The sequence below is a fragment of the Barbus barbus genome (assembly GCF_936440315.1).
Source record: "Barbus barbus genome assembly, chromosome: 29".
Taxonomy (NCBI): domain Eukaryota; kingdom Metazoa; phylum Chordata; class Actinopteri; order Cypriniformes; family Cyprinidae; genus Barbus; species Barbus barbus.
In genome coordinates this window covers 26539521-26827878 of record NC_136757.1, presented here as the reverse complement: position 1 = coordinate 26827878, position 288358 = coordinate 26539521, and the positions used below count along the sequence as shown (strand labels likewise).

Below are 288358 nucleotides of genomic sequence, written 5' to 3'. Positions count from 1 at the left end.
AATAGAGAAGAAAAATACAGCACAACATGAGGAAAGGAAGGAGAAAAAAATAATCCTCACACTATGCTCCTGAACGGGAGTACAGTGTGAGAACAGACAACGAGAGAGCAAGCAGGGGAGGTAAGGGTAGGGAGGGAAGAAAATGCGACCGCCTTCGCTGAGAGCCAAACGAGAAACTGGCACATATTGCAACACAATAAAAAAATAAACAATATATACATACATACATACAGCACCCTCACTTCCACATATCAATACTCTGGAAACCAATTTGGGCAATATTCAGAATTTAAGAATTTGTATCACTTTCAATTTAAGAGTTTGAATTGGCAATTACACACAAAATGTTAAATTGGAAAACCAGGAAAACGAATTTATATCGGCCACGTTGTTTTCAGATATACAAAACAAACTTAAATTATAACAATTAAGGATAAATATTAGTTAATTTAATTTTAAAACATATATAGAAGAAAAAAACAGCGCTGGGACTTTGTGTCACTCTCTTTTAATTTAGCTTTGTCGTTTCAATTCTCCATCCTGTTTACAACCATAATTCAACTTTGGGAAGTGAAAAGAAACATAAAGGGCATTTCATAAACTTTCAATATACAAGGCAACACAATTCTGAATGGTGTACAACTCTCTCTCTCTCTCTCTCTCTCTCTCTCGATAGATAGATAGATAGATAGATAGATAGATAGATAGATAGATAGATAGATAGATAGATAGATAGATAGATAGATAGATAGATAGATAGATAGATAGATAGATAGATGATAGTGATACAAGTTGTACAATTGTACTATAAAGTGTAGTACAGCAATGATAGCTGCTAGCAGTGTACTACTGAAAACTTGTGATGAACAGCAGAAATGAAGAGCTTAATATTAAAGGGTGTTTATTACAGAAATGTTTTTTTTCAGAAATATTACAGAGTTGTTTATTATAGAATATTCTGTTCTTCAAGAATAAATGACCTTGTACATCTGAATTTTCACCATATGCAAGAAACTGCAGGGAAAATTAACAAAAAAATGATCTAATGATAATGATCATGTAATTTTTCCCAACTCTCTTACTGAACTTTAAAGAACCTTTCTTGCGGTCAATTAGAAAGCAAGCAAGCCCTCATTTAACAGCTGAGGACATAATACTGTAAATTAACACAGGATATGCAACTGACATTTAATCATATACATCTATTATTATCTCAGAGACTGCACAGAGGTAATTCAATGTTTAATGAAGAAACATAAGGGGTTGAGAATGAATGTTCTGGATTAAGTATACAACACCCATGTTCAGCCGGGACAAAGACATCACTGACCACCGTAATCACATGAGTCACGTTAATATGACCTTTAAACGTCACATATAGCTCTGTATAAGAGCTGATTCTTGTCCAAAAGGATGGTGCTGCTAATCTGTGATTAGCTGGTGAGTCAACAGCAACTCCTGACTTTGGCTGATGATGAGAGAATTACAGCATAATTACATCTGACATCAATTAAAGATCACGAGAAGATCGCTTACTGTCTAACAACAACTTTAATTTATTCAAAGGGTGATTTCAATGAAGCATTTAATAGTCAAAACAGTCCTCGAGGCACATCAAATCGTCACAAAGCGATTTCACTTTTGCATCAATGAATGATTGTTTCCTTCCCAAACTTTTGCAGGGCAAACTTTAAAATCATATACTGCCATATAAAACTTTCAGATATTTTTAGTGCCCTCCATGGAATCTGAGAAATGGGTGTTTATTCTGCACAGACTGATTTTGTTGACGGTAAGATCTGTCATCATTTACACCTCCTTGTTCCAAATCCAAACTTTCTTTTTTGTTCTGGTGAAAACTAAAGCGGATGACTCTTTTCCATAAACAAAACAAAAAAAAGTGAATGAGGATGAACTCTGTCAAGATTTAAAAATGAAAAATGCACCATGAAAGTATCATAAAGTGGTCCATGCAACTATTGCAAGTCTTTGGTAAAATATCATAAAGACCTAAAGATCTGATGCAAATATAGCTCAAGAGCCTAGATCCCATTTTGCCAATATCATCTCTTTATATGAAACCTTAATAATGGCCTTCTGCCGGCTTTACAGACGGCAGTAGAAAAGATTTAAGGTACTGTAAGATCAAACCATTAGACATCAAAATGAGACCTCATTTACAAGTCAGTTAGTGTATCCTCCTCCTTGCCATCAAAACTTTGATATTTAAACCTTGATTTATCACTACCTGATTCTGCGATTGAGGGATCAGGCCTTTAAATACTCCACGAAATGGTTTCACACAGTTCTCTTTCCTCTAATGGACATTCTCATTGTAGAAAGCACATTCCTTGCAGAACCTATAAGATAATTTATCAGATTCAGAAAACAAGATCAAGCATAAAAATACATGTATTTAGACAAATTAATAACAAATGTGTAGTATAATTAATACAAATCATCTATCCATAATATTGCTTCTCCAGTGAAATAGTTGTCTTGTCTGAATCAGGAGAGAAGTATGCACAGATCAAGCACAAGTGAAAACTGTCCAAAACAGTTCTAAACAAATATGTGGCTGGACTTATTTGAACCCACATTTTGGCCAGAAGTGACAGTTTCAAGTAAAACATCTTAATGGAGCATGTGTTTCTTACAAAAACACAGCTTTTCAATTCTCAAGACATTAGTTGATGGACTGAAGTAGTATGAATTACTTGTGGATCATTGATGTTTTTATCAGCTGTTTGGACTCTCATTCTGACGGCACCCATTCACTGCAGATGAGCCTTTGGTGAGCAAGTGATGCGGTGCTAAATTTCTCCAAATCTGTTCTGATGAAGAAACTAATTCATTTACATCTTGGCTGGTGAATACATTTTCAGCATATTTTCATTTATGGGTGAACTATTCCTTAAAGGACTATTTCAATTAATAATCAGACTTTTAATAATCAGACTTTAATTGTTATTGACTCAACTGTATACTGAAAGTATCCACTAAGAAATTGTGGAAAAAATATATTAAATCACAATAATGTGTTAGAGAAAAGAAAAAGAAAATTTATATATATATAAAAAAAGCTATACAGTATTTAATAAATTTTCTTGCAGCACCCAGTGACATGAACAAAATGGCAACATCTATAAATCAAAGTTGTGAATTCAAATGAAATTAACCACTATGTTGGCAATAGTATTGTGATGCAAAACACAATTCATGATTGATATTTCAACCATTATATAAGTGTGAAACATTAAAACGTACATAATTAGTCACTCTGAATTGTCTACAGGTAAACAACAGAGATATTTGATGAATCAACACTTGTTTGAGTTGAGAACCTGCAGCCTATCATCTCCCAGAGCAGATCTTCAGTCATTAAACCACTAAACCACAGCCACCCCCAGACGCGTGACGTGGGATCGCTGCCGTCCATCTGAATCGCTCGAAGCGCAACATTGTAACCGGCGGATGCAACACGTCCCTTAGATCACCGGTGCTGAAGCTGCGCGCGTCCCGGAGATTCCAGCATCCCAGCCACAGTATGGATCATGATACCTTTTATCGCCTGATAAACTTCTCTTCGTTTTGTTTTGTCCTTTACTCATCACGTTCGCATCATCTCGCGATTTAACATTCCTGGGAATCGGTAACCTGACACATCAACTAGGTTTTTGGTAGTTACGCTTGTCAGTTTGACTCTCGCGCAACTGCGCTCAATAAACTGACGCTTTTATTTAGTTGCACTTCAGCATCACCAAAGAGCGCAGAGAGATTTCTGGAGTGAATCACCTTCTAAACACTCAACTGGAGCGGAACCAGTGCCATGGGTAAGAACACGAAGCAAAGAAACATTTCTGTTGGTTTGCGTTTAAGTGCGTAATGGCATGACAAACAGTCTTTCAACACTCGGAGCGCATGCAAACCAACTAGACTCGTCTTTTGCAAATGCGATAATTGTGTGGTTTTGACGCGTTTGTTCATTGTGGATTTGTGCGTGTGCGTTTGTTTTGCATGCATTTCGATGGGCAATCAATTTCTCCATTCCTGATTTCAGTCATGTTCTTTTCCACATTCCTGATCATTCATCACTAGACACATGCATTTGCTAGAACGCCTTGTAATATATAGTGAAACACGGAGCTGAAATGGAAAATGCTTCTGGACTTTTAAATGTGAGCCTTTTTGTACAAAGCGAGCTTTATCGTGCAGTTTTAAAGATATTAACATATGATGCAACAAATATATTAACAAAAGCATCTCTCTTTCTTGTGATTGTCTACAATTATTATGGACACGGATAAATGGACAAATAATCTTTTTTTTTTTTGTGTGAGAAAATATTGCGCTGTTGCCCACAGTAACGCGTGCAGCAGTAGATGTGCGTTTTCGTATCTATAAGGTTTGGTGCATTTATTTTATCACCATTTTAGGAAAATATCTCCCTTTTATCTTTACAAATTAATTTTATGCATTTATCACACATTTAAACCTATCAAAAATGTGACTTTTTCCTTATATATTGTTGGCAAAAATACTGATACATATTCAGAGTCTCACATCTGCATGTATAATAATAATTAAAATAATGACCACAGTCTTCCTTTAGATATTTTAATGGCACGCCTCAAGACATCAACTTCCCAAAAGTATTTCCTGTCAACAACCCTATTAAATACTTAGAAGCGCTTTATGATAAATCTGAATTATATGGAAAGAGGCTTTAATTGGTCTCTTGCTGGCAGTCCAGTGGAAAATGATAGACCTTGCCTTTTGTGTCTTTGCATACTAGGCTGCACTCAGCAGTTGCTGGGCTTCATAATGTTACATTTCCTTGTGCTTCCTACTGAAATCCACTAGCACCTCAATCATTATTTGAATCAGTGGCCATGTTATTATCAATTAAGTCTGTGCATTAGAGAGTCTCCACCTGTGGACACTGCTGACTCTTTGTGCTGCTTCTGAATTAGGTACAAATAGACGTCTGTCCTGCAGTCATATAGATCACTAACTACTGTACTGTATAAAGCATGTTCCCCAGAAACATTGATGTCACATTTAGCTTCTAAATTTTATATTAGTTCCACAAATGATTCCAAGTGAGCTTTATGTAATATCTTTAATCATTATAATTCAGATAGGCCTATATAGTCGATTTTAAACAAAAACTTGCTTCAAACCAAATTGTATGGCCAAGGTTTGATCAGTTTGAGCTAAACCTGCTATTATGTTGAACCAAATGTTGGAAGAGCTCCTATAAAAGGAGCACGTGAGGTCCTCCTACAGAAACTGCACATGAAAACCAGAGAATTCCCATACTTGGCACAGAGCTGCAGATCATCCTGATAAAATCTTTAACAAGTACTCCATTTTGAGTCTCAGAGTTAAACAGTGTTAAATGAAGTATGTTGACATGAATAATTCATTTTCAAACTACAGATATGTTAATGTGAGTGAACACTTAATGTATGCCAGAGTAACTATGAGAAAACACCAGCTGATAACTGTATGCTCTATCAAGATTAATTTAATTTATTATCAAAATGCATTATCTTAAGGACTCCAGGGCAAAGAAGGGCTTTGCCCATATGGCACAAATCCAACCGCATTAAGAATATTTTGATATTCCAGTCATGCACATCAAAGTAGCGTTAATAGAGTTAGCTATGACTGGTTACTTTGCCCTGACTGCAGAAGTAGCCACAATACAGTTTACTCACTTGGTAAACACTTAAAAGTTGTTTCTATTTTATTATCGTTGTTATTATTATTATCTGAAATAAAGTTAATTAAGAATAAATAAATACATACCAATCATATTTTTTCATTAAAACACAAGATCTCATTCTGTCTTTGGAACAATTTTCCTTTTGTAGTATGTCACTCAGACTTAAATGCTAACCAAAAGTCAAATAGTCATTATAGAATAGTTTAAAGTTACTGACAAAAAAGGTACGAAAGCTATAACTGGGGCAGCTAAAGAGTGCATAATATGTACTTTGAAGGTACATATTAGTACCTAAATGGTACATATTTTTACCTTTTGAAAAAGTACTGCCCCAGTCACAGCTTTTGTACCTTTTTGTCCGAAAGTGTACGTAATGCAGCCTGTGTAATTATAAAATGAACAATGACAAGGATTTGAAAAAGCAGCTTTTCAACTGATATAAGTAGAGATGCTCTGGAGTGAACTTGACCTCCACGCCTCCACGTCCCAGTCCTCAAAGCCTCCTCAAAAGTGAGTGTTTCAGGAGGGGAGTAGTCCTTCAAACCCACTGCATTATGACTATTTTACTATGAAATGGCCACTTTAAACCCTAAAATCATCAAATCAAGTCACCCTTCTGTGGCATTGGATATGCTGTGTCACTAAATGAATCACACGGAAACAAAACAGGTTTCTGAAAAAGAGCAACACTCAGTGCAATCAAGATATATTTTCAATAAGCATGTATACTCTCTGGAATTTGAACCCATGACCTTGGCATTGAGTACAACAGTTGAGCTATAGTAACTGAACAGAGAACAGATGGGGTTGAATGCTTGTTAATTTTCAGCTTCACCACTGACAAAAATAATGAAATTCTCAGAACCACAATATGTTTTCACCTTTTCCTCAGGCAAGGTTTAGTTTGCCCTCCCCTATAGCTCTTGACAAGGCTTATATTTCAATCAGAACGGTTTTCCTTATGATCGAATGACACACAATAGACTCAAATTAGGATTAGATATGCCCTTAAACGTTAAACTCTGAGGACACAGAGAAAAAGGCATTACAAAAGCACAGCAAACTCCTTGCGAGGAGAGTCCATTGGGAAGGGAAGTCCCTGTGGACAGACAGCCTGAAAAAAGGAGACTTTAATAGACCTCATTGGAAAGTGTTGGGAAGTCATTCTGTGGACTGGGAGTTGATGCTTGAGTGAAAGTCAATCTACCACAAAGCATGACATCAAGCAACATCCTTCAAAGTTTAAACTAGGGCTGTCAATCGACGTGAATTAATTGCATGATATGCCGTTTAATTAATCATTTTCAAATTGAATGCATTTATCAATATTAGTTAAGAAAATCTCCCAAATGTTACTTTTATGTAATTAATTGTACTAAATTCAATTGACAGCTCTAATGTGAACACAAATGCTTACTCTTGAGTAACTCTTGACCTCTCTCCATCTGGTGCATTTCTAGCTGTGTTGGTTAGTTTTCTTCTTTGGATAAAGACAGCCCTCTCTGCTAGCACCAAAGATGTAAATACTCTTGTGTACCTGAAGAACTGGATAAATGTGGCCTGTCTGCCACATTTTGCTTTATTTGGTTTGTTACCCAGCTACATTATTTCTCAAACCCTCATCGCATTCATCTTGTTTCTTAATCATCTCCTGCTGAGTCCGGGCCGGGTATTACTCTCCATGTCAGGGTAATGGAACACTGCAGCATTCATTTGAAATATCAACTTGTCTTTTTGCCAAAGGAGATGGCAGCCCTCGTTCTCTCAGCCTCTCTCCTCGTCCTGATGTCGAAGGGCCTGTTAATTGCCTTCTGAACCACAGAAACATGGACACGAGTGTCTCAAATGTCAATTAGTTTTCTTTGGGCTCCTCAAAAATGGTCTTTTAAAAAGTGGTAGTGACACAGGTGAAAGGTTCACAGTTCCACAGTAAATTATTCATGTCATCTTGTGCATGCATCAGATCACTACTTTGGCCTCTATTAGTGAGACACTGAGGTAAAAGACAGGCAGCAGCAAAAGATGAAGCAATGTTTGCAACCCATTTTACTAATAATGTGATACATTTCAGACAGACAGACAGACAGACAGACAGACAGACAGACAGATAGACAGATAGATAGATAGATAGATAGATAGATAGATAGATAGATAGATAGATAGATAGATAGATAGATAGATAGATAATACTATTTGTCAAATTGTACATTTGTTAATTCAATGTGCTGTTTGTTCTCTTTGTAATTATTGGCTAAATTTAGTAGCTATTTTTAATATGCTGATTTATTATCAATGTTGGAAACAGTTGTGCTCCTTAATTTCTTTTTGGAACCTATGATACTTTTTTTCAGGATTTTCTGATTAATTAAAAGTTCAAATTAAAAAATGTATTTATAATAGAAATCTTTTGTAACAATACACACTATCGTTCAAAAGTTTGGGGTTTGGTATTTTTATTTATTTATTTATTTTATTTTTGAAAGAAATTAATAATTTTATTCAGCTAGGATATTGATAAATATTTAGATTGTTAGAAAATATTTCTGTTTTGAATAAATGTTGTTCTTTATAGCTTTCTTTTCATCAAAGAATCCCTAAAAGAAAATGATCATTGGACACTGATGGCTGATGAAAATTCAGCATTTCATCAAAAAATAAATAATATTTTAAAGTATATTGAAATAGAAAAACATTTTCTTAAAATTCCAATAATATTTCACAATATTACTGTTTTTCAGTATTTTTAATCAAATAAATTAAGCTATGTTTAGCATAAGAGACTTCTTTCAAAAACATAAAAAATCGTATTAATCCCAAACTTTTAAACGGCAGTGTATAAACCAGAGGCAAAACTTATTCCATTATGATGAAACATTACAAACACTAATTAAGACTAGGATTGTGTATTGATAAAGTAAACAGATCAATTTTGATTTCATGTTGAGTTGAAGCAACCTAATTCAAGAAAATCAACATAATTCCAGCATGTGGCAGGTCAGGAAAATGCAGCAAAGCTTAAAAAAAAAAAAAAACTCTCCCTCCATTGCGAACACATTGGGCAGCTATGCTTTTAAAACCATACTTATCTGCTCTTGATTTTAAACAGTTAAGTGAGAGGAAAACATTAAGCGAATCAGTTCTGCAAATCTTTAGCTTCTAATGACTCTCAAAGGTTTAATTTGCTCATTGATTTCTTTAACAGCCAGACGTGGAGATTGATTGCTAAGGTTCACATGCTGCCTTTTTTTTTGGTTGAAGTTTTTTCCTCTTGTACCAGTTTAACAAGCAATAGAAAATGTAGCAAATTCATTGAATAGCCCACTGCTCATGAAACACCCTCGAGGAAAACCCATCCATATCTCAGTGGGAGCACTGCTCTCATCGAATTTGTTGTCCCCAATTAAATGCATGTGTGGTATTAATGGGTCATATAATTACTTATAAAATGTTGTCTTCTTTCTATATAAAAGTCAGTAGGGAATACAGCCAGCTTGCTTGGTTGTGAAGTCTCATGTTGCAAGAATTACCACATTCTTATGGGTCTTTATCCATAAAGACCATGTCGCTAATGATCTCTGCTGCTAAGGGAAGCGATGTGGTCTCAATGCCATCTCTGTTCCAATAACTAGTCAGAAGGAGATGGGTGACTGGCCTTTAGCCACAGGATGAAGCATATTTACTGCCCCAATAGGACACTATTATATAAAATTGATGACTGTGTAAACCGTTTGGTATGCCTCATTGCTGTTGCACATCTCTTCTTGTTAAAGCATCAACGCAAAGCAGCAGAACAGTGGGAAACTTATTTGTCATGTGTTACTTGCTAATGATACAAGCAAACTTTGAGACGGATGACCCTGATATTGCCTTTCTCTCATACTTAATTTAGCGTGAAGACTAAGATGCATTCAGTGTTTGGCTGCTTTGAGCTTCATAGATTGTGAATGCTATTTTTAATCTGCAACATTAGTTAAATATTTTGAGGGGGGTGTATGAGAAACAACAGACTGTTCCGTGTATATGTTAGACATATGCTGATTAGCTCTACTCTGATAAGTGGATCTCATTGATTTCCATTCATTTAAATCACCCTCTTCGCTTCCCACTCACTTCCATTTTGGCTAAAACCAAGGTACATTAAAAGGTGTAGCGCTAAATGATGGATAATTCCACTCGAATCCTCATATTCAATTAGAGGGTCCCCAGTGCAGTTTTTTTTTTTTTTTTTTTTCATGCATTACGTCTTAATAGCTTGAAAACACTCGACACATTCTACAGAATGTTCCCCACTCATCACAGTCATGAATCGTTTTCCTTGATGATAAAGATGAGGCTGTGCATAATGGATGTGCACACCCACTCTGTCACTTGCAAACCTGTGCTCTCTAGGGTGAATACTAAAACTGACCTCAAATGTTGTCTGTCTGTGTTCTGTCTGTGTCTCTCCACAGGGCCCTTACTCCGGGAAGGGCGCCTGTCATGTTTTCTTCTCCATGCTTCTGTTCTCCTGCTGCTCAGCAAGGGGGAGCGGATGTGCCCTGTGAGTTGCCGCTGCGAAGGCAAGATTGTTTACTGCGAGTCTGGCGCCTTTCAAGACGTCCCGGAGAACATCTCTCTAGGGTGCCAGGGTCTTTCTCTGCGGTACAACACCCTCTTGTTGCTGCTACCTTACCAGTTTGCTCATCTCAACCAGCTGGTCTGGCTATACCTGGACCACAATTCCATCAGCGTAGTGGATAGACTGGCTTTCCAAGGACTTCGCAGGCTAAAGGAACTAATCCTAAGCTCTAACAAGATTGTGCAGTTGCAAAACGGCACCTTTGAGACTGTCCCAAACTTGCGGAACCTTGACCTGTCCTACAACCAGCTGCAGGACTTAATGCCGGGGCATTTTCACGGACTACGCAAGCTTCAAAATCTTCACCTGAGATCAAACAGCATCAAAACCATCCCTGTCCGTACTTTTATGGAATGTCGAAGCCTGGAGTTTCTAGATTTGGGTTACAATCGCCTACGGACTATAACTCGTACAACCTTTCTGGGACTGCTCAGGCTGACCGAACTTCACCTTGAACACAATCAATTTTCCAGGATTAACTTTTTCCTATTTCCACGCCTCTTGAATCTGCAGGCTCTTTATCTGCAATGGAATCGCATACGGACGGTTGTCCAAGGTTCGCCTTGGACTTGGCACACTTTACAGAAATTGGATCTATCAGGCAATGAGATTCAAGTTTTGGATCCTGCTATATTTAGGTGTCTGCCCAACTTGCATACGCTCAATCTGGAGTCTAACAAGATCAGCAACGTGTCCCAGGAAGTTGTTTCATCATGGATCTCCATTAGCACTATCAACCTTGCAGGAAACATATGGGACTGTAGCTCTAGTATCTGCCCTCTGGTGTCTTGGCTGAGAAACTTCAGGGGAACTAGAGATGCCAGCATTATTTGCAGCACTCCCAAATCCCTTCAGGGAGAAAGAGTCATGGACGCAGTGAGGAACAACTCGGTGTGTGAGGATATATTCACTGTGGAACCGACCATAGAATTAACTCTTTTTTTGACTACTATTACGACAACTCTTTATGTATCAAAGCCGCCCACAACCACCACTACAACCCCACACACCACAACAAGACAGCTTTCTCAAGTTACCCACGTACAAAGAGTCACCCCAAAGGTTTTATTCCCTGTTCAGTCCAACAACGAATTCCTGCCACCCCTATCAGTAGCACCTAGCAGCCTACCCTTCACCCCTGAACCTGAGTTTGAGCATATGACCTTCCACAAGATCATCGCTGGCAGCGTTGCCCTATTTCTCTCAGTGTCTTTAATCCTATTAGTGATTTATGTGTCGTGGCGACGATACCCTAACAGCATGAGGCAACTCCAGCAGCACTCCATTCGACGCAAGCGCAGGAAAAAGACTCGAGAGCCTGAGCACAACATCAACTCTCAACTGCAAGAGTATTATCTAAGCTACAACCATGCCAATGCCGAGACCATGGACTCTTTGGTTAACGGGGCGTGCACCTGCACCATCTCGGGCTCCAGAGAGTGCGAGGTATGATCTACCGCTAAAAAAACGCATTCTCTGCACCGGGGAGTCAGAGGTAAACTTTTTTAAGAGTATGACTGCCCATAAACCTTCTCTCCTTCTCCCTGTCGCTCCTTTGAATCACATCTTTGAAATGCTCACGTTTAATTGCATGAGTAGAGGAATGGTTCACTTAAAAGCAAAAATTATCTCAGTCACTCGCCAAGTCATTCCAAACATGCGGTTAATTGTTTTCTGTAGATCTCTAAAGGAGAAATGTGAAGAATCTTTACACAAAGACTTTTTCATACAACAATAGTTCAGTGACCACATCAATCAAGCTGTAAAAAGGACAACCCCTTCCCCTCATGAAACTAGGATAAATGTAATTTGACTATATTCCAAATCTTTAGCATGAGAGTAGCACAAGTCGTATGAACCTTTATGGTTTTGTAATTGTTTTGAGCTTGATAGACACGGACACTATGAATGGTCAATGGGAAAAATAAAAACTTGAGATTCTCCTGTTCTAACAGAACATATAACAGCATAAAAGTTTAGAAAGAGTAAATAATGACAAAATTGTCCATTTTGTGCCCCTCATATACGATTGTAAACAGTCAACACCCTTTGGATGTTAGTCACTATTATGAAAAGTATGAAAGTAGTAAGCAGTTCACATCAACTTTCAGGGATTGTGGCTGCTCAGTGAAAATGGCATGTGTCTTAGTGTGGCAGGTAATGGTGCAGCTCCCTGTCATATACTTTTCTACCCACCATCTACCTGTCTATCGGCTCTTGAGAAAGTCTCCTAACCTGCTAGAAGCCAATCAATCAAGCTCAATTAAGTCAATAAAATAAGTAAAATCACATGACCTCCTACAAAAAGCAAAACTACTACACATCATCTCAGCCTCTAAATTAATAAATTAATAAATAACAATAATCCACTTGAACCGCTGGTTTTAAGTGAACTATTCCTTTAAATTGAAGTTGTCAGAGACGTGTCACACTGGGGAGTGCAATAGGACACAGATTTAAATTCTACTACCTTGGTTTACACTGATAAGTAATGTGTAAAAGTTGTAAACAAGTTCATCATTTGACCTATCATAGTAGTTTATTTGATTTTACAACCCTTAAGTGCTTTTCAACCAGCTCTATAATTTTCTCTTGATGGTCTCCCTCAATTAAACCTAATTCATAGCTAACAATCCAAGCAGAGTAGTGTCATCTGTAGTTGCCTTACAGAAACGAAGCCTTCTTGACATGAAACAACACTCACGATGACATTATTGTGAGTCATTATTATAAGCTTTGTGTTTATCATGGAACGAGAAGGAACTGAAACAGCGTTCGGCAATTATGGACATAAATTATGGAGCTTTATTTTTACAAAGCATTGTTTTTTTCTTTTTCTAGACACCTTATGCTGTATGACTACAAGCCCTTTACCAGTACCAGCTGTTGGAAATCAATGTACATATTCATGTTTTCCATCACCTTCAATTATTGCCTAGTCTTTTAACTTCTGCTTGGGGCTGCTACATCATTCATTTGATCACATCTTTGGCTCTGCGTTATAATTGGTCATCACGTATTCAGTTGTGACATTTAATGAGCGGGGTACTCATTTATGCATATTATTTGTCTTTCTTTCTCGTGTTTGTGTCAAATTGACTCTGGTCTCTCTTATCATTTTGGGTGATGCAAAATAATTAAAAGTACCATCATAAAAGCTTTTACAAACCTAACCAGATAATGCATGGCATTTTTGATGGGGAAGATACACGCCTTAATTGTACCCAATATGACTTTCTGTCCCACCCCAAAAGAAAAGCATGGCAATAGTAGGTCACACTACATGAGATGTGTGGTTGCAAGCATCTATCAAATCCTCACTGTATTTTTCTGGCTGAAACACTTTTCTGCATGCATTACATCAGGCCTCAACTGATGGTCCATATTGAAAGGGTCAAAAAAAAGCAGGGAGAAAATGCAAATTAGGTTTATCAATTTAACATGTTCATTTAGTGTGATTAAATATTTTAAAATGTGATGCAATTTATCATGCCCCCTAAGATTTATGTAAACTCCGTAACCATCATGGAAATTCAAGCCTGCAATATCCATTCATGTTTTTTTGTGAGTATGCTTAACAACATTGTAAAACGGAGTGAAAACAAATGTTAATGTGAAATACAATGCAACAGCCAAATGTGTATGACGACCAATAAATAAATCCATAAACAAAATAAGTCAATGCAAATGAATGTACCATAAATAGCTGTGAAGAAGGTTGTAAAATGAATTGAACTTTAGGTCAGTTGTATACTTTATTTCCATATAACTGAACATCAGTCTGCATTTACTTAACAATACATGGACTTCTAAAGCCAATTTTTGTCTATTAAATGCTTTGAAATGCAAATTATAATTTAATGACTTCTCAACAGATTTGCAATCAATTCTGATTAATTTGATGGATTAATTGGCATAATTAATTTAATTAATAAAAAATGGATTCACAGCTATAATAAAATGCAACTAACCACATAATCACGCATAGTTAGTGCAGAGCAATAAACAGGCTTATTAAAAGGAAGAAAAAAAAAAAACTTCCCATCCAATAAAACTATTGTATTTCGGCACAATTTCATCTGTATATTACATTATAGCCAAATTACACAGATGCCTATATGGGTACACATATGAATACACATACACAAAACTACACAAGGTAAATGTCTGCTGAAAGCATAAAACCATTGCATTTCAAAAGACATTTACACTAACCAAAACAGTAAATCATCCTATTCCTATCCTATTCTTGATGTTCAATGCAGTGAAACCAGCTGAGAGCCACTGCCTTAACTTGTGTCACCATAATGATGAAAGAGATGCTACTGGCTTGTCTCCAAGTGCTGATGTGTGACATTCAGAGAATGTCACATTTTACTGTGCCTGATAGTTTCATAAAGATGTCAATCATTTTCCCACCAGTTTCGAAAGCTCCCAAATTATAGAAACATACAGTGAGGCATATGCTCATATGCATCCTGATGAAGGCATTTAGAGCTTATATTATCCCTCAGGGACCAATAAACTACATGATTCATCTCTCCATCCACCCATACAAAAAAAAATTGGTCTAAAACATGTCTGTTTTTTTAGGGAGGCTTGAGTATTTTAGGATTAGTACAGTAGTTGTTATGAAACTGATTTTTAACACCATAAGCAGAATATTTTTTGCATTTGCATAAACATAATTTTTGCATGCTGTTCATGTGCTCATTTTTCAGTCGATCTCCCGTACAGTTGACACTCAGTTCCCAATTCAAAACCAGCTGTCGCCGTTTTATGTTTTGATTCATTAGGGCAACCTGGTGGAATATGCATCTTGAATTTGAAAGGCACAGTACATCAACTTTGCTTTAACCTGTACTTCAGTACTGTGACTAACTTCTCCAATCTCCTGGTGACCCTAATAATCGAGATTGTTTTTCTAGTCTGTCAGTGGCACTTCCACCTTGGCTTCACACTTCTAATCTCAGCATGAAATTGCTCATTTTTCATCCTTGCTGAAGGTTCCTAAGTGGATGCTTGCTTGTTTGCTTCTACTGCTGATAAGGATACTTTGCCTCCAGAACCATGAAGTAAAATGCACATGGAGTTGCAATTTGAAGCTCTTTTTTTTGGACTAAATTGACATTTTTTCATGGAAAACAGCAAATTCGATTTCAAGCAAGATATATATGCAGCAAGTTGTCAGAACATGACGTTTCTAGAACCGATGAATCTCACAAAGCTGGTCAAGAACATTTCATCATTAATCATAAAATAAGAAATCATATTTTACATAAAGAAATTTAAACATTTTAGAACTATTTGGATTGTGAAATTTATTTATGAAAATTAAACGCAACATTCTCAATACCATAATGCATTGTGAAGTTGTTTTAGATTTTTTTTTTTTTTTATTCCCAACACTTTAATTCAGTCATTTATTATGTCTAATATACATTTTCATTATATATTTTTATTAAAAGCACAGATACAAAAAGCAATAATTTTTTTTCATGCAATATATACATATATATATATATATATATATATATATATACAGTGCCTTGCGAAAGTATTCATACCCCTTCATTTTTTTAGCATTTTATGTTGCTGCCTTATGTTAAACTGCTTTAAATTACTTTTTTTTCCACATCAATCTACACTCCATACACCATACTGACAAAGCAAAAACTTTTTTTTTTCACAACTTCGTAAATTTATTAAAAATAAAAAACTGGAATAAGTACATTGCATAAGTATTCATACCCTTAACTCAGTACTTAGCTGAAACACGTTTACAGCCTCAAGTCTTTTTAGGTATGATACGACAAGCTTTGCTCATCAGCATTTGGCAATTATCTGCCATTCTTCACCTCACTTCACCTCTCAAGCTCTGTCAGGTTGAATGGGGCAGATGCACATTTTCAGGTTTCTCCAGAAATATTTGATTGGGTTCAAGTCCAGGCTGTGGCTGGGCCACTCAAAGACATTTACAGCGTTGTGTATAAGCTACTCTTGCTGTGTGCTTAGGGTCATTGTCCTGTTGGAAGGTGAACCTTCGGCCCAGTCTGAGGTTCTGGATACTCTGGACTAGGTTTTCATTAAGGCTATCTCAATATTTTGGTGCATTGAGCTTTTCTTCTACTCTGACGTTCCACAGTCCCTGCCACTGAAAAACAGCCCCATAACATGAGGCTGCTACCGGTACACTTTACTTTTGGGATGGTCCTCTGCAGGTGATGAGCAGAGCTGGTTCCCTTAAAACATGATGCTTAGAATTGAGGTTTATCAGACCAGTGAATCTCATTTCTCAGTCCGAGGGTCCTTTAGGTGCTTTTTCCAAGTGTGTTTTCATGTGTCTTAACTGAAGAGAGGATTGAGTTTGGCCACACTGCCATAAAGCCCAGATCGGTGGAGTGTTGCAGTGATGTTTGTCCTTCTGTAGGTTTCTCCCATCTGCATATATGATCATCGAGCTCAACTAAAGTGACCATCAGCTTCTTGGTCACCACACTAACCAAACCCCTTCTCCATCAGTTGCTCAGTTTGGCCAGGAGGCTCTAGGAAGGGTCCTGGTTGTTTCAAACTTCTTCCATTAAGGGTAACAGAGACTACATGATTCTGTGAACCTTCAATGAAGCTGAATTTTTTCTCAATTCTTCCCCAGATGTGTGGCTTGACTCTGAGCTCTACAGGCAGTTCTTTTGACCTCAGGGCTTGGTTTTTGCTCTGATATGCAGCTGTTCAACCTTTTATTAAGACGCGTGGGCCTTTCCAAATCATTCCCATTCAATTGAATTTGCCACAGGTTACCTTCACTTGAAGTGTAGTAACACCTACAAGCAATACGAAGGCTCCTGAGCTAAATTTCAACTGTCCCAGATAAGGGTATGAATACTTATGCAATGGAATCATTTTAGTTTTTTATTTTTAATAAATTTGCAAAGATGTTAAAAACCAGTTTTTGCTTTACAATTATGGTGTATGGAGTGTAGATTGATGTGGTGAAAAAAGTAATTTAAAGCAGTTTAACATAAGGCAGCAACAAAACAATACGTGAAAAAATAAGGGGTATGAATACTTTCACGAGGCACTATATATATATATATATAACATTTTCTTATTTATTTTTTATTTTTTAAACAAATCTCTCTCTATATGTATACTTTCCATTTAAAATATTGGAAAATATTGATCAAAAGGAATCTGTGTGAGCAGGTCTATTTTGATTGTGATTGTGGCTCAGGCTGATGATTTAGGCAACAGCAGTATCAATTAACTGATAACTCCATCACTTCCTGCAACAAAACAGGCCTAACAATAATTACTCTAAATTTGCACTGCATATTAAAATACACGCGGCTCTTCCCAGGAGTAAGCCAAGGACGGTGTTTACACAGGCGTCACGTTTATTAGCAATCTTAAAACAACAGACTAAATAGATAAGATAAAAAGGGAGGTATATTAATAGACAGCAGTTGGCACATTTTTCAGAGCCTGCGGCATTTTCCGCGGGAGAAAGCATTGCGTGTTTTGTGTCAGGAGCCTGCAGACTGACAGATCACAGTGAAGATACTAATATTACATGTGCATTACGTGCTAAATGCATTCCACTGCAAGGTGAAGAGGGATTTGTTTCATGAGCTGTGAATAATCAAATCAGATAGATTAATGTAAATTTAAAAAAGTGTTTCTGTATCATATTTCATATTTAAAAAGCAATTACTGTAAAATCTACTGTCAGGATTGGTGGCTCATAACTGTAATATAAAACGTGTGGCATTCTGAGGAATATTAAGTGTCTTCACATAAGAAAGTCAACCTGCGTTGTCATATCCTGAAGAAGTCATTCATATCGCCTCAGAGTATTGCGTATCGTGTGAGAATAATAAAACATTACAGATAATGCTACGCTGTGCTTACGTCCTTCCTAGTCTCACACTCTTTGCATAAGATGCACAATGCTTGTATTTACTTGGATCGAAAGGAATGTTAAAGTCAACATGAAATCCACCCTGACTCGATTGACTTCTTTAATGTTATAAAATATAATATTAACTATATTATTCAGTATATGTCATTGAGAGAGAGAGATTCAAAAGTAAGTTTTTTTTTTTAAGGCTGCATTTATTTATTTTTTCAAATACACCGTTAAACTGTAAAAATTTGAAAGAGTATTACAACTTACAATAACTATTTGAATATATTTGAATATGTAATTTATTTCCGTGATGCAAAGCTGAATTTATTAGCATCATTACCTTCAGAAATTATTCTGATATGCTGATTTGCTGCTCTGCTCAAGAAACATTTCTTATTATCAGTTTTGAAAACAATTGATCCTTCACAAAAGCCCACCCTCATTAGTGTGTCACCTGTCAATCAAGCTCTTTGCGAACAGTTAATTGTGCTGCTTTATTTATTTTTTAGAAACTGTGATTTTTTTTCAGGATTCACTGATGAATTTTTGTAACAATTTCAAAGTACTTACCGTCAATTTTGATCAATTTAAAGCATCCTTGCTGATGTTTTGTCTTAGTGTTTCTTACTGACCTCAAACTTATGAACAGTTGTCAGCAAAATCAACTAACATGCCTCTGATGTCATCAAAGGCTCTTCATTTTTCAACCCCTCCTCCATCTGTCATATATTGACACTTTTTACGTCTTTACTATCAAATTTCACCTAGTCACATGCAGAATTGTCTGTTTGACATTAGAGGTTATTCTGTCCAGGAACCACAAACTTGGGAAGAGACTGTTTGTGACCGTCAAACCAGAGTTTTTATACGTGCCGATTAGGGGTGTTTTATCTGAAATAGCTCACAACACAATAATAGACCAATCATTTAAACACTGTAATTGCACAGCAGTGCCAGTCTGTGAGTGCTTATAAAGAAAACACAGACATTTGTGCAGACTTTGCAATTGGAATTTTTATCTCTCTAAAAGTAGTGATCATTTCACAGACATAACCCAGAAAAAAAGAGTAGTTCTGCTTTGAGGCTATCTAGTTCATTTGACACCAACTATCTCAAATCAAGCTCAGAGCATCTTTCAGATGTGTGATGCAACTTGGAATGCAACTCTGGAAAACTTTATCAGTGTATGTTCATTGAATCAGACAACTTTTTCTTTCAGAGGAACTGCACTGAAAAAAAAAAGACTTTGATACTTGTACTTCTGTCTTGTTTTCGAGTACATCTAAACATAACAAAAGAAAATCAAAATAAAAAAATTTAGCCTACTTGGAAAAGCAAAATGAATAAAAAGGACAGTTCAACCAAAAATGAAAATCTGTTCATCATTTGTGCTTTGTTACTTTTGATTCTGTCCAAATTCTGTCCATTTTCTTACAATTTTCAAACAATAAATACCATTTTGGCGCTGTTTAATGTGGAGTGACAGATCGCTGTAGTGCCTCGGGTCAAGAGAAGGACGTGAACTAGTCATCTCCTCCACTTTAATGGCAGTTACAGTACGAAATAAACACGCATGAACATCTGAAGGTATGTTAAAAGAGAGAGTACAACTTACCAAAATCCGTATCCTGTCTCATGTAATCAGTATTTAAATTGTGGAAAGATGTCACTATAACAGTACGTAACATCATATTTACCTCAAACAAAAAAAAAAAAACAGTGACCATAAACTCGTTAGACACCTAGAAAAATTAACTGTAGAGAAGCAATTTGCTAATTTAAAAAAAAAAAAAGATGTGTACTGTTCTTCAATATTTAATTTGTTTGAATAAATCCCTCAAGTTTTTTTATTTTATGATAGCCCATTAAATGTTTATATTGAAAAATGAATTGGAGTAGAAATTTTATTATGTCATTGTAAAGTTAGTATTATAACTTTAATTATTATGAAACATTTGAGTGTAATTTAAGTGTTGGTATACAAATCTGTTCATTTTAACCATCAATATTATAGTAAAATGTCCAACTGACTCATTACTCAGCATTATTTGAGAGACTTTTTTCCTTGAGAAAATTTGCAATGCACTATACCTGTTATATATCCCAAAAAAAGCTATATACACATGTAAAATCGAAATCAAATCTCAAGCATGTGAATCCAAATCAAATTGTGAAATTTGTGTCAATATCCAGCCCTAGTGGATAGCGATCAGCATCAAGCTTTTTAAAAAAACATCACAGAATGGTCCCATGCCATAAATTTAAAGTGTTCTGAGTGTATATGATGGGATGTAATGATAAACAAACTGAAAATGTATGAATTATTAAACGAAAATCTTGATCTTGATCTTTGATCGTTGGTCTCTGTAAATGACTGTGTGCTCATGAGACTCTATTAGCGCCGCAGTTCACTCCAACTTACTCAGGAAAACACACAAGCTGTGAGAATCAAAATTAATAAAAGCACAACATGAATGCCTAGAAATCCCAAAAGGTATCCATGTACTTTCTTCACTAATATGTTAAATATCTCCAGACCAGAATTCCAGTTGAAATTCAAAACTTACCCAAAACTAGCCCAGTTGTGTTTTTCCCCACCAATATAATTGTGTTCCAGGGGATGGGGGACTAAAAACAACCTGCGGTAACAAAAGTTGGGCTTGGCTACCCTGCTTGATGCTGATCACCGTCCACTACCATTAGATATGGACCAGAGTGTTAACATTTTATAAAAAACAAAAGGAGGGCATATGGCATTAGAACAACAGCAGGAACATAAATTATGATTTAATGTCATAGTTAACCCAAAAATAAAAATGTATTAAGTCTTGTTTTCTGAAAAATGTCAAATTAAGCGAATTTATAAAAAATAAAAAAAATTCCCCTTTCAATTCAGTTATTTTTAATATTATTATTATTATCTTAACAATATATATCGCTATCTATTATCTCGCTGTAAGCATGAAATCACTTAATTCTATGATTTATTAACATCTAAAGTCATTTTGTTTCTCAATGCATCTTTATTCAAGAATAGATATTTGTACTGGAAAACAAAACGTAGGAAAACTTTTTTTTTTCATTTTGGTGCACCTGATGTATTTACCCACTGTTGCTCTCGCTTCTCCTGTCCTACTGACATAAAGCAACTCATTTAGTTTTTCTTCCATTTTCCTCCATCAGTTAAAGATAGACACTTAGTGCCCTACCTGCTGAAAGCGGCTGCCCTCTCGAGCTGCGGCATATGCCCATATGCACACACACACACTCACAGTGTGACAGAAGAGGTGTAGAGCTGAAGGGACGGTTGAGCTCAGGGGGTCAGAGGAAGTCCGCCCTTATTAGAGAAATCCATTGGCACAATCGCTTCATTACTGCCCTTGCGGTCTCCTCTCTCTCTCAACACTCTTTAAGGAGAGAGGAAATTAAAGTGAGAAGCACAGAGCAGAATCCATCTTGGATTAAAGGTGCAGATTAAAAACAAACTGTGCGGCAGGATGTCAATGCTATTTATATCACAACGTGACGAGACTTCATCAAAGAAAGGAAGAATTTGCCTGAACCCTCGACCCAGTGACTAATTAAACCAAAAGGTAATTCTCGTGTTTGCAGTTCTTCTCCTTTAGTTTTCTTTCTTCTGTTGAACACAAATGGAAAACTTGTTTCTGAATGTCTGATATGGTCTTTTCCTTTCAATAAAAGATATGGAAAAAGGGATGGATGCTAATCAGAAAAAGGCTAAAAGAAAAAACACCATATAACTCCACCATTAAAATTGGCAATATCTGAAGTCATATAACAGCTTCGGGCTTCCATGGTGTTTTTACTGTCATTTTTTTAGTTCAGCCGGCCTTAAGTGTCCATACTAACTTTAATTGCACAAAAAAGCCAAGCTAGGACAAAGTGCTTTTGTGTCAACAGACGAAATAAGGATTTTATGACCAAATTTTAGCTGAATTACTATAAAACACATCACCCAGTTGGCCTACAACAAAACCTACCAAAACGTGCATATCCAAGAGCACACTATGTTGAATACTGTTAATGTAATACATCAGACATTGAGAAAACTCAAAAACTCAAGGTATCAACTTAAATTTAGCCTGTGCTTCCATCAAGTAATACAGGAAGTTTTATCAACTCAATAACAATACAGTACTTTATTTGGGAATTTGAAGTTAAGCACTGAGATTACATAATGGTGATGTAGAACTTTAGTTTTAGTTTCTCTACCTTGTGTATCAGTTTGTTGAGTGAACGGAAAAGGTCATACAGTGTTTATTATATACACCAAAATAAGTTGTAGATACTCATTAAAATTGACTTATCACTTTAAAGGTGACTTGAAACATTACAATCAAATATAAAATATTAATAGGGACCAGCAACAGTTTGGGTATATATTTACTGAATATTTTCACGCACATACAGATTTGATTCATTTCTTTCCCAAATTGCATTTAAAAAATGAGACACCAATGTTTCAGGAGTTTAGGACACGGAATAGGACACATTACTAAATAGGAATTGGACGATAGGAAGTACTATTTGGGTTTGTGTATATGCTATTTTTTTTTTTTTTTTTTAGATTAACAGTTTTTTCCAAAGCATTGTTAGATGCCAGTGTTTCCTATCATAGCTATGCATATATTTGATTTCAAAAACAGTATCATAACTATTAAAGTAATTATGTTTATGGTTTTAAATCTGCATTTAACTTCAGAATTATCTGAAATTTAAAAAAAAAAAAAAAAAGAGGTGATAAAGTCTGATATTTGCTGTGCTTACATTTTTTTTACTATTATCATCCTAATTCAAGTGATGAAGGATTATTAAAAAAAAAAGGCCGTAATCAATGTTGAGTCCTACTGTAAGGTTAAAACTACCTGCTTTAACATTCGAAAGCATTCATTAGAAATTTAGAGAAGTAATCAAATTACTTTAATATAGTTATTGACCCTACTTATTACATTTTAAATTAGGTAATATGTTATCTGTAACCTATCCTATAATATGTTATACTGTAACCTATCCCAAGTAACCTTCCCAACACTGCAGGTTTAGAAAAATACAATTTGGAGTAAATGTTGACAATTTTCATTTATCCCTTTAAAAGTGGCAAACTAGGCCAAAATATTACAACTGACTAAGGTATGGGGGGGGGAGGGGAATGCTCCTGCTTGAAACATGCAATGTCACATACTATATTAAACTCTTACTCGCTATTAGTTTGCAGTATACACTGAATACTGCACAGTATGCCTCACGCTAGTATTCCCTTCCACACATAGCCAGCTTTCAAATCCAAGCAGCACTGAAGAAACAGAATCAGAGCCTAATCAGCAAGCAAAAGAGTCTTTCCTGCAGAGAGCTTTGAATATAGATCTTAAAAAGGTCGAACTCAAGTATTTAACTTGATTTCGGTTATTCACAGCTAACAAGCTGTTCCACATTTTGCCCTCTTTCATAATGTACAAAGGGGCACTTAAAAGCCCAGTAAAATTTTTCTTGAAATTTCCCCTCTGAGAATGTCACAGTAGCCTGAAGATATCACAGTCCCTCCCTGCAGATGCTTGTCTATTTTTTTTCTGCAATCACCAACATTTGACATATAAAAGTCGCTCTCCTGCTAGTAATAAGAGACAATTATACAGATCCAAACCCCTATGACCCCTCTGGGTGTGCATTTGCATATTGCCGTCGCAGCTGTCAAAAAGGAAATTGTTGCGTGACCTACATGCTCATTTCACTGCACAGTTTTCCCCATTTCCATGTTACCTGATGGGAGTACGAGTGAATGCTGTGGGTGGGCGTGTAAATGCCGTGTGCACATATAAGCGATCTCCTCTGGGATCTGATTCAAATTTGAATAATGTAAAAATAAACTAAGTACAAATGAGGTCTGATTGCACAAGCATGTTTTTCTTGCCACATTCTGTTATTGGAATTCCTCTGCCATCCTTTCCCAAAAGAAAGTCAAAGAATTTCAATCATTACACATCTCTTTATGCGTTCTACATCTATCAGACTTTATATACCTTCAAAGCACCCTAGAAGTAGTCCACATGACTCGTGCACTATATTCTGAGTCTTCTGAAACAACACAGTGCTGTGATCACACAAGCTAGAAAGATTTAGAGGGCAGATTATAAGTGTTTTCTTTGCACAAGCTCATATGACTTCATAAGGCTTGGATGAAAGTAAATGAAGAGCATTAGCATGAAAGAGCCATATTTACCCATTTTTTGAAGTCCAATTTGATCATTAAGAACTGCTGTTGTGTAGCAAAGAAATGCATGAGGACTGATTTAATTTGCATGGGAATTACAATTATTGGGTGAATTGCAAATTACAATTATTGGGTGAAATATTCCTTTAAACTCAAAGTCTATTGGGAGATACAGAGTGACAACTGATATATGCAGTATATGCATTTTTAATGTAAGTAGTCTGCTACGCTGTTATAAAGTGGTCATATAAATCAGTAGCTGCACCAAATTGCATATTTTTGCTCATCCTCATGTATGAGCTCCATATTCTCCTACAGTATATCATAAGCCTGATGTAATCAAATATGATGCTCAACAAAAACACACATCTCAGAGATTAAAATAGAGGGCACATGGAGACATTTGTTGATGTCTCCTGTTTAGATTTTACTTGATTTATTCCCTCTATGATTAAGTTGCAAGACTAATGTAAGTATAAAGTGCTTCTCTAAAACACTGTGGCAGAAATGACAACTAAATTTGGACACTATTACTGTCACAAACAAAAACAAAGAATACAAAATCGCTCTCCTGTATCTCAAGAATGTATCAAACTGTGCTCAGATTTGCCTAGAAAAAGTCTGCAATCAAAAGTCAGAGATCTTAATATGAATTCAAATATTTCTCACAAGAGCAAAAGATCTAAGCTGCTATCTACATTCAGTGCTGTTACTGTATTTCAACTGTTGACTCGCTTATGAGAATTTTTATTTTTCCTAAGGGATTTTAGCAGAAACATCTGAGGCATGTTTACATATCAAATGACTAATACTTATATACATGACAAAATATTCCATAAGATTCCTGAGCTATGAAAGCAATAACCTTTCATTTTTGCGTCTCACTACTGTTAGATTCACTCCAGGCGTCTGCCACATTATATGAAATGTGTTCCAACCTGGCGAAGTGTTGATGTTGACGTTTTTATTTGTCATCATAACAATTTATGTGGCCCATCAGTTAATTTGCATCACCGCATGACTCATGATTCTATTGTACAGGCAGAGAGGTGGAGTGGCCATCAAGATTTATGGGCTACGCTTTCACGTTTATGTGTCGCAACGTTTGGCTTGCTTCTCTTAGAGCTGTTGTCCTTTATTCACAACCCACAGCATTTCAGGCCTGATAAATCAAGGCCAAGTTTGCATACAAACACACGCACATGTTAACTCGCATGAGTGCATACATGTGCTTAAAGGGCAGTTAGGCAGCACAGAGGCGGATTTATAATAATCCAGACATGACATTATGGTAATAAGTGTTGTTTTGTACAGAAATGAGCACCTCTGATGGACAGGCTCATTTAGAGTCTCTGAGGAAGACTAATCAATGATAAGGTGAGCGCTATCCATTCTCCGTCTGGAAAACTCTATTGCAGGACTGATGAGGTGCAAATTAAAAAGCCATTAGAGAAGCATCTCCCACCGCGGTGAAATGAGTCCTCAGGTTAGCGGTTATCTGAGGTCTGAGTGATTAATAACAATCCAGAAATCTTAAAACTCAAGATCAAAAGAAAACAACTGAGGTTTAGCAATAAACACGCGCTGCAGTGGTGCTTATAAGGGCAACTAGAGTTTGAATATGGCTCACAACGTTTAGTTCCCCTATTATCCTCCCCATCACGTCTATCTTTATAAAAAAGTAAAAAAAAAAACGTAAACTATATAGACAGCTAGCTAGAATGATACATAGAACTATAGGTAGTATGATCATTAAAACAAGTTAAATAAATAGAACGACAGATAGCTAGAATGATGTCTAGATAAAAAGCTAGCTAGAATGACAGCCAACTAGAACAAGAGCTAGAACGACAGCTAGCTAGAACAATGAGTAGATAGCTAGATAGAATGATAGCTAACTAGAACAAGAGCTAGAACGACAGCTAGCTAGAACAATGAGTAGATAGCTAGATAGAATGATAGCCAACTAGAACAAGAGCTAGAACGACAGCTAGCTAGAACAATGAGTAGATAGCTAGATAGAATGATAGCCAACTAGAACAAGAGCTAGAACGACAGCTAGCTAGAACAATGAGTAGATAGCTAGATAGAATGATAGCCAACTAGAACAAGAGCTAGAACGACAGCTAGCTAGAACAATGAGTAGATAGCTAGATAGAATGATAGCCAACTAGAACAAGAGCTAGAACGACAGCTAGCTAGAACAATGAGTAGATAGCTAGATAGAATGATAGCCAACTAGAACAAGAGCTAGAACGACAGCTAGCTAGAACAATGAGTAGATAGCTAGATAGAATGATAGCCAACTAGAACAAGAGCTAGAACAACAGCTAGCTAGAACAATGAGTAGATAGCTAGATAGAATGATAGCCAACTAGAACAAGAGCTAGAACGACAGCTAGCTAGAACAATGAGTAGATAGCTAGATAGAATGATAGCCAACTAGAACAAGAGCTAGAACAACAGCTAGCTAGAACAATGAGTAGATAGCTAGATAGAATGATAGCCAACTAGAACAAGAGCAGGGCTGCCAACTTTCACACATTCAGCATGAGACTTGTGCAATTGACACTTTTCTCACACTCACGCCACACGTCCATTGTCTCATGCAGTGAAAAGCACCCTAAGTAGTAATAATAGGATACATACCCTGATGTAATAATGGGATATTGGCGAGACAGATTTGGTAAACGCTCCAGTGCGAAATTGTGTTTGAGCTCTGAAGAACATCAAACGTTTCAATTTACAACGTGTTTTTTAAACATTGAGCAGTGTAGCCAATCACAGACATGCCTGTTGATTCGTGAACACCTCTGATTGACAATTACGTTCAAATGAGTCAGAATAAACGCTGGATTTTGTTGTGCATGCTTGTGAATCCTCGCACTGTAACAGTGTAAATAAGAGGTTCATTGATCATAAAGGAACTTCGTGAGACTGCGATGAACCGAAGTAAGTGATACCTTTTCAGTGATTATAATGGAAGGATTTGCACACTTTCTAATCTAAATATAATACATTCAGAATTTGATTTTTTTTTTTTTTATTCTGCTAACGGAAGAATTTATTCTGCTAACAGTCGTATTACAAGCAGCAAAGTTTTGGGAGTGAATTATATTTCCGTCATCCCTCTCATAAATGCGGGTCTCTCTTTTTTTTTTTTTTTGGTAACACTTTATTTTGTGTCCTTGTTATACATGTACTTTCTATTATAATAACAATTAAATATGCATTATTACATGCTAGTAACCCTAAGCCAAACCTTATTCTTAACCCTAGCCATATAGTCAGACTAAAATGCTAAGAAAACTCAGGAAAGAACAGGATGTTCCCTTATGTATGCGTGTTGTGTTTGCATAATGTCAACTTGACCTTGAGTGATTCTTATAAAGGTTTCATTTGTAATTTAAGTGTTGATTTTTAACAGTACATACTGTTCATTGTTCATTTATAATAAAAGAATAGAAAGATATGGTACTAAACTATATTTAATCCACACCCACACAGTGTTTAATTAAAACATTGTTTTTTTTTTTTTTGCTATTTGCTATTACTGCAAGCTTGCTTTATGAATAGAATGTGATGAGAATGGCAGATTGTGGGCACAGAAGAATTATACAAATACATATTTCTTTTGCCTTTGAAAACATATGCAACAAACATACAGTACAACCAGTGACAATAATGTCTATTTTGATCTGGTTCTTTTTAATTTAATAAGTTAATTTGACATCAACTCAATAGAGAGTTATGCTGTAGAAAAAAAAAAAAAAAAAAAAGTTTGATTCCAATGTTTTTATTACATCATTATATATATTATAATTCCCATTCGCCACTTTAATCTGGGTTGAGAAGCACCAATAAACTTGTGAAAACAAAACCTCTATCTTCCTTTTTAATGCCAGTGGCTATTTACACAAAGTGTAACAGAATGTTGCATCAGTTTACATCTAATGTAAATAGCAACATATAGCATCCTTTTCAGACAAAGTGCAAATAGACATGCCACTCACACGGTGTAAATTGAAGTGGAAAGCTATTGTACTTCGCTTACATCGCCTAAGCAATGGTAGGTGGAGGAAAAACAGCTTTTTCAATAACTCAAGGTCAGTTATTTGCACTTAGTGTAAATAGATATTGCCTTTTCTAATTTGCTTGATCGTGTCAACATATTCCGCTCATTATGCATGTATGTTTCCTGCCCACAGCCATGTCAAGTGTTATAATATTAACTAAATAGGCAGTTAAAAGTCATGCCCTAGCTACAAGAAGTACGCCTTCCTCTCCGTGTTCAGCTTCGACAAACTGAATCCTATTCTGTCCACTTTGCGAGACATGAAATATGATTTATTCATAAGCTCAATAATTACGACTCTCCGTGGAGCCCTGCGATTGAGAGATTAGACCCCTACTGTTTTGTGTGTCTTCACAGAGAATATCATATATTCAACTAACACTGCAAAATAAAAACAGCATGTAAACTGTTTTGTAAAAATGTTTGGCACATAATTACGCAAAAAAGTTTGTTAGCTGGATGAAAGGACACTTTTAAGCAGAGAACAAACTGTATTCATGTTTCTGAGAAGACGCAGAGAATGTGAATGATTTGCATGTACGCGGTAACTCGCATTTAATGTAAAAAAGCGCTATATGCGTAGATTCTTTTGCAGAAGGGATCGTTTTAATTTCATCTGTTTTAAACATGAAGAGCTGTTCACAGCACAGGTTGCTCTCTACATGAAGATGAGCGAGTGCGAAACATGTTTATGCGCGTTAAGTGAACCATTCATCTAGCGAACGTCTAGAAGTTAATTGGAAAATGACATGCTTTTTAAAAATGTTCCTGGCTGCAGGAAGAAAGATACCGAATATATAGTTGTGACAGTTAATTGATTCTTCAACCGGAGTCAAAGACAGCTCATCTCGATTAAAAGCAGAGCATTGTTTACACAAGAAACATCATCTTGGGAACGCTATCAAATTAAACACATTTGAAAGCTAATTTGTTTGGATGCATTGAGTCTGGGTGTAAACAACATGCTTAGTGCATTCCAATTGTGCTGGAAAAGTGCCCGATACAATGCTATATTTGTTGTGTAATTCTAATGCATTCTCGCTTGTTTTCACAGAATGCATACACGTATCCCAGACCGCTGCCAGGGGCCTGGATGGGAGACATATCCACAACTCCCTGAGGGGCCCGTGAGAAAATGCACCACTGCCCATTATGATTTGCAGCGGCTCAGATAAAGCCTTTCCTGGATTTCGCTTCAGCGCTGAGAATTTTCTAACACAAAAGGAAAAAGAATTAGGCTAAATGGGCGGCACACATCCTCAACCCCTCATTTTGGACTCTTTTAAAAGTGGAGCAAGCGGATACGCCATCAATTTGACACCCCGAACCGGTTTGGTTTTTACTTCAACCAACAATAAACATCCCCCACAATGGGGCTAATCCATCCGTAATGTTTCTCGACGCTGCCATTGTTGCTGTATGATAACTACTACCTGCTCTCCCCAAGGAATCGACGCCCACTGTCCAACTTCCCATCCTGTTCATCCCCTTGTGTTGTGTAGTGATGTGACAAACTATTCATGCCGAACCATCGGAAACGTCTCTCGTGATCAGTGGACAGTAATTGCTCAATTGAGCACAACCCACGAGGATCTTTCTGAGGATCTGAGGACTACATAACAGAAGATATTTTCGACTGCTGTGAAAACATCATGAAGAAAAGCCTGTTTGCAAGGACTTCACCACGAGTTCCCACTGTGATTTGATTTCAACCCTGGCTGAACTCGGACATACCGTGGGAGAGCTGAATTATGGGTATCGTATGTGTGTCGTGAATGTGCTTTTTTGTTCTCTGTTTAAAGCTGGAATTTCCACTTTCCCTGGATTTTTAGGAGTCCTTTCTCTTTGTTCAGACAGAAAAGTTAGCTGACTATTTTTGTATGAGCAACATATCATCCGAATGTGATGAATCAAAGAGAGATCAACTTCATGTTTTTGAAACACTTGCATCTGGATGCCTTTTTGTCGCTCGACATCTGATCAACACGCTGGACATTTTCTCTCAACACCACATTATTTTGTGCTGCAAATTTGGCATGGCATATAACAGTGGTTCTCAACTACTGGGTCGCAGGTCTGTTCTGATCAGGGTAGTAGACAAATAATAAAAAGCAGCTAACCATATAATCATTCATAGTTGAGACAGCAAAATAAATGTTTTTGTTTTTGGCATCAAAGATGAGTACAATCCAACAGTATTTTGGCACAAATTCATCCCCTAGACAGAATGAGAAGCCAAAAATGAGAGGCCGCATGACATAATCCTCATAAACCGTGAACAAGCTACTAAACGTGAGGAAAATATGACCCACACAACATTAAATACGGGTTCACAGCGTTTGTGTCGACCACAATGTGTTTTAGATGGTGAATTTTTGTCTGTTTAGGGTATCATACTCTAGAAACCAAAATAGTTTTAGCTTTTGTCATGTTAATAATTTAGCATATTGTTGGGCCTTAGCACTTCTTGGAAATATTATTACGACATTTTAAGGTTTGAATTTAAGGACATTTTTTTACTTTTTGTACTATGAACAATTTGGGTATCATGTCGGGTTATTATTTAATTTCCAATGTAGAATCTGGGTCCCGTTGAGAACCACTAAGAAAAAAAAAAGATCTTCACACTTGGACAACCATAATACATTCATCACATTAGATTTCTCTAACATTACGAGGAGATATACAGTACATTACCATTGAAAATTTTGGGGTGATTTATATTTTAAAATACATTACAATAGAAAACTGCTTGTAAATTATTTATATTTATTGTAAATATATACAATAAATATGAATACAATAACAATTATTTATTGTAATTATATTGCTGTTTTACTGTACTTTTGATCAAATAAATGCAGCCTTGGTGAGATTAAGAAACCATTTTTAAGAACATTAAACATCTTACTGATCGCAAACTTTTGAACAGTATCCTGTACAGCTGAAACAAGCCACAGGTAACCAGTTTGTCTATGCAACATGAAGACAACCCAATGTATTAATGTAGCTAAACGAAATCAGTACATCAATGAATGAATCCAAATGGACAAAGTCATGGGAAAGATTATGCAGACCCACTGCCATCTGTCCAAAAGTGTCCAAAAGCCCCTCTTGATTGCTGTATAATCATTATAATTACATCCATCATAATTGGTTAACATATGCAGCTTTAGCCAGTAACTAGCTGAATGAGAATCAAACCTGCCAAAGCAGACCAACGGTCATTGCTGTTAGTCAAAGTTATTGGCTAAAGAGAGCTGGATTTGATTTGGAGGGAACTACACTCTTTAAAATAAAGGTTCTTTATTGCCATATATGGTTTCATGAAGAACCTTAAACATCCATGGAACATTTCCACTGCACAAAAGATTCATTATAGTGGAATAAGGTTCTTTAGATCATTAAAATATTCTTCACACCAAGAAATAAAGGTTCTTTTAAGAACTGTTCCCTGAAAGGTTCTTTGAAAAGCCCAAATGGTTCTATGAAATCACAGCTTAAAACCCCCTTTCGAAACCTTTATTTTTAAGAATGTAGAACCTTTCCATTTCACAAAAGTTTATTGAGTGGAAAAAGGTTCTTTAGATTAATAAAATGGCCTTCACACTGAAAATAATTAAGAGCTGTTCAATAAAAGGTTCTTTGAGGAACCAAATAGGATTCTTTAAATGGCATTGCCACAAAAACCTCCTTTTGGAACTTGTATTATTAAGGGATAGTTCACCCAAAAATGAAAATTTTATGTTTATCTGCTTACCCCCAGGGCATCCAAGATGTAGGTTTGTGACGATACATTGAGGACTTAAGACACGAAACAATCGGTCTGTGCAAGAAACTGAACAGTATTTATATAATTTTTTACCTCTGATCCACCGCAATGTCCAACTGTCCTGAGCGCGTTCACAACATGTTCAAGTTCAAGTTTATTTGTATAGCGCCTTTTACGATACAAATCGTTGCAAACAGCTCTACGGGAAATTATGTTTTCACAATATATTTATATATTGCAGAACCTTAATATATTTAACTTATGGCAAAATTTGGTAATTCTTTATATTGTCTGAGCGTTGGCATCCTCTGAGGTCCTCTGAGGGGTTGGCATTATCTTTTCTCAGGTGTTCAGTCATCTCAGATCATTTAAGGGTTGGATCCAGTCTGAAGCTTCTGTAAATCCTAGTTACCACGGGATGTTAATCCCGTGACAGAAACAGAGAAACAAATAGAGACATAATTAGCGTAGCTGCTGTTCCATCTAAGCAAAAATGATTTGTTCAAACCAAGCTAAATAATAATAATGTACATTTGATCAGATATAACTGCAGTACAAGAATATAAAATGCATTATGTGAATGCTTGGCTAAAGAGATGTGTCTTTAATCTAGATTTAAACAGAGAGAGTGTGTCTGAACCCCAAACGTTATCAAGAAGGCTATTCCAGAGTTTAGGAGCCAAATGTAAAAAAGCGCTACCTCCTTAAGTCGACTTTGCTATCCTAGGTACTACCAAAAGTGCAGAGTTTTGCGACCTTAGGGAGCGGGTTGGATTGTAGCGTGGTAGAAGACAAGTTAGGTACGCAGGAGCTAAACCATTTAGGGTCTTATAGGCAAGTAATAATATTTTGTAAATGATACGGAACTTAATAGGTAGCCAGTGCAGAGACTGTAAAATTGGGGTAATATGATCACTCTAGCCGCTGCATTTTGGACTATCTGTAGCTTGTTTATTGAAGATGCAGGACAACCAGCTAGCAGTGCATTACAATAGTCCAGTCTAGAGGTCATGAATGCATGAACTAGCTTTTCTGCATCAGAAACAGGTAGCATGTTTCTAAGATCGGCAATGTTTCTAAGTTGGAAGAATGCTGTTTTTGTAATGTGGGAAATATGATTTTCAAAGGACAAGTTGTTGTCTAATATAACACCCAGATTTTTGACTTTAGAGGAGTAACAGTGCATCCGTCTAGTTGTAAATTGTAATCCAAGAGATTCTGTGTACTGTTTTTTGGTCCAATAAGTAATATCTCTGTCTTATCTGAATTTAATAGGAGGAAATTATTGGTCATCCAATCTTTTACATTTTTTACACAATCTATTATCTTAGTTAGATAGAAGTTTCATCTGGTCTTGTTGAGATATATAGTTGAGTATCATCAGCATAACAATGAAAACTAATCCTGTATTTTCTAATAATATTACCAAGGGGCAACGTGTATATAGAAAATAGCAGAGGACCTAGGACAGATCCTTGTGGTACTCCATACTTTACTGGTGATTATTGAGATGACTCCCCATTTAAATGAACAAAGTGGTAGCGATCGGACAGGTAGGATCTAAACCATCTTAAAGCCTGCCCTTGAATACCAGTATAGTTTTGTAATCGATCTATGAGTGTGTCATGGTCTATAGTGTTGAACGCAGCACTAAGATCAAGTAATACTAGCAATGAGATGCAGCCTTGGTCTGAAGCAAGAAGCAAGTCATTTGTAATTTTAACAAGCGCAGTTTCTGTACTATGGTGAGGCCTGAAACCTGACTGAAATTCTTCATAGAGATATTTTTTTTGCAAGAAGGAGCACAATTGAGCAGACACAACTTTTTCAAAAAATTTCGACATAAACGGAAGATTTGAAATGGGTCTGTAATTTTCCAGTTCATTAGAATCTAGTTGTGGTTTATTAATAAGAGGCTTAATAACCGCCAGCTTGAATGGTTTTGGGACGTGACCTAAAGATAACGATGAGTTAATAATATTGAGAAGCGGTTCTTCTGCTACAGGTAACAACTCTTTCAGTAGATTAGTGGGTACAGGATCTAATAAACATTGTTGGTTTAGATGCACTGATAAGTTTATTTAGCTCTTCCTGTCCTATAGTTGTAAAGCACTGGAGTTTTTCTTTGGTGCGATGAATGAAGCTGAAATACTAGACGCAGTAGAATCTACATTTGATATTGTATTTCTGATGTTATCTATTTTATCAGTAAATAAATTCATAAAGTCGTTACTATTAAACTGTGAGGGAATATTTAGATTGGGTGGCGTCTGTTTATTTGTTAATCTAGCCACTGTGCTAAATAAAAACCTTGGATTTTTTTGGTTATTATCTATGATTTTGCGGATATGCTCTGTCCTGGCAGCTTTTAGAGCTTGTCTATAGCTGGACAAACTGTTTTTCTACGCAATTCTAAAATACTTCCAAGTTCGTTTTTCTCCATTTGCGCTCAAGATTACGAGTTTCTTTCTTGAGAGAATGGCTATAACTGTTGTACCATGGCACAGTACATTTTTCTCTAACCTTTTTTCAATTTGAGGGGGGCAACAGCTTCTAATGTATTAGATAATTATTATTTTAGGAAATCTGTATATGGCCCTGGCAGTCAATAGTAGCCAGAGCCATTATATGACTGACAGACTGCAGCGGTTTGAGTTAAAAATCTTCGTTTGTGTTCTACTGAAAAAACAAAGTCACCTACATCTTGGATGCCCTGGGGTAAGCAGATAAACATCAAATTGTCATTTTTAGGTGAACTATCCCTATTATTAAGAGTGTAACAAGATGCTTTTGCTTAAAATGTGATGCTTGCACATTCAAAACTTACCAGCAAGGGTGTGTTCTAAATGGTGTCAGTATTGCTATGGTATTCTGGGTTATTACTCCATGTCATAAAGGCCCACATGCAAGTCTATATGATATTTTGATCTCTAGATTAAAGGCTTAGGTCCTTTCTTTAATATCTGAAGTTTTCACCTGCCAGGCAGAAATCATAAGTCAGATCACTTAGAAAAGTAATAGCACGTCTCTCCTCAACAAGCCGCGTGATTTGTGGTATCATGTCTGAAGTACAAACGCTGAGGATGTGCCACAAATGGATGAGTCACACACTAAAACAGCTCTTAATTCTGAGCAATAGTGATAGTTAGGTTTGCCTATGCAAACTCTGCTGAGAAAAGATGTAGAACAAACCACTGAATTGTGTGCCATCGTGTGTCCTTTAGTGAGAAATGGCCACCCTTAAAGTCTAATGTTATCAGATCCTCTTAGGGAGAGCCGTGTCTGCCAAGAACACACAATCTATCAATGTCACTGCAGGGATGATCTGACTGTGGGGGTTTCTGTGCAATTTACTTAGTAACATTGCACATCCTCTTGAAGAACAAGCCAAATAATTCACAGATTTCAGATTAGGAGAACGGCTCTCCCCTGATTTATTGATTTTTTTTTTAGAAATCCTTTAGTATAATAGGTATAATAGAGGTATAATAAAAAAAAACTAAAAAGGCTGTCTAGGTTGCTTAATCATGCCTCTCGGTTTAAAGCACGATGAAGTGTCTTCATTGCTCCCAAGAAATGAATGGTCTCCTTTTTGGTCAAATTAAAAAGATTTTTCCCATATTTCTAGGCCTTTCACATGTTGATATTCTCAATATGAATGCGTATTTCTGTTACCCATCCACTTCTCAGCGTGCACAACAACCTTGGGTTTCTAAAGCAAAACTAGGCTGATAGTGAACACGCAAATGATGCAATTTGCTTCTCTAAGAGGCCTCTATTAGCTGAACGTGTTCAAGGCTCTGTACCATTATGATTGAACTGAAGTAGACAGACGGTGAAGGTGTAAATACTGATTTGCATTTTGAGCTCATGTGTGAAAAGGGTCAAGGACAAATTGCCCAGTTTTGCTCTCTCAAGCAACCCTCACATTTTACAAATTTAAGGACATGTCTTTTGTGTAAAAAAAAAAATAAGGATTTTCAAAGCATAGTTCTTTATGTTAAAAATACAGAAATGCTGTGATGTTACATTCTGTCTTTATAAAGTTAGAAAACTAACAGCATCAGAAAACTCCCTTTGTTGATCTTTTGAACTTCAACTTATGTATTTTTCTGTTACCATGTTATCCTTTGATTTTTCCATTATTGGCTCACATAAAAAAAAAAAAATGAAAAAATGAAGACACAAATGAAAAGCAAATTATAAAGGAATAGTTCATCCAAAAATGTAATTTTTCTCCAAAAATACTCAGCCTCAGCAATCTAATATAAATGCAAGTTTGTTTTTTCATCAGAACAGAAATTGGATAAATTTAGCATTGTATCACTTGCGAACCAATTGATCCTATGCAGTGAATGGGTGCCGTCAGAATGGGAGTCCAAACAGTTGATAAAAACATAACAGTGATCCATTTGTAATCCAAACCACTCCAGTCCATCATTTAATGCAGGGTTGGCAACGTCGGTCCTGGAGTGCCACTGTCCTGTAGAGTTTAGCTCCAACCCTAATCAAACACACCTAACAAGCTAATCAAGGTCTTCAGAATTACTAGGGCTACAGGCAGGTAAGGTTTTTTTTCAAGATTGGAGCTAAACTCTGCAGGACATCGGCACTCCAGGACCGACGTTGCCTACCCCTGATTTAATGTCTTGTGAAGTAAAAAGATGTCTTTGTAAGAAACAAATACATCAATTTGTTCTTTTTAACTTAAAAATGTTGCTTGAATGACATTGACCTTAAATTTATGTTAATTTTCCAGGTCAGCATTTCAATTAAATTTTCCACTCAATTGCTCATGCTAATAATAAAATATGCAATGAAAAGCATTTACCAAATTAAATATAAAAAAATGCACACTTAGTAATGACAGATTTTGGATCCCAATGACATGTAAACCAGTGCTGTGTCAGTGTTCATCTATATGTACATTAACCCAGGAGACCGATAGGGCGGTTAGAGGTTAACTGCGCTGATTGAATCTTAATCTGTGCTTGTGAATGTTTGTATGAAGGATAAACTGCTCCTCCTTCAACTTTAATACCAGACACATCATGCATGAGTCTCACACCTGCATTTGCACTCATCAACCATGTCATGTATGCAACACTCACAGGATCACAATAACATTTGAGAGCTAGTTCAAGGAATGTTTCCAAGGTTTAAGACAAGTTAAGCTCTATTGACAACCTCTGTGGCACGATCTCAACCAGTGGGAGACACTGACTTGTGTAAATTGTCATGAAACTACGCTGGACAATTTAACCAGATCAAAATCTCAGCTCATACAAAACGGAACTTCTGAGACAAAGAGTACCATAAAAGTGGTCCATTTGATGTGTGCTCTATGCTCCAAGTCTTCTGTCACTTTTGGATTTAATACAGTACATTCATGGCTTCATAGAGCACTTTGAAAGTTGAAACAACTCATATGGATTGATATTATTCTCTTCTCTTTTTTTTTGCCGTTTAATATACGCAGTTCTAATTCACTTGTGGGAAAATGAATAAAAATTATTTTTAATGTTCCAAAGAGGGAACAAACAAACAAACATTGGTTTATGACAATTTGCTTGTGAGGTTCTTCGTTTGTAAGTCACTTTGGATAAAAGCAGAAACATGTCTTTTTTTTCCACTCATGTCTCCTTTCATTTAATAATCTTGCCCGCTGGTAAATGCTTAATGTATAAAGAGTGGTGGTAATGACCCTGGTTTACACAAATTATCACAAGCTCAACGTAAGACCAGTTTGATCTTGTTTACATAGATGCATTTACAACAGAAGTCACGGTTGCACTATATTTTACAGTACGTGCACTTACATGTACTTACAGTGTAAGACAATACTGGTAATATAAGGTAACTACATGGGGTAGGGGTAGGTTTAGGGATAGGTTCAGGGTTAGTCCCTAGTTATTACCTAGTTATTGTAATTACTATAATAAGTATATAGTATGTACATGAGTAAAAGTACTGTAACATAAATTGCTACCAAAGTCTCTCTGAAGTTTTTGAGAAGTTTTATATTGGATATAACTTGTATAGAAAAGGCCAGTTAGTGATTTCAACACACTATTTCACGTGAACACAAATTATGTTCAAGTCTTGGTCACTTTAATTTCAAAATTTTATTAATTTTAGCATGTATCCTCGTTTTATTGACTAACCAAACAGGGTACCACTGTAAGAGCTTTAGGGTAAATGCATTACATTTACATTTATTCATTTAGCTGACGCTTTTATCCAAAGCGACTTACAATTGCTATATATGTCAGCGGTCGCACGCCTCTGGAGCAACTAGGGGTTAAGTGTCTTGCTCAGGGACACATTGGTGTCTCACAGTGGATTCGAACCCGGGTCTCTCACACCAAAGGCATGTGTCTTATCCACTGTTTTTACATTCTGAAGGTTTGAAGCAGAAATGATTTTCAACATGAAACAGATGTTGTCTATATAGCTTTACTTATACTGAACCGGAAACATTTCTTCATTAAGATTCCATTATGACGATACATCAAACACACTGTAACACACTTAGCTTTATATGTTCGTCATTCTCTATGATCACAGTCCACACCTGGCTGTGCCTTGCAGCATGCATTTCATGCAAATACCAGCCAAAAAAGAAAAAAAAAAAAGACGCTTGCCATGCTCACATGTACAGACTTATGAAATCCTGGACCAGAGATAAAAGATATGTTGATATTTGTATTTTTATCTGTATCCTCGGTATGTATGTGGCTCCCTTTCTTTAGAAAAATAAAATAAATACTTTCATAAAATCATCCTGAAAGACTGTGATTTATCAATGTAGGGATAAGCCGGTGACAAATATTTGCAGGTAAAAAATGCTGCAAAACAAAATTTCACCATTGAATTTATATAAAAGATAGTTTAGCATTATATACTGAAAAAGTAGAGAGAGAGAGAGAGATTTGATTTTTAAAAGACCTTTATTACAAATGAGAGAGAGAGAGAGATGAGAAAGTAGAATACAGTATAGAAACAGAATTTTTCTATTCATTCATAAATAATAAACTAAATAAAATCATTCAGCCTAACTGCGTCACTTTAAATTACTTAGACAAAATAGACCTATTTAGAAGAAAATAAAAAAAGTCTGCTAAATGACTATACTTACAATGAAAAGTAGAAAAAAACAAAAATCAAAGCACTGTTCCTGAAATGCTGTATTAATATGGAGGCCTATTATAAAAGTTTAATCAGAATGACTGGCATCCAATCAGTCCTATTCTGTATTTGATAATAGCATGGACAGAAGCAGCAATTGTTTCTCTCCTCTTCTTCTGCAGGGGTGAGATCTCGGTCTGCTGTGCTCCCCGTCGGTTTCTCCTCTGACGGTGAGGCTGGAGTTACAGGTGCAATGGTGTGTGAATAATGGATTGCCAAGCTGTCGTTGTCACTGGCTCACATCCTTAAGAGAGGACATTAATGCGCTTTTAATTACGAGTGTCATTATAGAGACACATGAGTGACACAGCTGCAGTCATATCAACATCTACCTCTTAATCTGCAGGGCTTGCTGTTTAGTTTCTTAGTGGTATTAGGAGTAATGAAGTCGTGCATCGCGCTGATTTCTGCTGCGTGCGAATGTTCTAATGCAAAGCAAGTAGCCGTTTAGCAGGTGCTACGTGACTCACAACGTGCACTTAAAAGGAACTTTAAGGACACAATGATGTCTTGATAGACATGTTGACTATTTACATCCTAAATGATCACAAGTGGTTAGGTGGTTACCTGTGCAGATTGTGTAACTACTAGTGAAAAGTCTGGAATAATTAAAGGGGTCATATGATGCTATTTTAAAGATCATTATTTTGTGTATTATATTAAGGTTCTGCAATATATAAATATATTGTGGAAACTTAAATTCCTGTAGAGCTGCTTTGCAACGATTTGTATCGTAAAAAGCGCTATACAAATAAACTTGAATTTAATTGTATTTGGTGTAACAGAATATGTTGACATGCTTTAAAAGGTGGGTTAAGCGATTTCTGGAATCCAATGTTGATATTTGAAATGACCAAAACAAACACACCCCTACCCCAAAAGGGTCTCGCCCCTATTTTGATAGCTCCACCCCACACATACGTAGCCTACGCAACCCAGGCAACGATTAGTTCTGTGAAACAAAGCAAAACCAATGTGTCTACACCGGACGTGTAACACACCAATGTGTGTTACACCGTGTCTACACCAGAAGCGAGCTGCGCGACAAAATACTATAGAAGTTATTAAATCAGTGATGCTGTCTACACTGGATGCTGCATGGCGCGACAAATCTCCGAAAGAAAACTGCTGCCGCGTTCTATTTATGACGTGCTGACACAAATTTCAAATGATTTTTAACAGTCGCTTTGTCGCGTCCAGTGTAGGCAGACTTTAGCTGTTGCGATGTGGCGAGTCCGGTGTAGATACGGTGTTACTCACCTATCGAGAATAAACAATGCAACCTCGGCATCCGATCGCAGGCATCCCAGCGCTGGAAAGCTGATCCGATATTTACACGGGTCCTACTTCTTGCCTTATTATTCCTCAGACGTTTTCCTCTTTTGTTTTTTATCCGCCATCTCTATCTTTCTGTCGCTCGGCTCGGCTGTTCACTGAACGCTCTCTCCTCTGCATCATGAGTAGACACGCCCCTTACTGCTGATTGGCTACAAGTTTGTTTTGGTACTCGGTCCCGACTCAGTTTTCTAAAGTATAATTACATACCCCATATTTAATGTTCAAAAAACACATTATTTTTCAAATACTGTACATTGTTGTAGTTCCTCTATGCAAACGTGTCGTTTTCTACAAAGCCCCTCCTTCCAACAAGTGCAGTCTGCTCTGATTGGCCAACTGACCCAGTGCATTGTGATTGGCCGAACACCACAAGCACGTGTCGGAAATGTAACACCCCTTACCATAATCGCGAACTTCAGCTTTCAAGATAGTTTTACCATCAGTTCAAGCCCGAGAGGGGAACAGAGTCGCGCGACAGACACAGTGATGATGCTCCTACGTATTTGCAGTACACAAGCCGCGGTTAAGACGATTTCTGATGGTCTGTACACTCCGCTGTGATGTGACCGTTCCCCTCACACACACACACACATTACGCAAAAAACTCCGCATTTGAACAGTCAACAGCAAATACTTGAACTAACAGCAAAACATACATACAGTCGCTGATTCAGAAGTGCCAGATTGTCATAGCAAAGTCAGAATTGACCCTTTTTTTTTTTTTTTTTTTTTTTAGAAAAAGCCTTCCTGCACAGCCAGCCTTGTACTGTCCTAGGTTCACAAAACGGTCGTCCATAAAATGCATTGCACAAATTCGAACATTTGGGTTGTGCTGTTCTGTTATAACCTATGATTCCTAATTGCATCTACTTTCGGAAGGACAAAGAAAGTGCTTTTGCATAGAAACACACAGCGTCTCCCTGACATGGCTGCATGCAACACTACTGCGGCTACTGAAACCACACCTTTCTTTGCGTGAACATTTGGGCGGCATTAGGCAAATATTTCCACTGCATGACGTAGACATGTGGTGTGTTATGAATGAGCCGTGTTAGGTGGGCGTGGACGAGTCTAAACTTTCTTAAAGAACATCTCTTTGGGTTTGAGACTTTAGTCTTTGCAACTTTAGGGATCTCATCTATGCACAAACAGCTTGTAACAGTCCAAAGAGAAAGGAAAACTTGAAATCACATCATATGACTCCTTTAAGATTTCTTAATGTTTTTGAAAGAAGACACTTTTGCTCAACAAGGCTCCATTAATCAAAAATACAGTAAAAACAGAAATATTATTGAAATATTACAATTTAAAAGAACTGTTTTCTATTTGAATATATTGAAAAAGTTGAATTTTCAGCATCATTAGTGTCACATGATCCTTCAGAAATCATTCTAATATGCTGATTTATTGGTCCGTTATTTTCATGCTCAAAAATAACGGTTGAAGAGTTTTTATTGGCTAATAGATTTGTGGAAACTGTTTTTCCAGGATTCTATGATAAATATAAAAGAACAGCATTTGTTTTCATTTTTTTGTAATCTAAATGTTTTTTGGTTTTTTTATTCAGAAAAAAAATGGCACTCTATAACAGTTTGCACAAAAATATATAGCAGCAAAAACTGTTTTCAACTTTGACAATAATAATAATCAGAATATTAGAATGATTTCTGAAGGATTGTGACACTGGGGTAAAAAAAAAAAAAGCTGAAAATTCAGCTTTGAATCACAGAATTTTTTTTTTTTACATTTTAAAATATATTCAAAAGAAAAATTATTTTAAATTGTAATAATATTTTACAATGCTGCAATTTTTACTGTATTTTTGATCAAATAAATGCAGCCTTAGTGAACAAACAACTTCAAAAACATTTTTTTTTATTATTATTCTAAACATTTGATTATTTTAACATTATTGGATATTCTATCCACAGTAAGCAAAGAGCTGCCATTTTCCACTCAGTATACAGTATAAACTTTTAAAGTCACATAATTTTGCTTTTGCTGCAGCAACAAGTACAAAATTAAGAAAAGTTTAACAGACGGGAATCACCTTTTCTATACGTTGCTACAGCGAGAATCTAATTATTGAACTCACGGAAATGATTTGCCTGTTCATGATTTTGCTGTGCAGACAAATTGTTTTCACAGTGCACATCGGAAGTGAAGGGTGGATTTAAAGCGTCATGTATTAGTTAAATACCTCCCACGCTTCATCTGAGATGATGGGCCCTGCTCTGCTGATTCATTTAATTTTGTTGCAGAAAGATTTAATTTGTACAAGCACCTCACATGAAGTGTCACTCATTTAATCGTGCTCTTGCTTGCCGTTATCGTCTTAAAAAAGATCTGATGCTGTGTAAATAAGATGTGAAACTCTTGGGGATTTAACTACAATGAAACAAGTGTCATGATGAAAGGGAAAAATTATTTTCACTCAGGGCACAATGAGAACGGAAGCGGTCTGTTTGCAAGTGAAATTCACCTAAAGAATTGATTTTACTAGTGGTTATGTAAATGTGTTTCTGTTTGCATGAGAGGATCTGCAGTATGCAGTTCAGAAAGCAAAGATATTTGACTCTCAGAATTGTATATTCCAATCATATTCCTCAAATAATATTCTGGTCACCACATGCTACCGCATACTACATGATGTACACTGAATACTGAGGACTACTGTATTTGAAATAGAAATGGTATGTACTTTGTCAAATGGCTCTCTTTATGATGCATGTGTAGTTCATCTGATAAATGTTTTCTTAACCAATTTTGTTTGTAAATGTCTTGTCAAATACACTGAACAAAAACTATTTTCTTTGTACTTTTATCTTGTTCACCAGTAAATATAGCTAAACATTCTTAAATTTCATTCATTTACTTAGAGCAAAATGACTTAATATATGAATTATCATTTTCTAAAAATATATCTTCCAGTAGGCTAAGAATAAGCTTGTTTTGCCCTTTAATTAAAGTTCATTTTTCATACCCAATTAGCAGATATTTTTCTTGTTCTAGGCATAAACACTTAATTTTGATGCATTTTTCAGACAAGACTCAACTCTCAGGTTCTGATTCTGATTTTACATTTTGTTTTTTTAGACTTTACTTCATCAGAATGGTACTTGGTAAAGGTTTTTGCACCCAAAAATAAATAAACAAATAAATAATAATAATAAAATCACAGACATTTTTTTAAAAGGTTAAATGGTCATGCATTGGAAATGAATGAGAAGGGAATTTCTAATGGAAATTTTATACTGCGCCCAAACAGAAAGCGAAATTTTTGAGATATCAACCTCAAATTCGGAACACAACTTTTAATGATTGTCTGTTCGTTTATCACACATATGCATAGTGCATTGTGGGATACAGCATTCTCTGTTTGGAAACGTAATACATACTGCAGTAACAGTCTGAGTAGTACGGTAGTACGATTTTGACATCACCAGACTCAAAAATAAGATAAATAGGAGCTTTGAGAAAATGATTGAGTAGTCTATATCAGCATGCAAATGCGGTCTCTCTATTCACCCAAGCATGCAGTTTCCAATTACACTTAACAAATGCATTGTGTTTATGAAGTACAGTCTTATATGACTAAAAGGCACGGCTGTACAATATTTCGGTGGCAAAATCAAATTTAATATTTCTGCCGAAACGCATTGCGACTAAATCAAATCAGCGCTCGTTTATCATAGCGTTATCTGATATCAAGTTTAATAGAGGCCAGAACTTGCTGAATCCACATCACAACGCAATTATCCGCCTTTCATCTGACAGCCTTCCCTCCTTTAATTGACGTGGAGTGAAATCTTGGCTTTCCGTGTCCTGAAGGGAAACTCGTGTAATTGCAGCGTTTAAAGTGACGTTTAGCAGATCCTCTCGTGGATTTTTCTTCTCTGCTCAGCAACAATTTGAGAAACATCTCAATCTATTATGAATGTAGCTCACATCATAACGAGTGTTATTAGACAGGGGTTAAGCATAGTTTAAAACCATTTGCTGATGCAGTAGCATCCTTTTGGTTGATTTACACCACTATATTACCTTTTATCAATGAGAACTTTCTACTGTACTGTTTCCTTTAGTAATTATTTTGTACTGTCATATTGAAATGTGTTTATTGTGTAGCACATTGGTCAACCCACGGTTGTGTCTAATAGTGCTATATAAATAAAATTGACATTGGCATATTCACAGTCTATTACAACTCTGGTTAGTAGATTAAAACTCAACTCAAAGTACTTTGCACACACCATAAAGCTGAGCTTGCATGTGCACATCCATAACATCCTCACTGCTGTTTTTCTGTTGCTCCTGTCACTGGTGGCGTCTCCCGTGATGCCCTTTTCCAAAAGCTTTTTACGTGTCAAAGATTGTGCCGCGACACTTGGCATTACAACAGACAACCTCAGCTGTGACATTTGAGTCATTTTTGTTGGCTTATCCACCAGTATGTGTCATATGAGTTCTGTCCTGAGCTTTATACTAAATAATTATTACTTTTAGAAACAGGCCAACTACAAATCTGCAGGACCCAGCATATGCTTGCTTTACTTCTTCATTTTATTATCTACAATTATTTTCCTTTTTCCACTTATTGTTCTACAAACCTAGCATGTTATAATGGCTAAAATGTCAGCATTTTAAATGAGCAATAACAGGAATATTTTAGATTCTTCGCTAACAAAGTACCAAGAAGGTCCAAAATACTGTATAGCTGGCACAATTCTCACGTTCTCATCAGAAAACAAAACAATAACACACAAAATGAAGAGATGGAGATGAATTCCTTCAAAATCTGATATCAAAAATGAATGCACAAAAAAAAAACCTCTAGAGAAGTATTTAGGTTTGTATTTTAGAATTATTCAAGCTTGCATACTGCATATTTGTCAAAGAAAAAAAAAATGTTTAGAATCTAGGCTATAATATGTTGTTATGGCTTTAAGTCAATGCTTATTGATTATCAAAATCTTAAAATTAGGTGGAAACAACAAATAATAAACATACATGCATGCATGCATACATGCTCACAATAGCGCTGCAGCATTTCCCTGGCTATCCTTACAGTTTGTGACAATTACAATGCGACCCTAAGGAAATCTCTCTGTGGGAAACTGTGCTGATGACAATCTGCCCACAGAAGGCTTACAGCCGAACGGGGTGTAACACTCAAAATAGCCTGACTCTAGAATTAGCTGAATTTGACCTTTTTTTCTGGCTAAGCAGACAGGTTTCATGGCTGCCCAACCAATGAGCTCCATGGTGACAAGCAAAAGAGCACTGTGTCAGTAACGGACAAATATTGTTCCCGCGATTTTCAGCCAAAGCCTGTCAATTTGTAAAGGTGAGCATGACTTGTGGATTTAGCTTTAGAGGAAAAAGGTGACAAGGGAACATGAGATTCTGCTCCAGCATAACAATCCTCCTCGGCTGGCAGCGTTTTCACATGTGAATCACTGTGTACTGTTAAACCACCAGCGCTGTGGTCGTGATATGTGCATAATGTGATGAAATGCACATATCACGAAACTCGAACAAAACACATCCATTTATCAAGGTGAATGTTGTGTGAGCAACAACACGTGGGTCGAATGACACAGCATGAGTAACAATGGCATCTACCAACTGTTTCTTTAACATGAACACAAATTGGCATTAAGACAGATTTAGACAACACGATCATAGCAGACATGTTAAAACACTATAAATTAAGTTTTAGGGAAAGTAAGATTTAAAATTAAAGAAAATAAATTAATTGGATATTAACAAGGATGCATTAATTTGCTCAAAAGTGACAGACTTTTACATTGTTACCAAATATTGCAAATAAATTCTGTTCTTTTGAACTTTCTATTCATCAAAGAATCCTGAAAAAAAAAAATGTAATGGTTTCCATAAAAATATATAATCAGAAATGTTTCTTGAGCAGCTAATCGGCATTATTAGAGTGATTTCTGAAGGATAATGTGACATTGAAGACTGGAGTAATGATGCTAGAAATTCAGCTTTGATCACAGGAATAAATTACATTTTACAATCTATTCAAATAGAAAATCGTTATTTGAAATTGCAATAATATTTCACAATATTAAATGTTTTTACCATTTCTGAACAAATGAATGCAGTTTTGGTGAGAATAAAATACTTTTCAAAAACATTTAAAAAATTCTTACAAAGTCTAAACTTTTTTTAATTGGTACTTTTCAATGCATCTTTCATGCCATAAAAACAATGTTTCCTAGAGAAAATGTGAATGGTTTTCTCTGACTGCGGTCTGATTAAAATGTTTAATTAAAGACATCGTGTAAATGTTTGCATCCACAGGCAAAACCGCATTGAAAGAATATTTATGGATTAACTTTGCTTTCCTTACAGGCGTTTAATTGCATTTGTTTTTTCCTCCACATGAAAGATGATTGTAATTGCAATGTTGTGAATTACAGGTTTCCTGGACTGGATGCAAATGCTTCATTTCATTCATATTTTGACAGTTCTTTTCAGCTTTCTCTCACCCACTCTCTCTCTCCATTTCTCATACTATGCAATTTTCATGCATCCCATCTTGAAACCTAAAGATGAAGCATGTAATTCCATGCCACTTGTAACATTAAACCAGACTGACAAAAAAACAAGAGTGATGCAAAAATTAACCAGCACTGTGATGGTGCGTTTCCTAAATATATTCATTAAATACATTTATTAAATATAATTGAGTGTGTTGTTCAGGTACAGTTTCTTATTAGTTCATCTCAAGACTTTGATATTCTGCTCTCTAGTTACAGCTCGGGTCTCTACATGCAAAAATTTTGCAAAAGTGCAAAGCATGAGCAATAATAAGCTGATATTGATGCTAATAATAAACAAGACAGACAAACTCCAAACCTTTGCGATTGCTTGAGTCAGTGTCGCTGCTCAAACAAACAGATCAAGGGAAAGAGAAAAAGTGTTACACTTTTCAGAAAGTCAAACCACCTCTGGATTATACTTATAGTTGAGGCTGAACAGTAAAGTGGAACTGGATGAATTATTTATACATCAAAACAAAATCACATCATATCTTGCTAATATGCATTCAAAGCGCATTCATCATGCTAATGATCATCGATAGATTGCAGTGGCACAAGGCTGCATATGAATATCAATATAATAGTCATTAGCAGAAATCTAATGTTTTTGTCTCATTAGCACGCTTGCAACTCAGTGCACTTTCTTCAGGCTCTCCGGGGTTGCTGCTCTTCCAAAAACACTGTACATTTCATAAGTGGACAGTATGGATTGCAATAATATTACAGTGAGCGATGCAGGATCCCTTCAGCTTTTTATCTGGCAGCGAATACTCAAATGCAGACTTGATGAGTCACTTGCATTGTCTGGGTCTCTGGATACAAGCCTTTTTGCCAACTTCGTGGGACAGTCAGGAGAGATGACTGCAATTTTAAAGCAATTGTTCGCTGATGTCGCTCCCTGCAATCTAAACCACAAAAGCCGCACTGTCAGCCGGCGATTCAGACTTTTTCACAGACATCTGGCACAGACTGGATCTCGTTTCATGAGTATAAACAGCAAAAAGATAAAAAATTTTTTGCCATCTGACTTGGACCACTGACTGAAGGCGAGCAATATCCATCATGATATTCTGCTGATATCACTTCTGATGTTGATGTTACAATAAAGCAGGACAATTGATCATTGCATAACATCTATAGGGATTTAATTATCGTACATGAAAATTATTTTCTGTTCTTTTCTCCTGCTGTTCATCTCACCATATAAAGTACTTCTCTAAAAAAAAAAAAAAAGTGACAATTACTCTCATAATATAATGTAATATAATATATTTTATCTTAAGAAACGTTTGTAGATTTTATCTTAATGTAGGTTATATATGGGGGAAGTCGTGGCCTAATGGTTAGAGAGTGGGACTTGTAACCCGAAGGTCGCAGGTTTGAGTCTCAGGTCCGGCAGACGTTGTCGGTGGGTGGAGTGAATGTCCAGCGCTCTCTCCACCCTTGAGCAAGGCACCGAGCCCCCAACTGCTTGGCTGCCAGGTGCGTGTTCACAGTGTGTGTGTTTGTTCACTTCTCACTGCTGTGTATATGCTTGAATGGGTTAAATGCAGAACACAAATTCCAAAAATGGGAACCCATACTTGGCCACACGTCACATTACAACAATTATGCATAATTAGGCTGAAAACAGTTGCTTTGGTGATACTGGTGATATACCATTCAAACATTTGGGTAAGAAAGATTTAAATGTAAAAAAAATAAAAATGCAAAGATGCATTAAATTGATTAAAAGTGACCATGAAAGGCATTTATGTCATCACAAATACGTTCTACTTTGAATAAATGCTTGTCATAGTCGTAGGGTCATAGTCGTCGTCGTATCTGCGAGTAATATCTTTACTATTTAATGAAGCTATCATAGTTATTTAAGCCCAAGTGCCACCTACAGGCCTATTATGTGAAGTGTAGGCTAGCGAAATGGTGACGTGAAAGGACTTTATTATATTACCATTTTTGATAATTATGCAGCATTATGAAAGTGTCTTATGCTCATCAAGCCTGCATTTATTTGATCAAAAATACAGAAAAATACTAATCTAATATTGTGAAATATTACAAATTTAAAATGTTTTTCTTTATTAATATACTATTTTAATAAAATATAATTTATTTCTGAATGTTCAGCATCATTACTCCATTCTTCGATGCATGGTCCTTCAGAAATCATTCTAATATGCTGATTTATTATCAATGTTGGAAACAGCTGTGCTGCTTAATTTATTTTTATTAGATTTGATTTGATTTGATTTATTGATTTATTGGAACCTGTCATTCTTTTTTGGGGTTCATTGATAAATAAAAAGTTAAAAAGAACAGCATTTATTCAAAATAGAGATGTTTTCTAACAATATCAATCTTTACTATCACTGTTTCTATCAAATTAACAAATCCTTGCTGAACAAAAACTAATCTTAAAAAAAAAAAAATACTGACCTCAAGCTTTTGAACGGTGGTGTATATTGTTACAAAAGTTATATTTTAAATATGCTGTTGTTATTCAACATTTCATTCATCGAAGAATCCTGAAAAAAGTATCACAGGTTTTCAACATTGCAAAGGTGTCACAGGTGTCAGTTATGTCTAAAGTGAATATCAGCAGACAAAACAGATCTGTGAAATCTGTCAAATGATCAGATTTGTGTGTTCAGCCTCATTCTGTATGCAGCCTAAAGCAGCCAAGACACTCATTTGGAGATACCCCGATGCTGTGAATGCTTCGAAGTGGCTCTTACTCGCTAGCTAAGCATACCCTTCTATCACGTGCCACAGCTTTGAGTCGCACCGTCCCTGAGGCAGCTCGTCCTTAGCTGGATTCTCTTGGTCTGACAGGACGGGCTGTGGATGATGAGGTCCGACACAGTCCAGCACTGAGCAGTGTGAAGATATTCACCAATTACAGGACTAGCACTGCAAATTCACAAGAGCGCAAAGTCTTGTGATGGAATTGCGGGAAAGTGAGGAGCTGTTGACTGTCAAAGAGGAAAAGAGGGACACAGAACAGATGATATCAAGAACTCTCCCTGAGATACATTAGCCATTAAATGTTGGGAGTCTCTTGACGCACTTCTTCCACACAATGCAGACTCGCAGCGCCTGATCTGATTATGAGAGAAATATAGCCACCAAGGGAGAGAAGGCTAGTGGCAGCACATAATTTATTCACTTTCTATAGATTTAAACTTTCTATTATATTTTAATAGACATCAGATGAATCCAAATGGCACTAAGGGCTCTGCTGGCGCTGGAGGAGGACTGTGAGCAACTAAACGCTTTCAAGTGGACTCACAACGGTCACGTCAAGAAAGTCATTTTGCCATTTACAGTCATACAACCCTGCAAGGCATGTCCTCAACTCCTCATTTTGAAAGCTAATTTATTTAGTTTTATTTTTCTCTAGATATAAGAAACAACTAGGCCTTAATAAATAGTTTTATATTTCTTTATTGTTTTTAATTCTATCATTTGCAGTGCTTCTTGTTTTTTTCTCTTCATTAAAGCTGTTAATTACATTTTGCACCTTTGTCTTTCGGCCTGATTTTCAAATAGGCTACTTATGACTGAATAAAGACATTTATAATGTCACAAAAGATTTCAAATAATTGCTTTGAATATTGTGGACAAATATAAATGTTAACAATAGCCAAATTAAATAATTGAATTATAATAAATTATAAACTTGCCAGTTATAAAAAATGCCAGTTGACAATTAAGTAAAGGCTATGGCAATAATAACAAATGAGATTCCTAAAAACTCAACTTTGCATCACAGAAATAAATTCCATGTTTAAATATATTCAATTAGAACACTTATATTAAACTGTAATAATATTTCAGTTTTTACAGTATTTCTGATCAAATAAATGCAGACTTGAGCAAGAGAGACTTCTTTCAAAAGCATCAAAATACATGTAAATGGTATGTAAATCAGGCAGCAATATTCTAGAACTCAGTTCATGTCTTGATCGATTGACTGGTATACATATTGCATTTATACTTAGCCACATAAAACTGGTCTTTACAAAACTGATATAAATCTCATCTACAACTCCCATGCTGCAAGCTTAGCCAGAAAGCATTGGATTTTCTTTATAAGTATGTGTCTCAAACCACCTCCTGAGTGATCAGAAAACGCTATACGTCTCCAATGTGTCTTGGAGGGCATTTTCACTCAGTCTTTTCATGATCTGACAGCTACCGGACCAGTAAAAAAATGAATGAAGGGAGAAAGTGCAAAGACCCCTGATTTCCAAACTGTTTACTGACAGGCTCATTTCACAGACGAGCTATGTTCTTCGCGGGTCGCACACCTTTGAAGATGTTTGTCAGAATGAAACCCTGTTTTAGAGTTTTTTTGCAGATGGCTCACAGCAGTTATAAGGTCCACACACTGAATATTGCTATCTGAGCAGTGTGGTACCTTGCTAGAAACCACCGATTCAACCACATATACAGTACTTCTGATTTACACTGGAAAGCATGGCTGTAAATGACGCATTCTTTGACAAAAACAAACTTTTGTCCAGCTTTATTCTAACTTTAGTCTAGTTTTATGTCTAAAGATGCAAAGCGTAAAGCCCTGTTTACAGCCACAAAGTAACTGCGTGTCAGTCGTGTTCTGTGAGTTATATAATTGATGGAGCCATGTACAGCGTATGGTGTAGCCATGTACAGCGATTTGACAAAGTTTAGAAAGGTTTAACTTCACTCAAATAATAAACACTAATATGACATGATCCATCTTCTGTGAGAACATACAGTACAAATGCATGTTACTGTGAGAAAAAAAAGTGACAAATCAATGATCAGTATCTATTTTTATATCAATTTTAAATAATTATTATAAATATTAACATAAATGTGTGTTATATAAACTATAAACAAATGTGTGTTTACAGTTTAGTATTATACATTTAAAAAATATTTATAATTCTCATCTTGTTCATGATATGCACTACTGCATTATTAAAACTAGAGTGTTATATTTTATAAAATATATAAATGTAAACAATAAAGTAAAAAATTAAATACTATGATTTAAAATAAATTATATATAAATATATAACAATATTATAATTCATGTGTGCAGATGTATATATACACACAAACATTTAATATTTTGTGTGTGTATGTATGCATGCATGCATATACAGTGTATGTATGTGTGTGTGTGTGTATATATATATATACACACACACATATACATATATATATATATATATACACACACACATACACTGTATATGCATGCATATATATATATATATATATATATATATATATATATATATATATATATATACACACACACATACACTGTATATGCATGCATATATATATATATATATATATATATATATATATATATATACACTGTATATGCATGCATGCATATATATATATATATATATATATATATATATATATATATATATATATATATATATATATATATATACACTGTATATGCATGCATGCATATATATATATATATATATATATATATAGTATAAATAATTGTATATATATTGGTTTATATGCAACACTGTTTTCCAGAATGTTCACCTTAAGCTGAAAGATGCTGATTCCTTAGATATATTGTTTTACTGCAATAAATCGCATTTGGCTAGTTATACAGCCCACCATTAACTTTAGGCCATCCAGCAGCAGGACGCCCACTATGACCAGCTGTACAGTGACCCGGTGACCTCCAGTGAACTCACTGTCAGTGTGAACACTTCTTTAGCTTGGCGCATTTGAAATAAAGTATCTTTTCTAACACTCACCAGTATATTTAATATTTCATCACATATATCTTAGTGAGTCACACAAACACTTGGACCAAATCAGCAGAGCGGCAACAGCCATAAATATGCAGACAAATAATCATCATAAATCCCCTACACTGAGGCTTGTCGGATTTTAATATTACTTGTCTTTTGGCCTGAAACTAAACCAGGCCATTGAAGTGAAAAGTAATCCATTTGGAGGAAAATCTTGTGCTGTGGCACAACTCTTTAAATTGCCTTACCGACAAATCGTCCTTACCAGCACATCCAAGGGAGTTGCCCTCGTCGACCTTATAAATTAAGTTTTCACTCGGCTCACTTAAAAACAGGATTAAGACTGACACACATTCTTCTGGGTTAAGCTTGCTGTAATCTCTGCTGATTAGATAGAAAAGACTGCCGAGTCCAAACTTCAAGATCTCGTGAGGAAAACCATTTCACTGGCGTTCTGCTCGTGCCGCTGCACAGCTTGAATTAGACTTACTCATTTCATCTACCGTATGCTTCAACTTACCCAATAAAGGCTCAGTACTTACTCTGAATGTCCTATTTAATAACAGAAGGATGTGTCACAAAGACAAACTGAAATAAATACAGGATAAAATGAATGGTAATGAATAATCAAACTAAACCGTAATGTAAGAATAAATTAATAATAAATGGCCGAAATGCATAATTTAGCATAAAATTTAAAAAAAAAAAAAAAATATATATATATATATATATATATATATATATATATATATATATATATATATATATATATATATATATATATATATATATATATATATATATATATATATATATATATATATATATATATATATATATATATATATAGTACTCGTATGAATTTGTACAAATGAATATTGTTTATTACTAATATTATATACTATATTATATACTATATATTACTAATATTTATATACTAATTATTATTAATATTGTTTATATTAATATTGAATATTACACCTAACCCAACCCCTAAACCTACCCGTCACTGGGGTCTAGACAAATCGTATGAGTGAGGTGGTACAAATTAGCCACCTTAAAATGTGTATGAATTGGTCATGAGACAGCGTTGAATAGTCATTACTGGATGCCTTAAGTCATACCACTGCATATGTGTAGAGACAAACAGGCTAATATAGAACAGTTAAATCACAAACAGTAAAATAAACTTCATCTTGCCAAAACTCATCACTTCACATCAAGCCACTGATCATCTGCAGGCCAACTTTTCTCAACTGTGTTGCATTGCTGGACACTTCCAGCGGGTCAATGTCAGAACAAACACACCATTACAACCAGCCTGCAATCGCAAACAGGCATTATGATGAACAAAGACAACAGAAAGCGTCGTCCCTGAGAGATGTGACTCAGTTCAAGAGGGTTTTGTATAAGTCGTCGTCTTTTGTCAAGTCATACCAATCACTAATCACAACCTTAGCAACAGCCGCATTTGTTAATGCATTCAGACAGAATGTAGAAAACTCAAGACAGCATCTTAAGGAGGCTTTTCATCAATGGCCTTCAAACAACACAAAAGCATTCAATATTAGCTCCAAGCCACGTGATTCGGCTTGTTATACGAGGAGCTAATCTCGTCTAGTTTCCATGTGAACTTTACTCTTTGTGGTTTGTCCAAACGCAATCTGCCTTATGTGATCGAAATGTTCTCCAAAAAACAATAGCTGTGCAACTTGAAATTATATTTTGAAAAGTAATCATTCTAAAGAAAGAGCCTTTGATTATTTTCTTGTTCCAACAACTTGCGGCACAAATCAGTTTTTAAAACCAAAGGATTGCCCAAAAGATTTCCCAAAACAACAGCTGTACTGCATTTCTGAGACACTAACTCATCTTAGATAAGCAAGCCGAAACTTAAAATAATCGCTTTCAGAAGGAAACCAGCAGGGACGTGCAGAGAGTTCCTCAGGGGCTCAAATGTAAAAAAAGGGGCAATATGAGGAAAAAAATATATATAGGTCAAAAGATTGGACACATTACTATTTTATATTTTTCCAAGAAGTCACTCAAAGTCATCAAGCCTACATTTATTTGATCAAAATTTGAATATACTTTTATGTGCAATGTGGATTTATTTGCAGTGTTGAAACCGATACTTTTTCAGGATTATTCGATTAAATAACAACAGCATATTTAAAATATAACTTTTGTAACAATATACACCACCGTTCAAAAGCTTGAGGTCAGTATTTTTGTTTATTTAATTTTTATTTTTTTAAAGAAATTAGTTTTTATTCAGCAAGGATTTGTTCAATTGATAACAGTGATAGTAAAGATTGATATTGTTAGAAAACATCTCTATTTTGAATAAATGCTGTTCTTTTTAACTTTTTATTTATCAATGAACCCCCAAAAAAAGAATCACAGGTTCCAATAAATCAATAAATCAAATCAAATCTAATAAAAATAAATTAAGCAGCACAACTGTTTCCAACATAGATAATAAATCAGCATATTAGAATGATTTCTGAAGGACCATGCTATTTGTCCCAGAGGGGCATTTTTTAATAATTTTGAAAAAGGACAGGGGCTCGAGCCCCCAAAGACCCCCACCCTCTCCCCCCTTCTGCACGTGCCTGGAAACCAGTCATGAGAAAAAGAAAGTTGAAGCTCTAGTGCTTTTAGCCGATGTATTAAATGATGTGAAACCAAGAGGTCCAATGCTCCGTCTGTTCACCCTTGATCGATAGATGATTCAGCCTCGGCACCAACAGAAGCTCTTAAATTGAATCAATAGACGTATTCTGACTGGGAATGCTGGGTAAAAGCATGTTTCACAGACATACTTTGTGATTGTAATGCCATCCAAATCAGACATGTCTATGTTATCCTTACATGACTTTAGAAAAGAATGTTTTTATCTGCAGACTTGGGCAAAACATTTGGTAGAACATTTGAGAAACGAAACCTTTCTCAGATAAGAGTGTCAATTGGACACGACTCTAGTACACTGTGCAATTTTTTTCCCAATGATTTTCATTTTGACCATCAATAGCTACACATCCCATTGTCCATTATGGATTAGACCATTCCTGGCAACTTTCGTGGCAGAATTCTGACTTTTTTTCTCGCAATTGCGAGTTTATGTCGCACAACTCTGACTTTCTCGCACACATAGCAAACCACTCTCCGTGTAAGGCTTTGCAGTACTTTGTTCAATTTGCTATAGCTGAACTATATATTGGACTAGATGAATGTTGCGTCCGAATATGATTTTTGAACAAACATAAAAATGACTCATTCTTTATTTCTGTGTTTTGCGCTCGTGTTGGACAGTACTATTACTGCCGGGCTTTCAGACACAACATTCTTCATTTCTTTATAGTTCTGAGTTTGAGGCAGCTTCTATCGCGTTATTTTAATAACAGCTGAGAATGCTGAGTTGCATCCAAAGCACACCACACCTACTGTGAAGCATGGGGGTGGAAACATCATGCTTTGGGGCTGTTTTTCTGCAAAGGGACCAGGACGACTGATCCGTGTAAAGGAAAGAATGAATGGGGCCATGTATCGTGAGATTTTGAGTGAAAACCTCCATCAGCAAGGGCATTGAAGATGAAACGTGGCTGGGTCTTTCAGCATGACAATGATCCCAAACACACCGCCCGGGCAACGAAGGAGTGGCTTCGTAAGAAGTATTTCAAGGTCCTGGAGTGGCCTAGCCAGTCTCCAGATCTCAACCCCATAGAAAATCTTTGGAGGGAGTTGAAAGTCCGTGTTGCCCAGCGACAGCCCCAAACCATCACTGCTCTAGAGGAGATCTGCATGGAGGAATGGGCCAAAATACCAGCAACAGTGTGTGAAAACCTTGTGAAGACTTACAGAAAACGTTTGACCTCTGTCATTGCCAACAAAGGGTATATAACAAAGTATTGAGATGAACTTTTGTTATTGACCAAATACTTATTTTCCACCATAATTTGCAAATAAATTCTTTAAAAATCAGACAATGTGATTTCCTGGATTCTTTCCCCCCATTCAGAACTTGCACAATTGGTGGCTGAATAAATACTTTTTTGCCCAACTGTATATGCATACATTTTTTCACCATTTATAATAAATGTACTAATTCAATATGGGTTTCAATATACAAACAGATGTGCACATTAAAAAACAAAACAAATAACTACAGTGATCCCAATCCTACTAAAATGAGTATGAAATCCCAGACGTCCTTTCTTTTAACTCAAACATAGAAAAATTTTATAGTGTTTTGTGTTCATAATTAAAATCCCAAACCGGGTTGATAGATTTTCATAAGTACCCGGGTTTAGAATACCACCCAAAACATCAGTATCATCATCAGCGTGTGAATGCTGATAGCTGACTTGTCTGTGAATTACAGTCACTGTGAATCAAAACACTGAGACAAAAAGCGCGGTCAACACAGTTGGTCTGATTATGCAGATGAGAAACAGGAATCATTTCAGTATTCGGGAACCTCAGCGGCGGGTCACCAGTGAGCTGTCAGCGCTTCCATATTGGGCCGTCAGTAGAGCGTTCCCTTGAAATGTTTTCTAACAGACTGTCAAACAGTAAAGCTATTCTCATCAATCTAGACAGCCAAGCACAACAGACGAAAATGCTTGTCACAGAGGAAGTGTGGAGGGGGTACGCTATATTGTTGTAAAGGAAATGGGATATTTGTAAAAGGAAAGACGGGGGAGATGGGGACAAAAAACGGTGATGCTCATGAATTTTGATCTGTGAAGAAATTAGAACAGCGCTTTTTGGACTTTTTCCTAATAGATGCAAGCAACACTAAAGAATACAACATGGTTTACATGAGATGCCTTCACAAATACAGCCTTTAGCATAAATTTAAGAGCATTTTTCTATTTAGATGTCGTGGACCATTTATCATCTATCAGACTTTAGAAGTTACATTTCCAGAAAGTTTTGCATAGTGATAAAGCCGTAAGATTAACCCTATAAAGCCCACTGTATCATATTTAAATAGTTCCATAGTTCCTGCCTCAAGTGGAGGAGTTTAAGTATCTTGGGGTTTTGTTCACGAGTGAGGGAAGGATGGAACGGGAGATTGACAGACGGATCGGTGCATCTTCTGCAGTAATGCGGTCGATGTACTGGTCTGTCGTGGTGAAGAAAGAGCTGAGCCGCAAGGGGAAGCTCTCGATTTACCGGTCAATCTACGTTCCTACTCTCACCTATGGTCATGAGCTTTGGGTCATGACCGAAAGGACAAGATCCCGGATACAGGCGGCTGAAATGAGCTTTCTCCGCAGGGTGGCTGGGCGATCCCTTAGAGATAGGGTGAGAAGCTCGGTCACTCGGGAGGAGCTCAGAGTAGAGCCGCTGCTCCTTCACATTGAGAGGGGTCAGCTGAGGTGGCTCGGGCATCTGTTCCGGATGCCTCCTGGACGCCTTCCCGGGAAGGTGTTCCGGGCGCGTCCCACTGGGAGGACACCCCGGGGAAGACCTAGGACACGCTGGAGAGACTATGTCTCCCGGCTGGCCTGGGAACGCCTCGGTGTCCCCCCGGAAGAGCTGGAGGAAGTGTCTAGGGAGAGAGAAGTCTGGGCATCCCTGCTTAGACTGCTGCCCCCGCGACCCGGCCCCGGATAAGCGGAAGAAGATGGATGGATGGATGGTTCAAGACTTCTAAATTATCAACATGATCAAAACTTCTCTAAAAACCTCTCGTACAGTTTTTAGCATATAAGACTTAGTATGAAAATTGAGAGTATGGATTTAACTTGTGGTTCATGTGTCTTTTTGCTGTGAAAACTTTACTGATTTTTAGAAAATAAACAAGAATATTTTTTGTATTTTTACTACTATTTCAAGATGAATACTTTACTGGACTGAAGTAGGTTTATTGATTATCCAAACATAATTTTTTAGAAAAATCATGTTGAAATGTATTAAATATGGTCATCAGGATTTTTAAGTTTATTTTGTTCATCTCTCAACCATCATTGCATTAAATGTTTTGAAACTACAGAGATTTGATCCTAAAACTAAGCATTTAATTGTCACACATACATTATTATTGGGACATATAGAGTGACAACTGCAAAGGATTTGCATGTGTTCTTTCTCTCAAATCAGTTGAAAACATCTAGTCACCCCTAATCCTACCCATTGTGTAGCATATACACGTGCAAGTCCATTTTTGCATATAAATACCACAAGTTATTTTTATTTGGCGTACTATTTATACGCACTTTCATGAGATCGTCACCTCATCCTCTTGAAGGGAATGTAATTGTCAGTATATATTGTAATAAACATTTGAGAAATTGTTGTATTTGATTGTATTAGTCTATTTAGGGTAATAAAATGTAAAAAGAACAAATGGCAGAAGCAGATGAACACAAAACAGCACAAAGTTGAAGAGGGCAAATGTTATCATTCAACTGAACTGTGCACGTATATTTGAAACACTTCGGCTAACTTATATGAATATCACACGCACAAAGAATTTCTATTGGACTCCCTGTATTAGAATAGTTCACTTTCAAAGAAGACTAAATTGATATCCCCAATTATAATCACCAATATCAAAAGGCTAATTAAGCAACATTAAGCAAGTGTCATCCAAAACAGCTGTAGACGGTTAGAGCCACTTTTCAGCAAAGCTCAATTCCTCGGAGCCGGTCCAGAGCCAGTAAATCAGCTTTATGAAACCAGCACCTGTGCTGGACAAATATGATAACTATACACTGCATGAAGGGCACTGTGGGGATTAAAACCGTTCACAGGAGAACCATGAGGAGCCAAACACAAGTGGCTGTTTTGACAATGAACCCTCTTAAAATGCAGGATAAGACTAATGAATTACTTCTGGAGAGTCTTTTAAAAATATGCCTGCTTATGTTCTTTCTAGTGCTATTCTAATTCTGTGAATTGTGTCTGAGAGAAATGGCATTTGCAGCTACAAATTATAATGTCATCACCATTCCAGATTTATACATTGTGTAATTAATTAATTTTGAATTGCACTTATGTATAGGAAGTGTCATGAAAAATGTCAAGATATTTATGTTCAAATTGTGCAAGTTATCCTCTTGATTTTCTATTCATCAATTTGTCTTTTGCACCTGTCAGTAACTATTCAGTTCTGCCAGAAACATATGATCTTTTGTTAAAAGTTTTTAAAATGTAACCTTTTCAGAAAATGTTAAGATTAAGATTTTTTCATAAAACTTCACATTTATAAGGAACAAAATAAAGGAGAAAATAAGAACTGAAAATTATGATATTTTTTTCTAAAATCTCTTATAATAATTTGCTCACTAAACATTCCAAGTTACTGATATTAAGATTCTGCCCACCTTTAAACATTACATTACATTATATTATATATTGTTAAGAGTTCAGAGATTCTGCAAACCATTTGTTTATTTGTTTATGTATAGAGTTAAGCGATTGTGCCCACCATTAATTTATTTATTCATTTATTTTTATTTTTATTGTATTATATTATATTATATAGTGGGCACGATGTGAATTCTCATTGTACAATATGTGAACATGTATAGTATAATAGCATCTGACAGGTGCACAGTGACATCATCCCTGTTTCAAAGAAACCCAAGATAACAGAACTTAATGACTACAGACATGTGGCTCTAACATCTGTCGTCATGAAGTCATTTGAAAAACTGGTTCTGGCTTATCTGAAGGACATCACTGGACCCTTACTGGACCCCCTGCAGTTTTCTTACCGAGCAAACAGGTCTGTGGATGATGCAGTCAACATGGGACTACATTACATCCTGCAATACCTGGACAAATCAGGGACTTATGTGAGGATCCTGTTTGTGGACTTTAGTTCGGTCTTCAACACCATCATCCCTACACTCCTTCAGACCAAGCTAACCCAGCTCTCTGTCCCTAGTTCTGTCTGTCAGTGGATCACCTGCTTTCTGACAGATAGGCAGCAACTAGTGAGACTGGGGAAATTCATGTAAAACAGCCGCTCCACCAACACTGGCGCCCCTCAGGGCTGTGTTCTCTCCCCACTGCTCTTCTCTCTGTACAGCAACGACTGCACCTCTAAAGACCCCTCTGTCAAGCTCCTGAAGTTTGCAGACGACACCACACTCATCGGCCTCATCCAGGATGGTGACGAGTCTGCCTACAGACAGGAGGTTAAAGAGCTGGCTGTCTAGTGCAGTCTAAACAACCTGGAGCTCAACATGCTAAAAACAGTGGAGATGATAGTGGACTTCAGGAGAAACCCCCCTGCACTCTCCCCACTCACCATCATAGACAGCACTGTGACTGCAATGGAGACATTCAAGTTCTTGGGATCCATCATCTCTCAGGACCTGAATTGGGACACTCACATAAAGTCCATTGTAAAAAACAACAACAAAGGTTGTACTTCCTTCGCCAGCTCAGGAAGTTTAACATGCCACAAGTGCTGCTGAAACAGTTCTACTCAGCCGTCATTGAGTCTGTCCTGTGCACATCAATAACGGTCTGGTTTGGCTCAGCTGCAAAATCAGGGATCAGAAAACTACAGAGAACGTTTCGAACTTCTGAACAGATTATCGGTGCCCCCCTGCCCACCCTCCAAGAACTGCATACATCCAGAGTGAGGAAAAGGGCTCAGAAAATCACTCTAGATCCCTCACAACTTTTGCCATCTGACCAGCGCTACAGAGCCACAATTACCAGGACAGCCAGGCACAAGAACAGTTTCGTCCCCCAGGCAATCCAACTTATGAACAGTTAAATAGCCTAATTTATTTGCTCCATCCTTGTCCATCCCTGTATCTCCTTTTATTCTATCCCATTCTATCATCTATTGGACAACTGTATATACAATCATTTATGTTTCAATTATTCTTTTCTTTTTCAATTTTTTTGTTTATTTATATTTACATGTGTATTTTTTATTCTGTCTGTGTCGTTGTTGTGTCTGTGAACTGGAAGCTTATGATACTAAAACAAATTCCTTGTATGCACAAGCATACTTGGCAATAAAAGCTCTTTCAGATTTCTGATTCTGAAGTGTCATTTAAAGACTGAACGCTCCTCAGGCGAACGGCCCATCTTCATTGGCTCATTGAGGCGACATCTTCCCTCACAAGAAAAATTAGCAAATGTATTCCCCGTTCCCAGCTCCAATCAAAGCTCAACTTCCTCTCCTGGCAAGTCTTCAGACATTTTCAACCTCCCTGCCGATTCGAAATGGTCATTTATTTCTTTTCACCCGTGTTCTGTTGTTTACCAGTGATTTGGACATCTGTCAAGGTGGTGGGTTTTCCACCGCCTCTGGTGTCATTAGTGAGGCCCTTTTTGCCAAATCAACTAAGATAGATGGGGTTATCAGTAGAGCCCTGGCCGCAGATCAAATCCAGTCCTGTTTGGCTGCCGTCCCTCCTTTTTGCAAGTGAGGACAATTACCATATACGAAGGGCGCCAGCACTGACTTTCACAGAGACCAACGTCTTCAAGCAGATCGAGTAGTAGAGTAAACAGTGGAAGCTGAATTGAAGTCATAAAGGAAGTCTCTTGTGTCTGTGCAAAGAGATAAAAGATAGTTTAAAGTACAATATTTACCTAAAATCTTTGATGCATCTTACATAGTTCAGTCTGGAAATGAAGGCAGACCCCTCAGGCTGAAATGATGAAATTTCAACCCGAGCATCAAACCTTTTTTGGTTGTATTTATCAGTCTACACAGATGCAATCAGACCCTAATCGGTGTTCAGTTACTATGAAAATTGTTCAGTTGCTACATAGCTCCCATTCCGAGATTTTAGACTGCAGGTTGAGTTTAGGACTGAGCTGCCTACATAGACAGCATCCTAACTGAAATGGAACTTGTGGCTGATCTGAACACTCTGCATAGGCATCAGATCTGTGAATCAAATTTTTCTCTTTAGGTTAAGTGCACAGGTATGCTGATTTTAATACAAGTAAGTGTGTTGTGCTTGCTGCAATGCATTCTGGGAATGCACACTCTGGGAGCAATAAAAAAGGCTGCCTTAGAGTTTGGCAAAAATGAGGCATCTTAGGGGGGAGCATAATTAAGTTGGCTATCTTTTGGAACAGGCTCCGCAGAAGGAACGTCTGTGGTGTCTTAAAATGCTGCCTGTGGAGTACACTCACTTGGTTTAGGAACAGAACGCTGGTCAAAAGTCACAGTCATTATACTAATGATTTCTGCACCTGGCTTGTGTCCTCTCATTACCAGAAGTCATGCATGGATCAGGCAAAAACATTTTTTTAAACAAAAAACTATTAAAAACTAATGCAACTCTCAATATTTATTCTGAACTCTAAAGATTTAAACAAACAGACACTATAGTGTTCAACATTTTGGCGCAGGTTTTTTATGTTTTTTTCCAGCAAAGATGCATTAAGTTGAACAAAAGTGATGGACGAGCCAAAGGTTTTTACTTCAAACAAATGCTGTTTTTTTCTGTTTGTTTGTTTGTTTTGTTTTTTACTTTCTATTCAAAGAACCCTGGAGGAAAATGGTTTCCAAAAAAAAAGTATTAAGCAAAATTGCTTTCAACGTTTAAAAAAAAAAAATGTATCTTGAGCAGCAAATCAGCATACAGTATTAGAATGATTTCTGAAGGATCATGTGACACTGAAGACTGGCGTAATGATGCTGAAAATTCAGCTTTGATCACAGGAAAAGTTATTTTAAAATATGTTCAAACAGAAAACTCTTATTTTAAATTGTAATATTTCACAATTTACTGTTTCTGCTGTATTTATCATCAAATAAATACATTCACGGTGAGCATAAGAGACTTCAAAAACATTGTAAAAAATCTTACCGACCCCAAAACCATATGTTCAGTTAGGATCTTATGAACACAAAAATGCATATTATTTTGGTGTTCTTATATCTTATCTTATTATTTATTATTAAAAAACTTGCACTTTGAAACCCGTTTTCAGGTTCGCATTTTAATGCCCCCAAACTGCTGTTGTCATGTAAATGCATAAAAGGTTTTCAGTTTTTGCCTGTAAACACCCCGGCAAACAAAGAGAGACTACAGCTTTGGTTACAATGTTCTTTCATCCTTTCCTTGACCATGTGACTAAACCAAACCAGAGATATTCAAACTGACCAATCAATCAGTAAACTTCAGCATGCATAAACACCTCAAAAAATAGGCTTTCACCCCAGATAAATAACTAGTTAGAGATCTACAAGCAGGAGATTCCCTAACGAACAACTGGAAAGTAATGCTATAGCCATTAATCCAAATTAAGATTAAAATTTTAAACAATGTTCAGTGCTTAATAGGAATCCCAGCCTATATTTAAGGTCTTGTGAATTGAGCCAGACTCAGTTGATGTGCTTAAGTTAATTGGAACCACATTTCAACGATTTAGGCGTTTTGAATAGTAGTGCAAAAAGAAAAAGCTTTGGTTATAATTTTCTTTCATCCTTTCCCTGACAGTGTGACAGGAGACATTCAAACTGACCAGTCAGCAATCTTCAGTATGCACAAACACCTTAAATAATAACCATATTTAATTAGTTAACTAGTTTGAGACTGCACAACATCTGCCAGTCCTGGATCACCTAGCAATGCCTAGAATAGCCATGAATCCAAATTAAGATAAGACTTTAAGCTCTTAATTGGAGTCCTAGCTTGCATTCAAGGTCTTGTGAATTGAGCCAGATTCAATTAATGGGCCTAAGTTAATTGGAACCACATTTCAACAACCTAGGCGTTTTGAATAGTAGTGCAAAAGAGAGGCATGCACGTCCATGCACATGCATTATCATGGCGTCAAGAGCATCTCCACATGCCGAAAAAGCACATGTAATCACATCAAAAATACACTAGTGCACCGCACACATCTCTCCGTACTGCGGCATTCACACAAATCCAGGTGTGTTCTGTGAGCCATCACTTCTTTCTTCGCTTTAATGAACGCCCAAGGTTTTCTGACTATTCTGACTCAGACTTTCTAAGACCCCACGGGCCAAATTACTAACACACAGTCACAGCATGATTAAGCGTATTCCCTGCCGATCGATGCCGCATAATTATGTGTCATCTCCCATTCTGCAGAATTAGCCCTGTCGGCTGATGTCCCCTCTTCCTGTCTGCCTCTCTCTCATCACACATTGTTCTGCAGCAGAAGAACCTCAAGGTTTGATCAGGTCCGATGCTGGTGCTGCAGCAAACCTACTAATAGGCATCCTGCCGAGCTGTCATTGCATCCTTCTACGGACGGCAAAGATAAATTACGCTGCTTATTAAGAAACTCACACCACAGACCAAAATGGAGCAGCTACAACTGAATATGGTTTCTGCACAAAAGGAACATCAAACGAAGCATTCGATTCTAATGGTCAAATTGTGTGGATTGTAATGATAAAGCACGCCTGTTATGGTGACTGCGTTTATGCCAAAGTTTTTGTTTCACATTTCTCATTTTAAAAGTCCAATTCAAGATTTCATTACTCAGAAGAGCGGCTTTCCAACCAGCTGGGGAATTTCAGAAGGAAACCACCGAGCAACCTTCTCCGCTCCAGTACCAAAGGTGCAAATAAACAAAAGCCCAGCACTCCGTGAAATCAATCAGGGGAGCCAACTAGGTGGCAGCAGCCCAATCCAGCATTTGCATTCAATGGCACAAAGAGGAACATAACCTCGGCCTCGCTTTCTAAAGACTCCATTAGCATTTGAGTGAAAGCAGTTGCGGGACGACAAGCGCAGCGTTTCCCCGTGTGTTTTACCTTATGTGACCCCAATAACTCAAGTTAAAACACTTTCACGCTAACTGAATCGCACTCGGATGGGAGGCGGAAGCCAATTTAAAGGTGTACCATGTCATTTTATCCATGTTTTGCTTCTAGAGAAATGTGTGGTGCTGTTGACAACATGGTTTAAAATGATCAAGACTCATACCAGCTGCCTAGAAACAGCCGCTTTAAGGTGTGATTAAACTTTACGTTCCTGCGAATTCGCATAGCAAAAGGACACTTGACCAACCAGGGAATCTAAATGTCACAGGTTGTCCTTTTAGCTCAATATAAAGAATACAAACGTGCTTCCTGTGTGTCCCAGCTAAGAAAATTAGAGTATTTTCTATAACATTTAGCTCATGTTCACATTAAGTTATGAAAACGTTATTTCTGAATGCTCTCTGAATGTTCAAACATCCAGATTTTAAAAATGTTTTAAAACTTTATGTAAACATTGTTATATTTTTGTCATTTTGCAAACATCATGGGAAAGGTACTTTTGAATGTTCTTGCAATGTTCTAAAACATGCAGTAACATTTAAAAAAACTGGAATTCAGAAAAAACTTTCCATGAACATAAATATATAAATAATATTTTTGTGCTAATGTCTTGAGCAAACGTTCTGCAGATATGTTTGCAGAGAACCTTGCCAGAACATTCTGAGAACATTTTCTGCTTTTGCCAAGGTGGTGCAGGAAAGTACATAATACCATGGGCGTAGGTTTGCTTTTGACATTGGTGGGGACATAAACCCAACACCACAACCCCCAACTCCCCCGCACCAAATAACCCAATCGTTTTTGCATTTTTTACATTTCTGAAGTTAAGTCAACTAAAGTCTTTATTTATAGCTTATGGTAGCCAACATAAAAAAGGAAAATATCATAGAAACAAAACATTAAAAAGAAGGGTTACGATCAGGCAAGTGGTAGGACCCGTGTAAGTATAGATCGGAGCAGCTTTCCAGCGGTGGAGAGAAACTCAAGGAGCAGGAAGGGCTCGAATTGGACACCGAGGTTATGTTGTTTCTTTTTGATAGGTGAGTAACGTTGATTTTGCTTTGTCTCACACAACTTATCCTTGTTGGCTTTTGTGTCATCTTTGCTTGTTTCTGGATTGTCGTTGCCATGGTTGTGTATGTAGGCTAGGCCTACATGTGGATGCTGAGATTTTTTTTAGTTTCACTTTAACTTTCGAGATTCGCAATCGCACATACTCTGTTTATACTATGGAGCAGCAGTACTAAGCCAGTACTATGAAGCAAGATTCACACTTCGGGCACACCCTCTCACCCCCCCCACACCAACTGGACTGCTGACAGCTTGGTCCACCCCAGTTAAAAAAATACCATCTGCGCCCCTGGGCACGCGCACTTCTCGTCCGGTGTGCATCTACAATTCCTCCCATTAAATGAGTGTCCTTGAAAGCGCTCAGTTTTCTAACGTATTTACTTTAATTTCTTAGGTATATCATCAATGGTATGAGCTTTCAGATGCGTCTGAAATTACAAAAACATATAGCCTACATATATTTAATTGTTTGATCAAAATTATTGCTAGGGACAGTTTGGTAGTCGCTGGATATTGGTAGGGACACATCCTTTGCGGCCCCCCCAACCCCCTCCCTAATTCTACGCCCCTGCATAATACACACACTTTCAATTTAACATGAGTCAGATATGCCTGTGAATGCATTGCTAACCAAAAACACTTGTGTATTTGTAGGTGTCAGCACAGTGCAAAATGAACACTTAGCAAGTTACACCTGTCTTTGAAGAGTAAATAAAATGTTTGAGCTGGTAACTGCAGTATTGAAATTCTTGCCTGACCCTCACTGAACGAGTCTAAATCAAAGTAGACTCAAGAAAACAACTGTCACGACCCATGTGTTTTCCACCATCACAAGATTATCTGGGATATATTCTGGGATGAATTCTTTCCTCCCGAACTCCATATGGAGACACATATGGGGAGTATTTCTCACATTATGCTACAAAACAGAAATAAGGACAACAAAAACACCATGAGTCATGGAAGGCACGGTTCACCAAAAAACAGAGACGGTCTCATGCAGCAATAAATATTAACCTACGCTTTATGCCACATGCCAAAACAACTAAAATAATCCCATTGTCATGAGGATAAACATATTCTACTAAATATAGTAATAGAAAATAATACAAAAACTCCTCATGACAGAATTATTTGAGACCCTGAAGCACAAAACTAGTCATAAGCAGTACTGGCTATTTGTAGAAATAGCCAACAATACATCGTGTGGGTCAAAATTATCGCTTGTTCTTTTATGCCAAAAATCATTAGGATATTAGGTAAAAATCATGTTCTATGAAGATATTTTGTAAATTTCCAACCGTTAATATATCAAAATTAAATTATTGATTAGTAATATGCATTGCTAAGAACCTCGTTTGAAAAACTTTAAAAGGCGATTTCTCAATATTTTTTTTTTTTTTTTTTTTGCACCCTCAGTTTCCAGATTTTCAAATAGTTGTATCTCGGCCAAATATTGTCCTATCCAAACAAACAATACATCAATGGAATGTCTTATTTATTCAGCTTTCAGGTGATGTATACATTTTTTAACAATTTACCCTTATGACGTTTTTTTGTTTTTGGTCCAGGGTCACATTTTTGCACAGTATATGTTCTCTATTCACTCGCCATTGCCTGGTTTCTTAAAACAAAATTACACTGGGAGCCTGTATAAATCCCAATACCAGTGTAAGAATAAAACAAATTATTTAGTGCAGCTTCCTTATTTAAAGCTGCAATCCGTAACTTTTTTTTTTGGTTAAAATGATCCGAAATTAATATTTAAGCAAGTACATAACCAGCCAGTGTTCAAAACTATCGCCTTACTTTAGCCCGATTCACAACAGTAAGCTTATAATAATGTTTTCTAATTTGAGTGGTACGGGTAGGTTTTCGCAGGAAATTCGAGCATGGAACTGCGTCATTATGCCACGTCTGTAAACAAAGAAGTTGGCCAGCCTAATAGACTATGGCATGTAGGTAGCAGATCCTTTACAGACTTTTCTCACAGCAGCTAGAATAATTAAATCTCATTTTGATGGCGGATTGTAATCCAGAAAGGAATATGTGAAACACATGTGTATGAAATTAAATTATATTCCAATTTTAAATGTGCTTCTGATTACAGATAGCCTGGGATTACACAAGATTTTAAAGAAAACCAGTTCGAAGGGATCATAGTTTGCTTTTTGAATTTCTTAATATGAAATTCGAATGGTATGACAATTAGAGATTAGACAGTACAAAAATCTACACGCTAATACACACTATACTCATAGTCACGCAATGCTGATGTTGTTAACATTAATACTCTGAGAATAAAGTATAACAATAACAATAATTTGCACGGTTTGATGTGATATGAGCTAACCGATCGTTAGATTTAATCACCATTGGTAGCACGATTTATTGTAATGCTTTTTTCCTCAGTTGGTCAGAACAAATGTGGCAGACTTGTTACTTGTTGACAATATACAGTGAAAATTCGTATTTGGTCATATATTCCAAGACGTAGGCTAGAATCTGTGATTGTGAAGTACAGTAAACATCCACACTGGTGTGGTGACTGACAACCAAACATACTCCTCAAAACATTAGATTCATCCGCGCCGGAGCCGTGCCGACTCACAGCCCCACGCACGAAAGAGAATCCAGCAAGTAACTGCAATTCCAGGTTTTCAAACAGAGATGGCGATAAAGAGGCTAAATTTATGGACTGCAGCTTTAATTATAATTTTACCAGCTAGCACTAAAAATGTCCACAAAACTGTTTTCAGATAATTCAATAAAAGTAAATATTGACATTAAATAGAGTAAATTAGATCATTCTGGGCGGGGGGTGATTTTCCGCCATGGTCCATAAAGTAAACATTAATTTATTAAAGGTTACAAAATATCTAGAAACAAATATGAAATCTCAAGCCTTAATTATAAATATATCTAGTGTTTCTGGAAATACTCCATATGTTGTGTATGAAATCATGTTTACGAGTCAAAATGGGTCATACATCTCCAGCTGACTCATGAACTGAAGTGCTTCTGATATTTCCCGTTGCCGCTGTGTCTGTATGACATTTAATCACAGATTATTGAAAATACTGTACTGTTCTGAAGTTGACAGCTTGAACTGTGGTAGTTCTTCAACGTCAGTTGTTATTTGGAGCCATTCATTAGTCATCTGCACAACAACAACAACAAAAAAAAAAGTTATTTTCGAAGCATCACACCATATACAAAATCGTAATGTACGATCACGTCCTCTGACGTCCTTTCATCTTGTGTCAATGTTTTCTCACTAATAATGGACTGAGTTCACTGGATAAACCGCTTCATTGAAAACCACAACAAGATGCTTTATTTGTACTTGGAAAAAGAGAGATAAGAATTCTTAAAGCTCATATCTCAAGGTCTTCAGGGAAGACTACATCGAATGGTCTTTATTTCCTAATCGGCACCAATTATCAGCAGCCGCTATCTCAGCGATTAGCTGCGCAGCGGCTGTCGGCCTTGCAGCAAAGCCTGAGGAAAAAAAAATCTCCTAGTTTGCTGTAAAAGTAAGATGAGGAGAACATTGCTTTTGTGTTAGCAATGAATCAGTCTGAACTTCAAAACAGAACTTTGGTCATGTACACCATGAACATCAAGTGAATTGAGATTGCCTTTTAAAGTCCAATTCCAGTGCAATTCATTTTGAAATAAAACAAAATGCAGAAATCTAATTCAAATCTATAATCAAAGACATTCATAAAATTGCTGCATGTGTCAGCATAAATATTCACCTATATTTAAAATTAAATCACCTTGGTTGTGCAAGTTATTTTAACGTATTGAACTACATTTGTGACCCTGGAACACAAAACCAGTCTTAAGTGTACATTTTTCGAAATTGAGATTTGAATAAGCTTTCAATTGATGTATGGTTTGTTCGGATCAGACAATATTTGGCTGAGATACAACCATTTAAAAATATGGAATCTGAGGGTGCAAAAAAAATCTAAATATTGAGAAAATCGCCTTTAAAGTTGTCCAAATGAAGTTCTAAGCAATGCATATTACTAATCAAAAATGAAGTTTTGATATATATTACAGTAAGAAATTTACTAGTTATTTTCATGGAACATGATATCTACTTAATATTCTAATGATTTTTGCCATAAAACAAAAATCTATAATTTTGACCCATAAAATGTATTTTTGGCTATTGCTACAAATATACCCCAGCGACTTAAGACTGGTTTTGTGGTCCAGGGTCACATTTATGAAAAAACAATTCATATAACTTATAAATCTAAAATTTTAATTCTTAAATGTAAAAAAAACATAAGCTGCCATGATTTACGGATCATATTTTTACAGTATAGATTAAATAATATTAATATTAATTTATTATTTAATTATCCTTTTTATTATTAACTGTTTTACTACATTTATAATAATTTTATTAATAAATTTTATTCTGTTTTTATTTCTTATTCATCTGTTGATTATTTGATAATTATTTAACTCCTTTTTATGTAAAGTACTTTGAATTTGTGCATGAAATGTGCCATGTAAACTTTTCTTGCCTAATATTAAGCTAATTGAATATTATTTTAATATGAATTAATATACCTAATAATTAATAAAACATTCATTTTAATAAAATAAATGTCATTTTATGGACCATGGTAGAAAAACATTTCATTTCCCTAAATGCTCTATGGACATTTTGTACAATTTAAATATACAGCAGCATGATACAAAACATTTTATTTTTTCCAAACTATATTTGTGTTATTTTACGCATTGGATCTAAGGTCATTAAATTGTCTGCAATTCGCTGTCCCCTAAGGACATACTGTATATCACGGAACAACGTAAGATACTGACCTCTTTCTTTTTACTAAAAAAGTATCAGTAATAAGCTCTACCAACTGTTCAAACTGTAATGTTAGAAGATGTAAAACGTTTAACATATAACATCTGCTGTATGATATTGTTTAATGCTCATGAGTATGTCTTTATAAGGGGTCCTCAATCAAATTTTGACATATGGTACTCTATACTCCTGTGGAACTTTCAAAATTCAAAATTCAAATTCATACTGAAACCTGATTCCTAAATTCAGATCCCTAAATTCAAAATAGAGGCTGGGAGAGGGGGTGCTGTTTTTGTAGTGCACAGACAAATCCCTGCAAAAAAATTGGATTCAAATTCACACTCGTGATGAATGAAACCCGATTCCTAAACTCTGAATTGTGCACACGTTCACACTCACCTGGTGTTTTTGTCCTCAGTGGCTCGTGATGTTGCCAGGGTGATAATATCAGCATATCCATGGCTCTGTGCGTAGCTGTGGGAGTTTGAGGAGGCGTCGATGATCAAAAGAGCTCTTGACTGACATAAAACTTCATCCGAGTCTGTGTACACACATCCATAGCCTACAGTGACTGCAAGGAGAATCGAGTATTGTACGTTTTGTAGTGATAATTAGTGTCTGAGCAGAGCCGAGCAAACAATCTGATTCCCCCGTGAAATAACAATGCAGTGTTTACATTTTTACATCAGCCTCTGTTCATTTCCAGAATAAACAGACACGTATTGGCCTATTGGGCCTAATATGAAAATAAATGTGAATAAAGCTAATAAAAATAATCACAAAAACCAAGCAAACTCAAGCAATCATACAATGTGCAACATGTGACATAAGATGATTCTCAATTGGTTTTGCATTAGAAAAGTGCCTAAATTGTTTATCAGAAGTAAACAAAATTTTCCTTAAAAACATAAGCCTTATCTGTGAAACCTCGGGGGTTAAGCCTAGTCCTAGACTAAAAGTCTGAGCTATTTCAACTGAAAGAAACTTGCACTGATTGGTCTTAAAACATGTCATTTCCTTTGTTTTGCCTTAATTACCGGTAATGCTTTTTTCTAGGCATGTTTATAAAAATTACTTAAATGTCCTAATTGAACTATGGCCTAATCCTGGTTTAGGCTAAACCATGTCTATGAAACCAGGCCAACACGAATTGAATTAAAATTACCCAGAATTGCACAAGGCCAAACAAATTCAAGATGACTCACATGGCATAGACCAAGAATAACCACAGTTTTGTAAATCTATAAACAGGAAGTATGATTTATCAACCTAACACACAGAACGAGCACGAATGTTGAATTGGTATTAGTCATCTTATCAAACGGCAGGTATATTTGCACCAAAACACCATGTGTGATTGGATGCAGGGTCTTCAGTTTCAAAACCAGCAAGAAAAATATGTGAATCTGTCCTTTTAAATGTCAATGTTGTTGATATGCTATATGGATGACTAGTTATATTGTATTATTTGAATTTACCGTTTTTAATCCAGATGAGAAGCACTGCTACTGTTAACATACTGTGTTTGAGTCCAAATGGCTGATTTGATCCATTTACTTACTGTGATTCTTTGAACACATTTCTCATTAGATTATCCAAGTGGAATCATTCACTGAAACGAAAGCTCAAATTCCTACACAGAAGCAATGAATCACAAATCAAACATGTCAGGTGTGAATGGGTTGGTCAGCAGCAAGTTTCACTGAGTTTGTGACTCTCAAGCTGTGATTGGTGGAATGCTGTGAGGGGGCGGAGCCTTAGAGGAAACACCTGTTTACCTGCTTCAGGTGAGTGTGAGAGCTGAATAGAGGAACTAACAAAGAAAACCCCTGACAGCACTGCTGAGTTTGTTGGATTACTCTGAATTTGGTTGTTCCGTTAAGAGGTAACTTATTTTTTAGCGGAAATCCTTTTTTTGAGTTTACGTAAATTGTATGTTAATAAAAGAAAAGGAGCTTGTTGTGATAGGAAGGACTGCAGTTTGGACTTTGCTCTTTATAAAAGCTTGCAGAAATGAAATCCTTGCCTGCTCTGACCTCCATTAATTAGTTTTTCAGGCTTATTTAATTTCTTATGAGACTGATTACTGTAGACCATAAGTAAGCAAGCGCTCAAATATGGCTTATTGAATTAAAGGCAGTCTGATTTCATTGTGAAAGGTGTGTGTGTGTGTACAGTACATGTTTAAGCTCTATTCAGTTTTCAGGAGACTCTCTTCCTTAAGGTTTAATTACTGTGTGTTTTTATTGGCACCTACATTGACACATGATTTCTTCCTTAAATGATTTATAGACACAAAGATAAGAATCACAGTTTTTGAGGTTGGATAGTCCTTTCTTTCTGATAATTCTGCCTCTACCTCATTATAATGTTTGAGTCATATACTGTATGAACTGCCATTCTCTTAAGTGATTCGCATTTTATACATGCATGCAAATAGTATAGGCAGAAATATCAGCCAGACACCGTTTGAGATGTTAGGATTTGGATTTGGCCATCTGGTCAAAATATCCTAACACACTTGTCAATTGATAGTGGACTTGTCCTGTTTTAAATTATTTATAGTGAATTTTGAATATACATACATGTACTGTATATACATACATATACACACACACACACACACATATATATATATATATATATACAGGTGCATCTAAAAAAAATTAGAATATTGTGAAAGTTTTTTTTCTTTAAAACAAATTTCTTCATTTTTTTTCTTTAACTTATTTCAAAAAGTGAAACTTTCATATATTCTAGATTCATTACATGTAAAGTAAAACACTTCAAAAGTTTTTATTTGTTTTAATTTTGATGATTAGAGCTTACAGCTCATGAAAGTAAAAAATCCAGTATCTCAAAATATTAGAATATTTACATTTGAGCTTCATTAAATGACCATCACTACAGTATAAATTCCGGGTATCTCTTGTTCTTTGAAACCACAATAATGGGGAAGACTGCTGATTTGGCAATGATCCAGAAGACGAACATTGACGCCCTCCACAAAGAGGGTAAGTCACAGAGGGTCATTACTGAAAGGAGTGGCTGTTTACAGAGTGCTGTATCAAAGCATATTAAACGCAAAGTTGACTGGAAGGAAGAAATTGGGTAGGAAAAGGTGCACAAGCATCAGGGATGACCGCACTCTTGAGAATATGGTCAAGCAAAGCTGATTCAAACACTTGGGAGAGCTTCACAAGGAGTGGACTGAAGCTGGAGTCGCTCAGACGTCTTCAGGAAAAGGGCTACCAAGCCACTTCTGAACCAGAAACAACATCAGAAGCATCTTACCTGGGCTGTGGAGAAAAAGAACTAGACTGTAGCTCAGTGGTCCAAAGTCCTCTTTTCAGATAAAAGTAAAGTTTGCATTTCATTTTGAAATGAAGGTCTGGAGTCTGTAGGAAGACTGGAGAGGCACAGAATCCAAGCTGTGAAGTTTCTGAAGTCAGTGATGATTTGGGGTGCCATGACGTCTGCTGGTGTTGGTCCATTGTGTTTTATCAAGTCCAAAGTCAATGCAGCCATCTACCAGGAGATTTTGGAGCACTTTATGCTTCCATCTGCTGACAAGCTTTATGGAGATGCTGATTTCCTATTCCAGCAGGACTTTAGCACCTGCCCACAGTGCTAAAACCACTTCCAAGTGGTTTGCTGACCATGATATCACTGTGCTTGATTGGCCAACCAACATGCCTGACCTGAACCCCATAAGGAATCTATGCGATATTTTCAAGAAAAAGATGAGAAACAGTTGATCCAACAATCCAGACAAGCTGAAGGCTCAATAGTGCCTCAGCAGAGCCACAGACTGATCACTTCCATGCCACACCTCACTGATGCTGGAGTTTGTGATATAGTGAATATATATATATATATATATATATATATATATATACTTGGAATTCGTGCTCTGCATTTAACCCATCCAACGTGCACACACACAGCAGTGAACACACACCCGGAGCAGTGGGCAGCCATTTATGCTGCGGCGCCCGGGGAGCAGTTGGGGGTTTGGTGCCTTGCTCAAGGGCACCTCAGTCGTGGTATTGAGGGTGGAGAGAGCACTGAACATTCACTCCCCCCACCTACAATCCCTGCCGGCCCGAGACTCGAACCCGCAACCTTTGGATTATGAGTCCGACTCTCTAACCATTAGGCCACGACTTCCCGTAGAGGAGAATAAAGGATCCCCGACCAAGTATTGAGTGCATAAATGAACATACTTTAAAGAACTTGAACTTTTCTGTTTTGCAAATCCTTGTTTTCATTAATCTTAGGAAATATTTTAATATTTTGAGACACTGGATTTTTGACTTTCATGAGCTGTAAGCTCTTACCGTCAAAATTAAAACAAAAAAAACTTGTGAAATGTTTTACTTTACATGTAATGAATCTAGAATATATGAAAGTTTCACTTTTTGAAATAAGAAAAAAATAACTTTCACAATTTTAGATTTTTTTTTAGATGCACCTATGTATTAATAAAGCAGACTATATATTTTAAATATTTCTTGTCATCATATATTTCATTTTAATCATCATATATATATAGAGAGTGATTTCTCATTGAGATAGATAGATAGATAGATAGATAGATAGATAGATAGATAGATAGATAGATAGATAGATAGATAGATAGATAGATAGATAGATAGATAGATAGATAGATAGATAGATAGATAGATAGATAGATAGATAGATATGAATTTGCCATATGTGAGACCCTTATCAGAATCAGATGATTCACACTTGCAAATGAGGTGTCCAGTCAGTGAGGGGCAATGACAGTCTGTGCTTTTTTCCCCCAGGTTTTCTGTGAGAGAAGCTGACATTTGGCTATGAGCACGTTCTGGTTTAACTTCCCCTTACCTTTGGCTGCATTATACATCACTGCAGTATGTCTAAATCATGCAGGTGTGTAAAATTTTACTTTTATTTATTTATTTAACAGTCTCTTTGAGGGCGTTCTATGTTAAAGGTCACTTTTCTCTTCACTTTGTGTGGGCTGTATCGAGTTTCTACGGCAATCTAAGTGTGACCATGTTATGCATAAATTAACCCTGCATATTAAGAAGTTGTACTGGCCTCCCACTCTACTTTATGCAAATTCTAGCACTGAATATTACTGGATCTGAGATTCACTTCAATGCACTTGCATGTGCATTTCAGATTTTAAAAAGCTGCAGATGTAGTGTGCATAAAACAATGAGGTCATTCATTATCTGTGAGCGTGATTTGCAGCGTGTTAAATGCACTGAAATTATAGAGCATGAAAATGTGTGTTTTTGTTTTGACCATACATTGACACTCTCAGGGTTTTAACCCAGCATGTTTCTCAACACATTGATGCTTGGACTGTCTTTATTCCACCTAGAGAGACAATCTGTAAATCACACAGACACTCCCTGTGTTTTGTGTGAATGTGCAATACTAACAGGAATGAAACAGTCGTCTGACATGTTCTGTTGTTTTGGTGGTGCTATGAACAAGACGAATGTGACAATCTGTAGCATTTCTCCCAAAAAAATAAATAAATAGCAGACATCCCTAGCAAAGACTGCTCTGTACTCAAAGCAATATTTGGTGATTTTGAGACTCAAAGACTGACAGGAGTATCTTAGGACTGTGGAGCTCATCCGTTCACATTGCAGAGATCATCTAATTGCTGTTTCAGGCATCATGTCTTTTCATTCAGCCATGAGTTTCTGATGACAGTAAACTGTTGCTGTTTGGTAACATTTGTGTGACCTTGACAGCTGTGGCCTTTTGCCAAATTTTAAATGCATAACATTCTCAGAACTTTGGCCAACGGTTCTCTCAAAATTATGAACAAACATTGTTCATAATAATAATGTCTTAGTTGGACATTTATCTAACGCTTTTTAAATGTTACTACTCAACTTCAGAAGGTTTAGAGAACATGCAAAAGTTCCCATAATGTTCGCAAAATGATCAAATGGAATGTTCTCCTCGATCACATAACTAGGGATGGGTATCGTTAAGGTTTTAACGGTATTACTACTCTTACCGATACTGCTTATCGATCCGGTACTTTAACGGTATTCTTATCGGTACTTTTTGTTTTACTTTGTTTCTTTGTTCATATTCTTACAGTATCTTATCTTATGTATATAAAACACAAAAAATGCCTGCACTTCATCGATTTGTAAATGCACCAGTGTGCAGGTATTTTTAGTGTTTTATATACATAAGATAAGATACAGTAACAACATGAACAAAGAAACAAAGTAAAACAAACTGACAAATACAATAAAACAAACACACAAACGAAATGAAATAAACAGTGCTTTCATTTTTCCATGAAGGTCTACTAATATTAATGTTCAGGTAAGTAATAGTTACAAAAGTAATCAGATGTAGATGAGCACTGCATAGTTTTCACTGAATGTACTGATAGATTTATGCTTATTAAAGCTATAACATTGTTCAGATTAAGAGCTGTGGGTGATTTTCTCTTTGCATTTTGTTCTTTGATTAACATTGATGGCTCAAGCTCCAGTCTGACACTTTAAGACAATATACTGACACGCATCGGATTTTCTCCCAACTGTTCTCGTCCATTTAAAACATAAAAGTGAAGACTCTCATAACCGGCCATTTGACACATTGTGTGTTATTTCGACGCGCCCGAAGCTCAAAGTGTACTTTGCTTGTCCGTTTTGGAGCACGCCGCCGCGCAGGCACACGCGCGCGCACACATTTCAGCCTGGGGAACAGCAGATTGTACTTTCAACGTTTTACTATCAAATATGTCCTGCAATGTAGCAACAGTAAAGACGGCATTTTATAACAATCACTGATTGAGCTGATTCAGATGTTAAGTTTTGGGCTCGGAGGAACGAATCCACGCCGCTATGAAGGGAAGGGAGTTGTGCTAGAAGAAATGCGGCTATAATCCTTGGAAGCCAAAATCGAAAGAAAAAAAAAATACTTAGCTTAATATAACAGCCACAGGCCTAAAGTGTGAGCAAATGTTTGAATAGTTGGTTCTCTCTTCTATCATAATTAAACAGGACTTTCATGTTGCATGTGCTGAAGCTCCTCCGCGTGAGCGCGATCTGGATAGCAAAAATGCATCATAGACAAATGTTTGAATATTATTGCTCATAAAAACAGCTGGCGACATTATATATATATATATATAGAGAGAGAGAGAGAGAGAGAGAGAGAGAGAGAGAGAGCAACAATAAATGTATGTGTGTTTTCTTAATTTCTCCAATACCGACAGAAGTACCGATAACGTCAGAGCTTATCGATACTCCGGTCTTTCGTAATTTAGCCCCGAGACCGATTTAATACCGAGTTTCGGTACCCATCCCTACACATAACCAAGAAAAAAAAAAAAAAATGGATGTTTTGATCATTGTAAGAACATTGTTAGAATATATTTTGTTAACTGGGAATGTTCTCAAACTGTTAGCACAAACACATTATTTATACATTATTCATGGTAAGTGTGTGTGTGTGTGTGTGTGTGTGTGAGAGAGAGAGAGAGATGCTTTAGTTAGACATTTGTCTTTATACATTTTTTTAATGTTGATTGTTTCAGAGAATATTCAAAAGTAATGCTTCCATAATATGCAAAATAATCAAATAGAATGTTCCCTAAAAAATAAAAAATTCAATTAAATCTGTATATTCAAAATAGAGAAAACATTCAGAAATAATGATTTTATTACCTAATGGAAACAGTAATAAAAATGCTTCTTCTTAGAACATATTTTTGTTAGACAAAGTTTAGCACAAAAATGTGTGGTATTCACAAACAACACATGAAACTGCTTTCACAAGCACTAAATACACTAAAATTAGCATTACACCATGAGTATTAAGTTTGCTTTCAGAGTAAACATGCCTCTTTTCTATGCAACTTGGGCTTAATATAGAATTTTTTGTATTTGCTACAGTATTCCGTTTGGTGCGGCTAATGCTGTGCTATTACGTCTGTGAAAAATGATCTAGTGATTGTGGCTCAGATCATTTATCAAATAATGGAGAAGAGAGTTACAAGCAGCCATATATCCAGCAACATTCAGCATGTCGTCAAGTGCACTTTCAGCATTTAAAGAGGCGATGGATGGTGTCTGGATCGAGTGATGCATGCAGACTGTCACAGTTTGGACTGTGCAGCATCATCTTCCACAATCTAGCACTCAGAACCAACCCGCAAGATTGGAAATTGCACTTAGCAGATTTTCTATCACAGACAGAACAGAATGTGCAAATAAACAGCACTATTAGCAGCCGTGAATCATTATAGCAAATTCTACTCGTGATCTGTTTTTGAAAGTGCATATTATGGAAAACAGGACTATTTTGAAATAAATAGTATCATGCCACTCCTTCCTCAGACCATTTATTGAAATTAAGCTGCAAAAAAATGGTTTCTTCATAAATCGTCACAATTATGGCATCACAATGAGCATGCACATGATTAAATATCAAAAGGCTAATCAACAACTTGGAACTTTAATCTCTCATGCAAAGAGGTTAGCCAATCATAAAAGAGCTAATCTGCATGATAAAATGTCCAGTTGCAAAAGTAGCCTGTTTAAATGGCATTAAAAAAACTAATTGCATCTGTTTTAGGTGCAAGAAACTTTGACTTTCAAACAAAGCATAGAATATGGGCTCTTTAAATCAATGTGCCAAAAATGCTTTACAGCAGGGGTTCTCAACTGCTGAGTAACAATAGATCAGCTCTGATAGGAAAAAGTTTTTTTAATGGAAATGATAAAATGCAACAGACCACATAGTCATGAGTAGTAAAGACAGAACAATAGAAATGTGTACTTGGCTTTAAGCAATGTAGCTGAGAACCACTGACTTGAATTAATGTATAGAGGGAAAAATTCCATTCAAAATGAATGATCATTAATCCATTATTCTGTATGTCTCTCTCTCTCTCTCTCTCTGTGAACCTTTAGCTTTGGCCTTACAGGTGACATCCACAGGACCACAGACGGTCAAGAAAGCCCAGGGGGAGAGTGTTACTCTGGGCTGCACATACACCTTGGATGCTCTAGATGTCGGAGACCTGGACATTGAGTGGACACGCGTCAGTCAAGACATGACCCAGAAAGACGAGCTGGTGAGAGAGTGCTGAGAATACAGAATAGAGATTAAAGCACATTCAAGCACATCCTGTATTGATACTCAGGCTTGTTACTACAGCATCTTTAAGAAATAGCAAAAATGAAAATATATCCGTCGTCTTTCGAAAGCATCAGAATGTGCTTAAAATATACTTCTTAAGATATTTCTCTTAAACATCTTAAGGCATAAGAGTAACTGGCAATGTGAAGCGACATCTATTTAAATAGCGTTTTTAAACCGCTTTTATATACTCATATAAGGGTTATTTTCATTACTTTCAACTAAAACCAATATTAACTAAAACTAACTTTCAATAGCTAAAAACCCCCCACAAATGACAAAAGTGCAACACACAAAGTATAAAAATAAAAACTAATTCAAAATATTGATGTAAACTAATAGTACATCAACAATACTATTGGTATTACAGTTAACTAAATCTAGAACGATACTTATGAAAAACTAATTAAAATAAATTAAAATTACTAATTAATATAAATTATAATAAAACTGAAATAAAAAATTATGATATTTTAAATATAATAAAACAATGAAAAATAATGAATGAACTATTTAGACGTTTAAAAAAACTAATAAAATGAGAAATCAGCTAAACTAAAATAGAAAAATTCTCATTTATTTTAGAAAACGGGGTGAATTCCCATTCCATGCTGACCTCAAAGTTAAAATAACAAAAAGATCATTAATTGATTTTTAAAAATAGCATCTTAATAGCATCTTAATCATACTAAAATAACACTGACTGGTACTAAATGGTAATGACACTAAAATAAGTTTCAAGTTCAAGTTTATTTGTATAGAGCTTTTTACGATACAAATCGTTGCAAAGCAGCTCTACGGGAAATTAAGTTTCCACAATATATTTATATATTGCAGAACCTTAATATATTTAACTTATGGCAAAATTTGGTAATTCTGTATGTTGTCTGAGCACTGGCATCCTCTGAGGTCCTCTGAGGGGTAGGCATTATCTCTTCTCAGGTGTTCGGTCATCTCAGATCATTTAAGGGTTGGATCTAGACTGAAGCTTCTGTAATTCCAAGTAAACAGAGAAACAGTTTCTCATATTAAATAACACTCAGATTAATTGAGAGATTGGATGAATATTTGTCACACTGCATGACCACTTAAAGTGAACTATAAAGGAAGAAAATGCAAAAAAAAGCATGCTGTGCAGCTTTTCTTTATGTAACATCTGTTGTTTTTGATAAGACAAGAATGTAGGAATGTTTTCAGCTCCATGGAGATGACAGTCTCCACCTCATCATCGTATGATCTTGATGGATTTTGTAATTTCCTCCCATTTCTACCTTGTCCAAAACGCTTCACCTCAGGCTTTCCTGGGATGCGTGTGGAGATTCAGAGAAATCCGTGCGTAATGCGCCGTCTTAATGACGGCAGGAGGTTAGACCTGTTATATTAGATAAGACTCACTGAGCTGGGTTTCTCTGTCTGACAGATCTTATCCTACACTGGAGGGAAACAGTACCAGCTAGGAAGTCCAGACCTGATGAGTCGCTTTAAGTTTGTTGGCGACCCGAGTCGCGGCGATGCCACGGTCAGCTTTACCAGCCTCAAGGTCTCGGACACGGCCACGTACCAGTGCAAAGTGAAGAAGACACCCGGCATCGATTCGAGGAAAGTGACTTTAGTAGTGCAGGGTGAGGACGTGCACATTCTGTGACTCTGCTGACCGGTTCTGACACTGACACAAGGTTTCTGTTTTACCGGTTCTCTCCACCCTAGCCTGCCCCTTTCATCCAGTGATCATGATGACATGACTGGAATGGTAGGTGGGGTGGACGCTCTTTGTTCAAGACTTCGTCCTGTTTTCCTCTGCTAACCTCGACCCAACCCCGCCACCTCGCCTGTCTAGAGACTCAATGATCTCCACGCTCTTGTAAAACTCAGGCTCAATGCTGTAAGCCTTTAATAGTCCAGTGTAATTATAATTGAATTTTTAGTCTAGCTTGTTTACATTTGATTTTAATTATTTTTTTTATCCCCGAGACGGGTATCGAACTCGGCTCTCCGTGATATATATGATCTATATACTGGTGCACTAACCACTAGCCTATCAGCCTATTTTTAGAGACATGTTTAGAGTTCAAAAATGAAATCAAAAATAAGTTTTAGTTTTGGTTTTAGCCAAGTTTTTATTCCCAGGTAACAAAAAGATATTAATAACAACAGAAAATAATAATGATATTTTTATAGATTTTATTAATATTTTGAATTTAAATTTATTTATATATTTTCTGAATTAGTTTGGGATTTTTAATATGTCTATATCTTCTAATATGTCTAGTTTTTATTTTTACTTACGTTTTAGTTTATTTAATACATAAAGTTAAACTAAATGAAAATGAGAAATGTAGCCTTGGCAGCTAACTGAAATAAATATTTATAAATATTTAAGAAGAGTTTTATTATATTTGATTTAACTTATTTTGTTTCAACTAAATATATTTTTATGGTTTTAGTTTTAGTTTTGTGACCACATAAAATTAGGCAGCATTGTGCATCATGCTATGCTTTTAATGCATTTCCATGAGGCCATTCAGTTTTCTAAACAGCGTGACACAAATTTCCCAGTCCTTCCTTGTACTGCGATTTGCAGATATGAGAGTGTCAACATGAAAGTGCATTCATTCGCAACCTATGCGCTTCCTTAAATCTGCATTTCTACGTGAAACTGGTTAAGAGAGAAAAATATTTATGGCTTGATTTTATCTATGAGGAATAATTTAGATTGTTAAAAACTGTCAAACCTGATGTGAGATTAAAGCGTGTATGTCAAATGTCATAAATTAAATAAATAAGACTCAAATATTGAGATAAAAATGTTATGCTTTATATTGTCCAGCCCTAGTAAACGTTACAGGTTCAAAACAAATCGGTTTGCTCCATGCAAAGGTGATGTGATTTTGTCCGTGACGTCTGATTCTTTTTGTTTTGGTTTCTTTCAGTACGACCTTCGCCCCCGAAATGCTGGGTGGAAGGTAGTGAGGAGAAGGGCGGAACCGTTTCGCTCCGCTGCAAATCTTCTCAGGGTTCACCCCCTCTAAAATATGCATGGACGAAAGAAAGCGGAAACCTGCCACCAACCGCAACACAGAGTGAGTTCCCACCGGTGAACGCAGGTCTAGTGCAACACTATTCAGCAAATACTTCAAGCGAAAGTTTAATATTCGGTGCCGCTTGAATAGCCTGTAGCTTCAGGCCTGGGTGTTGTCAAGCCAAATACAGCTGCTGTAGCCTAGATGAAAACCAAAACATTTTTTGAGCCTCATAGCAACCAAACAAGTTTTTCTGTGGGCAATCTGCTGTAAACGACGCTGCAGGGCCTTTCGCAATGGTTGCACATTCTGAATGGCTCTTTTGTTTGAAGATCCCCAGACCGGAGAGCTGCTAATCAGAAACCACAGCGACAGCTACAGAGGGATGTACCTCTGTGAGGTCAGCAATGAAGTAGGCACTGAACGATGCACATACGCCCTTCAAGCATATAACCGTAAGTATGGGTGGGTCTGGAATGTATCTGCACACCTAAACTTCTCTTAACGTCTGAATGTGAGCGCATCAGACAACAACATGTCAAATCAAATGTCATGTCTCTGACAGAAAGACAGCACAAACATTTCACAGAAAGACAAGGTATCAAATATACACCAACAGAATTGAACCTGTGAACCAACTCCAGGGTAGGGCTAAAGTAGCCCAATGTTAGTGTAATCACACCATACACCTGTCTTTTTAGTCTTTAAGTGCCAGATATTGGTGTCATATCATTGAATTTGAATTTAATGTAGGGCTGCATAATGATTAATCGCGATTAATTGCATTCAAAGTAAAAGTTTGTTTACATACTATGTGTGTGCACTGTGTATAATTATGTATATACAAATACACACACATGTAAAAAAAAATATTTGTATGCATTATATATATATATATATATATATATATATATATATATATATATATACACTTGTATATAATTTATATTATATATTTTTTTTTTACTATATACATGTATGTGAGTATTTATATATACATAATAAATATATAGAGTACACTCACATATAGTATGTAAACATAAACTTTTATTTTGAATGCGATTAATCGTGATTAATCATTTTGCAGCCCTAATTTAATGTGATCACAATTTAATACAATGCATTGTAAGTTACTAATTATAAAGCTCTCATTTCCATGGTTATTCAAACAGTGCATGAATTATACAGAATATTTACATTATCAATCACTGACTTCAGTCTATCGCTTTTTTAAAAACTCCCATTATAATCAATGAAGCTACCTACACTCCGAAACAAATTTCTTACTTACATGGTACGTACATTTGCTTTGTTGTTTATGATGAGTATTCGCGAGAGTGCAGAATTCAGTCAGCGAGTGCGCACACTGTACAAAACTCAGGTGTTTCACTGATGACTCATCTGAACGCCTTTGATTGGCTGTTACATTCATAAGCTCAACAGAATCGCGTGTGATTGGTTGTAATGCGCAACGCTTTAAACCCACCTAAAACAAAATGTGATGCAACAGGAGCTGATCCAAATTTAATGCCGTCAACACTTTTAATTTAATTTTTACTTTATTCGCGACAGCCATAATATATTAAATTAGGTCTTTTTTTGGCCAATTTGGTGATCAAAATTACCAAAGTACCAGCTGACTTAAAAACATCAAGCAAAACTGGCTAAAAAAAGTGAGGATAGGGAAAAGCAAAGATCCTGAGGCTTTTGACACGCAGATGCCTCTTAGTTTGATGCCATTTACACATTTTTATCTATTATATAAGTGGTTTAACTGTCTAAATACTTAAACATAAGTCATTTGTAAGTAAAAGTCTCTTTGTTGGATGGTCTCTTTGATGGAGTCCCGAAGAAGTCATCTCCATCCTGCTTCAATGACTACCGTCCAATAGCACTCACTCCTATTCTCATGAAGTGCTTCGAACGGCTAGTCATGCACCACATCAAGTCTGTCCTCCCCCCTCCCTGGACCCCTTCCAGTTTGCATATAGGTCCAACCGCTCGACCGATGATGCCATCGCCACTGCCCTCCACCCAGCCCTCACACATCTGGACAAAAAAGACTCATATGTCAGGATGCTGTTCATAGACTTCAGTTCAGCATTCAACACAATCATCCCTCAACAGCTCACTCACAAACTGGTCCAGCTGGGGCTCAACACCTCTCTGTGCAACTGGCTGTTGGACTTCCTGACAGGGAGACCTCAGGCAGTATGGGTCGGCATTAACACATCCAGCACCATCACACTGAACGCTGGGGCCCCCCAAGGATGTGTGCTGAGCCCCCTCCTCTTCACTCTGCTGACCCACGACTGCACACCGTCACACAACTCCAACCTTTTCATTAAGTTTGCGGATGACACGACTGTGGTGGGTCTCATTAGCAACAGAGATGAGACAAACTACAGGAGCGAGGTGAGCCGCCTGGCCGGGTGGTGCAGTGACAACAATCTCTCTCTGAATGCGGAGAAGATGAAGGAGATTGTTGTTGACTTCAGAAGAGTACACACTCAGCATGCCCCTCTGAACATCAACGGTGCGACTGTGGAGAGAGTGAGCAGCACCAAGTTCCTGGGTGTGCACATCACAGAAGACCTCTCCTGGACTAACAACACTGTAGCACTGGCCAAGAAAGCACAGCAGCGTCTCTACTTCCTCTGCAAATTGAGAAGAGCCAGAGCCCCGACCCCCATCACGTGCACCTTCTACAGAGGCACCATCGAGAGCATCCTGACTAGCTGCATCACTGTGTGGTATGGCGCTTGCAACGCATCCTGCCGCAAGTCACTTCAACGCATAGTGAGAGCAGCTGAGAAGATCGTTGGTGTCTCTCTCCCCTCCCTCCAGGACATTTACAGCACCCGTCTCACCCGCAAAGTCCTCCGCATTACAGGCAATCCCACCCACCCGACACACAGCTTCTTCAGTCTGCTGCCATCAGGGAGGAGACTGCGGCGTCTCCAGGCGAGGACCAGCAGACTGAAGGACAGCTTCATACATCAGGCTGTCAGGAAGCTGAACTCCCTCCCGTCCCTGCCCCCTCCCCTCCCCTCTTTTACCCCATGCAACACTGAACACTGATACTACGACCCCCCCAGCTCCCCACATCCCCAGAACCCTTCCACCCACTTAAAAACCGTGACCAGCACCTGTCACTTGTACAGCATTGGACTGATCACTACCTCATCCAGCATTGACTGCAAACTACCTCTTCGGATAGTCTGATAAAAAAGACTGTTCTTTTGTCACTTTAACAGACTGATAAGCTCTTCTTGCACTGCACATATATCTGCACAGTTTTGTTTTATTTAACTGGTTTGCACTCTATCTGCCATGTGCCTTATGCCACTTTATCTATCTCTTTCTTTATTTTTCTACAATGTCCTCATTTGTATATCTGAATAGTTGTATGTACGTTTAAACTGTATTTATCTGTATTTGAACGTCTACTGTCAGTGTCTTAAATGTTAACTGTATGCACCAAGGGTCTGAGAGTAAGGCAATTTCAATTCTCTGTATGTATGTGCCGTACATGTGGAAGAATTGACAATAAAGCAGACTTGACTTGACTTTGTGATGGAGAAAGGTGATTCAAATCATCATAAATCTAGAAATCCAGGCATTATCTTGTGTATTAAGCACATTTCTGTTCAGCGTTCATACCTCATATTCAGGGCAACTGCAGTAGCATATCTGTTTATAAAGACCATTATGCAGTATGAATCCTTGAATTAAATATGCAGACTTCCTCAATAGAGGATTTTGTGCAAATATATTATTTTCATAAACCTATTTATTCTCTAGATAATTTCGTAAGACTGAAGATTTGGTAAAACTTCATCTGCACTTTCAGATTAATTGTTTCTCAGGTTAAGCGTGAGCGACTACATAATCTGTCTTTTATCTAAATCTTTTATATCTAGCAACCAATAAAGTGGGAGTGATTGCTGGAGCTGTGATTGGTGCATTGCTGTTGCTGCTCCTCCTCCTTTTGCTAATCTGGCTCCTGATTTGCTGTTGCAACAAGCGACGTTATGAAAAAGAGGTTGCTAATGAGATCAGGTGAGATATTGCTAGTTTTTTATAAATTGCAATGAAACTGAAGTAATGACCCCAAATTAAGAATTAAATCCAACAGTTAAATTGTGGCTACAATTTATAAGCAATTTATGGCAACAATTTATGTTGTGGCCACGATTTAGCTAAAACAAGGGAAATACTTGATAAAATTATGAAAAGAATTCTTGGTAAAGAATTCTAGTCCAGAATAAATATATTTTTTTGTCTCCATGCCTTGGTGGTTGATTGAATGTTGAAATGTGGGTGTGCATTTGAAAATGGAGGCAGATAAACGAGAGCTTGCAGGGGCGGGTGATTGGAGAAGTCTGGCTTATGTCACCATATGTGACCATATGTCGTTCTCACAAGAAGGTCCAGTTATATATACTTTTTAATTATAAGCTAAAGTGAGAACATGCATTATTAATGCCTTCACTGTCGCTAGTCTAGAATATTAAGGCAAGACATCACAGGTAAGGAGAAAGGGAAGTGATGTGTGGCCAAGTATGGTGACCCATACTCGGAATTTGTGCTCTGCATTTAACCCATCCAAGTGTACACTCAGTAGTGAATATACACCCAGAGCAGTGGGCAGCCAATGCTGCGGTGCCCAGGGAGCAGTTGGGGGTTCGGTGCCTTGCTCAAGGGTCTCACCTCAGTCGTGGTATTGAGGGTGGAGAGAGTGTTGGTTATTCACTCCCCCCACCTACAATCCCTGCCAGACCTGAGACTCAAACCCACGACCTTCAGGTTACAAGTCCAACTCTCTATCCATTAGGCCACGACTGCCACAATAGATATCACCATACTTCACTAGTTGATTAATCACAGTGCATTACTACAACTGTTTTAAATATGCAAATATAGATAGGAATGAAACAGTAAAATTTAGTGTATGCAAATTCTGCTAAAGTATTGATTTCTGGAATCACTTTTGAACATGCATATTGTATTTGAAACATCATTTTCACAAAAGGTTGATGGACACATAATCCATATCATAGTTGACAAATTAATATTTTGTTCAAAAATAATGAAAAAAAATCAAATTTGGGGCGCTTTTTATTTTTATTTTTTTGTACAACATAACTTTAAACCTATTTCAACCTAACAACTAAAGTTCAGTTGCTACTTGACATTTAAGCATAATCAACTTGATTGTACAAGTCATTAAACATTCAAAGTTAAATTTCATATAACTTCTCAAAATAAGTTGAGAAATTTCAACTTTTTTGATGAGTTAGAATAATGTAAAAACATAAGTTGCCATGAGTTACTGATCATATTTTTTCACAATAAACATGGAACTTTTTGGAAGGATTTTTGGAAATTCCATTCAAAGTCTTTTTGGCTCAAAAACCTGAGCGGTGTGAATGGGCTCAACACTGGCATACTGTCTGACTACAAGCTCAAAAGTTTCCCTTCGGCAGCAGAAGTAGATCATAGTTGAAGATTGTTTCACAACAAATCATGGGTAAAAACCCTTCTGACTAATCAGCAATACTGGTTATTCATCAACCAAAACCACACCCAATAATGATTATCTCAACTGGATTCATCCTAGATATATGTATGTGACCTCTTTCTACTTCGTCTATATTGTAAATATCAATTTCCTTTACCGTATTTTAGGGAGGACGTTGCAGCTCCGGAGAGTCGCCCGGGAAGCCGTAACTCCAGCTTCCGTTCTGTACTGAATTATCGGGTCCATCCGGGGATCCATTACAGCTCTGTGGGCAAAGCCGATGTCACACGGGTCGGATCTGGTCGCAGCAGTACCCACACCGAACGCAGCAGAGTCCAAAGGGAAGCCAGCATGCATGCGTCTGATCACAGGCCTCCGCTCAGATATGACAGCAGATATGGATACCCCGTATAACCACCAACGTCCTGCCAGGGGACACAGCACTGAAAAGATTAAACTCACTCAAAAGATGCAATACTGTGCAAGACCATGGCAAGATTGAAGGACATTAAAACTGCACAGAAGAATATTCACATATGTGAATTTTCCTATTGTTCAGGATAGAGGTCTGCTAATAAATGTGTATAGTTGTGTTGATGTATTTTTGTATGATTGTATTATAAGCATTTAGGTAAAATGTGCTCATGGTATTAATTGGAATGTATTAAACTAACAAACCTTTTAACTTCTTTATAACAATAAATTCTGTCTTTTAAGACTGATAGTGAGAGATTTAATGTGTCATCTGAGTGGTTGTTTACGAGGGTGATTATATAAAAAATATCAAATTATATTATATAACATTATATAAAAATAATATTTTTATTTGAATAAAATTTGTACAAATGTTCAAGATTAGATTATTAAAAAACACCCAAATGCAAATTTTGTAATAAGAGATGTTCCTATCATCAGAGCATTTTAATTTTTTTTTTTGAGTTCTGAAAGAGCTAGACTGGTCTGAGCTTGACATATCCCAGTCCTGTTCCTAAAACACAGTTCACACAGATCCGAAAAAACTAATTAAAACACTGTGTAATTCATACCAGGCCAATAGTTGGGGATGTCAGCTACACACCTGCAGTCATACACATTTAAGTATACTCGCAGATGCCTACAGAATGAACACGTAATGACATAATAGCTACAAATGTATGGAAGCATATGTGTAGCAAAATTCAGTCTGCAATGTAATATGCAAAATGGCAATGTATTTCTGTATTTCAATTTACATTTCCCATACAAATGTGCACAATATTTGGTTTTATCACAAATTTGCATTTTTGCAGTTTCCACAGAGACGACAATAATGGTATCGTTTTTAGAAACTTGCACTCTGAAACCTGTTTTCAAAAACAGTTTGTGTTTTCAAGCCCCCAAAATGTCATTGTCGTGTAAATGAACAGCCAAAATACATAAAACGCTTTCTGTATTTACAGGTACATCTCAAAAAAATGTAATATCGTGAAAAAGGTCAATATTTTTTGTCACTCATTCCAGGAATTGAAACCCATATATTATATAAGATTCCTTACACATAGAGTGAAATATTTCAAGCCTTTATTTCTTGAAATTTTGATGATTATGGCTTACAGATAATGAAACCCCAAAATTCAGTGTCTCAGAAAATTAGAATATTACATAAGATCAATAATTTCTATGCACTCAATACTTGGTTGGGCCTCCTTTTGCATGAATTACTGCATCAATGCGGCGTGGCATGGAGGCAATCAGCCTGTGGCACTGCTCAGGTGTAATGGAAGCCCAGGTTGCTTTGATAGCGGCCTTCAGGTCATCTGCATTGTTGGGTCTGGTGTCTCTCATCTTCCTCTTGGCAATACCCCATAGATTCTCCAATCAAGCACAGTAACACCATGGTCATTGAACCAGCTTTTGGTACCTTTGGCAGTGTGGGCAGGTGCTAAGTACTGCTGGAAAAGCAAATCTGCATCTCCATAAAGCTTGTCAGCAGAAAGAAGCATGAAGTGCTCTAAAATTTCCTGGTAGATGGCTGCATTGACTGTGGACTTCAGAAAACACAGTGGACCAACACCAGCAGATGACATGGCAGCCCAAATCATCTCTGACCGTGGAAACTTCACACTGGACTTCAAGCAACATGGATTCTGTGCCTCTCCACTCTTCCTCCAGACTCTGGGACCTTGATTTCCAAATGAAATGCACAATTTACTTTCATCTGAAAGAGGACTTTGGACCACTGAGCAACAGTCCAGTTCTTTTTCTCCACAGCCCAGGTAAGACGCTTCTGATGTTGTCTCTGTTTCAGAAGTAGCTTGGTAGCCCTTTTCCTGAAGACGTCTGAGCGTGGTGACTCTTGATGCACTGACTCCAGCTTCAGTCCACTCCTTGTGAAGCTCTGAGTGTTTGAATCAGCTTTGCTTGACAGTATTCTCAAGCTTGCGGTCATCCCTGTTGCTTGTGCACCTTTTCCTACCCAAATTCTTCCTTCCAGTCAACTTTACATTTAATATGCTTTGATACAGCACTCTGTAAACAGCCAGCCCTTTCAGTAATGACCTTCTGTGACTTACCCTCTTTGTGGAGGGTGTCAATGTTCGTCTTCTGGATCATTGCCAAGTCAGCAGTCTTCCCCATTATTGTGGTTTCAAAGAACAAGAGATACCCGGAATTTATACTGTAGTGATGGTAATTTATTGAAGCTCAAATGTAAATATTCTAATATTTTGAGATACTGATTTTTGACTTTCATGAGCTGTAAGCTCTAATCATCAAAATTAAATAAAAAAAACTTGTTTTATTTGACACGTAATGAATCTAAAATATATGAAAGGTTCACTTTTGGAAATAAGTTACAAGAAAAAATGAACTTTTTCACAATATTCTAATTTTCTGAGATGTACCTGTAGTTGATTAACACACTACCAGACTTTCAAGTTGCTCCAACCAAACTCATGTTGCTAGGAGACGCATGACAAATCAAAACAACACGTGTTCTAAAATCAGCTCCAAATATTAAACATGTTTCATGTCCTCAGACTGGATGAAATCAGAGTCTGAAGCAACAAAATGAGTTGTGTGTGTACAGAGTTTGTGCCCACCATACACGGCGTGAATTTCTGTGAAATCTGTCGAGCCGACTGCCCGAACTCTGCAACTGGCTCTGACTTTCGCCAACTAGTGTCAACTCATCCAGACTGCAAATCTGTCCTAGAGTCATGTTGTGTGTTCCAGACTGAAGTTTACCTCAGACAGATCAAACTTGACTGTCAAAGGAATTTCTGTGGATGTTTGCCAGCGATGGATTTGTGTTCAATCATATGAAATAAAATGTTTTCTACAGCCACTTTTTTAAAATGTATATTCTGCTGTGGTAATGTTTTAATTTGTTAAATATTTATATATGTAATTAATTAAAAAAATAATAATATTTTTTTTTAAAGCAATGACAGGCATAATGTTTTATACCATTGGCACAGCACTGACTGACTGAAATTAAATCAGGTTAAACTTTTTCTTTTTACATTTTGAATTATACTTTATTTTTATATTTTCTGTTGTCACATTTAGTATTTTTTGTTCTGTTTATTAGTTTTGTTTATTTTTTAAGTATGTCTAAAAAAAAGTTAAATGTATTTTTTATATTCGTTTTTATTTATTTTAGATTTAATTTGGGCTTTTTTAGTACTTTAAGAAGTGTTGCCTTGCAACCAGCTGAAATAAAAAATTTCACATTTTATTTTAGTTACCATATATTTTGATTCAAGTAACCAAAATAACTGTGGTTTTAGTGTAGCATGGTCTTATGTTGTTGTTGTTTTTTTTGCTTCTGGCTAACCGTTTTTCCCTTGTGATGCACCTGCATCGAGAAGCATTCAGTTCAGATCAGCAGTGTGATTTGGAGATGATGGGAAGGAAATGGTTTGCTCTGTTTGATTTGCATCTGCCTCTAATAGGCAGGTCAATCAATGCATTGCAGTAGTGTTGTACAAGAGCGCCCCCCGGCTGCAGTGTCACTAGCCCGCCTAATGCTCTGTTCAGATCCAATCAATTTATTTCTTTTCCACTTTTCTCACGAGTTGTTTGACTAATAACCTATAAGATAGGTCTGGACTAGATGGAAAATCAGAAGCGTGAGGGAGAACGACATGAAAGGATGTTTGAAATGAAATTAAGTGCATTTACACGGCATGTTTCAGGGACGCATTTGCCTACACAGTGTTATTGTTTTAGTGACAGACTGAACGCAGATGAATTCACATTTAATTGCACAGAGCGAACACGATTTTCCTTGCCAAGGTTCATTAGACACGAAAAATCGATATTTTGATGCAAAGAAAACCAAGAAAGATGAAATAAACGCGAGAGCAAACTCATGGCTATTTTGTTGCCAAGACTGTTATGCAGTTGCTAAGGAGTTTTGAGTCGAATGGCACATTGCTAAGTAGTTGCTAGGAAGTTTTAAAGTGTACACCTTCAAGCATCATATTCAGGACTTTTCAATGTACATCTAATGGATTTTTGCTTATCTTTTGCCCAGCAGTAAAACAAATAAAAAATGGTGCATGATTGCTTTAAAAATAACAGCAGGCAATGTGTGTCATTATTCACCAATAATACGAGGTGAGTTACTAATCTTGGCTATGCAATGATTCATCGAGACAACACTGTATCTGATTTCAATCCAGTAGAATCGCTTAAGTGCATTCAGTAAAGCGTGACTGTATCCAATAAGAGCAAAAAGCCCAAACTAATGGCTTCTTGACAGAAATGATATTGTTATTATGCACTATGAGATCATTTCTGCTGGGATAGATCAGGTTTTATCTGCTCATCTATTGTTTTATGGCTCATTCCTGTAGCATTTGAACTCTATAACTTAAGAAATTAATATGCTTGTTGTTTTTAAAGAAATAGGCTATTATGGCTTATTTACACAATGGCAGGAAAATTAGGCCTTAACAGGATGATATAGTGTTTATCAACTTGATATTTTGATTCTATTATAATGTTTTCAATTTTTTTATCTGCGTTAGAGTGAGACAAATCAACTAATGTCACAAATTCTACATAATTCATAGAATACCTACTGATTTTGCGAGTTGGTGCTGTTGCAGTTTGTCCCTCTGAAATGATGTCACTTCCTGAAGGACAGTGCTGCCAACTGCTTTCAATTGAAAGTAGCTAAAACCGGTAGCTAAATGTCACTAGATGACACCATAATGGCAAATTCACTGATCTATATAAAGATGAATATAGATCAGTGGGCAAGATGAGAACTTAGATAAGGTTTGTCCAAGAAGCTGCTATATTTGCTCCTAAACTTTTGAAAAAAGTCACAAAAGGGGTGGGGAAGTCGCTAAATCTAGCTACAAAATTGCTAAATTAAATATCAGTAAAACGCCTCTAAGTGAAATGGATTTTTACAAAGTAAACGTATAAAATAATTAAATGTTTGTGCAGAGAAACAAAACGATCGAACTGAAATATTTCCCAATAAATAGCCTGTTTTTCATGTTATAAATGAACATCCACACAAATTAAATGACTTACAATCCACCCAATTCTTAGTTTAAAGTGAAATTTTGATTAAAGAAAACTAATTCACATGACTCTATCTTTTAAAAATAGCCAATTTAATATTTTCTCCAGTATATTAGGATGAGGACATGAAAATGTTCCATTAATCTTCTTCAAAAGGAACTATAGTTGCATGTTTGTCCAATTAAATCACTTTTTATCGGTCTATATGAATGCATTGTGATTTATTATTTAATAGCCATAACAGTTTTCATGGTTTATGAGATGCTTGGATTCACAAACAGAATACTGTAGGTTCTCCTGATTAGCCGAGGCTTTAATCTGTCGGATCTGTGGGTAAAATGTCAGGGTCATGTAAGTATTCTCACTATCAGAGGAAACCGACTGCTGGGTTACTAAGGAAACGAGATGATGTTTGGCTCAAGGCAAGGACCGCTGGAGGTGTTCGAATGTTTTCAGCAAAATTAACAGAGAGCACAGAAGTTCGTCAAGAGCAACACGCTTGCTTTGGCCGTGCTATCTGCTGCATGTTAAACAGCCATATTCCAATTAAGGCGCATGATCATTAAATGTCAGCCGAGCTATATTTGTCTTGTGAATGAGGTGCAGTCTTTCTCAGGACTCCATCTCCTCATAATGTGTTCCGGTGGTAGGTGTGCTAGTCAAATAAAACCTCTGGACATCCAGGGTGAATTAGCACAGGAAGGACGGGTGCAGGCAAAGCAGTTTGACCGCCACAAAATTTGCCTTCGATTTACATTGGGCACATCTGAATAATTATACGATATGATTTCATAATGAGAACAGCAGGTTTAAGCAGATGCCATTCAGCATATGGCATTGAAACAAAGATTAATGCATATTAAAATCTCAGTTTATTTCCTTCCAATCCTGAATATATGCCTACAGCCCTGTTAAAATATGTTTAAAAAGGTCAGCCTCTAAAAAAATGTTCATTTCCATCTTATCAGTCTGAAATATTTAACGCAATCATTTATTTATGTTGTGAAAGAGGCCAAATTTTTATATTTTCCTTTTCTTAATTGTGTTCTGTAATACCCATCCTGCAAAATAGACAGACATACAGACAAATAGATAGATCATTTAAAAAGTATGTTTGCTATATGTTTAAAAAAATGATGTAAAGAGATTTTTTTTGTATATTTTTGAAAATATTTAAAAAATATAAATATTTTAAAAGCACTTAAAATATATTTATGTATAAAATATATTGTCCATATGTCCGAGAAGATATATTTTCATATACCACATCTGCAAAAAAAAAAAAAAAAAAAAAAACTATATTTGCTGACTAACACATGCGATTATGTATTTGAAAAAAAAAAAAAAAAAAAGGCAACATGCTTTAAAATAAAGATATTTTCAAAAGCTTCACTTTTTACAACATAGATTTAAAAATATGTTTTTTTAAATAATTTTTTGTCATATGGGTTAACGCCCAATTGCTGAATTGCATAAATGCTCTAATCATGCTTTAATTACACTGGATATAAAATTGTCTCTCACAACATAAAGCTTTGTATCACAAAGCAAATGTGATTTTACCATGTGTTTGTGCATGTGCACCTGTATAGATGTGCATCTGAGTGTATAAAAAACAAAACGACAAGCCCACCGCCCCCCTGATTGCCATTTGAGTTGAACCACAATGTCTGGATGGTGGTTAAAATGAGTACTCGTGCTTCTGTGCCATAAAACATGCTGCTTTAAATATGGTTACGGTCAGCGTATGAAATCATCCTTCAAATCCGGCTTCATAGCTGCCGTATAAAAGTCAGTCGGCTATTGTCAAGAGCTTTCAGCACCAACCATAGCAATTCAGCTTCTATTTTCTCTCTATCATTTACTAAAATGCATTTTGCCATGACGACAGAACATCATTTTCTGGTATTTTTATCTTCTAAATGCACGAGGAGCTTGAACACAGTGAAGATGGGAGAAAATATTTAAGGCCTCCAAAACAAGGTATTTTTTGAAGGAATTATAACTCTTTTTAGTGTGTGCATGTTTACAGGGAAAACATATGCGCTCATGTTCATGATGTCATGTTTCTCCTAAAATTTCTTTGAAGAAATGTGAGTTTTCAAACAGCTGGAAAAGAAACGAAATGTCTAGCTGGACGGAACATTTGATATTTTTTGATGATAAATGTTTGAGTTGATAATGAGTTCTCTGACCTTTGAGTGCATTTTTTTTAAATAGCTTATATTTTTCGATTTTAGTTTTCATTTTAATTTTAAAATAATGTTGTTGTGTCCTTTTGTTTTTTTTTATATATTTTAAAGATTTCTTTTTAGCTTTATTTTTATTTCAGTTTTTGTACTTCACCGAAATCTTATTTTCAGTTTGTTGCCATAGACAGCATTTCAGTTTTTCAAATGTAATTAAAAATGTAAATATAATGTTTTATGTCATTTTATTTTATTTTAATAGAGAACATGTATGTGTTCAACTTTTTTTTGTTTTAAATCTGCACAAAAAAATATGTTTTTATAATGTTTAATTATAATGTTTGGCCAAATATATATATATATGGCCATATGGTAAGACTTTATTTTTCGGTTACATCTATTAGTTGCTTATTAGCATGCATATTACAAGAATATTAGCCATGTATTAGTGCTAACTAAGCACATATTAATGCCTTATTCTACATCCCTAATCCTACCCAATACCTAAACTTAACTACCTTACTAATTATTAATAAGCAGCAAATTAAGAATTTATTGAGGGAAAAGTCGTAGTTAATAGTTAACAAGTGTTACCTATATTCTAAAGTGTGACCATATATATATATATACACACACACACCTTTTATTTTTATATTATCAGGGTTTTTTTTTTTTTTTAATGAAAGCTTAATTCAGTTTTAGTAATTTTAGTACTTCACCATAAACTTTTCAGTTAGTTGCCAAAGACATTTCAGTTTCAAATATAATTTTTTTCATCTAAAGTTTATTATTATTATTGCTTTATTTTAATAGCTTCAGTTAACAATAACAGGTTTACAGATTATATGTATGTATTCATATAAATGTATTCATTTATATATTTTTTTTATATTTATAATTTCAGTTTTTGTTTTCTTTCAAAAAAACTGATTTAGCTTTAATTAATTTTTATTTCAGTTCAACTTTTATTTTATTGTAACGTATCCAAGGTAACATTTCTAGTTTTCACCTAATATTTTTTATTTTACTTCATTTCAATTACTGAAAACATTTTTTTTCATATTTTTGGTAAACAGTAACAACATTGTTCGACAGATTTTTTTTCTGGATCATTGGGGTCTTTTTCTCAGGAGGAACATCTAAACGTAATCTCTCTGCAGATTTAGTACTGTATTAAAGAGATCTCTTTTTCTTTCCTATGTGTATGTTGAGACCACCACACTCGTCCAGAGGGGGGGATCGATCATGCTGTCTTCCTTGGACAAACTCGCGGCCTGGGTGCTGACCGGCTTCTTGGCAATTCTCACCATCTTCTTCAACATGTACCTGCTTCTGATCAACCAGAGGAACTACCGGAAGAGCGCCAAGCACCGACTGAACCCGGCCGACTTCATCATCACGGCCATCTCCCTGGCCAGCATCTCTCTGCAGGTTCTCACGTACTTATGGCAGACGCTGGATGTGATCGACACCGTGTGCCGCATCAGCTTGGCGGGGACCATCCTGCTGGTGCTCATCTTCAGCGTCAAGTTCATCATCTTCTGGAGCACGGCGTTCCTGACCTTCTACTACGGCACTAAACTGGTGATGGAGCCCGTGCACTGCTACACGCGCATCCAGGAGGCCATCGTCAAACACGTCCACACGGCCCTGGCGGTGATCGTCGTAAGCGGCTTCGCCAATTGCGTCCCACTGCTGAGCGTGCTGACCTACTATAACGGCACCACCAGCGGGCTGAGCGACTGCGGGTCCATCATGCCCACCGACACCACCGGACTCGCCTACATCTTCTACTATGTGATCATCTCCGACATCATTCCGGGAATGGTGATGGTCAAATGCAGCATCTCCATCTCGTACCACCTGGCCAAACATCTGATGGACATGAAGGCCAGCTCCAACGGCGCCCACGGGCCCAAGCTCGGCACGCAGATGCGGGTCATCAAGATGACTCTCAGTATGGTGGTGGTGTTCGTGATCTTCCTGATAGTGGACATCTTCACGCAGATGACGGTGGTGCTGATGAGGAAGAACACACTGGCCCTGACCATTCTCTTCGCCAGCATCTATACCACGGTCAGCGCCTTCGTGCTGGTCTACGGGAAGAAAAGTTACTGGAAGGAACTGATCGCATCCTATAACCTGTTTTTAGAAGAATACCCTTGTTTGAGCAGCATGAAGGTGGAAGAGGTCAAAACAGAACCGCATGAGCACAGCCATGGGCACTGAGCTTGATAGAAATGATATAGTTGTGGAGCTTCTTGCTATTTTTCCTGAGAGAGACCCGGTGAGAAGTCTTCAAAATCTGCACGGCATCGGACATTCGGATCTTAAAATGGTCTGCAGAAAAAAGTGATTTTAAATGTTCAGTAGACATGACACAACTGAAAAGGTCTGAATAGCATTGCAATAAACAACTAAATATTAAAGAAAGTGGTAACTATTTTTCTTTCAAATAAAGGCCAGTTGCGTTGGTATTTTTAATGCACTGACATTCAGAAATAAATCTATCCTACACTCTTAAAAATAAAGGTTTACAGCGATGCCATAGAAAAACCAGTTTTGGTTCCCCAAAGAACCATTTTTTTCGTAGTGTGAAGAACATTTTAATCATCTAAAGAACCTTTTTCCACTGTAAAGAACCTTTTGTGGAATTTAGTGTAATCTTAATACTTTCTATCAATCATAAAGTATTTATAAATATCTGTGTTTAATCAAAAATATGTAGTTTAGTTTAATAGAAATGATATAGTTGTAGCTTTTTGCTATTTTTCCCCCGAGAGACCCCATGAGAAGTCTTTAAAAACTTAACTTTGGACCTTCTGATCTTAAAATGATCTGCAAAAAAGAGATTTTAAACCAGCAGACACAACACAACTGAAAGCGTCTGAATGTCATTGCATTAAAAAAAAACAATTCAACTTTAATGTGCTAATTTTCTTTCAAATAAAGACCACTTGCTTTATTTTGTTTAATGCAATGAAATCCAGACATTTTAAAGTGTGGCATAAGTGTTTTAAATTTAATTAAATAAAAGTTACAAAATATTTAAACATATTTGCATTTATTCCATCATCACAAAGAGCTCAGATTGATATATAGTTTTGGACCCAGTGAGAATTCTTGACTTGTGAAAATTACATACTTCAAAATTAAAATCTGATCTTTAGAAATTCTATCTATCATAAATATAAAAGCATTAATTAAAAAGTGCATTTATTTAATTAAAAATATAGTTCAACTTCATAGAAATGATATAAAGTAGTAGCTTCTTGCAGTTTTACATTTCTTTTCATCTGAGATGATAGTGTGATTTTATAACTCATAGCATCAGATATTATTGCACTTTGTGTTATGAAGGTTTGCACAATCATTCTGCTCTACTAGTCCTTGAAGGTTCATGTTAACGCAACTTGTCAATGGTTGACATGAATAAAGTATAAAAGCATTCGTTGTTCCTTGCCTTTTGTGTAAAATAACTCCTTTGAGTGCTGAAAGATGCTGCAACATCTTTTGTGCAAGCGTATGCGTGCGTGCAGTTCATCAAACATGACTTTTTATTTATTAAAAAGTAATACAAAACCTTTCAGCACATGTTTGCATAAAGCATGCACCGCAGTGGTTCTTACAGGAGTTTGACAGACTCATTCATTAAGCATAGAAACATTAATGAAAGATTTTTCATCAGGCAAGAGATTTGTGTCGTAAAAAGAGTTACAAATTTGTACTGAGCATTAAATGTTTTCGCTTTCCTCATTCATAACGAAATTGTTATTCATAATTATTACATTCATTAGAACCAAAGCATGCATTTTAATGAGTACTGGGTGCAAAAACTTCACTGCATCATTTCGGAGCTTTGATTCTTTAGTGGATATTTAAAGTGAAATGTCTGAATGTCACTGCATTAAATAAAACAGCAAGAGCCAACTAAACATTTCTGTTTTATTAAGTGTTATTATTCTTTAAAATAAAGGTCACTTTGATTTTTTTTCATCTAATGCATTGGCATGTGGCTCAAATGTTGTACTTTCAAACAGAAGCTAATCTTTATTCATTCTACTGATCATCATTTCATTTATTTGATCAAAAATATAAAGTAGTAATATTGATAAACATTATTACAATTTAAAATAAGTGTTTACACACTGAATATATTTTCAAATGTAATTTACATGATCCTTTTGAAATCATAAACATGTATGCTAATTTGCTGCTCAAGAAACATTTATTATCCGTGTCGAAAACAGTGCTTCATATTTTTTTGCGATTCATTTGTTTTCTGGTTCTTTTATGAATAGAACGCTCAAAAGAATAGTATTTATTTGTTTTACAGTCACTTTTGATCAAGTTAATGCATAATAAATATGCATTTCTATTATATATACACAAGGTAATGTTGAAATGTTGAACGGTATAGAGTAAATATAAATATATAGCAATGTGGAGCCAGTAGACAAAACACTTCCTGATGCAGAGAGAAATGATACAGAGGAAAGATCAAAAGTAAGTTCCTCAGAAAACAGAGCCTGGAAATCAAACCATATATGGCCAATAAAAAACCTCTTTGATAGAAGAAGAAGGAGGACAACTTCTGGTATCTTACTTGACATTTGTTGAAGATGTAAAGTCGAAAGGCAGCTTGACAGATACATAAAATTATGTATTTTGGATGTATTTTTCCATTTTTGCGCGTCTCGTTTTACACGTTGTCGTATTAATAATTCAAATACATTTTGTTTTACTGACCACAATTTTGTTGTAGATAATAGCTGAGAGTAGCACTTAATTAATTTTGAAAATTAAACTATTTCTTTAACAGAAAAACAATTGATTAAAGCATTTATCAAGCTAAAGATATAAATACATGATGGTCAGGTTAATGTCTATTTTTTCTGTCTTGGTTGAACTGAGGATCTCCAGTTCTGAAGGTAAGTTTAAAGCGGTGTTGCCATGGAGATATCCATCAAGTGGAATGTAAGATTAAAGGCTATTTAGCAGTCAATCATTTTACAGGCATATAGAGACTATGACGTTCAATCACTTTCCAGCAGGAGATCTGTAGAGAAGAGGACAGCGCATACAGTATACATTATGCTTTATTCCGGTCTGGCGTCAAAAAACAAACAACAGCAAATCATATTGTCAGCATCCAAAATTCCAATGTAAAGAAAATGGAAATGTGGATTTCAAAGCTACATAAACGATTTCCAGCCACGAAGAGGATACTTGACTTTGTGTGCCATTTCAAAAAAATAAAAAAAGAGCAACACCTTCACAGGCGAGATTATTCAGTCTGTAATCTCCAGCCTGAGGGACGGCAAAGAGCTTTGATCTGCTTCTGCTGCTGCTGTGCCGACTCTCACCCACCTCCTCCACTTCTGCCCACTGAGAGAGAATAGATGTCAAGAGTATAATGTCATCCTGGGGCATCGTAAACCCAGGAGATGACCAGTTATTACCAAGGGTCCAGATGACTCAAGAAGAACATAACAATTTAAATGAGATCACTGTGACAAGTTACTCTTCACATTGGACCAAGAAGTGTTTGTCACATGTTTAATCACCTTTTAGCCTTTACTAGTTCATTGGTGTGAACTAGCCATACAAATTAACAATATGAAGTCATAAAGGTGCATTTATAAAACAATAATAATAATTCTAAATAATTTCAGATGTGAACTAAATCCAAATACAGGGCCACTATAAATCCCAAAACAAAACTAGCCACAAAAAGTGATGATTATTGCATCGATTACCTGATTTTCTTGTATAAATCAAGGAGTACAAGCGGTTAGGATAAATATGTTTCCCCTAGGAAATTATCTTTCTTCATATTGGAGGAAAAAGAAAAAAAAAAATGCACAATGTGGTTATTTGAAATCATTCCTTTTCATTTATTTGATTCCACCTGCAATTTCTAAACATTTGAATAGAGTAAATCTTGACACTGTCAGGTTTGAAAACAGATTATTTATTTACACAGTGTAATTTGACTTATAAACTCAAACTGCTTAAGTGGAAAAACTAGAAAACAGTTTGATTCAAGAGTTCTTTTGGCACTTTTATTCAAACGTGAGTGCAAAAATTCTCAAATAACAGTTAAGATTGGTTGTTTTCCATTGGCTTTCATGCTGGCAGGTGGCAAAAACGGTCCACTGACTAAAAAATACAAATAATTACTTTAAAAACACATACATTTACTATACTAAAAAAAAGTGTTTGGATGTTGAAATGATCCACATAGGCCAGAATACCCTTGGTTTTTGTTCAGAACTAAACAAATTAAAATAAAAATATTATTTCATTCATTCAAATCTTATTTAAATTACAGTTTCAAGATTAAATATTGCTTTATGTAAAGAAAAATTATATATTTACAGTCCCTTTAAAAAACATTGTTCTGGTTTTCCCTGGAATTTTGCAAAATTTCTATCAAATTTGTTCTGATAATTGTTCGATTTAATACAGAATATACAAAATATTTCATGCAGAAATAGAATTTTCCATGTGCACATAAATTAAATATTACTGCATTTGCAAAACACACTGTCTTAAAGTACAAAACTATGCAATCTTTATTAAAATTACCTATTATTAGTTTTTAACCAGTGAACTTTTAAGAATGATCCTGCTATTCTGATATCTTTGTGTAATAACTGGAGCGTCGCATTCAACAACATGACAATGAATAAATTAAAAAATCCAAAGTTGCAGTTGCATTCTACCATGAATTAAGACAAATTTTGAATCATGCACAAAAAAATTAAACATCATGAGAAAAAAATACAGTGTACAAATACAAATACAGTGCATGTACTACTTAAGTGTGCTATTTTGACTTGAGGTATGTGAACAAACAAGCCCTAAAACCTTCCTAGAATGTTTCACTAAGCTGTTGTTCCAAACTAAAATGTACCAATCCATAAAGTACCACGCTGTACCTAAGTGAAATTTAAAGGAATAATATATAAACATGTGCTAAACATGTACTCACCCTCAGGTCATCCAAGAGTTTGTTTCTTCATCCGAACAGATTTGGAGAAATGTAGCATTGCATCACTTGCTCACCAATGGATCCTCTGCAGTGAATGGGTGCCGTCAGAATGAGAGTCCAAACAGCTGATAAAAACATCACAATAATCCACACCACTCCAGTCCATCAGTTAATGTCTTGTGAAGCAAAAAGCTGCATGTTTGTAAGAAACAAATCCATCATTAACACATTTTAACTTAAAACGTCCGTCTGAAACTCCATATTCCATATTATCGCTTTCTCCAGTGAAAAAGTTATCAAGAAATATGAGAAATATGCACAGATCAAGCACCATTTACAAGTTAATACAGTCCATAATAGTTCTAAACAAATATGTAGGTGCATTTTGATGTGAAAAGACAACAGGGTTAAGGAATTTAAAGTTTAATTGTCTTGATTTATTTGTTTTATTTATAATTAGTTTTATTTATAATTATAATTAGACAGAACTGGAGTGGTGTGGATTATTGTGATGTTTTCATCAGTTGTTTGGACTCTCATTCTGACGGCACCCATTCACTGCAGAGGATGCATTGGTGAGCAAGTGATGTAATGATACATTTCTCTAAATCTGTTCTGATGAAGAAACAAACTCATCGACAAATTTTCATTTTGGAGTCAACTATTCCTTAAAGTGTTGACACAATATGTAGCATTATAGAATTCAAGCACATCTGATCTGCTTTTTTGCAATCATGACAAAAATAATACTAGACATTTTAAATCATTTCATAAAGCTTGCATTTTTATACTGCATCTTCTGCATTTCCCTACGATTAAATTTAGTTCACAAGCTTTTTAAATGTTTGGGATTTTTTATACAAATGTAGCTCTCTAGAGTGGAAAAAACAGCCGCATCAAGAGTCTTCTCTTGCTTAAGGGGGAAAGTAATGCAAACTGTGCTGCGGGTGAAAGAGGTTCAACTACAAACGTTTTAATTGCATGAATGCGCAACCTGACGATAATGAGCAATGTGCAAAGTGAATATGTGCACAGAACTTCATTAACTTTAAATATCTCTATTTATAAGGCACAGACACAGGTCGAGATAAACTACTGTAATCCAGTGGATGTGAGGCTGATTTTAACATTCAACAAACCAAACAACCAACCTTTGGTCACGTTCCTGCCCAGCAGTTCTGAATAAATACACACTAGAGGTCCATTTCCAAATAAAAAAAATAATGCTTTATCAGGATGAAACTGCTGTTTGCTACCAAAAATGAATTACAAACAGGTTTAATCAGAAATCCCAGACAATCACGACAAATAATCTCTAGCTCTGAATTTTTAAAAAGAGGAACAAGTACCATTCAGAAGTGTTTTTCACACTTCTTATCTGAGCCATGGTGCCACAGGCGTCTGCATCTGGATTCAGGGGAACCGGAGAGTCTTTATTGCGGATTGCTCTCATAGGTGGGAAGCATGGACTTGCGTATTTTGGGTGGTGGCGGTGGAGGCTTGTTTTCAACTTTCGTCGGTAAAGGAGGCGTAAACTAAATAAAAGAGGAAAAGCATTTTAAATATATTTGGCAAAGATTTTAGATCAAAATACAGATGAAAGTACAATGGAAAGTGTAAAAAAGTGTTTTTTTCCTAGTGCAGACTGTGCTTGCTGTGTCTTACGTCAGAGGTGGAGTTATAGATGCTCTCGCTCTCATGAGGGTGTTTTTTGGGTGGCATTGGTGGAGGCGTGCTCGTGATGTCTGGTGTGCTGAAGTCTCTCTCGCTCGGGAGACACGTGTAACCTATGGGACGATGATCAATATGAGGTTATTTATACAGTATGTGTTTATACAGATGTGCTGCATGCATAATCAGTGTTGATTATGTTTTGTGTATTTATATTACCGTGTATAAATCCTTAAATATTTGTAGGAATTTCCATTTGTTTAAAACTTAACTGAATCAGCACTGACTTGAGCTAAATAATGACACTAGTCTTTACAACAGAATTAGAATTAGTCGGGACAACTTCTTTATGTTTACACACTTGACATAATGACGCAGTGCCATCCTCAAATTTCCAGTGAATTGCTACCCGTACCACTCAAAATACAAAACATTATTACAAGTTTAATACTTGTTGTGAATCGGGCTAAAGTAAGGCGATAATTTTGAACACTGGCTGGTTATGTACTTGCTCAAATATTGATTTCAGATCATTTTTAACCAAAAAAAAGTTACAGACTATGGACAGCTTTAATATCAATAGATTCAAAATTAAAACAATATAAAAAAAAATCTAATAATTTCAGTTATTTTTTATTTAAATTATAAAACACCACTGAATAAGAATGAGTAGGTGTGTTCAAAGGTTTGAGTTTCGCCATCTTTGAGAAAAAATATTAATTGCATAAAAAATAAATTATGTTGCCAACAAAAAACTCACTACACACTACAAAAAATGCTACATGTTTTCTTTTAGGGTCAATGGGAGGGCCACACCATTATATTATTACACATTTTATTTTGTTGTTTTTTTTTAGAAAGAAATTAACACTTCAGCAAAAATGCATTAATCTGATCAAAAATGACAGCAAAGACATTTATAATGTTAGAAAAGATTTCCATTTCAAATAATGCTGTATTTTGAACTTACTATTCAAAGAATACTGAAAAACATTATTGTATCAAGGTTTCCAAAAAAATACAAATTAAGCGACAACTGTTTTTAACATTGATAATAATAAGAAATGTTTCTTAAGCAGCAAATCAGCATATTATAATGATTTCTGAAGAATCATGTGACACTGAAGACAGGAGTAATGATGCTGAAAATTCAGCTTTGCATCACAGAAATAAATTATATTTTAAAATACTGTATATTCAAATAAAAAACAATTACTTAAAATTTTTACTGTGATCAAATAAATGCAGCCTTGGTGAGAAGAAGTACTGCAGTGGTACCATGGTACAGTGATGGTAGCATTACCATATTCATGCACCATGGCAAAGAAAAACCATCGCTCATGTTAAGGAAAAAAAACAAAATCTGGGTTCGTGTCGGATGTGTGGTTGTGCACTCACTGGAGCTGCGTGGTGTGCGCGGTGAGGCAGGCAGAGGGCTGAGAGGGTGGTGTAAACTCAAATTGGATGATTCTCCATGAAACAGCGACAGCGTGAGTCTCCGGTCTCCTATCGTCAGACTTTTAGGCCTCGGCTGCTTCTCTGGAGGAATCTGACACCACACAGACGGCATATAAAATTAATCATATCTCCAAATATTAAATTAGTACGATTCATTCCACTCAATCCTTCGATTTCACTATGAAATGACACAAATCAACATCAAACAGATGGTCACATTTCATATCCTGAACAGCTCACTGACAGCCATGAACAGAGGAAATAAATACAAAGGCACCTCGTCGGTGTCAGCAGGTCGCTCCAGTAAGACCTGAGACTTGCTCATGCTCCATTCTTTCCTGTTCTTCTTACTTATCCGATTATCTTCCTCCGAGCGAGACAGCACCGAAAACCTGCTGTCGCTCACACGGGAGAGCAGCGAACTGAGAGAAAAAGAGACAATCAGATGAAAACCTATACAAATCCTCTGAGCATGTTGTCCATGTATTACACTTTTGTAAGACAACATAATGGTTGTGTATTAGTTTAGTAATCTGCTCTAGCAACACATTTGCTTTAAGGTGAGGTGCAAATTTTTTTAAATCTTAAAATATTTGTTCCTATCTCAGTTTAATGTGATGAGACTATAAGCAAGCCACCTGTGGGTTGAAAGACACAGAAGTGGAAACCTCCAAATAGCAACCGCATATAAAACTTCAATATACATACAATTATTCTTGAGAGATTCTTCTGAGATCTGTGTCTTATTCTCTCAGCTGCCTGTCTTGGTTATTGCTACTTATTTATATGATATACACACTTGTTTGGCATTTTGATAAGAACACATCTGCTAAAATTTGAAATGTAAATGTCAACATAAGATGCACTGATATAAAAGGAACGTCAGTGAACAAAAGAGGTTTTTCAAACATAATTGGAAACATTACAATTAAAAGAGAAATGCACTGAATACAACTGCTTCTAGCATAAAAGCCACAATAGAAAAGCACAAACCATTGTAGCCATTGCTGTAATTTAATCCTGAAATTTTAACATGCAAAGAAAAGAAACAATCAGATTTTCTAAACTGTTCTCAAGGACATGAACAAGATGATTTATTTAAATGAAGTTTATTCTTAAACTCAGTCTGTAACTGTCTGAGCACAATATTTTAGCACTGGTTGCTTTATAAATGCGTCACAATGTACTTCATTTTACATTTTTGAATTATGTTGTTAATTTCGGATAACCAATATATGACTAATATTAATTTTGTCTAAATGTAAAACACAACACTAAAAGTGAATTATATATACAGTACACACACACACACACACACACACATACATATACACACATAAATGCATGCATACATTCATAATATGTATGCATGTTTTCAATATGTATACATTATTTCATTATAAATTAGGCTATACTGTTTTTTTTCATGTCTTCTGCTGTTCCTTCACTTTTATATCTTGCTATAAACTAGAAATAAAACATTTATAATTTGTATTTCGTGATAAAACTGGGTTATATTAAAAGCAACAATGCACAAAATTATTGCGAATAGCCTACTGGGTGACTGGCGCTCTACAAATAAAGAATGGAAGATGTTAAATATTATGTCCAGTCATTTACTGTATTATACCATGAATAAAACAGCTTGTAAATAGTCACTTAACGTTATAGCCTTCCTCAAAAAAGACAACAATATAACTTGTTAACGAGTTACAGCAGTAATCCAGGAGTGCAAACTAAATATTGAGTGCTGTACATGCTCATATTTTTCATGTTCATACTTTTCAGTTGGCGAACATTTCTAAAAATCATTTTTTTTGCATTGGTCTTAATTGATATTCTAATTTTCTGAGATACTGAATTTGGGACTTTCATTAGTTGTCAGTTATAATCATCAAAATTAAAGGAAATAAACATTTGAAATATATCAGTCTGTGTGTAATGAATGAATCTAATATACAAGTTTCACTTTTTGAATGGTATTACTGAAATAAATCAACTTTTTCATGACTAATTTTATGACCAGCACCTGTATACACACACACACACACACACACAATCGTGGTCAGAATTATTGGCCCCCTTAGTAAATATAATAAAAGAAGGCTGTGAAAATTAATCAGCATTGTTAATCCTTTTGATTTATTTATTTTTTAATTCACACAAATCTAACCTTTCATTGGATATTAAGAATTTAAAATGGGGGGAAATATCATTATGAAATAAATGTTTTTCTCTAATATAAATCGGCCACAATTAACGACACCCTTTTATTCAAGACTTTTTGAAACCTCCTTTTGCCAGTTTAACAGCTCTAAATGTTCTCCTATAATGCCTGATGAGGTTAGAGAACACCTGACAAGAGATCAGAGACCATTCCTTCATCCAGAATCACTCCAGATCCTTCAGATTCCCAGCTTCTTCTCTTCAGTTCACCTCTTTCATTTTCTACAGGGTTCAGGTCAGAGCCATAGCAGAAGCTTGGTTTTGTGCTCAGAGACCCATTTTTGTGTTGTTTTTAAGGTTTGTTAAATGATGACTTGTTCTCCTTCTCATGGGCATTTAATAACTTTTTTACTTTTATTCTTGAGTTCAATCTCTTTTTTGGCTCATTTTATCTGTAAAAGAAAACCTGCCTAATAATTCTGCACACACTGTGTGTGTGTATGTGTACGTATGTATATATATATATATATATATGTATGTAAGAATTTAGTCACACTAAATTAAGAATTACATAGCAAGAACATTTTCTCAGTAATCAAAGCACATACTAGGATGACGTCAAACGAAGCAAGGTGAGAGGGGAAGAAAAATGGAAACTGTGTTTTCCACGTTTTTTCCCACTAGGCATCATTCAATCACAATATTAAATTTGCAGCAAAAAACCTAAAAGGCAAGTGTTCTGACCAGTTACGAATTACTTATTTGAGATAATTTAATCTGCAAATACTCGAGAGAAAACAGGCTGATCAGTGAAAACTGGTTAAGGTTGTCATTTACTCTGTTTTTTCAGAGCTGAGCTTTTTTTTTTTTTTTATCTAAAAGTTAATGGTAATTAAAGACTTGTTTAACAAGAATCCACTTATCCAGCACCTACAAGAGCCAATTAAACCTGGAGGTTAAACAGATTAATGTCATGTTTGTCCACTTGCAGAGAGTGTAATTACATGGGAAACTGAATAATTCTGTGACCACAGGAACTCTGTACTGCAGCAAATGAGCCCTCACTGCAGTGCTGAAAACGAGGGAGTTTATTTCAAGAAATGAGAAAACAGATGCAGTGAATACTGACTCCTGGGAAGCAGGTCTGGAGGAGTTTCCGTCAGAGGAGCCCGAGCCGCTGGAGTGTCCAGAGGAGGCGTTTGAGATGGTGGACATCCTTCTGAGCGTGGAGGACATGATGTACGGCATCACCATCGACCCCACGCGACTCTTTTTCTTCTCTGTCAGAGAGCAGGGCTGGAAATACACAAGCACAAACACGTTTTATTTTTTATATATATCGGCCTGACATATAGTGTAATTCAACTCAAACCTAAAATATATCTTTGAATTTTCAGCATTCATAAATGTGAATTTGCCAGTATTTATAAACAGAATAGAATGATTATTCAGCAAGGATGCATTAAATTGGTCTAAATATACAGTAATTTAACAAAGTAACATTTTTAATGTTACTAAATATTTCTGTTTCAAATAAATGCTGTTAATAAATGTTCTATTCATATAAAATGTGTCACGGTTTCATCAAAATATTAAGCAGATGTTTACTTAAGCAGCAAATCAACATTTTAAGAATGATTTCTGAAGGATCATGTGACACTGAAGACTGGCTGCTGAAAATTCAGCTTTGCATCACAGGAATAAATTACATTTTAAAATACATTACAATGGAAGACAGTTATTTTAAATTGTACTAACATTTCACAATATTACGGTTTTTATTAGATTTTTAATTACATAAATTAAGTCATGAGTCAGTGCAGCGAGTTAATGAAGTGAGCATAAGAAAATATTTTAGAAAAATCTAAAAATCTTAACTTTAAACTTTTGAGCTGTAGAGTAAGTATGTGATATTTTTTACTTAGAGTAACAATTTCCAAGTAAAGCATGCTTCTACACAACAAGTCTGATTTTAATATTTAATACATGCTTGCATTTTAGGCAAAAACTAAGCGATGAGTTGTGTGCCATCTAATAAGAACTGCTTGTAGCTGTCTCAGCATATAACCTGAAAGTATTTTAACATCAAAACAATGACATATTCACCTTTAAGATATGTTCCCTTTTGGGGACCAAACTTGTGGCATAAACAAAGAAAAACATCTTAATGAAGAGACTAAAAAGTGTTTACTACGTTTGTGGGGACCAAATAAACCAGCAAATATATAAAACACCTGACACACACAGACAACAGTCACTTCATCAAAGCAGATCTGTCCTCCCTCATGCAGTCTACAGTCTCACGAAACTGAACCTTATGTTGTCTTAGCTGATTTCAAAACTCCTTCAAAGAAATTGTTAGACAATATCCCATATGAATCCCTTCCTCAGATCTGAAACATTTCCTCCCAGAAACTGCAAACCCTCTGGTCTGTCTCTCACAAATCCCTTCTTTAGAGTCGAATCCGTCAGACTCACTAGCGTAATGACACCGTAGAGTTTCTCCACTTTAGCACGCAGGTCCTGGAAGCAGGTGACAAGTCTGTTGTGAAGGGGTTTGAGCTGCTCCGTGGATTTCTCTCCATGAATCCGGATCCCTTCATCAAGCAGCGGGATCTGAAAGGAAACGGACATTAAAGCATTTTGAATTTTTTTTATTTAACACTCACTTTGATGCTTTTACAGTAGCTGATTTCAATATGAAGAAAACATTTTTTGTGCTATTTTTATTCTTTCTATTCATCAAAGACTCACGGTTTTAACAAAAAATATTAAGCAACACACTGTTTTCAACACTGATAATAATAAGAAACGTTTCTTGAGCAGCATATCAGCATATTCTAAAGAATCGAACACTGAAGACTGGAGAAATTATGCTGAAAATTCAGCTTTACATTACACTTTAAAATATACTAAAAAAAAAACATTTCAAGCTGCAATAATATTTCACAATATTACTGATTTTCAGGTATTTTTTATGAAATATGGTGAGCATAAGAGACTTGTTTCAAAAACGTATAAAAAAAAATAAAAATCACACATTTGAACAATAGTGTATAAGCCATTTTTCACTAATCTATTTTGATACACACAGCTACCATAGTAGAACATTTTAGTCCTATCTCCCTCTGTATATATGGTGTATTGCGCATTGTGTAAAGCTTTAAACACAATACAGATCTGCAGAAGTGTCACCTGCAATGCGATCAGGTGTTTTAAGACTTCAATGCGTTCCAGGTGGTCAGGGTTCTTCTTCATGTAGGCCTCTGTGAAAAACGCCTGAGGGGCGAAACAAAAATTTCAATTAATATCAGCCGGTGCTCCAGCAGACCTAAAGCCTCGAGGCACACATCAATCTTTCATATCTGACCAGGAGAAAAGGTACAGAGCAACTGTGGAGCACATCTGACTGATTCAGCCAGTATTATCAGGTGGATAGCTTGATTTGGGCTTGATTTCTTTTGGTTAAAATGAATAGAAGCAGCAGAAGAGGAGAAAGACTAACCTTCTCATAGTTGGAAAAGCCACCCATGACAGCCGCGTCCACGATTCCATTGAGCATCATCGAGAGGGGGTGCACAGGAAGAGAACGGTCACACGCCTGATGCTGCACCAGATTACTCAGCTTCTCATTGGCCAGCTCCATGGTTTCTATGGCATTGTCCAAAGGGCTGATCTCTTCCTACAAAAGATTGACAACATTAGACTGTTTATGATTATAAAACCTCATCGTAGACTACCTGTTTTTTGAAAGAAATTAATAATTTTATTCATCAAAGGCACATAAAACTGATCAAAAGTAACAGTAAAACATTTATAATTTTACAAAAGACTTTTATTTGTTTCAATGTGAGCCAATTTTGCTCTCATTTATTAAGTATGCTGTTCTACATTTAAAAGCTACTTCCTCCCCAACTGATGTTCTTCCCTCCAAACTCTTTGTCAAGTTTATAGATACTATTGGACAATGCATTCTTTCAATAATAAATTGCAGTCTGACTAATGGTTGTGTTCCTTTATACCTTAAGCATCCGGTTGTCCAGTCCCTTCTTAAAAAGCCTGGTCTAGATCCTGCAAATCTAAATAATTTTCAGCCAATATCTAAAGTACTATTCTTATCTACATTTTTAGAAAACAGAAATCAGCTCGTTAGAGTAGCTAATGACCTTTTATTAAAAACTGATTCTGCTAGCAATGTTGCCTTAGTTCTGCTGGATCTTAACTCAGCATTTGATATGATTGACCATTGAACATTTAAAGGGTGACTCCACCCCAAAATTAAAATTTTGTCATTAATCACTTACCCCCATGTCGGTAAAATATTCGTTCGTCTTTGGAACATAATTTAAGATATTTTGGATGAAAACTGGGAGGCTTGTGACTGTCCTATAGACTGCCAAGTAAATAACACTGACAAGGCCCAGAAAAGTATGAAAGACATCACCAAAATAGTCCATCTGCCATCGGTGGTTCAACTGTAACATTATTAAGCTACAAGAATACGTTTTGTATGCAAAGAAAACAAAAATAACGACTTTATTGAACAATTTGTCTCCTCTGCGTAAGTGTAGCGCCATTTTGGAGAGTATCCGCTGGACGCAAACTGCGTATGCTGTTCTGTGTCAGCCGCGCCACACGGATACGTCTGCTACGTTTATTTACGCTTTGATTTGAACTAAAACAGTGTATCCGTGTGGCCCGTGTTTTTTTTTTTTGCGTACAAAAAGTATTCTCATAGCTTCATAACGTTACGAACGATGCTTTTACGGGTTTGGAATGACATGGGGGTAAGTGATTAATGACAACATTTTAATTTTGGGGTGGAGTCACCCTTTAAAGTATCATTTGGCCATCCAAGGAACTGCCCAAGTCGGTTTGCCTCTTATCTTTAAAATAAATCATTTTCTGTTAAAATTGGAAACTTTTCATCATCTGTAGTTTCTATTACCTATGGAGTCCCTCAAGGTTCTATATTGGGTCCAGTGTTATTTTCATAACATATGCTTCCTCTTGGCCTATTTTTAAGAAATATAGTTTACCATACCACTTTTATGCTGGCGACACCCAGATGTATTTGCCAATAAAGTCTGGAGATGTTGCATGTGTTAAATCACACTTTGAATGTCTAAAAGATGTAAAATGCTGGATGAATACTAACTTTCTTTAGTGAAATGAGAAAAAGACAGAAATTATTATATTTGGCCCTAGTAGCTACGCAAAAAATAAAGCAACAAGTCTAGGTCCTTTCTCATCCAATTTGCATACTTGTGTTAAGAATTTGGGTTTATTTTTGACAGAGAGTTAAAGTTTGACAGACAAAATTCATTTGTGAAGAATATGTAGAATCATATGACACCGAAGCAGTGCCGCGTTAAGCCTTTGCGGGGCCCTGGGCTTCTTATAATGCGCTAGAAGTTATGGACATTTTAAAAATGTATAATTTTGTTTCTCTATTTAACAACATTAATTTACAATAGTGAAAGACATCTTCCCTCAGGCAGTTGACCATAGAGTGATGTACAAATAAAAAAAAACTGTAAAAAGCATAACATCAGTAAACTCAAAAGACAATTTAAAATAGCCTACAAACTTAAAGTTTAAAAAGCCATGGTAAGAAAATAAGATTTCAATTTAGTTTTAAACTCATAGACAGAATTTGAAGCGTTCACAGATAAAGAAAGGTTATTCCATAGCCTCGGTCCAACTATTGCAAATAGTAAAATGTAGATAGTATGTTTTCTAGCTGGATGTTGTGCTTACGATCAACGTCTTTGCATTCAACCGAACTGATTTGCATAAATCATAAAACCGAAGCCCACTCGCTGTGAAGCGGGAGCGACTAGGCGGCAGAGGATTCCGCTTGGTCTTAAAGCCTTCCATGAGCGGCTACATTTGCAATTCAAACACTTTGGAAAATGAATAATTTATTTGTTATTTGTATGGTCTAGGTGGTCATACGGCGTATGCCTGCAAATACGGGACAAACTGATACCTTAAATACGAGACGATTCCGTATTATACGGAACGTTGGAAAGCCTATATAAAATGCAAAAGAGAATTGACTCGAGGGCCTCCTAGTGTTCAGGGCCCTGGGCTGCAGCCCATGTTGCCCATTAGGATAACGCGACCCTGCACTGAAGACTGGAGTAATAATGCTAAAAATTCAGCTTTGCATTACAGGAGTACATTACATTTTAAAATATATTCGAATAGCAAACAGTCATTTTAAATGGTAATAATATTTAACAATATTACTGTTTTTTTGTATGTTTGATTAAATAAATGCAGCCTTGCTAAACATTTTACCGTATTAAACATTATTACATAGTCAAGCCAAGTCACTTTTATTTATATAGCGCTTTTAACAATACAGATTGTGTCGAAGCAGCTTTACAGTATTAAATAGGAAAATAGTGTGTCAATAATGCAAAATTATACTCTACTAATATATATATATATATTCTACTGATATACTCTACTGTATACTCTACTGATAACTGTAATATACTGTATATAAAAGAATGTATTTATTTTGTATTCAACAAAATTCTTTAACAAAATTAATAAAAAAAAAATAACTATTACTATTATTTTTAATAAAATAAAATAAAAACAATAGCAGAAATATTATTGCAGAGGAAGAAAAAGTAATTACAATTGACAGTTACAAAAGACATTAACAAGCAATAATGAAATGAGCAAAATAAGGTACATTTGTGAAGTGAATAGGATTCATTTTGATGATATGTTGTCTTTAAAATCAGAATTTTAGTTCATAGACACATTTGACAAAAAAAAGACCGTTTTAGTAACTCACCACAGACATGGATTTCACTTCAAACCACTTGAGGATTCCTGGGAAGCGGTACGCCGTAATATAGGTGGTCCTTTCGATCCACATATTCTGTGATGTCAAAGACAGAGCGCCACATTTACACAGAGAGGTTCCGAGATCTGAAGGTTAATCATCTCCATTTATGAATAATTATATAGGGATGAATCACAGGCTCGTGTGTAGAAAGCTAGTGAAATGGTTCACAGAATCACAACAACATTCAATTTTATTGGCAATTCTTCAGTGTTAGCAAGCATCCACTTTCTTTTAAAAGAGTTATTAGGTATTGAATTCATTATTATTATCATCAGGACATTTTAAATGATTGCTTTGCCCTTGGTTATTAAAAAGATGTTAATAGTTGGTTTTTCCCGTCTTTGATATATGGTGTCAGATATCAAGAAATTGTTTTATTTTTCACAGTTTGAAAGCAAATAACACTGTGATGCATTTGAATTATTTCTTTAAAATTTAGAAATAACCATTTTTTGAAGATGAAGATTTCAGGTTTGTCATCCCTGCATTCATTTTCTTTGGAGGTCACAAAAAATCTTGATGAAAACCATCAACCATTCACTCACAGGTTTGAGTCTGACACTTCAAACTGAAGCTCGCTTAACAGTTTCGACTGAGACGTGCTAAAATATGTATATAATTTCAACAATGTTATAAGAAAAATATCAGCCAAATTTAATCTGTTTTTTCACGCACCCTAATTATCCTCATCTGCCTCATCTGGTCAACCACTGCACTTCAATATTTGTTCAATCTTTTCATGCCTGTATGCAATAACACCAACAATAAAAATCATAACTCACAGCAAACTCATTGTCAGGATCTTTTTCTCCTCTCCTGAATGGTCTTGAATATTGGAACTTGTCCACCTCGTTTGTCCTGTAATAACTGAGAAAACAACAGAAGATCTACAAGAGCCTTATTTCGAAGAGATTTTAATGGTGACAAGTGTGTGAATTCATACTTGAGGATTTGTTCAGGAAGTTCCTTGTCCTTGAACTGTGAAGGTAAGTTTAAGACAGGCTTCACCATAAAACACTGAATATCTGCGGAGAATTGATTAAGGGTAGAAAACTGTTCACATTCCTGTCATTTGGCCCCAAAAAGACGGCCCATTCGGACACAGTAATTGTTTAATTTGAAGCACAAACACTACATTCACATGTTTTGGGTCAGTAGGTCGACCAAAGCAAGCATTTTAATGAGTACTGGATGTAAAAACTTCACTGCGTCATTTCTGATATCTAGATCTTAAAACAGTTTACAGAAAAGGTGATTTTAAATGCACAGTGGTTATAAAAGAGTAACAACTAAAATAAAATAGAATGTCACTGCATTATATAACAAAATATAAAGGCAAGTAGCTGTGAAATGTTTTGTTTTAAAGTGCTATTATATTTTAAAATAAAGGCCACTTGCTTTGATATTTTTTAATCCAATGCAATGACATTCAGATACTTTAAAGGTGCCACGAGTATTTAAATACTTTCAAATAAAAGTTCTACTAATCTATGCATTCTATCATAAATCTACATACTGTATATATATATATAAATCTACAGTACATCTAAAGTACATTTAAAGTAAAGATTTATGCTCAATAAGGCTGCATTTATTTGATCAAAATATAGTAAAAACAGTAATATTATGAAATATAAAAAAATAAAAAAGGCTGTTTTCTGTTTTAATATACCTCAAATTGTAATTTAATTTATTCCTGTAATGCAAAACTGAATTTTCAGCATTATTACTCCAGTCTTCAGTGCCACATGATCCTTCAGGAATCATTCTAATTTACTGATTTGCTAGTCCAAAAAAAATATCTATGTATGAGAACAGTATCGCTGCTCCATATTTTTGTAGAAAACCATGTTGAATGTGATACATTTTTCAAGATTCTTCAATGAATAGAAGGTTCAAAAAAACGGCATGATCTTATTTCATGAGTTATATTTTATAAGTCTTTACTGTCACTTTTGATCTCTTTTTAAAATATTCTGACCAGAAAACTTTTGTATAACAGTAAATGTTTTAAATAAATAAATAAAAAAAAAATCATAATAATAATAATAATAATAATTTTAACAAATAAAATTAAGAAAAATAATTTCAAATAAAAAAAAAACTTAAATATTCGACACAATTTGGCCTACAAATGTCAGTATTTTGCTGGACTAAGAGTCAAGGATACGTTGTCCGGGTGAGTTACAGATGTTGTCACCAGGGGGCGATGTGCTGGTCATCTTCACTGCATTGGGAAACTGAGACATCAGCTTCAAACTGAAGTCCTCCAGCCACTCATACTCTTTACCACGGTAAATGAACATTTTGTTCTGTTTGGAACAGGCAGAGTACTTCGGGTAAAAATTGATGAAGACAGTATGAATGACCACATGATCTGCTGCAACTTTTAGCTATCAATATACTGGCTTCTTCCTCCACTCGAGTGATATCCATGGCTTGATATGCATGCACAACCAATAATAATTGCGGAGAGGCCTTTCATTTTATTAGACATCTAAGGGGCTCTTGTATCTGTAAAAGTGTAGCGCCAGGGTTTCCAAACTCCTGACTGTGAAAACAAAAGTATTATTTTCTTGTTAAAACCCAATTACTCTGAGAGCTCTTTGGGGAGAGCTGCAATCAAAATATCTGTTTTCCACTGGCAATGCTTGACGCTTAAATGCCAAACATCGAGCCGACCCTGCCAGCATGTTTGTGTCACCATTTAATCCATAGTTTACAGATTTCACACCGCATAAACAACAGAAAATTAAACATTTGTGCACCAAATGGAGGAACAACTCTCCAAGCTATGGTTTGAAAATCATATCCCTCATTCCAGTTTCATTAAAGCCATTACAAAAATGCAAAATTCACTCACCCTAAGGAAGGATGGGAAACCTTGTCCGTAGTATCCCACTGCGAAATATTCCGGCTGGGGTCTCATTGCATGCATGATGTTCTCATAATACTGCGCCTGCTGTTTCTGTGTACAAAAACAACTGCTGTTTTTACATTCGATTTTTGCAGTTGAGGCATTTAAAAGTCAAGCATAAAAGGAATAGTTCAGCCGAAAATAAAAACACTGTCATCATTTGCTCACCGTCGTGTCATTTCAAACAATGACATAAAATGAGCGGTTTATGTGTGTTCACGATGCTCTTATTCATGCAATGTAGGGGAATGAGTTCATCATGCCCGCATTGCAATTCCAATGAAGTCATTTGACAGATTCAAGTCAGCACAACCTAAATATCCACCATTATTGCCAATATTCATCCATTTCTGTAAATTAAATGACAAATGCATAACTTTATTTGACCCCCATTGCACGTAATCCTGCTAACACAAAAGCTTCAGTCTTTACTTCAATTACTGTTATCTGCCCCCATAGTGCTTTTGATCAAAGCACTTAACCCCCGGTTCTTCACTTGGAAAGACCAACAATTATGATCCTTTTAGTAGCTTATTTTAAGAGGTTAATAATAATCAAGGTCACTGAAATCATTAAAAAAATACAAATTGTCGAAATTGTTCTTACAACCCTGAAAATAAGGCTTCTGATACCATGTAACACTTTTAATTGTGACAAACCTGAAGAAATGTAATTAATGGCAATAATTTAGAATGTTCTTGAGATTCTGTGAATCATTTCACACATTTTCTAGGTCACTCAACAGCCTGTAATTTCCTGTCCTATATATTTATTCATAAGTGGAGATGATTAACGTTTAAGTTCCTAGAACCCTTTTGTGTAAATGTGACTCTCTGACTTTGACCTCACAGACCATGCGGCTCCTTTGTTGTTATATGTGGCTCTGCAAATGTGATTCCTTCACTGCAGCTCTCAAATCTGTTTCAATATACAGTATATGAAGTTACATTAGAAAGTTTTCAGGGTTTGATTCACTCTTGGAATATAACAAAAGTTTTTAACAAAACAAAAAAACAAAAATCAGTAATTGAAATAAAGCTGAAATATATAAAAAAAGAAATGTTGCCTTTGCAACTATCTGAAACTAATACGTTTAAGTTCTAAAATGTCTACATTTAAATTACATTTAGAACAGAAAATAGAATAGAATAGAAAAAGAATAGAGAGGGTTACAGGGTAAATATATAAGGACAACAAGAAGAGATAATGGAAATAGAATAGAGTGCTAGTGTTAAGAGGGTCAATGGTTTTTTTAATGAATAAAAAGAAAAGTATCAGAATAGAAATAGAAATGATAGGGCTATTGTTAGAGGGTCAAAGGTTTTATATATACATTGAACAAAATTATAAACGCAACACTTTTGTTTTTGCCCCCATTTTTCATGAACTGAACTAAAAGATCTCAGACTTTTTCTATGTACACAAAAGGCCTATTTCTCTCAAATATTGTTCACAAATCTGTCTAAATCTGTGTTAGTGAGCACTTCACCTTTGCCGAGATAATCCAACCACCTCACAGGTGTGGCATATCAACATGCTGATTAGATAGCATGATTATTGCACAGGTGTGCCTTAGGCTGGCCACAATAAAAGGCCATGATCTTTGAGTTCAGCTCATGACAAATGAGGGAAAAAACAAAAGTGTTGCATTTATAATTTTGTTCAGTGTATATATACAGTTGCAGTCAGAATTATTGGCACCCTTGGTAAATATGATCAAAGAAGGCTCTGAAAATAAATCTGCATTATTAATCTTTTTTTTTTTTTTTTTTTATAACAAAAATCTAACCTTTCATTGAACTAAAACAATTGAAAATGGGGGAAAATCTCATTATGAAATATATGTTTTTCTCAAATACATGTTGGACAATTATTGGTGCCCCTAGAAATTCTTATGAGTAAAATATATCTCTGAAGTATATTCCCATTCATATTAAAAATTTTGAGCACTCCAGGGGGATTATGAACATGAATTATACAGCCCAAATTCCCTTAATCATCCATCACAATGAGACCAACCAAACCAAACAATATATTTCTGATGTGCAGCAAAAAATAATTGTGCTTCACAAATTAGTGAAGTGGCTTTAAGAATAGAGCTAGAGCAGTGAAAATTCCCATTTCCACAATCAGGGCAATAATTAAGAATTTCCAATCAACAGAAAATGTTATGAAACTGCCTGGAAGAGGACGTGTGTGTATATCGCCCTAATGCACGGTGAGGAGGAGAGTTTGAGTGGCTAAAGACTCTCCAAGGACCACAGCTGGAGAATTGCAGAAGATAGTTGAGTCTCGGGGTCAGAAAACCTTAAAAAATTGTCAAACAGCACCTACATCACCAGATGCTGTTTGGGGGGGGTTCAAGAAAAATTCTCCTAAATCATCCAAAAACAAACTCCAGCACATTCAGTTATCAGATTCGACTGGAACTTCAAATGGGACTGGCTTCTATGGTCAGATGAAACTAAAAAATGAGCTTTTTAGCAGCAAACAGATGGGTTTGGTGAAAACAAGGATAAAAGTACCCCATGTGTACAATTAAATATACTATATTTCTGCTGGAGGTCCTGGACATCTTGTTTCAATACATGGCATCACTGATTCTATCAAATACCAACAGATAAAAAAAATCAATAAGTGACTGACTCTGTTAGAAATCTTATAATGGACCATGTATGGATCTTCCAACTGGACAATAATCCAAACACAAACCTCAAAAACAACACAAAAATGGGTCACTGGGCACAAAACCAAGCTTCTGCTATGGCCATTCAAGTCCTCTGACCTGAACTCTGTAGAAAATGAGTGAGGTGAACTGAAGAGAAGAAGCACCAACATGGAGCTGGGAATCTGAAGGATCTGGAGTGATTCTGGATGAAGAAATGGTCTCTGATCTTGTCAGGTGTTCTCTAACCTCATCAGGCATTATAGGAGAACATTTAAAGTGTTTGTTAAAATGGCAAAAGGAGGTTTCAAAAAGTATTGAATAAAAGGGTGCCGTTAATTGTGGCCAATGTTTATTAGAGAAAAACATTTATTTCATAATGATATTTCCCCCCATTTTAAATTCTTATTATCCAATGAAAGGTTCGATTTTTGTGAATTTTTTAAATCAAAAGGATTTTTACAGCCGCCTTTGATCATATTTACAGAGGGTGCCAATAATTCAGACCACGACTGTGTATATATATATATAGAGAGAGAGAGAATAGAGTTTTTTTTTGTTAATCATGAGGGTTTTTAAATGACAGTTATGGCAGTTTTTACTGTACATTCCTCTTTTGCTATACAAATTCAAATCAGAGAAGAAAAAGAAAATAATATGAAAATAATATGAATTTTATGAACCACAGGACAAGGAAAAGCTGAAAGCAGTTGCCCACCCAATTCATTGGCACCAATAGCAAAGTTCTCCGACTTAATTGAAGGCAGCTGCCAAGTGAGAACTTCACAGAGACACGGGCAGAACTGAGAGGAGATTGTGTAACTGCTACAGTAGCTGTTATCGCACCAGAGTTTCCTTCCTCCTCTTGCTTGCAAATTGCCATTTTTATTTCCTGTGCAGAGTGACGGCTGCTACCCAGCAGACAGGGTTATGAGTTACAAGCCCAAAATGTGAATAAATATGAAGCGCATGAAACGAGACGAGCTGAAGGTCTGTCTCGCTAAAATGTTTGCTCTGGCAGAAGCTCAGGGGAGGTTTGTCTGTGGCGTTACCTTCAGATCACATTAACAAAGAAACAACAGGGAATTCTGACAGGTCTCTCTTACCAGCAGTTGACTGAGCTCTATGAAATCAAACATTTGGTTTTCATGAAGTTTAACAAGTTGTTTGGCCATCTCGATGGCCTTCTCCCACATCTGTGGACAAAAGAACCAACAAACAAGCTCAGAGTCTGGCTAATGAATGAGAAAGCGTGTTGACAGGAACAAAATTGTTTTATTAATTATTGTACTGAGATATATAGTGAGATATAGTGAGATATACTAGAGATTATAGTGTTCTAAACCAATATGACTTTCCTAATAAAAGATTAAACAAAGGATTGCTTTTTGGGTGAATTTTTTTTTTTTTGGCAAATTAATACTTTTATAAACCAAGAATGCATTAAATTGATCAAAAGTGACAGTAAAGACACAAAAGATTTGCATTTAAAATTAAATTAAATACTGTTCTTTCAAATCTTTCAATTCATAAAAGAATGTTTCATGAGCTCCACATCAGCATCAGGGTTATTATAGTTAGTTAAAACTATAACCAGTAAAAAATACATATTATTGTCACTTGAAATAATACATTTAAATAATAAATACTTGAAAATATAAAAAACCTATTTTATAATCATATAATATAAAAAATATTTTATTTAATCTAGTTTTCAACATTTCTTATTTTTCTTTAGGTTAAGCTAATGTACTAAAAAAACTAAAACTAGAGCAAAAATTTATTTAAAAAAATGCATATATATATATATATATATATATATATAGATATATATAAATTAAAAATGATAAATTAATATAAATAAAAACTATAATAGGATCTCAATGATTTCTGAAGGATCGTGTTACCCTGAAGACTGGAGTAACGATGCAGAAAATTCAGCTGTGCAAATAGGAATAAATTACTTTTTATTCAAATTGTTAAAAAATTTAATATTATTATTATTTTTTTTTTTTTTTCATTTAACCAAATAAATGCAGCCTTGGTGAGAATAACAGACGTCTTATAAAAACATGAAATAAATCTCACCAACCCCAAACTTTTGAATGCTAGTGTAGCTAAATAGCAACATTTCTGTCCTTTACAGTTGTCCTACCCTAAAAACTGTGAGCAAATGACATGCAAAAGTCTTTAAATTGAAGCATTTGCATTACATTTAGATGTACAAGCAAAATACATACTTTGCCCTTGTCCAGATTGCACATTATCTCCTGAAATAGTCTTTCCTTTAGCTCTTGTTGTGTCAACCCCTGAGTTCCGTCCCATGGGATCAGGTGGGGCGCACACGGCTTGTCGGACCACTACAAAGAGATTGTACCATTCAGTCATGCTTATCTCACTGATCTCATAATCAGGCCAGTAGCCAGCTATGAGGTCAATTTTTCATCTTCAAAAAATAAAATGTGTTCTCTGAATGACTGATTTGCTGTTTAAAACTCCTCGTATGAATGTATAATTCAGTTTAGACAGTTTGCAAGAATGTTTAGCGTCCTTGGAATGAAAATGTCTTTTCCACTTAATTTGACACTTTAGAAAGTGAATAAAGTGGGAAGTTGCAGTTTAGGGTCAGCGATATCTTTATCTAATCTTATTTGCAAAACATTTGAAATAATAAAATTTCGGTTTATTTTTATTTATTTGTTTTAATAGCAATATCTGGCAACACTGCATCGCAGGCACTTAAACTGACAGCAATCAAAAAAGCCCATGGACAGCCACCATACCCCGGACCGCACTAATTTTCAACTACAGCCATGCTCATAATCACAAGACTGTGTTGCAACTTCAATCTGCAAGGGGAACAACATTTCAGTACAGATATTCATATGCAAACAGACTAAGTTAAATTAAACACAATAATACAGTTTGGAGGACTGACAAGCTTAATGTTTGGCTTTTATAATGATTTGGAGGACACATAACAACTGACTTTCAGTAGTTTTTCAGATTACCGAACCCGCTTGTGATGTGAATGTGAAAATGTGAATGTATTTCTGACATACTTTTTCATATCTATCATATCTACATATCTATCATATTTCATATCTACATATCTGACATCATTAGATTTTATTACAAATTTGTGAAATTGTTTCTAATGTCTAGACATGTGCTGGTTTAACTGTATTAAAAGTTTTTGTTATTGAATGTTAATTGTTAACTTTGTTGTGTGTGTGTAATTTAATATTGTGATAATACCATACATTGTGATTAAAGCTTCAGAAAATATGATATTGTCACATGCCTACTCATGGCCTTAACACATTTTAATCAAAAGGCTTAGGATTAAATGTTTGCAATTACTGATGAAGAAAAAATATATTTTGCACCTACTTATGTTTTTTGTTTTTTTAATAAAAGTAGATTTTAATTAAAAACATTTTTATGCATGATCAGATAACAAAGGAAAAGCAGCTCAAACAATGTATACTTCCTAAAAGCCCAAATAAGATTGCTTTAATTTGTGTTGTTTTAAATAATATAATTTAATTTAATATGAATTTAATTTAATTCTGTCTAACATTTTGATTGTTAGTGTATTTTATGTGATCCTGGACCACAAAACCAGTCATAAGGGTAAACCATCTGAAAGCAGAATAAATAAGCTTTCCATTGATGTACGGTTTGTTATGATGGGACAAAATTTGGCCGAAATACAACTATTTGAAAATCTGGAATCTGAGCAAAAAAAAAAATCCAGATATTGAGAAAATCGCCTTTAAATTTGGCCAAATTAAGTCCTTAGCAATGCATATTACTGATCAAAAATTAAGCTTTGATATATTTATGGTAGGACATTTACAATATATCTTCATGGAACATGATCTTTACTTAACGCTGCAGTCCGTAACTTTTTTTGGTTAAAAATTATCCAAAATCAATATTTGAGCAAGTACATAACCAGCCAGTTTTCAATAATATAGCCTTACTTAATATAGCCCGATTCATAACGGTTAGCTTATAATAATGTTTTCTAATTTGAGTGGTACAGGTAGGTTTTTGTGGGAAATTCGAGCATGCTGCTGCGTCATAACGTCACGTCTGTAAACATAAAGAAGGTTTCCTGGCTACTAGGCTATCGCATGTGAGGATCCTGCAGGTGGCGGATTGTTTAGCCTTTTCTCACAGCAGCTAAAATTAAATGAAAGCTATAATTTTGATGGCGGATTGTGATCCAGAAAGGATTATGTTTTTATGAAACATGTGAATGAAAATAAATTATATTCCAGTTTTAAATGTGAAAAATTACAGATAGCCTGGGATTACACAAGATTTGTATTTTAAACAAAACCAGTTCGAAGAGAGCATTGCTTTTTGGGTTAGAAGAATTTCTTAATATGAAATTCGAATGATATGACAAATAGATTAGACTGTACAGAAATTGAAATCGACATGCTAATACACACTATACTCATAGTCACGCAATGCTGATGTTGTTAATATTAATCGTTTAAGAATAAAAGTATAACAATAATTTGCACGGTTTAATGTGATATGAGCTAACCGATCGTTAGGTTTAAATCACCATTGGTAGCGTGATTAATTGTAATGCTTTTTTCCTCAGTTGGTCAGAACAAACGAGGCAGACTTGTTACTTGTTCAGATGTCAATATACGGTGAAAATTCGCATTTGAGTCATATATTCCAAGACGTAGGAATCTGTGATTGCGAAGTACAGTAAACATCAACACCGGTTCAGTGACTGGCAGCCAAACATACTCCTCAAAACATTAGATTCATCCACGCTGCAGCCGTGCCGGGGCACATCTCACGCAAGGGGAGATAATTCCGCACACAGCTGCAATTCCGGGTTTTCAAACAGAGATGGCGACAAAGAGGCAAAACTTACGGACTGCAGCTTTACTATTCTAATGATTTTTGCCATAAAAGAAAATTAGCTAATTTTGACCCATGCAATGTATTTTTGGCTATTGCTACAAATATACCCATGCTAATTAAAGCCCGGCTCACACTGTGCGATTTTGGCCACAATTTGTTCGTCGGAGACAAATTTTGAAAATCCTAAAAGATTCCTATAATCCTAGGCTAAAATCGGTTGTCTAGATCGCTGGTTTGACATGTTCACCGACAGCCGATTAATGGCCGATCAATTTTTTCCTCCAATTAAATTCTGGCAGTGTCAGAAGATTTCAGACACTTTCCTGCAGTGTGACATCTCCTACGACGACCGTCAAACCAAGAACCAATAGGAGCACTGAACTTGATTATTTGTAAAAACAATATATGTACAAAGTAAAGTTTACTTAAAGTTTATTTATTAAGGGGCAGGATGTTTAAACTCGAATAACAAAATTACCTCAAGTTCGCTCTGTAGAACTGGAAGTCCATAAAGTCCTCTTTTGCCCAGCCATGACTTGCTCCACACACGTCGTCTTTTTCGTTTTTTTTTTTTTTTTTAACATCAAGGCATGTAATTAATAAAACTAACACTACATGTTGCTGTTGTTTGCTAGCTACCATTATAGCGAGAGAACGCGGGTCACGTATCGATGACGTAAAACTCCGGACAAGTCTTCTCGAGTACGTCCGTTTTTGTTAAAAAAAAAAAAAAAAAGTACGTCCGTTTTTGTCGCGTCTTGACTGTCGTACAGTCTGACATTAAGACAACTGAAATCCTACAGTCTGACATGGGGATCATGTTCGTACAGTGTGACAAGCAGCAATCGCAAAAGACTATTAAAAATCGCACAGTGTGAGTCCGACTTAAGACTGGTTTTGTGGTCCAGGTTCACATATACTATATCTGCATTATACTGGCCATTGGTCACCCTGCTTCCTATATGTCACTATCTAACCGTAGATGTCTCTATCTAACCTTAACCCAAATCTATAGTTAATCATAGCACTAAGTCCAAACCTCCAACAGTTCAGCATGGAGCAGCAGGGTGTAGGCAGCCTCTGTGTAGTTCTCACAGTCCAGATGTAGATCCCGTAACTTGTACAAATACCTAATGAGAGACCACGAAACATACAGATTTATCCATGTGCCATCAACAAGACAAGAAGTTTTAATCATCTAAAACACTTACCGGATATATATATCCTCCCTTTTCTTTTCTTTGTAAAAGTTCTGTGGATGTGAGAGAGAAGATACAAGGGATGGAATTTCATTATAGTTTCTAAGCAACTTTTATTGCTGATTGGATCCTCGCTGGTCTTTTCAGCAGGTTGAGCACATAATAAGGTATATTTATAAATACTGCAGCTGTGTTTGAGAGTTCACAGTGTCTGGTTCTCACCAGGACGTTGACGGTGCAGCTCATGCGGAGCTCAGGGCTCTCATCATGGGTGATGGTGCGGTAAGCCAGCAGGTTCTCCAGCAGACTACTTAAGAGAAAAGCCAATGCCTCCCCAGACTGAGAAAGATACCGGTGCGGCCGACAGTATTCCAACAGCCTGGACACACACAAAGTACAGATACCCTAATAAAATATAACTCCAGTAAAAGTATTAATTATTACATTTTTATTTTTACTTCAGTTAAAGTACAAAAACACTTGATTTTTAATGAACTTAAAAAGTACTGATTTCCCAACCGTGTTTTTAATTTTTTTTATTCTAGTCAGCACTAGTCTGAATAGTTAGTACTACGTTTAGTGCAGACATTTAATATGTATTAATCTGCAAATAAGCAAACCTTTATTTATTTATTAATTTTTTCCAAAAGTTATTCTATTTTATCAAAACGTGAAACTTCAAAATAATAAAACACCAATTCAAGTTACAGATAATTCATCTGTGCAAACAAGTTAGCATGTACTATTTAAAAAAATTAGGAAAATATATACGTGCTGAGAAAATATAAAAATACAACGTTCAAAGCTATACCATTTTAAGAGGAACGCTATGCAAACATATTGGTTAAATTAGTTAAATTAACAGCTACAGCAGCAGGGAAGATGCACCGGCTTTAATGTGTGTCAATTTACCTTAAATAGCATATAGACACAAATGCAAATATGCCCACATTCAAGCATTTCAATAGGTATAAACAGCTTGCCACTTTATGCCAGATTTAGTTTTCAGACAGCTGACAGTGATCTTGATATCATTTTTTTTTAAATCACTACTAAAATTCAAAATTAGTAACTTACCTTTCTTAGTACAAAGCAAAAAAAAATAAATCTGCTTAATATATATGTGGCAGCATGATAAGAGGAGAGAAAAAAATCTCACGTTTTCTCCAGCAAAATCTTGTATTGTTCATCACCACGGCCTCCTTCAACTTCCTGATCCAGTTTTGTGATTAGCTCATTCTCAAACTGCAAAGAACACAAATGCTTCATCAAACTTTCTGACCATCATGCAGAAGCCTATATAGTCAACATCTTAACCGACATGGACTCTCATCAGTTAATTAATGGTCACTCATGCACTCACAGCTGATTCCAACAGAAACTGGCTTTAACAATTAGGGTTGTAATGATAAATATGGAACAATGCATAAAAATATGTCAGATTGTACATTTAACTAGTATGCACCTTTATTTATAATGCATCACCTTTAATTATCAGAAAAATCTCTCAAAACAGACCACTAGAGGCCTGTTTGACTTATGAAAAATGTCAAATTGTCATTGAGCTGTCATCAAATAGTTGTTAACTTTATTTTTGAATTTTCGTTTTTTAACATATGTTTATTTTTCTGTAAAAAAGCTTTTTTTGTTGCGGATGTCCTATTGGGGATACTAGATTTGCACATTTTAGAGAACACAAAAGGCTTTGTTGTCATTGCTTATCTCACTGCACAAGCAAATGATGTGTTGTCTCCATATGACTGATAATCTTGACAACTGAACAACTTGATTTGTATTTTCATTATTTTTCTATATTATTTATAAAACAGTGTGCTTTTTGTTGTGTATTTCCCACTTGTGATGCAGGATTTGCTAAATGTTCATGTTATATTTTGGTTGCATTTGTGAGTTGATAAAAATGTAAGTGTATTTAGGTAACTGCAAATATCATATCATATAATAATAAGTAATTTGCTTAAAAAAATAATTTGTAGTTCATGAAACCTAATGCATAAAACTAAAGTTAACAAAAAGAACCAACATCACCCTTTTTTTAATTAAAATAATCAATATTTTAATAGACAGATATTTCTGTACTTATTAAGCCTTTGGATTAAAACTTTAGCTAAAACTTGTCACAATGCATTCTTAATTTTTGACTAAATCAGCAGCATCATTGACAGCATCATGAGTGTGCCTATGAAGCCTAAGCAAGTTGCCTAGTTAGATATCTTCTGCAAGTTTTGAAACACAACTGCTGTTTCAAAAATTACACTGGCACAGAAAGCAGAAACACTCCTCACCATCTGAAAGGTGTGGTTGGTGCTGAAATTGTGTTCACACTGCATCATGTCAAAGAAGATGGGGATGGTGGCTTTCCTCAGCTCAGGCTCAGGCACTAACGTAGCTTCCAGGATCGGTCCCACCATCGCAGGGATAAACTTAATCTTAGGTTGGCCTGGAAGTGACATGACATCACAAAACAGCCCCAATTTCTTCAGAACATCAAAAAAACTTAAATATGCACTCTGTCTCAGCCAATAAAGACACACACCACAGTAGTGATTTTACTCTATAAAAAGCCATTTGAACTAACAGAAAGTCCTTTAGGACATTCTGTAAAAATTCCTCTCTACATTCGTCCACTTTTGTAATTGTGGTCACCGTCTCTAACAGTTAAGAAAGAGCTTTTACCAAGATTGTTCCACATATCTCTCAGCTTGAAGCCGATGCTTTTCCGCATGTCTCCGTACCTGTTTACATTTTTAGAAACTCAATTTAAGACATCGGCCTTTCAAATAAAATGAACATAAACCAACATTTGAACACTAGAACGGCAATAAATCCGCAGGTTTCTCACTCACTTGTTGAGAATCTTGTTGCGTTTCTCAAGCGAGAAAGACTCCAGCTGTAAGGACTTGTGGGTAAGGAAGGCAACAATCAGGTGAAAATAGTTGTTCCAAAGCTATTGAGGAAAAACAACAGGAAATCATCAAGACAAAACCATTTTCTGAGCACAAAATAGACAACAATATAAGAATATGGTAAAAAATTTTAAAGAATTCAGCGAGTCTTTAGAGTAATTTGCATATGATGCATATGACGTTACCATGATGTTCCAGAAAGTTTTGTTGTTACCATGGTATTAGTTTTATATTACATATTAATTACATATACATTGTTGTATCACTGCAACAGAGCTAGAAATTCACTTGAATTTTCTGTCAGAAATAGTAGCAGATGCTTTTAAGTGATCGCGTTTTGGGTTACATAATCACAGATGATTAAGGCATAGCCTTGCTTTGATTATTTGGACAATTAGTATGTGTTGATATACTGTAATGCAATTGCTTTCCGGGTGAAATATTTCGGATACACAGGGTGTTGAATGAATGGTAACCAAGCAACAGAAAGTTTAGCAGCTGGGTATTTTTCAAAAGCGATATAGATCATATTTCTCAAATGCCTAAAGTGCAAAATCCATACGCTTTCCCAAAAGATTACCACAAATGAGCATTATAAAAACATGTTATATAAGAGCACGCAACAGAAAGTGTTCATATGATTCACAGAAATGCCCTAACATTATTACATGCATGTTACAACTGCGCACTTAGTGCATGCAGAGATATTCAGAGCGCTTAAATGATCTGTGGTCAAATCGCTACTGCACAACCACACACAGAACATTATTTTTTATGTCTGGGGTCTTGTTATAATGCTTGAATTATTATTTTTGATTTATTTTTTGCACCAAAAACAACCATTAATTAAATTTTCATGATTCATTTTCTACAATCTCTCAGACTCTTAGGATTGAAAAGGATATAAATGACCTGTTCATTAAATAAGAAACAACACTTTGCTGTGCTTACACACCTGTTGTGGTTATGGGTTTGCTATTGTGTCCAGTAGATTACATGGTGACAAAATCCATGCTGAATCTGTCAAGATCAGACTGAAATGATCAAAGATCTTATTAAATGAATTTTTAGCTACTGATTTCGGATGGTGCAATGCATGTCATGTTTAATGATCTAGAACATGTTCTGACTGTGAGCTTTAGAGACTACTGAGGGAATATTTAATGGATATGATGTTTAATTTCTGGTAGAAACACAACCAAAGTTTTTTATTTACGCTTTCGGCACACACTTTTATCCAAAGCGAACAATTAATGTACTTATTTTAACCACTATGTCAGATGTCATTTTGATTACAACCACACCAAAACTCAGGATTGTGGGATATTACTGCTTCTGAAGGGTCTATGGTGCCTTCAACAGCAAATGAAGTTTAGCCAGGTCTTAGCAGGCGGGATGTTGTGCAAACATTGGATTTGGACGTGTCTTGATGCCTTCCTGCCTCAATTTACTGCCTGAGAAAGCAGCGTTCTTCAAATTAAGGATTCAGCAGTGCTGTTTTTAGGATTGGGGTGGAAGCACAAGTTCTGATAATTACAGTATGGCTAGAACAACGAACTCCTTTATCTCAGAAGATCAAGGATATTTACTCATGATACTGCCTTTTAACTACAGACAAAATTCATTCATTTTTTTCTTTTATCCAACACACCAGTATAGTTCTTTAATGATTCCATCAATGCATTCTTTTAGTAATTTTAAAACCTATATATTTGGAAAAAAGAAATGTACTTTAAAACAATTCTCGTAAAATCCATGTTTACGCTGTAATTTAATAACTTTTCGCAATCTTTTGGTCTTTGTTTCACATCCTAATTGGTCAAAAGGCAGTAACGCATCTCATTCATTTATTTATTATATGGTATTAATTTTAAAATATCACTGACAAAACACAAAGTGTATCTTTAACCCACACTGACTGCACTGTTTAAGCCTCACAGTTAGTTGTATGTGGTAGATTCACTATAAAGAAATGATTTATAAGAGTCATTACACAAATTACACTGCATGTTTGGAATCTGTAAGATTTTTTTATGTTTTTTAAAAGAAGACTTTTAGCATAAAAGGGTTAGCATTTAGTTTATTTGACTAAAAATACAGTAAAATCACTGATATTTCAAATAACGGTTTTCTGTATTATATTTGAAAATTTGATCTTGTACATTATCAATGTAATGAAAACATTAATATTTTTGTGCAAACTGTGATATATTTGTTTTGAGAATTCTTTGATAAATAGAAAGTTAAAAAAGACCAGCATTTATGTAAAATATAATTTTTTTTGTAAATTACAAATGCCTTTACTGTCACTTCTTATCACATTAATGCATCTTTACTGAAGAAAAGTATTCATTTCTCTTACTGACTAGAAACTTTTGAATGGTAGAGTAAAAGAGCAATTCATAAGAGTCATCAGACAACATTTGCCAACTTGCCATCTTCCGGTTGGAAAAATGGTTCTGATTCAGATGCCTAATATTTGCATTGCTTTTTGAAGCAACATTGTTAATCACTGCTTTTTAAGGCATTGTGGCTTGGGCAATATGTAAGACAGTATTTCCGGCAATATAATCTCGGTCTTGCCTGAAGCGTAATTGTTTACTTGAAACCCTTTTACAGTCCTTGTTAAACTGACCTGCAAGTGGAAGTGAGTGGAGTCCAGGAAGTATTTGTTGAGAACATCTGAGTACTCGTCAATCGCCCGCAGAAAGACTTTCATTTGGTGAAGATTCATGATCATCCAGTCGAGCGGAAACACATTTCCCATCAGGTTTTTGAACATGATGAAAGTCTCCATTAGAAAGTCCTAAAAAAAAACCATGGATTCTTGTTGTTAAGAGCATGTACGTGCTCGCAGAGGAAAACTAGATTAGATGCAGACCGGCAAATGACATTTGTGTTCCGCACAGATATGACTGAGCAGGAAAAACAGATGCTAATTTGAAGCTGCGCTTATCTCGTTCTGCTATTAAACCCTGACTCACTTCAACAGACGACAGGGAAAAGAGCCACATGCGTCAGCTGTGCAAAAGGTGGATTATTTATAACTTAACTCTCAGAGCACGGAAGGCTCTGCGATGATGGATGGGACCTGCGGAGAGAGCGGGAGACTTACGATAATGTCCTGTCTGGTTTTGAAGGTGCTGATGTATTGTGCGTAATGCGCGCCTTCCATTTGTTTCAGAATAGCGGTCATGCATGCCAGGTAGTGGCCCTGTGTCCAGGGGAAGAGAAGAAATAATCAATAACTTTACATGTGCTGCCCACACTGCTGAGAAAACTCATAGCCACGGGCCTGGGCAAAGAAATAAACAAGTTAAGTTCAGTGGTCCAGACTGCTGTTGTTATGAGTTTCAGCAGATGTGTGTGGGCTTCGGCGCTGTGCGGTCGAAACAACAGCAGCTTTGACAGTAAGCTAAGCTGATTTAGCTCTGCTAAATCTTTTTACAGCACTCTATTTTGTGGCGTGCCAGTGTCTTACTATGAAGGGAGAGTCCAAACTCAGGTTGATGACCGTACGGTTGACCCTCCGCAAGAGACGGTCCACGATTAACTTCACATGACCGGATGTGGGACCCTGAAAGCGTAAAAAAGGTGAATGAGATGCATTGAAGGATGCTTGAATGAACCTAGAAAGCACTCCCTCTCATAAACAAACAGCCATGCAACTTCAAATGACCTTATTTTGGAAATTTGCAACGTAACTGCTCCAGCAAAAAGATGCTCACAAGTCGCAAGAGTTTGACCTGAAATGTCTGCCTGTCTCAATACATATCAACCGAAATGTCAACCGATCTTGAATGCGCTGTCATATCAACAAGCCAGCGAAATGCATCATGGTTGAAAGATCAGCCTGTCTGTATTCATACAAAAAGTCAGAAATGTAATCAGATATTTCACCAGGAAGTCTCTAATGCTTGCCAAGGATGCATTAATTTGCTCAAAAATACAGTAAAAACTGTAATATTGTGTAATATTATTATAATGTAAAATAACTGTTTTGTAAAATGAAATTAATTCCTGTCAAAGTTGATTTTTCAGAATCATTTCTCCAGCCTTCAGTGTCACATGATCATTTTAATATGCTGATTTGATGCACAAGAAGCATTTCTAGTTATTGTCAATATTGAGTTGTGCTGTTTCATATCTATGTTGAACAGGAGTATTGATTAATTGTTCTTGCAAATCCATTTTTGTGATTTGCGAACTAAAACATCTGGTTTTCTGAGATTCTGTGACTTCTGTTCTACATTATCTTGTTGACAAAACAGCAAAATTTGCTACAGCATTATATAAATGTAATAATGTGGCGAAAATGGCAAAGCAATCAATGTTTTGTGAAAAAAAATAATAACAGTAAATAAATAAACACTAATTGAATATAATGTACTTATCAAATAGAAATTAAATTTATTTACTACTGTTTAAAAGTTTGGATGCAGTAAGAATTTGATGCATTTATTCAGCAAGGATGCATTAAATTGATCAAAAGTGACAGTAAAGACTTTTACAAAACATTTAAATAAATGCTGTTGTTTTTATTAATTTAATTCTATTCAGTTATTTAGTGTTGCCATCACAGGAATAAATTAAATTTTAAAGTATATTTAAATAGAAAACCATTATTTGTGTAATAATATTTCACAGTACTACTGTTTTATTGCCTTTGTAATTCAAATGCAGCCTCGATGAGCAAAAAATAATTTAAGTATAGAAGTAGTATAAAAATCTTACCGGCCTCAAACTTGTGTAGCATATTTTTTAAATGTACTATATAATAAAAAATATATATTGCTAGCAAATATTCAAAATGCATAGCTAAAATCAATATCTATCATTCTTTTGTAGTGGGGGCCAGTGAAAATGTTCAGAGAGGAAGTGAAAATGACTGAGCCAAAAAAAAAAACAAAAAAAAAATCATTGTAAAAACCTGATTCATTTATTGGGAACGTGTAAATACGTTTCCCAGTGGACTGATAAAACCTGTACTCCCTGACTCCTGGAAATTGCATAAAGCCAGCCAATTAGTTTGGCTCCTGCGGTTTTGCTAATCAGATGGTCTGAGGCCGAGATAAAGCCCCTCATAACTGGCTGAAGTTGTTATGGATGCTCAAACGCTTCAAACTCACCACGTCTTTGCAGTCCAGCATGTCCAGTACGGTGCTCAGCAGCTGGACACAAGCCTCGAGATCGGGTTTGTTGGAGTTATCGTCCAGCTGCCCACTCAACTGATCTGTGATCAGAGGCAACAAAACATCTCTGCAGTCTAAAAGCACAAGAGGGAATATGAGAGGTGTGGATGACACACAGCTTTTAGTGCGAGTCGCTGAGAAAAAATTATATGTTGACCTGAATGGCTGTCAAGTCCTACCTGGCTGTTTGAACAGGTTACTCTCAACAATTTTCACCAGACAGCCCAGCTTCTGCCTCACCATCTGAAAATCTGGGATGCTTTCAATGAACTTCGCCAGCTGAACACTGTGAGAGAAAGTGGAAACTATAAATTAATTACATAGTACAGAAAACGTCAGTCAGAAGGGAAGAATATGTAAGCAATGACAAAAAATTTATGAATTTATTTTTTTTGCTTTATGGTAAACAACAGTATGCCACAAATTTGTTTCTAACCAAATCTATAAACCGGCGGTGATGCAAAGGCTAGATATTTTCACAGCAATGTGAAATATATCATTCACTTTACCTGAGCTCTACAGCGTCAAAGACCTTCTGCACGTCATTGATGATGGTGGGAAGATATTTCAAAATTGCTCCCTAGTAAAAAAAGCAGATAAACAGAAAGTTCACTACATATATAGTGAAAACACAAAACAGTACAATTTTGAAACATTAATACAATTTCTATTTGAATTTATTTTAAGAAGTAATGGTGCAAAGCTGAATTTTCAGCATCATTACTCCAGTCTTCAATGTCGCATGATCCTTCAGAAATTATTCTAATGTGCAAGCAATCGTTCTAATCAACGATGAATAAAAAAATTCAAAATAATAGAGCTTATTTAAAATTTTTTATGAATATCTCATTCATTTCATGATCATTTTATTTACATCTTTGCTGAATATAGTATTAATTGACTTAATCGCCAATGTGGTTTTTACAAATCTCTCTGTTCACCAATGGAATCCATTAACATTTCTTCCAAACGTCAATTGTATATCCATGTAAAAAACCTGCCTTTATCTTAACTCCTTCATCTAGAGGTCTGTCCATCAGAATGCTGATAGAAAGAAATAAAGTCCGAATGGAGTCGAGAAACTGCCCTCCATCTTCACTTTTCCCATAAAACCTGAAAAACAACAAACAGGGAAAAATATTTTTTTTCTTAAGAACATTTGAGTGGAAACATCAGCATAACGATTGTAGGGTGTTGTAGGTGGATGCCAGGGCGTTAAAAAATGATTTCATATCATTTTTGTCTGCAGCACAAACAGTGTGGGATGAGATAGGCGTTTATTCAACTCTATAACTTCAAGCATGAGCAATAGTAACAGAGATTATTGCCTTAAAGCACCACTAAGGTCTGTCTGTCTATCCATCTATCTAGACACTGAGCAATAAATATGCTGCATATGGATGCATGTAATCTTATTATGCAGTAAACAGGCTGGACTGTAGATAGCTTTACCGTATCAAAAATGTATTTGAACAACGCTCTTAATTTAATTGGCTTCGCTAGGTTTATATGGAGATCCAATAGCCCCATGTGTTTGTTCAGATATAGAGGCGAGGTGAGTGAATTCGAAAGTATCTTTTTTTTGCTGTTGCTTTTACATTTGCATTGTCAGATGAAGGACAAGTTCAATCAAGCCCTCCTGAAGGCTATTTCTGAGAGCAAATAAGAGCCGGTGCCCACCTCAAATAGAGGATCCGAGACTGCACAATGAAACAAAAAAGATACTTGAAGGCTTTCAAGGCCGCATACAGTCGCTCCGTATGAGCCGGGTCCTCAGCATGGCCCACAAAATAATTCAACACTTTGGTCAACTTCCTGTGAACAGACAAGGCAATTACAGCATGCTTGCAAATCAATACAGGTCATAACCGAGAATATCACTGGACAGGTGTATATAGAGAACAGGTGAAAGAAGGAGAGACAAGGTGAGAATTAAATGTCGACAAAAATGGCCAAGTTATATTAAAACACAGGAACTGTGACACAAAGGACAGAGAAATCCAACCAAGACAGTAACTCTTACTGGTACGCCAGAGTAGCGCTGAAGTGTTTGCTAATGTAGGTCTCCAAAACAGGGTTGAAATGCTGAAACTTTACGTCGCCAATGAGTGAGATGATGAAAACCTGGACAAATAAAGCAAACATACAAGGTCTAGTCCTTCATATTACAATCACTTATAAACTTTATAACCTACAAGTTGAGACGACATTAAATCTCAATTTACTTCTTTAATAAATGTCTCTTGTTCTGAATGATTCATCAGAAGATAATCTAATTGTATTTCATCAAATAGAACTCTCAGCCAACGCAAAACTAACTTTCTTTGCTTCTTATGCAACCAAGATCGAGTGGACAAAGAAAAGTAATTATAACTTGATTTTTACAATTTCTGACATGATGCAAAACCTCAAAGCACTATGGCACACAAACATCACTCGGCCTGTCATTCTTTTTACCAAATGTAATGCAGCTAAAACAGTGGTTTAAACAGCGGTTAGAGTAAATAAAAATCTCCCAAAATAAATAATGGTTTTCATAGACATCAAGCACACATCACATGGCGGAATAATCTGACCTGTATGTCTGTGAGGGGGAAGACATCCCACATGCAGATGGCGATGTGGCATGTTATGGCATTAAGGTTACTCATACAGAAAACGCAATGAGAGCGCTCTTTATGCAGTTTGTAACTTTAATGCAACTTTTCTGCAATCATTTAGTCCCAAAAAGCAGCGTGATTTGGAGTATCACGATTAGAAAAGTTAGACCAAAGTTTAATACTTGTTCAGATCCCAAACGTAAGTATGAGCCACAGTACAAGTGTTGCTCACTCAGAACAATCTGCCCACAACATGACTTTTCATTCATGCTTACTGGATAAGCATGAATGTAACTGTATCGGTACAGTTATTACTGTATCGTATCGGTAACTGTATGTCTGTCTAATAGTACACTGTGTGTAATGAGTATATGTATGTGTATATTACACATTGCCATCTGTATAAGTCTGTACGTATATATGGTAATGTCTATATGTAAATTGTTTCTGCACTGTCTGGAGCACGCTCTGAAGAATTTCACTCACGAAGGCACATGTGCTGTGGTGATGTGACAATAAAAGTGATTTGATTTTGATTTGATTAGGATTTTTTTTAAACAATATTATTCATATTACATGACAAATTTTACAGTTAACTAGAAAAATACACAGGAAAAAAAATTATTTACAGAAATGTAGATTTTCTTTATAACTTTTCATGACTGAGATTTTAATATAATCATTAATAGTATTAATAATGATGTTAATATGAATAAGAATATACCTATCGATATTAACAAAAATATTAATAGTATTTCTAATATTTTATTAACTTCTGTCACAAGATTGTATTATTAATAGTAGTGGTAGTAGTAGTAGAGTATTAACTGGTATGAATATTAATATCAATATGATTGTTGATATGAATATTAATACTAATCGCATCATTAATATTTATATTTAATATTTTACTTTTTAGCGATTGTAATATTTGTATTATAATTAAACAAACTTAAATGTGATTGTTACTTTTCTTTATTAATAAAATAAGTAATATTATTCACATTTAGTGTAATTATTAATAATGTTATAATCTATAAATACTCAATTTCATATTAATATGTATATAAAATAATAATAAACAAAACAAATTAACAATAAAATCAATCTAAAAGTAATGAAAAGTAATAAAACCTATATTTTTATAATTATTATGTATTTTTCTATATAGTAATGACTAAAATCATTGAAAAAAATCTTTATTCACTAACAAAAAGTCATGGTGTTGAAAGAGTAAGCAACACTTTCACTGAAAGTACTAAACTTTGTTTTGTAAATTTTCTATTTGTGATACTAAGAAACATTTGGCTTTTAGGGACATTGCATGAAAAAAAAAAAAAAAAAAATTAACAGTTTCTCTGATATTTCCAGGCTCAAAATTCTCCTTTTGTCCATTACTGGAGAAACTCATCATAAGAATAGGTTGGCAACTGGTGGATGTCTAAAAATCGAGTTAAATAATCAATACTTGCCAAGGCATTGAAAACTAGTGTATCGTAGGTTTCTTCCTCTGAGGTCTCCATCATGATATTAAAGAGAGCGTCCAGTGTGTCCTGCAGGAACTGGAGGAACACACAACAAAAACTTTAGATCATAAAGCAGCATTTTATAGAAGGCCAAGTGTTGTGTTTTCTCACAACCTTACTTTAATAATCTCCCCTCCTTCCACTTCCATCAGTTTCTGAAGAATTCTTTCAAGTCTCTCAGTGTTTGATCTCCAGTTGAGAAGCCCCAGAAGGTCAACTGAGTCAGAGGAAATTAAAAAATTATAGAAAGCCAACTACCACAAGAACTTTGCCGTCTAATACGGCTACATGTGGTTTTTAAAGTGAACGAAATGAAACTTTTGTAATTATCTACTCTCATCTCTCCTGTTGTTTAAAACCATACGATTTTTTCTGAAGTTTTCAGAAGCCATGCGACAGCATGAGGAACAGAGGTAATGTGTTTAAAAACAATATCTAAGTTCAATATGCAGAGGCATCAGTAAATGTCAGGTTTGCAAAGACATGAGGTTAAATAACAGAATTGAATTTTTGGGTGAAATATTGTTTTTGGAAAAAATAATACGCAATGATTCTTACCGTTTTGTGTAAGCTTTGTAGAGCAGGTGAGGGTGGAGATCTGGAAGCTGTCTTTGGTGATGGGAATGATGCCGGCATGATGGAAGGATTTTCCCGTCTGTCTCTCTTTCTCTTCCACTTCAGCATACAAGCCAGGCAGAGTCAAATACGTCTTGGCGTCGTCAGCTTTCTTCACATCCACCTGTAGAAACAGAAGAGGAATTTGTAGTGGCGTTGCATATTTGGTTTAAAGAGAAGTTCAGAGAAGTTTGAAGAGATCTACATGAAGAGGTTGCATGTCAAGATGAGTTTTAGCAGCCAAAAAGATTTCAGCAAAGAAAGTACACTACTTTCTTTTTTTCATAAAAAGAATAGATAAAGTTAATGTAAAAGTGACAGTAAAAGACATTCATAATGTTACAAAACGTATCAAATAAATGCCTTTTTTTTACTTTCTATTCACGAAAAATTGGTTTCCACAAAAATATGATGTTTTCAACGTTGATAATAATCAGAAATGTTTCTTGAGCAGCAAAAGAGAATAGCATCCACATACATTGTCTGATTTTGTTTGTTTGTTCGTTGTATGATGCCGATCGCATAGATGTGACTATTAGGAGTCAAAATTATAGTGCCACCAACTGGCAGCAGGAAGTGTGTCATTTTCAAAATGCTTTGAAATCACATGTTTATTTTTTACCCGATTTGCGTCAAACTTCATCAGAATAATGTCAAAACACAGCCAATGAGAATCTGTAAAGGGGTCCTTGATATATTAAATATTGTTGCCATGGCAACGTGTCAAACTTGAATATTTTTTCCGGTGATTTTGAGGCAGACAGCATGCTTAGAATTTCATGAAACTCAACACACATATCAGTATTAATAATCGATAGACACTGGCAAAAGCTAATAAAAGGGCGTTGAAGAGGCACTCTATAGCGCCATCTTCTGACAAAACTTGGGGGTTTAGTTTTAGCTACAGTCACCAAACTTGGTACATATTATTCTCATCAAACCGGACAACTTTCTAATTTACAATCGCGTTAGCTACGACCAACAGGAAGTCAGCTATTTTTACTTGAATGTGGATTTTTGGAAAAATATGGCTGTGAATTATTGCACACTAGTCCTATGAAAATCCTAGAATTCACACCAAACTTTGTCTACATGGTGCCAAAACATTGAGGAACTTAAATTGCGGACGGATTTTGGATATCTTGAATGGAGTTACCGTGGCGATTTTTTAAAATAACAGTCTTTCACAGTCTTCACAGTCACCGGACCGCACTATGGTCCAAGTGCAAGTCTCACGGGCCGCACGCATGTCATTTACATATTACGTCATCAATACAAACCTACCAGATTTATAATATTATTTGTAGCCTAAATATTATGATATCTAAATGATTATTTAAATAATTATACTCACCATTAATAAAACACCTGATGCTGTCGGGAGCTGACTAATTTTGTGAAATTCTGCTCGAATGAAGTAACAGCACAATGAAGTTGCGATTGTAAGTTGCGGTCTGTAAGACGTGCACGGAAGTGTGACTTGACACGCGACATTGCAGAAAGTGCACGTTCAGAAATGTAGCCTATGTTGATCCAAATATGAAAAGCATTTTCGAATTGAATAATCTGAGGTTCTCTCCAGAGATGTTTTGCCACATTTCTTTAATTAAGGATGATTGCTGCTTAGTAGCCTATGGGTGTTTGTTTTTGCCTGAACATCTTCAAGTGAGTGGCGGGGCAAACCGCCGAAAGTCCAGCACTCTCTTCACTGCTGATGCTGTGACTATTCTTATTTGAATGCGTTCCTTCGCTGGCATTTTCCACATTTTCTAACCCTTAACAAATTTGTCCATTCTGATGCTCAATTTTACAGAACTAATGGCTGAATCTTGAATTGAATTCTGCCAAAGTGCGCGCTTGTAAGTGTTCGTTAAATGTGTAACATTAATTACATGAGTACATAGATCTTCTCATGTCTGAAAATAATATATGAAAAAATATATTTTACATAAAAACATTATAGCTTGTATTTGTTTAGTACATTTTTAAATTAATGTAAAAACAAATGAATTGTTAAACTGAAAGTTATTTTTTAATTGTGTTCAGCACATAGACTGTAACATTCAGCATGGTGGGCCGCATTTGGATTCGTGACAGGCCGCATGCGGCCCGCGGATTGAGAACCACTGGTCTTGATGGTTTAGATTAAACGTTTATTTGCTGTATCCCTTAAAACCAGACTGCCATAGGGTTCCTGTAAATGCATGTTCCCGCTGTGCCCCTTTTTCTTGATGCCACCGGGGGGCGGTTGCAGTGATGGCACGGGCCCGTCATCGCTGCTTGCAGCTATATTTTGGACCCAAACACCGATGGTGTGAGGACCCTATTGGAATTGCTCCGTTTATTATTATTCTTCTTCTCCAAAGTGAATCACATTTTTGAGGGCCTAAACATGCTCCAAAACTCATGAAACTTTGCACACGGGTCGGAACTGGAGACAATTTACATCTGATATGGGTTTCAGAAGTGGATGTGGCAAAATGGCTCAATAGTGCCACCTGTAAAATTTCAACGGAGTGCGCCTTGAGCTACGTTTCACGTACATGCACAAAAATCGGTACACACGTGTAACACCATTACCTACAAAAAAATATCCTGGTACGAAATCCCAAACCCAACAGGAAGTCCATTATTTTGAATTTCCTGTACGATTTTTGTGCAGTTTTGTCATTTTCAGGCCTCGTACTTTAGCAAACTTCTCCTACAGTTTTAATCGGATCATCTTCAAATTCCGGGCGTGGCACAGGGGCTCTACGGTGCCCCCTGGAACACAGTCATAAAACTTGATGTATAGCTCACACATACTTGCACGTATTCATATGAAACTCGGTACACATATAGATCTCATTGAGCCTTCGCCCAACAGGAAGTCGGCTATTTAGGGCTGTTTAAAAAGTGCATGCTCTGGAATTTGATATACTCCTCTTCTGATTCTGATAACATGCCTAGTGTTTTCATTTTGTGGCTATAATTCTGGCAAAAATTATTCTTTTTTTTTTTTCACTCAATCAAGAACATTCCTTAAAGATGCCCACCTTGTAGACAATGAGTTCGTGTTTTCCATCTGGAAGTGTGGTGCCATCCGACTTCATCAGGCGAACAAAAGCCATGCCAAAAGGCTTCTCAGACTTATCTCTAGCTACAGAAATGTAAGCACACAGATACTCAATTTAAAAACCAGCCTGAATATACAATAGCGCAGAGATTCTCAACCTGGGGTCAGCAAAAATGCTAATGGGGTCAAGTGAGATCTGTATGAACCCAGCATATATATTCTTTATTTGTAAAAAGAAAAATTTTCAAGCATAATATTTTGCCCTATGTTGGACCTACAAACAAAATAATAATAGGATTTCTTGTGCATATAAAATACAAAGTGAAATGCACACTACAAACGTGACCTGTATGAAAAGGTTGAGAACCCCTGCAGAAATGCATTAAAGAAACACAAAAGAAAACATATATCATAGTCCTTAGCTTCTATACACAGTTCTAGCAACTTCAGTGCTTTCTACTATAAGGTTCTGTGAACGTCTCTATGAGACTCACAATCTTGAGAAGATCTGTGTCTAAAGGTGAGCCTCAGATGACATCGACACACATCCTCAATGGGAATGGCCACCTGACGGACAGAAGAGAACGAGGAGTTAATAGGAACCCTGGTGTAGCTCTTAAGTCCCTTTCACGTGATCCATGTCAAGGGCATCAATACACCTCTTAGCACAAGCGTCAGGAGTCACATTAATCTCGACATGAAAACACTACCAGAAGCTTGCTAGGCAGCATGAAAGTGAAAATACCGCAATCAATTGGAAGACAGAACATATTTGATCTTAAAATAAGAAAATATCTTGGCAACTACTTTAATACATGACAGAAAGAAAAAAGAGAACATGCTCTCTCTGATGAAGTCTTGTATTATCTCTTAATCATCAGATTAATTACCACAAATATATCATTTACATATTCCTCTGAGCCAGATTACAACTATTTGTTCAATTCTCAGCCGATTTTCACATGAATTATGTTATTTTATGCCTAATCATGCTTTCAAAGTTAGAATTATGGCCAGTGACAGAAACAAATGCATACATATTTTCTACAGCTACATCTGTGGGTGTTTTACTACATCCAAACAGTGACAAAAAATTACAGATTTTATGAAAAATTAAAATATTTTCTTTGAAATTAAATGGAGAACTGTAACATTTTTTCACTCTTTCACAAATTGTCAGTTAAATTATACATATTTCATATTTCTTTTTGTCATAAAAAAAAAACTTTTAACATTTGACTGCTTTCGATTTTGTTAAAGCGATAGTTCACCCAAAAAATGACAATTACCCCATGATCCTAGATGTGTATGACTTAATTCTTTTAGACAAATACAATCAGAGTTATATAAAAATCTGGCTCGTCCAAGATATATAATGGCAGTAAATGGTGGTCCAGATTTTGAAGGCCAAAAAAGTGCATCCATACCCCAGGATGAGTAAAACATGGGGTAATTTTCATTTTTGGGTGAACTATCCCTGTAAGAGCATTAAGGATTATATATATATACACATGTATATATATATATATATATATATATATATATATATATATATATATATATATATATATATATATATATATATATATATTCTCTCTCTAGATAGATAGACACTTTACATATAATTATCCATATACATATGCATATAAATGATATAAATCATTCTTATTGTATGTGATTTCCCAAAGCTGAAACTGATGAACTTTGAGTAATAGGTTACAGCACTTTACCTGAAAGCTACGTAATACAAGGTTGCACTGTAGATTGACACTTTGCATTAGAGAACACTGGCGTGATTCATATGAAAGGGACTTTAGCTTCAAAACATCAAAAACCTAAACTCAGATGTCTTCGCTTTTGTTTTTGTCCTATTTGTACCTTAACCGTCTCATTCCAGCAGGGCTGCTTGACTTGATAGTAGATGACAGACTTGTATTCAGTGATCCCTTCATAACCAGCTCCAGGAAATATGGCTTTCTGAAGAGAGAATGAGGGGGAAAAAACATCTACTAGAAGAAAATAGTTTATCTTTTCTCGTACAGTAAGTAGTTTGCAGCAGTAACAGTTCAACATTAACAAGACCAGAAGTTGGCAGTACACAGCTTGAGTTAAAGGAAACTGTGTTGCATAATGTGCAGCATTTACACCAAAAATAAGACTGAAAGACAAGCTCAAATCTCTTAAAAGAGGGGGAGATCTTATAGGAAAGCATTTCAGAATGAGTTTCTTATATTCTTCCGTGTTCGCGAGTGTAAACAGGACACGCTTATATGTGCATTATATCTCAAAATCGCATTTGGCAAGAACAGCGCAGTAAAAAGCTTTCTGTGCCGTGTGTTTGGACATTTAAAGACAGCAGCCGTTTCATAAAGGAGAAAGATCTGCAAGCTGTTTTTATGCCAGCAACAGTTCTGCTGTCAAAACACAGAGATAAAGGGGGTGGATGAGCGCTGCATGCTAAATAGCGAAAGTGAAAACTGTTAGTCAACATAAACGAGAAGAACGGAGGACAATGGAATGAGAGAAGTTGTTTTTCATTCATATTAAAATGACCTTGGTGATATTTCTTAAAAAGGTAAGCCAGGGTCACACCATGTTTTTGCCACACTTGATGCAAAGATATATAACTGAAGCTGTTTCCATGTAACATTTATATTAAATCAGGATTCGCCTCATGGATTTACAAGAAAGTACACTTTATTAAGCGATGGTGGGGGAATCTGCTAATTGCGGCCAGACATTAATGTTAGTTAATATTTAATGTTACGGGGTTTCTGTACCTCCATGGGATTTCCTTCTTCATCCAACACGCTCATTATAACTTCAACATTTTTGGGGGTTTTCTTCTTGCCGCGATCAAATTCTCCCTGTAGCAGCGTAACATATATATCATTCCTTACATAACCTGTAGAGACATAGAGACATTGTTCCATTAACTAGATGTATGTTCTTCTCTAGTAATGGTCATTAGAGGAAAAGGATGAAAAGACAACTGCAAGCGGATTTACTAAAGAGGGACTTTGTGGGTCAGAAAAACTTTAATAACACTGCTATTAAGATGAAGACGTTACGATCTGACAGATGTGCAGACCAACCTGGCAGGATAATTTCAGGGAAGCCCATTTTCCTGACTATTGCTGTTGTGCGATCCACAAAATGAGGGTAATGTTTTTGAACCTGAAACACATCTCCAGGGAGCAGCTTCAGGGTCACAAACAAACCTGAAAGCGAAAACATGCCATTATAAGGTCAGACGGGTCTAGTCTGTCAACAAAATTAAGCCCAGAGGGAGCAGAATCTCTCAACAGAAACAAAATCCTTTCAGAATCAATGACTAAAGTGTAAAATAATAAATCATTGAAAAAAAAAAAAACTTTTTTTTTTTTTTTTTTAAATAATACATCCTTCAAGGGTTAAAAAAGAAAGAAAAAAGAAATGTAATGCATTAAGTTCCAACTCAACATAAAAATTCCAAACTCAATATAAGACACATTAGCTAAATGTGTGCATTTACAAGCAAAACAATGTCCAAGATTATTTTGTCTGAATATTGCATCATTCTCACTTTGAGGGACTATTATAAATAGTTGCTGAGCAATACAGATTTTTTTTAAGGTGTTAATATGTCTTAAAGCCGATAAAATCACGTATAATCATAGAAAATGAGAGGTACATGCTGAAATTAATATGCAGGGTATTTTTACAGCATATTCCTAAAATACTTTAAAAGGGTCATCGGATGCCAATTTTGCACAAGTTGATATGATTCTTTAAGGTCTTAATTAAAAGTGTATAACATACTTTGGTTAAAATTCATCAATGGTAGTGTAAAGACACCTTTTTAAACCTGTCAAAATCAGCTCTGTTTGTAGCAAGCCATTATAGTCCATGTTGCTTTAAATGCTATTGAGCTCTGCTGACCCCGGCCCTCTCTTCCATGGGGTGACGAATAGACTGTAAGCTTCAGCCGCGAAACTGGCTAACTAGCACGTTATTAGGAAAGACGATTTACAAAGATTCATTAAAAAAAGCCTTATACTCACTTCTTCTGTATGGCGAGGCTGGATCACAAATGATTCGGGCGAACATAGACGCATTTATGTAGATCGGGGATCGGCGCATTCCCTTCAAAGCGAAAGTTACGTTTATCCTCTGTGTCTTCAGCGGCTCAGATGTCAGGAGTTAATGACGACTACTATATTCATTATTACATCCAACAACAAAACACGTCAAATCGCTTAATCGGCGACGTTCTTGTCTTCACCTGCACCGGAGTCGACACAATGGCGGACAGCTCTCAGCTCACTCAGGGTGGGTCTAAGGTAAGACGGCCTTGTCAATCAACTATTGTGGGAGCGGTCTGTACAGAACAATGTCATTCTGACAGGAACCTCAGAACAAGCCTGATTTGAGAAAGGAGATTTTAAAATAGAATTTTTAAAATTTTTTTAAAAAAAAGAACACTGGGTGGATTTTTATAATTATAGGATGGATGTGTACACACACCTCAAACACACATTTATGTTCAAATAACTTGGAAAGGGAATTTTGCATCCGATGACCCCTTTAAAATATAAGTGTATTATTGTCTTTTACATGTTGTTCACAGATAAAAAAAATTGCTCTATATTATTTAAAAACTACATTTTTTTTTCGTTCAAAATCAACTGTACAAAAATGCATTACCATGTCTGATTTAATTAGTAATGAGGTTTTCTAGGATTTTTTCAATAAATGTGATATTAACTAAATGAATAAAACTCCAAGTTGACCCAAAATGTGACAAAAAAAAAAGTCACTAGTAAACTGGTCAAGTTGGTAATAATCATTAGTGACAGCTATAGTAATCTTCCCAATTAAATTCAGACTGAAACTGGCTTTTTTTTTAATTTAAGAATTTTTAAAATTGGACGATATTCAAATTTACAGCTGAAACATCCTGGAGGACATGCATCTTCACATCTCATTCTGTCTCTATGCAAATCAGTTTGACTATATCAAAGTGATCCTGTTTTCATTCTCTCAAACTTTCCAAATGTTCAAGCTACAACCAAGAAACCTCCACAAGGTCACATTTCTCCCAAGAGACAAAAACACAAGAGCAAAGATTAATTTTTTGGCCTCTTGGTCTGGATTTACCCTGTCCTTTGTGGTTGACCTCACGCGTTGCAATGACCTTGTTGAAGACAGCAACGAGTGGCTCGTTCTCGCCAATGACACGAGACGGGATGAGAGGAGACATGATTAGCTGTCTCTGACGGATGTACGTTTCCATGGCAATCCTAGAAAAAGAGATTCCAAAAGGAAAAGGACAAAATTTAAGAAAAAAGGCTATAACAAATATAGCCTAGGGGTAACGGTGTATGATGGACTCTGCCCAAAATAAACAATAATGCAGGAAAAGAACAAAGAAAACATGAAAACAGAAACTACTATCATGCAAATGAAGGATGTTATAATCTCATAAAGGACACACTCACTGTTGAAAGGGGATGAAATACTGCTTATCATCGTCATCAATTTTCCCGTGGGCAATATCTGTGATATCCATGACTATAGACACAAAGAAACATGAGGCTAGTGCAGATTCGAACCACAGACACATTACATTTAATTACTACATTCAATATCGTTCACATTCCCTCAGAGGGAGAGCAAATATCTTGCATTTTCAAAGTATTTATTTTCAGATGTATTCGAAGGCGAGATATGTGGCACAAATTGTTCATTTTGCCTTCCTACTGTACAGTTCTTAGGATGCTGATAAGAGATTCATTTCGAGTCAGTAGGAACCTCAATTATTAAATCTAAAACAACAGCATCTTTTCTGTGAAAATGCTACCAATAATTGCTTTTGATCAAAATTAATAGAACAGTCCTTTATTGACTCAGGCCATTCAATATGTAAAGGAGTTTGTTTCTTCATTAGACCAGATTTGGAGAAATTCAGCATTACATCACTAACTCACCAATGGATCCTCTGCAGTGAATGGGTGCCGTCATAATGAGAGTCCAAATAGCTGATAAAAACATCACAATAGTCCACAAGCAATCCACACCACTCCAGTCCATCAATTAACGCTTGTGAAGTGAAAAGATGCATGTTTGTAAGAGACAAATTCATTATGGCATTCTCCACTATTTTGGTCAGAAGTGATGGTTTAAAGTTAAAATTCTGACGGCACCCATTCACTATAGGGGATCCATTTGAGAGCGTGTGATGTAATACTAAACTTCCCCAAATCTATTCTGATGAAGACAAACTCATCCACATCTTGGATGGCCTGAGTAAATTTTTAGCATATTTTCATTTTTGGGTGAGCTATTCCTTTAGATGCAATGTCTAGCTCTCTAAATTCGTACTTCGGACAGACATGTTCACAACGAGGTAAATCGGGTGTTGCCTGTGCTCAGGTTTAAAAAAGCTGCAGGCTGAACATGATGCAATGCGTCTTTGAAGCTTATGGTAAAAATGGCTTTTTTCATCTTGAAAAATACAATGCAGGCATTCAACCTGACGTTAATGCCTACAGTGACTCAAAAAAAGGGTCAAAACATTTGACAACATCCTTTTGAAACAAAAAGGAAACACTACCAGGAAATACAGGTCGCCTGTAGGTTTGATACAAACATCTATTGATAATGTAATCATTTCATATGACATTTTGGAGTTCAACCAAAAGGAAAAGTAGTAACATTTGGTCTTTCAGCTACTTGCAAGACTGAAAACTTTAAACTGAAATGTGATAAAAGGAAAAAGAAAATAGAACAGAACACTATAAGATGTGAAACCTTGTATGAGCTTCCCTGGAAAAAGTCATTCTTTTCAAAAGCAAACTGGCAATACGGATAAATAATGTCTTTTGCTCAGATATCTGACAATGTGAGGTAGCACTGAAGTGACAAGGATAAGAGTATTTTGCTGTTATCAAAATAGTAAAGAAGCAGTATGGTGTGATTCTCTTGATGCAATTAAACCTTTGTGAACACACACGTCATCTGTAGGGTTAAAATCTATTACCGCACAAAATGAAGTTGATTCATCCCTCAAGGTCATGAAAACAGATGAAAAATGCCCTTGGAGTAATGCACTTAGAATTGAAGCCCAACAGCCAAGACAGCTGAACAGCTTAAAGGCAGAAACGTCTGTGGTGTTATTCTTAAAGCACTTACATGCATTCGTCAGTAGAACAAAATGTGTGTTATTTGAGCTGTAAAGCTGTCTGAATTGTTATTTTGAGGTGGAAGAACTCCAAGGAATAGTTCAACTAAAAATGAAAATTAGCTGAAAATGTCCCCTTAGGCCATCCAAATTTGTTTGTTCATCAGAACAGGTTAGGAGAAATGTAGCATTACATCATTTGCTCACTAATGGATCCTTTGCAGTGAATGGGTGCCGTCAGAATGAGAGTGCAAACAGCTGATATAAACATCACAGTCCAGTCCATCAGTTAATGTCTTGTGAAGCAAAAAGCTGCATGTTTGTAAGAAACAATTGTGGCTAAAATATAAGGCCTGTCTCCAGTGCTTTCTCCAGTGAAAAAGTCTGAATAACATTCAAAACAGTCCTAAACAAATATGTCAATGGATTTTGATGTGAGACTCATATTTTGTTCAGAAGCAACAGTTTGAAGTTAAAACCCCTTAATGATGGATTTGTTTCCTACAAACATGCAGCTTTTCACTTAACAAGATGTTAATTGCTGGACTGGAGTGGTGTGGATTATTGTGATGTATTAATCAGCTGTATGGACTCTCATTCTGACGGCACCCATTCACTACAGAGGATCCATTGATGAGCAAGTGATGTAAATTTCTCAGAATCTGATCAAATGAAGAAACAAACTCATATACCTTTAAAAAGAACTGACTGTCCAACTACTGGCAAACGCCGTGTTTGGAAAATCCGCCTGAAAATAATTCTATGCAATTTTGCAACACTACGCTAGTGGCACAAAATTACTTTTTTCCTACTTTTGGTTGGTTGGTTGGTTGGTGTTTCTAAACAAATGACAAATATGAAGTGTGAAATGAAGAGAACAACTAGGAAACCTCTATAGTTATACCATCTACTAACAATAAAGAATCTATTTCTAAGTCCAGAACCTGCTACTCCAAACGGCCTCCTCAGTCCTCCTGTGTGTTTCTTTCCCTCCTTCAGCTCCATGCAGCCCACACGGATGATCTGACACACCAGGAAGAGACGCTCTCTGATGAGGTCACTGCTGCTCAGATCCTAAACACAGAGACGCCACAGAAAAAGAACAGCAGGACGCACTTCAAATTGTTTCATTAGCACAAAGAAAAAAATCCAATGCTTTTTTCTCATTTTTAGATCTGCCATTCAAAAGTTTGGGGTCAAAATCTTTTTTAATACTTAAATTGATCAAAAGTGAAGTGAAGGCATTTATAATGTTATAAAAGATTTCTATTTCAAATAAAAGCTGTTCTTTTGAACTTTCTATTCATCAAAGAATCCTGAAAAAAATGCATATTAAATGATTTTGGATGAGGGTCATCTAACACTGAAGACTGGAGTAATGATGCTGAAAATTCTGCTTTGCATCACAGGAATAAATTACATTTCAACACATTCAAATACAAAAATGTTCTTTTTAATTGTAATAATATTTCACAGTATAACTGTTTTTGCTGCATTTTTTATCAAATAAATGCAGCCTTGGTGAGGATAAGAGACTTCTTCAAAAATCTTACGGAACCTAAATTGTTGAACTGTAGCATATGGAAAAAGTATTCTTTGTTACCGTGAAGAGTGCAGGAAGGTTGTTGAGTTTTTCGATCTCTTTCGGCATGCCTGTGCTGTCCCACCGTACTAGGAAGTTTTCACTATTAGACAAGACAAAATGTGTCACAAAAACTACTTTTTCTCCACTGAAACTGACACACGCTCACTAGGCCCTAGCTGTGATATATACAGCTGTACTTCAGCTTTCAAAGAAATAAGCATTCACATATTTCAAACACTTCTTGTGAGGAATTCATATGTACACATTCACATTCTTCAATCTCCTTCTGCTTCTTATAAACATCATAGAGAAGAAGAAAAAGAAGAGACTCAAAAGAAAGACTGACTCACCTAATAAATTCAGATTTGTCAGGATCGTACAATGACATGAAGAGTTCAGCGTCCTCGCCGATGTTGCATACAAAGTTTTTGAGATTTATTAGGAGGCTGTACGTGTGCACACTGCTGAAGAGGGTCTGACGCCGCTTCTCCAGGTTCTGAAGTCGCATCTATCGAAAAAACAGCAAAATGCATGATCTGTTTGACTAAAGTTCAATGGAACCTTCTAAAACCAAAACTGTGCTGAATGCCAAGGTCATTTGTCGATTCGCAGAGAATTCATGAACTAATAAAATGTACACCCTAAACACAATGCAAGTTGCTTTAAATACAAGTGTCTACCAAATGCATATTTGAAAAAAAAAAATAAAAGTATTTAACCTTCCTCAAGTGAGGAAAGTCTATGAGTGTTGTGGTAAAAATTATGATGAAAATGTAATGTTTTAGGATTTTAAAAAGATTTTGAGACCAATTTTGCAACTAACCAAACATAAAAAATTATTATAAAATATTTAATAATTAGAAAGCAAGGTTTTAACACCACACCAATAGCAGATTTTTTTACTTTTTACTTTCAAATATTTTAAAATACTGTTTTCTATTTTAATTTGCTGCTTCTCTAAATGCAACTTCGCACAAATGATCTATCAGTATGTGTATCAGTTATTTTGGGACATTTGTTATGCATCTGTTTATCTGTTTAACTATGGTAGTTTCGCACTATAAAATGTTAATAAATATATTTGACAAATAAATAGGCTATAGTTTGCTTATTTTGCTTACAAAACAGAACTGCAAAATAATCAACCAGTATATCTCTTTCTCTTTAGCAGACCGTTTTCATCACGTTGATTCAGTCCGCGATTCCTGTCATTTTTACATTCCAGTTCGAACCATGAATTTGTACAGTTGCCAGCCAACTATTTGAATTACTCATCAAAGCCAATTTGGCAATAGTCATGTGCTAATTCTGGACACGGGTTTCATCATGCAACTAAAAAGAAAACATTTTCCTAGTACCAGCATATACAGGTCCTTTTCAAAAAATTAGCATATTGTGATAAAGTTCATTATTTTCTGTAATGTACTGATAAACATTAGACTTTCATATATTTTAGATTCATTACAACACAACTGAAGTAGTTCAAGCCTTTTATTGTTTTAATATTGATGATTTTGGCAACTTTATCACAATATGCTAATTTTTTGAAAAGGACCTGTATATATATTGATAATGCACAGAGCAAAAACAAGTGTTTTACCTTCTCCTCCTGTATCCTCTCCTCAATACTGTGCGATGCGGACTCATGAGCCCTAAACAGACTGACCGTGCTGGTGCGTTCGGGGTCTAATGTGTTTCCTGCTTCATCGCGCACCACTAAATCAAGCCCCAGAATCCTGTGCGACAGACACAGACAGATTCTACAACACAAGAATACTAACACATCCCCACCGTATTATTATAATCAACTGCATACAGTTTTAATGCATTCCAGCAACTTAAATTTGGTAAATTCAAAATGTATGCTTCATGGCATCAGTAAATCACAAATTCAGACAATCGGGGCCCTCAAATGAAAAGTTATTCAAATATCTGTTACAACATGAGGAAGTACAGGAAACCAAACCGCACCTGTTCCCATAATCGATTTTCGCTGTGACTTTCTTCCTGAGCTCCACAAGGTCATCGTTGGGAAGCGTGCCGGACACAATCTGCGAGCGGTACTCGATCAGGCTGTAGGCCATCTGCTGAACGTTCCGGAACAGCGTGGTCTTGTTGCTCTGGTATGCAGACGAACAGGTGATTAAAACGATATCATGGCTTACAAAACACTACGGATGGGATTTGTCTTTGTTGAACAAACACATCGTGGGAAGCTCTGGGTTGAGCTGAAACGGACAGTGAGGTGAACTCAAACAAACCGCAAAGGCGAGACAGGTGGGTTCACATACCACATAAAGCTTGTGCCATATTTGTGTCCATTCTCGTAACGTAGTGCCCAGCTCCTGGACCAAGGGCAAATCTGTAGGTACAACAGTCTCTTGTTTCCTGTGCATCAACAGAAGGTTAGAAGAAAAACATATTTTAATCAAGTTCTCAAAAACACAAATGTCATTCGCAGTTCTTTAACACTTGGAGAGGGAGATACATTTGCAAAATTGCAGATCAAGGCATTTAGTGTTGCAAAGTTCCACCAGTAATTGTACTTAACTAAGTCAGCACACCCATAAAACACTCAATAAACTTTCATTAGGCTACATCAAAGTCATTTTAAATAATTTATATATTATTTACTAAATCAACTCAGTCCACATTTCTGCAACAAACTGCCTCTTATTTACACAGGTTATATATATATATATATTCATTCTATCACTAAACATGTTGAGATGTGAGGAAAAAAATATTTCAGGTCAAACACATACTTAGAAGATTGCTAAATTTGGTCCAAAACACTCAGCAAGTGTGTCAGTAACACAGTTACCATGTTGTGTGACTTTGGTATGCTGGAAGATTCAGGCTATATTTTCTTGCCAAATGTGTTGCTATGATACATTTGAGAGCATTTTAACCTGTTTATGAATTATGCATTATTTAACTGCTTTGAACAAGTGTTATAATTGTGCTACAGTGGGTCTCTGAGGGCAAACGAGCAAAACTATAAAGCCAACGGCAGGTGACTGTCACCGTAGACTCCTCTGACAGCACATGCTTAATTAAGTGATAGACATTTTGTTATTAATGAATTATAGAGCATAATTAACATGTGATCTGCCTCTTACCCTGTTCCCTCAACTTTCGCTTCTTTCAGATGAATATAGTTGGCAGGGAAAATGCCCTTTGAAATAAGACAAAGAAGCATTTGTGAGAACCCACACAATTCATTCCGCCTGCTGCAGAATGTCAGGTAATGATTAGATTGTCAGTTTATCAGAAGGATGATAATTATCCCAACACCTTTTGTGATTTCTGTCGTAGTGTGTATCCTCGGTACCACCCTGGGAGAAGGAGAGAGAGAGAGAAAATAAAGAACAGATCTTTGAGACAGATGATGCCACATGGCAGATGCTGCTAGATATTATTTATTTAACAGAATAAGGCAGATGTTCTGTTTGCTCAGAGTTAACAAAATCACTAGAGAAACTAGGGTAGATGTAAATAGCAAAACCAGGTTTTCCATTCTTAAAAAAGGAAATGGAATATTTAAAAAAAAAAAAAAAAAATATATATCATATTTACAAGAGGAGAGACATGAATGCAAGCACTGCAATGTCATAATCAACAGCTGGACACTCTGTATTGTCTTTAAGCCATGACTTTCTGAGTTGGGGGCGTGTAAATTAAATAATCACGGTGGCAGCTGATTGGTACTGATGATAATAATAATGTTTTTTTAGTGAATGTTGACTGTGTTGACTTTCCAAAAAATATTAATTTAGCGAGTTTACGAGGAGACAGACTTTAATTACATTTCCCAGCATCCTCTTTTGCAGAACAAGAATGCTAAAATACACAACGCACATCTTTTGCTACTCATTTTGTTGCACAGGTGCTTAAACATTTGTTGTCAGGTAGAAAAAAAGAGAAAGGTGAATATAACTTGAATGCACATCACTTATTTTTCCCAGAAGGACTGAAATTTTGAGTTCAGATTGTTGTTTTCTCTTAAAGCTGCACATGGACAGCTAATTTAAAAACCTTTGTTTTAGCACAATGCTTGATCGACAGGTGAGTAGGTGGTCCATCACTGTTGTCTGAGACACATCAGGACACATTTGCATTTACACTACAAATACAATCTAGTTACATGCAGATTTGCCTACATCAAAGAATAGTCTGATGGTATAGGATGGTGTTTATGCTACAATGCAAAGGTTTTTTAAGAACAAAATTGATCAAGACATTTACTGAGAAACATCTTGTGAACTTTCTATTCATCAAAGAATCCTGAAAAAAGTACTATGGTATCAGCATATTAATAATTTCTGAAGGATCACGTGACACTGAAGTGTGGAGTATTGATGAAAAATTCAGCTTTGTATAACAGGAATAAATTACATTAATATATATATTACAATAGAAAACAATCATTTGAAATTGTAATAATATTTCACAATAATACTGATTGAATTTACTGTAATTTTGTTGTAATAAATGCAACTGTAGTGTACAACACACACACACATATACATATACACTATATATATATATATATATAGTGGTGGCCATAATTATTAGAAAACTAGTATTTTCACTAGCCAAAAAAAACGGTTTTAAGTCAGTCATTTTGATCTTTTGCTGTAGTGTGTCAATAGGAAATAGCAGTTTACATTTCCAAATATTCAGATTGCAATTAATTGTAATAATCCAGTGAGATTTTTGTTTGCACAAGGAGTCTGACAACAGCCAGTGCTATATATAAATATACACATATACACACACACATTGTTTTTTTTCTCTTAAATCTTCCACTTCTAGCCGATGCATTAATCAATTAAAAATTTTTTAAATATATTAAAACACAAAACAGCTATTTAAATTGTAATATTTTACTGCTTTTTTTATCAAATAAATGGGAGCCTTAACTCTGTCATTATTACTAGACCCTTAAGCTGTTGCAAACCTATATCAATTGCCTTCTTTTGAATATTTTGAATAACACTGGTGTCCAAACAACACTGGACCCCATAGGAGACATTTTTATCTCTAAATATCTTAACTCTTCCATAGAAGAAAAAATCCTTACAGTTTTGCTATGACATGAGGGTAAGTAAATGATGAGAGAATTTTTATTTTGGGGTGAACTATCCCTTTCAGGCCAACTGTAAACAGAGCTTAAAGGTCAAAACATTGACATTTTAACATTATATTGGACTTTGGGTAAAATTAACTGTTGTTATAACTGTTACTATTGCACTTTAAAGCATGCAAGCAAATATGCTGCTGAATTTGAATGTTGAGGGCCACATATGAAGCTCTCAGAGCTACAGCAGAACTCTGGGATACCCCGGATTATGTGTTCAGTGCAAGTGTGAACACGCTATAAGAAAGTGTGGGTGGACGTGTCAAGACACGCTGGAACTCGACACTCACCTTCAAACGTCTCAAGTATGTGTACCGTGTCCCCCACCTGAAGACTCAGCTCTGGCTCTCCTCTGGCATCATAGTTATAGATAGCTGAAAATGAGACAAAAGGGAGTCACAGACTGCAGAGAGCAAAGAGAAACCAAAATATTAAAAAAACAACAAGGCTGCTGTCTGTCCTGTGAAAGAGGGAAAAAAATGACAGCGCACCAACTGTTGAACAAGTTCTTGAGTGGAAAGTTCTCAAATTCTGCAGGGAAACAGCCACTTGACATGTCTGACGTCTATCGGTATGACTCAGATCTTCAAACTAACAGCCAAATGCAACCCAAACTCCCGATGAGATTACAATTTAAAAAAAAAAAAGATTTTTAGAAGATAATGCGAGTTGAATTGGGGGGGGTAACTTTAAAAACCCAAGTTTACTGTGCTTGTCTGTAGAGCCACACAATTTGTCAACATTTTGTCATTATATATAACTATGAACATAAAATACTACTATTACTACTACACTGTAAAAAAAGAAAGTTGGGCAAACTTAAAAGTTTAAGGCAACCAGCTTCAGCAGATTTTTAGGTTTATACAACAAAAAGTTGAGAAATTTCCTAAAAACTAAGTTGAGAAAACAAAAAACAATCTGCTGAAGCTGGTTGCCTTAAACTTAAGTCGGCTCAACTTTTTTTTTTCTTTACAGTGAACTACTACTACTAATAATAATAATAGTAATTAATCCTAACAATAATAACATCAATAATAATTATTATTATTATTATACTAAAAATTTACAAATAAATATTACAATTATGATATTATATATCATAATTAGTTCAATGTTATATGTCATCATTTAAAAAATTATATGACAATTGTTTATATTGCTTTTGGATTTTATTATTATTAGTCAATACAAATATAAAAATACCAAATACAAATAACAATTATAATAATAGGAATTATTGTTTTACTGTGAAATAAAAAAAAACAAGTATTTAAGAAAAAAAAATTTAAATAATATTTTTCTATTGCTTCACAACTGTAAAATTACATTCATGGATATGCATATATTTATTTAATTCAATCACAACCTTTGATATTTCAAAATCGTACTAATCCATATCGTCAATTTTGTTTCATTTCAGTTAGTGCTGTCAAACGATTAATTGCGATTAATCGCATCCAAAATAAAAGTTTTTGTACATATGTGTGTGTTCTATGTATCTTTATTATGTATATAAACACACACACACACATGCATGTATATATTTCAGAAAAATTTTATGTTTATTAAATATACATTTTTTATTATTGTATATTAAATAGATTTATATGTAATATAAATTATAATATTATAAATATATACACATGTAAATATTTTCAAAATATATACTCTACTTGTGTGAATTTATATATACACAAATATACACAGTACACACACATATATTATGTAAACAAAAACTTTATTTTGGATGCGATTAATCGTTTGACGGGACTAATTTCAATCAATCGTGCAGTGTGCCTAAGTCAAAAAAGCCCACAAAGTCTGTATAATATAATAAAGACATAGTTTGGGTCGCTCCAACAGGGTCACCAATAGTAATAGCAATGCTTGCCTTGGAAAACACCTCTTAAAACACATATCTGAGTCAGTTTCACCATGCTGTAAGGGTTACACTAGACAAGAGGAGAGTTTGTGCTGTATTAGATGCAATATTGGCTTGCACAAACAGCATCTGAAATGTTGGGCACAGAGCAAGTGCTGATTTGTGGAATGTGAACACACTAAGAGGCACCGAGTGCTTTCCTCTTACTAGTAGTAACATTTTTTGGGCTGTTGAACTGCAGATGAACCTGAGAGACTGTGTCTACACTACAAGATTGAAGGCCTGAGTTTTCCCTCCCTCTTCAGTGCTGAAGGACACTTGGTGGGAGTGCAAGATTTCCTCGTGCCATGCATCTGCCTCCACACTGCTTTCCATCTGCTGAATACACACACGAACCAGCGTATGTGTGTACAAAAGACACAATCTAAGAGAGTTAAGAAGAGTAACATCCTCATTCCTCATACACATATTAGATTTCATTAAAGATACAGGTGCAATCACTGAAAAATTATTGGCTGATATGATTGATAATGATTGGAGGTGGGTGATAAACCAGTTTATCAACCCATTTAAATAAACTGTCCAGTGTCATATATCAATGCAAGAATGCAATAGACATGGATCACTTTAAAAAATCACTGCTAAAATGACCTGTCGCTAAGCCCCACCCCCAAATGTGACAGTAAAGACATTTATAATAACACAATTAAGTGAATTACCATACAAATAAAAGCAGTTCCAGAGATCTAGATTAACTAGGGCTACACAATATATATCACATAATATATAGACTTCTTTAGATTACTTGAGCAATCATCTAGCTAAAAGGGACAACAGTAGATTATTACAGCAAATCTTCAGAGAGCAAATAAAAAAAAACTACATACACTGCCGGTCAAAAGTTTTAGAAGAGTAAGATTTTTCATGTTTTTTAAAGAAGTTTCTTCTGCTCACCAAGCCTGCATTTATTTGATCCGAAGTACAGGAAAAACAGTACAATTTTGAAATTTTCTATTTGAATATATTTTAAAATGTAATTTATTCCTGTGATTTCAAAGCTGAATTTTTAGCATTATTACTCCAGTCACATGATCCTTCGGAAATCATTCTAATATTCTGATTTGCTGCTCAAAAAATATTTATTATTATTATTATTATGTTGAAAACAGCCGAGTAGAATTTTTTCAGGTTTCTTTGATGAATAACAAGTTCAGAAGAAAAGCATTTATCATTTTTATTCAGAAAGGATGCAGTAAAGACATTTATAATGTTACAAAAGGCTTCTCTCTCAAATAAATGATGTTCTTATGAATGTTTTATGATATAGTCTGGTTTCCACAAATATATTAAGCTGCACAACTGTTTTCAACACTGATAAGTGATCAGCAAATCAGCATATTAAAATGATTCTGAAGGATCATGTGACAATGAAGACTGGAATAATGATACTTGATCACAGGAACAAATTACATTTTAACATATAGCCTATTACAATAGAAAACAGCTATTATGAATTGTAATAATGTTTCATAATATTACAGATTTTACTGTAATTTTGTTCTAATAAATGCAGCCTAGTGTACACATATATATATATATATATATATATATATATATATATATATATATATATATATATATATATATATATATATATATATACCCCCCCCTTTATATCTCCAACCCCTGATGCATTAAACAATAAAAAAAGATAAGCTACAGCTAAAAAAAGAATGATTTTTCAATGCCACACTCTCTCCAGCACACTGACACTCAGCCCAAGGGAAAATGGTTGAGGCCTTGTTCAGGCATGCACATTGTTCAGTTCAAATGAAGACTCGTAGATAAACCGAAAAGCTTGAGGCTACGTTTCACAACATGCTTCCACTAGTGCACTGCAGATCTCAAGCACACTCAACTGATAAATCGGTCCGCTTCTTTTTCACAGCAAAGAAGTATGAAGCAACTTTTCATCTCTGTTTAATCTGCGGCTAAGTTTCCATAGAACAAGCTCATTACAATCTGACATATTATGAGCACGGTGAAGAAAAGCAAATGCCACCATATCTCATAACTTCCGCAACTCGTAATATCAGCCCACAAACTTCAGTCTGGTTCTTTCAGATTAATCATTCATAATGCAGGTGCATGAAACTTCCCATCCACACCCAAACAAATCCAGACCTCATAAAGGAGTGCCAAACACAAAGAATTTCATCACCCCTGGCTACATTTAAAATGCTCAGCTAAAAAAAATTTTAAAAAAAAGTGTCTTAAGTCAAAAACACCACATTAAGACATTTTATCACTTTAAAAAAAACTGCCACAGTCCAGGCATCACAGACAATGATTCAGTTCACACACTAGGCACCATTTGAGCGTGTGATTTGTTCTCTCGGCCAAATGGGCCATAGAGGTGTCACAGTGTTGAGGCCTAGTGCATGCTGGGATGTGGGCTGTGCTAACAGGCTCCATTCTGACTGCTCTTTGTATGCGCTCATCTATGACATCACTGAAAGGCAGGCCACACACTAGCACACTGCCACTTGTCATGTTGCCATGAGCATTTTCATACGCTTTGCTCAAGTGCAATGATAAACCATTTCAGAGAGCAGTTGTGTGATCGCACAGTGTAACTAATGCCTTGTGGAGAAATAGTGCTGACATTATGGTGCAAAAACAACATGAATGACACAACAAAAATATTCTCAGAAGTGGAAGTTGTCATAGTTCTATAGTAGTGAATGGAAACCACAAGAAACTTAATACTTGTGTTCCCATTTGCTCCATGCTAGTGTTTCTATGACCTTTTTAAAAGAGGAAAAAATATGGTGAGGTTGATTACATTGATCAGAAGACAGAAAGTTGTCAAATCTGTTAGAAACTCTTGCACATCAGCTTTATTATTATTATTATTATTATTATTTCTAATTTAATTGTCAAAGAAATATAACACAAAGACATTTACATTATTTAAACTACAAAAAAATAACAATTTAATAACAGTAGAAATGCATCATTAAGGGTCCATATTACCAAAAAATGCACAAAATAGGATGTTTTTATTACCAATTCCTCACCAGACGCAAAGAGCACCTTTAATTCAAATTCCTCAAATGCATGTCAAAGTCCTCAGTGGCGGGAAAATCGGCCCAGTATGAACCAGACCGTTTGATGTCTGACCAACAGATTACATATTCCTTAAAAACGCTCCACCATAACAATCATCCCTGTGTGCGTTAAACTGGCCAGCTGACCGCTCTTGGCATGAACAGTAAGTACAGTATTGCACCACAGCAGCAGAATAAATACACATCAACAAGCAGGGTCAGAAATGAAGCAGCACTCAGGGCAAGAAAAAGTCAACAAATGCGGTCCAAATATAAAAATGTGTTCCGAGTCTGTTATCTAAAATGTACATTATGACACAATGCTATATTCTCGGCCTGTCAGGTGAAAAAAATGTGGCCAAACTTTCAAATAGTATTTTTTTTTATTATTATTATTATTACGAGAATCATAAATTTTGTCAAGTATGTCCAAACAGTTGACACATTCAAGAATCAAGACTCGAACCATTCATTTGTACATTGAGTGTTCCAATAAATAACAAAATAATAATACATTTAAAATCAAAAGAAATATATTTATATATAATAGAAATTATATAAACATAAATATACACATGTAAATGCATGTAAATATTTTCAACATATATACTGTATGTGTGTGTATTTATATATACATAATAAATATACACAGTACACACACATATATTACATAAACAAAAACTTTTTATTTTGGATGCAATTAATTGCGATTAATCATTTGACAGCACTCATATACAGTAGTGCATCAAAACCTTTCATCAAAGTTGTCCTAAAACCAAAATGCATTCTTGTCTTAGGACAACTTTGATCAACTTTTTTGATCCAATATATATAAAGGCTGTCAGCTGTCAGATTTGCTCTACAACTAGTTTCTATAACTATTATTTCAAAGGCTTTTTTTTTTTTTTTTAAACATGAAGAAAACAAAGACTTGAAAATTACTTGAGACCAGCAGAGCGTTTACTTTATGATATCTAGTGCATGTGAAGTTGATTTAATTTGACAGGCAACAACTATAATTGTCCTGAGAATTTATTTCAGTAAATTCAACTGAAGCATGTGACATAAATTGGATGGTTGCAACTGGAAGTATAGCATATCAACTAACCACAAATGTACAGTATCTAAATGCCCTTACAATGCCGCAAACAATAATAAAACACATTTGCAAGACAACCCAGCCACTGAGCAGTGTGAGAGAAAAGAGTTCATTCTGTTTGGTTTATGGGTGTGTTAACCTGAGCTCATGGGCACAGATATGGGTGCTGTTTATGACTGTGAACACTGGAACTCAGGCGGCTCTGTTGCTGTATTTATTGTAATTGTATTGTCCTGTCAAACCTGCAGGAACGACATTCACTCTACTGTGTACATATAAACAAACTACAGTCAAACAAATATGTTGTTTGTGACCCGAAAGTGCAATGAGACACCCATCCAAACTTCTCTCACAAAATATGTCAACAAACCTATATCTTGTTGATGTGTTAAAGCATCTGAGTAGTTCATGTATGATAACTGACAACTTTTCATACAGGTATCAGAAGCGTGTTGCGTGTGTTCAGGTAAAGGTGCGGCTGAACGCGACTTTCCAGAGTGAAACAATCAGTAAAAAACAACAAAAGCGCGTTCAAAAGTCACTCACCCACTCCATATTTCTCTCTTTTAGTGGGAATCCAGAGCGTCATGGCAGGAAAACTTGAGTGAAGTGAAATAAATCATATGAACAATAATGGTGTTGTGGAGTTGTAGGGCTGCAGCGGTCCGCACATCACAGTTCCGGTGTTACGCAAAGAACCGCTCGCTGCGCGCGTGTGTGACGCGCCCTCACTCTCACACTCACACACACACACACACACTCTCACACACACACACACACACACTCTCACTCTCACACACACACACACACTCTCACACTCACACACACACTCTCTCACACACACACACACACACTCACACACACACTCTCACACTCACACACACACTCTCACTCTCACACACTCACACACACTCTCACACTCTCTCACACACACACACACACTCTCTCACACACACACACACACACACACAAGCAGACCGTAAAGTTTGTGATCACGTGAAATCTAAGTTATTTGAATTTCAAAAGTTTGTTTACTATTTCTTTTTCATTTTTAAATACTAAAAATAATAAACCACTTAAATAGTAAAATTCGAATGGAGATAAGGTCATTAGTAATGACTCGTTACCATTATGCAACGGTTCAGTTCAACTAATAGGGCCGATAGATAGATAGATAGATAGATAGATAGATAGATAGATAGATAGATAGATAGATAGATAGATAGATAGATAGATAGATAGATAGATAGATAGATAGATAGATAGATAGATAGATAGATAGATAGATAGATAGATAGATAGATAGATAGATAGATAGATAGATAGATAGATAGATAGATAGATTCATGCATATTATACATAAAATTTATCTTTGTTTGTGTGTGTGTGTGTGTGTGTCAAGGTTTCCCAGGAAACCAACCTTTTTATTTTCTCAGCCCTGCAATGAATGAATGTATGAAACAATGAACAATAAAACTAACACTGACTTTGCTAATAAATAGTCAGTCTGGTCTTTTGATGCAGTCTGTGGGATTCATGCCTAAAACCTTTCATTATAGATTTTATTTTTATTTTTCTGAGTTATTATGTGTTTTCTATCTTTTTTCCTATTTTTCCATTTTCTATTTAGTACAGTTTCCCAAAAGTATCCATCAATTTATCAGGGTGAAAAATTGCTATCTTTTTTTTTAATTATTACTGGAATATTTTCATGGACAGTGAATTGAGCCAGAATGAGATGAGACGGGAAGGAATGTTTGGAATCTTCTATTGTTACAGCAACTGCTACATCTCTCTCTCTCTCTCTCTCTCCCTCTCTCCCTCTCCCTCTCTCTCTCTCTCTCTCTCCCTCTCTCCCTCTCCCTCTCTCTCTCTCTCTCTCTCTCTCTCTCCCTCTCTCTCTCTCTCCCTCTGGAGAGTGAATTACTGGAGACTTACAATGGAAACTAATACATGGAATTGTTGCTGTGAATGCGTTTGTAAGCATTATTAATCGATCTGTTGAAAGTAAGTGCCCTTTCTGTGAAAATACAGAAACAATATTCCATTGTTTTTTTGTATTGCAATAGATTGAGTCTTCTGTTTTTAAGACGTTTTTGTAGATTTTAAGGTTGTTTTTTCCAATGTTGTTTTTATTTATGGTTTTAAATATTGGAAAGAAAGTAGAAGAAAGGGACGTTTATAAAATTTTATTGTTGGTCAAGCAAAGACTGCAATTGTTCTAACTAGAAGGAAAAAAGTAGAAGGGAAGGAAGTCTAGTTAAAGCAAGAAGACGTGAATTTATGTTTTATAAATTAGTGAATAATATTCAAGGCTTTAAAGAGTTATCGAGTTATGAAGATGTTTTGTGCACTGTTATAGACCATGACTTATTTTTTTCATGTTGTATTGAATAATATATTTGGTGTTTTGTGTGGATTTTAATTAAGATCCATTGCATGGATTGTTGTTAAAATTGTTAAATAAAGTAGCCTTAAAATTCAATTCTCTCTCTTTCTCATTCTCTCTCTGTGAGTGTGTTTGTGTAGTCATGTGTAAGTTTATAGGCAAAACAAGCTTTTGACACCAGAAAGCAATCAGTGACGTGTCACAGGTCCTGTATAGTTTTATCTAACAAGAGAACAGAAAACATACAGTAAGTGTTGTACGTTGAAGGACCGACCTCCCCATCCCCCCGGTTCCTGCAGGACCCCAGCTGTTTAAGTGTGGATTTAACTAACTACCCGCCTCATATAATTGCCACTTCTGTGACTCCGCTTTATTTGGACAAAACAAACTCCATGATCCTTCTGTAAACACAGAGACCCTCTGTTGCCAACAAAATGTGTTGAGAGAACATTCTGTCATTCAGTTCTGGCTTATTGTTCTGCCTTCAATTTTGTACCAATTCAAGGTTTGGATGATTCAGCAAACGGCTGCGAGTGAAGCACATTTGGTCAATAGGCTGTAATTCCTTTAAATAGTTTTTTTTTTTTTTTTTTGAAATTGAAACTTCGGCTGCTAATTCTCTGGCTGAATCTTACAAACTCCACCCAACAGTCAATACAAACTATCAGGGGCATAGCCATCGTTTCAGAAGTGAGGGGGACAGAAATGTAATATATATAGATATATATATATAATGTTTTTTAATAAGTCTCTTCTGCTCACCAAGCCTGCATTTATTTAATACAGTTTTACTATGTACAACTGCTTTCTATTTGAATATATTGGAAAATGTCATTTATTTCTGTGATCAAAGCTGAATTTTCAGCATCATCACTCCAGGGTTCAGAATCACATCCTTCAGAAATCATTCTAATATACTGATGTGCTGCTCAAGAAAACTTTTTTTAATTATTATTATTATTATTATTATTATTTAAAACAGTTGAGTAATTTTTTTCAGGATTCTTTGATGAATAGAAAGCTCCAAAGATCAGCATTTATCTGAAATAAAAAGCTTTTGTAACATTATACACTATACCATTCAAAAGTGTGGAGTCAGTGTTATTATTATTTTATTTTATTTATTTGGGAAAAGAAATGACAGAAATTAATAGTTTTATTCAGCAAGGGTGGTTTAAATTGATCAAAAGTGATGATAAAGACATTTATAATGTTACAAAATATGTCTATTTCAGATAAATGTTATTCTTCTGAACTTTCTATTCATCAAAGAAACTTGGGAAAAAAATCTACTCAACATCATCATAATAAGAAATGTTTTTTTTAAGCAGCAAATCAGAATATTAGAATGATTTCTGAAAGATCGTGTGACTGGAGTAATTTACATTTGAAAATATATTCAAATAGAAAAGTTATTTTAAATAGTGAAAATATTTCATAATTGTACTGTTTTGCTGTAGGCCTACTTTGGATCAAATAAATCCAGGCTTTATGAGCAGAAGACACTTCTTTAAAAAACATAAAAAATCAACTTAAAAAAAAAACATTTCTTATTTCTAGCTTTTAATTGGCTTAGAAATCAGATACACTGCTGGACAATAACCAATAATAATGATTTGTTTATATACTACAAACACTTTTTTTGTCCCATGAGGCAGAATAGTTTCTATACTGTAATGAATGCTATGTCAATTAGCACTTTACCTGATATTAAAAGTAATCTAAGCCCCTGCAAACTATATAAAAAAAATAAAATAAATAAAATATCCATTCAGAGGCGTCATGCCCATTCAAAGTGTTTTTTGGGGATTTTTGAGCCAAGTGGATTTTGAATGCAGCTTCCAAAAGACAAAAATATAGCAGATTAATATTTTCTATATTTAATACGATCACACCGAACGTTCAGTGCGTCTATCATCAGCTGCTAAATTCAAATCTGTGTTCCCTGGCTGGTGCTGAGCCAGATACAGACGTGTTTTTACAGCACTGCGCATTATAACCAATCACACACGATTCTGTTGAGCTTATGAATGCAATGACCAATCAGAGGCGTTCAGATGAGTCATCGCTAAATGCCAGTGTTTTCTTCACCTGCTCGCTGACTGAATACCTCTTTCTGGCGAATTCTCTTGTCGGAAACAACAAATGTGTGCAAATGTGTGTAAGATATTCATTTCATAATGTAAAAAGCTTCAGTGAATTTAATGGGGGTTTTTGAGAGTGCCTGAACTCTACTGTCAGTAAAAATATTCTTTGATAATACTATAGCTAAATGTTCTTTGCCCTCTTTCTGTACAAAAGTGTTATGATTAGTAGCCTAACTTACAATGTTTGCTTTTTTTTTTTTACATTAAATTTCAATGTTAAATTCACATTAAATATAAAAGTCAGTCGTATTAAAATATGTTATGGCATGATACCCATATCTGTTAATTAGTCTAAGTAAACAGACAGGTTATTGCATAGTTAACAGATTATATTGTTAGGTTACTTTGACCATCGCCTATATAATCTATAAAGGTGAGAATCAAGATATTTCATGATATAGTTAATGCGTTTGGGAATGTTTCGAATAAAAAGGAAAAAAATCAATAAAACATAAGTGCTCAAACCCCATCCCAAACTCGTGCCCCTCAAAAATAATGAGTGCATTACGCCCCTGGATCCAATCATCAATGAAAACAAGATAAAACTGCTCTGAATATTTTACATTTAACTTCAGTACCCTTTAAATATAATTGAACATCATCATATCAGTGGAATACTTTAATGAACTTCAGATGTAAACAGAGCACTGAAATACAGAATGAATCAGGCCCAATCACAGAATGTGCTTTCACGCAGCAGGCCTCCAAAGGGCTCAAGGCTCAAGTCTTTGATTTCGACAGGGACAGAGTGCCATCTAGTGTTCTCTCGGAGTCAATACTTTAATCTCAGTGTTTTATTCAAATCAGATATTCTAATTCTGAGGTAAAAACCACTGCGCAAAAGAGTGAACATTATGGCAACATTAATGCCACAGATCTACCAATTTAATATCGCATTTTATTTTATTTATTTTATTTAACAGTAGGTTATTATTATTATTATACTAACTGCTCCGGGTGTGTGTTCACTACTGTGTGTGCACACGGATGGGTTAAATGCAGAGCACAAATTCCGAGTATGGGTCACCATACTTGGCCACATGTCACGTCACTTTCATTATTATTATTATTATTATTATTATTATTATTATTATTATTATTATTATTATTATTATATTGAAGGTTACATATAATGTCTGGTTGTTTTTTTGGACTCTGAATCATAAACAGCATGAATGGTTGAAACCTGTCAACATTACAGAATACCAAATTTTAACAAAAAAACATTTCATTTATACATACATACACACACACACACATATATATATATATATATATATATATATAATTTTTTTTCCAATTGTGCATCATTTTAATTAGTTAAACATTTGATTTTATTTCATTTAATTAGCAGTATGATTTATTTATTTATTTATTTATTTAAATATTTTATAATATAAATATTATTATAATAAGTAAAAAAAAATTTTTACTTTGGACTTTGGGTTACAAACAGCTTTAATGGAATCTGACCTGTGATTGTTAGCTGTCAGCATTACAGAACGCCATTTAATGTATATATTTAGCCAACTGTGTATAATGTTAAATTTCTAAAAATAGGGGAAAGGGTTATTTTGTCCTGGATTTTTTTTCCCCCCAGATCTGTACGGTCATTAACTGACTAATCACTGAGGAATGTGGCCTTTAGCCGGCACACAAAACCTTCAGACTCAAAGCCAAAGTATCCTGAAGTGTTTAACAGACGACAAACACAGTTCACAGAGGAAGATGTTGAGGCAATATTTTACCGTGTACTGCTAAGAAAAAAAAAGAAAAAACATTGTTAGGGAAAGAAATATTCTTATATTTTAGAAATAGAGGATTGTTGTCTATATGTAAACATACAATTATCTATTCTAATTATTTTCATATTTTAGCAAGTATTCAGCTGCAATAGACAGAAATATTTGGGCAAAAACACAATTGTGAAAGAAATAAAAACAGCATTGTATGTATAGCCGAGGTCTGTGTTTACAAATCAAATCACTGGTCATGGTTTACATATTGTTCAAAAAAGCCTTTAGAATTTCATCAACAAATACTGAGTGACACACAAAATGTATTTCTATATATTTAAATAATACAAGATGTCTGATGTATTTCTCTGGTAATGTAAGAGCAGTCTGGTGTAAAGCAGTGCTGTAAGTGTCCAGTTGAAGGAGCTATTGTACTTCAGAGCTCCACATCTGCAAGGTTTTGAAGTTTTATATACAGTAAGCTTTTATCAAATGAGAGGCTAAAGGTATGAAAATACTGCAGGGTTTGGGATACTTGACTGACTGATGAAACAATTCTATGGAAATCAGCATTGTAGGCTACAAGAGGTTTTCTACGATTTGAATGTTTCCTGCCACTTTCAAATAACCTTTTACAATCATATTGATTTATTTTCCACAATACTCTATCCTTCCTGTCAATTTTATCTTAATATTTCTAAACCAAATCACGCACTGGTTTCGTCTCAACCTCCTCCTCAGGAATCTGAGCTTGTGCTGTTAAAAAATATCAGTTTTCTCGACAATCAATGTGTTTCCTCAGCAGAATCAAGTGCTTGGTCCTTATTCTTCTATCAGGGTCATGAGGTTTGTTCCCTCCCTGTGTTAGTATTTATAGCACGTTCAACAGATATTTTCAGCCAAATGTCGATCTTACGTAGATCGTTTATTTTATAGCAACCAAGAGGAAAATAATATTGCTCAGTTGCTCTTTTGTAGCCCAGGGGACTTCTGAGAAATGTTTCTTTTAAGTATCAGTTTTGTCTTGGATATTTCTCCTGAAATTTTAATAAATAATAAAAGAAAAGATACAATACATTTACAATAATGTTCCATTTGTTAACTGCATTAGTTCACCCAAAATTGAAAATTTTATTTATTAAGTTTTTATTTTATTTTCTTCTTCTTCTATAACAATACTTCTAAAGCATATTAACGTTAATTTACTAATGCATTATTAAAATACAAAAGTACTATAACAAATGTATTCCTCTTTGTTAGTTAGGGCCTTATTGTATTATTACCAACAGTATAAGTAATAATAAATAAACATGAATCAATAGTATACAGAGCTCATCATCAGTTCAAATCAATTGTTCTTGTGAGAATTTGATAAGAAATGTTTGAATTCATGTTTAAATCTCATGACTTTAGATTGCAGGGGGACTTTTGAACCAGATTTTCTCATTTGCATATCATTTAATCTCATTGCCTTTTTTTCATCTCAGTTCTTTCATTGCAAGAGGTTTTCTATCTTATGGTAAAATGAGCAGCGGTGATACGGGTTGCATCAAAGCAAAAATACACTTCAACTAATGGCAGCAAAGTAAAAAAAATGTAGAGAATGAAGGTGCATGTGAAGCACGTCTGATGAAGTGTGGCATCAGAGCGCAGCGAAAGCTTTAAATCAAAGCAAATACTGCCTTTCCTCTGCTTGTAAAAGTGCATGAAGCGTGTTCAGGTTGCATGCAATCTGCTTCTTGCTGACAAGTGCTGTTTTGACAATCGTGAGAAACGAGTTTAACAAAAAGAAAGAGAATACAGGATGTCTTTACAAAAGGAAAGGACATGTATGCTTTCTAATTGAAATTCTCCTCTTTTCCAGGCCCCCCACCTCGCTTTCCATGCCATTAAACTGAATTGATCAGCAGTGCCAGGCACATCCAATTCGTAAGTGCTTGCGTGACCGAGGCCGGTGCTTTCGGCCAGAGCAGCATCTTTCAGCTAAAACCTCTCTGTGGAAGTCAAAGGCTCAGCACTTCCACCTTAAATCTTGTCAAGGAAATGCAGCGTTTCTGGGCTTGGAAGTGCTGATGGGGTTGATACAGTTCCATGGATGTGACGGCATTATCTCTTAACTCCTCCAAAACTATGGCAACCGTCTGCTTTTGGAATCCAAAACTGGGATTGATTAGAATTTTAAATTCCATCCATTTATGAAATGACATTTGCATTGTTCCGTATTCATTCTTGTGTCTCTTTCATCTGTGCCTGAGTCTAGTGGGGAAGAGTCTCTTTAAAAAGCCACATGATTCAAGTCTAATGTAGCACAAACAGTGCAGAACAAATAATGCACCAAAGTACAGATGAAAGGAATACACTTAGTACACTGTAAAAAAATATATATTTTTAATTCAATTGTTTGAGTGCATTTTCTTTTTCTTTAAAAAAAAATACTATTTAAGTCTTTCTACTTCAAAATTGCACGTTTAATTAAATGTTATTTTAAATTTACTACCAATTTCTGAGCAAAAATTGTTTTGTAGTAAGTCCTGCACCAACATTTTTCAGTGTATTCTTGTTTATTAGATCATTTGTTGATTGAAAAGAAAGTTTGTGACTAAATCTAATCTCAATACATCTGTTTTAGCAGTTTGTGTGTTTATGCATCACAAGCTCATGCTGTGCTATTATATTATTCTTCGTCAGCCCATTCCAAATAGTAGCTCATTGTTACTTTAATGCATTTTACTGCTTTTAACACCACCCTACAAATGATGTCTTCATTCAGCGACAACCACTCTGCATTACTGAGCATTTCAGCACCCAGATCAGATGATACAAGAGCTTGGCTCCAAACCAGCATTGCAGCACAACTGGCTCAAATATAGGCAGCGATTCATCAGCGCCCGTCTGAAGGTGCATGTGGTGTGGGGTGTGGTCTGGGTGCAATGCAGTGCTGCACTGACCCACGTCACAAGTGGGACCACCTCTCCTCATCTGTAACTATGCTTGCCAATATCGCACTGAGACAGAGAGGGAGAGAGAGGAGGAAAACACTGCAGATTCTGGGTGTTGCCTTTCAGGTCCTGGATAGAGGGTAAAGGTCAGGTGACAGCAGAGCATGCAAGACGGATTGCAGCATCTTTTGCACCAAATCCATGGTCAATAATTCACATGCAACCCAAGGTTGTCCGGTTTTTACTGGTTACAGTGAAGCAGCAATAATATGGAGCGAGTGAGACAGGTGTCCTGATACAGCCGTATAATGGATATGACAATGAAAGCTGGCGCAGATGTAGAGGTTGTTAATCATCTGGGCTCAATGGTCTTAGACGTAGTTCTCCTTGTGTGTGTGTGTGTGTTAATGTCGGCCACACACGCATTTGTGGGAGATTTATATCCACTGCAGTAATGAAGTTACACTCGCCCTGTTCTTTGGCCAAAGCATTGAAAGAGCTCTGCAGCAGGACGATTGTACAGTGTTACACCTCCGTCCCATGATACATATCATATGCACAAAGTGACATTGCTCATTATTCCATGTGTGTTTTTTCCTGCCAAAATGTGTTTGTACAGTGATGAAAAACAAGGTTTGTTGTTTTTGTTATTAAATCTTCAAGTGTATATTACTGTGCACATATCACTGGTGGAATCAACAGGAAAGTAACCCAACTAAGAACAAATGAACACTTAAGTTACACGTATAATTTCACAAACTATATCCAAATTTTAGTTAATTCATGACTGAATTAGGAGGCTTAATGGTGGTAAGCATATTGATTTTGTCTAAAAATGTATTTATTTGATTCTTTATGTATTATTATTATTATTGTTATTATTACACATTTAATATTCATATTCAACTATGTTGAAAGTGAAAGTGAAAGTGACGTGACATACGGCCAAGTATGGTGACCCATACCCGGAATTTGTGCCCTGCATTTAACCCAGATTGTGACTGAGCGATGGGACCCAAAACAAGGTCTAAATTAGAATATAAGCCAACCCAAATGAAACACCCGACTACGCCGCCCTGGGAATCTCACCCAAGGAATTTGCCCCTGAGGCTACGCGCAGGTTCCCCACCCCGAGGCAGAATGTAAATAACCGGAGACACAGGTGTCTAGTCAAAGTACAAAAGGTTTCTTTATTACAATAAAAATAGAAGTATAATCTTCAATAAAATGAATTTCTCTCCTGACAGCACATTTAACCCATCCAAAGTGCACACACACAGCAGTGAACACACACCCGGAGCAGTGGGCAGCCATGCTGCGGCGCCCAGGGAGCAGTTGGGGGTTCGGTGCCTTGCTCAAGGGCACCTCAGTCGTGGTATTGAGGGTGGAGAGAGTGCTGGACATTCACTCCCCCCACCTACAATTCCTGCCGGCCCGAGACTCGATCCCGCAACTTTTGGATTACGAGTCTGACTCTCTAACCATTAGGCCACGACTTCCCCACATATTGGTCCAATTGAGATAATAATTATAATAATAATTTGTTACAGTTTTTATTGCGCTTTTCTGGGTACTCAAAGTGCTTTACATGAAAAGGGAGGAATCTCCTCAACCACCACCAGATCAAACTTATTTCTCAAAAGACACCAGGATGAGGTCAAGAAAGCAAATATATATATATCAATTATAATTATTAATATGTCAGTTTATTTCTTATTTATCTTTATATTTTTTCCAAGAGAGACCAGGCCCGGATCCAGAAAGCATAGAAATACTTACATAGATGCATATAAATATAAATATATATATATATATATATATATTAGTCCTGTCAAACGACTAATCGCGATTAATCACATACAAAATAAAAGTTTTTGTTTGCATAATATATGTGTGTGTGTTCTGTGTATATTTATTATGTATATATAAATGCACACACATACAGTATATTATGTAAACAAAAACCTTTATGTTGGATGCGATTAATCGTTTGACAGCACTAATATATACACACACACACACACACACAAACTCAAAAACACATTTAAATATGAAAGTTAAAAAATTAAGCAGATTGCAAAAGAGAAAGGCAATGAAAAAATAATCTTCAGAAACCTTTATTCCTGCATTAACATTCAGTGTTATGATTTATGCTATTACACTAATAGTGGGCTCTGCAGACATACACACTACAGACGGACAGTGAGACGCAGAGGACAGACGCAAAGAAAAAGATTCTCCTCAAATGCTTGTTTCTAGGTCTGATCTTAGAAGATCATAACAACACGTGGAGCATCCGCAGTAATGATATCAGATTATCAGCTATTGATTTTGTCTCTTGTTAGTGATGTATTGTTAGTGACAGTGCTAATATTTCCTTTGGTTGCTGCTGTAGTGATTTGAGTTAGCATAGTTGAAAAGTGTGAAAAGATCAATGTACAATGATCATATCAGGAGGAATCACATTTTCTCAACATGAGTTCATTGTATGAAAACATACTGTAACTTTCAGAACTCAAAGCTTCCTCTTTAGCCTTTATTCAAACTGCACTGCAAAATATCTCATTCTGAACTTATACAACTTCCTGATGTGAGACAAGTGAAATTATCATCATGCCTGTCCACATCTCAATGAAACCTGTTCAGTCTTCAAAAATATGGCTCACCCCATCCACTGTGCTCAGTCACGCAATAAGGATGAGAAACGTCTCAACAATGACTTGGTCCCACCTCTGATCTGGATTCCTGCAAAAAACTGTCTGTGAGAAATCTGGGTGTTAACTTTGATTCTGCACTCAAATTCGATAAACAGATCAATTCTGTAGTCAAATCCAGTTTCTTCCAATTAAGATTGCTATCAAAAGCCAAGAGTTTTTTGTCGTTTAAAGAGTTAGAGAGAGTGATCCATGCTTTTGTGTCATCACGGCTTGATTATTATAATTCTCTTTATATGGGAATAAGTCAATCAAACATAAATTGACTCCAGATGGTTCAAAATGTGGCTGCCAGACTTTTGACTGGCACCCCCAGATTTGATCACATCTCTCCCGTACTATGCTCTTTGCACTGGTTGCCGGTCTGCTACAGAATTGAGTTACAAAATGTACTGTTTGTTTTTAAAGCTCTGAGTGGAACGGCTCCTGAATATCTCAGTGATCTTTTAAACCCAAATACATCTTCTAGACCGCTGAGGTCTTTGGAGAAAAAAGTGTTGATGGTCCCTAGATTGAAGTTGAGGGCTGACCGTGCCTTTTCCATTGCTGAATAGTCTCCCTCCGATTAGTTTCTTCAGAATCTGAATTTAAATCTAAGTTAAAAACTTACCTTACCAAGGGCTTATAACTGTCCTTAGCGTATAAGGATTTGTCACCTATCAGTGAGTAAAAAAAAAATAAAAAAAATTCTCTTTAGTGTATTGCGGTCAAAACTGTTCATATTTATTTGTCTTTTTTATATCCATGTCTTTTTAGCAAGGTTTGAACAGCACAGTGGTCAACTACATTTTTATTTGATTTTGATAAATGCACAATGCTCTTAAGGGGAGCATCTTCTCCTATTTTATTACCCCATAGTTTGTTATTTATTATACACGTATACGAAACAAGAGAAAATTCTGTTTTGCCTATATTATGGTAGCCCATTTCCCCACAAGACCAGTAAAGCATGAAATCACCCACAGTGTTGAGCAGCTAAAGGTCCTCTCGAGGAAAACAGCTTATTAAACAGGCTCAATAATGTGCTGATGAAAATCAAAAAATGCTGAAACTTTATACGAGTGTTATGGGGTATAAAATAGCCTAGCATTAGCTTAGTATGAAAACATTGCAGAGAAAAACAAATGTGTGTTTGGTAATGTTATCTCAATTAGACTGACACACACACACACACACACACACACACTTTGGTGCTCGGTGAGTATTCAGTGCGGTCTTGTGCTGCAGAGGGGCGGAGCTTGTGATTGTGTAGACGACCTGAAGGAAGACCGCGCGCGTGAGTCTGCAGGGAAAACAGTGCTGTCAGGTGCTGCTGACGGGAGGAGAGAGATGCTGACAGCCGGGTGAAGACTCTGTTTGAGGGAGAAATGCAATACTCAAATCACCACTCTTTAAGCTCACGAACCAAAAGAGACTGCAATAATGCATCTCTCTCTAGTTCATGTGCATTTATGTTTCTCTGAGTAGAAAACATTTATTTTTCTGCTCCAGCACACACAAACACACGCGCACAAATCGTGTAGTACTATCTGTCTTAAATTCCCGTTCGTTTGCTCCGGTAATCGAGCTGTGTTGTGTTCCTCTGTGTGTCTGGCGCTGACTCAGCATCTCTGCAGCCCGCTATTGGCTCGAAGCATCAACTGTCTAAGCACCCAAAAGCATGACTGTGCAATTTTATAATCGGCAAAAAGCAACTTTGTTGGGCTTTACAATTACATTCGAGCGTCTAGTGTTCCACTGCGGCAGGCGATTCCCTATCACGAAATCAACATCAGGACGGATGAGACGGAGGAGATAGGATACTAGAGAGGATGCTCAAACAGCTAGCTCAATATATAGCCTACATATTATAATATGGACAATATTTAAGCGGCCACGTCCCGCATTTTATAATTTATCTGTATATTATATAATATGGTATTCAATATATTCTGTAAGCTATTTTATTTTTTAATGCTTATGCATGTAATTTTATAGGCAAGCTGCATATTAATTCAGAGACTATATGGAATATTTGTACTGTCTAACATTTAAACTAAAAGGCAATTCATGCTTGCTTTATTTATTCAGTCATTAATTTATTATTTATGTTTAATACTTATATATACACTGTAAAAATGTTGCTGCAATTATTTATAGCAACTTCAAAACTTAAATATCCAAACTAACTAAACAAGACTAAAGTTAAATAAATGTATAATTTTATAAGTTATATATATATAGCCTATATATACGTATGTGTATAATATATGTTTGTGTACTGTGTATATTTATTATGTATATATAAATACACACACATACAGTATATATTTTGAAAATACTTACATGTATATACATTTATATATTTATATTCTTATTTTATATTATATATAAATATATTTAATATATATACTTAACATATTTTTTAATATATACGTGTTTGTATTTAGACATAATAAATATACACAGCATACACACATATATTATGTAAACAAAAACTTTTATTTTGGATGCAATCAATAGTTTGACATCACTAATATAGACAGACAGACAGACAGACAGACAGACAGATAGACAGACAGACAGACAGACAGACAGACAAGATATAGCCTATGCCTCCATTGTCTAACATAGCCTATATCTGGATGTGAGCACATCACTGCCATTAGCAACAGGCCACTTTCCTCTCTTGATTGTCAGATTTATATTTCCTATTGATTATCTATAATTGGTATTGATCAATTCCTTTGCAAAAACTTCTCGTAACCTCCGACATGTACTGTATTTCCCATCATGCCTCACTGCTGCCAGTATGTGTGCTGATTTTACTCGCCATGGCTATTATCTGGTTAAATTATTAAAGTGCATGATAAACTGCAGTTTGATTGGGTTAGTCTTATTATCAACATCTTAGAGATTTGCTAAACTTATTTTAATATACATTAGTATTCAAGGTGCGTTTTGATCCTCTGGGAACGTCCTTATATGAGGAAGATGTAATTATTATTTTAGAAAGCTCTTGGTAGTTTGTTATGCATTGGACTAAAAAGACTCCCATGGGATCTGTAAAATTAATTAGAAAACTTCTTAAAACCTTGCTGCATTATTGAACCTTTCTGGCAACAGAGGCCAAATCCTGCAGTGCATCAGCTCAGGCTGACAGCCGAATGGCTTTGTCTTGGCATGTGCATGGATTCAAGAGTGTCAGTGTCTATAGTGAAGCAAAATATGTTTAATACAGTGATCAGTTAAAGAGGTAAATGTTAATATCTTAACAGGTTATATAACATAGCTTTTTAGCAAACATCTTTAAGTCTGTCTTTAATAGTAATTCAACTTTGATAGAAGTCCAGTACTGAATTTTTTTAATTCATCTGTATACTCGTTTATATAATTAGTATTTTAAACAACATTTTCATAATTATATGCATGCAGTTTTAATGAATGCTTATTAATTCAGAGACTAAATAGAATATGTACTAAAATGATATATGATCAAATTATTCCATATATAAAAAAATGACATACATAACAAAATTATTTGTCACACATGATTATTTAAACTAAAAAAAGAAAAGAAATTTGTTAACAACGACCAGTTACAGCATCTAAAAATTCCCTATATATTTATATACATTTTAAGGTCAAATTTTAATTAAAGGAATAATAACCTTCCAGTTATTAGTTGCATTATTATTATCTTGTCATTAACTTTGTTTTTATTTATTTATTTGTTTGTTTTTGTATTTTTTTTAAGTAGTGTTGTGTCATTCAGCCTGTGATAAGTATGTTTTATATTTTATTCACTCACTTCACCTCACTGTAGAAACTTCATTTTGTGTGTTTGCATTGCTCTGCATGTTCAATAAACCTGCACAAATACCAAAGATATATAAAAAAAAATTAAAAAAACCCCGAAGCAAAATTTATTGGCAAAGAAAGTTACACTCGCAAGGCATTTAACTTGGTGGTTTGATCCAAAAGGACACCGCTAATTCAGAATAAGGCTAAAAGTTCTACACAAGGATTGGAAATATGTCTTTCTTTTTTTTTTAAACTGATGGAGCAAATAAATATTTTGTACTCAAAACAGCATTTTGAAATCTTTTATTTTCACATAAAATCACAAAATTTATAGAAAGATGGATGATTTTAAAAAAAGTTTAAATATTTTTTTGCATCACAGGAATCAATTACATTTTACAATATATTGAAATATAAGCCAGTTCTTTTAAAAAGTAATAATATTTCACAATATTATTGTATTTTTGATTTATTGAATAAATGCATCAACCTTTTTTTTTTTTTACAAAAACATTAGCCTAAAAATATCTTAATTTATCCAAACTTTTCACAGACAAAGTACACATTTAATCATAAAGATTGCAAATAGAGTGAGCATATAAAGTCAAGCTGCAATAGGATAAGTGATTTAAAAAGAGAAAAAAACGCAGCAAGTGCACTAAACATGTGATGCATGTGAGTCGCTTTTAATGATACAGAAAGTCACAGCCTCTTGACTTCACCTTTTATACAATTTTAAAGGCCTTCGTCTATTTGGGGCATTGGGGTGAATTGCTGAACACCCCAATGACCCAAAGTCCTCCATCTTCATCGATTTTCCAAGGGGAGGGTGCTGCTGCTGCCTCGTTGACAAAGTAAGCCGGCGTATAAATACAACAGGACAGAACGCAGCAATGCCGTCACCACACCGCCTATTCACAAGCACCATTCACCATGGACAGGATAGTGACTTCCCGCAGAAGGGCTCTGGAGACACGGACTATCCGCGCGCCGTCCTCCACTATGCGCTCGTGGGCTAAGAGCAGTCCTCTGTCTTTCAAAAGATCCACAAATGTGGCCGCATCCAGGGCTGCGTACAGCCCCGCCGTGCTCGCGTCTCCGGAAGGCTTCGAGCTGAGCGCGGCGCTCAGTGGAGATCCGGTGCGCAGTAACGAGAAGGAGCAGCTCCAGGGGCTCAACGACCGCTTCGCCAGCTACATCGACAAGGTTCGCTTCCTCGAGGAGCAAAACAAGCAGCTGGAGAATGAGATCCAAGCGCTGAAGCAGCAGAGCTTGTCGCAGACCCTGCAAAGCGATGGGTACGACCGCGAGCTCCAAGACCTGCGCTGCGCCCTGGAGAAGCTCCACAAGGAGAAGGCGCAGATGCTGCTCGACACGGACCATATGGATGAAGATCTGCAGCGGATCCGGGAGCGCTACGAAGATGAAGCTAAGCTCAGAGAGCACATGGAGGCTGCGATCCGGGGCATGAAGAAAGACAAGGACAACTCGCTTCTGATGAAGCTGGAGTTGGAAAGGAAAGTCCAGGCGCTCGTGGACGAAATAGACTTCTTGCGGCAGAACCACGAGGAGGAGATCAGCGAGCTTCTGGCTCAGCTTCAGGCCGCACAGGTGCCGGTGGTGGAGATGAGGGACCTCCAGAAGACCGACATCACCTCTGCGCTCCGGGAGATCCGCGCTCAACTGGACGGGTTCTCCTCCAAGAACCTTCAGCAGGCTGAAGAGGTGTTCAAGTGCCGCTATGCCATGCTGACGGACGCCGCGGAACACAACAAAGATGCTATAAAGTCCATAAGGTACGAGATCGAAGACTACCGCCGTCAGATCCAAGCCAAGAACATTGAGCTGGAGGCTATTCGTGGCACCAAAGATTCATTGGAAAGGCAGCTGCATGATATCGAAGACCGCCACAACACCGACGTTGCCAGTTATCAGGTCAGTTTATAAAAAAAAAGTTTAACTTAAACTATTTAATGTATACATATTCAACTAATTCATAAATAAATACTAAAATAAAAAACACAATTATATATTTTATGCATTATTTTATATGTATTTAATTATTATTTATTAAAATAAAAATACATTTAATATTTAATATTATATTGATATATTAAATAAAATATGTTTTATTTAAATTCGAAAGAATTAAAATGTGATCTCGTTCTATGATTTGTATCAGATCTGAAAAAAAACTCCAAACAGAAATCCTGCTGTATTAGTATGATGTAAGTGTAAACACTGTGCAGTTGCGCGTTGCGCAACCACTTGAAATAATGGCTTTCGGATGCTTTTACGCAGTTTTCATGATATGACGATAATGTTTTGTTCTTGAGGTGAATTTATTTTCTGATTCTAATGTCTTAAATCGAAGCGAAGGTACATGGCTATGTTGCAAAATATAGGATGGCCCAAAAACGCTGCACACTAGGTATTGAACCTCAGCCATTATTTCACAGGTGGTTTGCGCACTGCGTGCGTAATCATGCACAGTGCGCATACTTTTTACTAGCGCTGCAGGATTTCATTTTAGTGGCCTGTTGAGTTAGTTTGAGCCAGATCTGGTATAATTTATAAAACAAGTCATGTAGAGTGCTACATTGGATAATAAGAGAACATTTACTCCAAATGAGAACTTTTATAAATTATAAAATTATAAATATAAATAGTTATTAAAAGTTTTTTTTTGTTTTTTTTTTGTCAATACTTAGTAATGTATTGTTTAATTTTAAGTGGGATCTAATGAAGTTGTAAATGAATTTATTGCACCTGCTTCAACAGGAAATGATTCATCAATTGGAAAATGATCTGAAGGGAACAAAATGGGAAATGTCTCATCATCTTCGTGAATATCAAGATCTGCTTAATGTCAAGATGGCATTGGATGCTGAAATAGCAGCTTACAGGTAGAGTTGTGTACCTTTTTGCTCTTTTGCATGTCATTGATTTGATTGATGACAATTTTCTCTCTCAAATGTAGGAAACTGCTGGAGGGTGAGGAGACGCGCTTCCATACCGTCTCCGGAAGTATTTCAAGCCCTGTGTTTGCCTACAGCCAGCCAAAAACCTCTAAGGTCAAACATAAAATAGTCGAGGAGATCATCGAGGAGACCAAAGGAGAGAGTGAACTCGATGAGGATCTGGCAGAGGTGGCTAAAGAAGTGGCGGAAGAAGCTGGTGAGGGTGAAGAGGATGAAAGGGAGGAAGAGATTGTCGCCGCCACTGAGGCCAAAGTGAGTTCAGCTGCTCCTGAGGCCGAAGAAGAGGAAGAGGCAGAAGGAGGAGATGAGGAAGAAACAGCAGAAGAGGGAGAAGCTGCTGAGGAGGAAGAGGAAGAAGAGGAAGAGGAAGCAGAAGAGGGGGAAGAAGCGGAAGAAGGTGAGGAGGAAGAGGAACAACAAGTGGAAGTGATTGGGGAGACAGAACTGAGCGGTGAAAAATCTCCATCAGCAGAGAAAGAAGGCAGTGAGAAAGACGACGAAGGAAAGGAAGCGGAGGAGGGTGGTGAAGAACAAGAAGCGGAAAGTAAAGAAGAAACCAAAGATGATGAGGAGAAGAAAGAAGAAGCTGATGAAAAAGACGACGAGAAAGAGGAGACCAAATCCGAAGGAGATGAAGTGAAGAAAGACGAGTCTGGAGGAGAGGAAACGAAGGCCGATTCAGAGAAGAGCGACAAAAAGAGCGATTCAGAAGAAGATGAGAAGAAATCACCAGAAAAGGAGAAACCGGAAAGCCCAGTAGAAGAAAAGCAGCAAGAAAAAGAAGTTGCTGTTCCCAACGGAGACCAGACAAGCCCGGCCAAAGAAGAAGCCAGTCCGAAAGAAGAGGCCCAAACCAAAACAGTGGAAACCATCACCAATGGAGACAAGGAGAGCAAACCTGACACAGAGAAAGAGAAGAAGTCCGAGGAAAAGCCTCAGGAGAAAAAGAAAGTCACCAAGAAGGTGGAGAAAGTCAGTCCACAGGCAAAGGAGGAAATCAAAGGAAAAGACTGATGCAAATGACTTTGACAGGGAATTAGTAATAATCAATTGTTAGAAATAATTCTATTTGAAGCAAATTGCATTTGATGCATCTAGCAAAAATAATTGCATGCGTGTTAATGATTGACTTGCATGTGTGGTCTGGAGGGATGCACTGAGTCATGCTGAGCCGTCGCGTCTGAAACAGAAACTATAGCGTGTTCGAATTAAAGTGCAAGTTCATTTATGCTGCTCATGACTTGAACGGTGAGAGATTTTACACGAATGTGAAGTTCTTCAGCAGTTTGGCAATAATGGTGCTATAATATCATCACTCGCAGGCGCACTTTGAGCTGAAACGCCATTATTTCATTATTTAAAATGATATGATGTCTTTCTAGTATACTTCTTGCCTTAAGACATAATGCACTGACTCAATGATTAGACTCGGTTTGTTGACATGAAACACAACTGCTGTTAACAATGATACTGTGAAAGCTAAAGGTGCTGTTCTTTGCAATATCACCTCCATCAATAAAAGCTCATCAAGTCCTTACAAAACTCCTAGTGTGTTTGAATTTATGGTTGATTTTTGTCATGTTTTTGAAGGAAGTCTCTTACGCCCTTTCAAAAATACTGTGAAAACAGTGAAATATTTGTACAATTTAAAGTAAAAGTTTCCAATTTAAAACCTTTTAAAATATAATTTTATTCCTGTGATTCAAAGCTGAATTTTCAGCATCATGACTCGAGTCCACAGTGTCACATGATCCTTCAGAAATCATTCCCATATGCTGATTTGCTGCTCAAGAAACATTTCTTGAAAATGTTGAAAAACAACAGGGTTATTAGAGTTAACTAAAATTAAAAAATAATGTATGTTACTTGAAATAAAATGCATTTAACTAAAATAATATTAAAGGCATTATTTCTTATTTTGGTTTAGTTTAACTTGAAGTAAAATAACCTAAACTAAAACCAATAAATAAAAATTAGTAAAAACTATACAGACATTAACAACAAAAAAATAATAAAAATGACAAAACTAAAAAACAATATAAAAACTTTTAAAATTAAAGTGATAACAGGAAATATAAAATAATATCCAAAACAAAATATTAACAAAAACTATAATAGTATCAATGATACTAAAATAACACTGGAAAACAGTTGCATTGCTTAATATTTTGTATAGACCATGTTTTTTCGCCATTTACTTCCAGATTTATTGATAAAAAAGGAAGTTTAAAAAACTGCATTTATTTGAAATTGAAATTTGTAACATTATAAATGTCTTTACTGTCTCTTTTGATCAATTTAATGCATCCTCGCTGAATAAAAGTATTCATTTCTCTTAATAGAACCAAATAGCACAAAGATTATCACAAAAATGCAATTTCATGTTGGAAAGTTCACACATAAACCTAAACATTTATATTTTGTCACGTAAAGTTACCACTGCAACCCACAATTCACAAAATTGCTATAGTCTTACTGATTTAATTAAATGGTTCCTGCATAATAAAAATATTAAGATTACAAATGTCCTTTAAAAAGCTTATTCTTACATTAGAAGATAAAGGCCAGTTTCACAGACAGGGCTTAGATAGACTAAACCAGGATTAAGCCATAGTTCAATTAGGACATTTAAGTAATTTTCATTAACATGCCTTTTAGTTTATTTCAGTTGAAACAGCTCAGAATTACATTTCAGTCTAGGACTAGGCTTAAGATTAATAGTTGGCAATAAAACCTTCATTTTTCCTACATGGGCAAATGCAAAGCTAGACTGAAAAAGTGAAGCATGACTAATCTCACAAACATTTCATCATGGCATGGACATAAATCACATTTTTCTTCTCAAACGAGACCAGTCTCTATCCCCCTCCATTAGTGTGACTAGACATCGGTGTGTAGCTCTCAATTAGGTTAATGGAGAACATGTGCTGCACTGGCTTGTTAGAGCTTGAGCCAAGTGCTCTGGATCATCAGGTAACTGAATTTGTCGCTGAGGGGGCAGTAATTGGATTTGCATGCTTAAAAACACTAATTCTGCCATGCAAACATTACATCAATACAGATTTGTGCTGATCAGTGGGTTTGGCTTGGGATCACAACTGGGGTGACTCCGACAAGGCATTTGGCTGACACACTTAGTGCACAGTTATAGTTCATGGATGAACTCTTATAGGGTTCAAACTTTCAGCTTAACAGCTCAGATTTTTACCACTCACCTCATGTATACATGCATGGATGTGGGAATCCAAAGCTGTGCTTTCTGTGTATTCTGCTCTGTGCTGCTCACGTGCTGAATGCACACAAAATGGTCACATGACATCACTTTAGCTGAGCTCTGAGGTTTCTTGCATTATATTGATTACAGCTGTCATGAATAAATAATCAATGCACAGCTGTACTGGAGTTGATGGCTGCATACTAGCAGATTTAGTGGATTGTAGTGTACCTGATGGAGAACAAGGGGACATCTCTGCAGTGTGCAATAAATATTGTGTGCAGTATGCACATTTCCTGTATGCCTTAAATATATGGATTACCTAAAATGTGCAGCAAACAACAGAGCACACTAAATGGGATACTGCATCCCACAATGCATCGTGCTCAAACTTTCATTTCCAGAATTACAAATGACCCAAAAGCAATTTTTCAGGATTTAAATCATTAGGTCGCCCTAAAATGAAATTTTGCCTGAAAATTTCTTCACCCTCAGGCCATCAAAGATGTGGATGAGTTTATTTCTTCATCAGAGCAGATTTGGAGAAATGTAGCATTGCATCGCTCACCAATGGATCCTCTGCAGTGAATGGGTGCCGTCAGAATGAGAGTCCAAACAGCTGATAAAAACATCACAATAATCCACAAGTAACCCACACCACTCCATCAGTTAAAATCTCATGAAGTGAAAAACTGTGTTTGTAAGAAACAAATCCATTATTAATGTTTTCATTTAAAACCTTCGCTTCAAAATAGCAATCCATAGTCCACAACAACGATTACTCCAGTGAAAAGTCCATCCTCTGTTGTCCTCTCACATCAAAATCCACCCACATATTTTTTTAGGACAGTTTTGGACTGTTTTATGCTTGTAAACTGTATTTGATCTGTTCAGATTTCTCTCCTGATTAAGCCAAGATTACTTTTTCACTAGAGAAAGTAATATTAGGGCTAGAAGATAAAAACCCCTTAATGACTGATTTTTTTCTTACAAACACTCACAAGATTTTAATTGATGGTCATGTAGATTATAATATTGTGATGTGTTTATCAGCTGTTTGGACTCTCATTCTGACGGCACCCATTCACTGCAAAGGCTCCATTGGTGAGCAAGTGATGTAATGATACATTTCTCCAAATCTATTCAGATGAAGAATGTCCTCTTATGTCCTCATTTGTAAGTCGCTTTGGATAAAAGCGTCTGGTAAATGACTAAATAAATAAATAAAAATAAATAAATGAAGAAACAAACTCATCTACATCTTGGACAGCCTGAGGGTGAGTACATTTTAACAAATTTTTAAGTTTTGGTGACTGATACCTTTAATCAAAGAGGCCCGACCTTACACACAATTTGACTAAAATGCAAAGTAAAACTAGATGCCACTCGATGAATTATGCAGGCCACATAACTTAATTTGTTCTATGTCACATAATACCATAATACCATTGTATACTGCATAGTTAGTATAGGCAGAAAAACGACAACAACAGAGGAACGCACCAAGTTTGGAGGTTTGTCAAGTTTTTATTGGTAGGCAATGAGCCTTTCTTTGAGGATCTGTTCTAAGGCATTTTGAATACTAAGCACACTTGTGTTATCATAGGCAGTTGACAGTGTGATTAATGCTGAAGGCATACAGAAACAATGCTCAAAGAATATTATTTGCATTACAATAAATAAAATGGCATTCGAAAGAACACAAGCAACCTGCAATCGCAACTTCCCTACCAAGCGCAAATATAAGGCATATCTTCATGCATAGGCTACTCTGGCTTTGGCCGATCTCTATGGTTGCATTTATTATTCTTGTCTGCGTACATGGTTTGCTTTTAATTTGAACTGAATCTTAAATCGATCAGCAGGACACAGTGAATGTGTTGTTGAGATGTCTGCGTGTGTGAGATAATTGCACAAGGTTTGATCACCTCCAGATAGCACCAGGGGGTTTGGTCCGGTGTGTTTACTTCTCTTTTGGCTTGGCTTTCTCATCTTTACTCTCTTTCTCATCTCCTCCTTTCTTTTTCTCCTCTTCTTTTCCAGCGTCATCCTTTTCAGCCTCAACTTCTTCTTCACCTTCACCTTCTTCACCCTCTCCTCCTTCCTCTTCTGCTTCTTCTCCCTCTTTTCCTTCTTCCTCTTCCTCTGCCTCTTTTCCTTCTTCTTCTTGCTGTTCTCCTTCATCCTCACCTTCTTCCTCTCCTCCCTCTTCACCTCCTTCTTCACCTGTAAAAGAGACAATAGGGTACAAATGTCAGCACTGCAATAGGATTGGGTGTTACAAAAATTATATTTAGCATTTTGATTATATATGTTAAATACTTTAAAAATCTAGCTATAATCAACTTTTCTCATTAATGAAAAGAAAAATCATTTAAAAAATAATTTAAATTAAATCATTTTCATTTATATGCACCAATAAACAATAATAAATCAACAGTGATTTAATTTAAATTAAAATAAATTATATACAATGCATAAAAAACAAATGATCCTCACCCTCTTCTTTTTCTTCTTCCTCCTCCTTCTCCCCCTCTTCTTCTTCCTCCTCCTTCTCTACCTCCTCCTCCTCTTCCTCTTCTTCTTCCTCTGGACTTGCCCCGGCCTCCTGTGCCTTGCTGGCTTCAATGATTTCATTTGGTGTGGCAGAGTAGCTCATCAGTCTGGTTCCCAGAAGATAGGGGGCGCCAGACATCAGACTGGCCTGCACAGAGAACACGGGACGGCCGAAAGAAGGAGTGGCGGCGATGGAGGGAGAAAACACACTGGAGATCCCGCCAATACCGCCCACGTTGAAGCGTGTTTCTTCTCCTTCTAGAAGCTTCCTATTGGAATTTAAACAGACTTATATTCTAGTATATTTAAGTTTGGGAGAGATCAAATGTAATCAATGTAAAAACCATATTGATTGACCAATTTTATGGCCTTGGTTATATAGATTATACATGTCAATTGCAACAAATGTTTTCCTACAAAACTGTTGATGTTACTAACCTGTAAGCAGCAATCTCAATGTCCAAGGCCATTTTCACATTGAGAAGGTCCTGATATTCTTTGAGGTAACGGGCCATTTCACTCTTCATGGTTCTTAGCTCATTCTCCAAGTCACTGATGGTGTCCTGTCCGGGTAAAAAAAGTATTTAAAGACCAAAATTTTGCTTTTTTTAGAACAGAATTGCAGTATTTAGCTTTCCTGTAGCTGAAACAGTGGGACATGGCCCTAACAATGCCAAGGTCATGGGTTCAATTCCCAGGAAAAGCAAGAACTGATCAAATGTGTACTGTGAATGCAATGTAAGTCAGTTTGGATACAAGCATCTGCCCAATGCATAAATGTGTATTGTACATGTAGTTATCATTCTGACCTGTAGGGCAGATATCTCTGCACTCTGTTTCTCCTCAACCTCTTGCAATTGTCGCTCCAGAGCTTGGTTCAAGCCCTGGCATGCTTCGATCTCCAGGTCTCGAGCTTTCAGCAGGCGACGATACTCCCCAGCCTCGTCTTTAGCAGTACGGATGTTCTCCGTGTGTTTGGCCGTGTCATCCCCCATGGTGCTCACCTTCCCACGGAACCACTCCTCCGCAGCCTGGATGTTCTGCTGTGCCAGGCGCTCATACTGACCTCGAATATCTCGAAGAGCTACAGAGAGGTCAGGTTTGGCCACTTCCATCTCAACGGACACCTGGGCGCTGTATTGCACCTGGGCTTGGAGCTCGGCGATTTCACTTTCATGGAGCCTCTTGAGGAAGGCCAGCTCATCCAGAAGATTGTCAGCCCTTTTTTCAAGCTCAGAGCGGGCCAACGTTGCATCGTCCACCCCCTTCCTGGCATCCACCAGCCGTGTTTCGGCTTCCTCACGGGCCAGGACTTCTTCTTCGTAGCGACCCTGCAAGGCCTTGAGCGCCTCGTCCAGTCGGTCCCCGCCTTTCTCGAGCCGCTTGGTGCTCCCTACGGGCCTCATCTACCGCCGCACGGAGTTCCCTCGCCTCTTGCTCGTACAGCCCCCTGAGACGGGAGGGTTCGCAGTGCCTCTGGCGCAATAACATCAGCTCTGCCTCCAGGGCACGGTTCTGGAGCTCCAGGCCATGAACGCGGTCAATGAAGCCGGCGAAGCGGTCATTAAGGTTCTGAAGTTGAGCCCTCTCCTGTGTCCGCACTGTTTTGAACTCCGAGCTCACCTGAGTGGCCTGGCTCAGGTCCAGATCTGGTGATGCAGCAGAAAGCCGCAGACCTGCAGAGGAGGACATAACCGAGGCACGGGATGGGGATGAATAGGTCGAATAGACGGAGCGAGAGCGACTGCTTCCTCCGCTGAAGGGCGTCCCGCTGCGTACCACCACCCTCCTCCGCTGCACAGATGGCAGATAGGGGTTGTAACTCAAGGAGCTCATGTTTGTTGAAGAGAGAAGACAGAAGAGAGCAGAGATGGTTTCCGCAGTGCTGTTGCTGCTGCTGTGGAGAGAGGTCTGCGAGGATGCAGTGGCACTGGCAGGGCTTTTTATAGTAGGAGGCGAGACTCTGACGCAGAGCTTTTTACTGACAGCATGAATTGATTACCTTCCTGGGATGGGTTCTCGGGGAGTGGAGGGGGAAATTACAGAAATGGGTTGGCAATGCAATGCGAGAACAAACGAGAGAGTGAGCACAGCAAAAAGGGCAATGAGGACAAAGATTTCAAGAGCTTGTGGAGGAAAAACACAAGTTAACAGGGGATACAGGCCACAGGGAGCTTTTTAAACAAAATTCTTTTGTTTTAGTTCCTAGCAGGTTTCAGGCTTTAAACTGTTTCTAGCACTGAGATCTAAAATCTGCATATTTTCACATTCTTAAAGGAATCGGGGTGTATGAAAGTCATTTTTTTTTAATGGTCTGTGCAATTGTGTATATTCAGCTGCACAGACCTTTGAAATTTCTCAGTCACAGGGGCCCTAATGGCAAATCTGACTACAAACTAGATATAAACATTAACAGAAGCACTAAAACAAGCAAATGCTTCTCTCTAGTGGTGGTTGAAGGTATTGTGAAAAAAAAATCCATATTACATTTTCATCACTGTGAATTGAAACAATGCAGTCACTGGAGAATCTGAAAACTGGATCCTTAAAAACAATGGTTCCTTAAAAACAATATTTCAGGCTAAAGACAGGTGCAACTGGCAGAAGACAAAGTTGTGTTTGAAAATGAGTTTATTGAACACATGCAGTGTCTAAACTCAATCCAACCAGAAACAATTTCAACAAGTTTTATTACATCAAGCAAAGAACAAAGACCTTGAATGGAGACAAATTTGATCTTTTACTGTGCACAAATTAATGAAGCCCAAAAAAATAAAGATACTAGTAGATCTAAAAAATACAGTGAATGAGGACAGTAAGCCTAATAAAATATATTAAATAATGTTTTTAAATAATGTCTTTGTTCACTCAAATTTAAATAACATACTTCAGCAACAAAATCTGAAATGAACTGTCATGTAACATGTTTCTTGTGCTCAAATATAATTAAAAAAGCTTATATTTCAGGATGGTCCAGCCAATGTGCAAGTGAAGTCCTAAACGTGCATCTCAAGACACTGAATGTTTCTATGGCAACAGGAGTTTCTAGTCAGTGGCTGCATCTGTATTTGCATACTTTCCTACTGTATAGTAAGCGAAAAACAGTATGTGACAAAGAAATTGTGGTATGTAAAAGAGTAGGCGATCTTCCAACACGATTCTGAAGTGTGCATACAATGGACACTTTAATATCCCATGAGGCCATGGGAGAAGATTTATGAATGGCAGTGACGCCACGCTACTGACCCTGGTAGGTCATGACAACATGGCAAATGTAGTATGTCCAGAATACTTGATACTACACACATTCCTATAGAATGTACTCTTTTTGCTGTCGTAAGTACCAACTCAAGAGAGTATGCGATTTCGGATGCAGCCAGTGACTTCAATTCACGATTTGCTCTTTTATTTAGAAGGCAGGACGTATTCCACCATATTTCATGTGATGCCCTCATTTATATATAATCCTGATTTTAGGGGAAAAACTAACTCTGTCTCATGTGATATTACATTGTGTGTGTAAGTATGTATGTATGTATATATATATATATATATATATATATATACACACACACACACACACACACACACACAAAAGGTTATGGGTTCAATTCCCAGGGAACACACATACTGATAAAAAATGTATAGCCTGAATGCACTGTAAGCCGCTTTGGATAAAAGCGTCTGCTAAATGCATAAATGTAAATATATATATATAAATATATTAAATACAAATGAACTTTGTCTTTATACAAGTCTGAACATACAAGAAATTGTTGCTAGTTTCGCAGTTACTAAATTTGTTACTTTTGATTATGATAGGAGGATGTTCAACTTGACAGAAACACTGAACCATAAACTGCAAACCCAGCGTAGAGCGGTTCAGTGAACTTGGTTTTGAATGTATATACGTGTGTGAGAGTATGTGTGTCAGAGACATCGTAGAAGGACACAGTGCCGGCCAGCCTGTCCAGATACACTGCTACTCTGTTTGAGGGTTTTGACGGGAAATTGGCATCTGTTTTCTTGTTATCGTGCCAGGCACTATATCCATCAGGAGTACAGAAAAGACTCCAGGACTTATCATTCCAGCCAAATCTACAGTCGTTCCCTCTTTTCTTTATTTTATTTCCTTTATGTGATACTGCAACATAAGCTCCCCCACTCCACTCAACCTCCCAGTAACAGCGTTCAGACAGAATTTCTCCACACAGAACCTGCTCCTGGTGCTCAAATCTGTCTGGATGATCAGGATATGGCTGCTCGTCTTCCACATGTGTTGCCTTTCTGTTCCCCTCAGACAGAGTGAGATGAGAGTATGCAGTGTTTGGATCCAGTGTAAGATCACAGGCATCTAAATACAAGAGAAATTAGAACAAAAGATACAGGGTCATAACCACCATAAACATTGAAGGCGATGTCTCATCAATGTCAAAATAGCCCCGTTTCCACTGTCACTTCCGAGGCTTGATCGTGACTCATCAAGGCTTCCTCAGGGCCAACGGCCAGGGATTTTCAGCCCAGCGAATGCCTTGGCTATTCAAAGGCAGAGCTTATCATTTAAAACGATTGCTGTAATAAAAACACGTTAAGCTCAATGAAAAGTTGAGTGACGTTTGCTTCAGAGAGTGTTTTACAGTAGGGTTGGTCTGATAGTGGAAACATGCCTAGATTTTGGCCTCGAGGCTTGAGGTGCAAGGCCATTGGCCACGCTTAGCTCTTTGTTAGCTCTGGCTCACACTGGCCCGGCAGTGGAAAAGTGGTTTATGAGTGCCAACCATTTTATGGGGATTTTCTGTTTACAAAATCTGAACATGAATTTAAGCATGACACTTCAGTTTTAACCATTAAAGAGCATAAGGAAAGATCGAAGTAGCTAAACTTTTCATATTTGACTTTTAACTGTCTAACATTTAACTGTTTCACAATTGAAATAACGAACATTCTGAGAATAACTATTTTAATATCACAGCAATAATATAAGTAAAAACATCTTAAGCAACTACTTTATTACACAAACAGTAATAAAATAAGAAGGAAGAAGCAAATTATGAGCAACAGGAAAAATAAAAAACAGAACAAATGCATTAATTAAATGGTGTTTTTTCATGTAAGAAATAATACAGAAATAATTTCACACAGTAGAGAGATGACAGGAAAGAATTGGGAAGAGAAAGGGGAGTGGGATCAGCAAAGGACCTCGAGACGGGAATTGAACTCGAATTGAACACAACTGTGCTATATGTCAGTGCACTAACCACAAGGATATCGGCGCTGACCGGCTGCTGTCACATTAAGACCTAATGCACAGATCCAATATATTGATAGTTTTCACGTGAGGTCACACCCTTATAGGAACGCTCGCCTGGAGGGCAAAAGGAAGCTTTACTCCACTGACCACCAGTTATTTTTACACAGATTGCATCAAGTAATAATATAGTAAAACGCAGATATTAAAAGGCAAAATTCAGTAAACACCTTATTGATGATGTATATTTTGTACAGGCAAGAAGATGAAGCCAGAATATAAACACAATGTGCAAAGTTTCACGTTAAATGGCTTCCCATACAAAACCATTAGAAGGAAAACACTGAACCGTTAAGTGGATTGCGTTCATATTCCGGCCTCATCTGCTTGACTATGTAAACTATAGATCATTAATATGGTGAATACTGAATTTGATCTTTTAATATTACCATTTTAAATATATTACGGCACTTTAAGTGTTTTTATAATGTTTTGTCGCACTGTTTATGATTGAAATACTGCCGTGGGTGCTTAATATGGATTACAAATGGCCAAAACTTGCATTTTGATCAGAAATACATTTGTTTTATTCTTTTGCGAGGTGATCTAAATATTTGCGGCTGGGAAACATGAATATTTGAGACTCTTGTGCTGCAGTTCTATGGATGTTTTGCCCTCCAAGTCTTCGAGCCGGTCACGTGACTGAAAGCTATGAATTGACACACATCCAATTTTCTTCCTACTGTTTGCATTGACCTAAGACATAACCAAATACGTTTATATGAATGCTTACCAAGATGGGTATTTTGACACATAAGGGTGTGCATTTGACCGTTCTTTCACAATGGGCTAAGCAGGAGAAATGATAGAAGAGTTTAGTGCATGTGCTTCAGGTTTTTGTTATCAGCATGCAGGTGGAAAGAAGCATGTGCTCCACACTTTGAAAGCCCCTGATATAGATCATACTAATATATACAGTGCCCTCCACTAATATTGGCACCCTCGTGGCTGTGAAAATAAATCTGCATTGTTTGTCCTTTTTATCTTTCATCCAAAATATTCACAAAATTCCAACCTATCATTGAAGTAAAACAATTGAAAGTGGGGGGAAAACTTCATTGTGAAATAAATGCTTTCTCTTGTTCGTGTTGGCTTCAATTATTGGCACCCAATTATTGCAACGTCCTTTTCCAGGGTAACAGCTCTGAGTTTTCTCCTATAATGCCTGAAGAGTTTGGAGAACACCTGATAAGAGATCAGAGACCATATTCTTCATACAGAATCTCTCCAGATCCTTCAGATTCACAGCTCCATGTTACTTCTTCTCTTCAGTTCACCCCACTCATTTTTTATAGGGTTCAGGTCAGAGGACAGGGACAGCCAAGGTAAAAGATTCATTTTGTGATCAGTGACCCATTTTTGTGTTTATTTTGATGCTTGTTTTGGATTGTTGTCCTGGTGGAAGATCCAAACATGGCCCATTATAAGATTTCTAACAGAGGCAGTCAGGTTTAGATTTTTTATCTGTTGGTATTTGATAGAATCCATGATGCCATGTTTCTGAACGAGATGTTCAGGACCTCTGGCAGAAAAACAGCCCCACAACATTAAAGATCCAGCAGTATATTTAACCGTGGGCATGGGGTACTTTTTTTTATCCCTGTTTGTACTAAACCCATCTTGTGGGTTTGCTGACAAAAAGCTATTTTTTCGGTTTCATCTGACGATAGAAGCCAGTGAAGTTCCAGTCGTGTCTGACAACTGAATTTGCTGAAGTTTGTTTTTGTATGAGCTAGGAGGATTTCCTCTGAAGCCCTCCCGAACAACATGTGGTGATGTAGGGGATGTTTGGTTGTAGTTGTTTTTTTACGTTTCTGACCCCGACATTCAACTAATCTCTACAATTCTCCAGCTGTGTTCCTTGGAGAGTCTTTAACCACTCAAACTCTCCTCCTCACCGTGCATTAGGACGATATAGACACACGTCCTCTTCCAGGCAGATTTTTAACATCTTTAGTTGATTGTAACCCCTAAGTTATTACCCTGGTGGTGGAAATGGTGATTTTTAATGCTTAAACTCTTTTCTTACAGCCACTTTCTATTTTGTGATGCTCAATAATCTTGTTCTGCACATAAGAAATATATTCTTAGGTTTTACTCCTTGTGATGGATGATTAAGGGAATTTGGCCTTTGTGTTCCTCATATTTATAATCCTGTGGAACAGGAAGTCATGGCTGGACAATTTCATGCTCTTAGTCAGCCTGGTGTGCTAAAAAATTTTTTTAAATATGAATGGGAATATACTTCAGAGATATTTTACTCTTAAGAATTTCTAGGTGTGCCAATAATTGTGGCCAACATTCATTGGAGAAAAACATTTATTTCATCATGAGATTTTCTCCCCACTTTCAGTTGTTTTATTTCAATGAAAGGTTAGAATTTTGTGAATTTTTTGAGTGAAAGATCAAAAGGATAAACAATGCAGATTTATTTTCACAGCCGCCTTTGCTCATATTTATCAAGGGTGCTAATATTAGTGGAGGGCACTGTATGTTAAATGTGTGTGAAAGAGAAAGAACCTACATTTTTGTAGTCCTGGTTTGATCCTGAAATCTCCAAAATGGGATGATCTATAAAATACAAACAAAAAAGTTATTTTAATGCATTTTCTCACATCTGTTTATAAAAAACAAAGAGCTGCATCAATAATTATCAGAATCAGACAAAAATCTGAATCAGAATCAAAAGAGCTGGATCAACATTTATCAGGTAGAGATGGCAAACTAGTCTCTCAAAAACAATGTGTCATATAAAACCCAACATACTTGAGTTTCTCCAGTTTGCAGTCTGGATTTTCTAACAAAGCAGAAAACATCTCGACTCCTGCTTCTCCTGGGTGATTGTAGCTCAGATCCAGCTCTCTAAGGTGTGAAGTGTCTGAATTGAGAGCTGAAGCCAGATAACAACAGCCTTCCTCTGTCACCATACAACCAGATAACCTAGATGAAGAATAATTAAAAGTGATATTGATATTATTATTTCTGGTTGCATAAGAACTGCATTACAATATTGAATGCTATGATAAAAGAAAAATATCTATTAATACTGACGAGTTTATTGCAAATGTATTCTGGCAAGAATCATTTATCGGAACTTGAACTTACTAAAAACCAAAGAGTCAAAATAAGCCAAAAGTATGTTTCAGAGATGTCAGTTTGCGGTTACATCTCACGCACAGTATACATGATGTAAAGGGACTATGCAGTCTATGTTATCTAGCCTTACGCACATTTGACACGCGATAATGCACAAATGCACTTATCGGTGGCTCCACCAGCTATCAATAGTCACAGCTGGGCTGCTGTTTCTTAAGATACTCAAAGAAGATAGAAAATGGCCATAAAAAAATGGTAGAAGTTCAGAAGTCAATTGTGAGTATTAAGATAACTCCGTGCTGTCCTCTGCAGGTCAAGTAAAATATCACAAAGCAATGAGTGCACACAGGCATAATGGCAGACATAAAGACAAAGCATACTCCAGGTATTACTCTTACCTCAGTATCTCCAGCGGACAGTTTGGACTCTTCAGTCCGGCACAGATGAGCTTCACACCAGCGTCCTGCAGGTCATTGTTACTCAGGTCCAGCTCTCTGAGGGGCGAGTTTAATGATTGTAGAGCTGATGCCACGATTTCACAGCACTGATCTGTGAGATTACAGCAGGCAAGACTGAAAGAGAGTAAAACACCATTTCAGTTGAAGTAATGGACATTTGGAACAGGATGTTAATAGTCAATTATATATACATATATACATATTTAAAACAGAAATCCTTTGTAACAAAGACACTACTGTTCAAAAGTTTGGGGTAAGTACATTTTTTCCTTTATTTATTTCTAAAAGAAATTAATACTTTTATTCAGCAAGGATGTGTTAGATTGACCAAAAGTGATGGTAAAGACTTTTATTGTTAGAAAATATTTCTATTTTGAATAAATGCTTTTAAATTTTATTCACCAAAAAATCAAAATGCAGAAAAAAGTATCACTGATTCCAAAACAAATATTAAGCAGCACAACCATTTCCAGAACTGATAATAAATCAACTTATTAGTATGATTTCTGAAGGATCATGTGACAATAAAGACTGGAGTTATGGCTGCTACAAATTCAGCTTGGATCAAATAAATGTAGCCTTGATGAGCAGAAGAAACTTGTTTAAAACTTTTGAACTGCTGTGTGTGTAAATATATATGATATTATGTTGATTTAAATTGCAACAGAAAATTCTGAAACGCTCAACAGAATTCACTTGAAGCAAATTGATATTTCTTACTTTGCTTTTCTGCAGTTTATCACAGCCGGTACCAGTCTCCTTCTGCCCTCATCTGATGTGTTGTATTTCTTGAGGTCCAGCTCCTCTAGAACTTCGTCTGACATCTGGAGCATATAGGCGATCGCTGAGCAGTGAGACGGAGACAGTTTATTCTGTGAGTCTTTGTCTGATTTCAGAAACTCCAGAATCTCTCTAACCAGAGTCTGATCATTCATCTCCAGCAAACAGAGAAGAAGGTTGATGGATCTACCAGCCGAGAGACCCTGTTCCTGTTTGATTTTGTCTTTAATGTAAGCTGCGGTTGTCCTGATGCTCTCAGAGCTCTTCTCGGTGTGTGTCAGCAGACCCTGTAGGAGTCTCTGATTGGACTCCAGCGAGATGCCCAGCAGGAAGCGCAAGAAAAGATCCAAGTGTCCATTCTCACTCTGAAGAGCCACATCTATCACTCCTTTATAGAAATTTGGGAGCAAATCAAACACTTTCAGAGCATCTGAAGTGTCATTTATAAAGCTGTAGAAAACATAAAACGCAGCGAGAAACTCCTGAAAGCTCAGATGTATGAAGCAGTAGACTTTCCTCTGATGAATCACAGATTCCTCCTTAAAGATCTCAGTGCAAATCCCAGAATACACTGTGATGTCAGTGGCATCTATGCCGCTCTCTCTCAGGTCCTCCTCATAGAACATCACATTGCCCTTCCTCAGCTGCTTGAAAGCCAGTCCAGCAAGTTTCACAATCTTGGCTTTGTTGGACTGCAGGAGTTCCTCTGGATCTCTTCCACAAGTCTCTTCATACTTCTGATTCCTCATGTTCATCTGAGTGAGCAGGAAGTGGATGTACATCTCAGTCAGAGTTTTAGGGATTTCTGCACTGTTATTTTGTTTCAGGAGGTTTTGAAGCACAGTGGCTGAGATCCAGCAGAAGACAGGGATGTGACACATGATGTGGAGGCTTCTTAATCTTCTAATGTGTGAGATGATTCTGCTGGCTTGATGCTTATCGCTGATTCTCTTTCTGAAATATTCCTCCTTCTGAGGATCACTGAATCCATGAATTTCTGTCAGATGGTTGATGTATTTGGAGGGGATCAGACTGGATGCTGCTGGTCTGGAGGTGATCCAGATGAGAGCATTGGGAAGCATCTCTCCTCTGATGAGATTTGACATCAACACACCCACTGAAGACGACTCATTTACATCAGAAACGCTCTCATTTTCTGAAAACATCAGTGTAATTCTACTTTCATCCAGGCCATCAAAGATGAATACAACTTTACACTCCTCAAGAATGTTTGAGTCCAGATCTTGAAGTTCAGGATAAAAGTCCACCAGAAGTTTGTAAAGACTGTACTGATGATCTTTAAACAAGTTCAGCTCTCTAAATGTAAGGACAAACATGAAATCTACATCCTGATTGGCTTTTCCCTCAGCCCAGTCCAGAATGAACTTCTGCACAGAGACTGATTTTCCAATTCCAGCGATGCCGCTAGTAAGAACAGTCTTGATTTTTACTTTTTTCTGCTTTTCACTTCCTGGCAGAAGTTTAAAGATGTTATTGCAGTCAATTGGAGTCTCTTGGAGCATCTTGTAATTTGTCTCCTTCTGTAAGATCTCATGTTCTTCATTCACCCTTTCATTCTCTCCCTCTCTGATGTAGAGCTGCGTGTAAATGCTGTTCAGGAAAGTTTTATTCTCTTGTAATTTAATTCCCTCAAATAAGCTCTCATACTTGCTCTTCATGCTTATTTTGTGTCTTTCCTTGAGCAAATCAACTGTTACAGTGTTGTGGGGAGGAGAACCAGCAGGACTGGATTTGGACTGAGCACCTCTCTCCACACTAAAGAAAAAACACATTTCTTGATTACAATCTGAAGGTATATTTAGTGGAGTAATTTTACTGATTTTATAAGTGCAAAATATGTAATACAACAAACAATAATTAAAGATATAATACAATAAATTCCAGTGTTTTCTAGCCACCACTGTCTACTTTGTCCCACCATAATTCCAATTTTAATCAGTTTGAAATTGCAATATGGCTTAGCCGGTGTTTACATGACCCCATTTTTCAGTGGAAAAAATATATTTTACACGACAATCGTGTTTTGGGGGTCTGTAAATCTGTGAAAAAGTTTTCACCGTTTTATGAAATGGTGACATCATGTGTATTACATGTTCAATCTATAGCAATGCATATGTGCATATGCTTGTAGTTTTTCTTTACAAAGTCACATCGCCATCTACTGGCCTGGTATGCACAATACAGCGTTTTTAGTAGTTTTCATGGATCCATGTGAACGGAGATCATTTAACAATGTTGTCATCTGTATGTAAAACTTTTCAAAACGCAAAGGAAAAAACCTAAACACGATAAAAATCGCAATAGGCTGCCATATCAATTAAATGTTTATAGTCTGTTGTGCTGCATATTTCAGAGTAAACTGCAGCAATGTGTTCATTTACATGCGTGCAGCTCATGATACAGTGTTTTCAGTGTCTTGGAAAGGCTTGTTTCACAGAAAATTCAGCACACTCTGTCTTTGCATGCAATAATTGAGGAAAACAACATGCTCCTTGTGCACTTTATTTTCACATTTATATAATTTCCAACATGTTGCGTTGCTGTGGACAGACAACTATAGATCTGTAATGAGAAGTGTTTGTTGTTGTCACAGATAATGTAAAGTCATACCAAAAGCTTCAGGGTTTAAGGCTTGAAACTGAAGAATTTAAGTATTGTAAGCATTTTCTTCTGGCGGCACCTGTCCCAATGTCCACCCGCCACAGTCTCAGAACATCCTATGGTGAACGCCCTTAATATAGTTTTATTTTAAAAGAATATCAAACAGCAATATACTGTATATTAGCTTTGAATGCATTTGAGCATATGCCATAACGCTGACAATTGTCCTATATCATACCTGGGGGAGTCAACAAAGGAAATTCTTTCCTTTTTTTAAACATTTCAATTAGTTTCTTTATTTCCTGCAAAATGCAGCAATTTATAGAAGCTGTGCCTAGTCTTACCTGGGGTCAAAAAGCACTGAGCCCTCACTGAATTCAGGATGTGGAATGGCAATACTGCTCAGTGACACATCGCTGGGTTCTGGAGATCCTCTTTTCCGTCTCTTCGCCTCTCCTTCCATATCTTTCAAACGGTTAGAACACGTCAACCACATGGAATTAGAATCAATTCTATATAAGCTGTTTTATTTTAGATTTGCATTTGCATTTTTTTTTCAAACCCTGTTACCAAAGTTTAGAACATATATAAATACTGCAAAGTTTAAAACCCGATTTGTGTGATTTTAGAGCATAGCAATAAACATTAAAATAAACACCTAAATTAAATATACCTAATTTAAATCATTAAAACATAAAATACTACACTGGAACAGGGTTATAACAGTGTTGCAAGAAACATAAGTGCAACGTTAGTCTAATTTAAGCTCAGAAAGTTTTAGTAATTTTGTTATTAATTATTGCTCATTAATTAGGCAAAATGAAACTTCTGATTTTCCCAAAATTACTTATAATCTATGGAAAACATTGTAGGCTTCTATCTATAAACTGAATGAAATAAAAAATAAAATGAAAGCACCCACAAAAACACTATTTTAGTTTCTTTGTCAAATTCATTTTATTGATACTTTCTAAGTGAATTGGTACTTTGGATCAAATTAGAGTTCTATAGAATTGAAAGTGCTAATGACGTTAACATCCTCCACCTACATTTTTTGTTTACAAAGATATGAACAAACAGGTTTTTCTTGTTACGTGCTATATCTTCTTGAAAACATCTTGAAAATTTTAATAAAGCTTAATACAACATCTTTAAAAAGTAGGGAAACAAACATTTAGCAATTAAATTCCACAATCTGTGACTACCGTGCAAGATGAAGATTCAACGTAAAAACGTCATTTCGTTTGAATATCTACTACAACAGTGTAACTTAGTTTTAAATTTGACATCAAACACATGTAATGTTAGATGTAGGCTACGTGTGCTATCAGACAATGCGAAAACGAACTTACTGTGAATTTCTATCAGTCTTTTCATCCTCAGCCCTGTCCAAAACTAAACGTCGATGAAAAACAGCTTTCAATCTGTTGCTTTCAGTTTTGGTTTTAATGTGGGTTACCCACAACTGACTTCCGTGTTTTGTGAAACGCACTTGGGTTATGCAGCAGGACAATGATACCAAACACACCAGCAAGTCCACCTCTGAATGGCTCAAGAAAAACAAAATTAAGGTTTTAGAGTGGCCAAGTCAAAATCCGGGCTTAAATCCAATTGAGATGCTGTGGCATGACCATAAACAGTCCATTCATGCTTGAAAACCCTGCAATGTGGCTGAATTAAAACAATTCTGCAAAGAAAAGCGGGCCAAAATTCCTCAAAGACTCATTGCCAGTTATTGCAAACGCTTGATTGCAGTTGTTGCTGCAAAGGGTGGCACAACCAGTTATTAGATTTAGGGGGCAATTACTTTTTCACATAGTGACAGGCAGGTTTGGACAGCTTTTTTCCCTTAATCATTATTTCAAAACTGCATTTTGTATTTTTACTCAGATCATCTTTGTGTAATATTAAAATGAGTTTGATGATCTGAATCATTCAAGTGTGACATATGCAAAAAATTTAAAATAAAAACAGGAAGGGGCAAAAAAATGTTCACACCTTTGTATTAGGGGTGTGATGGTACACATAGCCTATATTCATACCGATATTTGCTACGGCTCTTTCGGAAATACAGCATTTTTTCCAAACAATAAATGGCGTTTTGACCGTCTTTGATGCGGCATGACAGATCGCTGTATAAATGCCTTGATTCTGGGACAAGCATTGACTAGAGTGGCCACGTTCAGCTCCGGTTCCCGTGTGTGAGCCGTTTCGCGCCGCAGACTTGTGCTGTGTGGCAGAGGGGAACGCGATCATTCCTTCCTCTTTACTACTAGTTTTAACATGAATTAACATCTCATGCCAATCGCTCAATCAGTGTTTCACTCGTGTCAACAAAACTGTAAACAAAATGTCAAGCATGTCATTACCTCAGGCAAGTCATCAGTGTCCACAGCTCGTCAGTTCACCAGAGAAATTAAGTCTAGAAAAGAGCATTTTGCAAAATATTACTCTATTTTTGATGAATGAAGGAATGAAGCATAGCACTTTATTGTGTATTGCTATACCCCCCCAAGCGCTTTGCAATCATATGGAGGGTCTCTTCTCAACCACCACCAGTGTGCAGCATCCACTTGGATGATGTGACAGCAGCCACAGCACAACGGCGCCAGTGTGCTCACCACACACTAGCTACAGGTGGAGAGGAGAGAGAGTCATAGAGCCAATCAAGTGGATGGGGATTATTAGGAGGCCATGATAGATAGGTGCCAGTGGAGGCAATTTGGCCAGGACACCGGGGTTACACCCCTTCTCTTTACAATGAGTGTCATGGGATTTTTAATGACCACAGAAATCAGGACCTCGGTTTAACGTCTCATCCAAAAGACGGTGCTTTTTGACAGTATAGTGTCCCCGTCACTATACCGGGGCATTGGGACCCACACAGACTGCAGGGTGAGCACTCCCTTCTGGCCTCACTAACACCGCTTCCAGCAGCAACTTAGTTTTCCCAGGAGGTCTCCCATCCAGGTACTGACCAGGCTCAGCCCTGCTTAGCTTCGTGGCCAACCAATCTTGGGCTGCAGGGTAATATGGCTGTGGTATTTGTTATATTTTACTTTACCTGTTAGTCTTAATTATTTAATGTATGTTTAAATTAATCTATTATGAAATATGTTATGACAGCCTCTGTGTAGCCTAATTGAATATATTTTAACAAATAAAAATGTTATAATTTAGATTTATTTTAGCTTCATTTAAAAACTACATTATGTGCAATTTACCTGTTTGCATACGGGTCAATATCACTGTAGGGTGCCTTTTGGTGTCCTGTACATAAATAACTCATTTGCCATGATAACTTAACATACAAATGACTGTGAAAGGGTGTGTTATATTAGGCTAAGTTTTATATTCATAACAAAAGCATTACTTGGCTCTTTAGATACATTTTCTAGATTTTTTTTAGTTTTGTATAAGAGGATGCTTGTCCTGGGCCATTCTCTCCAGCTGTTGCCAGGTATAACCCATCTTTGTGGTGTCATCTTCAAGGTCACGCCGCCAGGTTTTTCTTGGACGGCCTCTGCACTTTCCCTGAGGGTTCCACTTCAGTGCCTGCCTGGTGATTTGTGTTGAGGTTTGCGCAAGGTATGGCCTATCCAGCCCCATCTCCTCTTCCTGATTTCTTCCTCAGTAGGAAGTTGGCAGGTTCTCTCCCAAAGGTTGGCATTACTGATGGTGTCAGGCCAGCGGATCTGGAGGATCCTTCTCTGGCAGCTGTTGATGAAGGTCTGGATTTTCCTGAGGGTGGTCTTTGTCGTCCTCCAGGTCTCTGCTCCATACAGAAAGACTTGCATCCTTGGTAAGCTGCCCTCCATTGATAACCCTGCAGGACATGCCATCGTAGGAGTTCCTGATTAGGTTGACCATTTTTGTTGGAATGCCGTAAATAAGGTGCTTCCAGAGGGTCTCTCGATCCACGCTATCGAATGCTTTTTCATAGTCGACGAAATTGATGTCCAACGGCGAGTTCCATTCCAGTGACTGCTCAACTATGATGCGAAGCGTTGTTTATCTCTTTTATCAGCACAGATTGCATTTACACTTCTTGTTGGAATTTTCAGTGTGAACACACCACTCACATTTCAGCAGCTCCAAACTATATTATATATTCACACTGTACAATGAAAGAGATTCAAACATTTCTTTAATACTACAACTACAAAGTTGTTCTTGTTAAGGCACCTTCAGAATATCACATAAATCATTATAAAGAAAATGGAGATGGATTTGATTCCAATTAGCAACTCCAAATCAAGCTTAAATATAAACACACAACACATACAATTTTTTTTTTAATGCACATACGGCAGTGAAGCTTTATATGATATTAAAGATTAAACTGTAAACAATTATCAATTTTCATACTGAAAGATATACAGATAAACTCCAAAATATTACCTGGTAATGTGTAATAAAGTTACTCTCATTTTGACACAGAAAACACAGAGTTACATCATTTGCATGACATTTATAACACTTTTCATATAGTTTTTATTCATTTCTCACTCTCAGATCACCAGGAAAATGATCGTTCTGCATGTCGATCAAAGGAGGCAGGCACAGAGTATCTTTTATCTTAGTTTTAATGAATGCAGTGGTCATTAAGGGCTCCATATTTACAAGCACACACACAAACTGTGTCTCTCAGCGTGGAGAACGTCGAGGTTTGAATCTGTCCCAGCCAGCTCTGTCCTTCCAGCTGTCCTCTGGGAGCAGTGGGTCCTTCAGTCTGTCTGGAAGTGGCAGGGCTTTCACCTTCTCCTCAAAGGGCCAGGGCTGCAGACAACGGCGGATGAGTCTCCTGCAAAGGCACCTCAGTGGCAGCGGCCACGTTTCTTGCTCCTCTAGCCTGCTGTAGAGCTCCAGCAGGGGCTGATGTGTAGAGGCCTGGTCCAGCACGGGCAATTGTGAGCGAGAGAAGAGGGGAGGAACGACCGGAGAGCAGATCCTGGCCAGATCCAACAGCACTTCAGCTTTAGCTAAAACATCAGCCACCTCGGCAGCATCTAAAGCTTCCCGGAGAGCTTCAGTGAGACGTGTGAATATCAACTGCTGACCCGTCCAGTAGGAGGTACTGTGGTGAGAGCAGACGAAGGAAGCGCCATGCTGGAGGAGAAGCGCAGTCAGGGGAAACAGCAAGTCGAAGTTCTCCAGACTGCTGTAGGTTAGTGAATGTTCCCACACTTCCCCGTCGGTAGCGTTCAAGCAGCAGCTGGGATCGGCTCCGTGGCTGATCAGAAGATGTGCCACCCGGGTACAGAAGTGCCCGATCTCCTTCGCATCCTCCGCGCTGCTGTCCAGAGCCTCCTTCACCAGGAACGTGAGCGAGGACATGGGGGTCTCCCCATCATGTGTGGTGGCGTTCACATCTGCACCTGCAAGGGATTACAAAAACACGATTATAGCATTAACAATAAGCAATAAAAAAATTTTTTTTTAAAATGCCTTTAAAGAAACATGTAAAATGTAAAAAAAAAAAATAGCTGTTAAAAAATTAAAAACACAATGAATAAAAATTAATTAAACATATCAAATAAAATAATTACTGTGTGTGTCAAATCAATTTTAATATAAATTACAGATATAATTTCTAACATTTTATATTAAATTATATATATTATATTAAGTAATTAAAAAATAATGTGTAACTTTTTATAAAAATTATTCCTCCCCACAAAATATAAAAATATAATTTAAATGAATATATGTCTATATATATATATATATATATATGAAAATATATGTTCATATTTATATATGAAATTATACAAATTAAACTTCTTTCAACATTGCAATTATAACTATATAAAATCTTTGTTTAATATTTGAAAGAAATGCCATCTTCCATGGTGAAACCATTTTTAAAACACCTATTAATCAAAATTTCTGAATAAACTTTTCTCTAGCAATGTCCGAGCTGATGTTTTACATGCACAGTGAAGCACCTCTGTCTAGAAGCAGCTGTATATTGTCCACATTATTGACTGTGAGTCCATCACTGCTGGCCAGAGCATGAAGCAGTGCAGTTTTTCCTGTGAAAGCAAGCATGTGTAGCATATAATAAGAAACCATTCTATTATAACGTTCTATTTTATTAGTTAATTTAGCTGAAATACCGTTCTTGTCTTTTGCATTCACATCAGCACCCAAATCCAGAAGCACACGCAGACACAGCAGCTTATCCACCTCCTCGCTGGCCAAATCAAGAGGGCTGCTTTCATGAATCTATTGCACAGACAAAAAAGCATCTCAAATTAAATGCCTGTAATATATAAAATAGACATAAAATGTAGAAAATGTCTGTATTCAAAATAAAACAAAAAAATGACAAAGAATAAAAATCAATCAAATTGAAAATTTATAATTATTACATTTAAATAATTACATAAATTCTCACCCTGTCCCTCTTTTCGATTTCAGCTCCGTGAGATATCAGCATCTGCACCATGTCTGGCTTGTTCCTCAACACGGCGATGTGTAAGGGGTTGTAGTACGATACAGGGTCTGGATCCATAAGAAAAGGGTCTGATTACGTTTCCATGATTATAATGAGGTTTATCAGAATCACACAAACATCCACAAACCTTCAAAGTTGAGATCAGCTCCGTAACGCAGAAGCACCTGTGCCACGCTGACCAACCCGAGATCAGCCACTCGAAACAGAGAATAACTGATTCCCTCCATGAAGACGGGAGACTGAGACTCTCTGTCCAGCAGCTCCACAAGAGCCCCAGAGAGGCTTTCTTCATCATCTTGCCTGTCAAATGCAGGATGTCAAAATGCAGTTCATACAATTCATCCTTGCAGTCTTTAAAACGCAGGTGGTTTGCTGACCTGCGCTGGTTTTCTCCTTCTAATCCCAGGACACACATCACAGCATCCACCAGCGGCTGGTACTCGTACACGATCCTCCTGAAGCCGTGCAGGAAAGGCATAGTCCGTTCCCTTTGTGCCACGATCTCCTCACGCTGTAAAACAGCACAGACACATGTCAACCACACACAAATCATGTTGTCAGACAGCAAAACATAACATACATAACATTACACAATTTTATACAACACAGATCAATCTGCTTGTGGCAATTAAACACTGTTATAAATTCTTATGGAGCAAATATGGTATGTAGTAGTAAAGTATAAATAAATATATAGTAAGGCTATAGTTACAGGTGCATCTCAACAAATTTGAATATCGTGAAAAAGTTAATTTTTTTATTAACTTAAATTTCAAATTTAATTTTTCACTTATTTCAAAAAGTGAAACTTTCATATATTCTAGATTCATTATATATATTATGTAAAGTAAAACACTTCAAAAGTTTTTTGTTTTAATTTTGATGATTAGAGCTTACAGCTCATGAAAGTCAAAAATCAGTCTCTCAAAATATTAGAATATTTACATTTGAGCTTCATTAAATGACCATCACTACAGTATAAATTCCGGGTATCTCTTGTTCTTTGAAGCCACGATAATGGGGAAGACTGCTGACTTGGCAATGATCCAGAAGACGAACATTGACGCCCTCCACAAAGAGGGTAAGTCACAGAAGGTCATTACTGAAAGGAGTGGCTGTTTACAGAGTGCTGTATCAAAGCATATTAAATGCCAAGTTGACTGGAAGGAAGAATTTGGGTAAGAAAAGGTGCACAAGCAACAGGGATGACCGCAAGCTTGAGAATACTGTCAAGCAAAGCTGATTCAAACACTTGGGAGAGCTTCACAAGGAGTGGACTGAAGCTGGAGTCAGTGCATCAAGAGTCTCCACGCTCAGACGTCTTCAGGAAAAGGGCGACCAAGCCACTTCTGAAACAGAAACTACGTCAGAAGCATCTTACCTGGGCTGTGGAGAAAAAGAACTGGACTGTTGCTCAGTGGCCCAAAGTCCTCTTTTCAGATAAAAGTACATTTTGCATTTCATTTGGAAATCGATGTCTGGAGTCTGTAGGAAGACTGGAGAGGCACAAAACCCAAGCTGCTTGAAGTCCAGTATGAAGTTTCCACAGTTAGTGATGACTTGGGGTGCCGTGACGTCTGCTGGTGTTGGTCTATTGTGTTTTATCAAGTCCAAAGTCAATGCAGCCATCTACCAGGAGATTTTGGAGCACTTTATGCTTCCATCTGCTGACAAGCTTTATGAAGATGCTGATTTGCTTTTCCAGCAGGACTTTAGCACCTGCCCACTGAGCCAAAACCACTTCCAAGTGATTTGCTGACCATGATATCACTGTGCTTGATTGGCCAGCCAACATGCCTGACCTGAACCCCATAAGGAAACTATGGGATATGTTCAAGAGAAAGATGAGAAACAGTCGATCCAACAATACAGACGAGCTGAAGGCTCAATAGTGCCTCAGCAGTGCCACAGGCTGATCGCTGCCACACCTCACTGATGCTGGAGTTTGTGCTAAAGGAGCCCCGACCAAGTATTGAGTGCATAAATGAACATACTTTAAAGAACTTGAACTTTTTTTTTATTGATCTTAAGAAATATTCTAATATTTTGAGATACTGATTTGTGACTTTCATGAGCTGTAAGCTCTAGGGCTGTCGCGATTCGTCGATTTTAGTCGATTTTTAAAATCGTCGACTTCATTTTGCTCGTGTCGACTAACTGGCAAAATACCGGAAGTGACGCATTTCACAGACGAGAATATTTTCCAAGGCTGCGTGATATATTAAACCCATTTAAAAATCATAATTAAGCATAACTGTGAATTCACAAACGCTATGATTTAAATAATTATATGCGATGCAGTTCTAACACAGTATGTGCGCTTTAATTATTTCATGCGTGTAGATTAAGCACGTGCATCTCTCAGCTCCACAGAAACTGTTATCATTCACATGTGGAGCGACTCAAACTCATCTCTGCATGTTGTTGTGAGTTTGGGTTTATTATAACGTTCATCCGGGAACGCAGCGTGTGCCATTTCATCAGATTTGTAAAGTAAATCATTTATAAATCCACACAAACACAGGATAATACATCGCGATTTCAAAATAAAAGCTCAAACCCTCCCTCTGAGTTTACACGGTTTGATGTCCAAATCATTTAATTACAGTGGCTAGAGCATTTCTGTCCTAAAGAAATGGCCAAATATTAAGTGGACATTTGAATTAAAAGGATTAGATGCTCCCGCAGGCCGGTGTTGTTATGCGTAATGTTCATTAGCTCTATTGTTTATAATATGTGTTTTAACAGTTTTGTTCAGTAAAACCATATGATTTCTTGCTTTTGATACTTTATTTGAACTAATTATTATTGCATCATTGCTATATGTATTTTAAGTCATTTTAAAAGCTATTGTTCACTTACATCTAATTTTATTACCACAAAAAATCTATATATTATAATTATAGGGCCCTATGAAATCTGTTTTATTTCCCAAAAAGTTTTTTTTCCATTTTAATTTTTCTATACTCTGTTTTAATGGTTTTAATTAAATTATATTAATCAAAAAGCCTGTCTAATTAATTGAGTTTTACAGTTTTATCTGTACCTAATTCTGTTTTCCATTATTTTCTGGATTCCATTTTAATGTTTCCATTAAAGTTTAATAATCATTGGCATCTCCAATTAATTGATTTTATATAAAAAAAAAGTTTGTTTGTTTTTTCTTTCTTTTTTTTCAGAAATACTGCACATTTACATTTTTCACCTAAATAAAATCTGGTAAATACTCCTTTAAAAGGTGTTTTTTGATTATAATTTTACTAGAAGACGTGGATATGTTGTCATTCTTACTCTATAATACTGGACTTTGATTTCAGTGATTTGGACTGAGATGGACACTTACTTCTTGCACTCTGTTGCACTTTTGCTTTAAAACAGGATTTCATAGAAATATGGATTTCATTTGGTTTAGTAAAAAATTCTTAAGTAAAATTGTTGATTTTTTGTGGGAAATTAATCGTTTAGATTAATCGATAAATTAGTCGATAGATTAATCAAAATAAAAATAGTCATTATTGGCAGCCCTAATAAACTCTAATCAAAATTAAAACAAAACACTTTTGGAATGTTTTACTTTACATGTAACGAATCTAGAATATATGAACGTTTAACTTTTTGAAATAAGTTACAATTAACTTTTTCACGATATTCTAATTTTTTTGAGATGCACCTGTTTAAGAAACAATCATTGAATCCTCTTTTAAGTTTTGAAATAATGCACATTATTAGAGACCACACCTCTGAAAGAGTGGTATAATCACATGAATGAAAATATAACACCTTATAAGATGTATTTAAAATTATAACGTCGGAATTAGCAGAAAATAAACATATGAAGCAGATTTATTCATTTTGTTCTTGTTTTATGTGGGACCTTTACTTGCCTGCAAGCTGTCTACCGCTTTCTTGATTCATGTGTAATCAAAGCTCCAGGAAATCTTTTTAACATAAATATACTTAATAATTTGCGTTTTATTATTATTCCTTTAGCTTACCCACTGTAGAACCGGAAGTAGTTCCTCCCACATATAGTGAAAGTAAAGTTTTTCAAAATAAAAGCACACGCAGAAACATGGGCTTATGAATTAATGAATGTTCATTTCAAAATAAAAGCCTTTACATATTAAAAACAGCAACGAGATTTAGTCTTTCATATGAATAAAGTCGCAAGTCACCAAAAATCATATTTACAATCAAAAATACTTAAGATATATTAAAGAAATATTGCAAACTGTATTAACACAGGGTAAAGTTTAATAATATTATTCACTTGAGGAGGCCTATTCATATTCAAATTTGAATTACAACTAGGTTTTCATCAAACATGTGCTTCAATCTTTAAAAGTGAAAAATATACATCCAAAAAACATGACAACAAAACATGAGGGAAAACAGAAAGACCAAATGTAGCTTAATTCAGCTAGCGCGATTAAATTTATTGAGTTCAACAAGGCATAAATACAGTAGTGTTATTGTGCAAGCCAACGCAACTTCAGTGACACGCAGACTCAACGTTCTCATTCTCACACACTCACTAAGGTGAACAAAGTATTATATTAATATCTCCTCTCTTAAGTTGCACTTTTATGACCACAAAGCACTAGTGAATTCCACAAACAAGCGCCACGTCCCACAAAACTAAAAACAGAAACATCAGCCCTAAAACAAAGATAAGACACAAGTTCTTTCATGGTCCACGTGATTTAGTTCAGACTCAAAACACTACAGTCATCTTGACATTTACAGTAGGGGTTTCATTGCACATGATTCAAGCCAGCCTGCACGGAAGATGCTGTTGCCAAGGTAGCGAAAGCTTGGAGTTGCCGTGGTTACTTCTGCTCTCGTCTCCAGATGATCACCATTCCGGTGGTGTCAGAGGAGGCCAGCAGGCTTTCGTCGCAGTTGAAGCTCACATCCAGGACGGGCCCGCTGTGGCCCTGCAGCTTGTTAACAATGGCCTTAGTGTTGCGTTCAACGTCGAAAAAGTAAACGCACGCATCCTCACTGCCGGTAACTGCATAAGGGAAAGAACAAGATTCACTTACTTTGGCTTTGTTCCAAAACATAGTGAGCTGCCTACATAGGCAACATCCTAACTGAAAAGGAACCTCATAAGTGATTGTGATGTGCCATTCAAACAGAAAATGTATTGATCAAAAGTTTGTCATTAACATGATGCTAACGATCGTGATTGCAGCATCTTTTTAAAAACTTAAATTCAACAATTTATAACGCATCTAAAATGTAAAAATATATGATCTACTCCACTTTCCTGCAGCGCTGCAGTTTTAAATTTATGTTCTTTTAATTCAGTTACGAGGTCATGCTGTGACGTTTCGATCTGCTGTTGGTCACACGGTTTCACGTGATGCAAATTCACAGGTCAGAGTTCACCGAGCTTGAACTTTGGCATTCAGCAAAATGTCAAACTTTTTGCACGAACTTGCATTTCCGGTCTGACACATTTGCACAAATGAATGGAAGTCAATGGAACGAAAAGTGCCCCTTTAGAATGAATTCTGAAGGATCTTGTGACACTGAAGTAATGATGCTGAAAATTTAGCATTGCATCACAGGAACAAACTACATTTTAAAATATATAAATAGAAAACACTTATCATTTGACCATATTATAGTTTTACTGTATTTTTGATCAAATAAATCAGCCTGAGCATAAGTGTCTTCTTTCAAAAACATTTAAAAATCATGCCAATCCAAACTTTTGAATAGTAGTGAATATATAACACACAAAACAGACAGAAATTGCCCGTAATATGATGATGACTGTGGTCTTACCAACACAGGCTCCCTGTCTGAAGGACATGAGAGGACAGAAGATGCTGTGCAGCGGTTGGGATCCGTGTTGAATGGGGAAACACCTCTTCAGCTGTAGAGTCCCCTCATTATCCACGACCCTGTCGACACCAGTTCCGCACTGATCAATAATCATCTCAGTCAAGAGAAAGTAACAATCTGAGTTGCTGTAAGTGCATTCTAACCTGTAGAGCTGTAGTTTGTTGACGCAGGCGTTGACGAGCAGCGACGGATCCCGTGCCTCTCGACTGATCCACGAGCGGGCTGAGATGCTGGAGATAGGGCTGCCCTCATTCACCACCAGTCTCTTAGCTTTGGTCAGTTTTCCTGTAGAAAAAGAACCTCAGCTTTACAACATAGTAACTATAATCTCATTTATATTATGTTGTCCTGATTTTCCACTCATGCTTTACGCAAGAAAATATCTCTGTACTGTACCTGTGGCCATGTCAAAGAGGAAGGAGAAAATGCTTCCTCGGTCATCACCAGCCCACAGGATTCTCCCCGGAGCATCAAACGAGAGAGAAAGCACTCGACCGGTGAGTTTACTGGAGCCTCCTTTCACTTTCTTCCCAGTGGAGATGTTCACCACCTGCAGGTGGTGTTTACTGTTGCCAACCTGGGGACAGCCAATCAAGGACACATTTGATGCATCATATCAACTGAAAACACTTCACAGCAAAATCATCATGCAGGATTCAGGGTAGGGAATGTGTAACATTTTTCACAATTTAAATAACTAGAAAATTAAACATCTGTAGCTCTCTTTTTGGTCTTGGTTAAAGCTGCAATCAGTCATTTTAGTTTATAATGCAGCATTGTATAAAAGCAAATATTTAGATTACAGATGCCAATGAGTGAATATCATTTTTAAATATTTTTTCAGAAGTAAAATTAATCTCTGTTGGGGTATTTATTAACCCTGAAAAGCCTGACATAAGAAATAACTATCAAATTATTTATTTAGACAAAATCTAAAAAAAAAAAAAAACAAGTTTGCATGTGTTTGCAGGTTTTTATGGCTCATAGTATGATATAGTTTTTCAGTGGTCCAAATCAATCAAAATATGCAATTATAATTTTATATATGATATTCATATGGCCAAAAAGTAAGATGGCATTCTGATGTAAATCTAATGTAAATCATAATAGAATAGCAGACTAATATAAAATGCATATAAATATCACTTGCCACTCTATATCTCCCAATATTTTCCTATTGTAACATGATTTTTAAATGTTTTATGACCAATGCTCTGTAGTTTCAAAACATTTAATGCAATGCAATACAATGATTAAAAGAAACAAATAAACCTTCCTTAAAATCCTGATGCATCAATTTTAAAATAATTTTTAACTCACATTTTATGACAATTTTTCTAAAAACAGATGCATGGGTAATCAAGTAAACATAACAACCATACAAAAGTTATTCTTCAATTTATTTTGTGTTCACAATGCATGTTATAAATTAATCAAACTCATAGCACCTCCTGAGATTGTCTGAATTTAGCTGGAGTGTTCACATACAACACAAAATTGCTTTAAAATCCACAGAAAAAAGTATAAGAGATATAATCAAACCATCAATTGCATTTCTTGTCAAATGTCATTCAGATATATTTTATAGGTCCACCACAGTGGTTGGTGGGTAAGTAAAATTTCCCATCACTGCACACAAATTACTCTTTTTGGCTGGTGGCGCATGTTAATTTCACACCCTAATAGGATTACTGAAAGGGCTGATGGTATTTGTTACAGCAGTCAGCACAGTGTTTCATCAGCATAAACAATTCCATACTCTGTCACCTTGAATAATCCCATTCTAACTTTATATTCACCAAAAAATTCTCAGTGGCTCAGCAGTTTTCAAAATATGACAATAATAAAAAAAAATTATTGAGCAGCAAATCAGCATAGTACATTGATTTCTGAAGGATTGTGTGATGCTGAAGACTGGAGTAATGATGCTGAAAATTCAGTTTTGCATCACAGGAATAAATTACATTTGGACTCACCACAGTCAGGTTGTTGTTCATGGGCTGAAAAGTGCAGCACAGCAGCTCACTGCCCTCTGGGTCGGCCACCTCTCGGATGCAGCGTCCATCCTCTGTGTTCCAGATGCGCAGAGTGCCGTCTTTTGACGTGGACACAATGATGTCATTGCTGAGCGACCAGGCGAAGTCAGTCACGGGACCAGCATGTCCCTTTAGTGTCACCTTTACAGTTGGTGGAGGCGGGGACAACGTCATGATTGACAATGTCCCATCCAACGAGCAGCAGGCAAGGAGGTGTTTATCATCATTGGCAAACTGTAATCGAGGAACTGAGGAGATAAAATAGTAAAAGTTTAAAATGAGAGGGTAAAACAACAGTTCAGAGCCAGGACTGACGTGCATGCACTGAAGCAGGCTAGTGGTAATGCAACTGCACAGGAAAAGGATTAAAAGCACTTCTTGGTTAAAATGCTGGTCTTGATGAAGCACTCATCTAAATACGGTTGTGTCTAAGGTGCAGGTTAGATGTATACCAAAGTATTTTTTTCAGTTTGGCTGATAAGTGAAAGTGAAAAATGAAAGTGACGTGAAACGTGGCCAAGTATGGTGTCCCATACTCGGATTTGTGCTCTGCATTTAACCCATCCAAGTGCATGGCAGCCTTTTGTTTTCTTTGCTGTGGTGCCCGGGGAGCAATTAGGGTTCGGCTTACCCAAAGGCACCTCGGATGTGGTTACTGAAGATGGAAAATAGCACTAAAGTGTCAAGACTTTTATATAGAAAAATGTGTATATATACAGGTGCTGGTCATAAAATTAGAATATCATGAAAAAGTTGATTTCAGTAATACCATTCAAAAAGTGAAACTTGTATATTAGATTCATTCATTACACACAGACTGATATATTTCAAATGTTTATTTCCTTTAATTTTGACGATTATAACTGACAACTAATGAAAGTCCCAAATTCAGTATCTCAGAAAATTAGAATATTGTGAAAATGTTCAATATTGAAGACCCCTGGTGCCACACTCTAATCAGCTAATTAACTCAAAACACCTGCAAAAGCCTTTAAATGGTCTCTCAGTCTAGTTCTGTAGGCTACACAATCATGGGGAAGACTGCTGACTTGACAGTTGTCCAAAAGACGACCATTGACACCTTGCACAAGGAGGGCAAGACACAAAAGGTCATTGCTAAAGAGGCTGGCTGTTCACAGAGCTCTGTGTCCAAGCATATTAATAGAGGGGCGAAGGGAAGGACAAGATGTGGTAGAAAAAAAGTGTACAAGCAATAAGGATAACCGCACCCTGGAGAGGATTGTGAAAAAAAAAAAAACATTCAAAATGTGGGGGAGATTCACAAAGAGTGGACTGCAGCTGGAGTCAGTGCTTCAAGAACCACCACGCACAGACGTATGCAAGACATGGGTTTCAGCTGTCGCATTCCTTGTGTCAAGCCACTCTTGAACAAGAGACAGTGTCAGAAGCGTCTTGACTGGACTGCTGCTGAGTGGTCCAAAGTTATGTTCTCTGATGAAAGTCAATTTTGCATTTCCTTTGGAAATCAAGGTCCCAGAGTCTGGAGGAAGAGAGGAGAGGCACATAATCCACGTTGCTTGAGGTCCAGTGTAAAGTTTCCACAGTCATTGATGGTTTGGGGTGCCATGTCATCTGCTGGTGTTGGTCCATTGTGTTTTCTGAGGTCCAAGGTCAACGCAGCCGTCTACCAGGAAGTTTTAGAGCACTTCATGCTTCCTGCTGCTGACCAACTTTATGGAGATGCAGATTTCATTTTCCAACAGGACTTGGCACCTGCACACACTGCCAAAGCTACCAGTACCTGGTTTAAGGAGCATGGTGTCCCTGTTCTTGATTGGCCAGCAAACTCGCCTGACCTTAACCCCATAGAAAAGCTATGGGGTATTGTGAAGAGGAAGATGCAATACGCCAGACCCAACAATTCAGAAGAGCTGAAGGCCACTATCAGAGCAACATGGGCTCTCTTAACACCTGAGCAGTGCCACAGACTGATCGACTCCATGCCACGCCACATTGCTGCAGCAATCCAGGCCAAAGGAGCCCCAACTAAATATTGAGTGCTGTACATGCTCATACTTTTCATGTTCATACTTTTCAGTTGGCCAACATTTCTAAAAATCATTTTTTTTGTATTGGTCTTAATTGATATTCTAATTTTCTGAGATACTGAATTTGGGACTTTCATTAGTTGTCAGTTATAATCATCAAAATTAAAGGAAATAAACATTTGAAATATATCAGTCTGTGTACTGTGTAATGAATGAATCTAATATACAAGTTTCACTTTTTGAATGGTATTACTGAAATAAATCAACTTTTTCATGATATTCTAATTTTATGACCAGCACCTGTATGTATGCATGTATGTATGTATATATATATATATATATATATATATATATATATATATATATATATATATATATATATATACACACACACACACACACACACTCACTGGCCACTTTATTAGGTACACCTTGCTAGTACTGGGTTGGACCCCCTTTTGCCTTCAGAACTGCTTTAATACTTCGTGGCATAGATTCAACAAGGTGTTGGAAACATTCCTCAGAGATTTTGGTCCATATTGACATGATAGCATCACACAGTTGCTGCAGATTTGTCGGCTGCACATCCATGATGAGAATCTCCCGTTCCACCACATCCCAAAGGTGCTCTATTGGATTGAGATCTGGTGACTGTGGAGGCCATTTGAGTAAAGTGAACTCATTGTCATGTTCAAGAAACCAGTCTGAGATGATTTGAGCTTTGTGACATGATGCATTATCGTGCTGGAAGTAGCCATCAGAAGATGGGTACACTGTAGTCATAAAGGGATGGACATGGTCAGCAACAATACTCAGGTAGGCTGTGGCATTTAAACAATGCTCAATTGGTACTAAGGGGCCCAAAGTGTGCCAAGAAAATATCCCCCACACCATTACACCACCACCACCAGCCTGAACCGTTGAGACAAGGCAGGATGGATCCATGTAGGGTTGTAACGGTATGAGATTTTCACGGTATGATAATCGTCTCAGAAAATATCACGGTTTCACGGTATATATTAAACAATAATTCTTATCAGTAACAATGACTCTTAAAAGAATAAGAACAAGTTATTTGAGTGAACAAATCCTTTATTGCAACAAACTTGAAATCATTTTAATGAAAGTAAGCCTCTCTTCTGAGGAAAAAAACAAAAACAATTACAAAATAAAGCCATAAGCCTTATGTATATCTATATCACACTTTAACATTTTAATTCATGTTTTAAAATGTTATGAAATGAAAATTTGAAAACAACTTATTTTTAGCAAAGTGTTGCACAACAGAGGTATCCTAAGGTAAGACATGGACAAACATGATATTCCTTAAAAATAATGTTTAAATAAATGAATTATTATAAAGAATATTATTATTGTTGTCATAACTTTTAAGTATATTGTACAATGCTAATTTATTTCTGTCAGGACTTCAAGTTAAATTGAACTTTTATTTTGACGGGTTGTAGCAGACCTTTGAGTTTAGTGTATTTGACAATGTTTTTTCTGAAATAAAACTGGCTTTCTCTTAAGCCAAGAACACGCTACACGATTGTGAGGCCGATTATGAATGGAATTTATTACTCGCAGCTGATTGTGCCCAGTCGGACCGGGTCTGTTCCAGTTGGGCTCGGTCGCTGTTTGCAGTCGGCAGAAAAATCACATAGTGTGTGGTGTCTAAAGATTATAATCTTAGAATTCAAGGAACCAGTCGTTGCCAGTCGTTTTCACAAAGATTTTTTTAAACATGTTTAATATTTGCAACTGACACCCGTGATTGTATGTGGTTATGCAGTGGAGATGTGTTCACTGTCAAACATCATTCAGCATTCATTTTGTAATTTATTTTTTCTTGATTAAGGGAACTGAAAAGACAAATGCGTCTACTCAAGCAATAATTCCAAAAAGAAAGAAGCATCAGACTTATAATGCAAAACATATTCAAGACGCATTGCTATGGTGTTTATTTGGAAAACCAACATAGCAGGAAAGCTAATGTTTTATGTTATATTAAGCACAAACTTAGAAAGTCAAACAAACCTTAACGTCTCAATAGGGAAAAGCACCGGTGTTCCCCGCGTTCGTGTTTTTTTGTTTTTTATATCCAAAGTTTTCCAATACTGCAAATTTAAACTTTTTTTCTGCGGGGGATGGAGATTAGATACAATCTCTATAATTTCAGCAGAGTGAAGCAGCCAAAATAAATTGCATATGCGTGGGTGAGATTATTATATATTTTTTTTTCATTATTTGTTTTTAAACCGTAGATATGCACGTTTACAGTATGATGTACGTTCAAACCGTGATAGACCGTCAACCCTAGATCCTAGATGCTTTCATGTTCTTTACGCCAAATTCTGACCCTACCATCTGAATGTTGCAGCAGAAATCGAGACTCATCAGACCAGGCAACGTTTTTCCAATCTTCTATTGTCCAATTTTGGTGAGCCTGTGTGAATTGTAGCCTCCGTTTCCTGTTCTTAGCTGACAGGAGCGGCACCCGGTGTGGTCTTTTTGTACACAACTGCCACTCAATGGATATTTTCTCTTTTTCGGACCATTCTCTGTAAACCCTAGAGATGGTTGTGTGTGAAAATTCCAGTAGATCAGCAATTTTTGAAATACTCAGACCAGCCCGTCTGGCACCAACAACCCTTCCACATTCAAAGTCACTTAAATCCCCTTTCTTCCCCCTTTATTCTGATGCTCGGTTTGAACTTCTGCAAGTCGTCTTCACCACATCTAGATGCCTAAATGCATTGAGTTGCTGCCATGTGATTGGCTGATTAGCAATTTGTGTTACTCAGCAATTGAACAGGTGTACCTAATAAAGTGGCCGGTGAGTGTGTGTGTGTGTGTGTCTGTGTGTGTGTATATATATATATATATATATATATATATATATATATATATATATATATATACACACACATATTACCATAATAGGATTCAGATCTCAACAGTGACTACGTTTGCATGGATATCAATACTCCGATTTTAATATGATTAAGACAATACTCTTATTAAACATCTACCATGTAAACAGAGATTTTTGATTACCTTAATCCAGCTAAAGTCACAACCGACGTAAACACAAATCGAATTAAGACATGTGGAATATTCCTATTTTAATCGCATTATTGAAGTGCAGTACAGACATGTAAACACCTTATACAAACTATTACCATCGTCTAGGACTTTTCGCCGCATTTTGCGACCGGATACACACATGGCAGTGATCAACTGTTTGACGGCAAATACACTGTATGCACGTAAAAATAATTAACTGCACTTGAAGCTTTCATAATATTAAAAATTAAACACTCAAAACTGTATATGGCATATGGCATACTTATAAACTATGTTTATAAGTAAAATTCTGGAGGGGACATCGGATTGCGTCGTGTGATGACGTAATGACGAATGCCATTAATCAATCTATGTACTATAACATGTAAAACGGGAACATGAAAGATTATTCTAAAAGCAACTCATGTAAACACCTTAATCATAATATTGTCTTATTCAGAATAAGGTAAATAATTTGATTACTGATGTCCATGTAAACGTAGTCAGTGTAAGCTTTTCACTCGCATTTGTGACTAAAAATAGATGTGTACAAACTGTAAAATGTATTTATGAGCATGGGTGTCAAAGTTCCCGTGGGTTCTTTAATGACATTTTAAAAAAGGAAAAAAGGAAGCAGTCGCTGTCTAAAGTATAAATCTAAAAATCAATAAATCTAGTATAGACTAGAGTCATTTTTGTTGGTCACCATCCTTAGTCGTGTCATTAACAGTTCACTCACCAGCTGAGTCGACATGCTGGTCAAAGATGTGGTGCATGCCGGCAAAGGCGTAGTTCTCACTGAGGGTGGTGTCACCTGCCATGGCCCGACTGGCTTCTGCCACCGAGGTGGGCACCAGACTACCTGGAGGCCTAGCACATAAGATAAAACCAAAGAATTATTCATACAGTGCAGTCACACAGTGCAAAACACGGTAAAAACAACCAGCATCATATTTGCTTAATGAAATCCAATACTTGTTTCTTACAAATTTTGGGATGCTGATTCAACAAATAGTACCCGTTTTTGTTTAAGCATGTCACACGTTCTCACAAAACATTATGCATTTCATAACATTTGTCAGATGAAGAAGTTAGTGAGCTTTACCTTTCATCATACACCGCCCTGTTCATCTGGGCTTGCAGCTGGTATGAACCACGACTTACTGATCTCCGGTGGCCTCTGGCACCCTGAGCCCTGGGATCCTCCTCGAAGTCCTGATTGAAAGACAGAAAAGATGATAAAAACGACCACGAAAAGAGAAAAGCAGGCAGTAATGAAGGATGATTTTAGAGTTTAGCACTTCAGCAACATAAAGCCCATCATGCTCGCAAACTACATGTACTGCAGCTCTCACACAACGCAATGACCTGGATCTGGATTGCTATTTATATCAAGGACTATATAGATGTTCTATCTTGCCCTCTGTCTGTGTTTTTGTGGGGCATATTTCAGCCCAGAACTCCTTATCCGCATTTCTCAAACCCTTTTCCCTGTTTCTGAATGCACCTAACCTCCATGCGATCCAGTGTGGTGCGGGAACTGCGCACACTGCTGGCTCTGAAGCTGCTCTGCTCTGACAGAGGCCCGTAACGCAGGGCGAGCAACTGACTGCGCAGACGCAGATACTGCCTGCGCAGCCCCGGCTCAAAGCCACACTTGGCATTCTCGCGGAGCAGTTGGCTGCGCCGGCGGATGTACTGCGTACGGAACTGGGGGAACGTAGGTGTGCGGTAAGCATTGTACCTGAGGAAAAAAACAAAAAGAGCCAGAAAGACAGAAAATAAAGAATAATATAACACATGATTAGGCTCTACACATGTCAAAAACATACATATAAATACATGGAGTCCTGCTCCAATGACAATCATGTACACACCTTGCATCCACTGCCAGCACCTGCTGCCAAACAGCAGCCATGAGGTCCACAAACACAGAGCGATGCAGGAAACACAAGAGCTGCAAGAGACACAAATACACTCTTATAGAAATTAAATAAATTAATAAAAACTCATATGTATGTATATATATATAACAACAAAAGCTGTCAAAACATTATTTGTATCATTCCGTTCAGTTGAGATATGATACAAGTTTTCATAAAATAACACTAATAACCCTAAATATAAACAATAAATGCAATTAACAATTTAATTTAAAGGTTTTCAAACTTTTTGAAGTTAAGGACCCCCAAATACGGGGATTCCCTTATGAGAGACTCTATAAATATAATAAATATGTATTTATAAATATGAAGGCAGTTGCATATTTTATGTGCAAAATCCATTTATATAGTGTAAGGAAACTATTCTGTTATATTATTGAGAGTAAAGTAAATTGAATAATTGTTTCCAAAATGAAATATTTGGCTTTTGCCAAATTTTACTAAAACAAAATGTTATCTGGAAAGGTTTACGTTTAATTAACTTGACAACGTTCATAAAATTATTTTTAGAAAAAAAATGATATATACACACACACATATATATATATATATATATATATATATATATATATATATATATGTGTGTGTGTGTGTGTGTGTGTGTGTGTGTATAAACACATTTATGAGAAAAAAAATATAGCAATTAATGTCTTGATTTCTTTGGAAAGCAGAATGAAATTACTAAATTTAATGAATGCAAACGTAAAAAATGCGTTAAACATATTTTATTAATACCTTAAATGCACACATGAACAGTCCTAAAACATATTTTGTAAACAAATAAACCAAAAAAATCTTATACAAATAGTACAAGCATCCAACACACTAGCACAATGCAACATGACTAACGTAAGCACAATTTTATAAAAAATATATAATAACAAAATGATTCATATTTATGCACAGCATAAACAAATCGTTTATTTTTGACGCATTGGCCACAGTTAGCAGAGATGCTAACAACAACAGCCTTTACACACCGATTAACAGTCCTCCTAAAACATCGTGTCAGTCAGCCTGTGGCTATAATATTTCGCTAATAACAATTTCTGAATGGGTTAAACTTACTGAAACGTAATGTCATGTATCATTTTGTATCTAAAGGACACCTACCGTGCGAGACGCTCACCGGTTCATTCTGTCTGAAGGGACACGTGATCACGTGACCGACCCGCCCTTCAAACAGCTGATCTGCATATCATTGCAGCGCGTGAAATCAAGACTGTCCGATGATTTGTTTGATGTTGAAAATGGACAGGCACGAAAATTGATGTTTGCATGTATAAATATTCAAATTAAATATGTAACTAAAAATTTAAAGCAGGGATTCCATTATTTTCTAAATCAGATTTAGCCTAGAGTATTTTAAATATTTATATTATTAACACTTTTTTTATTTGATGTGATTTGTGCCAGGTTCAGATACTCTAAACATTTTGCTTTGTGCATGTCAATACAATTCTTAGTCACTTCTTCACTACATGTAAATAATGAAGATACAACACTGTCTTGGTAAAACTAACATAATTCATCAGAAGTGGTATCAGAGACTTGTAACCTGCAGATCGCCCCAAAATTTCAAACTGGAATATCAACATTTCAGATCTCAAAAATTAGCAAGTACATCTGTGTTGAGGGAAAGGCTGGGAGTGAACTATTGATCTGTGTTCAGCAAAATTAAAGGATTAACTGTACAAAAGCTACATACCCATCCATGATTTCACCTGAGCTCAGCAGAAGCCCATGGCAGGACAGTACAGAGGCACAGCTGACGGGGCTCTTTGCTTGTTCCTGATGCTCTTTCCCGAAGGGGGCCTGTACATGTCATTCAGTGGCCGGGGCCATAAATGAGGGTCGCGCCAGTGCCTCAGCAGCTTATTCTAAAAGGACTCAAGGACTTTGGAGCGCAGACAAAATGCCTGGAACAAAAGGTAGATATTGAAGCAAAGCATGAAATATGCAGATTTTTTTTAATGATTTCATATGATATGCAAAACTGCCATGATAATAATATTAGTAGATTAGACCAAGCATGCAAAAAGTAATGTCCTGAATGTTTTAACGTTTAACAGGTAACAAGGCGGACAAGAAATCAACCACCAAGGTAAAAATTTCCCACAGCAGACCCACTGCACATACTAGAAAGTTACACATGCATAATTCATAAAGCCTGCTCAATATCAGTCACTGTCAGCATTGGCTAATGTTCTGGCAGGGTTCTCTCAAATGTATGGAAAAGTGTTCTAACATTAATAGAACATTCGTTGTCTGGGCTTTAATATCTTTTGCAAAACATCAGCACAAAAAAAAAAAAAAATCTGAAATGTTTTATTAAACGTTACTACTTGTTTCAGGATGTTCAGAGAACATTCAAAAGTAATTTATTTATTTTTCCCTGTAGCAACCTCAGAGTCCTAAGGAGCAGCCGAAGAAAGGTGATCAGAAAGGAGACGATGCCAAAAAGCAAGGAGGTAAATACTGGCAAGAGCATAGAAGACACGAGTGAAAAAAGGCATTTTAGATGCACGAAATACAAGCAAAAATAACACCGCAAATATCTGAAATGTAAAATGCTTTTTATGGCTTATGAAAGTAAATGTTTGACTCACAAATAAAGATTTGATTGATTACAATAGAATGAAGTGTCAAACGATATTTAGTGTGTGGGAGAAACACTATACGTTATCTTGACACAAATGAGAGAGAAGATTGCACATTTCTTGCTCTCAAGGACAAGTGGATTTAATTGCACTTGCTGTATGTTTCCAGTCAAGATATCTGTCTCTGTGTCTTCCCCTCGCAGGACAGCCGACGGGAGAGAAGCAATAATTTCCAGGCCTTCGTGAAGCTGGCTCTGGAGACTCTCCTGGGCTCTTGTCGACGCAAGCATGGGGGCCCCTGGGGTAGGCAGGGCTAAGGTTTGCTCCTCCCATCCCCCAGCCAATCACCAGCATCCATCTGACCGTCGCTAGACAGAGCTTGGCCTGCACCGCTGTAGTCTGTGCCTTCTGTACCTCCTCACATGGGTCTCACGTTTGAATAACACTGGTGATTTGCTCATTTGAAGTTGGGCCAATATAAAGACTCCAGAGACTCTGTGACCCCGCCCTCATCTGTTCATTTGACTCCGCCCATGTCAACTGTGCTGTACATAAATGAACTGCTTTAAAAATAAACATGATTTCATACACTTGCCATAATTTAAAATTGACTGATTTTTAAACCAAATTATTTATTTATTTACACACACAATCCTATTCAAAATGTGTGGCCATTAAGATTTTTAAATGTTTTTGAAAGTAGTCTCATGCTCATTAAGGCTTCATTATTTTGATTACAACAATATTTCATAATATAATAATTTAATATTAATATCGCAATTTATATTATAATTTAATATTATTATTTATCATTTGTATTATAATTTAAAATAACCGTGTTCAATTTTTATAAATTTAAAAATGTCATTTATTCCTGTCATGGCCAGGCTGAATTTTCAGCATCATTACAGTTTTCAGTGTCACATGATCTTCCAATCATTCAAATACATTGATTTGCTGCTCAAGAAGCATTTCGAATTATTATCAATGTTTTAAAAAAAAAAAAGTTGTTTCCTTTTGAGGGGGAAATCTTATGAAAATCATACTTTTTTGAGGAGTCTTTGATAAATATGAAGTCAAAAACAACAGCATTTATTAAGTTGAAATCTTTTGTTACATTTTATTATAAATGTCTTTAGTGTCACTTTTGATCAGTTTAATGCATCCTGGTGTGAATATTGATCAAAGACTGTGAAAATTACAAAACACTTTTTTTATAAGATGTACACTAATAAATAATTTGCAACAAAACCAGGAGCATGTACTTCAAGTTCAATTATAATTTTATGCTGTTTGACATTTATTCAAACAATCTCAACTCCTCATGCAATCAATATTATACCTACATAATTCTATAACAAAAGACATGTAGCCTCTTGCTTTGGCCTACAATAACATTTGCCTTATAAAATAAATATATATTTGCCCATGTGATCCAACATCTGGCCTAGTAGACAACAGAGAGAAATAGGTGTAGTGTAACCATGCATTAGAGACAGCGCTCAGGGAATATAAAGCATGTATGTAATACTGTTTTTAGGCTGAGGCAGCAAACCCATAGGATGTATTTGTGGCAGAGAACAAGTGTTTTAGGAGGTGCATGTACTAGATCAGGGATTTTGTTGGTTCTGGAAATAAAGCATATTAAATGCACTCCAGTATTTTACCATATACAGTGCTTCTGCTTTATGGAATGTCAGAAAGCAGAATGTCATTTTTCTCTTGACTTAACCACATCAGACAGATTGTGAGTGTGTGATCATATATGCAGAGCCACATATGCAGAGCCATAAACCTGTCAGATTGAGCATTTCACTCCAGATGCGCTCCAAAGAATGTGCCATTCATATTTAATCTCAAGTAATGAATATTTACTGACAACAGCATCGCTTTCATATGTGGCCATTTAACCAAAGATGTCATTCGATGGTTTGATCTGTATAAACCGGTATACTGGCTCAAACTTTTATTAAGAGAGAACAGACACAGGATATGAGAATAAATCTAATCTAATCTAATCTAATACTCCTGTAAGTGCTTATGATTGTACTTATCTTTATGAAATATACTGTATACAGTACTCGAAGATACATGTCTAAAAACACTAAATAGGCTATTATAAAAATGTACTCAAAAGTACCATGGTATGGTATTCTATGAAGTACCATATATGGGGCTTAAATATATGATACTTTAATTATTACCATGGTACATGTCCGATAAACAACATAGGCTACAATAATTACTCAACACATTCAAAAAGTACCATGGTATTAACATGGTATTCTATGAAGTACCATGTAATGTACTACAGTACTAAATAACTATATTTATGCACTGTACCATGGTATTTTTACATACTCCAAGGTATGCTACATAATAGAATACCACGATATTATCACAGTACATGTCCAATAAACAAAATATAGGCTACAATATTACAAAACATGCCCAATTAACACAGTATTCTACCATATTCCTATGATACTCAATTACTATGTACTGTACCATAGCATTTACATACTCCAAGGTTCATGGAATACCATGGTATCCAAAAATCAAAATAGGCTATACTTACAAAATGTGCCCAAAAAGTACCATGGTTGCTTTCATGGTAGGTACTACTGTGTGATAGTACTAGCATGGTATTTTAGACATGTACAATCATAGTACCATGAAATACCATTACTGCATGGTAAAGTCGCAGTACTTTCATGATGTCATGTCATTTATACTGACATGACATCATGTCTGCTCTGGGTGTGTGTGTGTGTGTGTGTGTGTGTTCACTGCTGTGTGTGTGCACGTTGGATGGGTTAAATGCAGAGCACGAATTCCGAGTATGGGTCACCATACTTGGCAGTATGTCACTTCACTTCACTTATGATATTGCCATACTTGTTCTGAAACCCTGGCATTACCATGGTACATGTAATACAATTGTGGTACGTTTTCTTATAGTACTTAATTGTGTGGGTTCACGCCCACAAAACTCCCTCCTACCCACCCACTCACCCTCTCTCTCTCTCTCTCTCTCTTACACTCACGATCCTTGGCTTCCTCCATTAGAGCTTCAGGATCGTCACACGAGAGCATCCAGCGCGCGAAGCATCATTTCCTCACAGATATGGCTTTCCTTCAGTCTGTCGGATGGACGGCGGCATCTGCTGATTTCTGCGCGAACGAGTGAGAAATGTTCGGATAACTGGGGTTGGGTTTCAGGTCCAGCATCTTTCTTCTGAAGTGCTTCAGGTAAACGCTCGTGTGCTACAAGTGACGCTGCTGTTCCAGTCACTGTCGCGCTTTGACCGTCTGTGGGATTCTGTTGAGTGACACAATGTAACGAGCCGAAACATCGAATCGTGATTTGGCGCGTTTCACCTGATACTTCTCACGAAAGGTCAATCTCACGAAAACAAGTCCGATATGCATTTCAACCTGAAATTAAAATGGGAAGATTTTTTGTACTATTATTATTTTTTGAGTTGTGGCATTTAAAAAAAAAAAAAAAAAAAGCTTTCACGCACAATTTTCTTGATATAAATTAGCCCAGATGTTTAGCTTTTGAGTTTTTATTCTCGTTGATGATTCTCATTAGATTTTAATGCAGTGATGAGAATTGTGCTGTACGCATTATATTTGAATTTTACTAATTAAACATAAAATATTTATACACAGGCCTATTTTACAACTGAAATGATCTATCTATCTATCTATCTATCTATATCTTATTTTGCATTATGCTAATGAGAATGGGTGCCTGCTTAATTATGAAAATAATGTCACAAATGAATGCCAAGGCTCTAGTTGTCTTTATGAAAACATATTTGATTTGAGGCTGCAATATGTTGTTCTGATTATGAGATTTTCCTGTCAGCTGGTCTGTAGACTATAATTAAATGCTATTGGGAACTTGGCGTAGGCAGCAAATTGCCCTTTACAAGCTCTCTGTAGGTGTCTGAACTATATACAGAGAAGAAGCATGGATGTACAGTGTCTTATGCTTGTACATTATGTTTTAATTTTACTACATTTCTGCTACAGACAATAATTGACAGCCCCCTGTTGAAGACCCCTGATATTGGGACATAAGATGGCATTGTGTTTGATAATTAGTCATTTCACTTCTTACAGACACAGCCCTCTGAGAGTAACTTGATTTGTGTATCAGTGTTATTGTTAAAAATAAAACTATCAAAAATAATAGTTTTTATTTTTGTTAATCAGTTATAAAATATTAATATTAGATGCAAAATGTAATCTTAAAATATAGTGAACAGAATCATTTATTGTCTGTGATGTGAAATAAAATGTCAAATTGCTTCACACGATGGCTTTATTCACTGTCTAAAAATCATTTTAGGAAATAAAATATTAAATATTATATTAATAAAATAAAAAAATGAATAAAATATAATATTAGATTAAAAACTTAAGCGAAAATGTTGCCTTGGAATCTAACTGAAATAAGATGAATTTGAAGTGCTCAAAGTACTTAAAGCTAAAAAATAAATTAAAGATAACTATAAATGTTAAAAAACTATTAAAAAATGACAAAATCATATAGCAAAATGACTAAAACATGAACTAAAATTAATATTGAAAACTGAAAATGTAAAATATAAATAAAGTTCATTTAAAATAAAAAGCTATAATGATAAATTAATAATAATAAAATATAAAATTAATAAAATATGAAAATTAATAAAATATTATGTCAGATTAAAAGCTTAAATGAAAATGGGAAATGTTATCTTGGAATCTAACTGAGTACTAGAAGTACTAAAATGACTTAAAAATGAATTAAAGCTAAACTTTTAACTTCAAATGTCAAAAGCATGTAACAAAATGACTAACACATCAACTAAAAATGAAAAAAACCTAATTTAATGATAAATTATCAACTATGATCATAAATTAATAATACTAAAATACACTGTCAAAACAGTGACATTTCACGAATCCTTGTGGGATTTTAACCACCAGCCTTAGATTAACAGTTTCATCCCAAAATTACGTCTTTGCTGAATGATGACTCACTTATGATCACAAGAACTATTGAAGTAAAATGTGTGTCTCTGTTTTTAACATCTTAGGGAGAGTTTCACAGCTTTGCAGTGGAAGAAGTGTGCAATGAAGACATCAGTGATGGATCTTAAAGTGGAACCTATGGACATTGATTACGACCAGCCGCTTCCCCTCCAAGTGTTCGCTCACACCTCGACTCTACACGGCATCTCTCATATCTTCTCCTATGAGAAGATCACAGCCAAATGCTGCCTCTGGGTTGTGTTTTTCCTCAGCTCACTGACCTTTCTCATGTACGTCTGCGTCGATCGGATTCAGTTCTACCTGGAGTACCCTCACGTCACCAAGCTGGACGAGATCACGACACCCGTGATGATTTTCCCAGCGGTGACGATCTGCAATCTCAACTCCATCCGCTTCAGCAGGATCACACGTAACGACCTGTACCACGCAGGCGAGCTGCTGGCGCTACTCAACTCTAGGTTGGTGAATGTGTCTCAGTCGAGGGGCTGTGGTTAAGTTTTAATAATGAGCATGAGTCACTCACTCAGTAGATTATGCTCTCGTATTCCCTGCATGAATGCACAAGCACATTGGAGTGTAAATGATTAGCGTGCTTTTATTGAACTCGAGGAGCGGAAATTAAAATGCAGAGCTCTGGGGAGTCTCATGATATTGTATATATTCCTGTCGCTCCTGCCTCTTCATCCTAAGTGCTTTTCTGCTAAATTGAAAGATGCAGTCTGATTATTGTTCATTTTTTAATCGTGGAAAGTGCACTCTTAAAAATAAAGCTTCCAGTAGGGGTTTTGCAGCGATGCCATAGAAGAACCATTTTTGGTTTCACAAAGAAACTATCAGTGATCAAAAGGAATAGTTCACCCAAGAGTTAAGGCCATTCTTCAGGCCATCCAAGATGTAGATGAGTTTGGCATTCCAGCACTTGCTCACCAATGGATCCTCTGCAGTGAATGGGTGCCGTCAGAATGAGAGTCCAAACAGCTGATAAAAACTCCAGTTTTCCTCTCACATCAAAATCCACCAACATAATTATTCAGGACTGTTTTGGCTTGTAAACGGTGCTTTATCTGTGCATGTTTCTCTTCTGATTCAGACGAGATGACTTTTTCACTAAAGGAAGCAATATTATTGATAGAGGACTCATATATTAGCCAGAAACAATTGTTTAAAATAAAGACATGTTTTTATCACAAAGACACAATTTTTTGTTTAATAAGATAATGGATTACTTGTGTGTATTTTTGTGATGTTTTATCAGCTGTTTGGACTCTCATTCTGACGGCACCCATTCACTGCAGAGGATCCATTGGTGGGCAAGCGATGTAATGCTAGATTTCTCCAAATCTGTTTTGATGAAAAAACAAACCCATCAAACATCTTGGATGGCCTGAGTAAATGTTCAACAAATTTTCATTTTTGGGTGAACTATTCCTTTAAGAAGATTTTAATCATCGAAAGAAGCTTTTACTAATTTAAAGAAGCTTTTGCCCAGTGGAAAGGTTCTTTACGGAACCATAAATGCCAAAAAAGAACCTTTATTTTTATAAGACATGTAGACCGTGTATCATCAGATTATAAGGGTCTTTTCTGAATTGCTGAGGTGCAACTCCCATTTTAAAATGTTTAAGTAAAATGAAATCTTTGGCATGTATCCGCTTCCATCTGGCTTCAGGAAGTCGTGATTTAGTTACTGCAGTGCTGTAACACCCGGCAGCTGTGATGTGATGTGGGTTTGAATTGGACTTCAGTCATGCCTGCTTCTGCATTCCAAGTGCTTCTGCACAGTGACACGCACTGTCTCTCTTTTTCTCAATTTTATTCTGTATTTGGTCTAGTGTGGATTTTCGACATGTTTACAGAGAATTAACCTTGACTATTCATCTTCCTGAAAGGACAGCTGAAACGAACATGCACAGCTTTGCTGCATCAAGGGCACAAAATAAATGTTGACATTGTGCCATTATTTGGGATCAGTTATGAGTGTAGTCAAATTGAGATTCAGTCTAGAGTTTGCCTCTAAATTCTGCATGTCTTTATTTATTTGTATTGCACCTGTTGTCATAATTTACTCAAACCTGACTTCCTTTCTTCTGTGGAACACAAAAAAAGCTGAAGAATTTCTGAAGAACAACAGCTCTTTTATTCCATAATGTGACATACATCCTAGTGTTATTTTAGTATTGTATATATACAATTTTAGTTTTTATTAATATTTTAATTAGCTTTTATTTTTGTACTTTCAGTTTTCATTTGAATCATAACTTCATTTTTAGTAGTTTTGCACTTTCTAATGTATATATTTTATTTCAGCTATATTTTAGTTAACAAAAAGCTTTTTAATAGCTTTAGTTAATGATTTGCATAACTTCCTTTCTTGGAACACAGAAGATATTTTGAAAAATGTCTGTCATTTCACAATGAATATTACATTTATTTCAAATACTACAAATTCATTTACATATATAAGTGCTTGATAAAAATACCCTGCAGTTTTACTTTTGGTATACTTAAAGTCCGCTAAATTGGAACAACTAATTTTGTGCTTAATTGCTTTAATTGTGCAAAAGTGGTGCTGAAGTCCAACTAAAGATTAACTGAAATATATTTGATTGTGCTAAAGTGGAGCTATTGCAAGTACACTTCAGGTAAACTTTATATATCTTGCATTTAAAGACCAATATTATTCAAAGATTAAACAATCCTCATCAATAGTGAGATTAAAACACATTTTAGGTTTAATATTAAGAAATGTGCATTGTGCACAAGTAGTACTCCAAATGACGTTTAATTATAATTTTTATATCAGTAAGTCTCGAGTGATATCGCAGGAAATAGTCATCGGATACGAAATGCACATTTACATGTTGTTTGAACATAAATGTGTGTTGGCAGTGTGTGTACACAACCACCATATAATGATAAAAATCCATCCAGTGTTTCTTTTAATCTACTAAAATCATTACCCCTTTCTCAAATCGAGCCGATCTCAGATGCCTGTCTGTGTGACGTCACACAGACCCAGGCCCCTCCCACGATTGTTTGATTGACACTAGAGTTTCAGCACAGACTGGACCGGTGTCTTACCTTAGACCCGCCATGAGTGATTTGTCATCAGTCCGCCATTGTTTCGACGCTGGAGCAGATGTAGACAAGAATGTCTCCTAAGCAATTGAGGTGTTTTGTTGTTGGATGTAATTATGAACATGAATGAATGAATGATGCATTTATATAGCGCTTTATTGTGTATTGCTGTACACCCAAAGCGCTTTACAATCATGTGGGGGGGGGTCTTTCCTCAACCACCACCAGTGTGCAGCATCCACTTGGATGATGTGACAGCAGCCACAGTACAACTGCGCCAGTGCGCTCACCACACACCAGCTACAGGTGGAGAGGAGAGAGAGTCATAGAGCCAATCAAGTGTATGGGGATTATTAGGAGGCCATGATATACAAAGGCCAGTAGAGGGAATTTGGCCAGGACACCCGGGTTACACCCCTACTCTTTACGAGAAGTGCCATGGGATTTTTTTTCTTATGACCACAGAGAGTCAGGACCTCGGTTTAACGTCTCATCCGAAAGAACATAGCAGTTGTTATTGACTCCCGACATCTGAGCTGCTGAAGACGCAGTGGATTACATTTGTTTTTGAAGGGAATGCCCCTTCCGATCTACCTAAATGCGGTTATGTTTGCGCAAATCATTTGTGATCCAGCCTCACCTACAGAAGAAGTGAGTAGGCCCTATATGTTTTTTTTTTATGAATCTTTGCAAATCGCCTTTCCTAATAACGTGCTAGTTAGCAAGTTTCACGAAGAATGCAGCTAAAGTTTACCGTCGCTCAGACAGCGGCTCGGAAGAGCGAGGGCAGGGTGAGCAGAGCTCATTTGCATTTAAAGTGGCATGCAATGAAAAGAGCTGTTTTTGACAGGGTAAAAAAAGGTGTTGCTTTACACTACCATTGAGAAATTTGAACCAAAGTATGTTATAGACTTTTCATTAAGACCCTAAAGAATCATATCAACTTGTGGAAAATGGGCACCCGATGACCCCTTTAATAGATTTGAACTATACTTAGTATGAAATAAATGTATTTTAAATACTAGGCTTAATAAAAAGATCTATATACAATGAATAAACTCCATGAAATTAGCCCCAATGTTGGAAAAAGAAATGTGATGGGAGCAGTTTGTTTATCCCCCCCAACTTTAAAATAGGTCATTCCAGGATGACACACAAGTTTTCAATACAAGGAGAAGATCCTCCAACATGCTCTCTCTGCAAAAACCCATGAAGCATGTTTTTTTAGATTGTGCCGGTTTTATCCCTGTGAGAGAACTTTTTTTATTCAGTTTGCTCTTTTGAAGAGAGTTAAGCCAAATACAGGTTTAGAGTTTTTTGTGAAAAGAAAATGTAAAAACCTCATATAATTAAGCCATATATTTTTATCACCTTGAAAATATCCACAGAAGCTGGCATGACGTTCAACACAAACAAACAAACTCTTAATAAAAAGTTAATTAAAGCAATGCATTTTGCACTAAGTTTGACAGCTTGACAAATAAAAGCTTTAATATCCAACGTTTTCATTGCACTAAAAGTTCTTTATAATTTAAAAGGTGAAATGTTCTTCACACTAAGCTTATTGAAAGGTTCTTTTGGGGAAAAAATGGTTCTTCTATGGCAGCGCTGCAATAAAACCTATTTAGAACCTTTATTTTTAAGAGTGCACTCTCATGTTCCTCTGTTTTTTTCTTGCCTGTCTCTATAGACATGAGATTCGGGACGCTCACCTGGTTGAAGAAAGCGTGATGGAGGTTCTCAAGAGCAAAGCAGACTTTCGCTCCTTCAAGCCACAACCCTTCAACATGTGGGAGTTCTATAATAGAACAGGACACGACATAAAAGACATGCTGCTGTCCTGCCAGTTCAGAGGTGCTCCGTGTCGACCCGAAGACTTCAGCATGGTGAGACACTCTAGGGATGCACAGTGATAGATTTCTTTGAGCTCTTTTCACTTCAAGTCCCATTCTGCAGCCCTGGTGTATTTATTTGATGCGAATCTCTCGGAGCGCTGGAGGCTTTTTCTAGGTTTCAGCCAAATGCTGGGGTGTGATATTTGACAGTCCAATCATTTACGCCACTGGAATGAAGTTTGTAGTTCTCGAGATTTCCCAGGGTTCACATTGTGCTGTTGAGTTGTTTTATGGCTTTAATTTCAGCAACACTAACAAAAAGCACCAGAAATACCTTTGTCTTTTATATGTCTGGCTACATAGTACAACCAGAGCTCAACTATAAGGATGGCGTGATGGCCTGAGGCTAATGTGAGAGAGGTTTGGCCAGAACTGTCAATTCAGTTCAGTTGCGTGCAGAGCAGCTGTTGTGTGAGTAGAAGTGCATTGAAATTTAAATTTATACACTATGGTTCAAAAGTTTGGGATCGGTAAGAAGTCACCATGGCTGCATTTATTTGTTTAAAAATACAGTAAAGTCTTCAGTGTCACATGATCTTTCAAAAATCATTCTAATATGCTGATTTGCTTCTTAGAAACATTTCTTACTTTTATCAGTGAATGAATTCAAAAGACCACGAAAGTTCAAAAGACAAGTCTTTCTATCACCAACTGTTGCTTGTAGAGTTGTTGTTTTTTTCCGATGGTTTGATGCATTATCTGAAAAAAAAATGTTATTTGAGCAAGTATCCATCAGGATAGTTGCAGAAATGTATATTCTTTAAAAGACATAAACATGCAAAATATATATTGTCATATTGTAGGCTTTCCGTAGTGAATCGTGTCAGGTAAGAACACAGTTTTGTTTATCTTTGCCCAGAAAATCTTCCGTACAGCTTTAAAGAAGATAGTAAATTAAAATGTTTGCCAGGGCAAATGCATTTATGTGTGTGGCAGACAATTTTGTCAAAAGCAAATTAAAGTCCTTATAAGGGGTACATTTTATCTGTGAGGTGTTTTCTGGGAATCAAACCCATGACCTTAGCAGTGCTAGTACCAGGCGCTTCCAATTGAACTACAGGAATGCAAATTAAAGTCAAATTAAATCTGAACTGCAATAAGTAAATATTTGAACTATTGACCTGAACACTGCAGCATAAAATAAAAATGCTATATTTATAAAATACTATATTTTTTTGTGCCTGTAGTCTTTTAAGCACATTGAAAAGCAATTGGTGTATGTTTACTTTGAAACAGTTTTAACTCATAAATTACTAATTTTACAAATATTTACAAAGTAAACAATTATTTAAAAATGAAATTCTGACTTTTTTCCTCTGAAGTTTCAGATTTGGGGGGAAAAAGCTTGAATTGTGAAATAAAAAAACTCAGAATTGAGAAAAAGAAAGTCTGAAGTGTGAGATATAAACTGAGGGGAAAAGTGTGAATTGTGAGAAACTCAGAATTGCAAAAATAAAGTGTGAATTGTGAGATATAAACAGAATTTTGGGAATAAAGTCAGAATTATGAGGGATAAGGCTAAATTGCAAGATATAAACAGAATTGTGAGAAAATTGTCTGCGTTACGAGATGTAAACTTAGAATTGTGAGGAAAAAAGTCAGAATTGTGAGAGATAAACTCAGAATTGCGAAGAGTAAGTCTAAATTAAGAGATATAAACTCAGAATTTAATGGAATATAAAAGTTTGAATTGACACTTCGCATAGACCCGCCCCCTTAGTTAATGTCCGACAAGCCATGCCGCTCTTATGCCACACATTGTGTTCTCACACAGTCAAAATAGATTGCGAAGCAAAGAGGAAACTGGCAACGCGCCGACAGACAAGACAGAGCAGGTTACTTTTGGTGTAAAACAAAGCCTCAACTTTCGAATTTTGTATTTTTTTTACAATAAACAGCGTATATGGCTCTTTATTTGCAGTGACCATTTGCTGTAGAGCCTCAGTTCAAGCGGCACGTGAACCAATCATCTCTTGCTCTATACTAGTTAAAGTGCAAAATAAACATGAACGAACATCAGAAGGTAAACCGCGGAAAGATGTCAATACACAATTTTTCAAGTTCAAGTCCACCGACTTTAATCTACTCTCCTGTCTGATTTGTTTGTCGGACAAAATGGCAGATTAGGTGTTATGATTGGTCAGATCGCCTGTCAATCAAGCTCCCTGCGAAGGGTCAATTGTAAAATAAAAGTCACAATTACCTTAATTTGTTTTATCCCATGAAGTAAACAAGCAAACCTTCTCCAGTAATCTTTGTTTTATTTACACCTTAAAAATTATTTTTTACAGCGTACTTGCCATGCATATAATACCATGATATATGTGGTAATATTACCATATGAAACCACTGCTACAGTACTTTTTATGTCTGAGAAGCCAGTGACTCACACCTAAATGTTTAACCGTAAGCGATGAGAGCAGATGTGAGCAGCAGCTCATTACTGAAAACGAGCATCGGAGCAAGAGTTCACTATGACTCTAAGAGTACAATGGTGCTGAAAAGGTTGCTTTGATGATGTAACCATGTTTCTCTCCAAGTTTCCATGGCGACATGTGGAACTGACTCCCCATTGCCGTCTGAAAGCATCTGAAGTCTTTTGTGTGTGTGTTGGTGATAATGCCCTACTTACCCAAATGCCAACATGAGCATATTGTACAGGGATTTTTCCATCTCTAAATATAAATGCTTGTATAATAGCATTAGTAGTTCCCTGATGAGCAAAGAGTCTCCCAAAACCTCTGCGTGTTTCTTATTCCCCGATGAATTTAGCTCACCTTCCATGCGAGGCTTTTGAAGAAAGCCTACAATCACGTTTGCTCCAGGCCGCTTTAAAAACTCCCACAGCGGGTTCAAAATACCCTGCAGCCTTTAAAATAGGTCAGTGTTAAATATTAGATTTGGTGTGATGTGTGAGAGAGTGTCTGGGACAGTCTATTCTTTATCTCTGTCTTTACTGACTCGGTTCTTTGGGAAAAAATAGCCCAGTGAAGTGCACCAGATTTTTGTAATTGTTAATGGAATTGGAGAGATGGGTCTCTCCTTGGTCTTCACGGCCAGCCAGCTCTATTTTGTGCTTTTAATCCCTGCGTAGCTACAATTAAATGCTTGATGGGTTTCGCTCTGGGAGGGGAATTGCTTGCTTCATTGGCCTTGATGACGAAAGTCATTTGGCTCTAATGTTGTTTATATACTCTCCAAACTGCTTAATTTGGCGCTTTCCATAAATAGGGTGAACTTGATGATCATTGAAGGCAGAAATCTTTTCTATGTTTTCACAAAAGTAGTTAGTTCTTTAAAGAAAACTTAAAATATCTGATGATTTTCTTGGTCTGTCATCATCAGAGGTCTTGATTTTCTGTTCCGTATCCATAATTTCTGTCATAATTTGATGTACTTTTATTTAATTGTAATTTATAATTGTAATTTAATTATTTGTAGTAAAAAGCTGTTTTTTTACTACAAGTTCTATTATAAGTTATTTAATAATTGTATAAGTTCTTATTTTATAATATAAATTTTTAAAATAAGTTCTTATTTGAATAATTTCAAAACATAATATTTAGCTGTCTCACATTTTGTGCAATAATTGTTCTATGTCGTCGCGCAAATTTCCCGCCATTTCTAAAACTGTGATACTATTTAAAATTCTAACACCCAACAATTAACATAATTTGAACTCTTTGAAAAACATGGTGGGAAAACAAGTAAATAATAATAATAATAATGTTGCACCGATGAATTAAATCGATCAAAAGTGACAGAATGTTCCAAAAAATCAGCTCTTTTGAATTTTTTATTTATTGAAGAATCCTGAAAATGATGTATCTCAGTTTCCACAAAAATATGAAGCAGCACAACTGTTTTCAACATTAATAATAATAAGAAATGATTCTTGAGCAGCAAATCAGCATATTAGAATGATTTCTGAAGACTGGAGAAATGATGCTGAAAATTCAGCTTTGATCACAGGAATAAATTATCTTTTAAAATATATTCAAACATAAAACAGTTGTTTTAAATTGTTATAATGTTTCACAATTTTACTGTATTTTGGGTCAAATAAATGCAACCTTGAAAAGCATAAGAGAAACCATAAAATACTAGCCGACGTAATAAAATATAGAGCTGCATGAGAAAAAGAACAGATCACAGTCACACACGTCCCCTTTTCTGCACGGAGATTTCTTTAATAACCAAAGTCAATGTTTCAGATCTTCAGTCACAGATGAATAAATGATTGTGCAATGAATAATCTCACATGGTAATGAGACAGTGATTAAAGTGCCTTTGCATGCCGTCTGTGCTCCCACCCCACGTAAATGATGTTTACAGCTAATCATGACAGCTAATTGGGCTCCAGAGTGTTGCCGAAGGAGAGACCGGATGATGGCGGTGGGGGGTGTTTGCATAAAGAATGAAGACCAATGAGAAATGCACAGGCTATTAAACACTAGCTGACTAATCTATGCATCTTTAACACAATTACCCATTAAAATGCTTTTAAGATGTACATTAAAAAGTTAGTAGTGACAAAATAAGGAACTGACATTTTTTTCCAAAATTTTTACTTGGCATGTGATGCTGATGCAATAATTCATGCAAAGAACAGTTTGCAGATTTTCAAAAGTGAGTGCTGCTTGCTTGTGCAATGCCAGTCGATGCCACGATAATAAGATATTGTTATCCAGTTGCTAGGGTGTTCTAAGTGTTGCTGTGCAAATGTTAGGTTGTTCTGGTGGTTGTAGGTTGTTTTTTTATTTATGTGACATATCAAGGAGAGGTGTGCTATTATTTTTCTAAGCAACCACACTGTTTTGCCTAAGGATGAAAAGCATTGTTGGTGATAAATGGCAATGTTTTACAATAAGGTCCCATTATTTAAAAGAATAGTTAATCCAAAAATGAATATTTGCAGGGGATTTACTCACCCTCAGGTCATCTAAGATGTAGATGAGTTTGTTTCTTCATCGGAACAGATTTGGAGAAATGTAGCATTACATCACTTGCTCACCAATAAATCCTCTGCAGTGAATGGGTGCCGTCAGAATGAGAGTCCAAACAGCTGATAAAAACATCACTATAATCCACACCACTCCAGTCCATCAGTTAACGTCTTGTGAAGCAAAAAGCTGCATGTTTGTAAAAAACAAATCCATCATAATTACATTAAATATAAACCAAGGCTTCTGACCAAAATATGACTCCTTTATCCATAATGAAAAAAGTCCATCCCCTGTTGTCCTCTCACATCAAAACCCACCAACATATTTGTTTAGAACTGTTTTGGACTGTTTTTGCTTGTAAACTTTGTTTGATCTGTGCAGATTTCTCTCCTGGTTCAAATAAGACTCAGATTTGAAATTAAAAACACCTAAATGATGGATTTGTTTCTTACAAACACAGCTTTTCACTTCACAAGATGTTAACTGATGGACTGGAGTGGTGTGGATTATTGTGATGTTTTTATCAGATGTTTGGACTCTCATTCTGACGGCACCCATTCACTGCAGAGCATCCATTGACAAGCAAGTAATGTAATGTTACATTTCTCCAGATCTGTTCCTATGAAGAAACAAACTCAGCTACATTTAATTTGACTTGAGCAACATCTTAGCACACTATCAACTGCATAGCAATGTAATGGTAACCACCCACAACTTTTTAACTGTCAATCATCCTGAAGTTTTGTGGATAAATATCCCCCAAAGCTTTTATTCTTGAGATGCAGTGTGTCTTGTTTTCAGTTTTTCAGCCAGTGGGCATGATCTTCCAGATCAGTCTGTTTCTCTCCATGCCAGTGTCCTCCATCTATCTTTCTCTTTGCTATTTTACTGGTGTAATTATTTCTCCTCAGCTCCTGCGGCGTACAGGTCTCTCATGCACCGGGGATTTAAATCAGGCGGCTGTGTCGGGCAGACCTGCCCTCATGAGGACCCACTGATCACACATAGTCATGATTCAGGCAGTCAAACAGATTGAAAGGGGAAAAAAATGCTAAATAGTAAAAACAGTAATATTCTGAAATAAAAATAACTGATCATATTTTAAATTACAGTTTATTTCTATGATGCAAAACTGAATTATGATCCTTCAGAATCATTCTAATATGCTGATTTGCCGCTCAAGAAACATTTATTATTATCATCGATGTTGAAAACATTGTGAAAATATTATAGTGATGCATTTATTTTGGGGATTCTTAAATTAATAGAAAGTTCAAAAGAACATTGTTTATTTGAAATAGATAAATGTTTTTAGTGTCACTTATGATCAATTTAATGTAATCCTTGCTGGATAAAAATATGAATTTCTTTTAAAAACTCAAATCTTACTGACCCCAAAGTCTTTTGTTGTTATCTCCTTCGATTTCTCTTTGTTGAGGGAGCTGCTTTCTCCCCAGTGTTAAACTAAGCTATTAATGTCAATTCAAGCAGTTCTACAGGGTTATGAAGTCTCGGTGGACGTCACAGGGATGTTTTTGTGACCGGATTTGCAGCGTGTTTGTGTAGTGCACACAGGAGCACTAATGGATGGGGAGGTCACTTTGACGCAGGTCTGACGGCTCACAGGAAACCGAGCAGAGATTCAAAACCTCTCAGGATCTCCCGTTTTCAACACTGTCAGACAGATGGAGTCGTGCTCAAAGGGAAATGTCTTGAAACACTTTAAATGTTTAATTAACGAATCAAAGAGAACACGGCGAGAGGACCGAGTCTGGTGTGTGTTCGTGCAAGCGTTTCTGTGTTTTTCACACTCGGGTCTCTGTTTCCATAGGAACCGGCTCCCTTTAATAACTCTCAGCAGGTCTACAATGAACTTTTCATTTTTTATTCCTCTCCTGCTCTCTCGTTGTTTATGTGTCATGTCAGTTTTCAAGAATAGGGTGTTTTACTAGCAGTGTACAGAATTGTTACAACTCCTGTAATATTTCTTTATTTCGTGCAGATCGTTTCAGTGTGGCTACATGTCTTTTCTGACAGCAGGGGGAACTAAAAATGATAACAATAAAAAGCAACTGTCATATTAGGATGGTGCTTATTATTTGGCCTGTGGAAAATCTTAATACATTTTAATATCTGTCTGCAAACAAATATTTTTCAGGTAATATAATGTGTAATAGAATATCAGAGTTCAAAATCTTGAGTAGGCATCATTATTTATTTGTCTCGTGATCCCCACATTACAAAAGTTATTATCTTGCATTTTTATTTGGTCAAGCGTTATCTTACAGCAATATACAGTATGTAAATGTTGCCAAGGACACATTAAATTGATTAAAAGTGACAAAGACATTTGTAATGTTACAAAAGATATCTATTTCAAATAAATGCTGAAATATGAAGCAGCACAACCGTTTTATTTCAACATTGATAATAATAAGAAACGTTTATTGATCAATAAATCATTCATGAAGGATCACGTGACACTGCATGGAGCAATGGCTGCTGAAAATTCAGCTTTGCCTCACATAAATAAATTCTATTTTAAAATATATTCAAATAGAAAATGGCTATTTTAAATTGTAATAATATTTCAGAATATTACAATTACAATTTACTGTATATTGGTCAAATAAAATGCAGTCTTGGTGAACAGACCAACCCCAATCTTTTGAATGGTAGTGTAAACATCAGTATTAAAAAACCAAATATATTATATACAATTTATTTTTATTTATACATTTTAGTTACTGTATTATATGTAGCATCTGGTGAGGAATATTATTTATTTAGACATAAATAGTGAAAAAGAAACACTCAAATATTCCTCCTAAACTAAGCAGACTTTTGCACAGGCAAGCATCTCCCACATTATCTTCAAATTATGTCAAATAAAAGGCTTTCTGTGTAAGAAATGGCACTGAATGAACAGTCTTGTGTGTGCGTTGTTTCCAAATCATTGGCCCAGTAGAAATAAACAACAAAATTAGAGGCAAGACATTAATATAAAAGGCATGAATTAGTTTTCTTCTGTGTTTTCAGGTGTTCACTCGTTACGGGAAGTGTTACACCTTTAACTCAGGTAACACCGGCGCGCCGCTGGTCAGCGTGAAGGGAGGGATGGGAAACGGCCTGGAGATCATGCTGGACATTCAGCAGGACGAATATTTACCTGTGTGGGGAGAGACAGGTGAGACTGCGTGAGGGACAAACAGATGCACACTACTCCTATATTCTTCCTCTCACTCTCTCTTTTTTCTCTCACAGACGACTCCTCGTTTGAGGCGGGAATCAAAGTTCAGATTCACAGTCAGGACGAGCCTCCGTTTATAGATCAGTTTGGCTTCGGAGTCGCACCAGGATTCCAGACGTTCGTTTCCTGCCAAGAGCAGCGAGTGGGTGTCATGTTAATAATACGCACTTTAAATTGATTGTTTTTTCTGTTGTTGTTGTTTTTACACTAGTACTATTTAATTTCCAGCTGATGTATCTTCCTGCTCCATGGGGCAGTTGCAAGTCGACTCCGCCGAGCTCCGATTACTTCAATGCGTACAGCATCAGCGCCTGTCGAATAGACTGTGAGACGCGCTACCTGGTGGAAAACTGCAACTGTCGTATGGTGCATATGCCTGGTGAGTCACTGCACCGATTACAGCAGCACTTCACATTCACTCGGCAGTACAACATTAAAAGCATTTTACTCTAATACTGCAGTTACTGTAATGATACAGTTCAGAAGAGTCCATCAGGTTCATGAAATGGTGAACGGGTTCATTTGTTGTTTGTACTGTGAAATTCTCAAATCTCAAATTGCTTCACATAATGCCTTCATCCACTGTCTGTCTGTCAGTTTTGTTAATGTTATTGTTAAACTATTAAAGGGGTCATATGATGCGATTTCATGTTTTCCTTTGTCTTTGGAGTGTTACAAGCTGTTTGTGCATATATAAGATCTGTAAAGTTGCAAAAATTAAAGTCTCAAACCCAAAGAGATAAAAGTTAAGACTTGTCCACGCCCCCCTAAAACGGCTCATTCAAGCACACCCCCACATGTCTACGTCACGGTGTGGGAAGATTTTCATAACACCGCCCAAACGTATACGCAAAGAAAGAAGGCGTAACTTTTATTATCACTGTAGTATTGTTGTTGCCTCTGCCATGTCGTGGAGACGCTGTGTGTTTCGTTGTGAAAGCGAAAGTACTTTGTTTGGCCTTCCAAATGAGTACACAACTAAAAATCATGGGTTAAGTTATATTTACAACACTGTTCCAGAAGAGTACAATGCAAATATTCGAGTGTGTGCAGCGCATTTTAAAAAAATGTATAAAGTGGGGCAGTTCCGACGTCGCAAGGACAGTCTGGTGCTTCTGACTTCAGCCTGTCAGTACGTTTCGATATTTAAAGAATTTGCTACTGACTATTCAAACGCGACTTTTGAGCAGTGTAGAGTAGTGCTTGTTTTGCGTTTCTACGATCACAAATGCAGACATGGTGTTATGTTATAATCAGTAATTACGTCCTTACTGAATGCAACAAATGCCTTGTTTATCGTGGGTTTTATTGTTTTAGTCTCCAGGACACGGCATCACAATACAGTAAGGGGCGTAACATTTCCGTCACACGCTTGAGGTATTCGGCCAATCACAACGCACTGGATAGCTGGCCAATCAGAGCACACCTCGCTTCTCAGAACGATGAGCTTTGTAAAAATCGACGCGTTTCAGAAAGGCGGAGCATATAGGAGCAACAATAATGTACAGTATGTGGAAAATAATGTGTTTTTTGAACCTCGAACCAAACACACAAACTAATGTTCTTTTTAGCAACATCATATGACCCCTTTTTGAAATAAAGCTGAAGTAAAATATAAATATTGGATGAAAAACTAAAACTTAAGCAACTTCAGCAATGTTTTCTTAGCAGCTAACTGAAATAAGCTGAAATACTAAAATTACAAAAATAAAATTGAATAAAAAGCTATATACCACAAGCTATAAATATATAAAAAGTACATAATAAAATGAAGAAAACTTAAAATGCAAATAAGAAATATAGAATTTAAAAACAAATTCTAAATTTCAACAAATACTGTAATATAGAAATAATACTAAAACATCAGTGTCTTCTGTTATCAGTGTTGTTGCTGTTAACTAAAACTATTAAAGTGATTTTGATCATTTTAATTTTTTTAATAAAATTTGATATTTAAAATGAAAGCTAACATAGAAATTAAAAATGATTTAAAACTGGTTGAAAAACTGAAATAAGCTGATGTTTTCTTAAGGCATGTGCACTTGATAATGACATTTATATAATGGGTCTGAAAGCACACATCCTCACCTTCATACAAAGTCTTTAATGATTGCACGTTTATAGTTACAGTAATTGTTCTTAATAGTCACATTTATAACATTCTAGCAGGTATTTTAATGTGTACTTGTATAAGTACTTCAAGTATCTGCCTCTAAAAAGCAGAGTTCCGAGCTGCTTTGAGGTCAAATTAATCAAGCCAGTGAAACCAAATTAAACCTGCTCCTGTTAAACCGCCACTGGCACTGAAATGCAATTTAGTTGATTACAAAAAGCTAAATTAACATATATTAGTGTGGGATTTTAACTCGAGGCAATTTATATCTGCAGTAAGGACTCTGGCCATTGAATATTTGTTAAGATGTGCAAGAGCACACTAAAACAAATTAAGATAATGGGAGAGCTTGAGGTTTATAATATTTCATATGAATTGTGTGTTAATAATATTTGATCTTATGATTTTACTAAATGTAACCAAACTTGTTTATTTGATTTTACATGTGCATTTATGAACTAGTGTTAAGTATTATTTTTTTATGGTATTATAGTACTTATTAATATTGTGAGTTTATTTTTTATATTTTCAGTTTTCATTTAAATTTTTAGTCTGTTTTAGTCATTTTGTTTTGTGCTTTTGACATTTTATTAGTTTTTTTGTAACATTTACAATAAGGTCTGATTTGTAAACATTAGTTAATGCATGAACTAATAATGAGCAATGTATTTTACAGTATTGTAGTTATTAATTTATAAAAAAATGTCATGTTCATGTTAGTTCACAGTGCATTAGCTATTACTGACAAATACAACTTTTGATTTTAGTAATGTATTAGTAAGTGTTGGGATTAACAATAACTAAATAAAATACTTTAGAATTATTTTTCATTGTTAATTCATGTTAACTAGTCAAGTCAATATTATTTGTATAGCGCTTTTAACAATGCAAATTGTGTCAAAGCAGCTTTACACCGGCTTGATATAAAGCTGGGTGGATTTATATCAGCTTTACAGTATTTAGACGGGGAAATAGTTTGTCGAAATAGTATCATTCTCCTCTGGACAGACAAAATCAGCTGTTTAAAACCTAGTGAAACCTTACTTTACAGTGTTACCAGTTTATAGATAAATATATTGCTATTTATATTATATATTTTTATTTCAGGTTTAGTTTTCGTGATTTTAATACTTCAAATTAAACTTATTTGTTTCAGTTAGTTGCTAAGTTTACATTTTTCATCTTTTTATTTACTTTTACTTTTGGTTTATTCTATTTCAGCTTTATTTCAATTAACAAAAACTGTTTTAATAGTCACTTTTTGAGAAAAGGCAGGAATTTTGAACACCAAGTTCACACATCATTTAATCACCCTAATGTCCATCCAAGTCCATATGACCGTTTTTCTTTTGTTTAGTTTGTTTTATACAATGTTTTCTTCTTCATATAATGAAAGTGAATTTCTAGTGTGGTGGCAAGCTCCAAAAAGTATATAAAAAAACATAATAAAAGTGCAGTAAATATAGAGGCATGAACTATACTCCATGTCTTCTGAAGCCTCACAGCAGCTTTGTATTGGAAACATGAATTAAGTCAAAACATTTACACAAAATAAATGCAACTTGAGATTTGGAACAACGCCAGGGAGAAAATGACTTTGATTTTTATAATGATACTTAGACATTTACTGCCCCTGCAGGTGATGCGCAGTACTGCACTCCTGTGCACTATAAAGATTGTGCACATCCAGCACTTGGTAAGTTAACTTTTTTATCACGAATCAGTGTCATAAACACAGTTTATCTTTCAGATGAGCCATGTTTTAATGTTTGCTGTGCTATAATTTATCACGTTGCTCAGATTTCCTGGTGGAGAGAGACAGCGACTACTGCTCATGCGAGACTCCGTGCAACATCACGCGCTACAATAAAGAGCTGTCTTTCGTCAAGATCCCCAGCAAAGCCTCGGTCAAATACCTCGCAAAGAAGTACAGCAAATCTGAGAAATACATAACGTGAGTGTTTCATAAGCACTGAGTGCTTTGTTACCTCGGTGACATACAGTGGTACCTGTTTTCCATCACAGTTTTTACAAAATTTCTTAAAGGTGCTGTATGTAATTTCTGTACTAAAGCACAAAAATGCCATGTTTACAGATATTTAGAAAACATAAGTAGTTCACATAGGCCTACTTGTTTCTCTGAAAAACAATGCTACAGACAGTTATTCTACTTAGAAATGTGTGTTCTGTGTCGGAATGTCTGTTTTTGTTTTGGTCTGTGTGGTTCCGTCCACTACCATTTTAACCAATAGTTTTTCGACACCCCGGGTTGCCAGTTGGTGAAATAATTAACGTATTGCAGCCATGGAAGTGAGTCAGAGATTGCAGATTCTACCTGATCTAAAAGCCTTGGCGTCCATCTAAAAAGCTCAGAGGCATAATAAAACGTGGATAAATCAACTCATCAACTTACAGTTTAAGTCTTGTCGCCATCCATTGTCAGTTGTGCTCGTTCCTGTTGCGTGTCCGTTATCTGGCAGCCCGCATGAGTGTTGAGTCTGTGGAGAATGGTGCGGGAGAAACAACGCTCTCCAGTATTTTGAATTTAGATTGCAGCACCCATTTCAACCGGATTACAAACTGCACCCTTACTTGATTAACTGTGTAGATACCAGTGACTACAGTGTGCTGTGTACTTTCAAAAAGACAAAAGTGTTGGATAATGTGTCACTTTGGCATTTTAATTTATAAGCTGCCATACTGGACTGTCTAAATCATGCTAAACCGTGTTGTGTTTGCTGTCAGGGAGAATGTTCTAGTGCTGGACGTGTTCTTTGAGGCTCTGAACTATGAAACCATTGAGCAGAGGAAAGCCTATGAGGTGGCTGGTCTGTTGGGTAAGTAAAAACTATATAGCCTACAGTGTTATACAGTAAATATTATTATAATTTAAAATTACTGCTTTGTGATATTTTAAATTGTAATTCTTGTGATGCAAAGCTGAATTTTCAGTATCATTAATCTCCAATCTTCACTGTCACATGATCCTTCAGAAACCATTCTAATATGCTGATTTGGAAATTGATTAAAAAAAATTCAGGATTTTTTGATAAATAGAACAGCATTTATTTGTCACGTTACACTGCTGGAGGAAGGACACGGGAGACGCGGAGAAATGTTTACAGTCTTTAATCAAGGAAACTCAGGAGATAATCCACAATGGGAGCTGCACAAAAGGACGTTAGCAAACAAGTAGACCCGCCAAACATGAACTGAATGGACTGGAGTTTATGAACAAGACAATCAGGGAAGAACAAGACACACCTGGAATCAAATTAACAAAATCAACGGGGAGACAGAAACTGGGTCATGGAGTACATGGGGAGCAAAAACGCAACAAAAACAGTCCAGGAGCGTGACATTACTCCCGGGGAGCAGGCAGACAGAGTACAGGGCAGTGATGAAGGAGGGAGGAGACAGGAGGGAGCCGGAACAGGAGGAGCCTGGCAGGACCTAGGCCACAGCCATAACGGTGGCCCACGGTGGAGCCGATGGAGGGAGGAGCCATGGAGGAGGAATGGCCGCCGACTCCAGGGGGCCGACCAACGGTGGCAGAGCAGCCCGAGGCAGAGAGCCGATGAGCCACGGAGACGGGGAGGATCCTGAGGGTCCTAGGCGGAGCAGATGGTGCCGGCAACCGACATGGAGGCGTGGATCCGGGAGGCCTCGGTGGAGCCAGAGCAACAGAGGACTGAGGAGGAGCTGAGGGGATGAAGGAGCCTGACCGAGCCGAAGGGACAAGGCGAAGCCGGAGGAGTGGAGTCCCGAGGTGCAGGATGGTCGACACCAGACCAAGGCAGAGCCGGAGGGACGAGGGAGCCTGGCGGAGCTAGTGGACTGCTGGGCCACAGCAGAGAGGAGGGAGCTAGGAGCTATGGTGGAGCCGACGGGTCAACGGGCCGAGTTGGAGTCCGGGCCTCAAGGACTGGAGATGGAGTCAAGGGATACTCCAGCCCCGGCGACGCTGGAGGATGGCAGTCCTGCGGAGCTCACACTGTATAAATGGAGGGCTGAGGGCGAGCAGAGGGGCTGCCAGACGACAACGGAGGAGGCAGGAGCGGGTGGGAGGGGCGGGCATTTGTGCTCCTCTGGGCTTTCAAGGCTGAACACAGGGACAGGAGCCCTCTCTGGGCTTAATTCAGGAACATGAGCCCTCTCTGGGCTGGACGAGGGAACTGGAATGATAGAGGGCTCCACAGCAGGAGGGAGAAAAGGAGCCAGATCAGCCTCCCAGTCGATGAGGTCCCCTTCTATAACCTCTCCCTTGCAGTCCTGCGGTCCTAGATCCGTTATCAGCTCACCCTTAGCCACGGTGCAGGGGGTGGAACTCCTCTCCGCGCTCTCACTGTCTGTGGCATTCCCCCTCGTGGCGGGCTCTGTTGATTGACGTCACTTGCAGCTCCAACTCCACGGCGATCCGTTGCTCTGTTGCTCCGTGCGGCGATGGCTCATCAGTCGTGGCGGGCTCCGGCTCTCCGTCAGTGGTGGGCTCAGGCATGTGCTCCGTGCAGCGGGGAGATGGTGGGCTGGGCACTGGGTCCAGAGTGGCACTGGCGAGATCCCCCTCGGGACAGACGGTGAACAGGGATTCGTGTCTTGCCAGTGTCCACTACACAAACTCGGCGAAATTCGAAATTCATCCTCGGACGACGGCGCTCTGTACGCGGAGTTTAAACTGGCGTCATAGAATGCACAGAGCGCATCGTCCGTGTAGCTGGATAGGTTGGCGAGGACCAGGAACAGTCTGGTGTGGCCCTCGAGCAATCTATCCCCCTGCTCCAGCAGGAGAAGGAGGTATTTCGGGCGAAGGAGGGGATCCATGGGGAATACACACAACGGAAACAAAAATCACTGAGAAAAAATGCGGAAACAAAAACGGCAGGAACACACGGAGGAAACTGTATTTGGTCGGGTCTTCTGTCACGTTACACTGTTGCAGGAAGACGCAGGAGACGGAAGGAAACGTTTTACAGTCTTTAATCAAGGAAACTCAGGAGACAATCCACAATAGGAGCTTCATAAACACACGTACCAAACAAGTAGACCCGACAAACATGAACTGAATGGACTGGGGCTTATGAACACAAGACAATCAGGGAAGAACGAGACACACCTGGAATCAAATTAACACAATCAACGGGGAGGCAGAAACTGGGTCATGGAGCACATGGGGAGCAAAAACACAACAAAAACAGTCTAGGGGTGTGACATTATTTGAAATGGAAACCTTTTGTAACATTATAAATGTCTTTACTATCTCTTTTGATCAATTTATTGCATCAATTATTCAGCATCCTTGCTGAATAAAAGTATTAATTTCTTTCAAAAAAGTCATACCGAAATCAAACTTTTGAATGCTAGTGTACAATGAATTTGAGGTTATGTCTACAGAGAATATCACAGACCTGGATAAGAAATTAGCCAAAACATCTTAGCAAATTGATGGATCAACACCTTAAAATTGTGGCAATAAGCTTTTCACCTCTTAAGTTTTTCTTGAAGAAATGTGAATGTCTGTACATCCTTTCAGCTCAATGTGTGTGTGTGTTTGTGTGTTGGTAGGTGATATCGGAGGACAGATGGGGCTGTTCATTGGAGCCAGTGTTCTTACGATCTTGGAGCTTTTTGACTACCTTTATGAGGTAAGATATATAACACATCTGTATGGCTGTTGTGTCACAAATTAGATTTGTGTGGTGAGATTTTTATTGTTTACCAAAGGAATATTTTTAATTCTGTTACCCTCATGACATTCATGACAACCCAAATGACTTTCGTTCTTCTGTGGAACACAGATTTTTCTGCAGAAAGTAGCTTTTCACCAAAAATCTCTTGCTACATTACCCATTGCAATATGCCAAGCTTAAATACACTACCATTCAAATGTTTGGGGTCCATAAGAGTTGCTTTTAAAAGAAATTAATATTTTTGATTAGCGATGATGCATTAAATTGACCGAAAGTGACAGTAAAGATCTTTCTTTCTATTGATCAAAGAATCCTGAAAAAATGGTTGTTCACAATAATATGAGGCAGCACATGAACTTCACATGTGAAAATCACTTGTTAAAATCATATGTGAAATGCATAGAAACGCACACGATATGTGGTTTTGGAACATTTTCATGGTGTAAACGTGTAGATCCCATGTGTTTCACACATTTACACCATGAAAATATCTTTAGTTGGACTTCAGCACTACTTCTGCACAATTAAAGTGCATTAAGAACAAAATTAGTTGCAATTTAGCAGACTTTAAGTGTACCAGTAGTATACCAAAAGTACAATTGCAGGGTATTTTTATTACGCACATAATATGTAAATGTGTTTGTAGTATACTTAGCATGAAATAAATGTATTTCAAATACATTTTAGTATATTTACTACATTTTGGAGTGAACTAACCCTTCAAGGACAATGTGACAACATCTTTTTGTCTTTTTTTTTTTGTCGGTCAAGGTAATGAAATACAGGTTGTTCCGCTGCTCTGACAAGAAACATCACAACAACAACAACAACACTGATCACGGCACTGTACTCGGCCTGGATGATGTCAAATGTCACGTCAGTAAATTCCATTAACATTCCCGTAGAAATTCCAGCTGTTACAGATGGCATCACAACACCAGCACGGTTGTGTTTTCTACGGATTGTTCTGGCATCTTGTGGTTGTACTCTCTCTCTCTCTCTCTATTATGCCTGTGTGATTTTCTAGGATTTTTCCAAAAATGTTTTGTGGTTTTCTGAACAAGCTGCTTTTGATTATGTCTCTATAGGGCAGGAATGTCAAAAACTTTTAATATTAATTAAATGGTTTGATCTATGTGTGCCTGGCCTTTTGCGGCAGAATTGCGTCCGCTAGCTTGAGGGGTTCTGTATGTGTCTGTGCATCTTAATGGCTATTATATGGCTGTAAATGCATCATGTCAGGCCATTCATTGCACATGGGAACACCATAACATGAGGTAACACCAGTCTAAAAGGAATACATGACCCAAAAATAAAATGTATTCACCCTCAGGCCATCCAAGATGTAGCTGAGTTTGTTTCTTCATCAGAACAGATTTGGAAATATTTAGGTTCACATCATCTGCTCACCAATGGATCCTCTGCAGTGAATGGGTGCCGTCAGAATGAGAGTTTAACCGGCTAAAAACATCTAAATAATCCACAAGTAACCCACACCATTCCAGTCCATCAACTGTTTTGTGAAGTGAAAAGCTGTGTGTTTGTATGAAACTAATCCATCATGAAGATGGCTTTTTATCAGCTGTTTGGACTCTGACGGCACCCATTCACTGCAGAGGATCCACTGGTGAGCAAGTGATGTACTGCTACATTTCATCAACCCTGATCCCATCTGGCCTGTGGGTGCTACATGATGTGAGCATGATATCACCGGCCCATGTCAGATCAGAGAGAGGCTAACCCAGATATTCCCAGGGGTGCATGTGAGCTCTCTAAGGCTTCTGTCCGCAGTATCATGTTTGTTTCGGGAGCTGGTATGCGTGTGCATGTCTGTATATGTGTCTGTTAACGTTGTGTGCCATTGGTGTGTGTGTGTGTGTGCGCACAAGCTTGACTGCAAGTGCATGGATGTGTTTGTCTGTTTGTAAGTGTCTTTGTGCATGTATATATTACATGTGATCATTTCTGGAATGGATGAGGAAAAGTTGGAGCAACGGGGTGACAGATATTTTTAAACAGGAAATGAAGTATTTTTAAGTCTGTGTTGCATTAGAAAGATGTGTCAAATGCCAGCAGATAGTACGCAGTGATTTGTTGTGGACAATGATGGTTTGTGAATATTTTTTCATGTCAGATTTGCATTTTAGACACAATATTTCTCTCATATACAGCAGATTCTGGTCTGGTTTCTTTTCAGAAAACCAAGCAATCCAGTATTTCAGTATTTCCTACAAAATCAGGATTGACAAATATCAACAGCATTAATATGTAAATCAAACTTTTTCAACTGATACTGTATTATTTTGATGTTTATCATGTGGCTAATAAAAAAATGATTTTTTTTTTTATGAGTAATCATGCATAAAATGAGGTCTTGCTTACCTGCCTGCCTGGAATATTTCTTTGTTTGTTTATGTGTGTCTGTACAACTTAAGCTGTCATTTTGGGCCAATTTGTTGCCTTGGGAACTGAAATAAATTTAAGTATTAAAATAACTAAAACTGAAACAAACTAAAGCTAATTAAATTTCAACAAAATTTCTAAAACGTGAACTAAAATTTAAATGAAAAATAAAACTTAAGATAAAAGTTAATTAATATTTTAAATGATTTAAAAACAATTAAAAATATGAATTAATACTAAATAAATCATTCTGAAATAACACAAATTTTTAACTCTCCAAAAAATCCATAAGCTCTTTTTGAATCGAGGAATTCCTGTTCTGAGCCGATATCGTTCTCTCATGGAACTTTGACCTTTGGCCCCCGAGAATTCTGGCATTCCATTTATTCCTTAACAGGGGAGTCTATTGTTCAAAGGGCACTTTGCCATCTTAAGCCACTCAGTTCCTTTGTTAAACTCCTATTCTGATGAATCAGTTGATCTTTTACTTCCATGTTTGGCTGAATCTGACAAAAATGGCTCACATTTCAATCAAAAGATAAAAAAGAAGTAATTGTATTTTGCATAAAGCATATTTGTAGGAGCATTACAATGCATCACAATTCCCGTTCGTGACAGGGTTGCGTGTCTACTTTATGCTTCCCATCTCACTTTATAACTTATTGATTGCTCATGCTAAAAATAGATTTTAAGCTTTACAATCAGTCCTTAAGCTAGCAAACAAACCCAGCATTGTACTCTAACACTGTTGTTTTTGCTGAGTGTCAAGTTACAGCTTGGCTTTGAGTGTGTGTCATTATGTCCGGCTGAGAATATGAAAGTTTGTGTCAGTTACTCACCCCTGCTCTTTTTAACATTAAAAAGTGAATCACATGCTTTGGAGAATCCGTAATCACACCCACCAGTTGATAATAGGCGGAGTCAACAGAATTTTCGCCATGTGAGTGGCCAATAGCGGCCGGGGGCGTGGCTTCACGGACAAAACACTCGAGTGTGCGCTCACGCGGCAGGTTTGATTGACAGCTCTGAGTGACTGTAATTCAGCGAAGGATCTGGTGAAGAGTCTCAGCGCAATGTCAAGTCCAAAAAGCGTTTGCATCGTCGGCTCTGGGAACTGGTAACATTTTCCATCTTTTAGAAATGAGCTGTAGGCATTTAGGATCTTATGACAGCATGAGACTGTTAGTTTAAACATTAAACAATCCCTTAATGAATCACATGCTATAACAAGTTTAAGGTTATGACATTTGAAAGGGCATAACAGCAGACTTATTAATAGAGATTATACTGATATATACAATGTAATTTTTGTTGCACAATGTGAGATCCACTTCAGAAGTTCTGTTCAACTGCTGTGAATGTGCTTTTGGACCGACTTGAATACTATTTAACACTGTTTACATGAGGCATTTGTTACATTGCTGCAATGCAAACCCAAGTAGGACACATGTTCCAGTCAGTCACACTGGTTAGGTTCAGTATTTATGTTTCAACTAACTAACGTCTGACCACATCTGTGCTTCAGTATTATGTCCATTTCTAATTTTTTAAATGTACTGACAGCTGCAGAAATGTGTATAATATTACAATGCATGAAAAATATTCACTGTAGGATTGTCTGGGACTCTTCCTTAAACTTTTGGGATTTTAGTAATGTATAGACATTTATTAAGGAAAATATGATCTGCTGATAATTTAGAGACTTTCATGAGTTTGAAATGGGCTACTGTTCCTTTAAAACCACCTATTTATGGTCACACTAAACAAGATTCCAGAAGTAGTAGTTTATGTAACAACAATACAAGTTTATGTTTATACATCCAGTTAAGAGATTTTTTATCAACTTTGTGAATGCATATACAGTGGAAATGTTTCTAGTTAAATCTAAATTCAGTGTTTACACACATTACCAACCCAAAATAATTCATTTCCCCAAACAAAATGGTTATTTCTGGGTATTTTGCACTACAGTGATCCTTGTTTGGGATCAAACTGACCTAAACTAAAACAGAGACTAGTTAACCCCCACTTTTACTCGAGTAGACTGACCGTCTGATCTTACACAACAGGCTTTGATCACTATCATCACTGTCCCTTGGAATGCAAACGTACCTTTTGGTGCGAGATCCCAGAGTTTGTAATGAGCGTGAAGTCCTTGGTTACATTTCACCTTGCAACCTTTCACATAATTAACTTTCTCTCTTTCGCTCATGTCCGCAGGGGTTCTGCTATTGCTAAGATAGTTGGCACAAATGCAAGGAATAATTCAAAGTTTGACTCCACGGTTAATATGTGGGTGTTTGAAGAGACAGTGAACGGACGTAAACTCACAGAGATCATAAACACAGACCACGAGAACGTCAAGTATTTGCCTGGACACAAGCTTCCGGAGAATGTTGTAAGAAACTTGCATCTTACACTTGATCATATAATTTATTATATATAAATATATTTAATAAATCATGTCTAATAAAATAATATATTCTATTATAAAAATAAAACAATAGTTTTACTTGCATACTTATACAATAAAATACTAAATGCATACATATATATATATATATATATATATATATATATATATATATATATCAGTTGTTGTATATAACTTATATATTATATATTATTTTAATATGATAAAAATCTATAAATAATAATAAATAGCTGTTGTAAGAAACTGTTGTAAATTCTAATCATATATTTTGAAGCAAATATGGGAATGTTATTTTGCATTAAAATGTATATAACATATATATATATATATTTAAATAATACATTATTTTATTTTATAATATATATATATATATATATATATATATATATATAATTTTAATATAATAAAAAGGTACTTGTTTTATTTGAATACTTAGTTCAAATTAATAATATTTTATGAATATATAATATTAATAGAATACATTATTATAATATTAATTGTTATTTATTATTAATATAATTAATCTAAATTATTGTAATATTAATTTAAAAATTATACAATAATATATTGTATCATAAAAATACTCGCTACATATATAAGTGACTTATTTTACTTGCATTGTTATATAAAATAATATAATGAAATATATAATAAAATAATATACAGTGGCTTGCAAAAGTATTCGGCCCCCTTGAACTTTTCCACATTTTGTCACATTACAGCCACAAACATGAATCAATTTTATTGGAATTCCACGTGAAAGACCAATACAAAGTGGTGTACACGTGAGAAGTGGAACGAAAATCATACATGATTCCAAACATTTTTTACAAATAAATAACTGAAAAGTGGGGTGTGCGTAATTATTCAGCCCCCTTTGGTCTGAGTGCAGTCAGTTGCCCATAGACATTGCCTGATGAGTGCTAATGACTAAATAGAGTGCACCTGTGTGTAATCTAATGTCAGTAGAAATACAGCTGCTCTGTGACAGCCTCAGAGGTTGTCTAAGAGAATATTGGGAGCAACAACACCATGAAGTCCAAAGAACACACCAGACAGGTCAGGGATAAAGTTATCGAGAAATTTAAAGCAGGCTTAGGCTACAAAAAGATTTCCAAAGCCTTGAACATCCCACGGAGCACTGTTCAAGCGATCATTCAGAAATGGAAGGAGTATGGCACAACTGTAAACCTACCAAGACAAGGCCGTCCGCCTAAACTCACAGGCCGAACAAGGAGAGCACTGATCAGAAATGCAGCCAAGAGGCCCATGGTGACTCTGGACGAGCTGCAGAGATCTACAGCTCAGGTGGGGGAATCTGTCCATAGGACAACTATTAGTCGTGCACTGCACAAAGTTGGCCTTTATGGAAGAGTGGCAAGAAGAAAGCCATTGTTAACAGAAAACCATAAGAAGTCCCGTTTGCAGTTTGCCACAAGCCATGTGGGGGACACAGCAAACATGTGGAAGAAGGTGCTCTGGTCAGATGAGACCAAAATGGAACTTTTTGGCCAAAATGCAAAACTAACACTGCACATCACTCTGAACACACCATCCCCACTGTCAAATATGGTGGTGGCAGCATCATGCTCTGGGGGTGCTTCTCTTCAGCAGGGACAGGGAAGCTGGTCAGAGTTGATGGGAAGATGGATGGAGCCAAATACAGGGCAATCTTGGAAGAAAACCTCTTGGAGTCTGCAAAAGACTTGAGACTGGGGCGGAGGTTCACCTTCCAGCAGGACCACGACCCTAAACATAAAGCCAGGGCAACAATGGAATGGTTTAAAACAAAACATATCCATGTGTTAGAATGGCCCAGTCAAAGTCCAGATCTAAATCCAATCGAGAATCTGTGGCAAGATCTGAAAACTGCTGTTCACAAACGCTGTCCATCTAATCTGACTGAGCTGGAGCTGTTTTGCAAAGAAGAATGGGCAAGGAGTTCAGTCTCTAGATGTGCAAAGCTGGTAGAGACATACTCTAAAAGACTGGCAGCTGTAATTGCAGCAAAAGGTGGTTCTACAAAGTATTGACTCAGGGGGCTGAATAATTACGCACACCCCACTTTTCAGTTATTTATTTGTAAAAAATTTTTGGAATCATGTATGATTTTCGTTCCACTTCTCACGTGTACACCACTTTGTATTGGTCTTTCACGTGGAATTCCAATAAAATTGATTCATGTTTGTGGCTGTAATGTGACAAAATGTGGAAAAGTTCAAGGGGGCCGAATACTTTTGCAAGCCACTGTATATATATATTCAGCCACACATTTCAACCACACAAACGGAAATGTCACGTTTTGCCTGGAAAATTGTTATAACAGCAAATAGTTGCTCTGCTTTAGAGGAAGTTACACACAATACAGAAGACTGGAGAAGAGTGCTGAGCCACTAGATTCTCCCCCAAAACCTCCGGGAGGCACTTGCTGCTTTGCTTTGCTTTCCAACGGAACCCATCCAGTTGCACTCAAGCAACTAATAAGAAGCTGACAAAGCTGCATGTGGTTTCTCCATCATTATGACCTGTAGTCCAAATGGTTGAGAGTCAGCCAAATGCTTCGGCCTAACTAGGTTCACTAGAGGACTGGGCTAGAGGCCTAGAAAACCATTGGCAGATGCAACAGAGACACGGTACAGTAACCAAAAGGATTTATTTGTGAACAAGATGGTTTTGGCTTGATGTGGACCCAAACTCAGCCAACATGTCAGTCACACAAAACAGAGCACCATACTGTAGGTGTAACCAGTCATATAGTGAATATATTGAGTGCATGTATGTTTCTCCAGGTTTCATCATTCAGTATCAAACAGACTCTTCTCTCAATTCCCCTCTCTCACAGGTGGCGGTGCCAGATCTGCTCGACGCTGCCAAGAGCGCTGATATACTGCTCTTTGTGATTCCACATCAGTTCATCGGCCGTGTCTGTGACACCATGAAGGGCAAAATCAAACCGGACGCGCTAGGAATGTCACTCATCAAGGTCCCGTACACTCGTCAATATATGCACTGTGTGCTGTTTTCTCTCTTACTCATCAGTCTTTCGTAGGGAACAAGAGGAAAGTTGCTTTCTAAGATCACAAGACTGTCACATTAGTCACAGACAGCAAACGATGACTCTGCATGTGGTCGGTTTAGGGGGTGGATGAAGGCCCGGACGGACTGAAGCTGATCTCAGAGGTTATTCATGAGAAGCTGGGCATCAAGATGAGTGTGTTGATGGGAGCAAATATCGCCAATGAGGTGGCGGATGAGAAATTCTGTGAAACCACCATTGGTGAGGCTGATGAAAAGCTATGTGAATATGTCAGATTAGTCCGTTTTTGTGTTTCGGGTGGTTATATGCATTTGTATGTTTTATGTTTGTAAGGCTGCAGGGATCCAGTTCAAGGGGCCTTGCTTAAGGAGCTCATGCAGACGCATCACTTCCGGGTCACAGTCGTACAGGAAGCAGATGTGGTTGAGATCTGTGGTGCTCTGAAGGTTTGCGCATTCACACTTCTTCATTACACCCCTCACAAAATAGTCAAAGCAGTGGATATGTAAACAATTCACATGGGTGATATTCGGTTAAATCTATTTTTAGCTTGACATTGCATGCAATGTTGCAGTTGTTTTATCAACCGCAGTAATAATACTGGTCTGTCTTAAAGCTGGACTCCGTAACTGTTTTTGGTTAAAATGATTTTGATGGCAGATTGAAATCTAGAGAGGAATATGCGTTTATGAAACACATGTGAATGAAATTAAATTATATTCCAGTTTTAAATGTGCATCTGATTACAGATAGCCTGGGATTACACAAGATTAATATTTGAAAGAAAAACAGCTTGAAAGGAGCATAATTTGCTTTTTGGGTTAAAATAATTTCTTAATATGAAATTTGAATGGTATGACAATTAGAGATTAGACTGTACAGAAATTGAAATCTACACGCTAATACACACTATACTCATTGTCACGCAATGCTGATGTTGTTAATATTAATCATTTGAGAATAAAGTATAACAATAACAATAATTTGCACGGTTTGATGTGATATGAGCTAACCAATCGTTAGATTTAATCACCATTGGTAGCGCGATTTATTGTAATGCTTTTTTCCTCAGTTGGTCAGAACAAATGTGGCAGACTTGTTACTTGTTCAGATGCCAATATATGGTGAAAATTCGTATTTGGGTCATATATTCCAAGACGTAGGCTAGAATCTGTGATTGCGAAGTACAGTAAACATCCACACCGGTGCGGTGACTGACAGCCAAACAAACTCCTCAACCAAACTTTTGGTTCCTTGCCGCTGTCGCCTCTGCTTGCTCAGTTGGGGACACTTAATTTCTAGCGATTATCGTCAATTTGATTTCGCAGATACTATTTGAACTAAACTGAGCTAGACAATGACATCTCTGAACTCAATAATGAAATGCTTTAACTGAAAATGGAGTGTTTAATCTTATTTCTATACATTACTGACACTCTATCCTCCAATTTGATACGGTTAAGTGCTTTGACACAATCTGTATTCTTAAAAGCGCTATATAAATAAAGGTGACTTGACTCAAAACATTAGATTCATCCGCGCCGGAGCCGTGCCGACTCACAACCCCACACAAGGAAGATAATTCAGCAAATAACTGCAAATCCAGGTTTTCAAACAGAGATGGCGACAAAGAGGCAAAACTTATGGACTGCAACTTTAATTTGGCAAGTGTGAGATGTCAGTTTTACAGTCTATTAACGTTCTCTTCTGCTGTAAATACAGCGGGTTATTGTTTGAAGCATGATGTATAAACACAAAACAATCAAACCGAAAGGTCCAAATTCATTGACCATTAAAATAGCAATATTATTAACTAAAACTAAAACTAAAACAAGTTGAAAAAAAGTTGAAATTATATATATGTATATATGGAAATATTGTATTTTTATAATTATAGGCACATATAGAAGTATATTTTATATTATATCTATATATTAGTAAAAACAAAACTTAAAACCAAAATAAAAATAAAGCTAAATAGAAATATTAAAAACTAAAATTAAAATCTAATTCAAAATATAAATATCATAATATATAAATAATTCTTAAGTAAAACTGCCACTAACAAAGTTATTCTTTCAAATGTTGCTTGAAAAGTGTGCTTGTGCCATCTTTCTTTAAATATATTCTATTTATAGATTTTTTGTTTTTACTTTAATTTTAGTTTAAATTTTAACAATTTCATTTAAAAAAAATTTAAATGGCTATATTATTTAATTTATTTTTAGTTAAGTATTGCAACTTAAGAAAAGCTTAAATAAAAATAAGTTTATATTTGATTTCAGCTAATGTACTTCTTTTCAAGTAATTATTTTTGCACCGTTTTAATATTTTCGTATCGTTTTAATATTAGATAACAAAAGTAACTGTTTCAGTTTTTAAGGCTTAAGTGTCCAAATATTTTATTGGGTTTATTTTTAATGATACTAAATATTACATTTTCTACATTAATATTTTGTATTTAAAGGTCATCTTTTGCCTTTTAGGGAATTTTTGGTAAATATGAATACATGACATGTACATTTATGCATTTGGCAGACATTTTGTCCAAAGCAACTTACATTGCATTCAATGTAGACATTTTTGCCAGTTTATGCATTCCCTGGAAATCAAACCCATGACTTTGGTGTCATGCTTGGTTTGCCATGCTCTGCTGTTTGAGCTACAGGAGAAAACACTGCTTCTGAAGTTTGTTTGCTTGCAGAGTTAAATGAACAGATTGTTCTTTCATTAATGAATGTCATCATTTACTGACCCTAATGTCAGCTGACGTCAACCAAACAAGCTTCATAGTGCATTGAAAAAACACAAGCACCATAAAATATAGTATCATGGGACCTTTCCAAACATCAGATTTGTTGTAATCCAGCTCTGAACTCAGCTCAGACATTTAGACCCTCTGTGTCTTCCTACAGAACATAGTGGCAGTGGGAGCAGGTTTCTGTGACGGGTTGGGTTTTGGTGACAATACGAAGGCTGCGGTGATCAGACTGGGTCTCATGGAGATGATCAGCTTTGCTCGGTTGTTCTGCAACACCGGCTCGGTGTCTCCTGCTACTTTCTTGGAGAGCTGTGGTGTCGCTGATCTCATTACTACATGCTACGGAGGACGAAACCGGAAAGTTGCAGAGGCTTTTGCCAAGACTGGCAAGGTGAGACACCTAAACAAAGACAATTCACACAGAAATTAAACATTTAACTTTATTTAATTGCATAAGGATATGTGCAACATATATGACTCAAGCTCTGTATTTCAAGTCTTATATAATAGCTTTGTGTCAGAAAGTATTTTTAAAGTGGAAATCTTCCTGACTGCAGTTGTCAAATATTATTCATACTTACAGCCTATGTATTTAAAAGGAACACTCCACTTTTTTGGAAATAGGCTCATTTTCCAACTCCCCAAGAGTTAAACCGTTGAGTTTTACCGTTTTTGAATCCATTCAGCCGATCTCTGGGTCTGACGGTAGAACTTTCAGCGTAGTTTAGCATAGATCATTGAATCTGATTAGACCATTAGCATCTCGCGCAAAAATGACCAGAGTTGATATTTTTCCTGTTTTAAACTTGACTCTTCTGTAGTTACATCGTGTACTAAGACTGACGGAAAATGAAAAGGATGCAGCAGGTGCAATGATATTACTCAGCACCTGAAAGTAGTCCCAAGCTAGGTAACTAGTTATGATATAAGCTGGGGACTACTTTCAGGTGCTGCGTAATATCATTGCGCCTGCTGCAGCCATGGTACGGCAGCAAAGTTCCTGGATTATAACGCCGGAATGGGAGTATAGTTCCTAGCCATATCGGCCTAAAAAAAAAAAAGGAAACTTTTCATTTTCCGTCAGTCTTAGTACAGACCCGGAGATCGGCTGAATGGATTCAAAAACGGTAAAAGTCAACAGTTTAACTCTTGGGGAGCCGGAAAATGAGCCTATTTCCAAAAAAGTGGAGTGTTCCTTTAAATTTGGCACATCACAGTTCAGGATAATTATAGTTAACACTGAAACTAAAAGTGAAACCATTAAAAGAAATAAACATTTGGATTATTTGAAATAAAGTAAATGTGAAATTAAATGTTTAAAATATATATATTGTAGCTAGTTGCCAAGACAGCATTTTAATTTACTTAAACTTGATGTACTAAAATACCAAAGTAAAAAAAAAAAAAAATCAAATCAAAATGCACAATAAATTACTAAAACTTCAACTAAAATGATAAATTTCAGAATATGAAAAACATTCAAAATATTGATAAAACCTATAATAGTATCTCAATGATATAAAATAACACTGTCATAATCAGACTGACACAATCTGAAGTTTTCTCAAATGTTTCTTTTTGGGGGGGGGGGGGGGTCTGCAGAATTGATAAGTATAATAAAATATAATGTATAATATATTTAAATATAATTAAATGAGTCAAACAGAGTGGAGATTACTGTATACAGAATCATATTCAAATTAGCCTGGTCCTAAAAAAAAAAAAAAAAAAAAAAGATGCAATGCGTATTGCCAAGTTGCCAATTATTGAATATATGAGACCAGAAGAGATTAAATTTATTTAAATTAAAAAATGTATTTAAATTCCATTTTCAGTTTAGCAAAAAGGGTGCATTTGCACTTCCAAAACAATATGTAGTTTAGTCAGTGCATAATGAGAATAGGGAAAAAAGGTCAAATAACATGCATGTAAGATACAAAAAAACAATAGAGCAAATAAAGTAAACCATTTTTCCAGTATATTTACATTGTAGTCATTTGATTCTCTTGTGTTTCAGTCTCTTGAAGAGCTTGAAAAGGAAATGTTGAATGGTCAGAAACTACAGGGTCCAGCCACGGCTGCTGAAGTTCACACCATACTTCAAATCAAAGGTGTACTGGACAGGTAAGACTCAAACTTTCATTACAGATCCAAACCTCTTGTGCCCAAGACAAAACATATTAAAAACAAGTCGACACATCAGAACGTTTTCTCTTCCCACAGATTTCCTCTTTTTAATGCTGTGTACGGGATCTGTTACGAGGGTCGGCCTGTTACCGAGTTCATCCACTGCCTGCAAAATCATCCAGAACATCAGTGAAAGAAGAACGGAGCTGCAGTAGAGTATGTGTGAGTGTTTGTGTGTGGTTTATATGTGAGCCCTGCTGAACGAAATAGCATTGCTCTTGTTATCTAGTTCTTAACTAAATAATACTTTCTTAACCAACTTTGTCAAACAGAAGCAGCATGCAAATCTATGGCGATTCGGTCTGTTCAGCAGGGTGTTACATTAAGAGTGACCAAAGTCACACACGGATGCTCTCTCAGGTTTGGTCATAGCTGCTGCTCATTTTTAATGAATCCATCCAGCAGCGGTGTACTTTCAGCCACTTTATTCTGCAGAAAAGCCTCAAATGTCTGAGCGCTCCTCTTTAAGTGCCACTAAAGCTGTTACCATCCATTCAGAGTGAAACGGATCTCAAAGTCACACTGAAATTAATGTTCTCTATATGTAATGTGAAATAAATCACTGTTATCTGTGAGCTCTAGCTGTCTAGTTCTTTCAGACAATCGTTTTGTGAAATAAATAGTATTTTGAGGGCTGTACAGTATGCGTAAGAACCAGACATGACAGTCTGAATGATTTACAGTGGCCCCAAAAAGTATCTGAACACTTAAGACGCAATTAAAAATGCGTCTTAAGTAACTGATTTATGCTTCTTTTGTGATTTTTTTTTTTTAAATATGCATTTCCTATATAAATACTTATTATACTTGGTTACAGATGCAAAGACATTCATTATTGTTGGGGCCATAAAACTGTAAAAAGGCCACTAGAGGGAGTCATTTGTCTTTTGGTCCAAGGAATAAAATATGCATTAATAAAATCATTTTTTTACTTGAAGCATGCATCTATTTTAAAAACAAAATATCTTTGTGCAGATAAATATGCAGGTGATCCAACCTGAGATGCGTTTCTTTAGTAAACGATATTTGGGCATGTGTCCATCAACTCAAAAACATCTTCACTGATGTCATTATACTTCAGACTGGAAAAAATAAGAGAAAAATAATGTCATCACATGAAGTAGATCAAAATCATAAAGGTATATTTGGCCAAAATATATGTAGAAAATATGTTTTACAGCGTAATAATTTTTTTTTTTTAAATGTACTTTTTCATACATACACACACACACACATATATATACACAACATATATACACATATAGGCCATTTTATATATTTTAAAAATATATTTCAAAACTATTACATTATTAAATAATTTAAATACATTTAAGCATTTATTTTTATACTTTTATGAACACAAAATACATTTACAAATGCATTTAAAAACTAAAATATCTGAAAATATATTATATTTCTGCATGTACATTTATGGACTGAACTTACTTTAGCTCGGTCATTAGCGGACGGCCTTGCATTAATTTGACCAGTCGTGGAACGGAGGAGTCAGTCATGACGTTGTTCTTTAGGATGAGAGTCATTAAAGTGCTACATGCAGCAACAGATTCACATAACTCCTCGACGCAAGCGTCTGTGAGCGACACCATCTCCAGACTGAAGAAACAAGACGAGACGGGGACAATTCAATCAGTGTGTTTCAGTCAGTCTCTAATGGTGTTAGCTGCTACTGAGGGCATGTGTATGAGGATTTTACTCACTCCAGGTGCTGTAGTTTGCAGTGTTTGTGTCTCAGTGCCTCCCACATGTGTTTGGCTCCAGCATCGCCCACATCGTTCACTGCTACCGAGAGACTGACGAGCTTTGACACACCAGACGTCAAAATACTCCCCAGCGCTCCAAACACTTCCTTGGTTAGCTCACATCTGTTCATTCTACGCCAAAACAACGGTTTTAAACAACGGTTTTCCATTTTAATATAGTTTTGAATGGAATATATTCCTGTGATAAAGCTGAATTTTCAGCATCATTACTCCAGTCTTTAGTGTAACATGATCCTTCAGAAATATTCTAATATTTTGATTTGCTGATCAAGAAACATTTAATATTATTTATGCTTAAAACAGGGTGCAATTTTTTTTTCACAATTCATAGATGAACAGAAAGTTAGAAAATAGGGCATTTATTTGAAATAGAAATTTCAACATTTTGAAATATTTGTAACATTCTTTACTTCCATTTTCAAACAAAATAATGCATCCTGGTAAATTTTTTCAACAAAAATTTTTTCAACAAAAAAAAAAATCTTAGTCATCCCCAACTTTTAGTGTATTTTCTACTGATCCAGCCAAGGAAAAATAATTTTAACCAATAATATCATAATCTAACATGCCTCAACTCTCTGCACTTCCCACATGATCAAATCAATCATCAACAATGTGGTTAAAAACAGCTTATTTGCATACATACTCCAGTATTTCAAGTGTGCATGTAGGAGCCTTAAGTGCTTCACATATCTGCATCGCTCCTGATTGGCCGAGATCATTTATGGACAGATCCAGCTCAGTCAGACGGCAGGTTTCTGATTGGAGGGCAGCTGCCAGAGAAGAGCAACAGGAGTCCGTCAACTCACAGCTAGACATACTGTGATAAAATAAAAAAACAAAACACACATCAGTCATACAAGTTTCCATATCTAATCAGTAGTTCAATAAAGAGTCTGTACACAAGTGTAGTCAATTTTGCAACATATATAAAACACACACACCCCAAAAGTTTTAGAACAGTAAGATTTTTGCTCACCAAGCTTGCATTTATTTGATCCGAAGTACAGAAAACAGTACAATTTTGAAATATTTTTACTATTTAAAATAACTTTTCTATTTTAATATATTTTAAAACGTAATTTATTCCTGTGATTTCAAAGCTGAATTGTTAGCATCATTGCTGTTCAAGAAACTTTATTATTATTATTATCAATATTTATTAACAGTCAAGTTTTTTTTTAGGATTCTTTGATGAATAGAAAGATCCAAAGATCAGCATTTATCTGAAATTAAAAGCTTTTGTAACATTATTCAAAAGCTTGGAGTCAGTATAATTTATTTATTTATTTATTTTTTTTTTTAAAGAAATGATAGAAATTTACACTTAATTTAGCAAGGATGCTTTAAATTGATAAAGACATTTATAATGTCACAATAGATTTCTATTTCAGGTAAATGCTGTTCTTCTGAATTTTCCATTCAAAGAAACCTGAAAAATTCTACTCCGCTGTTTTCAACAACAATAATAAAAAAAATTGTTTTTTGAACAGCAAATCAAAATATTAGAATGATTTCCGCAGGATCATGTGACTGGAGTAATGATGCTAACAATTCAGCTTTGAAATCACAGGAATAAATTACATTTTAAAATGTATTCAAATAGAAAACAGTTCATTTAAATATTTCAAAATTGTAGTGATTTTTCTGTACTTCGGATCAAATAAATGCAGGCTAGGTGAGCAGAAGAGGCTTCTTTAAAAAACATTAAGTGAGTGAGTGTATGTGTGTGTATAAAAACACTTTGGCATTGTATTATCCATGTAAAGACAAAGATATTTGATTTTTAGGAGGTGTGTAGAGGTGATTTTTTTTTGGCTTGTGTTGGTCATGCGTGTTACTTCAATGTGTTGAGGCGGCCTTTCTTTAAAACTTGCGAGATCAGCTCCATCCCATCATCCATCACTGTGTTCTGGCTCAGGTTTAGCTTCCTTATCTCTGAAAAACCGCTGTGCAGAACTGAAGAGAGCGCAGGCATGGATGCCATCGTCAGTGAACACAAGGACAGACTGCAGAATACATGCACACACAAACAACTGTTAACATACCGTATGGATTTCATTGCTATATTTCCAAAATACTGACTGTAATTTGAATAGTGCAAGTGTACTCTATTTCCAGTAGTCTGCAGTTCTCCAGTGCACTGCTGAGATGAACAAGGCCTTGATCCTCCATATAAGTCCCACGCAGATTGAGCACACGCAGTGGAGAGCCTCCAGAGAGCATCTGAGCCAGAGCTTCACAATCATCTGCAGTCAATGAGCATCCACACAAGCTGAACAAGACAATGACACACTTCAGCAAGTGTTCGAGCAAGAGCCAGCACCAAGAATGATTAGGGTGACCATATGTGCTCTTTTGACCAATAGCGTTCAGGCACGTGAGAGGCAGGATCTACAGAGAACAGTCAAAGCAAAGCAAATATCCATATAATGTAGGACTGCAGAGAACTTGTCAATAGGATAATTCAGACATTTTAGGCCATTTAGAAATCCCAGCCAGGCAGGCCAGTAGCCAGCAATGAGGTCACAGAGGTCCGGACCGCTGTAAATTTTTCATGTTCAAAAATAAAATTTGTTCTCTGAATTACTGTTTTAAAACTCCTCAAATGAATGTCTGCATGTATAATTCAGTTTAGACCGTTTACAAGAATTATGTTTCGCGTCCGTGGTATGAAAACGATCGCGGAGTGAACGAATCTTGAGAGAATTGGGAGTTCGGGCGCAGCAACCATGTTGCTAGTTCCATTATAATCTTTTTTGGACATCCTTTTCCACTTAATTTGACACTTTAGAAAATTAATATAGAGGGAAGTTGCAGTTTAGGGTCAGCGATATCTTTATCTTATTTGCAAAAGATTTTACTTAATTTATTTTTCGGTTTTTATTTGTTTTTCTAGCAATATCTGGCAACACTGCATCACCTGCACTTAAACTGACAGTAACCAAAAAAGCCCATGAACAGGTTATTGCTGACAGGACAGCACATTCGTTAAGGGAAATGCAAAAAATATGATATTATCTGTCAGAACGAAAATGAAATTGCCTATGCAAACACTAACCATGAAGAAGTCTATGTGAAAATGTAACTACCATACTGAATGACAGCAGATCATGCTAAAAACATTCATAAGAGCACTAGACAAAGTTATCTACACACGTGGTCAGAATTGTTGGTACCCTTGATAAATATGATCAAAGAAGGCTGTGGAAATAAATCTGCATTGTTAATCCTTTTGATCTATTATTTAAAAAAAAAAAAAAAAAAAAAAAAAAAAAAAAAAAATCACAAAAATCTAACCTTTCATTGGAAAACAAGAATTTAAATTGGGGGGAGGGGGTATCATTATGAAATTAATGGTTTCTCTAATACACATTGGACACAATTAACGGTATACCCTTTTATTCAGTACTTTCTGAAACATCCATTTGCCAAAATAGTATAGGAGTGTTCTCCTATAATGTCTGATGAGGTTAGAGAACACCTGACAAGAGATCAGAGACCATTTCTTCACCCAGAATCACTCCAGATCCATGACTGTACTTCTCTTCAGTTCACCTCACTCATTTTCTACAGCGTTCAGGTCAGAGGACTGGAATGGCCATAGCAGAAGCTTGGTTTTGTGCTCAGTGACCCATTTTTGTGTTGTTTTTGAGGTTTGTATTTGGATTATTGTACGGTTGGAAGATCCAAACATGGCCCATTATAAGATTTCTAACAGAATCAGTCACTGGTTGATTTTTTATCTGTTGGTATTTGATAGAATCAGAGATGCCATGTGTTTAAACAAGATGTCCAGGACCTCCAGCAGAAATATAGGCCCACAACATCTAAAATACAGCAGTATATTTCATTGTACACATGGGGTACTTTTTATCCCTGTGTTCACCAAACCCATCTCGAGTGTTTGCTGCTAAAAACCCAAATTTTGATCTGACCATAGAAGCCAGTCTCATTTGAAGTTCCAGTCATGTCTGACAACTGAATATGCTGGAGAATGTTTTTTGTTGAAAGCATTTTCTTTTCTTGAAACCCTCCCAAACAACATCTGGTGATGTAGGGGCTGTTTGATTTTTATTTATTTTTTTACGTTTTCTGATCCCGAGACTCAACCTTTTTCTGCAATTCTCCAGCTGTGGTCCTTGGAGAGTCTTTAGCCACTCAAACTCTCCTCCTCACCGTGCATCAGGGCGATATAGACACACGTCGTCTTCCAGGCAGTTTCGTAACATTTTATGTTGATTGGAAATTCTTAATTATTGCCCTGATGGTGGACATGGAAATTTTCACTGCTCTAGCTCTTTTCTTAAAGTCACTTCACTAATTTGTAAAGCTCGATTATCTTTTGCTGCACATCAGAAATATATTCTGTTTTTTTCCTCATTGTGATGGGTGATTTTATTTTGTTTTCCCTCCTATTTATACTGTATTTCTATGAAACAGGAAGCCATGGCTGGATAATTTCATGTTCATAATCATGCTGGTGTGCTCAAAATTGTGAATATGAATATATTTCAGATATATTTTAACCATAAGAGTTTCTAGGGGTACCAGTAATTGTGTCCAACATGCATTTAACAAAAAACATTTCTTTCATAATGATATTTCCCCCCAAGTTTAAATTCTTATTCTCCAATGAAAGCTTAGATTTTAAAAAATAAAAGATCAAAAGGATTAACAATGCATATTTATTTTCACAGCCTTCTTTGATCAAACCAAGGATACCAACAATTCTGACCACGTGTGTATATAAGCAATGATTATTAATGAAAACTATAACAGTAATACAGTGCTGTAGTGCTGGGTGATATGGCCTAGGAAAAATAAATGTTTTCCCCCTACTTAAAATCAATCTGCCTATGACAAAGAAATTGTTCAAAATCATTTTGTTTTGATTTTCCCTCCTCAGCACCACTGACAAACATCTGATCTTGTAAAATGTGTGGTAAGTACTGCCGCTCCATAATATAAACAGTACATGCGATCGCAAATCTCGAAAGTGAAAGTTGCACTAAAAAGCGACTGCATTCAAAAGCAGTTTCAATGCCGGGCGTAATCCCTGATGCCTGCAATTTCATATACAATTACCCATTGATAAAACTGTGAGAGAAAGTACTTCTCATTCCACATGGTGACAACACTGTTCTGGGCCGTTGTTTCACAGTTGAAAACTAAACTAAAGAGACGGACATCAAAATAGCAGAGACTGCATCAACAGATGCTCACATTGACACGTGCTTGTGAGCGAGAGGTATGAGACAGCTCATTCGGAACTACGGGAGCATCGGCAGATGTTAAAAATAAAACCGATTTTCATTCAAACAAGTCGACGTAAACTACACATTCCAGTTAATCGATAAAGTCGATTTATCGTCCAGCCCTACAGTGCCGTGAAAAAGTTTTTACCTCCTTCCTGTTTCTTTATTTTTAGCATGTGTCACACTTAAAAGATTCAGATCAAACTAATTTTAATATTACACAAAGAGAATGCAAGTAAATACAAAATCCAGATTTTAAATGATTATTTCATTTAAGGGAAAAAAGCTGTCCAAACCTGCCAGGCCCTACGTGAAAAATTTATTGCCACCTACTTTTAAATCATGAAAGAACTGTGATTAACCACATTATTTTAGAAAGCAGAGTTAAATTTCCCTAGCCAAACCCAAGCCTGATTACTGCCAGACCTCAAAAAGCAACACATCATCCCGAGATCTAAAGAAATTCAAGAACAGATAAGAAACAAAGTAGTTGACGTATCAATCTGGAAAGGGTTATAAAGCCATTTCTAAGGCTTTGGGTCTCCAGCGAACCACGGTCAGAGCCATTATCCACAAATGGAGAAAACTTGGGAACAGTGGTGAACCTTGAGTGTCCGGCCTACCAAAATTACTCGAAGAGCACAACAACGACTCATTCAGGAGGTCATAAAAGAACCCAGAACAACATCTAAAAGAACTGCAGGGCTCACTTACCTCAATTAAGGTCAGTGTTCATGATTCAACAATAAGAAAGAGACTGGGCAAACATGGCATAGTGAATATAATGAGTTGTATTTGTAGGGGTTATTATAGCACAGTTCCCCCCAGCCCTCACTAATTTTCAAACCCTGGCTACGGCCATGCAGCCAGGATATATCTGTGAAAAAGAGGACATATGGTCATCCTAAGAAATGTTTTAACCCAGTGTACCAGAGAAGTAGATTACTGGTGGAGCCATGGCACAGCAATAGCACACAAGCTCTCCACATAAAAGACGCAGGTTTGAATCACAGTTCAATTCCCAATACGATGTGGTCCTATCTGATAACATCACACATACATAATAATAAAAAAAAAAAACCTTACTTGAGCGACTCCAGCGTGGAGCGTGTGAGTGCGTGGCAGAGGGTTTTGACCGACTCTTTTTCCAACGTGGAGTGTGAAAGATCCAGCGTTTTCGCCCGTCCCTCAGCCAGTGCTGTTGACAGGTGGGTGATGGCAGTCAAACTGAGACGACTCTGTGACAGACTGACAGGATAAATGACACGCTGACCCCCACTGACTTATGACAAATTTAATTTGTTTTTATTTTTAAAAAAAGTTAAAAAAAAAAGATTTTTTGGAAGAAATGAATTTTTTTACATTTATACATTTTATTTATTTCAGTCCCATACATTTAAACTAATTAAATGCAGCTTGTTCCACAGCTAGCCATATTTTAACTATATTCATCCTTTTGAAAAATACATGGGAAAAAAATGAAAATGCATTTTAAAAATATGATTAGTAAACTACTATGCCATAATTTTTTGAGTGCAGAAATCTTACTTGTGTCTTAACAGTTTAATTTATGACTAATAAACATGCATCATAGTATGGAATATTTCTTGAGCAGCAAATTGGCATATTACAATGATTTCTGAAGGATCATGTGACACTGAAGGTTGGAGTAATGATGCTGAAAATTCAGCTTTGCATCACAGGAATAAGTTACATTTTACAATATATTCAAATAGAAAACAGTCATTTTAAAATGGTAATATTTCACAATATTACATTTTTATTTTTTTATTTTTTATTAAATAAATGTAGCCTTGGTAATCAGAAGAGACTTCTTTCAAAAACTTTTTTTTATATATATAATCTTACCAACCCTAAACTTTTGAATGGTTTTGTAAGTTTGTATATTTTATAAGAACCCTATACCTTTAAGTTTGTATTCCAAATAAATGGGTTATAAACGCATCTAGTAGTGAAATGTGCATATTTAAAGTGTCAGACTCACCCAATGCTTTTTGACAGCCGTAACGCTGGTATAAGTCTCTTGACCTGTTCGCCTGTTAGTTCTGCTCCGTACAGGTTCATATGCTCCATCTCTCCTACGCAACTCACTACATATGACAGCGCAGCGCAGTCGGGCTCCTGCATGGAACCGTATGACACATGCCTCCACTGGGTCTTACTAGTGCTTTCTTTGACCAGAGATGAGTTACGTGCATGATGCAGAAGCCGAAAAACACCAAAGTGCTTTGTTGCATAAACATCTGGAAGCACCCTAGAAACCATTCCCACCAACCACTGAGAGAATGCAGATATTTGGCTTTCATCAAACTTTCCCACGGAGTCTGCTATTGGTTTAAGCTGGACTGAGTCTGACAGTCCTGCTAGAAATGTGTAGTACAGATCCGAGCGCTTGTCTGAGATCTCCTGCACAGACTGGTTGAGATAAAAGGAGGCAGCCGATAAGAACTCATGCATCACGGGAGACAGGAAGGAGAATGTGGTATCAGAGGAAGTGACATCACCATTGATGCACAAGAAAGCAGAAATCAAGGGGTGGTGCAGAAAAGAACGCAGGCCGCAGGATGTGACGTCACTGTAGGAGCAAACTGGATTGGTTAGTTTTCCCAAACTGGACACAAGCGCTCTGGTTTGTTCTGCATGCATCTTCTGTTTTTGCAGGAGCGTGTGTGTAATAATGCTGAGCAGGTGAGTAAGAGTCTCAGGCGGGGCATTTTTACTCTCTAACTGAGTTTTTAACACATTGCAAAGCGTCCAGCAGAAGGCCGGACGAAAACACTGCTCGTACACTCCCAAAGCCTGCTCACATTGGCGAAAAAGTCTCTCTGCTTGACCGCCATCACCAAAGAACTGCTGGAAGAACGTTCTCCTCTGGGTCTGGGAGAACCCGACCACCTCAAAACATCTCAAAGACTCGACTTGCTCTCGGGACGTGATCAGCATTGAAGCTTCAGCAAGCAAAGATCCGTGAAGCAGACTGTACAGCAAGACGGAGCCGGTCGCTTCTTGTTGTACGTCACAAATCAGACTGGATGAGGGCGATGGAGTGCATAGAAGGTGCTGCAATTGCTCCAGTCCATCAAGCACAAGAAGAAGAGACTGAGGCCTCTGTAGAGCTCCAGCGAGAGTCTCTGTGGAGATGTGAGTGTGCATGCGACCCAGCATGCTCTGCAAACTCTCTGCTTTCCCTCCAAGAGCAGCCAGCTCCCAAACAGGCAAACGCATGAGCATATAATGTTGCAGGCACGTACCTGTCGTCCAGTCCCAAATGATCTTCTCTACTGCTGTAGTCTTACCCATTCCAACATCACCATAAAGAACCAGCCTACGGCCTTCAGATCCTGGAGCAAACTCTCGAGATATGACATCCTCTAAAGCTTCCCAATCTCCTCTCTTAACCAATCCACGGATGACCTCGTACGCACTTGCTGAAAGGGGCGTGTAGTGGCCTCTCTGGATCACCTCTCGCATAGGTTGACCTCCCAAAAGAGAATTGGGCAGAGTTGAGTTCAGCACAGTGTTTCTCAAAGTCTCCTTATGCATTTGCTGCAGATCTGTGGGAAAAGAAATGTTAAGAATTAATGAAGACGTACTTCAAATAAATCATGTCATTCTATCTACAGTGGGGCAAATAAGTATTTGATACACTGCCGATTTTTCCAAGTTTTCCCACTTACAAAGAATGGAGAGATCTGTAATTTTCATCGTAGGTACACCTCAACTGTGAGGAGACAGAATATAAAAAAAAAAATCCAGAAAAATCACATTGTATGATTTTTGAATAATCAATTTCCATTTTATTGCATGAAATAAGCATTTGATACAATAGAAAAATAGAACTTAATATTTGGTACAGAAACCTTTGTTTCCAATTACAGAGGTCAGGCATTTCCTGTAGTTCTTGACCAGGTTTGCACACACTGCAGCAGGGATTTTGGCCCACTCCTCCATACAGGTCTTCTCCAGATCTTTCAGGTTGGGGCTGTCGCTGGGCAACACGGAGTTTCAGCTCCCTCCATAGATTTTCTATTGGGTTCAGGTCTGGAGACTGGCTAGGCCACTCCAGGACCTTGAAATGCTTCTTACGGAGCCACTCCTTAGTTGCCCTTGCAGTCATCCTGTCCCCTTTGCAGAAAAGCACCCCCAAAGCATGATGTTTCCACCCCCATGCTTCACGGTTGGGATGGTGTTCTTGGGATTGTACTCATCCTTCTTCCTCCAAACACGGAGAGTGGAGTTTATACCTAAATGTTATATTTTGGCCTCATCTGACCACATGACCTTCTCCCATGCCTCCTCTGAATCATCCAGATGGTCTTTGGCAAACTTCAGACGGGCCTGGACGTGTGCTGGCTTGAGCAGGGGGACCTCTGCAGGATTTTAATCCATGACAGTGTAGTGTGTTACTAATGGTAACAGTTGAGACTGTGGTCCCAGCTCTCTTCAGGTCCTCCCGTGTAGTTCTAGGCTGATCCCTCACCTTTCTCGGGATCATTGATACTCCACGAGGCGAGACCTTGCATGGAGCCCCAGTCCGAGGGAGATTGACAGTCATCTTGAATTTCTTCCATTTTCTAATAATTGCGCCAACAGTTGTTGCCTTCTCACCAAGCTGTTTGCCTATTGTCCTGTAGCCCATCCCAGCCTTGTGCAGGTCTACAATTTTGTCCCTAGTGTCCTTAGACAGCTCTTTGGTCTTGCCCATAGTGGAGAGGTTGGGGTCTGATTGATTGAGTGTGTGAATAGGTGTCTTTTATACAGGTAACGAGTTCAAACAGGTGCAATTAATACAGGTAATGAGTGGAGGATAGGAGGGCTTCTTAAAGACAAACTAACAGGTCTGTGAGAGCCAGAATTCTTGCTGGTTGGTAGGTGATCAAATACTTATTTCATGCAATAAAATGGAAGTTAATTATTGAAAATGATGAAAATTACAGATCTCTCCATTCTTTGTAAGTGGGAAAACTTAAAATCGGCAGTGTATCACATACTTATTTGCCCCACTGTATCTCCAATTTATTTTTAATTCAGGTAGCAGAACTGAAATTTAAATTTGTTTATAAAATTAAAAAATATATATATTTTTTCTCTATAGGCAAAGGTTAACCCAACTAATGTTATTGTAATCTGATAACGCACATCATGAACCTGTCTTTTTAAACAAGTAGATAATGGGTGTCATGTCATATTAAAAATATTTTATGACCAAATTTGTATTTAACGTGATCACAAACATTGTAATTTAGGCCTTTTAATTGTAAATTTCATTGCCATGGTTATTCAAACAACGAATAAATTATATTAATCCAAAATAAAAGTTTGTTTACATAATGTGTGAGTTTTGTGTATTATGAATATATAAATACATGCATGCACATATTTAAGAAAAATGTTATGTTCATATATTAAATATTTTTATATATAATATAAATATACATGGAGATATTTTCACACAGTGTGTGTGTGTGTGTGTGTGTGTGTGTATTTATATATGCATAATAAATATACACAGTACACACACATTATGCAAACAAAAACTCTTATTTTGGATGCGATTAATCGTATGTTAGCACTACTAATGGGCTCCACTCCGCATCCATTTGGGCTTTTAGTCCAAAAGTGTGCACATTGGATGATTATTGCCATTCACACGTTTACTTCGTGGTATTTCGACAGAAGCATAATTTCTATTAATTTCCATTAATTGAGTAATCTGACAAGAATGAACTTCAACAACCATCTGCCTCTCCCTTTTACAAGATTGATGACTGAGCAGAGGAGTCATGCCCCCTCAGATTTCTGAGCCAAGTGGATTTTGAATGCAGCTTCCAAAAGACAAAAAATAGCCGAATAATATTTTTTATATATTTGATACAATGATTAGATCGTTCACAGCATCAGCTGCTAAATTCAAATCTGCATTTGGGCTTTGGCTAGCCTAGCACTGAACAGAGACGACGCGTTTGTACAGCGCTGCTTTATAACCAATCACACGCGATTCTGTTGAGCTTATGAATGCAATGACCAATCAGAGGCGTTCAGATGAGTCATCGCTGAAACGGGTGTTTTGTTCACTTGATCGCTTATTAATGTAAGCTATTCATTTCACAGTGTAATCAGCTTTAGTGACTTTAATGGGAGTTTTTGAGAGTGCCTGAACTCTGGCTAGACTGAATGAAAATCTTATTTGATAATGTAAATGTTCTTTACTCTCTGTAAAATAAGTGTTGTAATAGTAACTTACAGTATTGTTATTTGTAAACTAAAAATCATGCTAAACAACAAACAGTTGAGGTTTTAAACTCAAAGTTTGCTCACCATATGAAATCTCGCAGTGCATGGCTGCAGACAGGACGGTCGATGAACGAGGAAGTGAGTTATGAGTCTCGTGCTCATGATTCAATCCAACGCTGAAGCAAAGCGAAGTTAAACACTGCCATCTAGGGCCAATTTACATCATAATATTTCTTTCACATTTTTATGTTAAATTTATGCATTTGGCAACTTATTTGCTACTAAATTGTGTTTATTCATCTGCTTCTCCCATTTATTGTTTTTACGTTGACTATCATGTAGAGCAGGGATCCTCAAATCTGGCCCATGAGATCCACTTTCCTGCAAAGTTTAGCTCTAACCCTAGTCAAACACACCTGAGCATGCCAATCAATGTCTTCAGGATCATTAGAAAATCACAGATAAGAGAGTTTGATCAGGGTTGGAGCAATATAGATTATATTTTAGTCTCTTTCAGCGTGTTAAATTAGCTGTATTAACCTGAATTGAATGTTTTCTATTTTGTATTTAATAAATCCATTGATTTGAAATCCTTTGACTACCATACATTTTTGACAAAACAGACATTAATTATGTGGTGACTGCCTCCATTTCAGCTATATACGTTTTTCCCAAAGACTTAAGTTATAGTAGCTAAAAAGTATTTATAGTGAAACAGATTTATTGTTGTAGTGCCAGCCCTGTGTGGGCATATATAGTGAGGGCTTCCCGTGCAGGGCCAGCACTAAGGGGCCAACATTTTGCCAATGAGCAAAGTCTCAGAGGCCCTGGGCTGGCAGCCCGCTGGGGGCCCTTAGGCTAGCCCTAAGAGGGCCCGTAAAGGGCCACCGCAGGCTTGTTTGCAGGGATGATTTTGAAAAGCACATGTTGTGATAAATGGTAAAATGGAGTTTTTCGAAACTCTGAATCAGTTAAACTATTGCGTCGCAAAATTATTCACATTCAAAGCACTCTAATTGGATCGCATATTGCAAATAATTTGATTCAGATCGGGACTTCATGTCCCAGATAGCACACAGACACGTACATCTGCAAGATGTCTGTTAAAGATCACTTGATCTGGAAAGCATCTGACAGATGTAAGATGTCAGTTTTACCTGCACATCTAATAAACGTGAGTGCGTATCGCAAATCATTCGCTTTATATTGAGACTTTGATGCGGGTTCACGAATCATTGCTATAGATTGGAACTACGGAGAGGGTTTGTGATTCAGATCTGGACTTTGGTGCGGGTTTGTCAATCTTTTGATTTAGATCGGGACTTTGGAGAGCATATCGTGAAGCTTTATTTTTTATAATTTTTTTTTATTACTAAACAGTACAAAACATCAAACCATTATGGCAGTGCAGTTATAAAAAATAAACAAGAAAAAAAGTATACACAAATACAAATTCCCTAAGAAAAAAATAACTATAAGTTTTTACTATAGTAGAAGTGTAGTGACCTTTTTTGTATAACCACATTTTTACTACAAATACCATGGTTAAACTATGGGTTGTGTAGCAAAAAATTGTTTAATTTGTATATACTACAACCATGGTATCTATATAGTTACTATATTTGTATTTATAGTTCACCTTTAAGAGGTCACAGGTTGAATATAGAGATCAACTTTGAATAAAAAAAGGTTTAGAGACAGATTTTTTTATTTTTTATGTATGTGAAATTTAGCTAGCAAGAAACAAATTAAGTTATATTTTCCTATATTCTCTTTCGAGTAGCCAAACAATAAATAAAAAAAACGTCTTTAAAACAGAAAGAAATGTCTCTTACAAAATGAGATTGGATGAACAATAAAAAATCTGACCAAAAATATCTCTTTGTGGGTACATTTGCTAAAAGAAGTAAATGAATCTTCCTCAGAAGAGTGACAAAAACAGCAACTCATTTCAATGTCTGACTTCTTATTTATGTCCATAAGCTTTTTGTGAAATTTGGATTAATTTATGAATCTGTTGCTTGCCCTCTTCATATTTAAGGAGAGAATTATAGTTTCCAAAGTCAGACATCTCTTGTTATAATTTTCAAGGGCAAAGGATTTGTTAGGGATGCTATCAATCAGCCTGTAAATAACACAGCGTTACACTTTCCAATTGAGTATAATAATGTTATTGGGCTCTGCTTTTTCCTCTGTCGCGGTTCCAAATGTATCGCATGCCGTTTAAGGGAAGTTAAAATGAGCTTCCATGTCGCTTCACATTATTTTGCTACATTCAAATGAATTAGTTTCTGATGGCTAATGTAAGTCAATTTAATAATGTTTTTAATTTGTTTCTTTGCAACGTGTGTATGTGCAGTTTTCTTTAAAATTTGAGCACCAATTCTGCTGTGTTTAAAGGGATTTCATGCATTTTTTATTATTAACTTATTTGGTTAAAATGCATACTGAAAAACACATCAATGTTCCTACAAGAGTGGACAGTAGTGATAAAGTAGTTTAAATAAATTAAACATGAAATAAAATGCATTTTTCTATGTTACTACGAAGACAAATCTGAAAATGACCATCAATGTAATGTTTATATGGCAGAAATGAACACTAATATAAAAGTGTACAGCATCATGTATTCAGAACATAAGGCAATAATTTGTGATCATAATTATTACAATAAATAGGATACTTTTGCAGTTCTGTATGTTAATTCAAAGTTGGTGTCATATGAAGTTTAGGGGTTGTCATCTCTTCTGGGTGCTGGGGTCATCTGAAATCTTCAGGCTGCAAATTAGTTCTTAGCTCTTCTCTATTTGCCTGTACCTCAGGATTCCCATCCAAGGTGGAAACAGAAAAGCAATGAAGGGTTAGCATCACTGCAGTGGGTGGCATTGCTTCTTTAATCTAGATTTAAAATGGGAGAATGTCTGAGCCCCGAACATTATCAGGAAGGTTATTCCAGAGTTTAGAAGACAAATGTGAAAAAAGCTTTACTAGTTTAGTGTATTTATTTATGAGGACACCGGACAAATGCATTAAATGCATGCAGGACAGGTGTATTTGCCTTGGTCTTTGTCCACAGTAATGGCACAGTTGAGAAAGGTCATCTATAACATGTGGAGACATAAATAAATGTGTCTAGGCTATAAAAGACATAAAATACTCATGCTCACCAGATTAGTAAGTAAGAAAAACTTTTCTAATGCTGCATTAACAGCGCATATTCTCTCAGAGACAAGAGACGAATCTACTTCAACATGTGCTGATAACAGTATAAATGAATTAACCTGTTTTAAAGAACCCATCCACAACAGGGTGTCCCTCAACCAGTTTCAAGACGGTCTGATGTTGCATTACAAAATAAAAGCCCTCCAAATATCATTTTCTACCTGTTCTGCCTGTGATTTTGGATAGCTCTTAAAAGGAAACTCCCTGTTTCCACAGAACAATTTCAGTTCAGATTGACAGTCCATTGCCCCAGGGTGTCACTCAACCAATATCAGGACGATCTAATGTTGCATTACATAATAAAAGCCTTCCAAAGACCATATTCTACCTTTTCTGCTTGTAATTTTGGATAGCTCTAAAGTTCAAGTTCAAGTTTATTTGTATAGCGCTTTTTACGATACAAATCGTTGCAAAGCAGCTCTACAGGAAATTAAGTTTCCACAATATATTTATATATTGCAGAACCTTAATATATTTAACTTATGGCAAAATTTGGTAATTCTTTATGTTGTCTGAGCGTTGGCATCCTCTGAGGTCCTCTGAGGGGTAGGCATTATCTTTTCTCAGGTGTTCGGTCATCTCAGATCATTTAATGGTTGGATCCAGACTGAAGCTTCAGTAATTCCTAGTTACCAGGAAGCAGAAACAGAGAATAAATAGAGACATAATTAGCGTAGCTGCTGTTCCAACTAAGCAAAAATGATTTGTTCAACCCAACCTAAAGAATAATAATAATGTACATTTGATCAGATATAAATGCAGTACAAGATTATAAAATGCATTATGTGACTGCTTGGCTAAAGAGATGTGTCTTTAATCTAGATTTAAACAGAGAGAGTGCGTCTGAACCCCGAACGTTATCAAGAAGGCTATTCCAGAGTTTGGGAGCCAAATGTGAAAAAGCTCAACCTCCTTTAGTGGACTTTGCTTTTCTGCATCAGAAACAGGTAGCATGTTTCAAAGCTTGGCAATGTTTCTAAGATGGAAGAATGCTGTTTTTGTAACGTGGGAAATATGATTTTCAAAGGACAAGTTGCTGTCTAATATAACACCCAGATTTTTTACTTTAGAGGACGTAACAGTGCATCCGTCTAGTTGTAAATTGTAATCCAAGAGATTCTGTGTACTGTCTTTTGGTCCAATAAGTAATATCTCTGTCTTATCTGAATTTAATAGGAGGAAATTATTGGTCATCCAATCTTTTACATTTTTACACAATCTATTATCTTAGTTAGATAGAAGTTTCATCTGGTCTTGTTGAGATATATAGTTGAGTATCATCAGCATAACAATGAAAACTAATCCTGTATTTTCTAATAATATTACCAAGGGGCAACATGTATATTGAAAATAGCAGAGGACCTAGGACAGATCCTTGTGGTACTCCATACTTTACTGGTGATAATTGAGATGACTCCCCATTTAAATGAACAAAGTGGTAGCGATCGGACAGGTAGGATCTAAACCATCTTAAAGCCTGCCCTTGAATACCAGTATAGTTTTGTAATCGATCTATGAGTATGTCATGGTCTATAGTGTTGAACGCAGCACTAAGATCAAGTAATACTAGCAATGAGATGCAGCCTTGGTCTGAAGCTAGAAGCAAGTCATTTGTAATTTTAACAAGTGCAGTTTCTGTGCTATGGTGAGGCCTGAAACCTGACTGAAATTCTTCATAGAGATCATTTTTTTGCAAGTAGGAACACAATTGAGCAGACACAACTTTTTCTAAACTTTTAAACATAAACAGAAGATTTGAAATGGGTCTGTAATTTGCCAGTTCATTAGAATCTAGTTGTGGTTTCTTAATAAGAGGCTTAATAACCGCCAGCTTGAGTGGTTTTGGGACGCGACCTAAAGATAACGATGAGTTAATAATATTGAGAAGCGGTTCTTCTGCTACAGATAACAACTCTTTCAGTAGATTAGTGGGTACAGGATCTTATAAACACGTTGTTGGTTTAGATGCACTGATAAGTTTATTTAGCTCTTCCTGTCCTATAGTTGTAAAGCACTGCAGTTTTTCTTTGGTGCGATGAATGAAGCTGAAATACTAGACGCAGTAGAATCCACATTTTATATTGTATTTCTGATGTTATCTATTTTATCAGTAAAGAAATTCATAAAGTCATTACTATTAAACTGTGAGGGAATATTTAGATCGGGTGGCGTGTGTTTATTTGTTAATCTAACCACTGTGCTAAATGATAACCTTGGATTGTTTTGGTTATTATCTATGAGTTTGCGGATATGCTAAAAAGGAAACTCCCTGTTTCCACAGACCAGTTTCAATTCAGATTGACAGTCCACTGCCCCAGGGTGTCACTCAACCAGTTTCAAGTTGATCAGATGTTGCATTACAAAAATAAAAGCCCTCCAAAGCTCATATTCTACCTGTTCTGCCTGTGATTTTGGATAGCTCTAAAAAGGAAACTCGCTGTTTCCACAGACCAGTTTCAGTTCTGATTAATAGTCCCCTACCACAGGATGTCACTAAACAAGTTTCAAGACGATCTGATGTTGCATTACCAAATAAAAGCCCTCCAAAAACTCATATATGACCATTTTTGTAAATTTTGAATAGCTCTAAAAAAGGAAACTCCCAGTTTCCACTGACCAGCTTCGATTCAGATTGACAGTGTGTCTACCCCAGGGTGTCACTCAACCAATATCAGGACGATCTAATGTTGCATTACAAAATAAAGGCCCTCAAACTCAAATATGACCAGTTTTGTGTTTGATTTTGGGTATCTTTAAATAGAAACTCCCTGTTTCCACAGACCTATTTCAATTCAAATGGACAGTCCACCGCCCCAGAGTGTCACTGCCAATGCCAGGACTGTTTAATGTTGCATTACAAAATATGAGCCCTCCAAAAACTAGCATACAACCTGTATTTCCCATATTTTCGGATAGTGAAAATGGTTTGTGGAAACAGAGTTTCCATTTTATACAAATCTAAACAAAACATCTTTTTGAAGTTTTTGAAGGACTTCAACTTGTAATGTTGCACCAGATAATCCTGATATTGTGGGAGCGACACTGAGGAGGTGTACTGGTTATCTGAAGTGAAAGTGGTCTGTGGAAACAAAGAGTTTCCTTTTTAAACCAATCCAAATAGATACACTCTAAAAAATGCTAGGTAAAATATGGATGAACCTAGCGATTGGGTTGTTTAGACTCAGCGGTTGGGCTACTGCCCAGAAGTTTGGGTTAAACATTTAACCCAATTGTTGGTTGAAAACAACCCAGCATGTGTTCTGTCCAATAATTACCCAGCACTGGGTTGTATTTAACCCAGCATTTTTTTTTAGAGTGTAGACAAAGCAGTTTAAATAAAAATACAAAAATAAAAGCCCTCCAAAGCTCATATTCTACCTGTTCTGCCTGTAATTTTGGATAACTCTTAAAAGGAAACTCTGTTTCCACAGAACAATTTCAATTCAGATTGACAGTCCACTGCCCCAGGGTGTCACTCAACCAGTTTCAAGATGATCAGATGTTGCATTACAAAAATAAAAGCCCTCCAAAGCTCATATTCTACCTGTTCTGCCTGTAATTTTGGATAACTCTTAAGAGGAAACTCTGTTTCCACAGAACAATTTAAATTCAGATTGACAGTCCACTGCCCCAGGGTGTCACTCAACCAGTTTCAAGACTATCTGATGTCACATTACATAATAAAAGCCCTCCAAATATTATATTCTACCTGTTCTGCCTGTGAATGTGGATGACCCTAAAAAGGAAACTCCCTGTTTGCACAGAACAATTTCAAGTCCACTATCCAAGTGTGCCAATCTGATGTCACATTACAAAATAAAAGCCCTCCAAAAACTCATATATGACAAATTTTGTCTTTGATTATGGATTGCTCTAAAAAGGATTATTTATATTTTCCAAATAGTATTTTGTCTGTCAATTCTGATTGATATAAAATGAAACTCCCTGTTTCCACAGACCACTTTCACTTCAGAGTGAGAGTACACCTGCTCAGAGAGTCACTCACTAATGTCAGGATTATTTAAACTGCTTTGTCTACACTCTAAAAAAAAATGCTGGGTTAAATACAACCCAGTGCTGGGTAATTATTGGACAGAAAAAATTCTGGGTTGTTTTCAACCAACAATTGGGTTAAATGTTTAACCCAAACTTCTGGGCAGTAGCCCAACCGCTGTCTAAACAACCCAATCGCTGGGTTCGTCCATATTTTACCCAGCGCTGGGTTGTATTTAACCCAGCATTTTTTAGAGTGTATCTATTTGGATTGGTTTAAAAAGGAAACTCTTTGTTTCCACAGACCACTTTCACTTCAGATAACCAGTACACCTCCTCAGTGTCGCTCCCACAATATCAGGATTATCTGGTGCAACATTACAAGTTGATGTCCTTCAAAAACTTCAAAAAATATGTTTTATATAACAGTTTAGATTTGTATAAAATGGAAACTATGTTTCCACAAACCATTTTCACTATCCGAAAATATGGGAAATACAGGTTATATGCTAGTTTTTGGGCTCATATTTTGTAATGAAAAAAAGAAGAAGGTACGCACATCCAAGAGTATTTCGATCAGGTGCAAGATAAAAAAATGATCAGAAAAAGTAGAAAAAAGATCTGCACACTGTTAATCCCTTTATTGCAGTGGCATTGGCAGTGACCCTCTGGGGCGGTGGACTGTCAATTTGAATTGAAGGTCTGTGGAAACAGGGAGTTTCTATTTAAAGATACCCAAAATCAAACACAAAACTGGTCATATTTGAGTTTTGGAGGGCCTTTATTTTGTAATGCAACATTAGATCGTCCTGATATTGGTTGAGTGACACCCTGGGGTAGACACACTGTCAATCTGAATCGAAACTGGTCAGTGGAAACTGGGAGTTTCCTTTTTTAGAGCTATTAAAAATTTACAAAACTGGTCATATATGAGTTTTTGGAGGGCTTTTATTTGGTAAAGCAACATCAGATCGTCTTGAAACTGGTTCAGTGACACCCTGGGGCAGTGGACTATTAATCTGAATTGAAACTGGTCTGTGGAAACAGGGAGTTTCCTTTTTTTAGAGCTATCCAAAATCAAAGACAAAACTGGTCATATATGAGATTTGGAGGGCTTTTATTTTATTTTATCCAACCTTTTTTACACCACGGACCGGTTACGGTTTGAAAAAAATCTTGCGGACCTTTGTGGATGGAAGTTAATAGGAGTGGCCTATCATATGCACGCAAAATTGGCTTTTGACGTATGCATTAAACGCAATTGGAAAGTGTAAAGCCGTGTTATTTATAGGCAGATTGATGAGAATGGGTTGCCCTATCAATATTTCACAGTTTCAGTTACAGTAGATGGCTGTTTAGCTGTTTGTTTTGTCCTGTGTTTTTGTTGGCGTGAATATGAGGAGTCAGTCAGTCACGTGAGAAAATAGTTGTGTGTTTGTAAAAGTGTTGAGGGGGTGTTGTTGTTTTAGCATTAGCTACTTTCCTTGGATTCTGATCAGGTCTGTTTCTCTCTTTGAAGACAAAATGATACACTTCACCCCTACTTTTCAATTTTACTGCATTAAACAAAGGAAATAATCCCTACATTTTTATGTATACATTTATTTTTACATTTATTAATCACATTTTACAATTGAAAAAAGATTACAAGTCAGAGTCTGGGACAAGGGAAAAATCAATCAATCAAAAAACAGCAAAAATAATTAATGCAGGTACTAATAATTTGACTAAAAGAAAACAATCAGTTCAGTTAATTATAATAAAACATTAAGGAACATAAAAAACCCAAAACTATTTTATGTATGAGCAGGCTGTGAAAGCAAAAAACAGAATATAACTTTTTTTTTTTTTTTCAATGTAAACATTATTTATTTTCTTCTTTTTTTTCAGTTGCTCGCTACTAATCTTTATTCAGCATTGACAAGCAGGGATGAGATGACGTGACAGTCACATACTTGCTGTTCATCAGCGTTTATGGGCTGGATGGATGTTTACAGTGGACTATCGTCCAAGCCTGATGGGAAAGAGATCAGATTTACTGAGTTATTATCTTCTTACCTTTCACTTTTACCTACTTTTGACCACTTTTTCAGTTAATTCATAATTTATAATGTATACAAAAAAATAAAAATTTAAATAAAATTATTAATATGTTGCAATAAAAAAAGACATTTAAATTCAATAATTATAATAATACATAATAAATTAATTATATACTAAAATAATAATATGAATATAATACAAATATTAAAATAAATACTAAAAATAATCATATAAGTCAAATACTTTATTTTAAACTCTCAGTTAATTGCTGAAGCCCTACAGCTTCACCTGTTCTCTTCTCCTTCCAGTAGTTTCTTGTAAGTGGCAATCTCAATATCCAGAGCCAGTTTGACATTCATCAGCTCCTGGTAGTCTCGAATGTGTTTGGTCAATCCGCGTTTGGCCTTCAGCAGTGCGTCCTCCAGTGCTTTGATTTGTTCTTTCGCATCAAGCACCGCCTCCTCACCGGAACTCTCCGCCTCTTTGATTTGGTCCTCCACGCTCTGACGCTGTAATGATTTCAGAGAATTAAAACAGCTGCAAAGTGTCACTGTACAAGCTGTTTACGTCCATTTACAGATCTGAGACAGTACAGAAAGTTATCAGTGTGTTTGCTGCGGATGCTCATGTTTGCCCAGGTGTTCAACAGCAGACACCAATAATTGCTCTTATGAACAGATGTAGAATATTATCTTACCTGTGATTTAGCTGGGGCTATCTCATTTTGCAGTCGCTTTATCTGCCTTTTCAAATCAGCTATTGCACCTTTATTATCTTTCAGGTCAGTGTTACACTGTTTAGCCTGTGATGAAATCAAGTCAATCTGTGGAGGAAAACAGACATGTGCACAATTATGACATTATGAATATATTTAATGCACAATATAAAAAATATTATAAATAATACGATCTGAGTCGTTAGTTTAAAACATGAGAACCTGCAGGAAGTAATAAGCAGGTTGCTTAAGGCTCCAACAGCTACTCAGGCCTCCGTAATCTCATATTTCTCTTCTAGTGTTTCAGAAGAGATCTCAACATTGTCTCAAAAAGGCAGAGGTGTGATCTTCACCTTGTTCTTATAGCAGGCTTCAGCTTCCTTGCGGCTGCTTGCTGAAATCTCCTCATGCTGGCTCTTCACATCAGCGAGGATCTTCTCCATGTTCAGCTGCCTGCTGTTGTCCATCTGCACTACAACGGACGTGTCCTTCACATCAGCCTCCAGCTCACGCAGCTCCTACAGAGAAAGAGAGGTGAAGGCAAGTCCTCCGATTAATCTCAGGATGTTCAGCTGTTTCACTCATGCATCTGAGTTTGCATTACCTGTTCATAGAAGCTCTTGAAAAAGTTCAGGTCTTCCAGGATTGTGGTCTTTTTATCTTCCAAGGCATTTTTATTCAAGTATGTATTATCCACATCCTGTCAGGACATGTACAGTGTACCTGTTAGCTTGGCAGAACCATGGCATATTATCATTATTTGTCATCATCTGCAACTAGATTTGTCTTTACCTTCTTCAGAAGAACAAACTCATTTTCAGCTTTGTTTCTGTTGTTAATCTCCTCTTCATACCTGTTGAAGGGAACTGAATATTGTCATACAAATCTCTCGGTAATTTCACTCAGTGTTGTTATTGATTAAATATATTCCAAATAGTTTTCATTTATTGAGTACAAAATTACATCGAAATCTTAAAAGCAACAAAAATGAATAAAAAAGCAAACGCAAATAAAATTCGCTAGTAAAATAAATATAAAACTGAAAATATAAAATCAAACTTATTCAAAATGTATATTCATGAAAAATATTAATATATTGATTATTACATTAATTACATTAAATTATATTAATATATTATAATGGTGGCTATAACTATGGATAAAATATCAGTTATTACAGTTGTTTAATTATTAATTAATAATATAGTAGTGTTACTATATTAACAATATTATTGTATTAATAATATAATAGGGTATTGGATCTTCAAACCATGTAAAAATGTTTTCGAATATTTCTGTTGTTTTATTTTCTTTTTCTTTTTTGATGACATTGATGGATACATGTCAAATTCTTAACATATTATAATGCATTTCTTGGCATATTATTGTGACGTGAACTACTACTGCAGTAGCTACATGAACACATTTTCGCTCAAACTGTGCTTATGGTAAATGATTGTGAGGTATGTTGTTGTTTACATGATTTTACATTTAAATCTGAAATAATATTGACTCTGACTG

General features: G+C 36.4%; 13 protein-coding genes across 17 annotated transcripts in view; 6 read left to right on the top strand and 7 right to left on the bottom strand.

The window, feature by feature from the left end:
• Positions 1 to 6179: 6179 nt before the first annotated feature.
• Positions 6180 to 29679, top strand: LOC306849132 (leucine-rich repeat transmembrane neuronal protein 4-like; the record flags this gene model as incomplete). The annotated part of the gene is made up of 4 exons (XM_079383975.1): positions 6180 to 6241; positions 7192 to 7199; positions 10183 to 11795; positions 29614 to 29679. The coding sequence occupies 4 exons, from the start codon at positions 6180 to 6182 to the stop codon at positions 29677 to 29679; spliced, it is 1749 nt and encodes a 582-aa protein (XP_079240101.1).
• A 43968-nt stretch (positions 29680 to 73647) lies between these two features.
• LOC306849033 (coxsackievirus and adenovirus receptor homolog) lies at positions 73648 to 90321 on the top strand. Its single transcript, XM_079383884.1, has 8 exons — positions 73648 to 73747; positions 76674 to 76779; positions 80814 to 80977; positions 82463 to 82664; positions 83973 to 84122; positions 84395 to 84517; positions 87986 to 88124; positions 89754 to 90321. The coding sequence occupies exons 2-8, from the start codon at positions 76704 to 76706 to the stop codon at positions 89998 to 90000; spliced, it is 1101 nt and encodes a 366-aa protein (XP_079240010.1). The 5' UTR covers positions 73648 to 73747; positions 76674 to 76703; the 3' UTR covers positions 90001 to 90321.
• A 6600-nt stretch (positions 90322 to 96921) lies between these two features.
• Positions 96922 to 101125, top strand: tas2r202 (taste receptor, type 2, member 202). The gene is made up of 2 exons (XM_079383895.1): positions 96922 to 97092; positions 98511 to 101125. The coding sequence occupies exon 2, from the start codon at positions 98544 to 98546 to the stop codon at positions 99525 to 99527; it is 984 nt and encodes a 327-aa protein (XP_079240021.1). The 5' UTR covers positions 96922 to 97092; positions 98511 to 98543; the 3' UTR covers positions 99528 to 101125.
• Positions 101126 to 105244: 4119 nt separating this feature from the next.
• LOC306849414 (dedicator of cytokinesis protein 5-like) lies at positions 105245 to 164726 on the bottom strand. The gene is made up of 51 exons (XM_079384409.1): positions 164581 to 164726; positions 158234 to 158317; positions 156098 to 156138; positions 155923 to 155978; positions 155092 to 155188; positions 154772 to 154920; positions 154401 to 154536; positions 153151 to 153308; positions 152819 to 152900; positions 152160 to 152289; positions 149534 to 149606; positions 149193 to 149335; positions 147149 to 147274; positions 146834 to 146958; positions 145932 to 146030; positions 144548 to 144620; positions 144034 to 144137; positions 140942 to 141122; positions 140503 to 140600; positions 140330 to 140419; positions 138281 to 138381; positions 137938 to 138072; positions 137259 to 137370; positions 136767 to 136837; positions 136437 to 136543; positions 136195 to 136331; positions 134547 to 134642; positions 134181 to 134279; positions 133701 to 133871; positions 131006 to 131106; positions 130836 to 130894; positions 130445 to 130599; positions 129301 to 129386; positions 128364 to 128520; positions 128154 to 128194; positions 127982 to 128072; positions 124284 to 124403; positions 123150 to 123239; positions 119325 to 119429; positions 118632 to 118773; positions 117405 to 117486; positions 117244 to 117328; positions 116408 to 116494; positions 113096 to 113272; positions 112786 to 112869; positions 112069 to 112206; positions 110720 to 110886; positions 107702 to 107846; positions 107365 to 107515; positions 105961 to 106082; positions 105245 to 105830 (listed from the first exon to the last, which is right to left on the bottom strand). The coding sequence occupies exons 1-51, from the start codon at positions 164621 to 164623 to the stop codon at positions 105729 to 105731; spliced, it is 5604 nt and encodes a 1867-aa protein (XP_079240535.1). The 5' UTR covers positions 164624 to 164726; the 3' UTR covers positions 105245 to 105728.
• Positions 164727 to 180675: 15949 nt separating this feature from the next.
• On the top strand, positions 180676 to 183737 carry LOC306849242 (neurofilament medium polypeptide-like; the record flags this gene model as incomplete). Its single annotated transcript, XM_079384136.1, has 3 exons — positions 180676 to 181677; positions 182524 to 182648; positions 182723 to 183737. The coding sequence occupies 3 exons, from the start codon at positions 180676 to 180678 to the stop codon at positions 183735 to 183737; spliced, it is 2142 nt and encodes a 713-aa protein (XP_079240262.1).
• Positions 183738 to 187454: 3717 nt separating this feature from the next.
• Positions 187455 to 190329, bottom strand: LOC306849761 (neurofilament light polypeptide-like; the record flags this gene model as incomplete). Its single annotated transcript, XM_079385054.1, is given in 5 exon segments — positions 187455 to 188163; positions 188437 to 188762; positions 188932 to 189056; positions 189303 to 189857; positions 189859 to 190329. Coding segments are annotated over 5 exon segments (1740 nt in total). The 3' UTR covers positions 187455 to 187900.
• Positions 190330 to 192201: 1872 nt separating this feature from the next.
• On the bottom strand, positions 192202 to 202186 carry LOC306849303 (NLR family CARD domain-containing protein 3-like). The gene is made up of 7 exons (XM_079384233.1): positions 202110 to 202186; positions 201102 to 201222; positions 198076 to 199911; positions 197296 to 197469; positions 196568 to 196741; positions 196326 to 196372; positions 192202 to 192847 (listed from the first exon to the last, which is right to left on the bottom strand). The coding sequence occupies exons 1-7, from the start codon at positions 202132 to 202134 to the stop codon at positions 192324 to 192326; spliced, it is 2901 nt and encodes a 966-aa protein (XP_079240359.1). The 5' UTR covers positions 202135 to 202186; the 3' UTR covers positions 192202 to 192323.
• Positions 202187 to 204091: 1905 nt separating this feature from the next.
• LOC306849377 (ankyrin repeat and SOCS box protein 6-like) lies at positions 204092 to 211271 on the bottom strand (the record flags this gene model as incomplete). 2 transcript variants are annotated; one of them, XM_079384342.1, is made up of 7 exons in its annotated part: positions 204092 to 206135; positions 206706 to 206792; positions 206877 to 206985; positions 207158 to 207264; positions 207345 to 207517; positions 207595 to 207728; positions 211102 to 211271. In XM_079384342.1, the coding sequence occupies 6 exons, from the start codon at positions 207693 to 207695 to the stop codon at positions 205405 to 205407; spliced, it is 1308 nt and encodes a 435-aa protein (XP_079240468.1). In that variant the 3' UTR covers positions 204092 to 205404. The 2 variants fall into 2 exon arrangements, with proteins under 2 accessions (XP_079240468.1, XP_079240467.1); XM_079384341.1 differs by having other exon boundaries at positions 204887 to 206135; positions 211213 to 211245.
• A 26-nt stretch (positions 211272 to 211297) lies between these two features.
• Positions 211298 to 223295, bottom strand: LOC306849050 (WD repeat-containing protein 13-like). 2 transcript variants are annotated; one of them, XM_079383906.1, is made up of 10 exons: positions 223241 to 223295; positions 222062 to 222141; positions 221697 to 221928; positions 221290 to 221399; positions 220924 to 221054; positions 215050 to 215357; positions 213470 to 213650; positions 213217 to 213358; positions 213014 to 213132; positions 211298 to 212231 (listed from the first exon to the last, which is right to left on the bottom strand). In XM_079383906.1, exons 2-10 carry the CDS (start codon positions 222100 to 222102, stop codon positions 212047 to 212049), a joined length of 1449 nt encoding a protein of 482 aa, XP_079240032.1. In that variant the 5' UTR covers positions 222103 to 222141; positions 223241 to 223295; the 3' UTR covers positions 211298 to 212046. The 2 variants fall into 2 exon arrangements, with proteins under 2 accessions (XP_079240032.1, XP_079240031.1); XM_079383905.1 differs by having other exon boundaries at positions 221697 to 222141; positions 223241 to 223270.
• Positions 223296 to 227709: 4414 nt separating this feature from the next.
• Positions 227710 to 251642, top strand: LOC306849229 (acid-sensing ion channel 1A-like; the record flags this gene model as incomplete). The annotated part of the gene is made up of 11 exons (XM_079384116.1): positions 227710 to 228000; positions 229846 to 230237; positions 234548 to 234743; positions 242738 to 242885; positions 242963 to 243090; positions 243177 to 243327; positions 246701 to 246757; positions 246862 to 247015; positions 247807 to 247898; positions 250624 to 250703; positions 251520 to 251642. Exons 2-11 carry the CDS (start codon positions 229861 to 229863, stop codon positions 251640 to 251642), a joined length of 1506 nt encoding a protein of 501 aa, XP_079240242.1. The 5' UTR covers positions 227710 to 228000; positions 229846 to 229860.
• Positions 251643 to 254159: 2517 nt separating this feature from the next.
• LOC306849797 (glycerol-3-phosphate dehydrogenase [NAD(+)], cytoplasmic-like) lies at positions 254160 to 264505 on the top strand. Of its 2 annotated transcripts, XM_079385117.1 has the most exons (9): positions 254160 to 254268; positions 255372 to 255549; positions 258428 to 258568; positions 258724 to 258862; positions 258956 to 259068; positions 261538 to 261774; positions 263401 to 263507; positions 263607 to 263726; positions 263843 to 264143. In XM_079385117.1, exons 1-8 carry the CDS (start codon positions 254225 to 254227, stop codon positions 263701 to 263703), a joined length of 1056 nt encoding a protein of 351 aa, XP_079241243.1. In that variant the 5' UTR covers positions 254160 to 254224; the 3' UTR covers positions 263704 to 263726; positions 263843 to 264143. The 2 variants fall into 2 exon arrangements, with proteins under 2 accessions (XP_079241243.1, XP_079241242.1); XM_079385116.1 differs by having other exon boundaries at positions 263607 to 264505.
• On the bottom strand, positions 261011 to 277041 carry LOC306849796 (NACHT, LRR and PYD domains-containing protein 3). Of its 2 annotated transcripts, XM_079385114.1 has the most exons (10): positions 276949 to 277041; positions 272615 to 274184; positions 271696 to 271857; positions 267462 to 267626; positions 267193 to 267360; positions 265998 to 266171; positions 265289 to 265462; positions 265017 to 265184; positions 264568 to 264652; positions 261011 to 261783 (listed from the first exon to the last, which is right to left on the bottom strand). In XM_079385114.1, the coding sequence occupies exons 1-9, from the start codon at positions 276968 to 276970 to the stop codon at positions 264583 to 264585; spliced, it is 2673 nt and encodes an 890-aa protein (XP_079241240.1). In that variant the 5' UTR covers positions 276971 to 277041; the 3' UTR covers positions 261011 to 261783; positions 264568 to 264582. The 2 variants fall into 2 exon arrangements, with proteins under 2 accessions (XP_079241240.1, XP_079241241.1); XM_079385115.1 differs by lacking the exon at positions 261011 to 261783 and having other exon boundaries at positions 276949 to 277036.
• Positions 277042 to 285670: 8629 nt separating this feature from the next.
• The window catches only part of LOC306849240 (keratin, type II cytoskeletal 8-like), a 4407-nt gene continuing 1719 nt past the window's right edge, over positions 285671 to 288358 (bottom strand). The window contains exons 3-8 of the mRNA XM_079384134.1: positions 287630 to 287690; positions 287442 to 287537; positions 287191 to 287355; positions 286820 to 286945; positions 286411 to 286631; positions 285671 to 286093 (exon numbers count right to left, since the gene is read on the bottom strand). Coding sequence (XP_079240260.1) covers positions 286081 to 286093; positions 286411 to 286631; positions 286820 to 286945; positions 287191 to 287355; positions 287442 to 287537; positions 287630 to 287690 — 682 coding nt within the window. The 3' untranslated portion in view covers positions 285671 to 286080. The remainder of the gene's footprint in view (positions 286094 to 286410; positions 286632 to 286819; positions 286946 to 287190; positions 287356 to 287441; positions 287538 to 287629; positions 287691 to 288358) is intronic.

Coding starts and splice junctions, on each gene's coding strand:
- LOC306849033 (XM_079383884.1), top strand. CDS start 76,704: ATGAGCACGTTCTGGTTTAACTTCCCCTTACCTTTGGCTGCATTATAC. Junction 80,978..82,462: donor TGACCCAGAAAGACGAGCTG/GTGAGAGAGTGC, acceptor TCTGTCTGACAG/ATCTTATCCTACACTGGAGG. Junction 84,123..84,394: donor GCCACCAACCGCAACACAGA/GTGAGTTCCCAC, acceptor TTTTGTTTGAAG/ATCCCCAGACCGGAGAGCTG.
- tas2r202 (XM_079383895.1), top strand. CDS start 98,544: ATGCTGTCTTCCTTGGACAAACTCGCGGCCTGGGTGCTGACCGGCTTC.
- LOC306849414 (XM_079384409.1), bottom strand. CDS start 164,623: ATGACGCTCTGGATTCCCACTAAAAGAGAGAAATATGGAGTGG. Junction 155,979..156,097: donor TACGACAGAAATCACAAAAG/GTGTTGGGATAA, acceptor CTTATTTCAAAG/GGCATTTTCCCTGCCAACTA. Junction 106,083..107,364: donor GCGCACACCACGCAGCTCCA/GTGAGTGCACAA, acceptor ATCGTCCCATAG/GTTACACGTGTCTCCCGAGC.
- LOC306849303 (XM_079384233.1), bottom strand. CDS start 202,134: ATGAAAAGACTGATAGAAATTCACA. Junction 199,912..201,101: donor TCAGTGCTTTTTGACCCCAG/GTAAGACTAGGC, acceptor TTTTTTCTTTAG/TGTGGAGAGAGGTGCTCAGT. Junction 196,373..196,567: donor TGCAAACTGGAGAAACTCAA/GTATGTTGGGTT, acceptor TGTATTTTATAG/ATCATCCCATTTTGGAGATT.
- LOC306849050 (XM_079383905.1), bottom strand. CDS start 222,068: ATGCAAGGTGTGTACATGATTGTCATTGGAGCAGGACTCCATGTATTT. Junction 213,651..215,049: donor TGAACAACAACCTGACTGTG/GTGAGTCCAAAT, acceptor GGCTGTCCCCAG/GTTGGCAACAGTAAACACCA. Junction 213,359..213,469: donor CCTCTTTGACATGGCCACAG/GTACAGTACAGA, acceptor CTTTTTCTACAG/GAAAACTGACCAAAGCTAAG.
- LOC306849797 (XM_079385116.1), top strand. CDS start 254,225: ATGTCAAGTCCAAAAAGCGTTTGCATCGTCGGCTCTGGGAACTG. Junction 255,550..258,427: donor ACAAGCTTCCGGAGAATGTT/GTAAGAAACTTG, acceptor CCTCTCTCACAG/GTGGCGGTGCCAGATCTGCT. Junction 258,569..258,723: donor TAGGAATGTCACTCATCAAG/GTCCCGTACACT, acceptor TGGTCGGTTTAG/GGGGTGGATGAAGGCCCGGA.
- LOC306849796 (XM_079385114.1), bottom strand. CDS start 276,970: ATGCACTGCGAGATTTCATATG. Junction 274,185..276,948: donor GCACTGCGAGATTTCATATG/GTGAGCAAACTT, acceptor CTTTTCCCACAG/ATCTGCAGCAAATGCATAAG. Junction 266,172..267,192: donor GGCCGCCTCAACACATTGAA/GTAACACGCATG, acceptor ATTTTATCACAG/TATGTCTAGCTGTGAGTTGA.